At 44.2% G+C, this 288,358-nt stretch overlaps 9 protein-coding genes and 5 pseudogenes across 14 annotated transcripts; 4 read left to right on the top strand and 10 right to left on the bottom strand.

Moving 5' to 3' along the window:
- Positions 1-20,335: 20,335 nt before the first annotated feature.
- Positions 20,336-37,005, bottom strand: LOC123786906 (uncharacterized). Its single transcript, XM_045789241.2, has 4 exons — positions 36,949-37,005; positions 28,835-28,927; positions 27,182-27,308; positions 20,336-23,523 (listed from the first exon to the last, which is right to left on the bottom strand). The coding sequence occupies exons 2-4, from the start codon at positions 28,847-28,849 to the stop codon at positions 22,010-22,012; spliced, it is 1,656 nt and encodes a 551-aa protein (XP_045645197.2). The 5' UTR covers positions 28,850-28,927; positions 36,949-37,005; the 3' UTR covers positions 20,336-22,009.
- A 6,017-nt stretch (positions 37,006-43,022) lies between these two features.
- Positions 43,023-58,724, top strand: LOC123786900 (uncharacterized). The gene is made up of 4 exons (XM_045789233.2): positions 43,023-43,068; positions 47,308-47,400; positions 50,305-50,470; positions 56,237-58,724. Exons 2-4 carry the CDS (start codon positions 47,386-47,388, stop codon positions 58,300-58,302), a joined length of 2,247 nt encoding a protein of 748 aa, XP_045645189.1. The 5' UTR covers positions 43,023-43,068; positions 47,308-47,385; the 3' UTR covers positions 58,303-58,724.
- Positions 58,725-66,523: 7,799 nt separating this feature from the next.
- LOC148108320 (vomeronasal type-1 receptor 3-like) lies at positions 66,524-69,993 on the bottom strand (annotated as a pseudogene).
- A 17,762-nt stretch (positions 69,994-87,755) lies between these two features.
- On the bottom strand, positions 87,756-152,770 carry PPP2R1A (protein phosphatase 2 scaffold subunit Aalpha). 5 transcript variants are annotated; one of them, XM_087871159.1, is made up of 16 exons: positions 152,597-152,689; positions 139,019-139,109; positions 133,790-133,890; positions 129,406-129,638; positions 128,321-128,468; positions 128,044-128,199; positions 125,727-125,841; positions 125,548-125,618; positions 124,963-125,097; positions 120,019-120,192; positions 119,693-119,753; positions 118,921-119,075; positions 117,832-117,974; positions 115,067-115,158; positions 113,436-113,507; positions 87,756-87,778 (listed from the first exon to the last, which is right to left on the bottom strand). In XM_087871159.1, exons 1-16 carry the CDS (start codon positions 152,672-152,674, stop codon positions 87,771-87,773), a joined length of 1,833 nt encoding a protein of 610 aa, XP_087727285.1. In that variant the 5' UTR covers positions 152,675-152,689; the 3' UTR covers positions 87,756-87,770. The 5 variants fall into 5 exon arrangements, with proteins under 5 accessions (XP_087727285.1, XP_087727287.1, XP_087727284.1 ...); XM_087871161.1 differs by lacking the exon at positions 87,756-87,778 and adding an exon at positions 100,060-100,172 and having other exon boundaries at positions 152,597-152,770; XM_087871158.1 differs by lacking the exon at positions 87,756-87,778 and adding an exon at positions 110,046-110,554.
- On the top strand, positions 87,869-88,876 carry LOC123786911 (vomeronasal type-1 receptor 4-like). Its single transcript, XM_045789245.2, has one exon. It carries the CDS (start codon positions 87,947-87,949, stop codon positions 88,874-88,876), a length of 930 nt encoding a protein of 309 aa, XP_045645201.1. The 5' UTR covers positions 87,869-87,946.
- On the top strand, positions 103,250-104,103 carry LOC148108319 (vomeronasal type-1 receptor 4-like; annotated as a pseudogene).
- A 6,382-nt stretch (positions 152,771-159,152) lies between the features above and the next one.
- LOC123778015 (vomeronasal type-1 receptor 4-like) lies at positions 159,153-186,914 on the bottom strand. Its single transcript, XM_045775164.2, has 3 exons — positions 186,289-186,914; positions 167,132-167,513; positions 159,153-163,914 (listed from the first exon to the last, which is right to left on the bottom strand). Exon 3 carries the CDS (start codon positions 162,257-162,259, stop codon positions 161,321-161,323), a length of 939 nt encoding a protein of 312 aa, XP_045631120.1. The 5' UTR covers positions 162,260-163,914; positions 167,132-167,513; positions 186,289-186,914; the 3' UTR covers positions 159,153-161,320.
- Positions 175,080-175,538, top strand: LOC123778016 (small ribosomal subunit protein uS8 pseudogene; annotated as a pseudogene).
- Positions 186,915-190,625: 3,711 nt separating the features above from the next.
- On the bottom strand, positions 190,626-191,255 carry LOC123778047 (uncharacterized; annotated as a pseudogene).
- A 10,356-nt stretch (positions 191,256-201,611) lies between these two features.
- LOC123778013 (zinc finger protein 350-like) lies at positions 201,612-213,551 on the bottom strand. The gene is made up of 5 exons (XM_045775160.2): positions 213,436-213,551; positions 208,813-209,008; positions 208,179-208,305; positions 206,894-206,989; positions 201,612-203,241 (listed from the first exon to the last, which is right to left on the bottom strand). Exons 2-5 carry the CDS (start codon positions 208,825-208,827, stop codon positions 201,884-201,886), a joined length of 1,596 nt encoding a protein of 531 aa, XP_045631116.2. The 5' UTR covers positions 208,828-209,008; positions 213,436-213,551; the 3' UTR covers positions 201,612-201,883.
- A 5,803-nt stretch (positions 213,552-219,354) lies between these two features.
- On the bottom strand, positions 219,355-234,147 carry LOC123778033 (uncharacterized). Of its 2 annotated transcripts, XM_045775194.2 has the most exons (5): positions 233,269-233,383; positions 229,033-229,243; positions 226,781-226,907; positions 226,425-226,520; positions 219,355-223,067 (listed from the first exon to the last, which is right to left on the bottom strand). In XM_045775194.2, exons 2-5 carry the CDS (start codon positions 229,045-229,047, stop codon positions 221,107-221,109), a joined length of 2,199 nt encoding a protein of 732 aa, XP_045631150.2. In that variant the 5' UTR covers positions 229,048-229,243; positions 233,269-233,383; the 3' UTR covers positions 219,355-221,106. The 2 variants fall into 2 exon arrangements, with proteins under 2 accessions (XP_045631150.2, XP_087727281.1); XM_087871155.1 differs by lacking the exon at positions 229,033-229,243 and having other exon boundaries at positions 233,222-234,147.
- Positions 234,148-239,022: 4,875 nt separating this feature from the next.
- On the bottom strand, positions 239,023-257,355 carry ZNF614 (zinc finger protein 614). Its single transcript, XM_087871178.1, has 6 exons — positions 257,180-257,355; positions 255,408-255,585; positions 247,649-247,866; positions 241,397-241,526; positions 241,035-241,130; positions 239,023-240,696 (listed from the first exon to the last, which is right to left on the bottom strand). Exons 3-6 carry the CDS (start codon positions 247,661-247,663, stop codon positions 239,174-239,176), a joined length of 1,764 nt encoding a protein of 587 aa, XP_087727304.1. The 5' UTR covers positions 247,664-247,866; positions 255,408-255,585; positions 257,180-257,355; the 3' UTR covers positions 239,023-239,173.
- A 3,687-nt stretch (positions 257,356-261,042) lies between these two features.
- On the bottom strand, positions 261,043-276,310 carry LOC123778049 (uncharacterized). The gene is made up of 5 exons (XM_045775213.2): positions 276,243-276,310; positions 274,745-274,943; positions 270,108-270,250; positions 268,849-268,944; positions 261,043-264,713 (listed from the first exon to the last, which is right to left on the bottom strand). Exons 2-5 carry the CDS (start codon positions 274,750-274,752, stop codon positions 262,993-262,995), a joined length of 1,968 nt encoding a protein of 655 aa, XP_045631169.1. The 5' UTR covers positions 274,753-274,943; positions 276,243-276,310; the 3' UTR covers positions 261,043-262,992.
- A 3,924-nt stretch (positions 276,311-280,234) lies between these two features.
- LOC148108318 (zinc finger protein 248-like) lies at positions 280,235-281,222 on the bottom strand (annotated as a pseudogene).
- Between the last annotated feature and the right edge of the window lie 7,136 nt (positions 281,223-288,358).

Here is a 288,358-nt window from a genome sequence, read left to right as displayed (position 1 = left end):
CAGGAGGCAAACAAGGGAAAATACAGAGATACCCAAGGGCAGACCCTCATTTCCAGAGGGACATTTTCCTCACCCAGGGAGACCAGGTTCCTGCAGTTCTCCACCACCACGTCCCTGTACAAGGCCCTCTGGGCAGGGTCCAGGCACTCCCACTCCTCCTGAAAGAATTCTGTGGCCACATCCCTGAAGGTCAACCATCCCTGAAATGAGAACACGTTTCACCAAGGAGCCATGGGGAGAGTTCTTCACATAAAATGAGAAAGAGATGGGAAGGATGGATTTGGTTGAAGCAGTGTTCGTACAGGTGCACAGAAGATATTTTTGAGCAAGTCACGTGCCCCTAATTTTGGCTTATTGTACTTTTTCCAGAAGAAGTTAGGATGGTCTCTAAATTGTGGATTTCTCATTTTTGTAGATAATACAAGAAATATACACACACAAGTTCAACACAGTGTTATCCGTATAGAAATGTGAGATATTATGTTCCACACACTCAGTGATATGCAATATCCAGATGACCTACGGCACGAGTGGCATCTTCAGAGATGACAGTGACCATGGTGGCTTTGAAGAAAGGGGGAAATCTAAAACTCATGATAATGATAGGGACTGCAATGACTAACGGGTTTTTTTTTAAAGATCTTATTTTTATTTATTCGACAGAGATAGAGACAGGCAGCGAGAGAGGGAACACAAGCAGGGAGAGTGGGAGAGGGAGAAGCAGGCTCATAGCAGAGGAGCCCGATGTGGGGCTCGATCCCACAATGCCGGGATCACGCCCTGAGCCAAAGGCAGACGCTTAACCGCTGTGCCACCCAGACGCCCCATGACTAACGGTTTTTGAACACATCCCATGTACTAGGCATTATGCTAAATCCTTTAGACATGCAAGCTGATATAACAACAGAATAGCCCACTGAAGAAACATTGGTTCTCAAATTGCTGAGATTACAAATTTCACCTGTGTCACAGTTACTCTAAGAAACTTGCTTCAGGTCAAACAGCTAAGAAATGGCAGTCCAGGGGCGGCTGGGTGGCTCAGGCGTTAAGCGTCTGCCTTTGGCTCAGGTCATGATCCCAGAGTCCTGGGATCCAGCCCCTCATCAGGCTCCTTCCTCAGTGGGGAGCCTGCTTCCCCTTCTCCCACTCCCACGCCCCCTGCTTGTGTTCCCTCTCTCACTGTCTCTCTCTGTCAAATAAATAAATAAAATCTTTAAAAAAAAAAAAAAAAGAAGAAAAAAAAAGAAAGAAAGAAATTGGCAGTCAGCTTCTGATCCCAAAGGTCTGCCCTTTGGAACTGAATTTAAGAATTAAACACTTAAGGGGCACCTGGGTGGCACAGCGGTTAAAGCATCTGCCTTCGGCTCAGGGCGTGATCCCTGCGTTCCAGGATCGAGCCCCACATCAGGCTCCTCCGCTATGAGCCTGCTTCTTCCTCTCCCACTCCCCCTGCTTGTGTTCCCTCTCTCGCTGGCTGTCTCTATCTCTGTCAAATAAATAAATAAAATCTTAAAAAAAAAAAAAAGAATTGAACACTTAAGCAACAGATATGGCATCTAAAGTGCATTCATAGAGGGTTCTCAAACTCAGAAAACTTGAAACAAGTTCAAGGATAATAACAAGGAACTGCACGATAGGTCACTATACACACACACACACACACACACACACACACACATGCGTGAACATAACACGTTACTATTCTTACTACTATTTTAATCATTGACGTAATAGTGTAAAAAAAATTTAAAGCCATGGAAATTATTTCAGATATAATTTCAACTGTTAAAAAAATATAAACCTTATTCCTGAAAGGATGAGGTGTCTTTTCTAAAAACCGTGGGCCTGCACAACCATGCAGTCATGCACACACAAATCTACACACTTAACTGAAAGGGTCTCTCGGCTACGTTGTGGATGAATTTTTTCATCATTTTTGCTAATGTGTATTCAGTCTATTTGGGTCAATGAAAATATATAAATCGTACTTCATTTAGCCTGTCAACATTATTCTATGTTGGGCCTTAAAACAAGTGGTAAAACATGAAAAGATACATATAGACATTTTATTTTTTTTAAAGATTTATTTATTCATTTTAAGAGAGAACACGAACAGGGAGGAGAGGCAGAGGAAGAAGCAGACTCCCCCACTGAGCAGGGAGCCCGATGCGGGGCTCGATCCCAGGACCTGGAGATCATGACCTGAGCCGAAGGCAGATGCTTAACCATCCGAGCCACCCAGGCGCCCCACATGTAGACACTTCAACTCCAATCTCTATTACATACCTATGGTCACAAGTATAAATATAACTTTATGCTCCTAAATTTACACATTTCGGCATTAAAAAAGAACTAATTTGAGTTTATTAGTTTATTCCTAATACTCTGCAAGAATTCAAGAGTAGAAAATTTACTACTGGCGTGCATTAATTTCACAGAATAAGAAAAAAAATATGGATTGCAGCCGTAGACGCTTGAGAAATTACTAGAAGATTAACAATCGTGCAGAAAAGTTGAGGGAAAAAAAAGCCATGTTTTTAAGCAAGACTATTTCATCAAATATCACGACCAAGAGTACATTCTGGATATATTTCCTCCAAATTAAGGCAGAGCAAAGGGGCCCGCCAGGCCTCCCACAATTCACCACCGCACAGGATCCCTGAGGAGGGACCAGTACAAGACAGAAGACAGAAAGAAAAAGAGTGGGGGAGGGGAGAGAGTTGAAGACCCGGGTGTGTTAAATTCATGGATGAAATGATTGCCACTCAGCACGAGGTGGTCGCTGAAGCCTGAGAAGAACTAAAGTAATATACTCAAATTAATAGTCCTCCTTTAATGGCACAGATTTCCCCTCATCGGTCTCCTTTTCAAGAATTTACCAAGTATTCATGTCCATGAACACGTGGCTTCCATGTGTAGCTTCTTTGATCCTAGTCTACAGAGAGCTGACCGTGCATTCAGACGTGGCCCCTAACAGTCCCTGCTGCCCAACCCCACTGACACCACGGGACCCACACCCGTCTCCAATTCACACCTGGTGTGAAGCCCATCACGATGCCCCCAGGGGGCCTCCTCACGGGCTCCACACCATTGAGTCAGGAGGAGATGGAATCTAAGTGAAAGGAGAGGGACGTGGTAAGGCCTGGGGGAGTGTGGACAGACGCGGCTTGGGCAGGACACTTCAGAGTCAGAGAAGATCAGCAAGGCCACCAAGGGCACAGCAGGAATGAGACAGAAAATCAACCGAGAATATGACTGTACCTGACAAACAGCCATTCCTGACTCCTTCCTTTCCTCTTCCTCCTCTGCCAGGCTTCTCCCTCCTCAGACAAGATCGGCCTTGAGAATTCAGTCCTAAGGGTCAAGAATCTGCAGTTTAATGCTTAGAATCAGTCTACGTCCTTCCTGTACCCCAACGTCACACAGGAAGACCTCCGTGTGGAAACGACAGTCCTCTGCTGCCCACTGCCACAGGAGGGGGGCTCAGGGACACTGAACTCCTCCAGACACCACCAAGTGAGTGTTCCCACCCCTTTCTTCAGAACGGGCTCCCATCCGGGTGAAGCCCCCCCCCCAACACACACACACTGCAGCAGTGGGGACCCGGGCTGGACCCCACACTCCCCTCCAGGTCACAGACCCGCCCTGATCATACCCCACACAGAGCAGGGTGCCCTCCCCTCTCCCCGGGTCAGGGGCTGCTGTCAGCCTCAAAAACGGAGGACCCAGAGCCTTGGGGCTCAATGCTGGATACACATCAGAAGCACCTGGGTCACTTTAACTGGTACTGAGGCTGGGCCCTGTCCCCCCTTGGCCACCGGAAGGGGAATCGCTGGGAGGGGCACAGGAGCTGTATCTGCAATCCAGTGTGAGGCTGGGGGGAGCACACTCCCAGGAGGCCAGCCCAGCACACCCCGCACCTTCTGGCTCTGCTCTCTGGGGCCTTGTTGTCACCAGGACCCAGGCCCAGAGCAGGAAGGGGCAGAAGGGAACATGCAGGGCAGGCGGCAGAGATGGGGGGGGGGGAGTGGGCCAAGAGGCTCCCCTGAGAAGTGGTATCAGATCGAGGACTTGGGGGAGAGGATGTTTGCCACCTGCATCTGAGGGGCCAGACAGTTCCAGGCAGAGGGACAGGCAGGAGCCTGGGCAGGAGCAAGCCTGGGCAGGAGCAAGCCTGGGCCCAGGAAAGGGGAAGAGGCCAGCATGGCTGCCGCAGGGTGAGGAGGGCACCAGCAGGAGAGGAGGTCAGAGAGGCACCTGGGGAAGCAGATCAGGAAGGACGTGGACTTCTAACATTGGCCTCCCACATCTCTAAAGAATTTTAGAAACTGTGTATTCTTCCTGTCATTTTTTTTTTTTATTTGAGAGAGAGAGAAGAGAGAGAGCACGTGTGCCGGTGGGCTAGGGGGAGAGGGAGAGAATCTTAAGAAGACTCCCCGCTCAGGGCTCAATCTCATGACCCTGAGATCATGACCTGAACCTAAGTCGAGAGTCAAACGCTCAACCAACTGAGCCACCCAGGCACCCCTTCTTCCTGTCATTTTAAGCAAACATCAAATTTTCATCTTACACACTAAAACATTTACAAATAATATAGTATCTTAAATTGAGATCATGCCAAGATGTCCACCATACAGGCCGCTTTTAGGCAAACAGGCTTGAGCAGGGGAAAGCAGAAGAGCCCAAAGTGACCCCAACCCCCTGGCTGAATACAGACTGGGCCGATCAGTTGACCCACCTCAAAATATCCATAGGCTCCCACTAACCAATGGGCTAATTACAACTAGGCCCAGGTACCAAAAAAGGGAGAATCCCATACTTCACCATCGTCCCTTCATCTTCCCCTTTAAAAACAGCCCCGACCCACTGCCTCCCCGCAGACGGCCTCTCCTCTGCTGTCCTGCCCATCCCTCCCTTATGGGGAGTATTTGGGAAACTTCCATCTTTGTTCTGCCTCAAGTGAATTTTCACCTCCTGTGCCAGTCACTTCCACCTGATTGCCGCCCCACATTTGGGGCCCCCATCTGATCAAGAGACACCCCATTCAGACAGCACACTCTAGGCTCCAGGAAGTACAGGGTCGCCCTTAACCAAGATGGGGAGGATATAGAGGGAGGGCCACTGGGGGAGGCTGAGTCAGTTCTGCACAAATTAAGATGCCCACGCCCGGCAGAGACGTCGAGGCAGCTGGACACGGGATGGAGTTCAGGGCAGAAGTCTGGTGGACAGGGGAGTCTGGGAGACACGCAGGTGGTGTTGAGCCAGGAGATGAGGTGATGAGAAAGGGCAGGGGTGTAGACAGAGAAGAGGTACAAGTACCAAGCCGCGGGGCGCCCACACTCAGAGACCAGGCTGTTCGGCAGACACCAGCAGAAAAGCCGAGAGGTGACTAGTGATCAGGAAAACCAACAAGCAGACAGAGTAGGAACGCTTAGCAGGATGTCCTCCAACCAAGAACAAATGTGTCGAGGAAGAGGGAGCGGTCAAACAGGCCACCTGCATCTGACAGGAAAAGCAAGATGAAGGCAGGAAATTCAATCGTGGACTGAGAAATGGGGTCACTGGTGACTCTGAATCAGAAAGTCTCAGGGGCGCGGTGGCTGTTGAAGGCTTGACGGGATGGGGTTCACGGGACAGCGGGAGACAGGATCTGAAGACGGTACAAGCAAGCTTTCAGTGGCTGGTGTTCTGAAAGGGAGCACGGAAGAGCAGGGTGTACTAGAGGGGAAATTAGAAAGCCAGCAGGCCTCAGTCTGAACCAGACACAATTAACTTAAAAGGGGAAAAGTCTGAGGGGCGCCTGGGTGGCGCAGTCGTGAAGTGTCTGCCTTCGGCTCAGGGCGTGATCCCGGCGTTATGGGATCGAGCCCCACATCAGGCTCCTCCGCTAAGAGCCTGCTTCTTCCTCTCCCACTCCCCCTGCTTGTGTTCCCTCTCTCGCTGGCTGTCTCTATGTCTGTCAAATAAATAAATAAAATCTTAAAAAAAAAGGGGGGGGAGTCTGGGCATGTTCTTAAAAATCTAATGAAGTCAAAAAAATTGAGACTATTTCATACTTAAACAAAAGAATGACGAACTGACTACAGGATCTGACCAAGCTTATTTCAGATGATTATTAATAATTACTCTCAAAGTAGGGGCGCCTGGGTGGCACAGCGGTTGGGCGTCTGCCTCCGGCTCAGGGCGTGATCCCGGCGTTATGGGATCGAGCCCCACATCAGGCTCCTCTGCTATGAGCCTGCTTCTTCCTCTCCCACTCCCCCTGCTTGTGTTCCCTCTCTCGCTGGCTGTCTCTATCTCTGTCGAATAAATAAATAAAATCTTTAAAAAAAAAAATAATTACTCTCAAAGTAGAAATTGAGTAAACTTAAGATTTATCCCAGTTTCAAAAATAATGAATTAAATGTAAAGAAATGAGGAAAAAAAAAAAAGTAAATCCGTTACTAAACCAACACTTACAATGTTCCTTTAAAAAGAAACCATGTGGGGGCCTCTGGGTGGCTAAGTTGGTTAAGAGTCTGCCTTCAGCTCTGGTCATGATCCCAGGGTCCTGGGATAGAGCCCCAGGTTGGTCTCCCTGCTCAGTGGGAAGCTTGCTTCTCCCTCTCCCTCTGCCCCTCCTCCCTGCTTGTGCACTCTCACTCTGACAAATAAATTTAAAAGTCTTAAAAAAAAAAAAAAAGGAACCGTGTAGTGACAGTCAATCGTGTCTGTCCCACCTCCCCCTCCCCTCTTCCTCCCCCAGTGCAGGCAAAGGGCAAAGGGAAGGGGGTGACCCCCAGCTGACTGAATCAAATCGCTGTCCCCTGGCTGAATAGGGATTGCAAGTGGAAGGTATCTTCTGATACAAAAAATCATAAAATGCTCAAGCCTTTGAGACAGGAGTTTTATAAGCCTCATCCTTATCTGTATAATTGAAACAAACCTCAATTCCTTGGGTTATAAAGCCACAAATCAATGTCATAGTTTAATCACCCATATCCGAACAACTTACCACTCACCTGGATCCAGGTACACCCTCCTCCTTCACTAGGTGTGTTTCCCTTATTCTGCGTATCTATCTCCCGATTTCTTTCTCTTACTCTGTCTCTTGACGGTCTTTGCTTCCCCAAACTTGACCAGACCCCTGAAACTTCTCCTAGGCCCATCTGTGCACTTCCTTATAAAATCAGCTTCGGTGGGGCGCCTGGGTGGTTCAGTTGGTTAAGCAACCAACTCTTGGTTTTGGCTCAGGTCATGATCTCAGGGTCCTGAGATCAAGCCCTGCCTTGGGCTCCACATTCATCGCGATTCTGCTTCTCCCTCTCCCTCTCCTCCTCCCCCTGCGCTCACTCTCTCTCTAGAATAAATAAATACAATCTTTTCAAAAATCAGCTTTGGCAAGAATCCTGTGAAGTTAGTTTAACCAGAACCTCCTACCCTCCTTAGCTGATTAGGATTCTCATCCCCCACCATTCTGAAGGTGATGTCTGATCACCATGGCCTATCAGCAGGAATCCTGTTAGGTCTGTTTAGCCAGAACCACACTTACCCCTGATGTTTCCTCCTGGCGATTTTCCATGCACTAACCCCCTCCCTGCTCCTTGCCTCTAAATTCCCACTTGCCCAGGAAGTATTCAGAGTTGAGCCCAATCTCTCTCCCCAACTGTAAATCCTACTGTAGTGGTCCCTACACCTATGGGGGGGATGGTCCTGAATAAATCCTGCCTTACCATCTTTAACAAGCATCATTAAATTTTTTTTTCCTTTGACACTCTTTTTTTAGGGGGTATTGGGTCCTGTTTTCCCCTTGGGTTTCTGCTCACTGTTCCCCTCTCCTGTCCCGTTTCTGTCCTTCTCTGGATTCCTTCTCGTAATTACACCTGTCCCGCCCCACTCTGCAACTTGCTTCCCCTCTTGTTGCTTTCTCCCCAACCTTTCTGATCGTCCCTGATCTCCATGTATTTCTGCCCCTTTCCCCGTCTCTGCTCTCCCTATTACACTGGCGCTCCTTCTGTTACAACATTTTGACCCCACCCTCCAGCACCCCCAGCTCACTCTACTACTTCCCTGCTGTTTCTTCCTCTCCTGTCCACGTCATCCACTGCTCCCTCTTTCTGTCCCAGCACCACGTGGCAGTCGGCCGAGGCTCCAACTCTTTCACCTTCTCTCCCTACCCGTCTCAAGTGCCTCTCCCTTTGTTGCTCCAGCTCCTACTTCTCACCTCTCGCACTGTTTTTGCTCCCTTTCATCTGCCTGGAGATCCCGCTTTTCTCTAAATTACTCCATCTCCTTTTCTTCCACTGCTACTTTTTCAGGTTATTCTCTCACGCTTCGTGTGTCTTTGTCAGTCCCGCACACATCCTCCACTTTGCCAGCTGTTCGTGGCTCTCCCTCACTTTTTTCCATTTTTCTAGAATTCTCTCACTGGGTCTGTCGCTCCTTCTCCTGATTCCTCTCAACCAGGAGACGCCCGCCTCCCACAAGAGCGCACTATCCAGGCGGGAGGAACTGGGGACAGAACACCGAGTGTCACTAGGCAGGCCCAGGTCACCCACGGCACTGCGGGGTCAGGGGAAGAGGGGACTAGAAAGGGGGGCCTGTGAAGCTGCTCAGAGGGGCGCTGTTCTAGGAGCGGGATGAGCTCTCCAGAATCCCAGGACCCGGAAGACGCGCGGCCTCCCTCTCTCCTGAGAGGGCTGCAGGGGCTGCCACCCGGGCCGAGAAAGGAGGCGGTGGGGCGCCAAGGGCATAAATCCACCTCGTGGAAGGGCGCTCTACAGGGCGCGACGTCCGAAGACGCCCCCAAGCAGGACACGGACGGGAAGCCGGCGTCTGCGTGGACCCCACACGGAAGTGCCGCTGGCAGGGACCAGCCCGGCTGCGATTTTACACCGAAAGGGACACGCGCCCGCCCTCCCACCGCGACGTCTGCATTTACCTGGGGTGCAGGGGCGGGTGCGGGGATTTTAAGGCCCGTAGCGACCCCCACGCCCCGGCTACGGAGGAGAGGGGACTTCGAAGAGCAGGTTTAAACGAGAAAGACGGAAACTCACGCTCCCCTGAGGAACGTTTTCTCACTCCTGGTCTACAGGAACCTGCACGCGCGCAGCGAGCGGCGAAGTGAGCGGCGAGGGGGCGGGGCGCAGCCTACGCAGGAAGAGTAAGGGGCGGGGCTATTCCGAGGGCGGAGCCTATGGCGAGGGCGGGCTGGCCCAGGGGCGGGGCCTGGACTTCGAGTCCCGCCTCTCTGCTCGCAGGTCTGTTTTCCTGGTTTGGAACCCTGTGTCTTCTGTGGAGATGCGTTGCCTCCAGCTTATCTCAATTATGTTTCAAACAGTTTTAAGGTATGGCGGGTGCCTGGCTGGACCAGGTGATAGAGCATGCAACTCTTGGTCTCAGAGTTGTGAGTTCCAGCCCCAAGTAGGATGTAGAAATTACTTTAAAACAAAAATAAAATGCTTTCCTTTTCACAGTTGAATACGGCTCAACAATTATAAATTATAACAAGGCAATTTATAACAATTTTTTAAAAGTTACTAGGGTTTTTTTCGGTGTTTGGTTTTGTTTTTAAAGTTAGTGGTCCTTTAAAGCAGTGGTTGGTGACCCAAATTATCATATGCCTTAGCCCACCACACCTCATATCCCAGGTCTTGTCCTTGAAAGTCTTCAGAACTGAGCCCAGTGTGGAGTTTGGCCTCCTGGGTGAATGGGGAATCGAAAAAGAAATGCCATTTTGTTGGGTGTCAGTATAGCATTGCCTGTTCTCAAGTGAGAGAAAGTTTCTCCGTATCAGAGAAATAAGCTGATGAGAATAAGCTTTCCTTTATTAAAGTGAAGAAAGGCTTGTTATATCTTCTGTGACCTGGGAAGAAAAGCTGCATGTGAATTCTCATTCAGATTGGCCATGTAGAGAGTACGTATAGATGTGAATGAACTGGGTATGACCTTAAAACTCTGTGTGCGGACACCTACAGCAAGGTCTCCGTGTAATCCCACAGCGAAGGCCTAGTGAGGATGTAGTGCATCTAAACTGGTAAACACAAACCGAACTGAATTGTCCCAGACATAGTCTTTATTCCAATCAACAGCTGAGAAAATATAATTAAAAATAAAAACAAAAACAAATTTTCTCCCGACCCAGAAATCCTCTCCACAAAGGTGGTTGAGAAAAAGAAAAAAAAAATTTTATTACTGAATAAGCATTAAACCAGAATGTGATGTGTGTTAGAGGCACACAGCTAAGAGATTGCAAAGACAGAAAGAAATCTTACCCTTTCACAGAACCCATGATATACCTGTCTTCCTAATGATGCTGAGGGCAAAGCACTCACTAGCTGACATCTCGCAAACCCCGCCTCTCAGGTGGGATACGTGTGACATTCCTCAGGCACTGCTCGCTGCCCTAGAACAAAGGGAAAAACAAACAGTTAACTGATAGAGACCGCAGGCATGCCCGGACTGGAGTCTCCATCAGTTTGCAAGTGTCTTAGTGATTTACAAGAAAAGAGCAATCTTCAGAGACTTATAGACTCAATTTCCTGCAGCGCTAACATCACCCTCCCCTCCAGAGGATAGAAAATCTTACATAACCCGTCACTCCTCGCAACCCCAGTGCGGCTCTTTCTGCCCACAGGTCCTGTCCCCGTGGTTTAATTAAAACCAGCTTTTTGCACCAAAGACGTCTCAAGAATTCGTTCTTGGGTGTCGGCTCTGCACCCCACTACTTTGAACCACATCACTAATAATAATCAGTCCTCGAGATAAGAGGACTTGATAGGACCATTGATTACACACAGTTCTTCCTAATTTTACTTGGTAATCGGGGTGACCATCTCTGTTAGCTAATTAACTTTATCGGGGCGGGGGGGGGGGCTCCTATCTTTATGATAGGAGATTCACATGGTTAGGCTCCAACCCTTCAGTAGAGACATGTTCACAGTTCAGAGTTAGCTCCTTGAGAAAGAAGAAAGTGTTAGTGTCTGTTCTGAAGAAAGGATTCACAACAGCCATGTTTCAAAAATTAAAGAAAACTTTATTATTATTGTAGAAACCTAACAGAAACAGAAGAGGAAAGGAATCTACACGTAGATGAAGGGAATAGTAGGCAATGACTGAGAATAAGGGAAAGTTACATCAAATCGGTATTTACAACACCCAACCGTGTCAGCTGGGGAAGCCCCGTGGAGACAGCCAGGCTGGAGCCCTGACCGAGAGGCCTGGGCTGGGAGTCCTCCCCTCAGCTGAGACTTCCAACTGACCATCCCCCGAAGGGCAAATAACAGGGTGTAAAATTAAACATTTGTTCACCTACGTGCAGTTCGGAGGGAGCTGCGTTTCCATGGTATCATGGCTCAGTCCGTTAAGCGTCTGTTTTGGCTCAGGTCATGATCTCGGGGTCCCAGGATCAAGCCCCACATTGGGCTCCCTGCTCGGCAAGGAGTCTGCTTCTCCCTCTGCCCCTCCCCCCTCTCATGTTCTCTCTCACTCTCTCTATCAAATAAAATCTTTAAAAAATAAAAAAAAGAACCATGAACAGTATTTTCAGAATAAAATTTCTTCATATGATGATAAATATATATAACTAATTGAATAGTAATTCTGGAGAGAATCTGAGTATCTGAAAGGGAATGGCTACATTATAGATACCTTTATTTTCCTTTTAAGTGGGCATATTATGTGTTTAATGAATGCCATAATCGTATATCTCCATGAGGGGGGACTGTGGTCTACTAATTAGTGGAATTATTATCCTTCTGGAAATTAAGCAATGACTATTTGAGGGAAAGTTACCATGACTGTGGGTCTCAGACAAAAATAGTCTGGGACTTGGCACTTTGCAGGTTCAGATGTATTTTGTGATATTTCTCTGTTAAAAATAAATATTTTAAGGTCAGCCCTAAGCGCACATTGAATTTACTATTTAAACTTACTCAATGCATTTGCTTCCATGCCTGCTTGATGTCATTTGGAATATTTGTCTTGAATAGAGTCTATTTCAATAATTATTATTTCTAGTAGAATTTCACTTAGTCTTCCTTCATTATTAATCAATTATATAATATATAATCAATAATAATGTAGCCTCTATTTTATTGTGTTTTGTCTCTTACACATGTTTCAAAATCCTGACATTAGTCCACCATGTTGTGGTACAAAGATTTTGGTGGTTGTCACCATGATACACTTGTTCCAGGGATAAGGACAAATGCATATTCTGTCACCATCATAATATCAAGCCATTCTGGGCCCTATAAACCCAACCTTCGTCTTAGATAATCTTTCTGTAGGGTTTTATGGTAGTCAGGGCATTATCATCTTACTTGCATCTGTAAGTATTCATAGGTCACGCTGGCCTAGAAAATGAACATAAAATAGACATAATTATAAAATTGTCACAATCACAATGACTTGTGAAGATAAAACTACTTAAAACTGGCAAAGGACGTCAGCAAAAAGAAGGACAGATGTTGAGGTGAGGACTTGAGTAAAACTAACTACTTTTTTTCATGTAGCATAACGATTAAGAGAAAACACATGTTCAGTTTCTTTTTTTTTTTAAAGATTTTATTTATTTATTTGACAGAGATAGAGACAGCCAGCGGGAGAGGGAACACAAGCAGGGGGAGTGGGAGAGGAAGAAGCAGGCTCACAGCAGAGGAGCCTGATGTGGGGCTCGATCCTATAACGCTGGGATCACGCCCTGAGCCGAAGGCAGGCAGACGCTTAACTGCTGTGCCACCCAGGTGCCCCACATGTTCAGTTTCTGCTGCCACCTTGAGGGATGTGAGCTAGAATGGTTTTACACGCATGCCTAGGGTCCCCTCACCCGGAAAATAATAATACAACAGCACTTAGAAAGTGGAAGATTCAGTTATTACACACAAAACATTACCAAGTGACTCTACTTTAATCACTATATAAAGCATAATACGCTCCCCACAACAGCAGCTTTGGGGTCGAAACATTTCCCTGGTGACTTTGGATGCAAACTTTTCCCCTGTTCTCAGAGTAGCCAGGGGTGCGTTCTTCAGCACCGCCCGCCTCGTATTTCCCGCTGATCGCTATCAGTCCCAGAAACTCCACGTGGACCGAGCTTAAAGTTAAAGCTCCCAAGTACCCTGAAATCTCTCTGTACTTGTGTAGGATTTTGCACGTGCTTATATATAGGGTTGATTTTTTTTTCAGGCACATGTCTGGTAAATAAAGCAACACAAACATACAAAGCAAAAGGATTCGGGATACTGCTCTGGTAGCCTTCTTGACAAAATAACATCCACACTATTTGCATTTTTTAAAATGCAATTTAAAAGCCTCTCCGAGGGCTCTGCATTTTGAATTCATGAGCTTGGCCAATGGATACATGGTTTTCATACTGTATAGACACAACCAGCGAGTCCACCATATTTGTAGGACCAACCTTTCAACCAGACCCTCCCCTGAGACCAGAGCTTCCCAAAGAATCCTTGCCTTAAGGAGCACCCTTCTAACTTTCTATATCCTGTCCACCGTTTCTGCAATTTATACAGTGACTTTCAGTGATCCCAGTTGGTGGCTGATCAACGTCCCTGCACTAGTGATTTCAGATTTCTCCACCGTCAGCTCCTTTGTCCTCATGAGCCCACATACCTATGTATCCAGGCTCTGCTCTGCCTCCTGCAGAAGAAATACCGAGGTCCCTATTTTGGTCAGAAAACTCAGGTTTTGGGGCGCCTGGGTGGCTCAGTTGGTTACACGACGGCCTTCAGCTCAGGTCATGATCCTGGAGTCCCAGGATCAAGTCCCGCATTGGGCTCCCTGCTTGGCAGGGGGTCTGCTTCTGAACAATCCTCAAAGAACTGAATGTTCAGTTCTTTGAGGATTGTTCAGCCCCACAATGAGCAGTCCCGTCACAGGTTGGTGAGCGACAGAATGAGCCTCTGTCCTCCTAGAATTTAAAATACACTGAGGAAGACACTGAACCAGCTATTAAGCAAGATGCCATGTAATTTCCTTTTCACGAGCTGTTTCAATGTAGTATTTCAGAGTTGAGGAATTTGTAAAAAGTGTGGCCTGTAATTATTTGGAGATAATATGAAGTTTCTCTGGGTGTATATATTTTAATCTAATCAAAATTTCCCTAGAATTCAGGGGCAGTGAAGCATGAGAAGTTTATGGAAAGGAAGAGCCTTTGTTTTGTTGTTTTTATAAATTGAATTTTCTTTCATTTGAGAGAGAGAGAGCGCGAGTGGGGAGGGGACAGTGACAGAGGGAGAAGCAGACTCCCCACTGAGCAGGGAGCCCAATGACAATGCGGGGCTTGATCCCAGGACCCCAAGATCGTGACCTGAGCCCAAGGCAGACACTTAACTGAGCCATCCAGGCGCCCTGAACCTCTGGTTATGATTATTCACATGCCTAGGATGGATCTGGAAGAGGGATTAAGGTGTCAGACATCGCATGACACTGAAGTTCAACTATGTGTTTTTACCTCAAACCTGAGAGAAGACCTTGCCATTTCATTGTTTATAAATGGGGAGAGATTGCCATTCCCCCCCCCCCCCGCATTTTCTGGCAAGAATCAGCTGAATGATGAAGGTAAGGCAAGAAAGTAAACACAGGAGATGTGGGGGCGCATGTCAGTCAGTGGAGCGTGCAACTCTTGATCTCAAGGTGGTGAGTTCGAGCCCCACGTTGAGTGTAGAGATTACTTAAAAATAAAATCTTTTTTAAAAAGCCCCAGATGTCTTGGGATGTTTCTTCAATTATTTTTAATTGTGGTGAAAGATGCATAACATTTAATCTTTTAACTGTACAGGTCGGTGGCATTAAGCATGGGCACATCGCTGCGCACCTACCACCACCATCCACCTCCAGGACTCTTTTCATCCAGCAAACTGTAAGTATGGACACGAGAAGCAATTCCCCTCTCCCCCAGCTCCTGGCAATTACCATTCTACTTTCTGTCTCTGGGAATCTCACTGCTCCAGGTCTCTCAGATAAGTGGAATCACACAGTGTTTGTCCTTTTGTGATTGGCTTGTTTCACTGAGCAATAACCCTACCTCGAGGTTCATCCGTGTTGTAGCACACATCAGAATTTCCTTCCTTTTTAAGGCTGACTAATATTCCATTGTATACCATCTCTTCTTTATCCATTCATGTGTCCGTGGACACCTGGGTTGCACTTACCTTTTGGCTATTGTGAATAATGCTGCTCTGAATATACTTGTACAAATATCTCTTTGAATCTCTCTTTTTAGTTCTTTGGGGTTATTGGGGAGGAAGAGTTTCTTCTACCCTTCAAGGTCCTTCTAGCTGAGCTAAGAATCAAATTGATGAGACACAGATTAACAAGAAAAAATCAATTTGTTAAAAGTAAGTTCTACACCCAACATGGGCCTTGAACTCACAAGAGTCACATGCACTTCCAACTGAGCCAGGTAGGCACCCCTCTAATTTTTTTAATAGTAGCTTTCTCAGTGGGTGTGAGGTGGTATCTCATTGCAGGATATTTTTAAAGAGTTCAGGAGACAGCTGGGAAATATGACAAGATAAAATCCAACCAGGTGTCAGGATATTTAGAAGCTAGAATATTGTGTATTAAATAACTGGTGATCTTAGTTAGCTTGAGGGAATTCAGAGGAGTGAGTTTGGACTCCCATGTCCTCTACATGGCGGGATCGTCACCATTTCCACAACAGCAGAAGAGGGGGGAGAATAACCCGAGTTTTTGTTTATGTTTATGGAGCTAAACAGTAGAATCTAAAGGGGAAGAAATGGACAATCCCTCAATCACACAGAAAGATTAAAGTCTACCCCTATTTGTAATTGCTCGATTTGAGAATCCAAAAAATTTAAATGAATATCAATAAATGGACAATATATTCATTCCTGTGTCAAAAAAAGAAAAAAGTTCACACCCACTGTGGGCCTGAACTCACTACCTTGAGATCAAGAGTCCCATTTTCCACCAACTGAGCCGGCCAGGCACCCCTTAGATTTCTTCCTGTGTCGGCACCACTGCATATAAACTTTGTTTAAACCAAAAGCCTGATTTATGACCCACCAAGCCTACATTTCACATCCGCTTTACAAATCAGCAGCCTAAAGGAAAACCATCTTGTCCTTAAGATTAAGACCAACGCTCCTACTCCTTTCACTCCTTGATGCTAAAACTCGTGATTCCTACCAAAATGTTAATTTATAATCTTTTGAGCTTTTACAAAATGTACAAAAAGTATACAATCTTATAAAAACTGTTCATTCTCTAGGACACTCTCTTCCCTGGGAAGATTGTTGGTTTGGGGCAGCTGTCCTAAACTGGGCTCAAATAAAACTTTCTTTTAGAGATTCTAAAAGGTTTGTTCATTCTGCATCAACATCACAAACTTTCAAAAATTATAGGATATTTTGTAAGTAAGACAGATAATGTTTATCATCTGTCAAATAATAGTATAGGGAAAACTATACTTTCAGAAATTTTTAAATATTGAAAACCTAGTTATCAAAGTTTTTGTATAGAAAAGGTAAGAAAATGCTTGTTCAAACTTGGGTATTTATTTAGGAAAAAGTATTTAGAGGAAATAAGTTAGCCGCAAATTTACATATTAAAAGTTCACTGGACGTTTTATGTCCTACAAGTCTAACTCAAGAATTTTTAAAAAGATATAGGCAACAAAAGGCAGAGATGAGAATGAGAATTATATTGAATATAATGAAGTACAGAAATACAAACACAAAAAGACATAAAACTGATGTCTTATCAAAATTGATGTAATAGGTAGATCTTTTGAAAATACTCATTTTAAGATGCGCAGACACATGAACAATACCAATGTAGGAAATAAGATTATTAATAAGAGATTTTCAAAACCCATAGAAATTACTATAAACTTTATCTTAATTTGAAGAATAATTACCACAAATATAAATTACCAAAACGGAGTTAAAAATAATTAGAAATCAGAAAAACAAATGATTTGAAAACTTTGGAAGATTCAACAAGTCTCTGATCGCCTTACAGGAAACTCTCCCACTTTTTTGAGGTATTGGCAGTTATTTACAGACTTTTTTCAGTACGGAAGAAAAGATATGAAAGTATGTAGTATTGCTAGTATTAAGATATCAAAAAGAAAGCAGTTTGACTTCCAAAGTTTGATGCAAAATGAATCATTAAAATATACAATATAACTAAGCAGGGTTTACTCCAGTCATGCCTATATTTTAATATATTGTGGTGTTACACACCCTGCTGTGATATGATCAGAACATTTCTCCATTATGCTACCATCTTCAGGAAAGCACTTTCAACATTTCAACACTCTATTATATTTAAAATAGAAATGTATGCTCAGCACAGGGGATGAAGAGGAAAGTTAACCTGATCTACGGTTTTCATCTACAATGAATAGAGAACTTTATGTTGATGGCAAAATGTTAGAACCATTTCTGTCAAGATCAGGAATAAAGAATTGAGAACTGATCCCTGTATATCACCACTCTACCTCAAGAATAGACTGGAATTTGTAGCCATGTAGAGCCAGTCGGTCAGAAGTACAGGAGGCCCAGAACTTGGAACTGGCATCTCAAGTGGAGGCAGGGTTGTGAGACTGAGGCCTGAATCTCTGGGGCCTGTGCTAATTCCAAGAAGCTGATTTCGGAACTGAATTACAGGACAGGCAGCTGGTGGGCTAGATCCCAGGACCCTGGCAACATCATCAGAGCCAGAGGCACACATTCAACAAACGGAGCCACACAGACACCCCTAAACACAGGTTTTAACAACAAAAACTCTACAAATTCACTCACCAAATTTTGTCCTTTGTACCCCTCTATTTGCATCTGGGTGTCTGGAAATTGACAGGCAGGAACCCCCCCCTCCAACCCCATGCTCCTCTAAGCACGTCTGATAACGAACATGACGATGAGGCAAAGGGGAGGGGTGAGAGAGCCCAATTCCCTAAGAGGCTATTTTAGAGGGAAGCGGGACTGAAAATTCTCTATTAGGCCCTGCAAGACCCCAGCTAGACGGAGGAGAAATAATCCCATGTATTTACAGTCAACTGATGTGCAAAACTGGTGCCAAAAACACACACTGGGCAGAGGGCAGTCTCTTCAATAAACAGGGCTGGGGAAATCGTGTCTCCGTCCACATGCGAAAATTGAAAGTGGACCTTTATCTCACATCATACATAAAATCAACTTTAAAAATGTATCAGGGGCGCCTGGGTGGCACAGCGGTTAAGTGTCTGCCTTCAGCTCGGGGCGTGATCCCGGCGTTCTGGGATCGAGTCCCGCATCGGGCTCCTCCGTTATGAGCCTGCTTCTTCCTCTCCCACTCCCCCTGCTTGTGTTCCCTCTCTCGCTGGCTGTCTCTATCTCTGTCAAATAAATAAATAAAATCTTTTAAAAAAAAATGTATCAAAAGGACGCCTGGGGGGCTGTTGGTTAAGCATCTGCCTTTGGCCCGGGGTCCTGGGATCGAGTCCCGCATCGGGCTCCTTGCTCAGCAGGGAGTCTGCTTCTCCCCCTCCTTTGCTTGCCGCTCCCACTGCTTGTGCTCTTTCTGTGGCAAGTAAATAAATATTTTTTAAAAATGTATCAAAAACTTAAAGTCCAAGACCTCAACCTGTAAAACTCCTAGAGAAAACGGGAAAAGTTTCTTGACATTGGCCTGTGGGATGGCTTTTTAATTTGACACCAAAAGCACAGGGGGAAAACAAGCTAAAATGAACAGGTGTGGCCACATCAAACTACAAATTTTCTGCACAGGGGCGCCTGGGTGGCTCAGTTGGTTAAGCGTCTGCCTTCGGCTCAGGCAATGATCCCAGGGTCCTGGGATCGAGCCCTGTATCGAAGATCCCTGATCAGTAGGGAGTCTGCTTCTCCCTCTCCCCGCTCATGCTTTCTCTATCTCGTGTTTGCTCTCAAATAAATAAAAATTTTTAAAAATTCTTTAAAAAAAGTTTCTGCACAGCAGCAGTATCCATCAGGAGTGAAAAGGCATCTACAGAATGCGAGAAAATATTTGCGAACCATGTATCCGATAGGGTGTTATCATTCAAAATGTACAAGGAACTCAACCTATAGAGGGAAACTTCCTCAACTCAATAAAGAACAGCTACAAAACCTTACTGTACAGCGAACATCAAGCTTAACGGTGAAAGAATGACTACTTCCCCCACAGAGTTCGGGGATAAGGCAACGACGTTCTGTTACCACTGCTAGTCGACATACTATAAGCCATAGCCAATGAAATTAAGGACAGAAAAGTGACGGAGACTAGAACGGAAGGTATAATAGTGAACCCATCGACAGACAGTAGTGTAGTCGCAGTGGGCTGAATGCCTTCCCCCAAACACACAAAGGCTAGGCACAGCTCATCCCTATAACCTGCGAGGGTTATATTCTTGGTCAAAAGGGTGTTTGCAAATGTGCCCTAGTTAAGGATCTTGAGATGGGAGATGATCCTGGATTATCTGATAGACATGATACAATTAGGAGGCTGTGAGAAGAAGGGTGCCAGTGGAGTTGGAGACACAGAGAAGTTGCTGCTCGCACAGAATCAGGACGGACAGGTATCAAGATGCTAGCTTGGAGGAAGTGGGCTACGAGGCAAAGCATATAATAGTCTCCAGAACTTGGAAAGTGCGAGGAAACACATTCCTCCCCGGAATATCAAGGAGCTTAACAGTGCTGTGGATCCATTTTAGATATCTCATGTTGAGTACTGTAAGAGAATACGTTGTATTGTTTTAATCCATTTAGTTTGTGGTAATTTCTTACAGCTGCATTAGGAGACTAATGAAATAGTATACACAGAAAAGCCCAAGGAATCTACAAATCTCTAAAGTAAGTGAGATTAGTAAATTATTTTTTTTAGTAATCTCTATACCGAATACGGGGCTTGAACTCATGACCCAGAGATCAAGCATTGCATGCTCTTCCAACTGAGCCAGCCAGGTGCCCTGTTAGATGAATAAATTCTGAGGACACAAGATCAACATTATAAAAAATCTATCTTTGTGCTGGAGCCTGGGTGGCTCAGTCGGTTAAGTGTCTGACTCTTGATTTCAGCTCAGGTCACGATCTCAGGGTTGTGAGATCCAGCCCTGTGCTCAGCGCAGAGTCTGCTTGAGAATCTCTCTCTTCCCCTCTTTTTGCCCCTTCCCAAACTCATGCTCTCTCGAAATAAATAAATATTTTTTAAAAAATCCATCTTATTTCAACACAGTAGCAATTAACACATGGAAAGTGAAATCAAAAATACAGTATGTATGATTGCTCAAAAAGGAAAAAGTACAAACATATGTTAATTTAACAAAACACTGATGGGATTTTGATGCTAAAAATCTATAAAAGATCAGACAAAGAGAGACATACCACAGCCATTTATTATAAGATACAATGTAGAAATGATGTCAAATGACTGCAAACTGATACACAGGTTTAACACAATTTCTATCAAGAGATTTTGTAGATACAAATGAGATTATTCTAAAAGTTATAAGGAAAGGCAAAGGAACTAGAATAGATAAAACATCTGAAAAGGAAGAATAAAGTGGTTGGAATCACTCATTCTAGATTTCAAATACAGTGAAATGTAATCAAGACTACATCGTATTTGTGCAGTAAGAGACATACAGATCAGGGCGCCTGGGTGGCACAGCGGTTAAGTGTCTGCCTTTGGCTCAGGGCGTGATCCCGGCGGTCTGGGATCAAGCCCCACATCAGGCTCCTCCGCTATGAGCCTGCTTCTTCCTCTCCCACTCCCCCTGCTTGTGTTCCCTCTCTCGCTGGCTGTCTCTCTCTCTATCAAATAAATAAATAAAATCTTTAAAGAAAAAAAAAAGAGAGACATACAGATCAATGGAAAAGAACAGAGGACCCAGAAATGGACCCACACAAGTACTTCCAACTGAGCTTTGACAAAGGTACCAAGGAAACTGAATGAAGACAGAATTAAAAAAAAATAATAATAATGCCGGACCAGTTGATTTCCCATACCAGGAAAAAAAAAAAAAAGAATCTCGGCAAAAACTTCACACCTGTACAAATATTAGCTAAAAAATGATCATCGTCCTATGTAAAACAACACTTTAAACTAGAAAATATTTAGAAAAGGAAACCATAGAATATTATCTTCAGGATCTATATACCTTTGCTATATCTCTAGGTATCTACCTTTTTTTCCATCTAGAGTTATAATACATTTTGGCTTTAAATTATTCTGCGGTATGCTTTAAGTATTCAAAAAAAATTATTCTGCAGTATGTACTATCTCAGGCTACATTTAGAGAACTTGAGACTTATTTTATTCCTCATTAGAATTCTCTGATGTGGCTTCTGTTGTGAAAGTCATGGAAGAAATATAAAAATACTCATTACGTTTGAAAGACTTCTTCCTGTTATGAATTGTTTTCTTCTATGATGAATTGGTGAACCCCGAGGACACCGTGCTGCTTTAAAGGCCTTTAGATGTTCAGTCAATCTCTAGGTTTCTCCCTAGTTTAAATACACTCGTGACATCAAAGGCATGAATGTGTGACAGAAAGCCTTCGGATTCATTACACTCGCAAGGTTGCTCTCCAGTATGAGTCCTGTGCTGTGCTGCAGTTTTGCTCCATGGGTAAAAGCCTTAGCACAGGGGCGCCGGGGTAGCGCAGTCGTTAAAGCGTCTGCCTTCAGCTCAGGGCGTGATCCTGGCGTTCCGGGATCGAGTCCCACATCGAGTCCCACATCGGGCTCCTCCGTTGGGAGCCTGCTTCTTCCTCTCCCACTCCCCCTGCTGTGTTCCCTCTCTCGCTGGCTGTCTCTCTGTCACATAAATAAATAAAATCTTAAAAAAAAAAAAAAAAAAGCCTTAGCACGCACATTACATCAATATGGTGTCATCAAAGATGTATATCCTCATGTCCCGTGAGTTGTGAAGCCCGTGTAAGTTGCTGCCACATATGTTACGTTGATACGACTTCTCTTTAGTGTGGTCTCTCTAACGCCAATTCATGCTTGAACTTACAATAAAGGCTTGGGCACACCCACTACGTTTGTTACTCCCCAGTATGAATTCTCTGATGACTTGCAAGGCTCGAATTCTGACTGAAGACCTTCCCACATACATTACATTTATATGGTTTCTCTCCAGTATGAATCATCTGATGTCTGGTGAGGTTTGAACGCTGAATAAACGATCTGCCACACTGATTACATTTGTATGGCTTCTCTCCAGTATGAATTCTCCGATGACTAGGAAGGCTCGAACTCTGACTGAAGACCTTGCCACATTCATTACACTTGTACGGTTTCTCCCTAGTATGGATTACCTGGTGATAAGTAAGGCTTGAATACATACTAAAGGCTCTGCCACACTCATTACACTGGTAAGGCTTCTCTCCAGAATGAATCCTGCGATGACGTGCGAGGTGTGAATCGTAACTGAAGACCTTCCCACATTCGTCACACTTGTAATGTTTCTCTCCTGTGTGGATTATTTGATGTCTAGTGAGATGTGAGCTCTGATTAAAGGCTTTGCCACACTCGGTACATTTGTAAGGCTTCACACCAGTATGGATTACCTGGTGGTTAGTGAGTTGTGAGCTATACGTAAAGGCTTTGCCACACTCGGTACATTTGTAAGGTTTCTCTCCAGTGTGAATTCTTCGATGGCTTGCAAGGCCTGAACTCTGACTGAAGACCTTGCAGCATTCATGGCATTTGTAAGGTTTCTCTCCAGTATGGATCACCTGATGGTTAGTAAGACTTGAACACTCACTAAAGGCTTTGCCACACTCATTGCAGTGGTAAGGTTTCTCTCCAGTGTGAATTCTGTGATGACGTACAAGGTGTGAATTGCGACTGAAGACCTTGCCACACTCGGTGCATTTGTAAGGTTTCTCTCCAGTGTGAATTCTTCGATGGCAGGCAAGGTGTGAGTTGTGACTGAAGACCTTCCCACATACATCACATTTATATGGTTTCTCTCCTGGATGGATCATCTGATGTCTAGTGAGGTGTAAACTGCGATTAACTGCTTGGTCACATTCATCATGTTTGTAAGGTTCTTCCCTAACGTGTGCCTTCTGGTCTTGTGTGAGTAATGAAGAATGCAAGAAAGCATTCCCATGTTCATTAGAAATGTTGGCTTGGACACTAGGAAGAATTCTTGGATGTAGTGAAACTGAAGTACCATCGCTGACAGACGTCTCAACCTGGTGACATTCATAAATTTTCCCTTTGGTTTGAAGTATCTGCACTCCAGCCAGATGTGACTGAAAGCTTAGTCCAAACCTGTTTTCAATTGGCTTATTTCCTTCATCTCTTCTACCACATTGAGCTCTCCCACCAGTGAGACTTCTGTTAAGGGTCACAAGCACTCCTTTGTAATTTCTTTCGACATCTCCCCACTGATACTCAAAGTCATGGATACTTTTCTGGATTGCTCTACGGGCATAATCTTCGTTGTCACAGCTTTTATGTCTTTCCAATATAACTGTCTGCAATACTTCCCCTGTATTACTGTTCTCTTTGGGTGGTAATTCCTTGATCATACATTTGGAAGAGATGGCTACAAGATATAAAGCACCATAGGTTTCCCATTAATTAGAGAAAAATTTCATACTGAAAAACAAACTACACCAAAAGTACTATATATTTTGATCAGCTGAAATGGAAACATGGTCTTCAATTTCTAGGAATACAAAAGGAATAAGATTCTTTAAAGGGGTGATTACACGTAATTCAAATTAATTTTAGAGAAGCCTACTTTAAATAATCAATGGCAAAAAACAAAAAAACCAAAAAACCCACAGTGCACAAACTTATGCAAGCCCTGAAAGAAGGGGTATTTTTCCATCATGGCCCCATATCACACACCACTTCACAGAAAATATATGGCCGTTTCATATCAGAAGAGATAAAAATACCACACATATTTACTGCATATTTATTCTGTAATAATGCTGAAGTACAGCATGATATACTCTAATGCTAAATAATCTGAAACAAACTTATCTAATGAGTAATCTAGTAAACAGCAATTTGGAGTTCGGAAAACCATAGCAGCACTGGGAAGATGAGGAAGAATTTAATCACACAACGTTACAAAAATATTTTTCTGAATATTAGTTATAAAACTATATTCACTTGGAATGGCCATTTTACAATATTAACAAGTGGTGTAAGTCAGTTATGTTGCATTATACATTCAGAAAAACCATCATCTATAAATCGTGACAATTAATAAACGTTCTAGTAACCTATAGTGAAACCAGGATAGAAATAATAAGTAACCACAATTGCACAAAATTACAGTTTGTGGAATTCTTAACAAATCTCTCTTACGAAAAAAAGCAAGGGCTTCTATTCTGGAACCAGCACACAATATGAGAACTGGAATTTGTGTTAAGACCACTCACTTTTGGAGTATCAAGTCCAGTAAACACTTAACATTATGAAGAATAATAACTGGGGAAAGAAGTCAGAAATCAGTTATGATTTTTTTTAAAGTAATCTCTGCAACCCAGTGGGGCTCGAACTCATGACCTGGAGATCAAGAGTGACAGGCTCCACCAACTGAGCCAGCGAGGTGCCCCCTAAATCACAATTATGATTTTATGCCTGCAGTTTTCTAACAGCCAAGCAACAGACCAATTCCCTATCTACAGAGTGTTCCTTGACTTTCTAGATCATTGGCCACAAGGTATATGTAATAAAGAGCTTGTGCATGAAAACCTCATTAACTAAGGCCAGATCAGACACTGTTTGGACAAAACTGCAGAAAAAAAAACATACAAAATATAACGCGGGCTGCATGGTCTGAAAGTCTGTGTCCACCCCAATATGAAGATGCTGGCTGTGGGGCCTTTGGCAGGTACCCAGGTCATGAGGGTGGAGTACCGTGAAGGGGAGTAGAGCTGTTAGAGAAGAGACAGGAGTGCCGGCTACCTGTCACGCTTTCCGTCATGCAGAGATACAGCAAGAAGACGGAGTTCGCCACCAGAAAGAGAATGCTCATCAGGAATTGAATGAACTAGCACTAAGATTCTGGACTTGCCACCCTCCAGAACTGTGAGAAAACAATTTCTATTAGTGAAGCCGTCTGGTTTATGGCATTTTTATGGCAGCCTGAGCCAAGACACAGGCAGAAGGCCAACCGATTAAAATCACGACAGAAGGCTGCTATATCTTACGGAGCAAAGGGATTTCTGAAACTTTACTGTAAAACATGGAATATTCTAAACCTTCTAACAGCGCTAAAAGCCTTGAAGTAAGGGGCGCCTGGGTGGCTCAGTCAGTTAAGTGTCTGTCTTCGGCTCAGGTCATGATCCTGGGGTCCTAGGATCGAGCCCCACGTCTTCGTCAGGCTCCCTGCGGGGAGTCTCCTTCTCCCTCTCCCTTTGCCCCTCCCTCCACTCGTGCGCATGTACTCTCTGTCTCTAATAAATGAATTAAATCTTTAAAAAAAAAAAAAAGCCTTGAAGTAAGTTACCACTATTTTTTTTTAAAGATTTAATTTATTTATTTGACAGAGAGATAGAGACAGCCAGCGAGAGAGGGAACACAAGCAGGGGGAGTGGGAGAGGAAGAAGCAGGCTCCCGGCAGAGGAGCCTGATGTGAGGCTCAATCCCAGGACCCTGAGATCACGCCCTGAGCTGAAGGCAGACTGAGCCACCCAGGCGCCCCACTTATCACTATTTTTTTTTTAGCAGGCTCCATGCCCAGTGTGGAGCCCAATGCAGGGCTTGAACTTACGACCCTGAGATCAAGGCCTGGGCCAAAATCAACAGTGGGATGCTTAACCAACTGAGCCACCCAGGCACCCCCAAATTATCACTGTTTTTTAAATAGGGACAGTAGGCACATGAGGTTTGTGTTTCTAACCACTATGTATAGAGAAAGTAAGTTAGAGAAACCGGATTGACCTGGGCCTGCAGGTTCACACAATGTGTTCTTATGCACGACTGCCTACAAGTCACAGTCAAGATCAGGAGCTCCGAGATAAATACTTCGATGGAGACACGAGAGCTGCATTGTGTTGCTGACGGTGTTACTCAGCCATCCTGAGTACCTCGTCACCCCCTGCGCATGTGATTTCCCCAGTGTCCTGAAACAGCGATACAGTGGATAAACAGGGATCTTTCCTTACACAGGGAGAGCAGTGTGGCTGGTGAGGGGTCCTGTGGGAATGAGGGTGTTCAAGAATACAAAATTAATATGCTAGTAAGCACCGCTGTAGCTGTCCAGATCAAGGTAGCATGTAAGGAAAGGCCAGAAGGAAGGAGGTCAGGAGTGGAGGGCAGGAAGTAAAGAGCACACGGGAGAAGTGACTGAACTTGCCAATCTATGGGAAGACAGATGTACCAGGGCAGTTAGAATTCTGACCTCGGGAAAAAAGAAGGAACTGATGTGGCAAATATCATCATGCTGTCCCGTTCTTACCTGGAGGAATTAGAGTATGGATGTGGGGCAGAAACGGAAGACATTTAACAGGGAGGGACAAGGAAGAAGCCACGGTTAGAAACCAGGGAGGATGGGTGGCCGCTGAGGGCGAGGCAGAGGGGAAATAGGGAAACCCTGGTAAAGCGGGACAAAATTTGAGCTACATGGTGACTAAGGTCTGAGGAGCTAATGTACAAGATGGGGACTATAGATGATAATATTGTATGATTGAAACTTGCTCAGAGCATAGAGCTTAAGTGTTCTCACCAAAAAAAGAAAGAAAGAAAATAAGTGAGGTAATGTGTCTTAATTAACTTGATTATGGAAATCCTTTCACAATGTATGTGTATTTCAGATCTTCGTGGGGTACGCTGAAAATATACTACAATTTTCTTTGTCAGTTATACCTCAGTAAAAGCTAAAAAACAGTTTCAAAAATTCATCCACCACTGCCTCCTCTGAAGACTTAAAGAACAGTTCATATGAATATCTCACTTTCTTCTAAGAACCAGGGAATCAAGAGCACCGGGGCAGAAGAAATGGAATTGGATATTCTCTTTTTCATAAGGTTGATGCGTACTTGAGCTCCGGCACCATGCCTGACTGAGTGTGTAGATCATCGGAAGAAAGTGTAAAGGAAAAGTCCAGATCCCACATTCATCTCTGAGTCAACAAGGCTTCAATCTCGGTCAAGCAGGGCAGGGGCTCCCAGGAGGCAAACAAGGGAAAAATGCAATGAAACCCAAGGGCAGACCCCCCACTGCAGGAGGGACATTTTCCTCACCCAGGGAGACCAGGTTCCGGTAGTTCTCCACCATCACGTCCCTGTACAAGGCCCTCTGGGCAGGGTCCAGGCACTCCCACTCCTCCGGAGAGAATTCTATGGCCACATCCCTGAAGGTCAACCATCCCTGAAATGAGAACACACTTCACCAAGGAGCCATGGGGAGAGTTCTTATGTTCACATAACGAAAAGATGAGAGATGTGTAAGGATCGATTCAGATGAAGTGGGTGTTCTCACAGATCCACATAAGGTCTTTCTGAACAGGTTATGTGCCCCTCGTTTTGGCCTATTACACTTTCCCATAAGAGGTTAGGATGGCCTCTCAATCAATAAGGCTTTTCTCATTTTTGTGGACGACATAGGAAATATAAAAACAGGAAATCAGGGGCGCCTGGGTGGCACAGCGGTTAAATGTCTGCCTTCGGCTCAGGGCGTGATCCCGGCGGTCTGGGATCGATCCCCACATCAGGCTCCTCCGCTATGAGCCTGCTTCTTCCTCCCCCACTCCCCCTACTTGTGTTCCCTCTCTCGCTGGCTGTCTCTATCTCTGTCAAATAAATAAATAAAATCTTTAAAAAAAAAAAAACAACAGGAAATCAGGGGTGTCCGGCTGGCTCAGCCGCAGGAGCGTGCGGGTCTTAACCTCGGGGTTGTGAGTTTGAGCCCCACATTGAATATAGAGATTACTACGAAAAAATAAACTTAAAAAAAAAAATAGAAAATCGAGACAGGGCTACCTATAAGAATTGTTATTTATTGTGTTTTACACACTGAGGGATATTCAATATCTACACGAGCTAGAGCACGAGTGGTATCTTCACAGATGACAATGTCCACAATGACTTTGGAGAAGGGCCAGAATCTAAAAATTGGAATAATGACAGCAACAGCAATGACGAAAACCTCCTGAGTGCTTCCCATGTGCTGGGCATTACGCTGAATGCTTCGCACGCACTAAGTGTAACCACATCACTCATTCAGGACAGGTCTGTTCCCATCTTCCTGAGGTGACAGCTGTGTCACATACATTCCCCGAAACCCGCCCAAGGGCAAATGCTAAGAAACGGCAGAAGGAGCTCCCAAACCCAGATGTTTAGGTGCTGGAACTGAACCCGAACAATTAAACATACACACCAGACAGCATCGAGGGTGCACTGACAGAGGGCTCCCTGAGACAATTTGAAACAAGTCAGGCTAACAACGTAGAGATGCATAAAAGGTCATTACACGTGCACATAAGTGTCACTCTTCTTACTGTTTAACTCGTGTTACTGCAGGAAAAATGCAAAGCCATGGAAAATGCTTAAGATTTAACTTCAACAATTAATAACTTATTTATGAAGTAATGACAATGTCTTTTCAAAAACTAGGGGCTTGTGCGTCCACACGTTCATGCACACACATAGATACACACTTAAGTGCACTGAATTAAGAGTCATCTCTCCGTGACACAAAGGGGCCTCCTCATGGGCTCCATGCCACTGAGTCAGGAGGAGATGGAGTCTAAGTGGAAGGAGAGGGACATGGGAAGGCCTGGGGGAGTGTGGACAGACGTGGCTCGGGCAGGACACTTCAGAGTCAGAGAAGATCAGCGAGGCCACCAAGGGCACAGCAGGAATGAGACAGAAAATCAACCAAGAATATGACTGTACCTGACAAACAGCCATTCCTGACTCCTTCCTTTCCTCTTCCTCCTCTGCCAGGCTTCTCCCTCCTCAGACAAGATCGGCCTTGAGAATTCAGTCCTAAGGGTCAAGAATCTGCAGTTTAATGCTCAGAATCAGTCTACGCCCTTCCTGTACCCCAACGTCACACAGGAAGACCTCTCTGTGTGGAAACGACAGTCCTCTGCTGCCCACTGCCACAGGAGGGGGGCTCAGGGACACTGAACTCCTCCAGACACCACCAAGTGAGTGTTCCCACCCCTTTCTTCAGAACGGGCTCCCACCCGGGTGAAGCCCCCCCCCCAACACACACACACTGCAGCAGTGGGGACCTCGGCTGGACCCCACACTCTTCTCCAGGTTACAGACCCGCCCTGATCACACCCCACACAGAGCAGGCCCTCTCCCCTCTCCCTGGGTCAGGGGCTGCTGTCAGCCTCAGAAACGGAGGACCCAGAGCCTTGGGGCTCAATGCTGGATACACATCAGAAGCACCTGGGGCACTTTAACTGGTACTGAGGCTGGGCCCTGTCCCCCCTTGACCACCGGAAGGGGAGTCTCTGGGAGGGGCACAGGAGCTGTATCTGCAATCCAGTGTGAGGCTGGGGGGAGCACACTCCCAGGAGGCCAGCCCAGCACACCTCGCACCTTCTGGCTCTGCTCTCTCTGGGGCCTTGTTGTCACCAGGACCCAGACCCAGAACAGGAAGGGGCAGAAGGGAACATGCAGGACAGGCAGCAGAGATGGGGGGGGGGGAGATCGAGGACTTGGGGGAGACGATGTTTGCCACCTGCATCTGAGGGGCCAGACAGTTCCAGGCAGAGGGACAGGCCCTGGGAGGGCCCTGGGCAGGAGCAAGCCTGGGCCCAGGAAAGGGGAAGAGGCCAGCATGGCTGCCGCAGGGTGAGGAGGAGACCAGCTGGAGTGGAGAGCAGAGAGGCCTGGGTAGGGAGTAGGGAGGGTGAGGGGTGTGGGGAGGGTGGGGGGCGAAGCAGATCAGGAAGGGTGTAGTCTTCCAACATCTGCCTCCCACATCTTGAAAGAACTTTAGAAACCATGTATTCCTCCTCTCATTTTAAGCAAATACCAAATTTTCTTTATCTTATCCATTAAAACATTTATAAATAACGGAACATCTCATATTTAGAATCATGCCAAGATGTGCATCTGGGCCTCAGGAAGTACAGGGTCGCCCTTAACCAAAATGCGGAAGAAGCAGGGGGAGGGCCACTGGGGGAGGCTGAGTCAGTTCTGCACACATTAAGATACCCACGCCCGGCAGAGACGTCGAGGCAGCTGGACACGGGATGGAGTTCAGGGCAGAAGTCTGGTGGACAGGGGAGTCTGGGAGACACGCAGGTGGTGTTGAGCCAGGTGATGAGAAAGGGCAGGGGTGTAGACAGAGAAGAGGTACAAGCACCAAGTCGCGGGGCGCCCACACTCAGAGACCAGGCAGTTCGGCAGACACCAGCAGAAAAGCCGAGAGGTGACCAGTGATCAGGAAAACCAACAAGCAGACAGAGTAGCAACGCTTAGCAGGATGTCCTCCAACCAAGAACAAATGTGTCGAGGAAGAGGGAGCGGTCACACGGGCCACCTGCATCTGACAGGAAAAGCAAGATGAAGGCAGGAAATTCAATCCTGGACTGAGAAATGGGGTCACTGGTGACTCTGAATCAGAAAGTCTCAGGGGCGCGGTGGCTGTTGAAGGCTTGACGGGATGGGGTTCACGGGACAGCGGGAGACAGGATCGGAAGACGGTACAAGCAAGCTTTCAGTGGCTGGTGTTCTGAAAGGGAGCACGGAAGAGCAGGGCGTACTAGAGGGGAACTTAGCTCACAGAGAATGCTTTGGTTTAAAGACGCAGGATGTCAGTGAATACAAAGCTTTGGGGGGTGCGTGTGAAGGATGGGCAAAACCACCATCTGCGCACGCCGACTGAAGAAACTCCCGACGCGCACAAACTGAAGACGCAGTGGAGGAAGGATGTCATACAGTCGTGAGACGGTGAGTGGGGCTGGCGACCTGGGAACAGCGTGGGGCACACAAAGTGATACTGGTACATTCTCCGGCACGGCCTTCATTTTGGGGGACCGAAACATGCAGGGGTCTTGTCTGTCCTTGGAACAGTGTTCATCATGAGGGATGGGGGAGCTGAGCAGGAGCGGGAAGCCAAGAGTCCGGGCGCCTGGCTGGCTCGGTCAGGAGAACGTGTGACTCGATCTCAGGGTTAAGTTCGAGCCCACATTGGGCATAGAGCTCACTTAAAGGAAAAAAAAAAAAGCCAAGACTTCTTCATTCAGACCACGATCCGCCCTCTCAACAGATGACTACGATGATGCAGCTGCCCCAACGAAACCCCAACATCTTCTAAAAACACGGCAAGCTCTCATTTAGATCTTCCAAAATGCATCTGAGTCGTTCTTGACTTACAACCCAGAATAATCCAAAAGAGCAGTCATCCCTCAGAAGGTTCTCTGAGACCTTTCCTCCAAATCCTCTATATTAGACAATGAGTCTTGCGTTCCCACACAGAAGTCAATAAGTGATTCTGGCACAGACCCCACAGAGGTTACCGTGTGGGGCGGATGCCGGCGGCACCCCCCCCCCCCCCCGATCCATCCCCTCAGGCCCAAGGCACCATCCTGCCGCAGCCAGCTCTCCCTGCAGGACGCAGCTCAGGCCCCGGTTCCACCAACAGCACGGGGCACCGTGTCTCTGCCTAAGCCCAGTCCCTTCGTGCCTCCTCGGTGTCATCAGGAGTTTCCCAATTAAACCCCAGCAGGCAAATCTCAGTCTCCGCATCTGCGTCCCAGGGAACCCGAGCTATGACAGTGGCACCCCAAACAGACCCATGCAGTCCCACGACTACCCATAAACCCACTTCCAGGTGCTCCTGCCAGCACTGAGACACCCCTTTCCAACAGCTCCACACATCCCTCGGCCCCACAACCATGCTTGGGACATGTGCACACGCCGTTCACTGGGCCATCTAGACGCCCACACTTGCTTCCATGTTCCTCCTGCAGACCCCTCAAGGCTCACTTCCATTTCCCCCCCTTTTCCTACCTCTCTCGCAGGCACGCACGAGCAAACCAGGCTAAGGCACAGGGACCGCTGGGCACAGGCACCACAGCAGTGACGGACACAAGGGCCAACTGAAGGGCGCTGGGCCTTCACTATGAAGACCGAGACGTTGGCCCTGCTGGGAACACTTGTGAAATGAGGATCCTTGACCCTGAGCACATCAACTGCTGGAAGGCAAAGCCGCTGCCCGAGATGCAGCTGCTCCCTGGCGATGCGCCCAGCGCCGATGACCTGGGGGGCTGCCAGAAGGCAGTGACACCGTGGGTGACACATGTGGGGACCCAGGTCTGCAGGGCTTTCTAGGATTCAGCACATCCTTTTGCTCTTACTTTGACTAAAATAAGCAGCCACGGAAGTTTAGATCAATTAGTGTTGAAACTTCCAGAAGAAATATGGGTACCATCCTCATGACTTGCCCTAGCTCCTTGGTCTTCTGAGGACTACTCAGCAAGCATCGGAAACACAAGCCCAAAGGAAGGTGCAGCAGCCAGCCTGGGCGCCCCCCAGTAGACGGAAAACACGAAAGGCTCCAAATAGTCAATGGAGAAGAGCTTCTCTCATCTGGGTGATTGACATGGAGACAATTCAGCCCGCATGACATGGCAGACTGACTGGGGAAGGGCACTTCAGATGACGGGTGGGCAGGAGAGGCTGGAGACACATCTCTGAGCCTACACCTGAAGGAGGAGAAAGGGCCAGAGCCGAGACGATTAAGAGACAGAAGGTAAGAGTAGGGTCCAGGTCCTGTGACGGAAATGGTTGGTGTCTGGGAACAGAGACGAGGTGAACGTGACTGGGGCAGAGTGAGCGTGTGAACTGTGTAAGTTCCCAGGATGAGGCTGGAGACCCTGCCAGAGGCCCTGATGATACAGCGCGGTGTAGCCCCGGTGAGGGTCTACTGTTTGTCCTGATGACAACGGGAGGCCAGCCGAGGGTTCAATGCCAGGGAGCAGTATCATCTGCCTATGGATTGACCCCTGCTGCAGGGAAAGACATCTGCTGATGGGCTAGGACTCGGAGCCTGTGTCTCTGCCTCCATCCTAGTGTTTTTGTGCTTCAGTTTTGGAGGCCCGGGACCCATTTTTAAAAATTTTTTTAAAGGATTTATTTATTTTAGAGAGAGAAAGCAAGAGCTAGAGAGAGAGAGTGCACGCACATGGGGAAGGGAGAGAAGGAAAGAGAGCACCTCAAGCGGACTCTACACCAACCTCGGAGCCCGTTGCAGGGCTCCATCTCACGACCCTGAGTCAAAATCAAGATTCGAATGCTTAACCGACTGTGACACTCAGGCGCCGCCCCCCCATTTAAAAATCTAATGACAATTGGGAACCCCATCCAAGAATTGCCACACAAAGATAAGTATTGAATTTTGCCAATCAATTCAGGGTTCAGTGTTGCTCGAATCAGTTTCTGTCTAGTCCATCATCTCCATGTTGGGGTGGGCTCACTGAGGCCTACAAGGGAGTCATTTCACCAAGCTACCCTGAGAAGGTCCGCACTGGGTAAGCAGAACTTGGTGTAACTGAATTCTCATCTGGTAGCGTGAAGGGGCCAGTGGACAGAGTTTGCCCATTATTGCTCTTCTCGCTTAAAAATTCCAGGACCATCTTTCACATGTCTGAGCAAAGGAAACTTCTATTTCTTTTCTTTTCTTTTAAGTAACCTCTAAGCCCAACAGCGGGCTCAAACTCATGACCCTGACTGAGATCAAGAGTCACATGCTCCACTGAGCCAGCCAGGCGTCCCGAGGAAACTTTTATTTCAAGATATGATCACAATGATCTCAGGCACTAAATTCCCCTTTTCCAGCACATTGCAGTAAAAGATTTACAAAATACAGAATTCTGAACACACAAGAATTGCTGCTGTAAACACTGCAAGAGGGTCACCTATAGAAACAAGAGAGTCACACATTTCCTCATCAGGAACAGCTGGGCTCTGTTAGGTGACATCTCCAAGTAGATCAGCCCATTCTTCAACATTTGCAAGGAGTGGAAAAGAGGAACTTGAGGGGAATATCTGCTTGGTCACTTGTAGCCCACTGTCTCAATAGATCACATAAAAGATAAGGAAATTGAGTATCACAGTAACGGATTAAACCAGGTTTCAATTTAGATAAAAGATTACCGACGGGGCGCCTGGGTGGCTCAGTCGTTAAGCGTCTTCCTTCGGCTCAGGGCGTGATCCCAGCGTCCTGGGATGGAGCCACACATCAGGCTCCTCCGCTGGGAGCCTGCTTCTTCCTCTCCCACTCCCCCTGCTTGTGTTCCCTCTCTCGCTGGCTGTCTCTCTCTCTGTCGAATAAATAAATAAAATCTTTAAAAAAAAAAATTACCGACATATTTACCAAGTACACATGGAACAATCTAAAACTACCTACTAGATATCAAAGAATGTTCTCAGTATACATGACAAAGAGAAGAGAGCCTGCAGACCTCAGTCCGAACTAGACACAATTAACTTAAAAATGAAAAAGTTAAAAAAAATTTTTTTTTAATCGAATGAAGTATGAGATCAAAATTTTTTAAAGTGGCAAGGTCATATTTATTTATTTACTTGACAGAAAGAGCACACACAAGCAGAGGGAGAAGGAGCAGGAGAGGGAGAAGCAGGCTCCCCACTGATGCAGGGCTTGATCCCAGGCCTGGTATCACTACTGAGCCAAAAGCAGACTCTTAACCAACTGAGCCACCCATGGGCCCCTAAAAACGGGAAAGTCGTACTTAGAAAAGAATGCCATAAACTGTTTATAGGATAGCTCCAAAGCTTACTTCAGATGTTGATAATTATTTATAGAAAAGTATAACTTAACCAAGATTGTTTGAAGCTTCAAAAAGAAAAATGATGTAAATATAAACAAAGAAAAATAAAGTAAATCTATTACAAGGAAGAAACACTTCAATGTTCCTTAAAAAGGCACGTGTAGTGACAGTCATTTCTTGCCCCACTTTCCCCTGAGCCCAGGCAAAGGGACGATGGTGACCCAAGTCTCTGCCCTCTTGACTGAACAAGGAATACAAACAGAAGTTATCTTCCGATATAAATAATTATAAAATGCACAAGCCTTTTAGACAGGAGTTTTGCAATGCTCATCCTTCTCTGCATAATTTAATCTAATTTTAAGTGTATTATAAAGCCACGCATTAATGTTAACATACCTACTCATCCATATCCAATCAATTCACCCTCACCTGGATTCCTTTCTTCACTATTGTTTCTCCCTCTCTCCATATTCATCCCTCCCTTTTTTTCTTTCGGTTTTGTTTCCGCCTTGGGTTTCTGCTCATTCTGTTCCCCTCTCCTCTCTTGCTGTTTCTCCCCTTCTCTGGATTCCTTCTCCTGTTCTGCCCCATTCTGCAACTTGTTCCCCTTCTTATTGCTCTTTCTCCCCAAACTTTCCGATTGTCCTCCATCTCCACATATTTCTGCCTCTTTCCTCCCCCCTCTCTACTCCCCAGCTACTCTCCCAGTTAAGATTGCTCTTTCCCTGCCATTCCCCCTTCGTCCCCACTCTCTGGCACCCCCAGCTTGCTCAGCTTCCTCCCTGCTCTTTCTCCCTCCTTTCCTCCAGCACCACACTGCTGTCTGCCATGACTTCAACTTTTTTTTTTTAATTTATTTATTTATTTTAGAGAGAGAGAGAGATCGTTGGGGGGGGTGCAGAGGAAGAGGGAGAGAGAGAATCCTGAGCAGACTCACCACTGAGCCCAGAGCCTGACTGGGGCTCCATCCGGTGACCCTGAAATCATGACCTGAGATATCAAGAGAGTTTGATGCTTAACCGACTGGGTGCCCAGTCGCCCCTGCCATGACTCTAATTCTTTTAACCTCTCCCCCCACTGCCTGTGAAGTGCCTCCTCCTTTGTCACCTATGCTCCCATTTCCCATCAGGGGCTCCTCTCCCAAAAAAGGGAGGGGGAGGGGCTCCACTCCACATTTTGTTTCCCATCATCTCCCTGGAGATTTCCTTCTTACTCTAAATTTCTCAATCTTCTCTCCCATTGCTGCTACTTTGCCATATTTATGGTTATCTCCCATTCTTCTCTGTTCATTTTTCTGTAATTCTCTCAGTGGGTCTTGTGAAAATAAATAAGGAAACCTCATTTAAAACGGAGAAGGGAAACCCCGAAGTGGGAGCTCTCTGGCAAGTACCACTCCCTGCAGCCTGCTTTACCAGCAAGAAAAGGGAGGATAAGAATTATTTTTAACAAGGGAGGGAATTTTTTTACAGGAGAATTTCATCTCCTGCTTGTTAAGAAAAAAAAAAAAAAGATCCCTTCCTGCCCCAGCAACAAATGCACTAACCACCACTTGCAGCCACTGAAAAACCGCCACAACCTCCAACTCTTCTTCTTCTCCAATGAACTTTTATTTAAAGTAACCCTCCCCGATGTCCTCCTAAAAATAAAAGCCGACCTTCCTTTTCTCTCCCAACTTGCCTCTGCATGCCATGCATGTCCCAAACTGCAATTCCTCTGCTTCTTCCGGAATAAACTCATTTTGCTAGTAGAATGACTGACTTGTGTTTTAAGGTGGACAGTCCCTCTCCCCCTCCGGGTTCCTCTCACCCAGGAGAGGGATAACAGAAGATGCCCGCCTCCCACAAGAGCACATTATCCAGCTCAAGACAGGCCTTTAGTCACCTCCCCAACCCAGGGTGAGGAGACGCGGGGACGGACGGGGGGAAGGCCTGGGGAGCAGAGGAGACGGCTGAGGGGGACGCGAGATGAGGGGAAGTGCGTGCGTCTCCGGGGAGGGCTGAGCTCTCCATGATCTCCCGGCCCAGGTGAGGGCCAGCCTCTCCTGAGGGGCGGCCGGCGCTGCCCTCTAGGGGCCGAGAAGGGCGCGGACCCACCTCGCGGATTTCAAACCCAAAGGGAAGCCCCCGGCCTCCCACGGAAGCGTCTGAATTTTAGGGGTTTGGGGGGTGACGCAGGGATTTTAGCGGTCCCCAGACCCCGGGGGTAGGGGGGAGACTGCGAGGCGCAGGTTTAAACAAGAAAGACGAAACTCACACTCCACAGACTGGCCTCGGCTCCACGAAACCCGCTTCCGGGTCTGCAGACAACTGCGCCCGCGCAGAGGGAAGAGGCGGGGCCTGGGTGGGGCGCGGAGCAAAGCCGGGCCTGCGTAGGGACGGCGGACGAGGAGGCGGGGCGGTAACCATAGAGACGAGGCGTTGGTGAGGGTGAGGCAAGGCTTGGCGCGGCCGGCATGGGGGCGGGACCTGGGATTCGCTCCCGGGTTTTTAGGGTTTGGGCATGCTTGAGTTTCTTCTCCTGGGCAGTAGCACTGCTTTGTTTTCCAAGTTAATGTTTCAGTTTTAAGGTAAAAGCTGAGAGTTCTGTGGGCGCCACTTATGTTGGAGAGTAAGATGTTACCCTCTTCACAGCTGAAAACGGTCCAAGTCAAAATCCGCAAGTCCCGCCAGAGAAGCTGAAGCAACTCCGCGATCTGGGAGGGAGCTGGGACCTCGGTGCGAGGTGGATGTGGGCGGTGGCGGGATCCTGGAACACTGTTGAAACTTAATGAAACAAAAACTAGAGTATGTGTAGGCGATGCGTACTAGAATGTGAAATGCACATTCCGCCTGGGCGGAACGCGCAATCTCAGCGCCCCCAGAACATCATTTCCGTTTCTACTCTCCATTCACCTGAGTCAGAGACTCAACCCTGTGCTGTTCCAGAGACTTTCCCAGAGACGAGACCTGAGGTATGGGACTTGGAGGGCTAAGGCGTGTGATAATTTATTGCTTTTAAAAAAGCAGTAACTTTTAAAAGAGATTAAATTGCATCGCTGTTTTTATACTTATTATATTGCTCCACACACATGAATTATACTCAAATGTATTTGAGATAAACGCTTTTGGCATCACAATACGATTAAGTCGTAATTTCTAAATATAACATAATTTCAAATTCGCTTTACAATCACTCTGAAGATAATTAGAAAGCATGTTTTTTATTTAAAAATTTTACTGGGGAGCCTGGCTGGCTCAGTCGGTACAGCAATCAGCTCTTCGTTTTGCGGTCCTGAGTTGGAGCCCCGTGTTGGGTGTAGAGATTACTTTTTAATGTAGTATATTTTGTGGTTTTCTTTGTTTTCTATTTCTGAATATTCTGGCAGATGTGGATGACAAAGCCTGTAAAATATATAGTCCTTAAAGGACATTTCAATTTATTTTCACCTAAAAAATAATCTTGCAGTATATCTAGGGTATTTATTTAGGTTTTTTTTTTTTTAACAAATAAAGCTCTAGAATATCTATCTATACCTGTATCATATATATATATATACATAGAGAGAGAGAAACACACACACACACACACCCCTGGGTGACTCAGTTGGTTAAGCGTCTGCTTTCGGCTCAGGTCATGATCCTGGGGCCCTGGCATGGAGTCCTGAGTCCCTCATCAGGCTCCTTGCTCAGGGGGGAGCCTGCTTCTCCCTCTGCCTGCCATTCCCCCTGCTTGTCCTCTCTCTCTGACAAATAAATAAATCTTTTTAAAAATCATGAGATAAAGAATATATATGTAGATAAATAATAATATAGAGAGAGATATAATTATTGACTTAACTATAGAGTAGAAGTTACCCTTTTGTAAAGAGAATTGCATTTAAAGGAAATCCATTTTTTCGGGTGTCTCCCTCTCTATAGGGGAAGAGAAGGATGACTCTACACAAAAATTTTATCAAAAGCATAACAAATTTTACTCTTGTTTACACAGCTTTCTTTGGTCAAGTCTTCCTAGTTGGCCTTGCCCCATCTTTCTTTTGTCTTTACTGGAAGCTCTAAGTAGGTGGTTCAGGCCGCCTGGCGAGTTACTTAGGTTTTCTCTGGGTCTCTCCTATGTATATATATGAGGTATATGTGTTAATAAACATTTGTTTGTTTTTCTCCTGTTAATCTATCTTTTATTACAGGGTCTCAGCCAAAAACTCAGAAGAGTAGATGGAAAATTATTTTTCCTTCCCTATACCATGCGTTTTGGCAAAGAAAGAGGTTTCAGGGGCGCCTGGGTGGCACAGCGGTTAAGCATCTGCCTTCGGCTCAGGGCGTGATCCCGGCGTTGTGGGATCGAGCCCCACATCAGGCTCCTCCACTATGAGCCTGCTTCTTCCTCTCCCACTCCCCCTGCTTGTGTTCCCTCTCTCGCTGGCTGTCTCTCTCTCTGTCAAATAAATAAATAAAATCTTAAAAAAAAAAAAAAAAAAAGAGGTTTCAGCATGGACTTCCACAATCCCAAGCAAAGAGATAAGTTGATGGTAGAACTTTTCATTAAACCCAGAACAGCAGAGAAATTAATTGGAGAGTCAGGAATCTATTTCATTTATGAGTTTTGTTGCTTGTAAAACTGTCAAGAGAGCAAAATAAATATATTCATAAGATATTAAAAAAGGATATTTCCTCATTTACAGGAAGATTTTGCTATGTCTCCCTGTAATATCAGTTAAAAACAGGTGCCACTTATTAAAGATTCAAAAATATGAAAAACACCGGGGGTGCCTGGGTGGCACAGCGGTTAAGCATCTGCCTTTGGCTCAGGGCGTGATCCCGGCGTTATGGGATCGAGCCCCACATCAGGCTCCTCCGCTATGAGCCTGCTTCGTCCTCTCCCACTCCCCCTGCTTGTGTTCCCTCTCTTGCTGGCTGTCTCTATCTCTGTCAAATAAATAAATAAAATCTTTAAAAAATATATATGAAAAACACGGGAACTAGTTTGACCTTATGAATATATATTGAACCCTGTGACACAAAAATAGAGAATAAACATTTTCTAACACAGATAAATCAACTAAAATATTTATCACTGCCAAATTAAAAAAAAATTCAGGGGCACCTGGGTGGCTCAGTTGTTAAGCGTCTGCTTTTGGCTCAGGGCGTGATCCCAGCGTTCTGGGATCGAGCCCCACATTGGGCTCCTCTGCTGGGAGCCTGCTTCTTCCTCTCCCACTCCCCCTGCTTGTGTTCCTTCTCTCGCTGGCTGTCTCTCTCAAATAAATAAATAAATAAATAAAATCTTTTTTAAAAACATTCAAACTTAGGTAAGGAGAGGTTTTATTTAAGAGGATTATTATTTTACGGAGAGCGTTCCAACTGCATGATCTACAAATGTCTCCCAAGCCAGACAGAAAAGAGATTTTCTTTTGTTTCAAGGGGTTTAGTAAACAGATCTAGAAAAAAACAGGTACAGGAGAATGGATGAGCATGTGGCAAGACCTGTAACTGATCAGAGAATGTTTTACCTTTAAGTTGCCTACTCTTGGGAGGGGCTGTTATAATGGTGGGGTTGTTCTGAATTACAATGCTCAAGAGAGGTCTGAATTCTGAGCTTGGGAAGGAGAGAAGCTTAAGTAAAGTTTGGTTAAGTCATACTAACAAGCATTGTTCTGTAGGAGGGGAAAATTCTCCTCTTCCCTCTTGACTCTCTGGCTGGGCTTAAGAATTAAACTGACCTGGGGGCGCCTGGGTGGCGCAGTCGTTGAGCGTCTGCCTTCGGCTCAGGCGTAATCCTGGCGTTATGGGATCGAGCCCCACATCAGGCTTCTGCGCTGGGAGCCTGCTTCTTCCTCTCCCACTCCCCCTGCTTGTGTTCCCTCTCTCGCTGGCTGTCTCTCTCTGTCAAATAAATAAATAAAATCTTAAAAAAAAAAAAAGAATTAAACTGACCTAAGACAGATTCACAGGAGAAAAGCAGACACATTTTATTGATTTTTTACATGTATAAGGGAGCCTGCACAAGAGAATGAAGACCCAAAGAAGTAGCAGAGCCCTGCCTGGACATGAGTATGTAGCACATACCAGTCCTACCAGCAGCTGGTGCTGTCCCTGGGGGTACTCGATCTTCCCTATGCTCCCTGCCTCTTTCTTCCTGTCCAAACCCTCCAGCAGGCACACACAGGGAAGCCGGCAGCCCCTCAGGGCCTGAATGCAGCACCTCCCACAATCCATGTGTCCCTAGGGCCACACAGAGGCTGGCACTGGCTGCCCACAACTACCCCAGGCTATCTAAATGTATGAAGCCCTCCCAGGTCCTAGCTAAAGTTGCTCCTCTCAAAATTTCTTAGATTTCTATGTCACGCTTCTGGTCTTACACAAGTATGCGCACAGAGCTCAGCTGCCTCCAGAATCTGCACCCTGGAAGGCAATCTCATCCGCCTCGCTGGGATCCCCAGGGTCTAAGAGAACAGTGAGACCAGGTATTCTCGCAAATAACCTCTTAGATACAGAATTTGCCTCTTGCGTTCCTCCTGTCCACTCCCATCCTGAGGTCTTACCTCCCGAAAACTGCCTTGAGAACTTAGTTCAGGGCAGCTCCTCTGGCTGCCCATCCAGGACTGGCACTCAGATTTTCCAGACATCCAGATGCACATAAAGGGGAGTCTTAAAATTTGATAAGTGTGGGCACCTGGGTGGCTCAGTCGTTAAGTGTCTGCCTTTGGCTCAGGTCATGATCCCAGGGTCCTGGGATCAAGCCCCGAATCAGGCTCACTGCTCAGCGGGGAGCCTGCCTCTCCCTCTCCAGCCTGCTGCTCCTTCTCCAGCTCCCCCATGCTTCTGTTCCCTCTCTTGCTATCTCTCTAAAGAAAAATAAAATAAAATAAAATTTGATAGGTGAAAGTTTATTCTTTTGGTTATAACCTATGTGTAAGGAGTTCCTCCAAGCACAATGTCTCCAACTCTTGGGGGCCTGCTGGTCACTCCACATGTTAAAAACAAAATACATGAGCACAAATGAGCAAACCCTTAGAAAATCCCTCAGGACCACTAATCCCACCACTCCTTTGCTTTCTTTTCTTCGGTGTATATCGAGCTTCTGTCACATGAAGACCATTTTAGTGATCAGTTATAGGGAAACAAAAGACACAGAGAATCTCTATCCCCAGATAGGCAAAGCCCATAAATCCTCCTAAGGAAAATGGATATATAAAACCCAACTCCCACGGTATTACAAGAATTAACTCACATAATTTAAGTGAGGTTCCCAACACAGTTACTGAGATGTAGTGCACACTACCGTTCTTGTGAGCACATCACAGATGTTTACAAACAAGACTGCTTTAGTGAATGAATGCATATTGTTTCTGTAAGGAAAAATATAAACTAAAAATGAGAGAAAGAAAACAGGTCTCTCTCTTGAAAAAAAAAAAAGTGAAGAGACTTCTCTTCCTCCCTTTTCCTAGAGCACTTCCCTTAGGGAACTTTTGTCTTCCTGTTTGGAATGTATGTATGTCTTTGAAAAACTAAATAAGGCTCTTGCCAACACTGTAACTCAGGAATGTGTGCTCAAGGATCTGGGAGCCATCTCTTCGAAATGTAAACATCAAAGATGATAGTATATTTGTCTTGCAGTTGCTGTGGGAGGATAGGGGCCTAACTCAGCAGGTGTCTTGCTCCCTCCTGTCATAAGGATATGAGAAGTTTGTTTTCCCTCTGGTTAAAGCCAATTAGCTAACACAAATGGCCACCCAGATTACCTGGTGATGTTAGGATGAACTATGTGTGACAAATGGTGCTGTCATGTCTCCTTGAGGACAGTTATGATCTTGAGAACATGTATGTAATCCTTCGTATCCCCTTGTCTTCTATGACAGAGTAAAATTCCTTTTTGCAATCTCTCAAGATCGTCTGTGATGCACATCATATTCTGGTTTAATGCTTATTCACTAATGAAACTGGGTTTTTTTCTCTACTACCTTTGTGGAGAGGATTGCTGGGTTGGGAGATGATTCTTTTTAATTATACTCCCCAACACCGCCTGCTGAGCTTTTACTTAAACCGTTTTCAATTTAACAGGAAAACATCTCAGCTTCTAATATAAGCGGCTCTCACAACTCTAGTCTTTTAAGTTATTTGAAACATTAATTTAAAATAGCCAGGAGACTGTTCGGTCCGCGAGACACCAAAGAGATTCAAAGAAACTGAAAAGCGGAGAGTAAGATACTGACGGGCTGAAAGAGGGCAGGAAACGTTCGGGGACCGGACGGAGGTCCAGACCCCGCCCCTACGTCGGCCACGCCCCCTCCGTACAGTTCCCGCCAACGCCCACGGCCCCTTGCTGGACGGGTCCCGCAGCACGCCGCACATGCGCAGTGCCCTGCAGACCCGGAATCGGAGGGAAGGGCACAGTCAGGTGAGTCAGTGTCACATCTTCTGATTCAACCCTGGTCTTTGTGGGACCGTCCCCCCGCCCCAGGGCTCGGAGCCGCAACACCCGGAGTTCGGGGGTTGCCACGTAGATAAAACCCCTTCGCCCGCTTGTCCCATGCCCGATGATTCCCGGCAGCACCGTCAGACACTCCAGGCCTGGGAGCTCCACTGCGGGGCCCGGGGGTGCCCCTCTATTTCGAGTTAAAATCGCTGAGGCGGGTCCCCGGCTTCCGTCAAGGTAGAGAGCGCTTGCCGTTGTCTTCTTCCTCTGAAAACCCTTCCAGTACTCCCGCCGCGCTCCCGCCTTTTCCCCTCTCGGCCGCGCTGTGTGAAGTGTTCCCTCGCTAGCCCCCAGGGCGGAGGCGATCGTGCAGACCCGGACGCCGCATCTCCATGGTCTTGCGGTTCTGCAGGCGGCGCCCCCTCCTGCCGCCCCCTCCACCTACGCAACCTCCGGAGCCGGCCCTCCTCGCCTTAGTACTCTACTCTGTACTCACGGCTTCAGGGCTTTCTTCCGCACGAACCGCATGCCACTGGCTGTGCTTGTCATGGTGTGTTTCCATTCCTGAAGCCCCACTGGAAGCTTCCTCCCAGGCAAAGAACGTTTTTATTTCTTACCTGTGTGAGGGTGTGGGACGAAGCAGAGGCAGCCTGAGAGAACGAGAAAGACTACGGATGAGAGAAAGGAAGGAAGGGAGGGAGGAACAGGGTAGAGCGGGTGGATGTGGAGAGACAGTGAGAGTGGAGTGAACCAAAGAAAAGTAGAGGGAGAAGAAAATAGAGAAATCTAGATTAAAAGGTATCTCCAGAGAGGTGAAGGGTAGCACATTGGACGAGAGAGACCTTAACCGGTGATAGGAGAGGGGCAGCAAGGAGCAGATACATCAGACTGAGACCGCGGGGGAAGGAATAGAAGAACTGGAGCCGCGGCAGCGACAGAGGTGGTGCTGGGACAGAAAAAGGGGCGATGGGTGACAGGAGAGGGACAAACAGCAGGGAAGGAATTCCCTGGCTTTAATCCTTTCATTGGCTTCCTGTTGCCCTCAGGACAAAAATCCAGAATCCACTGGATGGCTACAGCAGGGAGCTCTGGGGGGGGGGGGGGTGACCTTCCAGAGTTGGTCCAATTTGAGGGAAGGAACAGGCTTCTCTTTCCTGCATTGACCAGACACTGGACACTGGCTGCCCAGTGATGAAGAGGCCGCTGCTCCCTGTAGCCGAGTCACTTTACAAGGAGGGGGTGAGCTGTCCAGTGATCAGCAGCCAAACTGACAGCTGGAGGGCAGTTTGTGCCTGAATCCTGAGGGGTGGATCCGAGAAGCACCATCTGGTGTTTATGTGTTGACTTCTGTGGGGTCTGACCCATAAGGGTTTGAAGGGAAACTGCCACCATTTGGCGGGTAATCTGTAGTGGTTTTGGTCAGGGATCTCACTGTTATATTACTGAAGGTATCACACATGTTTTGTGGGATACAAATGACATTTTGGGGCGTTTTATTAGAAGATACTTGAGTCTTGCTGGAGTACATAGATCCTTGCACACATTAATTCGTCTTGCATTATGACATTATGGAGGTGTCTAACTTTAGTCTCCAAGAAGAAATATATAGGATCCTGGGGTGGTGGGTGTGTTCCTGCCAAAACAAAAGATTGATGTTAGGAACACGATGGGATTCTTTGGCCAGTGCACCGGTGATTAGGAGGTTCTGTCCTGTAATAATGTGGGGTGTCCACTGGGATTGTAGAACAAACACCATGGGAACTTGCAGGAGTGTCTGAGTCAAGAAACTGGGGGACTGGGGCTCAGGTGGTACGTTTTTTCACTGGGGCAGCCTTGCTGGAGGTGGGTCTCTGGGAACAGCAGCAGAGCGGCTGCAAGGTCCTTTGGACACTGCCACTGCTCAGCAGTTCTTACCTTACCTCTAGGCAGTTACTTTGTTCACCATATATATATGGTAATGTCCCATCTTTTAAAAAAATCCACAAAAAAGAGCCTTTTACTACATTCTCCTCTCTTCAAAATAAAACATCCTCTATTAGCTACATTTCCCACTCTGGTAAGTGCTTTTTCTTACGCTCCATTTCAAAGCAGAATACACTAAACGCATGCTTATACTCTGCTTTAGATCTTGCTTCCAGTTTTTTTTTAATAATATTTATTTTGTTATGTTAGTCACCATACAGTACATCCCTGGTTTCCGATGCAAGGCTCGATGATTCATTAGTTGCGTATAACACCCAGTGCACCATGCAATACGTGCCCTCCTTACTACCCATCACCGGTCTATCCCATCCCCCCCCAAGCCCTCAGTTTGTTTCCAGTTCTTTTTTTTTTTTAAGATTTTATTTATTTATTTGAGAGAGAGAGAGAGAGAAGAGTGCATGAGCAGGGGGGGAAGTGCAGAAGGAGAGGGAGAACCAGACTTCCCATTGAGCAGGGAGCCCTACGTGGGGCTCGATCCCAGGACCCTGAGATCATGACCTGAGCCAAAGGCAGACGCTTAACTGGCTAAGCCACCCAGGCACCCCCCAGTTCTCACTTTCATATCCACCATGCCGCTGAGACTTTCCATGTCAGAGTCACTGGGGACCTCCCTACTTCTCAGTCCTGGAATTGGTTTGCTCTTATCACGCTGGTCCTAGCTACAGCACGCTGGGCTTCCTCTTCCTGAAGCACTTTCTTTTGGCCTCCACACTATTTTTTTTTTAAGTAAATCTATCTTCCAGTTACCTGTTTTAATTTTCTTCTCCATGTTCATGTGTCTGTTCCCTGTGCCTGTTTTCCCTAACTCCCTGGTCTCTGCAGAAGCACCCCTAGGCTTAATCCCTGAACCCCTTGTCTCCACCTCTTGCCTTTCCACATTGCTCCATATCATGACTTTGAACACTGATGTCTCCTTTCACTGCTCCACCCAGGCCTCCAGACCTTTCCCCTGAAACCAGGGTCCTGTATCCAGCTGTCTCTGTGACGTCTCTGCTGGGACAACAGTCTGGCGTCTTCACCTTAATATGTCCAGCAGTGACCCCCAAATTCCTCCAGAAGTGTCCCCTGCAGTCTACCTCTGTGTAATAGGGAGACCCTGTATTTCCTGCAGCCAAGGTGGGCACCTTGGCATGTTTGCAAAGTATGCAAAACACTATTTATTAGTGTTTTAACTTAGGACAAAAGAAATAAAAATTAGATGAATATGGGAAATACATGGTTTCCAAAAATCTTCTAAGGTATAGGGGAAAAGCTTGAAGAATTGTGATCTGCTTTGGAACTTTCTGATCTGCTTGTTTAGTACTCTCTGATCTTACCTCCTCGTCTCCTCCATTCACTCTGCTCCAGCCATACAGGCCTCCCTGCCCTTTCTAGAGCCCAGAATGCCACTACCCAGGGTCTTTATGTGGATGTCCTGCCTAGAAGTCTCTGGTTCCTCACATGCAGGTGGCAAAATCTCTTCCTTCCTTGGATCTTTGTTCTGATATCACCTCTCAGTGGCGCCTTCTCTGGCTTCCGTCCCCCCACCCCCACTCCCTTTAACATTCCATCTACTCCCTCACCCTCAATTCTGGTCCCTTTTGCCTGCTCTGCATATTTCTCTCTGCTCCTTCCCCTTCCACTGGCTAGATACTCATGACTGCAAGGCCCCAAGGGCGAGCAGAGCCAGAAGGTGGGAGGTGTGCTGGGCTGGCCTCCTGGGAGTGTGCTCCCCCCAGCCTCACATTGCAGATACAGCTCCTGTGCCCCTCCCAGAGACTCCCCTTCCGGTGGTCAAGGGGGGACAGGGCCCAGCCTCAGTACCAGTTAAAGTGCCCCAGGTGCTTCTGATGTGTATCCAGTATTGAGCCCCAAGGCTCTGGGTCTTCCGTATCTGAGGCTGACAGCAGCCCCTGACCCAGGGAGAGGGGAGAGGGCCCTGCTCTGTGTGGGGTGTGATCAGGGCGGGTCTGTGACCTGGAGAAGAGTGTGGGGTCCAGCCCAGGTCCCCACTGCTGCAGTGTGTGTGTGTGTTGGGGGGGGGGGCTTCACCTGGGTGGGAGCCCGTTCTGAAGAAAGGGGTGGGAACACTCACTTGGTGGTGTCTGGAGGAGTTCAGTGTCCCTGAGCCCCCCTCCTGTGGCAGTGGGCAGCAGAGGACTGTCGTTTCCACACAGAGAGGTCTTCCTGTGTGACGTTGGGGTACAGGAAGGACGTAGACTGATTCTAAGCATTAAACTGCAGATTCTTGACCCTTAGGACTGAATTCTCAAGGCCGATCTTGTCTGAGGAGGGAGAAGCCTGGCAGAGGAGGAAGAGGAAAGGAAGGAGTCAGGAATGGCCGTTTGTCAGGTACAGTCATATTCTTGGTTGATTTTCTGTCTCATTCCTGCTGTGCCCTTGGTGGCCTCGCTGATCTTCTCTGACTCTGAAGTGTCCTGCCTGAGCCGCATCTGTCCACACTCCCCCAGGCCTTCCCATGTCCCTCTCCTTCCACTTAGATTCCATCTCCTCCTGACTCAGTGGCGTGGAGCCTGTGAGGAGACCCCCTGGAGGCATCGTGATGGGCTTCACACCAGGTGTGAATTGGAGACGGGTGTGGGTCCCGTGGTGTCAGTGGGGTTGGGCAGCAGGGACTGTTAGGGGCCACGTCTGAATGCACGGTCAGCTCTCTGTAGACTAGGATCAAAGAAGCTACACGTGGACGTCATGTATTAATGTGCAGGCATAGTTGGAAAATTCTGGAAAACAAGCTCGATAAGAGGAAATCACCTCTGCCTGACTTTATAATGCACTCAGAGCTAAACAAGTGAACCATGGTGTTTCCGGTTCTAAAATACTGATTTAGAATAAAGTTCAGAAATAGTTATCAGTAGGATGTTTTACTCCATAATTGGCTTTAAACTATGGAATCAACCTAAATAGCCAAAGGTAAGAGGTTTTTAAAAATCATTCTCAGCACCTCTAACCCACAGAGACCATGGTGTTCCTGTAGCAACTCTTGTGCCCTAGATGTTTTAGGTAAGAATGGTGGTAATGGTGCGGAGCATAGAACCTTCTCTCTGCCATCAGAGATGCTGTAGCCAATTCTGGTTCCACCACTATTTTTAAGTATTATATCTTTTTCAATTTCAATATCAAATGAGTGAGTCACGTATGTATGGATGTACTGATTGACTGATTAAACTCCTAACAAGAAGCAGATTAGGCCCTGAGATGTAATAGGAAGGGGACGCCCCTCCCTGTCATGTCTTCCACCGTTCATGTCTCAGTGGGGAACCACTGTTGTCAGTTTTGTGTCAAGAGTCAGTTCAAACTTTATAAAAATGCATTTATACATTGTTATAAAATTTTAGAAAAAACTCCATAATGAAGTTTGTTGTAACATTTTATTCTGCAAATTTAAAAAACGTACACAGCACATCTAGACATTGTTTTCACGTTAATAAACACAGACACGGCTTGCTTTGATCCTCACTGGAGCATTCTCTTAATGGAGATGAGTGTCCCCCCCTTTACCATTTTTCACCGGTATAAAGAATGCCACAGTGGTTGTCTATGAGCAGACCAGCCTCTCTGCAGATGTCTGAGGATTTCTCTGGCTTGGGCCACTTGACCTGTAATTGCCGGGTCAAGGATGGTGCATTACTTGAGGACAGATGCTGTCCGATGCGTTCTCCTAAACCTGCAAAGTACCTCGTCTCGGAACAACACGTGAGATTCCCCCACCCCCACCCCCAAACAAAACTTGGTAATCTTTGTGTTTTGAAAATTGGGGGTAAAAGGACAATCCCTTGTATTTCTGTTTTCTACCTACTTGTAACTATTTTTCTGGAATAAAACATGGTTTTTCATACTTTGCTGTTTTCCTTTGATATATTTAGGAGCTATCTTATAGTTTGTAGTTTAATTCTTTACATACACGCTGTGTCTTTATTTTTATCAGTGTCTTGCAGTGAAATGTAAATCTTTCCTTCTTGCCCTCTCTGCTTTCTGATCTTGCTTTGGAAGACCTCACCTAGTTTACGTAATCTCAGAGTACTGTGTTCCATTTAGTACTCTTTTGTTTAAAATTATCTGTTTAATTTGGCTTTTTAGTGTATATCTTGCAGCTATTTATTTCATTGAAAAGTTTCATGTAACACACACATTAACAGGTTTTTTTTCATTTCAAAATTTCAACACTTTTCATTTCAAAATTATTTCTCCTCAACAGGATGGAGACTGTTTTGTTGTTTTTTAAATCCCATGTTTCTTCTGCCTCTGAATTGCTCTGAATTTCTAAGTCACTGAGGTCTTTATGTCACCACATCTTCCAGTAAGAATTAGGTTTGTCAGTCTTTGATCATGTCTTTCTTCTGTCTTTGATCATGTCTTTCTTCTGTCTTTGATCATGTCTTTCTTCTGTCTTTCAGTAGTTTTCTCTTCACATAGGTTGGTAAGTGTCTTGCAGATAGAGGTCCTGGTACGACTGCTAATGGGAATGGGCCTCAGGCCTACCATGCAGTGGTGACTGGCGGGAGCCTGGCTGGCCCACGGGCCTCAGCCTCACCCTGTAGTAGAAATGCTTCCAGTGCTTACTATGGATTGTGATGCTTGGTGGAGTGGTCTTGCTCAATAGCGTTTTAAATGTCCTGTTTGGCATGATTTTTAATCATCCAGTATTTCTTCCAAGATCTGCTGTGATCAACCTGTGTTCTACTTAATCTGTTAAATTAACGTACAACATTAGTAAAGTTCTTCCTCATGAATTTTTTTTTTTTTTTTTTTTTTTTTTTTTGGTTAGTGGAATAAGCTCCATTGGGCTAATAAACTCCGTAATGGTTAAATGTCTGACTTTAAATGCAAACATGTAATGTATATTTTTGCAGATAATTTGTCACACGTGAAGGTACCTCTTGTGCTCTAGCTCCGCTGGGTGTGTAGAACTAGCACTAGTGTGAAGAACATAGTAGGTACCATGTTCACATAAACCACTGTGTGCTGGACATTTTTTCATTCATACAGTTCTTTTATTTTCCATGAAAATGGGAAATCTACAGGGTTTTAGTGGATCTGATATCCTCTGATGGGAAAACATAATAAAACAAAATTAGGGATATCTAAATTGCTCACAGTTATCTGTTCTTGGCTCAAAATGATGTCCGAACATTCATTTCAGTTGAATTGATCCTGACATCCCTTTCCTGCTCACATTTTGTGTGAACATGAGAACTCTCCCCAAGGTTCCTTGGTGAAATGTGTTTTTCATTTCAGGGACGGTTGACATTCAGGGATGTGGCCATAGAATTCTCTGCGGAGGAGTGGGAGTGCCTGGACCCTGCCCAGAGGGCCTTGTACAGGGACGTGATGGTGGAGAACTACAGGAACCTGGTCTCCCTGGGTGAGGAAAACGTCCCTCCAGAAGTTGGGATCTGCCCCAGTGAGTCTCTTAGGAGCCCCTGCTCTGCTTGACTGAGTTTGAGGCCATGTACCTTCTGAAATGAAAAAGTTTATGAGGCAGCATGTAGACTTTCAGATGATCTCCCCACTCCACCCTAGATTAGTGGCACTTCCAGAAGCTGAGTAAGAACAAAACCTTATGGCAAACTTTAAAAAATATCTGATTCTGGATCCACTTTTATCCCTGTACTTTTGACTCAGTAGTTCTTGGAAGACAGCTGGACATCTATGCTTTAAAAAAAATCCCTTAAGCATTCAGAAGGAGAGGCTGAAAAGTTTGTGAAAAATTTTTTCTAGACACATCTGTAACATCCTCTCTCCGCAGCTGAACAAAGGGCTGGAATTGTATTCTGGAAAAGACACAGCACATCGTGTTCCTTTCTTTCTGTAAGCAGGAATCCCTCTTCCTGACCTGAATAATATCTTTATTTTGGAGCAAGGGAAAGAGCCCCAGACTGTGGAGAGCAAGGTGAAAACAGTGAAAAGGCCAAATGGGTGGGAACAACCCTTGACCTTAAGGAGCACAGGCAAGAGCTCAGAAGGGCAGAGAGGGGGCCACACCATTAATAGTGTTTGGGCAACTTTCTCCCAATGGGAGGGATTTTCCTTCTTGTGAGCTCTTAGAGGAAAGTTTACTTCCCTTCGCCTTGTCACTCCCTTCTTCAGATACGTAGAAGTGCATCCTCCCAACCTCTAGCTCATGCAAAGACCAAGGCAAAATCTTTATCATGACCTGTGGCCCTCTGTTATATGTCCCATGACCTTTTTTTTTTTTTTTTAAGATTTTATTTTTAAGTAATCTCTGCACCCAATGTGGGGCTCGAACTTACAACCCAGAGATCAGGAGTCGGCTGCTCTACGGACTGAGCCAGCCGGGAGCCCCATGCCCCTATGTCTTCTTTGGTCCCTTGACCTTAAGGAGCACTGGGAGGCTGGTAATTAAGGGGTCCTCTTTCTTTTTTGGCCTTGCCCCATTCTTGTTCCCAGTCCACACAGGTCAGAGCTGAAGACTCCCCAGTCCTGGCAGACCTTTTCCAGGATCCATCCCATTCTGTGTACTTGGGAGACCTTCTCCTGGGGTTGGAAAACATAAGCATCTGGGGCCCCAGAGCTCTCTGCCTCTTCAGGCCCCCAGCCGTTTCTTCAGTTCTGCTTTTGCTGCACATCAGAGAGTATATCTAACCGGGGAGTGGGGTGGGTCTCTCGATCCAGCAGTAAAACTGCTTTCACTCACAGCAGGAGTATAAGCACGTCCACACCGCACTATGCCCATAAGCTTTGCTATATTGTGGTTTTGTTTGTTTTCTCTCAAAGTATTTTCTAATTTCCCTTGTGATACCTTCTTTGACCCACTGCTTTTTTTAAAGAATGCTTAAAATTTTTCATGTATTTTTGAGCTTTCCAGTTTTCTTCAGTTCTTCATTTCTGGTTTCGTTCTTTTGTGGTTGGAGAAAATAATTTGTATGATTTCACTCTTTTTTCAATCTGTTGAGACTTGCTTCATGGACTGATATATTGTCTGTTCTGGAGAATGTTTCACGTGCATGTAGGGAAGAATGTATTTTGCTCTTACTGGGCGCAGGGCTCCACATGTGTCCATCAGTACTCGTTGGAGTCGGGCTAAAATCGTCTGTGTCCGTACTGAACTTCTGTCTAGCTGTACTCTCCAGTTTTTGAAAGTGAGGTCTGCAAGTCTCCAAATACTATTCTAGAACTCCTTTTATTTCTCCCTTCAATTCTATACATGTTTCATATGTTTTGGGGTTCGCTTGTGTGTATGTTTATGTTTACTGTAATTCCTTAATGAGTTATCTTTTTAAAAATACATATACTGTCCTTTTTCTCATAAAAATTTTTAAAGTATATTTTGTCTCATAATACAGCCACTGGGAAATGAAAAAATTCATTAGATTTGCTATATTGCATTGCTCCAGACCCAAACCCACAATATCTCCAAGGTATTATATGAAAACTTGGGTCCTCTATATCCTGTCCTCCTCTCCTGTTGTCATAAATTATATCTCCACATATTGTAGAGATCAATCAATGTAGATTTAAAATTAGTCTTGTTTTTTTAACCAATAGGGAAAAAGAGGAGTGACAAACCAAAAATACATTAATACTAACCTTATATACACTTATGTACTGTCTTTATTACTGTTCCTTATTTCTTGATGTGGATTCAAGTTATTGTCTCCTCCTTCATGTTAGCCTGAGGCATTCCCTTCACCATTTTTTTGTTGGACTGGTCTACTAGCAAGGGACTCTCAGTTTTTGTTTTTTCTGGCAATGTCTTAAATCACCCTCTATTTTGAAGGATAGTTTTGAAGTATGTAGAATTCCTGGTAGACTGTTATTTCCCTTTAGCACTGTGAAAATGTCATCCCCTTGCCTTCTGGTCCATATGGTTCCTGGTGTGAAATCAGTCAGTAGTTTTACTGAGGATCTCCGTCGCCAAAGGAACTGCCTATTGCTGTTCTCAGGATTCTGTCTTTGGCTCTTGACAGTTCGATTATGAAGTGTTTCACTGTGGGCATCTTCCAGTTTATCTCACTTGGGGCTTGCCAAACTCCTTGGATACGTAGATTTATGTATTTCATCAAATTTGGGAATTTTTCTGTCTTACTACTTCAGATATTTTTTCTGTCCACTTCGTTCTGTCCTTTCTGGGATTCCCATCATCTTTGTTGGTACACTTGAAGGTGTCCCACAGGTCTCTTGTTCTCCATTCATTTTTCTTCATTTTTTTTCTTTCTGCTGCTAAGATTGGATAATCTCAGTTGACTTAATCTTCAAGTTTATTAGTTCTTTCTTCTGCCTCTTCAGTTTGGTGTAAACTCCTTTAGGGCTTCTTCCATTTTAGTTTTTGTACTTTTCAGCTCCAGAATTTCTATTCTGGTTCCTTTTCATAATTTCTGTCTCTGTTGATTTTCTGTTTTGGGAAATATTGTTCTCATTGTTTCTTTGGTTCTTTGCACCTGGTTTCATTTAGTTCTTTCAGTATATTTAAAATAGTGACAAATTATTTGTCTAGCAAAGTCCAATGTCTGGGCTTCCTCAGGGCAATTTTTGTTAAATTGCTTTTTTTCCAACAACGTAATTGTTGGTTTGCATGCCGCATAATTTTTTAAGCTAAACATTTTTAATATTATGACAACTCTGGAAGTCACATTCTCCCCCAGCACATCCTCATTCCAGCATTGGATTTTGCTGCTTATTGTAGTTGTCGTTTGTTTAGTAATTTTTTTGGAGTTGATCTGTGAAGTCTGGATTCTTTGTCATGTGTGGCCACTCAAGTCTCTGGTTAGCTTCATGGTCAGGTAGTGATTCAACACAGAACTTCTCGAATACCTAGAACCAAAAAAAATCAAAAAGCAAAAGACTCCTAAGATTCTGTATGTTGCTTGGGAATACCTGAAGCTCAGCTTGGCAGTTTACAGTGGTGCCTTGGCCTTTACCACCTTGTTCTGCTGAGCCTGGAGGTTAGCAGGAGGGGAGGCATAGAGCTGCCTCGTGTGTTTTCTGAGCACTGATCCATCCCTGAGCATGTGCAGGACTTAGATTCCTAGGAACACATGGCAGCCCTTCAAAGCCTTTCATTCCCCAAAGCATTTCGCTCTCCAGCCCTTCTTCCCTGGCTTTTCAGTTTGTTTGCTCTTTGCCCAAAGTGTCATCTGGTAATACATTTGCCTTTAAATATGCTTGTCAAATACTGCTTCCTGCCCCGTAGCACCTCTTGAATTAATAAGCAAAGTAAAGGCAAAACTTTTTGAGCCAGTTTTTCAGTGAGCCACCAGGCAGGTCAAAGTAAAAACCACAGTTCTTAGATAATCAAGCCTGTTCTGCCACTCTCAGTACAAGAGACCTATACCAGGAACATGGCCTGCCTCTATGCTGGAGAGAATGGGATTGGGCCAGGGGAAGTTAAAATGTCAAAAGCTCTTCAACTGAGATCATCTACATGTTTGCTGTAAACCTTTGTTTAGTTTCCAGAATTCTGATAAAGTTGATTCTGACAGTTTTTGCCAACTTACTTGCTGTTTTATTGGAGAGATGCACCTACAATACTCAGTGATTTTCATGCTGTTACATTTACCCAGTTCTTTATAATACTATCTGAAAACTGGTATTTCAGAAGCCAGTGGACATGTGTGAAACTTAGACTGCTAGGAATATGTGGGAGCTTTTCTTAAACATATTTTCCAATTCTCATCTCGTGTGCTCTTTCTGGATTATAAGTCCTTTCTCTTGTTCGTTTTTTTTTTTTTAAGATTTTATTTATTTATTCGACAGAGATAGAGACAGCCAGTGAGAGAAGGAACACAAGCAGGGGGAGTGGGAGAGGAAGAAGCAGGCTCATAGCGGAGGAGCCTGATGTGGGGCTCGATCCCATAACACCGGGATCACGCCCTGAGCCGAAAGCAGACGCTTAACCGCTGTGCCACCCAGGCGCCCCTCTTTCTCTTGTTCTTAAGAAAGAAATCATTAGAATTCCACAGTCTATAATTTTGTGTAATTGTGGTTACTTATTATTTACCTGTTGGACTTATCTTGGTTTAATTTAAAAATTTCATTTAATAACTTGTCATTTACAGATTATGGATTTTAGCATCTAGTTTGGAATATGACTGCAATTCAGCAATTGTTAATGTTCCAAAATGCCTATTCTGCATAGAGTATAGATAGCTTTAGAGTAGATATTAAGAATATTTTGTTATTCCAATGATGTTGTATTAAATTATTCCTGATTGTCCTATTAGCCTTTTAGCTTTATAGTTTGTAATTTCCAAGTATTTATCTTATTATTTTTTTTTTAGATTTTATTTTTAAGTAATCTCTACACCCAACATGGGGCTCAAACTTACAACCCCAATATGTCACATGCTCTACTGACTAAGCCAGCCAGGTACCCCTCATTAATTTTTTAAATGGATTAGTTGTCCAAAAAAGCCCCACTATTAACTTCATATATAGCTGTGCTTCAGCATTTATTTACATATAATAATTATGCTGTAAATATGCAGTTGTATAATATATTTTTTTAAAGATTTATTTATTTTTGAGAGAGAGAAAGGGGGGTAGGGGTAGAGGGAGAGAGAAACCCAAGCAGTCTCTGTGCTGAGCCCTATGTGGGGCTCAATCTCACGACCCTGAGATCACGACCTGAGCCCAAATCAAGAGCCAGACACTTAACCGACTGTACCACCCAGGCCCCCTCCCTTTCTGTTTCTTTTCAGTATGAGACACCCATTTGTTTACTGCCAATTGGTGTGTGTTGTGGTATGGTGGTCAAAGAATACACTTTCTTTCAGAATGTATGTAAATTTACATAGCGTGAACGATTTGGTCATAGGGTGTTTGGAAACAGGTTTCCGGGGGCACCTGGGTGGCTCAGCTAAGTGTCTGACTCTTGATTTTGGCTCAGGTCGTGATCTCAGGGTTGTGAGATTGAGCCCCACATTGGGCTCCATGCTAGGTGTGGAGTCTGCTAAAGATTCTCTGTATCTCTCCCTCTCTCCCCCACCCTCTCCCTGTCTCTGAGAGAGAGAGAGAGAGAGAGAAAGTAGGGTTCCCTTAAAATAATTTAAATACATGTCATCTTTTATTAAAGGATTCTATTCATTTGCATTCTTAAACATTTGCAGACTTTGAGAAGTTTTATCTCTTCATTGTAAGTATTACTTAGTGTAATATCCATTTTGCAACTCTAGTTAATGTGAAGACTATGGTTTTTTATATCTTTCAGATAGCTCTGCTAGATTCATGATCAAGGAATTATTACCAAAGAAAGAAAGAAAGAACAGAGAATTATGCCAACCAGTGGTCTTGGGAGGACATGAAAGCCATGACCTTAAGGATTTTGACTTCAGGGAAGTTTGGGGAAATATGTATGAATTTGAGAGTAAATGTGGATATGAAGAAAGAAATTCCAAAGGAGTGCTTGTGACAGATACTGTAAATCTCACTGGTAGAAAAGATAAACAAGACAGCAAATCCTGGATTAATTTACCTTTAAAGCAGAGTGTTTCTTTAAGAAAAAGTACGTATCAATATTTTAAACAAGGGAAGTCATTAATAAAAAATTTGTTAAAAGTAAAAAATAATGTAGTCTATACAGGAAACAAGTATACAAAATGTTTTGAAAATAGAATTGGATTAAGCTTTCAGTCACATCTGGTTGAACTGCAGAGATTTCAAACTGAGGAGAAAGTTAATGAAGGTAATCAAGTTGAGAAGTCTGTCAAAACTTATTCTTCCATTTTGCCACTTCAAAGATTTCTTCCTAGTGTCAAAACCAACCTTTGTAATAAATATGGAAGGGTTTTTATGTATCCTTCATTGTTCACACAGCACCAGAAAACAAAAATTAGAGAAAAACCATACAAATGTAATGAGTGTGGAAAGACTTTTAGCCATCATTCAGTCCTTACTAGTCATCAAAGAATTCATTCTGAGCAGAGACCGTACAAATGTAATGATTGTGGTAAAGCCTTTAAGCAGTTCTCAAACCTCACAAGACATCAGAGAATCCATACGGGAGAGAAACCATATAAATGTAATATCTGTGACAAGGTCTTTAATCAAAATTCCCACCTTAGAAATCATTGGAGAATTCATACTGGAGAAAAACCACACAAATGTCATGAATGTGGTAAGGCATTTATCAAATGTTCAGACCTCTGGCGTCATGAGAGAATTCATACTGGAGAGAAACCGTACAAGTGTAATGAATGTGGTAAGGGTTTTACCAAACGTTCATATCTTTGGGATCATGAGAGAATTCATACTGGAGAGAAACCATACAAATGTATTGAATGTGGCAAGGTTTTCAGACAGTGGTCTACCCTCAGGATTCACCGAAGAATTCACACTGGTGAGAAACCCTATAAATGTAATGAGTGTGGCAAGGCTTTTAAGCAGTGCTCACACCTCACTAAGCATCAGAATGTACATCCTGGAGAGAAGCCACACAAATGTACTGTGTGCACCAAGGCTTTTATCCACATTTCAAGCCTTGTGAAACATCAGAAAATCCATTCTAGAGAAAAACCATACAAATGTAATGAATGTGGTAAGGCTTTTATCCAAAGTTCAAGTCTTGTGGGACATCAGAGAATTCATACTGGTGAGAAACCTCACAAATGTAATGAGTGTGGCAAAGCCTTTACTGTGCGTTCAAGCCTAACTAAACATGAAAAAAAACATATTGGTGAGAAACCTTACAAATGTAATGAATGTGATAAAACATATACACTACTTGTACACCTTACTAGACATCAGAAAATACATACTGAAAAGAAACATTATGAATCTAGTATACGTGACAGTGCTTTTATTCAAAGCTCAAGCTTGGGGGATCATCAGAGAATTCACGGAAGAGAGAAACCTTACAAATGTAATGAGTGTGGCAAATCCTTTAACTGGTGTTCACGCCTTACCCGACATCAGAGAATCCATACTGGAGAGAAGCCATATAAATGTAATGTGTGTGGCAAGGCCTTTAGTCAAAATTCAAACCTTACAATTCATCAGAGAATTCATACTGGAGAGAAACCTTACAAATGTAATGAATGTGACAAAGCCTTTAAGCAGTATTCAAGCCTCATAAGACATCAGAATATACATCCTGGAGAGAAACCACACAAATGTATTGTGTGTGGTAAGGCTTTTATCAAACGTTCACACCTTTGGGGTCATGAGAGAACGCATACTAGAGAGAAGCCATACAAATGTACTGAATGTGGCAAGGCCTTTAGAAAATGGTCTGACCTCAGGATTCACCAAAGAACTCATGCTGGAGAGGAACCTTAGAAGTATAATGAATGGCATAAATCATTTAACCATTTTCCACAATACACTATACATCAGAGAATTTATACTAGAGAGAACTAAGTCTCTAGTCCAAGATTAATCAACCTCGGTTGTTAAATTCTTCACAGTAAGTAAAGTCAAAATCATTTTAAGACTCATGAGGTGAGTGTCAGCGTAGCAAGAAGAGCTTTAGGAATGTAGAATTTCTTTTAAAAATACTCGGGGCACCTGGGTGGCACAGTGGTTAAGCGTCTGCCTTTGGCTCAGGGCGTGATCCCGGCGTTATGGGATCGAGCCCCACATCAGGCTCCTCCGCTATGAGCCTGCTTCTTCCTCTCCCACTCCCCCTGCTTGTGTTCCCTCTCTCGCTGGCTGTCTCTCTCTCTGTCGAATAAATAAACAAAATCTTTAAAAAAAAAAAACTTACATTACTTGAGGTTCCTTGAAAGGCCTACATCACTCACTACTGATGTCTTTTGATCTGAAATTTGGAATTTGTTGATGTTATACCTTCATTACATGTTTTTCATGTGTTACCATGACGGTCTCTGGGAGCAGAACAGTAAGATAAAAGGGCCTACTTTATTAAATGGGAATCATTCACATCCATGTATCCTGAAGGAACACTGAATTTTAACATACAGTGTTTTGTGGAATTGAATGAGTACATGAGTTGGGCAGAGAATACCTGTAAAACAATGATGTAAATAATAATATGTTCAGGACCCCTTCTAGAGATTTGTCTGTATAACAAAGGCCACAAGATGATCAGAAACCACTGCTCTGCCAGAGGAGCATGAAACAGCAGGCTCTGAGACTGCGACTGAGATTTTCATGATAGGTTAGTAGGGATTGCTCATGTGATAGAAATAATGGAGAAGTGATGGTCATCCTCTCCCTTCCATGAAAGTAGTGGCTGTATATCAAAGATGAGTGAAAAGTTAGTCTTATTTTGGGGAACTAAAGAGAGCAGTTTTCAGGAGAACTTAATCAAAACAACCGGAATACAGTGTACAGGCACAGGATTCCCGTTTAACCACTACACTGATGCTGTTTTACTCAGAATGTTTAAGTAATAAAATGTAATCATTTTTCAAACTCTAAATGAATCGTGTTTTGGTTTTTTGTTTTCCTATCAGATCAAGTCTATACTGTTTCATTATAGTGTTTCATAACGAACACAATACATCTTCAGGCAGCAAAGGCTGAGAGGCATCTGCAACAATTTTTTTCCATGATGGAATCAAACATACAATATTATAAATATATACTCATCATTTACTTGAGTTATTCTTTCTACAGTCTGCTCCTTGGATATTTATGTGGCTGTGATTAAGATACCACAGCAGTGCAACTTTAAACTCTCCCTCTAAACATCTGAAGCACAATTCTTGAATATGCCTCTGATATTTCCACATGCCCTTTTTTATGCCTACATGAGACCCATGACTTGCAGTCACCTTGATTTACATGAGGATGTGTGTGTGTGTGTGTGTGTATAATTTTTTAAAAAATATTTTATTAAGCAATGCCTACATCCAACATGGGCCTTGAACTCGGAATCCCAAGATCAAGAGTCACATGCTTTACTGACGGAGCCAGCCAGGTGCCTAGAGGCAAATATATTAAGCATAGGAAAAGTGTTAGGAAAGAAAAGAAAATTTCAGGAATAGAAATATGATATGAGCAGTCCCCATGTGGAGCTTTCATTGGAGTGATCTGGAAAGATTACTGATCAAGTCTCTCCTTAAGCATGAGCATATATGCTTGAGGATACTTTGGGCTTGTTTGTTTGTTTGTTTGTTTGTAGGCCAACTAGGAACTTCACATATTGACCCCCCCTCAGAAATAGTTATTTTAGTACTTTTAGATATCCCACAGACACAAGATGAACCCCTATCCAAAATTTAGTCTTGGATGTTAAGTCTGATAATGCTAGACACCAAGAGGGGATAAAATGTTTAATGCATAATGAGACTCTCTGGGGATAGTAGGGCAGGTTTCCAAAGTTGCCAGAAAAAAATGGCTTGAGAGAGCAAGGAAAGGGAGACTCACTTTATGAGGTGGCCTGCAAGTGGTCTGATCTTCCTGAGGGCACCAAACGAAAGAGCACCTGGGGTTCTAGGTTTGACCACCACTTGTAGAGTAGAAAGGATGAGGGAGGATGCACTGAATGTGTGGTTTGGGGTTTTGGGGTGGGTGGGTGGGTGGCGTATGTATGTATGTGTATGTATTTATTTCTTTACTTAATTAAACTTTAAACTGTACCAGAAACAGGGAAGGCAGTTGAGAAAGGGTTGAGGCTTAAAAGCTGTCCATGGTCAAATATCAAAACAAAAACCAAAACTAGAGTGGGATTCTAATACAACACAGAGTATTTACTCTCAAACCTTCTGATTGCTTGGTTAGGAAAGACCAGTTTTCTTCATGCTAATAACTTCTTGCACATCCTTTCCTGCTTAACCCAGTATAATTGTTGAAAGTGAAATACTGAAATACTGCTTAGAAAAACTGCCTAAGATGCTTTTACACTAGTTTCACAATCAAGTGGGGAAGTGTTTATCAGGCAATAAATAGGATTCAATAATCTTACTAGAAGAGTTTTTCAAAGGCTATAAAAATCTCAGTTTGTGATTATACTATTATTATACCATTACATGATTCTTTCAACTCTAGAAAATTTCCTTTTTATTTAGAAATTTTCATAACCTACTTCAGTTTACAATTTTCTCTCTGTTACTACACTGAATTTTTTTTTTAATGCACGAGTTAAAGATTCTTTTAAGAGTTGTATAACATGAAAATGAACCCTGGACAATAAGAGGTACAAAGTAAGTGTCCTATAGATGTGAAGAAGAAGAGTCCTTTTATATCTTTAGTTCAGTGAAAGAAGTACAACAGTATAAAATTGTGAACTGGAATCTAGTAAGACAGAGCCAAGAGATCTTTTGATACCCCACGAATTTAATACTGGTATTTGGGGAACACAGTGTGCTCTTTTTACCTTAAAATCACTTCCAATTATAAAAAAACAAAAATTATCTCCAATTCTTTTGTTATTATTGCCATAAGACTAATCATCTCTGTCCTATATTATTGCAATAGACACCGGACCTTATATCTCCAAGTCCTTGTAGTACAGGGTCAGGATGTCAAAATGTTTTCTGGGTTCAACGTGAAGCTATTAGATGTTTTTACTTGATTTAATAAGACCTGTCATACCATAAAATCCACTCTAAAAATGTACTACTGTTCAGTGGCAAGGATGTCCTCTCTCACCATTCTTGTTCAACATTGTACTGGAAGTCCTAGCTGATGCAGTAAGAAAAAGAAGTACACAGGACAGTCACTAGGAAGCAAGAAATAAAACTGTCTGTTCACAGATCGTATTGTCTATGTAGAAAGTCCACTGAATCAACAAAAAACTTTCAGAACTAAAAAGTGATAATTGTAAGACAGAAGGACACAAGCTTAATACAATGTGCTGTTTGTGTTACCCACCTAAATGTCATATGGTGCAATTCTAACCCACGATGTGATGGTATGTGGTAGTGGTGCCTTTGGAGGGTAATTACTGCATGAGAGTGGAACCCTTATGAATGAGATCAGTGACCTTACACAAGGGACCTCAGAGCACGTACTCTCCACCATGTGAGAATCCAACAAGATAGCGTTTTGCAGCCAAGAATAGGGCTCTCACTGATACCTAATTAGCCAGCATGTTGACGTTGGTCTTCCCAGCCTCCAGAACTGTGAAAACAGCTATTGTTTACCTAGTCTACATTCCTTTTTTATAACAGCTCAAACTGACTAAGACAGTATACAAACCAGCAACGAACAAGTGGAATTTGAAATTAATAACACGGTAACTTTCACTAGCACCAGAACAGCCCTTACACTTGGTATAAGTCTAACATAGTACGTACAGGATCTACATGAGGGAAGCTGCAGAGCTGATTAACAGAATCAAAGAACTAACTAAATGAAGAGCTTATCCACGTACATGCACAGGAAGACTCGATAGAAGGTGTCAGTTCTTCCCCAATCGACTTCCAGAGTCAACGCAATCCCAAACTAAATAGCGAGTTATTCTGTGGATATCAACAAATTGATCCTAAAGTTTATATGGATAGTCAAAAGACGCAAAGCAGCAAAAAAATATTGAAGGAAATGAACAAAGTCAGAGGACTGATATTACTTGATTTCAAGGCTTCCTATAAATATACAGTAATGAAAACAGTGTGGAACTGGCAAACAGACACATAAATTGATCAAAGGAACATAATGGAGAGCTCAGAAAAGCGCTGTGGAAGGCAATTTAACTGTTTCTCACGAAACTAAACACACTCTTACCATATAATCTAGCACTCACATCCTTGGTATTTATACAAATGAGTTGAAAACTTGTATCCATGTAAAGCCCTGCACATGAATGTTTATAGGAACTTATGCATAACCGCCAAAACTTGGAAGCAACCAGGATGTGTTTTAGTAGGTGAATGGTTAAATAAGCTGTAATACATCCAGAAAATGGAATATTATTCGTTGCTAAAAAATGAACTATCAAGCCAGGAAAAGACATGGAAGAACCTTAAAAGCACATTACTAAGTGAAAGAATCCAATCTGCAAAGACTACATATTGTATGATTCTAAGTATATGACATTCTAGAAAAGTATGGACATGTACAACGTTTGGACAGGAAAACTATGGATGGGCAAAACACTTTCCCATGTAAACCAGCTGGTCAACCACTCTGTTAATCTGACACATGAGCGAGGACCCGATTCTATCTGTGAGGAAACAAATGTGCGTTGCTCTCAGCTGCTACATTCACGGAAATCTATTACAGCAATGGTGGAAATGTAATACGCATAGAAACACGTTTAGGGAAAAATATTAAACAATGAACTACTCCACAGCTGATACCATTTTGATCTTCACATGTAACGTTTTCTTCAGTTTTAGGTTTGTCCTTCTCTAGGTGTGGTTTGTATCTGATACCTCACAAACCGTACACACACCCTGCATTAAGATTTTCTTTTTTTTTTTTTTAAGATTTTATTTATTTATTCGAAAGAGATAGAGACAGCCAGCGAGAGAGGGAACACAAGCAGGGGGAGTGGGAGAGGAAGAAGCAGGCTCCTAGCGGAGGAGCCTGATGTGGGGCTCGATCCCATAACGCCGGGATCATGCCCTGAGCCGAAGGCAGATGCTTAACCGTTGTGCCACCCAGGCACCCCTGCGTTAAGATTTTCTGCTCTAGGTTCCACAGGTTTACATATGTATGTCGGTCTGGACTTACATCCCATCCAGTCGGTTTCCTGAATCAGTCATCAATGAAGGACATACTGCCACACTAATAGAGACCATATCACAGGCATTAAAATGCCACAAATTTTCCATGGAGATGATTAACTAATCCTCTCTATTGAAACACTCCCTGTTTATACATTCGTAGAGCTGAATGCCCTGCATCACACACTGTGTGGAACGTGGGCCAGTGATCACGCTGATTTCTGCACATGTGGACTATCTTGGCAGTTCTGAGACAAGGATTGCTGTGCCACCATGGTGGCACTTCGGCTGCTGACGCCTAACTACCGCTATCAACACAACAATTGTGCTCCTCTGGATTCATAATGCAAAGACCACTCCTCACTGGGATGTCGTTCTGGGGTGGGGTCTGTGGGGGTGATTGGATTTGGACGATGTCTTGAGCATGGAGCTCTCCCATTAAGATAATGGGCCACGTTGGAAGAGACTAGAGCTCCCTCCCCCCACCACGTGAGGATACGGCATGAAGATGGCTGTCTCCAAACCAGGAAGAGGACCCTTGGAACATAGAAAATCTACTAGAAACTTGATCTTGGATCCTCTAACGTGGAGGTGGTTCTCCAAACACAATAAAACTATCACGCGTAAACTAACACTAGACCGCCAATTCAGTAGACAGTGCACACACACATTCTCCCCACTGATACAAGGAGGTCTTCTGTTTTTACAAATCTACAATCCAGTTGTGGTGCACATTGTGTTTAATTGTCTTAACTCTAGTTCTCTTACACTAGATCTGTTGCCACTCCTTTGTGCTCAGGATAATGACAGTTTTGAACCATGTGCTCATTGTCTGCAGAATGACCTTCGCTATGGACTTGCGTATCTGTCACCCTTAGACTCAGCACATTCTAGAAGAACTTCCCAACACAGATAATGGTGGCATTATCTTAATGCATCACTTCGGTGATACAACAGGAGTATTTTCTATTATTGTTGGAGGCTAAGACATGCACCAGGCCCTCCTGGCCCTGGGAGCAAGGATGGCAATTCTGACACCTGGGCACAGGCTTTCAGGACATTGCTTATCTTGTTAGTGGCTGGACCTGAGGCCCGGGGTTGCTATGTGGAAGTTGGGTCCTGAAAGCCATTTGCTTTGCTTCTGGCCACACACCAATCTCCCAGGCAGCACTCAGGCCTCCTGCAGGCACCGGCCCAGCTCTGCCGTTCATATAACCCAACTCTGCAACATACCATCCCTCCTGACAGTGCCTGTTCTAGCAGAGGTGCTTTCTGCCCAAACCAGCACCAGTCCCAGCCCAAAGTTCTGGAAAATACTGAAAAACACAGAATCTGCAGCTGTAACCTGGCCCCTCCAGCCTAGGCCTCTGAACCACCTGCCCAGATCCTTTCACTACCCAAGTCGAGATTTCAGCTCCACGTGGAACTAGAACCGGAAGCACAAACCTGTCCTGCTAACATGGGCTATGCCCTCATGGGTCCCTGATTGCCCCCAACCCCATCTTTTCCTTCCAGCAACCCCTTGGCGCATGTGCACACGTGGTGTTCAACATCCCCAGTTCCCCCCAGTGCCTGAATGCTGTGCCTCCTAAAATTTAGATGCCTTTGAGGGCAGCACCTGGGCCTGGCACTGGACTCCCAAAATAAACAAATAAGGTATCCATCAGTGCTTACTCCAAAACAGCCCTAACAGAGGACCCCAAGGCTTTGGCCCCACACATGCACCCCGACACAGAGCTATGGGCTCGGCCCTCAGCTGCACCCAGAGTCTGGCCCAGGTACATACTACTCGACCACTCTGGGGGTCTGGAAGCACTAACAAAGCACCGTCCTCTTGATTTCCTCCAAAATAACCGCCCAGGTGGAGAACATGCAGATCTAACCCAGCCTCTTCTCCAGGCGGGCTTCCTTAGACTCCTAACTTCCGCTGGGAAAGCTAGAGGTCACCACCTAACACCAAAGCCCGCGCATGCACAGGGAGGCGGCAGCCACCCCCACATGCAGGGATCACATTCTCAGGCTTGCCCCAGGCCGACTAAGGATGCCACATCCCTCCGAAAACCTGCAGCTCCCTGACTGCCAACCAGGCATCTTCTGATGGGTTCCTCAGACTTTCCCTGTAGCAGCCCCTCCCTCCACAAAGGGGTCACCTGTCCTGGTTCAGTTCCTTCCCCATCATTTGCTGAATGCAAGAAAACCACAGCATGGGTGTTGAGAAGTGATGGTAATCTGTTAAGATGATCAAGAGTGCTCTCCTCGCTTTCTCTAGCTTAGTGCTGCTAAAAGGAGATTGGGAAGGTGCTGTGGAAAGGGCTCTGCGAGAGAAGCATCAGCACCACTGAGGACTCTGTTAAAAATATAAACTCACGGGCCCACCTCAGAAGAAAGGCTGTTGGATTTCTGGGATTCTGCAGAACAGGCCACAGACGTGTGTTATCCTTCAAATAAGGGGAGGTATGATCTTGAAAGGGGTTCAGAGATCCTGAGGACTGGCATGGTAACCACGTGCCAGGTTGCCATTACCATGGGCTTTGGGGACAGGGCTGCTGCCCAGGGCATTGGGAGGAGACATGCAACCCAGGTTGTTGGGGGATCACCAATCCTCAGTAGGTCTGGGCAGACATGGCTGCCATTGCTGTGGGCCCAGAAGACAGAACATCCAGCAAGGAGGGTAACAGTTGATCCCTACAACGTAATGGAATTTGCCAGGCTTTCTAGGGCCACACAACTTGCATCTTCTTCTTAACTTCTCCTTTTGGAATGGGAATGTCTATCTATGCCTATCCTACCACGGTTTTTTGGAAGCAGAGAATTTGTCTCTTTCAAAGGATCACATATGGATGGGAATTTTGCCTCAAACTGAATCACATCTGGAGTTCTACCCACACTTGATTCAGATCAAATTTAAAGGAGATTCGGGCCTTTCACTTGAAGCTGGAAAGGGTTAAGACCTCAGGGCTGTCAGGATTGAGTAAAGGTATTGTGCAAGTGAGAACAATGTAAATTTTGGAAACCCAAAGGGCTGAGTGTTATGCGTTGAACGTTGTCCACCCACCAAATTCATATGCGGTGAAAGATTAGCCCCAAGAACTTCACCATAAGAATGTATTGGGAGATAGGACCTTTAAAGGAGTGATTAAATTTAAATTAGGCCAACTGGGTGATCCTTAAACCAATGACTGGTATCCTCATGATGAAAGAGAATTTGGACATACAGAGAAACACCCGAATCTGTGTGGAACCAGAGGAAAAACCTTGGAGGAAAAAGTGAAAAGGTGGCCACCTGCAAGCCAAAGAGGGAGACCTCAGGAGAAACCAAACCTGTCTTTACTTTGACCTCGAATTCTAGGCTGCGGCATCCCATAGAGCAACACCGGGAAAACATCACATGTTGGCCAGGAAGCAGAAGCAGGAGAGGGGAAAGCCCAGTCGGAGCCTTTATTGCAGTGTTTTGAGGAAAGACAAGGCAGGGCAGGATGAACAACCTAGAACCGGCGAGTGGGCCCTGGCTGTCCCTGATTGTCTGGTACCTGGTCCTGGGTTGATTTTGGGCAGTGGAAATATTGGCTTAGTGTGTCAGACCTTGAAAAAGAGATGTTGGGGGGTTTGGACTCTTTTCGTAAGTCTGCATAAAAAGGGGGGTGCCCTTGTAAAGCCCTCTCCTATCTGTATGAACTGGTTAGTCATGGGAGAGGCAGCCTCTCGCTCACAAGCAAGGTCACAAATGTCAGAGCACCAAGAATACAGAAAATAAAGTAAATGGAATAGGCCCTGTGATGAACAGATTCCAAATACAGGAACACAAAGTCAGATTTAAAAAAAAACCACAATTAGAACAGAGCATTTGTCAGAAAAGAAAACAGGTACTGTGGGACCTTCTTTCCTGTTCTGAACAATTTCTCCCCTCCTCTCTTTCCTGCGGCTCTATCCCCAGACTGGATGTGCGATTCTAGGTCCCCAGTGAAGCCATGGGCTGACATGAGACAGAGAGAGACAGATCCTATAGAGAGGGGAAATCTCTGGCTCTCGGAGGTGGCCTTTTGGATGCTGGAGGTAGCACTCATCACTGTCCCCGGCTCGAGGTAAGAGGGAGGCTTCTGGTCACTGATGAGTCTGTTTGTGGTCTCTCCCTTGCCCTGGAGCCCCTGCTGAGCTGTCCTCCTCCGATGTCTGCAGTTCAAGTGTGCACTTGCTTCTTCCCTAAGACTGGCCAAGGGCTGTCTGGCTCTCCTAGGTTTCACTATCCCTACTGTTCACAATGAGAGCTCTGGCTGTGAGTGGATTTGGACTTCTTCAGAGGCTGACTCTGACATGGCTTTTTGAAAAGGAATTTCCAGTCTTTGCTCTCCTGGAGTGAAGTCACTGATACATATGCCCGAGCTTGCCCTTTCCACCGCAGGAATGGATTATTTTGTGCTCAAATATTTCTGCTTTATGTTTGAAAGGATCGTGGAAACTCTTCCCTCTGGAATGGGGGATCCTAGCTCTGCATTCTGTCCTTAATATCATCCTGATTTCAATCTTGTACAATCATCTGTCCCTTCAATTGGGACTGAATTCTCATCCTGAAACTTTGGAGCCTTTGGGGTACTGGGATCCAACTACACGGGGTGTTCCCTCAGCCCTCCACAGGGCTCTAACAGCACCTGCGATGCTAGCAGGTTTCTACCCAACACGGTCTGGAGACGAGCCAGTGTGACATTAAAAGCCGAGCTGCTGAGGAGGGCACTGTAGTGGAACCACTTTCAACTGGTGCTGGGACTCTCCCTCCAGATTTAGCTTCAACTCGCCATCGAACCAGCTTGTGGGGCACCCAGGAGGCTCAGTCAGTTAAGTGTCTGCCTTCAGCTCAGGTCATGATCTCGGGATCCTGGCATCAAGTCCCACGTCCAGGTCCCTGCTCAGTGGGGAGTCTGCTTCACCGTCTCCCTCTGCCATGCCTCCCCCTCCCTGCTTGTGTTCTTTCTAATAAATAAATAAAATCTTAAAAAAAAACACAGCTTGTTAAAAATAAATTTCCTATTACACTGGCAACCAGCATTCATGGTGGAGCAGAGTATGGTGTGGTTACTGGAGCCCTTAGTGGCTCCTGATACCCATGTACCTTCTGAAGGGTTTCCACGTCTTAGGTCTTCTCTTAATGTTAGCTAAGGGTCAGGGCACCTCTCAGCCTTAACTTCTTCCCTGAACTTCTAAAATTCTTGTTGCCTTAGGTGTTGCTATTCCTTAGCTAGAGTCTGTTGTTCCCTGTACGGGAAACAAATCTGTCCTCTCCCCGAAACGCAACAGTCTCCCTACAATCTAAGGCTTTTTTTTATAGAACATTGATGAACTACAGTCCACAATAAAAGCTGCCCATGCCATTGCCCGGAAGACCTGCACATGCATAGGAATCCATGCAGAACTGCCTCCCAGCAGGCTCCAGCCCTCGCTACCTGACTGTATTCACGCTTACGGGATACGCCCACGAGTACACTGCTGGGAAACCACTCGGGTTCACCTCACTGTGGAGCCAGCATCAAATCCACTCAATTTCACTCAAAAACCATTTGATTAAACTACTGTTTTCAGGATGCTAGGCATCAGAATGAGGCCAAGCTGCTGTATTCACCTCCACTCTGCCCACGTGTCCCATGCTGACGTGGCCGACGACACACCAACATGCCTCAGTGTCCTCCTTTGAATGGCATGTGGCTCCTCCTTACACTCACGGTTGACTTTTCCAGAATGACGGATGAATTAACAACAGGATACTGTACAAAAACATACAACCTATTTTTTTCTGGTATGATTAAAGGATTTTATGTTCCTTATCCAGGAAAAGCAGAGCCTGCATATAATCAAGTCTTGCCTCATGAACAGAAAGGGGCTGACATCTGGATAACACACAGAAATCACTGCGGTGGTGTTCACCAGCCACCATCTGGGATTATAAGAGCAACACATGCATGAAAGATGGAGGAGAGGAAGTAAAAAGACACAAAGGTGGTCACCAGGCCAAGGATGCTCTGGGTGGCTCTGGACTCAGCAGAGGGTCTGGGGGAGACGTTATTAGGCCTGTGAACGTGCTGGACCCGCTGCCTATGCCTGTGCAGGATGAAAACCATGGAGCCACTGGCCCAGATCATGAGCCCAGAAAATAAAAATTCGGAGATTATCATCAACAGGGCATAGAGCGGGGCTGTGACTGTCTCATGAGCTACAGTGAAACGGTACCGTAAATCTCCTTTGTGATGTTCCTCATGCTCCATTTATCAGACACATGTAACAAATACACATGAAAAATTAAATTTACAAACATGTGCATGATCCAGCAGAGGGAGATGGAGAAGCCAACATACTCTGGGGCTTTCACTTTAAGATCCTTCCAACAGGAGTTCATGGGGCTGATCATGATGGTCTGGAACACTCTCAAGAGGCAGGTGGTGCTAATGGACACTCCCCTGCTCACCCTCCGAACATACAAAAGAAGTCTGCATCCTGTTAAGCTTTGCCTGAATCTGTTCCAACCCACAGAATCCCTTCTCCAGATGTGAACACTTACTCAGACGTCCTTCCTTACAGGCTCGGACTCTCAGGCTGCAATAGAAAATACTCACTGGACTCCTTCTGGAGGAAGGATGGGGCTCGGTGTGAAGGTCACGGCAGCCAGTACATGTAAGGGAGGGTGGCAGCCAGACCCTGAGAGAAGGCTTTCCCTCCCCTCCCCTCAGGATTGCAATTATCATTTCACATGTGGTGGCAATGACAGCGGAGGCTTCAGTAGCTGACGGTATTTCTGAAAAACTTTCTCCCACTGCTAATTACCAAAACCAATTACAAGTTTGTGAGTATCTCCAAAGAGACTGTTGTCTAGTTTAAGACAGGCTCCTACTTTTTCATGATCCCTGATGGCAGATAGGGTCTCACATGGAAGGGGCAGTAAATACTGAAGGGGCTGGCAGTGAGACGTGTGTGTCTCGCAGGTGTCCCTGATTCCCTGAGAAGTTCTTCCACTAAAAATCTAGTTCATTCTTAGTTCAGTCTGCTAAGCTGCATCGTTACTTAAGAATTTAGAAAATACGTGGAATCAGACAGGGTCCAACAAGAATTTCTAATGAGATAAAAGGGAGAACGTGCCAGTAATTTTTTTAAAGATTTAATTTAATTTATCTATTTATTTGAGACAGAGAGAGAGAAAGCAAACGGGGAAGAGCAGAAGGAAGAGAAGCAGACTATGTGCTGAGCTCGATCTTGTGACCCTGAGATCATGACCTGAGCTAAAATCAAGAGTTGGACACTTAACTGACTGAGCCAACCAGGCGCTCCAGAACATACCAACAATTTATGTTAGAAATCATGGTAGGGCGCCTGGGTGGCACAGCGGTTAAGCGTCTGCCTTCGGCTCAGGGCGTGATCCCGGTGTTATGGGATCGAGCCCCACATCAGGCTCCTCCGCTATGAGCCTGCTTCTTCCTCTCCCACTTCCCCTGCTTGTGTTCCCTCTCTCGCTGGCTGTCTCTCTCTCTGTTGAATAAATAAATAAAATCCTAAAAAAAAAAAAAAAAGAAATCATGGTAATCATTTTTCTAACTGCATGCAAATTAAACTGGAAATAACATGCAAATATCCTAGCAAGTGAGTTTACTAACGTTGACCCTAGCAATGATAGGAAGTCTAAAATAGTATCCTCATGAGAAAGAGTGATGTTCGTGTCCCTCAGAAATAAAAGTAACAGGATTCGATGATTCAACAAGCAGATTCTGCCATTCTTCTAACGATCAGAGAAGCCAATCACTCTCTCTCAAGTCAACAGCACTGAGCGGTTACCAGAGGTCCTTACACTTACCTTTGCTACTTTTCAATAGGGAGCCCTTGCTGCCCATTTAATTAATGAAGATATATAACATTTATGAGCCAAAAGTCACTGCTATGGCTTTACCAAAAGACAAATACGATCTCAACAAGGTCCACTATCCATCTCCCTGTGAGGGTTTTTCTTTTTCTTTTTTTTTTTTTAAAGATTTTATTTATTCATTTGACAGAGATACAGACAGCCAGCGAGAGAGGGAACACAAGCAGGGGGAGTGGGAGAGGAAGAAGCAGGCTCATAGCAGAGGAGCCCGATGTGGGACTCGATCCCACAACGCCGGGATCACGCCCTGAGCCAAAGGCAGACGCTTAACGACTGAGCCACCCAGGCGCCCCACCCCTGTGAGGGTTTTTCATCCATGTGAGAAGTTGGAGGAACCACAGTCCACCTAGCACCACACCTAGTTTTTTTTTTTTTTAACTTAAATTCAATTTAGTTAACAGACAGACCTCTTAAATTTTGCTAAATTTTCCCTATATCCCCCCTACTCATCAGAGATAGAACTTAGTGATTCATTAGTTGCCTATAACACCCAGTGCTCATTACATCAAGTGCCCTCCTTAATGCCCATCACCCAATTACCCCATTCCCCTACCCACCACCCCTCCAGCCACCCTCAGTTTGTTTCCTATAGATAAGAGTCTCTTAATGGCTTACCTCCCTCTCTGTTTTCATCTTATTTTCCTTCCCTTCCCCTATGTTCATCTGTTTTGTTTCTTAAAATCCACATGAGTGAAATCTTATGGTGTTTGTCTTTCTCTGACTTACTTCGCTTAGCTTAATACCCTCTAGTTCCATCCATGTTGTTGCAAATGGCAAGATTTAGGGGATTTTTGATGGCTGAGTAATATTCCATTCTGTATGTATATACCACATCATCCTTACCCATTCATCTGTCCATGGACATCTGGGCTCTTTCCATAGTTTGGCTCTTGTGGATATTACTGCTATAAACATTGGGGTGCATGTGCCCCTCTGAATCACTATATTTGTAGCCTCTGGATAAATACCCAGTAGTGCTACTGCTGGGTGATAGAGTAGTTCTCTTTTTAACTTCTTGAGGAACCTCCATACTGTCTTCCACAGTGGATGTAGCGGTTTGCATTCCCACCAACAGTATAAGAGGGTTCCCCTTTCTTCACATCTTCACCAACACCTGTTGTTTCCCGGGTTGTTAATTTTAGCCGACCGGACCACATCTTTTTTTTTTTTTTTTAATGTTCAATGGGACCACATCGACTTCTGATACCAACTCAAGTTCAGGGTTCCTAAAACCACGCACAGTTTTCAGAATTCTCCAGGACTCACAGAAGTCACTGAGAGCTGTTGTACTCACCACTATGGTTTATTAATCTGCATCTGAAAGGACAGGATACAGATTAATACCAGACAGGGAAGAAGTGTATGGGGTAGAGTCCAGGAAAAGTATGAAAGCAGAGTTCCAGTGTCCCCTCTATGAAGTGACGGATGTTTTACTCTCCAGACACCAATATTTGACAATCCTCATAGCATACTGCCACCAGGGATGTTCACCCAAACCTAGGTGCTTACGCTTTTTACTGGAGTTCAATCATGTACTGACTGGATAGCTGGTGTTTATTCTCCTGTTTTAGGGAAGTCCGGCTGTTATCTCTCGTGTTCAGCCCCTCCAGAAGCGGATCTAATGCTGCATGGCCCAAGGTCCCATCATAACTCATTACCAGACTGTCTGGTGGCCATGCCCTGAGATAAACAAAGGCAATACTATGAGCATGACAGTCCAAGGGGTGGAGATTATCTTCTAGGGTGCGATGGTAAACGACAGACCTCTGTTAAATTTTGCTAAAATTTCCCTATATCCCCCCTACTCAACCAATATCTTAGTATAGGAATAGACCCATATGGCTGTCAACTCATTCTGCAAACACAAGAACATGCATGTAAATGTTGACACACTCATGCACACGCGCACATACACACACACACAGTACACACACTCACGACTCAAACACACAGAAATACACACTCACATACAGTCCTTCCCATTCTGGCATATACAGACTCACACCCACAAAACTCATGCGCACCGACCACACACAGACTCACACTCACATTGATACACACTTGCAATGCACACCCGAACACTACTGTCCTACTTAATTTCACAAAAATCCTCATAAAGTCACCAGGTGTATGCTTCTCAGAAAAATGTCTGCATCAAGTCATTCTTTTCACGTGTCCAAGACTGTAAATGCAAGAAAGAGGAGCCATGTCTGCAACTGCACTCTTCCAACTGCACATCCCAGGAACACATTTTCAATGCGCAGCATTTCAGAACTTCTCTGAGCTCTGGCTCTGGCAATGCAGGGTGTGGTGAAAAATTTGGTGGCGAATGGCAGTTCATGAGTCGTCACACAGCAGGAGAACACAGGCAGAGGGGAAGAGTGCAAAGGATGGCATAAACCACAGAAACTTATTTCCTCAGAGTTTTTAGGTGACAAATCCAAGATCTAGGTGTCACCAGGCTGGTTTCTTCTGAGGCCTCTCTCCTTCCTTGAACATGGCCACCTTCTCCCTGTGTGTTGTTCACACGGCCTTTTTCTGGCCTTGTACATCTGCGTTGCTGCTGTTTCCTAACTTCCTCTTCTTGTAAGGACACCAGTCATACTGTATTAGGGTGCCCTGCAACGGCCTCATTTTTAACCTAATCATCTCTCTGAAGGCCTCATCTCCACACTCTGATGTTGTAGGTATTAGGGCTATGAAATATGAATTCTGGGATACACAATTCAATTCCTAACAGGAATACAGAGAGTGGGAGGTGAGAGAGTATGCAAGATAAAAAGGCACACAGGGCTTAAAGGGTGCGCTATGTTTCAAGTGCACTGCAGGGCTTAAGGACACAAGGGGACAATGTGCACGGAAGTTAAGGGTGTAACACACAGATATTAGTTTGGGGGCCTAAGGGCACGCTGGTCATAAGAACAAGGGGAAAAATGGGGAAGGCAGATCATCAGCAATAGTAAGGGGAAGGGTGGGAAAGCCCAGGACAATTCATGTCCATGTGGGCTTAGAGAACAGAAGGGAGGAAACGTACATTTTGTAGGATTTAAAGGTTAGTTGACGGTGGGACACAACACTACAACACGTGGACAGATGAAAGCAGAACTCTTTATTACTAACAGCTCCAAAGAGGAGGGGATGCCAGGCAGCGCCACACTGTGGGGAGGGGACTGTACGTGGGGACAGGGTAACAGCAAGCTAGAGCTACAGCAGCAGTTTATGTATGGACACAGAGTGAGGGGAGCTAATTCCCTAGAGTTCCCACTGAACTGGCTGGTTTGATACATTTCACAGGTTCCAGAATGTAAAGCTGTCCCTCGTTGTCTGGTACCTCACCCTGGGTGGTCACACCTGCTGCAAAGTGGCTCAGCTTGTGTGAGCCCAGTGAGGGAAATGGTTAGGGCGTGGGTTGATCAGCTGCTTAACAGGGGGAACTGACTGCTTTGTAGCTGGAACCTTGAAATAGCATCGATATGAAAGACAACAACAAATATGTGATGACACTATGTTCTTGGAGTATAGATATGGTGGACATGGTTAGTGGTCCAGGACAAAGATTGAGGGTGGAAGGGGAGCTGAAACCTCGCTGGGGGGATAATGGTGTTAGGGAAACACAATGGGTGTGGGTGATGAAGTCAGCCGGGAAGACAGTGGGAATGAAAAGACTAAGGGCAACACCTCAGAGGCAAAGGTTATAAGCATCTTCTATTATCACTGATTAAGTTTTCTCACTTGGTTATGATGCCATCTACTAGACCTGTTCGTTTTCAAGGTGCTTTTCCCCTGCTTCATTAATAAGTAATTGCTGGAGTAATACATTTTTTATTTTTTAAAAGATTTTATTTGAGAGGAAGTGAGAGCCCATGTGCAAGTAGGGAGAGGGACAGAGGAGGAGAGAGGATCCCAAAAGACTCAAAGCTGAGTGTGGACCCTGACTTGGGGCTTGATCTCATGACTCTGAGATTGTGACCTGACCTGAAACCAAGAGTTGGAGCTTAATGGACTGAGTCACCCAGGTGTCCCTGGAGTGATAATTTTGACATTGCTTGAACAACTTACCTCTCATCTAAGTATTTTAGCATCTACTGATGATTTTTATTTGAGTCAGTTATCAGATGATGGTTGCAACATTCTACTACCTTTTCTTCAAGTTTTTAATTAAATTCCAGTTAGTTAACATGCATTGCAATATTGGTTTCAGGAACAGAATTTAGTGATTCATCATGACATACAACACCAGTGCTCATCAAACCAAGTGCCCTCAGGGCACCTGGGTGGCTCAGTAGGTTAAGCATCTGCCTTTGGTTCAGGTCATGATCCCGGAGTCCTGAGATCAAGCCCCACATCCGGCTCTCTGCTCAGCAGGGAGCCTGCTTCTCCATCTCCCTCTGCCTGCCACTCTGCCTACTTGTGTACTCTATCAAATAAAAAAACAAAAACATAAAACAAAATAAAAAAACAAGTGCCCTCTTTAATACTCATCACCCATCTAGTCCATCCCCCACCCACCTCCCTCCATCAACCCTGTTTGTTCTCTATCTTTAAGAGTCTCTTGTGGCTGTTTCACGCTCTCCTTTTTTTCTTTTCCCCCTTCCTATATGTTCATCTGTTTTCTTTCTTAAATTCCACATATGAGTGAAATCAGATGGTATTTGTCTTTCTCTTTTTTCATTTAGCGTAATACACTCTAGCTCTATCCATGTCATTATAAATGGCAAGATTTCATTCTTTTTTATGGCTGAGTGATATGCCATTGTATATATTTACCACATCTTCTTTATCCATTCATCAACTGATAGACATTTGGTCCCTTTCTGTAATTTGGCTATTGTTGATAATGCTGCTATAAACGTAGGGGTGCATATATCCCTTGCAATCGCTATTTTTGTATCCTTTGGGTAAATATCTAGAAGTGCAATTGCTTGATCATAAGGTAGTTCTATTTTTAGCTTTTTGAGGAACCACCACACTGTTCTCCAGAGTGGCTGCACCAGTTTGCATTCCCAGCAGAGTAAGAGGGCTCCCCTTTCTATGCTTCCTAACCAACACTTGTTGTTTCCCGTGTTGTAAATTTTAGTCATTCCTACAGGTGTGAGGTGATAGCTCATTGTCATTTTCATTGTATTTCCCTGATGTTGAGTGATGTTGAGCATCTTTTCATGTGTCTGTTAGTCATGTGTATGTCTTCTTTGGAAAAATGTCTACCCACGTCTTCTGCCCATTTTTTAACTGGATTACTTGTGTTTTAGTTGTTGAGTTCGATAAGTTCTATACAAATTTTTTGGATACTAACCCTTACCAGACAGGTCATTTGCAAACTCTTCTCACATTCTGAAGGTTGCCTTTTAGTTTTATTGATTGGCTCCTTTGCTCTGCAGAAGCATTTTATCTTGATGAAGTTCCAGTAGTTTATTTTTGCTTTTGTTTCCCTTGCCTCTAGCAAGGTATCTAGTAAGAAGTTGCTATGGGCAAGGTCAAAGAGGTTACTGCCTGTGTGCTCCCATAGGATTTCAGTGGTTTCCTGTCTCACATTTAGGTCTTTCAACCATTTTGATTTTATTTTTGTGTATGCTGTAAGAAAGTGGTCCAGTTTCGTTCTTTGGCATGTTGCTCTCCAGTTTTCTCAACACCATTTATTGAAGAGGCTGTCTTTTTCGCATTGAATACCCTTTCTTGCTTTGGTGAAGATTAGTTGACCATGTAGTTGTGGGTTAATTTCTGGGTTGTTTTTCTGCCCCATTGATCTATGTGTGTGTGTTTGTGCCAGTACCATACAGTCTTGATCACTATAGCTTTGTAATATAACTTGAAGTTTGGAATAGTGATGCCCCCAGCTTTTGTTTGGTTTGGTTTTTCAAGATTGCTTTGGCTATTCAGGGTCTTTTGTGGATCCATACAAATTTGAGGATTGATTGTTCTAGCTCTGTGAAAAACACTGATGGTATTTTGATACGGTTTGCATTAAATGTGTAGATTGCTTTCAGTAATATAAAATTTTAACAATAATTATTCTTCCAATCCATGAACATGGAATGCTTTTCCATTTCTTTGAGTCATCTTCAACTTCTTTTATCAGTGTTTCACAGTTTTCAGAGTACAGATCTTTTACCTTTTCAGTTAGGTTTATTCCTAGGTATCTTACGGTTTTCGGTGCTATTGTAAATGGGATCAATCCCTTAATTTCTTTTCCTGGTGCTTCAATGTTGGTATAGAGAAATACAACTTCTCTATGTTGATTTTGTCTTCTGTGACTTTAGTGAATTCGTGTATTGGTTCTAGCAATTTCTTAGTGGAGTCTTTTCAGTTTTCTATAGAGTATCATGTCATCTGCCAATAGGGAAGTTTGGCTTATTCCTTGCCACTCTGGATGCCTTTTATTTCTCTTTGTTCTCTGATGCTAAGACAGGACTTCCAGTACTATGTTAAATCAGTGGTGAGAGTAGACATTCCTGTATTGCTCCTGAATGTAGAGGAAAGGCTCTCAGTTTTTGCCCATGAGGATGATATTAGCTGTGGGTTTTTCTGTATATGGCCTTTATGATATAGAGGCATGTTCCCTCTATCCCTACTTTGTTGGGGTTTTTATCAAGAATGGATATTGTAGGGGCGCCTGGGTGGCGCAGTCGTTAAGCGTCTGCCTTTGGCTCAGGGCGTGATCCCAGCATTCTGGGATCAAGCCCCACATCAGGCTCCTCTGCTGGGAGCCTGATTCTTCCTCTCCCACTCCCCCTGCTTGTGTTCTCTCTCTCGCTGGCTGTCTCCGTCAAATAAATAAATAAAATCTTAAAAAAAAAAAAAGAATGGATATTGTACTTTGTCAAATGCCTCTTCTGCATCTGTTGAGAGGATCATATGGTTCTTAATCCCTCTTTTACTAATGTGGTGTATCATGTTGACTTGTGATATTGAACCACCCTTGCAGTGACCCTCCCACTGCCTTTATATGTGTATTACTTAGCAATCCTGTGTAAAGGAGAGGTTTCCTTTTTCCCTTCCCTATGTCTATTATCACAGTAGACACAATTCAAGATTTCCTTCCTCTTTGCAGTGACATATTACTATATATATTTTTTGCTGCGCAAATTATTCCAAATTTGTCTGCTGGAGGTTCTTCACCCTGGCTACATCCCATCGAGTGTTGTTTGTTATCACAAGTTAAAATATACAGAACATAAAATGCACCACCATTTCAGAGTGTACAACACATTAGCATTTCACACATTCACAATGTTGTACAACCATCACCACTACCTACTTCATCATCCTACACAGAAAACTAGCACCATTAAGCAATACAGATGACCCCTGAACAACCCTAGTCTGAAGGACGCCAGTCCACTCACATGTGGAATTTTTAGAGATCAATACTGTAAACTATTTTCTCGTATAATTTTAACATTTTCTTTTCTCTAGCTTACTTTATCATAAGAATACACACAGACTGGGGCGCCTGGGTGGCGCAGTCGTTAAGCGTCTGCCTTCGGCTCGGGGCGTGATCCCAGCGTTCTGGGATCGAGCCCCACATCAGGCTCCTCCGCTAGGAGCCTGCTTCTTCCTCTCCCACTTCCCCTGCTTGTGTTCCCTCTCTCGCTGGCTGTCTCTCTGTGTCAAATTAATAAATAAAATCTTTAAAAAAAAAAAAAAAAAGAATACACACAGACTACAATACACTGAACATATAGTATGTGTTAACCGACTGTTATCTGTAAGGCTTCTGATCAACAGTAGGTATTAGTAGTTAAGTGTCTGGGGAGTCAAAACTTATATGCAGGTTTTGACTGAAAAAGGGATGGGCACCCCAACCCCCATTTTGTTCCAGGGGCAGCTGTAATCTCCATTTCCTCCTGCTCCCATATCCCAGCAATGACTGCCTTTCTTTATTTTCTGAATCAACACATTGAAGACTCACCTCATATTCTCCCTTCCCTAGCCTATATTAGGGACCACTTCTTCAAGGAATTGAGTGTTTTTATGTAGACTGATTTTTTTGGTTTTGTTTTTATTAAGACTTTAGTTAACATACAGAACAATATTAGTTACTGGAGGAGAATTTAGTGATTCATCATTACATATGACACCTGGTGCTGATCACAAGTGCCCTCTTTAATACCTATCACCCATCTAGCCCTTCCCCCACCCATGTCCCTTCATCCACCCTCAGTCCGTTCTCTATCATTAGAGTCTCTCGTGGCTTGTTTCTCTCTCTACTTTTCTTTTCTCCTTCCCACATGTTCATCTGTTTCCCTTCTTAGATTCCACATATGAATGAGATCATATGGTATTTGTCCTTCTCTGACTAGAGGTCTGGCATCCATGCACAGGCTGTTAGCTCGGGTCTACTCCAGCAGCGTCTGTACCTGAGCAGTGGGACTTGATACATGGAGGATGAGTGCAAAAGCAGTGTGCTTTGTGTGCAGCCAACACTTGCGCCCCAAGTGGACAGTGAGGCAGTCTGTGTGCAGCCAACACTGTGCCCTACCTGGACAGTCGGGAGACTCAGCCCCACAACCAGGCTGCAGATGGGAAGGCTTCCCAACAGTGCTGGTCCTGCTTACATGCAACCTCTCCTACCTCACAACTGCGCCCAGGTCTCCCGGCCCACCCTGCCCTTGTCAGGACCAGGATCTGTAGTTCACACCTGATCCCCCCCACATCTGGACCCCTCGACCAGACCTCTCCACCACCTGCAAGACCCAGTTCTTCCCCAAGCCCACAGATCAGGGCTTAGACTGCACTCTCCGTGCAAACACAATCTGAAGCACAAACCCTTTTTCCTCTGCCCCTTCCCCTGCCCTCTCTCTCTCTAGTAAATAAATAAAACCTAAAAATAAAGAAATAAATAAATGAAGCACAAACCCTTCTTCTCACTACCACGTGTTCTGCCCTCTCCAGGCGGGTCCCAGACTTCCCTCATTCCCACTTCCTTCCAGCCCAGGACCTTGCGCATGCGCTCCAATGGGGCACACTGTGTATGACCCCCTCGCCCCACCCCCGGGACCTGAAATCAGTGTCCCCTAAAATCTGAATGCCCTCGAGGGCGGCACCAGAGTCGTGGGACTCGTTACTGAATACACGCGGTTAAAGGCGCCACCAGACTCTAGTCCAAAACACTCCCTCTCACAGGACACTCACACCTGCCTGTCGCGTGCATGCAGGCTCCGGAGCAGCTGTGAGCTCTGAGCTGAGTTGCCCGCAGCACGCAGTCCCCCTCCTCCTTGGGCCCGGAAGCACTACCACACCAGTGTCAGCCCACATTCCCTGGCAACTAACCTTGCAGAAGGAAGATCCGCCGCTCTAAATCGGTCCTTCCGCCGGAAGAGAGAAGGGCGTGTGTGGGCGCGAAGCCACCTGGGAAAACGCGAGGGTCACCTGACCCTGGTCCCAAGTGCGCAGGCGCCGGGAGGCAGTAGCCACACCCACATGCCGAAACTCGCCCCTCCCCCCAGCTCGCGCTTGCGCAGAGGCGGCCCACGAAGGCCCGCCCCGCCCAGAACCTGGCGTCTTCAACGGCGCACCCAGCCTTGGCTGATGGGGTCCTCAGACTTTTCGTTATAGCAGTCCCTCGCTGCCCACAGGAATCACCAGTCCTGGTTCCGTTGCTTCCCCTTCATTCGCTAATTGCAAGGAACCTGCAGTATGTTGAGATGTGATTGTAGCGTGTAGAGGATCAGGTGTGCCCTGCTTTTTTCTCTAGTGCTACCGAAAGAGGGACTGGTGTTGGGCGGATGCTGTGGAAACACGGTTCTGGGGGGAGAAGCATCAGCACCCCCAGAGACTGTTGAAAAGGCTCATTCATGGGCCCCGCCGCAGCTGTATCTCAATTTCTTAGAGTGGGGTTCTCCAGTAGATTGGGTTTCAACAGGAATTCAGGAGATGCACAAACACACTATTTTGAGAGGCAATGTCTGGTCAAGTTGTCCTCGAGCCTGGATTCCCGTTAGGATCACCTGGGAGATCTTTGCAGAACGACCATCTCCTGCGCCCAGTTCCTGCTCATAGTGGCCATCTTACCCCTGTGTACTTTCATGGTGGAAGGGGCTCTCTGGGGTCATTTTTACAAGGTGAATGTTTTCATTCACAAGAGCTCATCCTTATCACTTATGCATCTCCCCAAGCTGCCTCTCCAAATGTCATCACACTGGCGGTTAGATTTCATCATGTGATTTGGGAGTGGGGAGGAATAAATATGTAGTCTCTTATATTGATATAAAACCTTAGCAGATGTTTAACAAGATACACATTTTTATTTATTTTTTTATTATGTTCAGTTAGCCAGAGTATAGTACATCATTAGTTTTTGATGTAGTGTTCAATGATTCACCCCTCCCTTCTATAAACCTCAATTTGTTTCCCGGAGTCCAGAGTCTCTCATGGTTTGTCTCCCTCTCTGATTTCTTCCCATTCAGTTTTCCCTCCCTACCCCTGTGGTCCTCCGTGCTATTCCTTATGTTCCACATATGAGTGAAACCATATGATAATTTCCTTTCTCTCCTTGACTTATTTCACTTAGCATCATCTCCTTCAGTTCCATCCATGTCGATGCAAATGGTGGGATATTACTCAGGCATCAGGAAGGATGAATACACATTTATTTTCTAAAAGTTCTTACATCAAAAACATGGGGGACCAAAAGCATGCTGGTTACTCTGTTCAGAGTGTCACCTTCTGAAATCAAGGTGTCAATCAGCCTGGGCTTCCATCGCCAGAGCCTGGGGAAGAATTCACTTCCATAATCTTTTAGGTTGTTGGCACAGTTCATTTCCTTCTTATGGTTTCCACATGCGCCTCCACCTACACTTCAGCTTCAAAGACAGGACTAGTCTGTTCAATCCCTCTTATGCTTCAAATCTCTGATTTCTTCTTCTATTGAATCTCTCTGGCTTCTCTCTTTTGAGGCCTCATAGAATTACTCTGGATCCACCACATAATCTGGGATAACATCTCTTTATAAGGTCAGCGCATTAGTAACCTTAAGCCCCCCAAATTCCTTTCACTTGGTAGCATAACTAAGCCAAGAGAGAAACCCCCAAATTGCAGATCTGGCCATTGTATTATATCAGTAGAATTTTTGCAATGAAAAAAAAATACTTTAGAAATTATTAATCTATAACTCTATTACCTCTGGTTCCCTTTTCTTATGGTTTCTTACAATGTAAAAAACACAGGAGCGATACCCTTAAATTTTTCGGGTATCCCATATTTTCTTGTTACATTAAAGTGCACAAATGAAGATTATTAAAGCTCATGTAGGCAAAATAGTGTTAGATTCTAGAAATATCACAACACATAAAAGAATCTTCATCAGATCAGTATTAGGGCATTAAATTTATTTGACCCAGAACCATTCATGAATAAATATGCAGAGTTTGGGACGGGACAGCTCTTACTAACACCTGCACTGCTGGATACCAGTAAACAGCGTCTCCAGCCTGAACCATGGAGGTCACACCCTACTTCTGATTTCCCCGAGGAATGGTGAGAATGCGGGTAAGTGTCCCTATCCAAGACTGCACCTTCCCTCCTATATTGTATGTTCTATGTCACGATGTGAAGGGTGCATTTTACAGAAGCAAGAGTTTTGCCTCCTGAGCTGAAATTAGAAACTGTCCATAATGCTTGTGATTTGAGCATAAATCAGAACTACGGAATAGAGTTCAGTGGCCTCCACTCTGCCCTGTGCCACTGCCATCCCTCCCAGCTCCCTGGCTCCTCTTCCCCACCATGTGCGCCTCCCACAGCAACATCACCCATGCCTGCACCCGAGAGCTGGGGCCACCTGCTAAACCTCCACACGCCCCTCACCTGCAGTCAACCCTGTCACCCTTCTGCACTGCACTCAAACCTCCTTCCTGTCATCTTTTTAACAGCTGTCCCTACATAAGTACTATTCCAGGGACTACAATGTGACCCTCCTCAACTTCCATCAATCTGCAAACCACAGCATCCGAGTTCTACTTTGTCTTGCAGAACATGCCAGTCCCAGTTCCAGTATCTCAGGCCATTCCCTGGATCCTCTCAGCCCCACACCTTCCAGTACCCCAGCCTGAACTCCTACACAAACCCAATCCTCACCCACAGGCATTAGCCCACCCCTATCATGCCTGACCCTTTCTCCTGGCTCCCCGGCTCCCTCACTGCCTTGTGCCTCTTTTGCCTCTCTCCTTGTGTTCATAGTCTCCTCCAGGGTCCCTCTCCTCTTCCAGCATTCTCGATCTGCTTGGACCACGCTGTTTTCCTCCAAGATCCGCCTGCCCCACAATATTCCCCTTTCTCCTCCCCAATCATGAGTTTAATCCCTCCCATGTGAATTTCACCGACCACCGACTATTACTATCTTCCCTGTGAAGAGCCCATCCCCATCATTCCCTCCATTCCCAGGAAGCCCTGCACTTCTCTTTCCAGATCCCAATAGGCCTCACTCCCTTCACTTCCCGGCACACTTGGCGTCCTTGTACCCTGAAACGTGACAATGCCTCCCTGCAACACTGAGCACACTTTTGTCTTTTATCCCTCAGCCTCCTTTCATCTCTTGCACTCTCTTCTCCCCTTACCCCAGGACCTCCGCACCTTGTCCTTAATGTTTCTTTCCCTGCACCTGCCCTCACCTGCTCTGTCACACCCGCGCTGCCAGTCCCCTACACACCACAACATGCCCACCACACGTCCTGACCTAGGTGGTAATGCTCAAAGAAATTTTGAAGAGTCTATGTTGCAAATACTCTCCTTGTGGGTAGTTGCAGGTTTGGAAGGATTACAAATGATAAAAAGGGCCGCCATTTCTGGCATCCAGACGTCTGGAGATACAACTCTTCTTCTGTATATGAACATGTCATTAAGACACACACACAGGGGTGCCTGGGTAGTGCAGTCGTTAAGCGTCTACCTTCGGCTCAGGGCGTGATCCCGGCGTTCTGGGATCGAGCCCCACATCGGGCTTCTCTGCTGGGAGCCTGCTTCTTCCTCTCCCACTCCCCCTGCTTGTGTTCCCCCTCTCACTGGCTGTCTCTATCTCTCTCAAATGAATAAATAAAATCTTTAAAAAAAAAAAAAAGACACACCCACGATGAATGTGTATGTGGAGATTACGAAAGCGAATGTGAACTGTGAGCTTGAGTGAAGGTGTGGTGACCATGAAGGTCGACAAGGGTGAGTCTGCACGTGTTCAGGATGTGCCTGAATGTCTGTCAGTTTCAACTGTAACTGTGTGAGTACGAGTGACCATGTATGTGTCTACTAGCAGGTGAGTACATGTGAGTGTGGGTGTGCATACGCACGTGTGTTTGCATCTGCATGCAAGTGTGTAAATGAGTTCATGTTTGTGTGCAGTCTGAGTTGCCCGCCATGATGGCTCTGACTTGAAAATGGCCTCCTGCTGCACAGGAAACGTGCATCACATGTGGGTTTGTTTGTAGGGAAAACCACAGGATCCGTTTCAACTCCTAGTGGGTTTTTCTTCTTACCAAAGCAGTCAGGGCCGATCACTAAAAATGCAAACACGACAACAACAAAATAGTAAAGAACTGTTCTAACCGTGTGATCCCTTAATTAAGTACCTCATCCAATATTTACAGGACTGGAAGAATCTTCTGATTGAGCCACCGGACCCTGCTGCTTCAAATCTGCAAAACACTCTTTTAGAAACCTCCTCCTTTCTTCTGTGGATATTGTTCTGTCTGTATTTCTTATGAATAGAGGTCAGTTACGGTAAAGCATATGTTCCTCAACAATTTTCCTACTGATTGGCACTGAATTATTCAAACAAGGCCAAATTCATTAACTTTGATTTGTGAAATAATTTCTACACATTTTTTACATTGTGTTTCTTCTTTTACTTGTATCTCTGAATATTCTTCCCGGGTATTTTGTCTCACTCTGTGTCTCTACTAATAAACGTAATTGACGGTTCAGTTCAGCAGTCAGAAGATCAAAGTATTAGTTTCTGGGCAGAGAAACTTCTCGGGGAAGTGCAGAATCCAGTGAGACGCACAGACTTTGCCACGAGTCCCTCACGTGTCAGAACTCAGTATTTCCTCCCGTCCTTCATAGAAGACCCTGTCTACCTACAGGGATCAAGGGGAAAAAAAAAGAGCCTCCCACATAAATACTCAAATAGTCCCCTATGGGGTTCTAACTAGGAACTCATAATTGGTTTTCGTAATTAACAACTAAGGGGAAATTTTTCAGAAACATCTTCAGCTCCCAAACCCATATTCCCAGTGCGGCTACAAATGAAATAATTGCAGTTGTGAGGGAGGGGCCCTCACAGAATCACGAGCCTATATCTCAGGGTCTGGCTGCCCCCTCCCACACACATCCTGGCTGCCGTGCCCTCCACACTGAGCCCCTCCTGGCAGCCGGAAGGAGTTGATGAGGATTTCTCCTTCAGACTGAGAGGTGGTGTCTGTTTAAGAAACCGCACATCAGGAGTCTGGGTGAGTGATCCTATCAGAAAAGGGCAATCTTCTGTGTATTACCTGATTCATTTGGAAAGCCATGCAGGAAGGTGGAATTATTTTGAGGTTTGCACTCAGCTAGTAAAGAGGGGTGGGGTCCTAGACCTTCACAATCCCGGATGGTTGCCAACGATCTCCGCTCATAGTGACTGTTGGTGTTTCGTGCAGGTGATAATACACACTGATTTTTAAGTCCTTAAGGGCTGAGTGGGAAAATCAATCTGTAGTGCAGTCCACCTCCTAGGACCTGTAGACTAAATGTTCAGGGTCGTAGAGAGTATGAAGAGTATGATGCACGTACAGGAAGCATCTGATCCCGAGTGGGAGTGTGTCATCCAGATGGTCATGACCTGAACGGAAAGGTGTCCTCCAGCTCTGGATCTACCACTAAATTCTGGGGACACAAATGGAGTCTGCACTAGAAACTTCCATAATGTGTCGATGAGAGTGAAACTTACTCATTTTGAAAGTTAGGAAATGAGCACGAAAGGCAGAGTTGAAATAATGATGATGCATTCCAGATGGCAGCAGCCAGGTGCATATCATGTTCCTTCCACCGTTTAAAAATTATTCTACTATCAGGGCTCCTGGGTGGCTCAGTCCGTTAAGCATCTGTCTTCAGCTCAGGTCATGATCCCAGGGTCCTAGGATCGAGTCCCGCATCCGGCTCCCTGCTCAGCTGGAAGCCTGCTTCTGTCTGTCACTCTGCCTGCTTTTCTCTCTCTCTGTCGTCAAACAAATAAATAAAATCTTTAAAAAAAATTATTCTACTATCAATACAAAAACCCAGTCCTTGGATTTAGAGCGTGCGTAAGAATACATGCCTTACAGATGCCAATTTTCAGTGATGTGTTTTTCGTGAGTATCATTCACAAATCTGAGTGCATTGTTAATAGTTTTACTTAACTGAGGTATTAAGTAGATATCATTTGCAATCAATACTAACTTAATTTCTGCCTTACACTATTACTATTTTACCATGTGTTAGTGTTTTACGTCCCAAAGTTTACAGAATTACATGTGATTATTCAACAAGGCCTGTGATCGCTATATTATACTCCGTTCCTGACATAGAAGCAAATGAGCCTTTTTGTTGCCATCCTAATATCAAGCCAGTCTTGCAACCACTACATACGACTTGTCAGGGGACAGGCTCCTGCAATATTCTACTGCCAACGGTGCACGTACATTTACTAAGATATTGAACACTTTACCCCTAATTGATATTGTCCTGTCCAATAAATCATCACAAGTTAATGGAAACTTATAATGAAAATTATACAACCAACCACAAGGTGGCAAATCAAAACTGATTATAGATCTGGGTTATTTGATGAACACAGCTACCTCGTTGTTTTTTTTTTCCTTAAAGATTTTATTTATTTCCTTGAGAGAGTGAACAAAAAAGAGAGAGAGAGAGAGAGAGCCCATCAGCCAGGGGAGGGGCAGAGAAGCAGACTCCCCGCCGAACAGGGAACGGGATGCGGGACTCAATCCCAGGACCCTGGGATCATGACCTGAGCCAAAGGCAGATGCTTAACCGACTGAGCCACCCAGGTGCCCCAGCTACCTAGCTTTCTAGCAGACCATGGTGGCTCAGTGCACTGTCACCGTTTCCAGCCCAACCAGTTCCCAGTTCCCACACAGCCTGAAGGAGCAGATGTGGACAAATACTTCACCTCTCTGTGTGTCTGTTCTCTTCCTCTTTTAGTTACATCAATAGTGCCGGCCTCATAGGTTTGTGAAGCATGAAGTTCTCACTAGGCCTTCACAGGAGAGATTTTTTGCATTGTAAGGGCTCTCTGAAAGTTCTACGTTCAGCCCTCAGAAAGCTGTTATGAAAAAATGAACAACATTAAGCAGGTGTTTCCAAGGGGGAATGAATGGCAAGGGGAAAATACTGGATTTCAGCGGACGTGATACATGTGGCCAATGCCTCATGTTCCGATGCAGGACATTCTAGCTCGGAAGGCAACTACCATTGACCGGGAACTGAGAAAATGGTCAACAGCGAACTGGCAGTAGGACTGATCTTCTTAACACAGACTGTGGTTGGCATCCTGGGCAATTTCTCACTTCTCTGTCATTACATCCTCCTTTCCTTCACTGACTACAGGTTGAAGTCCACAGACTTCATTCACAAGCAACTGATTGTGGCCAACTTCTTAACGCTGCTCTGTAAAGGAGTCCCCCAGACCATGGCAGCATTTGGGTGGAAACATACCCTTAGTCACCTCAGATGTAAACTTCTTTTCTTTCTTCACAGGGTGGGGAGGGGAGCGTCCATTGGTAGCATCTGCATCTTGAGTGTCTACCAGGCCATCACGATCAGCCCCAGAAACGCCTGGTGGGCAGCGCTCAAAGTAAAAGCTCCCAAGTACATCGTTCCCTCTATCTTCCTGTGTTGGATGCTGCAAATGTTGGTAAATGTTATTTTTCCTATCTATATAACTAGCTCCTCGAGTGACAAAAACATCACAAATGTAAAGGATTTTGGGTACTGTTCTTCGGTTCTTCACGACGAAACCAGAAACTCGTTGTATGCAGCGCTGTTATCATTCCCTGATGTGCTCTGCTTGGGGCTCATGCTCGGGGCCAGCGGCACCATGGTTTTCATCCTGTACAGGCACAAGCAGCGGGTCCAACATATACGAAGAACCGCCTCCTCCCCCGAGTCCAGAGCCGTGAAAACCATCCTTCTCCTGGTGAGCACCTTTGTCTATTTTTACACCCTCTCCTCTGTCTTTCAAGTTGTTTTGGCTGTTTCTGATAATCCCAACTGGATCCTTATAAACATGGCTGCAATCACGGCTGCGTGTTTCCCAGCTGTCAGCCCCTTTCTGCTCATGAGCCATGATTCCAAGATACACAGACTCTGCTTTGCCTGGACAGGGAATATAAAATCCCCTCATCTTAGGAGAAATATGTGAACTGTATGTATTTCTGCAATGTACAGTGGCCAATTCATTCATGCCCCTCAGGGTCCTAAATCAAATGAGTCCAAGAGAACAGTAAACAGGACGTGCTGAGTATCCTCTTCAAAATAAACAAGAAATCAGGACAATATTGTAACGAAAAACCATTATCTTCTAAATACTTATAGAACTGAAGTTTTCCTAATACTGCCAGTAAAGGAGTTCAGAACGATACAATAATAAACATCTGGTCTTGACACCATCTAGATATTACAGAGAAGTCTTCAAGCGTGTGGCTTTCAAACTAATAAATCTCCAAGAACTGCACTTGGCATGAAATTTCAGGGAAAGGTACATGAGCATGGGTTAGAAAATAATGTCCCCACACATAAGGAATAGCCTGGGTGGGGCTGGAGGAAACCCCCATTCTCAGGCAGTAGCGTTCCTGGGAGCCGGTTGTAAGTTTTATAGGTAAGTCACATCCTTAGAGAGGGGGCACTGATTTGCTTGAAATATGAGGTGATGAAAGGAGATGAGCATGTTGACCATTATTTTCATGTAGAAATGGCCAGATTAAAGAGGAGCCGGGCAAAGGAAAGCACAAAAATATGCTTCTGCTGGTATTTAAAGATAATCAAGTGAGTTCTGACAACGTAAACAGACATGTGTTGAGATCTGGAGAAAGCAGAGTTTTCTCTGTTAAGATGACTTGGGCATATTGGCAAGAAGGGGGTCTGGAGACCCAGACACAGGTCTCCTTCAGGGCACACATAGTCCTTTGGGTCATTTACATGGAGACTGAGCTGGGAATTCGAATCCCGAGCTCAACCTTTTCTTTCACCTTTGTTCAGCCACATTAAGAGCAACCAGCCAACGTTACCATGTTTGTTACCTAAATTGTGTGCAAGTATCAAATACATGCCCATTCAGATACTTCAGATCTTTCTTTCATTTTTTTTAAAGAGTTTATTTATTTATTTAGGAGAGAGAAGGTGCGAATGAGTGGATGGGAGGGGTGGTAAAGGAGGAGTAGAGGGGGAGGGAGAGGAAGGGGACAGAATCTGAAGCCAGCTTCGTGCAGAGCATGACCTGAGCCAAAACCAAGAGTCAGACACTCAACCGATCGAGCCACTCAGGCGCGCCTGATACTTACTTCTTTTAAATGGCTGAGAAGGAATGTCAAGGGCAGATATTCTGCGATGTGCTCTCACTGCTTTCTTTTCCAATTTTTAAAAAAGATTTCACTCATTTATTTAAGAGAGAGAGAGTGCGAGCGAGAGAGCACAAGCAGGGGCAGAGGGAGCGGGAGAAGCAGGCTCTCCACTGAGCAGAGAGCTCGACGAGCAAACGCCTAACCAACTGAGCCACCCGGGTGCCCTTCTTTTACAATTTTTAAGTTTATTTATTATTATTATTTTTTAAAGATTTTATTTATTTATTTGACAGAGATAGAGACATCCAGCGAGAGAGGGAACACAAGCAGGGGGAGTGGGAGAGGAAGAAGCAGGCTCACAGCAGAGGAGCCTGACGTGGGGCTCAATCCCACAACGCTGGGATCACGCCCTGAGCCGAAGGCAGACGCTTAACGACTGAGCCACCCAGGCGCCCCTAACTTTATTTTTTAGATTTTATTTATTTGAGAGACAGGGAGAGAGCAAGAGAGAGAGAGAGAGAGAGAGAGTGAGAGCAAGCGTGCATGGGCTGGGGGAGGGGCAGAGGGAGAAGCCGACTACTCGCTGAGCAGTCAGCTGGACGTGGGGCTCCATGCCAGGACCCTGGGATCACGACCTGGGCCAAAGGCACATGCTTCACCAACTGAGCCACCCAGGCGCCCTTCTTTTGCATGTTTAAATTGAATCAGATTAGAAAGCCACTTCTAGAAACCCAAGAACGAACTCAGAAAACTCGTCCTTAAATCTTGCTTCTCTTGTCCCACTCCCGGTCACAGTGGAATGACTGACTGACTGATATTCCTAAAACGGAATTCTACGCAGCAGTGCCGGTGGATGGGCCACAACAACATACAACCATAAATTCTCAAACAACCTAAATGGAAAAAGTCAAATACAAAAGACTTAATGCTCTACGATTCCCTTTACGTTAGATACCATTCAGACATAATACCATCTGCTGGCAGAGGTCACAGCTGTGTTTACCCTATGAGTGGTGACAGACAGGGACAGCAGCTGGGAGCTTCCAGGGGTCTGATAATATTCTGTGCATCAATGTAAGTGCTGTGGTCAGAAATGTGGTCAGTGCACACAGGTTCATTATCTGTGCACTGTATCTGTATTTTTAAATTTAAAAAATACATATCACCAATAAAAACCATGGGATATAGTGAGTGCATTTATGCATAATGTCCTTACATTGTGAAGGAGGAGTTTAAACCTATTGAAGAAAAAGACTCTGATTAGTTTTTCAAATCATGCAGAAATTTCTAGGTTGAAAACCTAGCAACTTCTAGGGGCGCCTGTGTGGCTCAGCCCGTTAAGTTTCTGCCTTTCAGTTCGGGTCCTGGGATGGAGCCCTGCATCAGGCTCTCTGCTCAGTGGGGAGGGAGCCTGCTTTTCCCTCTCCCTCTGTGGCTTCCCCTGCTTGTGCTCTCTCGCTCGCTCGCTCTCTGGCAAATAGGTAAATCTTTAGAAAGAAAGAAAGAAAGAAAGAAAGAAAGAAAGAAAGAAAGAAAGAAAGGGAAAGAAACAAAAAAGAAAAGAAAAGAAAAGAAAAGCTAACAACTTCTGAAGAAAAGAGGTCAAGTGTATACTTGTTTTTAAAAGTTTCTTCTGGACATACAGGAATTGAAGTAGAAAGTAAGAATAAAGTCAACAATAAGCACTACTAGGTATTTATCCAAAGATACAAACATAGTGATTCAAAGGCGCACCTGCACCCCAATGTTTATAGCAGCAATGTCTACAATAGCCAAACTGTGGAAAGAGCCCAGATGTCCATCGACAAATGAATGGATAGAGAAGATGTGGTATGTATGTGTGTACACACACACACACACACACACACACACACACACTGGAATATTAGTCAGCCATCAAAAAGAATGAAATCTTGGCATTTGCAGTGACCTGGTTGGAACTAGAGGGTATTATGCTAAGTGAAATAAGTCAATCAGAGAAAGACAAATATCATATGATTTCACTCATGTGGAATTTAAGAAAACAGATGAACATAGAGGAAGGGAAGGAAAATAAAGTACGATGAAAACAGAGGGGGAGGCAAACCATGAGAGACTCTTAACTAGAAAACAAACAGGGTTGCTGGAGAGGAGGCGGGTGGGGGATGGGGTAATTGGGTGAAGGGCAGTAAGGAGGACACTTGATGTAATGAGCACTGGGTGTTCTATGCAACTGAGAAATCACTGAATTCTAACCTTAACTTAATAAAAAAAATTGTTAAGAAGGCAGATGTCCTATGTTCTCACCACTGTAAAATAAAATAAAATAAAATAAAATAAAATAAAATAAAATAAAATAAAATAAAATAAAATAAAATAAAATAAAACAAAATAAAACAAAATAAAATGTGGTTCTGACACCTCTTGTCTGAAGCTCCTAGTTGTAAAGTTAGCTTTTCCTTAAAGGCTGCTTCTCTAACTCCAAGACAGAAAGTAGCCTGCCCATAATCATCAAGTCACAAATGTTTTCATTAGAGACACAATTACTGTTTTCATGAAGTGCATCGTATGCCCAGACTTAGTAGAAAAACACCTGTTGTATTCCAGAAACAACTGCAGATGGGTGGTTCCTGCACAGGATGAAATAATTCTTATAGTTTCATCATACTCTTTTTTTTTTAAGGTTTTATTTATTTATTTGACAGAGATAGAGACAGCCAGCGAGAGAGGGAACACAAGCAGGGGGAGTGGAAGAGGAAGAAGCAGGCTCCCAGTGGAGGAGCCCGATGTGGGGCTCGATCCCATAATGCTGGGATCACGCCCTGGGCTGAAGGCAGACGCCCAATGACTGCGCCACCCAGGCGCCCCACTGTGCCACCCAGGCACCCCCATCATACTCTTAATTATAAGCATGGTAGTCCTGTAAGCACACCTCTAATAACACTGAAAATTTAATCTATGATTCCCGTAAGGAAACGTGAGCAGTATATTTATTTCGTAACTACAATGTTTAAGCACCTTAAAAATCAGATTTCATTATCACTGGGATGATTTGCCAATAACTGTCTTCAGTGACAATCGCACGCAGTTACATTCGGAGCCGTCAGGGATTGGCGTAGGACTTAGGACCCTCATCCTCTTTACTAGCTCAACTCTTCACTAAGGAATCATTTCACCTCTCTGTCAGGCTTTGCCCCGTATCTATTTCTCCTCCAGACATGAACACTCACTCAGACTTCCTTCCTTGCAGATTCTGCCTCTCAGACTGAAATTAAAAATACTCACTGGAGGGGCACCTGGGTGGCTCAGTTGCTTAGGCGTCTGCCTTCAGCTCACATCATGATCCCAGGGTCCTAGGATCGAGCCCCACGTCGGGCTCTCTGCTCAGTGGAGAGCCTGATTCTCCCTCTCCCTCTGCCTGCCACTCTGCCTGCTTGTGCTCTCTCTTTCTGTCAAATAAATAAATAAAATCTTAAAAAATTCTTTTAAATAAATAAAAATAGTCACTGGAATCCTTCCCGCTGTCAGGACGACTGCTTGGTGTGAAGGTGAAGACAGCCAGTACATGCTGGGGGTAGGCAGCTAGACTCAGAGAAAGGTTTGTGAAGCTGTGATCTCACCCCCTCTCGGAACTGCAATTATCATCTCTCCTGTAGCTGTAATGACAGCACAGTCTTGGGGACCTGGAAACATTTCTGAAAAACTTTTTCCCAGTTGCTAATTACTAAAACAATTGCAAGTTTCTTCTGAGTATCTCCAAGGGACCACTGTGTTTGGGAGAGGCTCTTATTTTTTCGTGAACCCTAAGGCCAGACAGGGTCCCATACAGAAAAAGAAGGAAGGACTAAGTCCACAGGAAAAAGCATGAAGTTGCCACACTTAACCTAACACCATATACAAAAATTAACTCAAAATGGATCAAAGGCCTAAATGTAAGACCTAAAACAATAAAATTCTTAGAAAAAAGCATGGGCCAAAATCTTCATGACATTAGATTCGACAGTGATTTCTTGGGTGTGACACCAAAGGCACAGGTGACAAAAGAAAATATAGAAAAACTGGACTCCATGAAAATTTAAAACTTTTCTGCAACAAAAGTCACAACTGATGAATGAAAAGGCCCAACAAAATGGGAGACAATATTTGTATTTTATATATCCGTTAAGAGATTGTATACAGAATATATAGAGAACTCTTAAGACTCAACAGTAAAAAAGAAAAATATTCAGTAACTGGCAAAGGACTTCAACAGACATTTCTCCAAAGAAGATACACAAATAGCCAATAAGCACAGGAAACACTGCAATTCATTAGGGAAAATGCAAATCAAAACCACAATGTGATACCACCTCACATACATTAGTAATGGCTACTATAAAACAAAGAAAAAAAGAAAATAGCAAGGATAGTAAGGGTGTGGAGAAATTGGAACCCTTGTGCTGAGGCATGGGAATAAAAATCACAGCCACAAATGATGCCTGGGTGGTGTAGTCCATTAAGCATCTGACTCTTGATTTTGGTTCAGGTCAGAATCTCAGGGCCCTGAGATCAAGCCCTGAAGGGGCCTCTGCGCTCAGCAGGCAGTCTGCTTGAGATTCTCTCCCTCTCCCTCAGCCCCTCCTGCCGCTCACCCTCTTTCTCCAAAAACAATTTTAAAAAATAACAGCCACTGTAGAAAACAGTTTGGCAATTCCATAAAAAATTAAAAATAGAATTACCGCAGGGTCCTGCAATCCCACTTCCAGGTATGTACTGAAAAGGATTGGAAGCAGGGTCTTGAAGAGGTCTTTGTGCATTCACGTTCACATCAGAATTGGTCACAAAAGCTAGAACATGCAAGCCACCCAAGTGTCCAACAGATGAACGGATAAGCAAACAGTGGAGTATTGTTCAGCCTTACAAAGGAGGGACAGCCTGTCACAGGCAAAGACATGGATGAACCTGGATGACATTATGTTATGTGAAATGAGCCAGTCAAAAAAAGACAAATCCTGTATGATCCCACTTATATGACTGGCTTATAGTAGAAAATCATAGAGAAAGCAGGATGGTGGGTGCCAGGTCTTGGGGGAGGAGAGTTGGGGAGTTGGTGTTTAATGGGGATAGGGTTTCAGAAGTGCAAGATGAAAAGAGTTCTGGGGATGGACAGTGGTGATAAGGTTGCATAAAAATATGAATATATTTAACCACTGAACTGTACACTTAAAACAGTTATGATGGTAAAATTTATGTTACATTTAGATTTACTACAATTTTAAAAATTAGGAAATAAAGGGGCACCTGGGTGGCTGTCGTTAAGCGTCTGCCTTTGGCTCAGGGTGTGATCCCAGGGTCCTAGGATCGAGCCCCAAGTCGGGCTCCCTGCTCCACTGGGAAGCCTGCTTCTCCCTCTCCCACTGCCCTTGCTTGTGTTCCCTCTCTCGCTGGCTGCCTCTCTGCTAAATAAAAAAATCTTTAAAAAAAAATTAGGAAAGAAAAGTTGTATGAGCTCTGCCACATGAGATGGGGGGGGAGTGTGGGTATGACTGAGTATGGTGGTGACAGACAGGGCACAGGAACAGGGGACATAAGGGCAAGATGGCTGTGCTTCATGAGCACAGGGTTTGGGGGATACACAGTGCAGGAGAGGGTACAGAGGGTAAATGCACACAGGGGTTCAAAGGTGCTGTGTGTTTAAAGTGCACTGAGGCATCTGACGACACACAGAGGGTAAGTGTGCAAAGCAGTGAAGGGTGGAACTCAAAATGGGCCCTGTGTGATAAAGGCCACAGCAGTCATGCACACAAAGGGGATGTTTGGGAGGGGACAGCGGGCAGAAGTGAGGAAGGGAGGGCTGGGCAAAAGGCACAGGTGAGTTCATGTCCACAGGGGTAAAGAACATGGTGTGGGGGGGGGGACTCTGTTTTTTATGATTTGAAGACTCTTTTGATGGCGGGATATAACAGAATCACACACACACACACACACACACACACACACACACACACACGGAAGGCAGAACTCTGTAGTACTTACAGCTCTGCGTGAGAGAAGCACAGATAGGCTACACAGGGGACTGCTCCCCGGGAACAGGGTAACTGAGGCTGTAGGGAAAGCTTCTGCATGGCAAGTGGGATGGGGTTCGTTAGGGTTAGAGGGCACCCTTTGAATTGGCTAATTTAAATAATCTCACAGGTTCCAGAACATAAGGGTTGTCCCTACCTGTTGGTACCTGACCCTGGGCGGTCAGGGCTGCTGCAAAGTGGCCCAGTGTGTGAGAGCCCAATTAGGGCAGTGGCTGACGGGTGGATGTGGTCAGCTGCTCAAGAGGGGAGAATGACCTTCCACTAGCCAGGGCCCCCAAACTGGGTCCAGAGAACAGTTAAAACACAAAAGAAACCACAGTAGAGTGTGCTGTTAGGGTATGGATGTGGTGGTTATGGGCCAAGACAGAAATAGAGGATGGAAGGGAAGCTGGAACCTTGCGTGGGGGGAAATGGGCTCAGGCAAAATGTGCGGGTGATGATGTCAGCTGGGGAGATAGGGGGCATGAGGAAGCTAAAGGACCCAGAGGAGAAGGACAGATGTGGGGGTGTGTATGGGGTACACAGGGCGCTGATACTGCCCAGTGTTTCACAGGTGGAATTTTGAGGGATGCGCCAAAGGGGACATGGAAAACAGAGTGAAATCACTGGGATGGGGGCAAATATAGGTCAAGGGGGAAGGCAGATGGGGGGGTGATAGGAGGCAAGAAGTGTTGGGTTGAGCTCTCTGGAAGGGTTGGGGAAAAGTGGAGGAAAGGAGGGATTTCAAAGTGGGTAAGGGAGGGAAATGGGTATGGAAGTCTACAAAGGCCAGGCGGAGGTGGGATGGAGCAGGGGCAAGTCAAGAGTTTGGAGGATGAAGGAGCAGGTGGAGGTCTAGGGGATGGAGAAAGATCTGAGGAGTTGCAGGGGGCAGGTCTAGGGGGCTACAGAGGTGGGAAGAGGGGCAGCATGAAGATTGAGGGAATGGAAATACATCTGTAATGACCTTATTTCCAAATACATTCCGAGGTACTAGGGGTTGGGACTTCAATATATTAATTTGGGGAAACACAATGCAAACAGATTGCTGTGATGTGAACTGATGTTAATTCTGCATACAGGCATAGTCTCAACATGCAGCTGTGATTGTTCAAGACAATGAAAAAGAGGGCGAGAGAAGAAAAGGGAGTGTCTTTCTCGGGCAAATGCTGAGTCCCAGATGGGTGCTGTGCTCTCTCCTCCTCCTAAAATGCCATACTTTTTCATTTTTTTAGTAATCTCTACATTCAATGTGGTGCTCGAACTCATGACCCTGAGATTGAGAGTCATGTAGTCTTCCAACTGAGCCAGCCAGACGCCCCCGCCATACCTCTTTTGTTTTATTAAAATTTTATTTGTCAGAGAGAGAGAGAGAAAGAGAGAGCAAGTGCAAGCAGGGGGAGCGGCAGGCAGAGGGAGAGGGAGAAGCAGGCTCCTTACCAAGCAGGGAGCCCGATGTGGGGCTCGATCCCAGGACCCTGGGATCATGACCTGAGCCAAAGGCCAACGCTTAACGACTGGGCCACCCAGGCACCCCCCTGTAGCACGATTTTGATACAAGTTCAGATATGCTCTGAAACTGCATAAGAAGAAAGCTACACTCCAGTGATAAAAACCGTAACATCTGGAGATCATGGGTAATTCATGAATACTTTTACTCTATTACTTAAATATTTTACCATTAAAATTGTCCTCCAACCTCTTCCTATCACCTTTAATAGTTTTTTATTATGTTATATTAGTCATCATACAGTACATCCTTAGTTTTTGACGTAGTGTTCCATGATTCATTGTTTGCATATAACACCCAGTGCTCCCTGCAATATGTGCCCTCCTTAACACCCATCACCGGCCTATTCCCATCACCTCTTTGACATCTGTCCCTACATGACCATTATTCCACGGACTCCAGTGCGACCCTCCTCACCTTCCATCGCCCCCTCAAACCACACCATCTGCACCCTTCTTTGTCTCACTGAAAATCCACTCCCAGTTCCAGTACCTGCCCCGTTCACTCTATGCTCCGCACCATCCACTGCCCCAGCCTCCACTCCTGCACAAGCCCAATCCCCACCCACGTGCACTACCCTACTCCTATCACCCCTGACCCTTCCTCCTGGCTCCCTCCCCTGTGCCTCTTTTGCCTCTCTCCTCGTGCTCACAGTCTCCTCCAGGATCCCTCTCCTCTTCTGATGTCGTCTGTCTTGGACCATGGTGTCTTCCTCCAAGGTCTGCCTGCCGCACACATCTTCCCCTTCCTCCTCTCCATGATTTTAACCCCTCCAAGACCTTGTCTCCTGTGAATTTCACCAACCAAAGACCATGAGTATCTTCCCTGCGAAGTGCCCATCCCCATTGCCCCCTTCATTTCCAGGAAACTCTACCTCTCTTTCCCCAGATCCCAATATGCCTCACCCCCTTCCCTTCCCCGCACACTTTATCTCTTTGTACCCTCAAATGTGGAAATGCTCCTGGTGACATTGAGCACACTTCTTTGTCTTTTATCCCTCCGCCTTCTTTCTTCTCCTGCACTCTCTTCTCCCCTCATCCCAGGACCTGTGCACCACCATCTGTCTTGTCTCTATATCCCACCTGCTCTGCCATACGCCTTGCACTGCCACTCCCCCACGTACCGTAACATCCCCACCACACATCCCAACCTAAGGTGGTAATGCTTACAGCACTTTTTAAATGCTGCATATTATAAATACTGCCTTTGTAGGCTGTTGCAGGATTAGGATTATAAAGACAGGAAAGAGAAGGCCCCTTCCTAGGCATCCAGAAGGATGGAGACGTAACTATTCTTCTGTATAAGAACATGCTACTGAGTCACACATGCCTGGTGATTGTGTGTGGTTTTATGAAAATGAGTAACCGTGAAGTTGTGTAAATGTCATTATGTGTGTATGTGTGTGTGTGTTGTGTCCCAGAATGTCTGAGTGTGCAACTAGGATGGCGTCACATTAAGTACGCCTGTATGTATGTGAGTGCATGTGTGTATTTCACTGTGTGCATGCACTTGTGTCTTTGTGTGTGTAAATGAGTTTGTGTGTGTGAATCCTCTGGATTGCCCACCATTGTAGCTCTAAAGCCTGACTTGAACATTGGGGGTTAGTGGAGAGTGAATCTGGATCAAATTGTGGATTTGTTCGTAGAAAAAAATCAGAGAACCAACTTGAACTCTGAATTTATGTTTCTTCGTTACCGAAGCGTCAAGTACTTACGCAGTAAATTTAGCCAAAGTTAAGTGTGGAGAACCGATAGCCGTTTGCTGCTTTGGAATTAGCTGAGTAGCGCTGGCCTACCTGCTAGTTTCAGGAATGACGGACTCTCACCTGTTAAACCATGCTTTTACCTGAGAAGGGCTCATTTAGAACCTTCTTTCTTCTGTGGACATTGTTCTGTGTCTACTTCCTATCACTAGAGGAGGGAGGCAAACAACGGTAAAGTATATTTTCCTATAAAATTTCCATTAATAATTGGCATTGAATTATGCAAATGAGCCCAAAGTAGTTGACTTTGATGTGGGCAAGTGAGTTTCATGACTTCTGATTGTAAACGGTTGGCATCATGTTCTTCCAACTATTTGCGGCTCTTTGAAGACCCTTCCTAAGTATTTTAACTTATTGCACTTCTCTGCTAATAACCGAAATGATGGTTCAGCTCAGGGGAATGAAGACTGGGAAAGAACTAGACATTGGGGAAACTCCTGGGGGAAGCAAAGAGCCCGGTGAGACACACATAATCGCTGCCAGTCCGCCACACGGCAGACGTCAGCCTTTCCTGCTGTTCCCCATGTGAGACCGTTTGCCTCCAGGGATAATGGAAAAGAAAGAACCTGTCAAAATTAGTCTAATACTCTCTTAGGAGATGCTAACTAGAAACTTGCGATTGTTTTTGGTAATTAGCAACAGGAAAAAGTTTTCAGAAATATTGTCAACTCCCAAGCCCACACTCCCAGACACAGATGAAATGATTGCAGTTCTGACGGAGATGATCTCACAGAATCACAAACCTGGATGTCACGGTCTGTCTACCTATGTTCTGCCCGTAGTGACCACCGCACTGAGCCCGCTCTCCTGGCAGCAGGACAGAGTCGAGTAGGTATTTTCTATTTCAGTCTGAGAGGCATAATCTGTAACGGAAGGAGGCATATTGGGATTCTGCATAAGTGATCGCAAAAGGCATTCTCTGGTTTTGAATCTGGTCCAGCGCCAAAGCACACAGGAAGAACTACTTCCAGAGGAACAGGGTGGGCTAGTAGAGAGATGCGAGTCCTACACCCTACCTGATGGCACCGAATGCAATGTAATATAATCCTGACAATGATTTTTTTTATTATGTTCAGTGAGCCAACATAGTACGTCATTAGTTTTTGATGCAGTGTTCAACGATTCATTAGTTGCATTTCACACCAGTGCTCATCACCCACGTGCCCTCCTTAATATCCATCACCCGGTGACAGTGGTTGATGTTTAATGCAAGCAATAATAAAGCCTGATTTGTAAGGTGCTTAAGGATCTAGTGGTAGGGGCGCCTGGATAGCGCAGTCGTTAAGCGTCTGCCTTCGGCCCAGGGCGTGATCCTGGTGTTCTGGGATCGAGTCCCACATCGGGCTCCTCGGCTGGGAGCCTGCTTCTTCCTCTCCCTCTCCCCTGCTGTGTTCCCTCTCTCGCTGGCTGTCTCTCTGTCACATAAATAAATAAAATCTTTAAAAAAAAAAAAGGATCTAGTGGTAAAATCACTCTGCTGCTCAGCCTACTTGACAGGAATCAGACCAAAATTTCAGGATTACTAGAGGTACATCTGTAACACCTCCATGCTTATAATAGAGTCAAGATGAATTTATAGGAATCCCCTGATCCTGTGCAGAAAGTGTATCCAAATAGTAATGGCTTGAATGGAAAAGTTTTCTCTAACTCTGGAGACAATTAATGGAGACCAAAAGTGTCTCTTGAAAACACTGCAGTCTACTGATTATGGTAAGGCTATTTTCCCTCTTAAATTTAGGGGAGGACCATTATAGGAAGGGTTAACATAATAATTATATGTTTCACACAACAACTATCTGGCTCACATCATCTTATTTTCACCTGTTTGAAAATATTTTCGTCGATAGTAACAAAGGTACCACTCTGGTGTGGGATTTTTGACAGTCGGGAGTGTATGGAAAATCGCTGTACCTTCCAATCAATTTTGCTGGGAGCCTAAAACTGATGTAAGAAATAAAGTCTCCTATTTATATTCTCATAACAATCCAAAAATCTACTATTATCAACTTATAAAAAGCACAACATTTCATGCTTTGCACGTGCCATTTTGCATGTCATATCATTTATGAATATTGCATTGCTGCAAGTAATTTTATATAATTCAGGTTAATAGGTAAATATGTGATCTAAAATTAGTAATAATTTAGTTTCTAGCCTACAGTATTTTATCATGTATTAGTGGTTTAGGTCCCCAAACGTAAGGTATGACGTGATTATTCAACACTTCCTGTGGTAGGTACCATTATACTTGTGTTCTTGATATAAAAGCAAATGAGTCTTTTTGTCGCCATCCTGGTATCGAGCCAGTCGTACATCCATTACACACACCTTGTGATGGAGCAGGTTCCTACAGTACTCTGCCAGCAGTGCAGCTGCCTTTATTAAGATATCTAAAGCTTTATTCATAACTGATATTGGCCTATAAATCTTTACAAATACATGGAAACTTATTACAACCAACACTACAATAACAAATAACTAAAGTCAAATGACAAGGTGTAAAATCAAAACTAAATATAGATCTGGATTATTTGATGAACACAGCTAACTAGCTTTTTTTTTTTTAACACAAGGTTGGAAGACATTTTTCTTTATCATGTTCAAATAGCCAACATATAATACATCATTAGTTTTTGATGTAGCATTCAACGATTCATTAGTTGTGTATAACACCCAGTGCTCAGCACAACACGTGACTTCCTTAATACCCATCACCGTGTTACCCCGTCCCTCCACCCCCCTCCCTTCTGTAACCCTCAGTTTGTTTCCCAGAGTCCAGAGTCTCTCATGGTTTGTCTCCCTCTCTGATTTCTTCCCATTAAGCGTTCCCTCCCTTCCCCTGCGGTCCTCTGCACTATTCCTTATGTTCCACTTGAGTGAAACCATATAATTGTCTTTCTCTGCTTGACTTAGCATAATCTCCTCCAGTTCCATCCATGCCAGTGCAAACGGTGGGTATTCATCCTTTCTGATGGCTGAGTAATATCCCCCTGTATATATGAACATCTCTATCCATTCATCTGCTGAAGGACATCTCAGCTCCTTCCAGTTTCGCTACTGTGGACATTCCTGCTATGAATATTGGGGTGCATGTGCCCCTTCTTTTCACTACGTAGTGCAAACTAGCTTTTGGTAGACGATGGTAGTTTAATGCACATTCTTTGTTACCAGCTATGAAATATAATACAAAACGGACACTGGACTTAAAAACTCCCTGAGCAGACAAAACCCTTTAAGCCACGTAAGAAAAACTAAAATCTAGCTTATTTCATGAACATAATAAGCAAAATGCTTCTGATAAACATTAAAAATTTATCTCCCTAAAAAAACGGTATAAGATAATCACTTTTAACCAATCCCTTGTCATCTGGAAAGCCCCACTGTAATAACCAATCACTGTAATCACTTTATAGGCCATCCTGGAACATTATACCCCTGACCTTCACAGGTTTTAAATTTGAAAGCTCCCTGTTCATCAGTAGTTCTCATATGCACAATAAAGTCTTACTAAGTACTCTTTGTTGATTAGGGTGTTTTAATTCTGCTATTTCTGGAATTTGGACACAGCACAACCCATTTCAAGTCCCTGCTCTGCCCTAAGCAGTAGATTTTGACAAATACTTAACCTCTCTGTGTGTCTGTTCTCTTCATCTTTTAGTTATAGCCACAATGGTGCTGGCCTCATGGATTCGTGAAGCATGAAGAAGTTCTCACATGAGCGGCTTCACAGAAGTGATTTTACATTATAAGAGCTCTTTAAAAGTTACACATTCAACCTGTGGAAAACTCTTAGTAAAAGAAAAACATTAAATCCACATTTCTTAGTGCAACTAATAGTAAGTGGAGAATAAAGGATTTCAGCTGACATGATACATCTAACCTGTGGCCATTCAGGATCCTTTAGCTCAGAAGATAAACTCAGTCACTGGGAACAGACAAGATGACTGCCAGGGGTCTGGCAGTGGGGATGGTTTCATCATAGACTACGGCTGGAATCCTGGGCAATTTCTCTCCTTTACCATTGCGTCATCCTTTATTTTACTGGGTGCAGGCCAAGATCCACAGACTTGTCCTCAAGCCCCTGACCACAGCTAACTCCTTGGGCATCCTGCCTAAAGGAGTCCCCATACAACGATACCCTTTGGGATGAGACATTTCCTCAATGATTTTGGATGCAAACTTTTTTTGTATGTTCACAGAGTGGGCAGGGTTTTTTTTATGTTCACAGAGTGGGCAGGGTTGTGTCCATGGGTAGCACCTGCCTCTGGAGTGTCTTCCAGGCCATCATGGTCAGTCCCAGGAACTCCAGGTGGACAGGGCTTAAAGGGAAAGCTCCCAAGTACATAAGCACCTCCACGGCCCTGTGCTGGATCCTGCACATGCTGGTAAACACAATTTGTCTTACGTATATCACCAGTAAATGGAGCAACAGGAACACCACAAACAAATGATTCTGGACACTGAACTTCGGTTCTTCATGACAAAGCCAGAGACTCTGTATGCAGAATTGTTATCCCCTGATGTGCAATGCTTGGGGCTCATGTTCTGGGCCAGCAGCTGCATGGTCTTCATCCTGCACAGGCACGAGCAGAAGGTCCAACATATTCACAGGACCAATGTCTCCTCCACATCGTCATCTTGTCCAGAGCCACCAAAAGCATCCTTCTCCTGGTGAGCACCTTTGTCCACTTTAACATCCTCTCCTCCATCTTTCAAGTCGTTTTGTCTGTTTTTGACGATCCCAACCGGATCTTTTTAAGATTTTATTTATTTATTTGACAGAGAGAGGGACAGGCAGCGAGAGAGGGGGAACACAAGCAGGGAGAGTGGGAGAGGAAGAAGCAGGCTCCCAGTGGAGGAGCCCGATGTGGGGCTCGATCCCAGAACACCGGGATCACGCCCTGAGCCGAAGGCAGACGCTTAACGACTGAGCCACCCAGGCGCCCCCCAACTGGATCTTCTTGAGCACTTCAGTAATCACTGTTTCCCAACCATCTGCTCATGAGCCAGACCACAGTGTATCCATGCTCTGCCTTGCCTACATAATACAAAGTTCCTCGTCTAGGAGGAAAACGTACACTGAGTGTTTTCACCCAATGTTCAATCATTTATTCACTCATCCCCCTCAGAATCATATAAGACAGTGACATTACAAAAGTGGCGGTAAACACACGCACACATGTGCAGATTTGTGTATTATAAAATCTGTGCGTGTGTTTGAACATTCATGTGTGTGTTCCTATCAATCTATGATCACCCATCACGCAATAATGGAAAATTGTATATAAGAATGTAAAACTCCTAACTTAAAATACTTATCTTCATCTTGCCCTTCTAGTTACCTTAACATACATGCAACGTATTTTCCATTTACCTACTTTAGTTATGTCCTAGTTGTGTCTCTTGATAAAAATATCTAAATGAGGGGCGCCTGGGTGGCACAGCGGTTAAGCGTCTGCCTTCGGCTCAGGGCGTGATCCCGGCGTTCTGGGATCGAGCCCATCAGGCTCCTCCGCTATGAGCCTGCTTCTTCCTCTCCCACTCCCCCTGCTTGTGTTCCTTCTCTCGCTGGCTGTCTCTATCTCTGTCGAATAAATAAATAAAATCTTAAAAAAATATATCTAAATGAATGTAGTCAAATAATATTTGACTTTAACAGGATTAGTCTTTCATGTTTAAAAATGGGCAAATTTGGAAAGTATTTACCAACCTATTATGTCTGCTTCATGATACCTGTTCTATTTTATTCTATGTTGACTTCTATGTTTTTAGTAATTCTACATTTTACCTTTTTTGAGGTGCTGTAGATTTAGTATCTTAGATTTCAACCCAGAATTTGCACAATACTTGTAAAAACTAATCACAATGTAGAGTTATTTAATACAGTTAACCTCCACCTTGACAATGTAAGGTCACTGAATACTAACCTATCGACCTTCTTACAACTAATTTTTTTAGTTGCTGATATGTATTAAAAAATATTTTTATGCATAGCTCATGAGTGCACTGCTCAGATTTCACAAACTGAACACACTGGGGTGTAGATCCTAGATTAAAAAAGAAAACGCTGATAACCTTCCAGATGTTTCCTCAAGCCCTCCCAGTTACTATCCCCAAGAGCAACCACTATCGTGACATATAACTGCATACATCAATTTCACCTCTTTGTTAATTCAGATGAATGGAATCCTAGAGCAAGAACTCTTCTGTATTTGGCTTTTAAAATTCCTTATGTTTAGGGGCACCTGAGTGGCTCTGTTGGTTCTGTCCAACTCATGATTTCCGCTTAGGTCATTATCTCACGGGTTGTGGAATCCAGCCCCATGTCAGGCTCCATGCTCAGTGGGGAGTCTGCTTAGGATTCTCCCTCCCTCTCCCTCTGTCCCTCCCCTCACTCGCACGCACGCCCACTCTCTCAAATCTTTTTAAAAAATAAAATTCCATGTTTGTTAATTTATCTGTATTTTTTCATGCTGTTGGTGACAGAATTCCATTGTGTGAACATCATTTTTCTTGTTATCAATCCATCGATTTAATCATTCGTCTGTCCGTGCATGTGAGTGGGTTTCATTTGGGGGCTATCATGAATAAATAGCACCGGTATGTAAATTCTACAATGTGGTTTCGTGACACATGTATGAATTTCTGCTGGGTACATATCTGATAGAGGAATTTCTGGGCCACAGGTTTACATCCACTCAGCTTTTGGAGGTAACAGCCAGTTTTCCAAAATGTTTGTACAAATTTCACACCCCCCAACAGTGTATGACACGCCTGGTTTATAGACAACTTTATCCATGCTTAGTATTTTCTGTCATTTTCACTTTAGTCTCGTGGTTGGTGTGTGATGTTAAACCAGGCAGTGAGAGGAAGGCCTGAAACAAGCAGCTTGACTAGTTTTTTACTCTCCTTCTGGCAGGATAACTGAGGAGTTATCAAGGCCGACAGAGAACTGGGTGAATCAAAAGCATTTTACCTTCATGTCTCTTACCAGTGAACAGCCAAAGGCTGCTGGAAACAAAAAGGAAATGTGCCTGTGAGGGTGGCGTGAGCAGAATGGCAGAATGGGACGCCCAGAACCCTCCTTTCCCCAACAGACAGAGTGATTCAACGCCAATAAACAGACGCATTCTTTTTGTTTGAAACCCATAAACTAGTTGAGAGGTTCCTGCATCCTGGGTGAGCGCCAAACCCGTCACACTGAGGCTGGCAGGAAGATCTGAGACACTCTTGCCATAATCCCTACCCCTGGCACAGCTCTCAGCCTCCCTGAGGGAAGGAAGAGCTGTATCACACATCCAAAGCTCCAACTTTTCCAAGGGCTGCCCAAGGGATTGGTTTGTTTTCTGTCTCAGAGGGCTGATGGAACCTGGCATACTCTAGATTCCTAGAGGCCAAGGGAATAGAGAGAGGTTCAAACAAGCATATAGCAGGCAACGTAACTCCTCTTCCAGCTCAATGCAGTGTGACAGAAGAAAAAGTTCTGATTCCACATTCTCCCTGGGCAGAGAAGAGTTGACTGTATGCCCAAAGTCCCAACTTCTCTGGAGGAGCCTGAAAGACTGGCTGCCTCACCTGTCTCAGACTGACAGGACCCAGTGTATTTTAGATGCCTGGGGCCACTACAACAAAGATGGCAGTTTGGACTACTGTGAAGATTTTGAGAGGCACCCAAAATCTACAAGCCCAGTCCATGAGGTACAGGTGGCAGTTTTTTTCCTAATGCACAGATACCAACACAGAGTCAAGGAAAATGATGAAACACGGAAACATGTCTCAAAGGAATGAGATCAATCTCCAGAAACCAACCCTAATGAAATGTAAATATATGATTTACCTGACAAGGAATTCAAAACCACCATCATAAGGTTACTTAATGAAGTAAGGAGAACAACGCATGAACAAAGTGACAATTTCAACAGAGAGAAAATATAAGTATCAAACAGAAACCATGGAGCCGAAGAATTAAAACAAAGGAACTGAAAATTTTAATACAGGGGCTGAACAATAGTCTAGAGCAGAAGAAAGGATACACACAGGCTGAAAGTGAAGGAATGGAAAAAGATATTCCACACAAATGGAAACGAAAGAGAGCAAAAGCGGCTATACTTACATCAGATAAGACAGACTTTCAGTCAGTATCAGTCACAAGAGAAAAAACGTCAATATATAAAGGGGTCAATTCATCAAGACAATACAACAAATATACATTACCTATTACCTAGTACCAGAGTACCTCAGTATTTAAAGCAAATACTGACAGACCTGAAGGGAAAAATGGACAATAATACAATGATAGAGGGGACCTCAATACCCCATTTTCAACACTGATGCATCATCCAGACAGAAAATCAGCAAGGAAACTGCAGACCTGAAGAACACTATAGACCAAATGGACCTAATAGACATATATAGAACATTCCATCCAACAGCATTAGAATAAAATCTTTTCAAGTGTACATGGAGCATTTTATAAGGCGTATCATATGTTGGGCTATAAAGCAAGTCTTAACAAATTTAAGACGACTGAAATCATATGCATTTTTTTCTGAAACACAATGGCATGAAACTAGAAATCAGTAAAAGGAAAACTGGAAAATTCACAAAAATGTGAAAATTAACACACTCCTCAACAACCAACAAGTCCAAAAAAAAAAAAAATTAAAAGGGGAAATCAGAAATGATTTATATGTTTAATTCTACATATTTATCTATCTACACATTTATCTATGTAGAATTAAACATATAAATAAATGGACAAATGAAAATGGAAACACAAGATACCAAAAGTTATAGGATTCAGCAAAAGCAGTTCTAAGAGGAAGTTTATAGTAATAAATATCTGCATTAAGAAAAAAGATCTCATATAAGCAATGTAACATTACGCCTCAAGAAACTAAAAAAAAAGAACAAACTAAGCCTTAGCAGAAGGGAGGAAATAATAAAGATTAGAGCAGAAATAAATGTAATGGAGACAAGAAATACAACAGAAAAAAAAAAATCTGAAACTAAGGTTTTTTTTTTTTTAAAGCTAGACAAACCAAAAAAAGGGGGAAGAACTCAAAAAAATTGTAAATGAAAGAAGAAACATTACAACTGATTCCACAGAAATACAAAAGATCATAAGAATCCACTATGAAAAACAATATGTTAACAGACCAGACAATCTAAAAGAAATTTTTAGATACATAGAGCCTACCAATATTGGATAATGAAGAAACAGAAAATCTGAACAGACCAATAATGAGTAAGGAGACTGAATAAGGAATCAAAAACCTAAAAAACAAAAGCCCAGGTCCAGATTGTTTCACCTGTGAATTCTACCAAACATTTAAAGAATTAACACCAGTTATTCTACAACTCCTCCAAAAAAACTGAAGAGGAGGGAACACTCCCAAACTCATTTCACAAGGTCAACATGACCCTGATACCAAAGCCAGATAAGGCCACTATAAGGAAACAAAACTACAGGTCAAAATACCTGATGAATATTGATGCAAAAATCCTCAACAAATTATTAGCAAACCCAATTCAAAAGCACATAAGAAGTTCCATACACCACCACCAAGTAAGATTTATCACTGGGATGCAAGGATGGTTCAACATATGCAAATCAACAAATGTGACAGACCACATTAACAGAATGAAGGATAGAAATTATACGATCATCTCAGTAACTGTAGAAAGCACTTAACAAACTTCAATATCCTTTCACGATAAAAACTCTCAACAAACTGAGTATAGAAAAGGCCATATATGAAAAGCCCACAGCCAATTATCACAAACTCAAGAGTTAAAGTAAAGCTTTTCCTCTGAGATTAAGAACAATGATGCCCACTCTCACCACTTCTATTCAACACAGTACTGGAAGTCCTAAATAGAGCAAATCTGTAAGGAAAAAAGGCATCCAACTGGAAAGGAAAAAGTAAAATTATCTCTGTTTGCAGATGATAAGATCTATGTAGAAAAGCCTAAAAATTCCAGAGTAAAACTGTTAGAAGAAATGAATTCACCAAACTAGCAAAACAAAAAGTCAACAAAAAATCAGTTGCATTTTTATATGCTAGCAATGAACAATGAAAAGGAAATTATAAAAACAATTTCATTTACAGTAGCATCAAAAAGAATAAGGAATTAACCAGAGATAAATGACTTCTACAATGAAAACTACTAAACATTTCTGAAAGAATTAAACATATAAATAAATGGAAATGCAACCCATGTTCACAGAATGGAAGACTTACTATTGCTAAAATGTCACTACTACCTAAAGCAATCTACTGATTCAACGCGATCCCTCTCAAAACCCCAAAGATGTCTTTTGCAGAAATAGAAAAACCCACCCCAATCTTCATATGGAATCTTAAGGGACCCCCCAATAACCAAAACAATCTTGAAAAAGAACAAAGCTACTGTAATCAAAGTAGTGTGGTACTGGCCTTTATGGTCAAATGGTTTTTAAGTGTGAAGGGTATTCAAGAAACAGTACTAGGATAACTGAATACTCACAGGCCAAAAAAATGAAGTTGGATCCCTAACTAACACCATATACAAAAATTAACTCAAAATGAATCAAAGACCTAAAACTCTTAGAAAAACACATTGGTCAAAACCTTCATGACATTTAGATTTTGCAACGATTTCTTAGATACGACACCAAAGGTACAAGTAAAACAGAGTCCTACAATATTTGGCCTTTTGTGTCTGGCTACTTAATTCATCCATGTGGTAGCATGTATCATTACTTCATTTTTTTAAAGATTTATTTATTTTGAGAGAGCGCGCGTGAATAGGAGCAGCAGCAGAGGGAAAGAATCTCAAGCAGACTCCCTGCTGAATGGGGAACCCTACACAGGGCTCAATCTCATGACCCCAAGATCATGATCTGAGTCAAAATCAAGAGTCAGACGCTCAACCAACTGAGCCACCCAGGCGCCCCAATCCTTCATTCATTTTTATGGCTAATATCCATTATATGGATACACCACATTTCATCAGTTGATGGACATTTGGGTGGTTTCCACGTTTTGGCTATTGTGAAGAATGCTGTTACCAATATTTGTGTGTAAGTTCTTATAGGGATGTAGGTTTTCAACGCTCTTGGGTATACACCTAGGAGTACAATGGGTGGGTAAAATAGTATCCCAGTAGGACTGCCACATTGTTTTCCAAAGTGACTGCATCATTTTCCATTCGTAGTATATGAGGATTCCAGTATCTCCACATCCTTACCAACGCTTATTATCTGCCAATGTATAGACATACAAATTAGTGTATTTGTGTCCTGCAATCTTACTGAACTTATTGGATTTTTTTTTTAGTAGATTTTAGGATTTCCTCTATACATGATCACATCATCTGCAAATACAGTTCTACTTCTTCCTTTCCAATCTGCATGCTTTTCTTTTTTTATTTTTCTTGCCTAATTACCCTGAACTACTACTACGATGTTGAAAAGAAGTGGCAGGAGTGGGTATTTTTGTCTTCTATGGTAAGCACCCAATCTTTCACCATTATTATGCTATCTGTGGGTTTTTACAGACACCTTTCATCAGGTTAAGGAAATTCCTTTCTATTTCTAGTTTATTCAGTGTTTTTATGGTAAATGTGTGGATTTTGTTAAATGCTGTTTTTAGCATCAATGGAGATGATCATGTTGTCTTTTACTGATGGAGTGTATTACACTAATGCTGGCCTCAGAATGAGTTGGGAAGCGTTCTCTCCTAATTTTGGGAAGAGTTTGTGAAAAATTGGTATTAATTCTTTAAATGTTTTGGTAGAATTCACTGAAGCCATATGGGCCTGGACTTTCGTGCAGTCTTTTGATTACTAATTGAATACATTCATATATTCCTAAGACACAGATATTTCTGGCTGTGATGTGCATTCCATGCAAGAGGGATAAAAACTCTGAAGTCCAAGTTGGGTTTTGCTACTATAGTAGTTCAGGTCAGGTGAGGTTTTGCCCCCAATGACTCATTAAAAAGCCTACCATGGATTTCTACATTTTGCATCATGGTTAAGAGATTAGGACTCATATTTCCTTTAAGGCCAGTCATGCCCTGCTTCTTCTCATCTAGCTGGTAGGGCCACCTACCGTCCTTGGCTGGGCCCTAAAAGGATCTTAAGCTACCAGAGGAAATTAGGGCATCTTTTTCTTCTGGGACAGATTTGCTGTGTTCTGATCTGTTAAGTCCGTAAGCACCCACATCAGACACCCAACACACTCTGGGTCTGTGTCCTCATCTGAAAAACACAGCTGGACAGGGAAGAACTCAAGGGAGTGGCTGGAGTGTGGATTTCCTCGAGACAGGAGGGCTGATGACAAGGCATGTGTTGAAACATCACGTTTTGATTAATCTGAGGGGAGCAACAGGGCCTTCCTTCCAGCTGCTTCTTTTGTAACTTCCGTGGGTTTGAAAAGCAGAAGTGGCCTCAGGTACACCTCCTCAATCTCTCTGCCTACTCTCCTCAGCCCCAGACCCAGCGGAGGCCCTGCCCTTGCCCCCTAGGGCCATCATTCCAGCCTCCTCCCCAGCACTCTGACCTCATCGGACCCTGGAGGGATCCCCACCCCCCACTGCGAGTCTTACTCGATCTTGTCCCTTCACATTCAATCCCTTTGCAGTATTTGGAGGCTCTTCAAGATCTGGCCCCTACATACTTCTCCACGCTCACCTACACCACTCTACCTCTTTACCTACTCTCTGTACTAACTTCTGTTTCCCAAGAAGCGAGGGGGGAAAGCTTTCCAGGTAGAGGTTCATGTCACACGTGAAAGGTTGGAGGTGTTGAAGCACGTGTGGGTTAGCAGGAGCAATCCTTTCCCAGGGAGGAGCAGGTGGTGAGTCTCGAAGACTTGAATCCTGGTTGCCAAGATGACTGCATCCTTCCCTTTATTCCCCTATCCAGGTGTCACCAAGTCCCAATCTGTCTCCTTGCGAAGTTTTGCTTCCCTTTTTACCTACAACCTCCCCAACTCCATGGCACCTGCCTCCAGCTCAAAACTCCTCTCTTACTTAGACCATATCCTCCCAGGTCTCCCGGACTCAGGTGTCCCCCTTCAATTCTGATACTGTCAGTCCTTTACCAAAAACCCCTGTGGCTGCTCTGGCTTCCAGGGTAAAGTTTAAATCTTCAGCTTGCCCCAAATGCTCTATACACCCTGTGATCAGCCTCATCTCCTTCCGCTGTTGATGCCTCCACCTGTCTGTAGCGGAGCTAAGATGGAACCCAAAGTTTCTCTCTGGACCACGTGTGGCGGTCACACCGGCATCTGTGAACCACAGATGAACCACACCTCTAGGTTTTCACATCTTGCGAGGTCCCCTCCTGCACTGACTCTGGGCTTGGCCACGTGACTTGTTTCAGCTTGTAATGCAAGTTTGAAAGCACTTGTGAACTGGGACTTGTTCTCTTGGAAACTGCTTTGGAACCATAAGCCATGATATAAAGAGATCCAGCCACCCTGGAGAGGCCACAGTGAAAGATGCTGTACCAGGCCTCAGCTGGGTGGTACTCCCAGACATGGGGGTGAAGAAGTTGTCTTGAACATTCCAGCCCCAGGAGATACCATATGGAGCAGAGGATCTTCCAACTGAGCTGAGCCCAGACTGCAGCATTTTTAGGAGTGATACATTTTCATTGTTTTAAATCACTCATTTTTTGGGGTGGGTTGTTATCCAGTAAAATATAAATGAAACACGATGGAGCATTCACTTGAATGTTCTTTCAGCAATTAGTGGTAGACTGCCAACTGAACTTGAACATTCATCAAGCAGAGAGTGACCATACTGCCCCCACCTCCCAACCTCATCAATTCTTCACTCAGTGAGTCCTTCAAATATTTATATCCTAGGAAAGTATGGTACATTTGTGTTGGGTGCGGGGTGGGGGACCAACCACAGATCCTGTTCTTATGAAACTAACATAAGCCAATAATGGGAGGAACAGGATCTCCTTCACCCTCATCCCCCAGGACTCAGCTGGGCCTCACAATCAGTAGGGACTGAGGAACATGAGGCCTGAGCTGGTAAAATCACTTTGCCACCCAGTGCCAATTTCCCCTCCACCCTGCTGAGCAATATTTCACTCAGTATCACGTCCTTGTGAAACCTTACACGTACCACCATCCACTAAGTCTCCTGCTCCTCTCTCCGGGGCTCTTTGGCCCCTGCACCAGTTAGAATTCGGGTGACCTGCAAGTGATGAAACCCCAAATGAACAGTCACTCAAACAGTTTAACTCTCCCAGGTAACCAATACTGGTGTGGGTTTTCTCAGCATCAGGGACCCAGGCTCCTCTTATCTTGTTCTGCCACCTTGCTGGGCCTATGCTCCTAAGATCACTTCCTGGCCCAAGATGGCTGCTCCCACTCCAGCCACCTGGTCTACAGTCCAGAGTGCAGGAAGAAGGACAAGCAGGGGGCATATATCCTCTTCCTTAGGAACACTTCCTAGAAGCAGCACACACCTCTTCTGCTCAGATGTTATTGGCGAGAATTTAGTCACAACGCCACACCGAATGTCAAGAGACCTGGGAAAATGCCTTGAAGCCAGGCAGACATGTGCGCAGCTACAAATCACAGTGTCTCTATTAATTAGTGAAGAAATGGGAGAACAGACATTGAGGGACAATGGCTTCCATCTTGCCAGTCCCCTTCCCATTCTCTGTTATAGCCCTGATTTTCCTGGGACTTCCTCAGGGACAGGGCCTGATCCACAGGGGGGCTCTCCAGGAAGTTGTAGCTGACCCCGACTGACTGCTTCTCATGTGCCATGCAGCACAATTACCCACTTTATACGTATTAACTCATTTAGTCTTCACGCTGTGATTTAGCTTCTATCGTTATCCCCATTTTACAAAGAACAAAACTGAGTGAGAGAAACTGGGTAACCTACTCAAGGTCACACAGCCATTAACTAAAAGAACTAGGATCTGGACCCAGGCAGTCTTGCTCCAAGGCACCTGCTCTGAACCACCACATACTCGACTAATGTCTGTTAAACTAAGCTGCACCACAGGACTCTCCTGGCCAGAAACCTCACAAACCCTCTCCCCTGGAGGCCAGCTACACTCCTGCTGTGGCACCCCTCCTCCATGCTATTGACTAAAACCAGAGGACCAGCTATTTCTAGACCTTTATTTCTCTGTGAAAAGGGAAAACAGGAATAAAATAAAAACGGCACAGTTGACACAAAAAAAAACCACTGAGGGGGAGGGGGAGAGGAAGGAAGGAAGGGAGAAAGGAGGTGGAGAAGTAGATGGGGTAGGGGGTCCCCATTACAGCAGCAGGAGCCAGTGACCCGGGATGCTCACATCTCTCCCCTGCGGGCAGAAGTGGCCCCTTCCTCCCAGGGTCACTGCCCTGTCCCACCTGTGCTTCCCCAAGCCTCTTGGGAGGTGGACAGTGGGAAGTCGGATTCCCAGCTGGGGAGAGGAAGAACCGTGCTGAGGGAAAGGGCCTGGGGTCAGACCATGCACAGGGAGTGACAGCCAAAGTCCCCCCACTGTCTCCCCGAGGAAGGGACCTGGGGGGGAGGGGGGAGGGTGGACACCAGAGGCCGGCGTTGGCTCCTCTTCCAGCATCAGGCGAGAGACAGAACTGGGGGAACAGGAACAGGCGGGAGTCAGAACCACAGCTAGCCCTCTGCCCACAACTGCTCCTGCATATCCCCCTCCCAGGAGCTGCTGTTCTCAGGCCTAGGCCCATCCTTGCAGACCACCCTCCTGATGGGGTCTCCGAGTAACGCCTTACCAGTCAGAGCTTCCTGGGCAAAGTATTTGACATCCACGTCCTGGTCCTGGGTCAGCTTCTCTAGGATGGGCTTGACTTCGCTCTGCAGTGTGCTGGAAGGAGAAAGGGAATGTAAGGGAAGGGGTGAGCCAAGCTGGGAGGGGTGCGCGAGGCAGGCAGAGGGCTCCTGGGCAAGGACGGGTTCGTATATGAACCCACAACGGCACGTGAGCCCAGAGATGAAATTACTTTGCAGGCTGGAGGTCTAACAAACTAGAACAGAGGTCTCGGGGTCCAGAACAGACAAAGGGAGGTCAGACAGTCTGGGAACGTGGGATACAAAATAACAAACCCTCAAGTCTCTGAGGCTCAGCAAATGATGTCTTTATTTAACAGATTTACTGAGGCCTATTTTGCATTAAGTGTGAGTAGAGCGGTAAACCCAACACCTGACTCTTGCCCACGCAGAGCCCGGGCTAGGAGGAAGACAGACCAAACTGACCACGAGTCACAGAGAAGTGCCAAGTGCCACAGGAGAAGAACCCGGCCTGATGGGAGCCAAGGGGATTATCTGCTCTCGGATAGGAGGCCCTAGGAAATCTACGCACACCGGAAGTCAGGTGTCTGCGGGAAATGAAGGCACGTCCCCTTCCAGTTAACAAACTGTTCCTCTGCCCCATACAACTACCATTCTTACTTCTAGATCTGTTTTGCCTATTTTTGAACCTGATATACATGGAATCACAGACTATGGGTCTGGCTTCTCACTGAACGTGAGGTTGGTGAGAATCATCTGTGTTAAGCAGGGCAAGAGTCTTCATCGCTGTTCCCATTGTAGGAACAAACCACAATTTATCCGCTGTACCGTGGACAGGCACTTGGGCTGTTGCCAGGTCATCGCTAACATGAAGCAAGCCACCACAAACGTCCTTTTGCTAGAAGTAAGCACTCACTTCTCTTGGCTGTATGCCCAGGAACCGACACGCTGTGCCGGCTCACGGTGTACGTAGCCTTAGCTTCACTAGATTCTACCCGTTTTCAGAGTGACTGTACCCATTTGCCACTTACAGCCCCACCTGCTGTGTATGAGAACTCCAGCCGTTCTACCAACACCAAATGACCCTGAGTTTTTTTAAGGTCAGCCATTCTGGGGTGTCCTTTTCTTTTCTTTTTTAAAGGTTCTATTTATGTATTTGAGAGAGAGAGCGAGAGAGAGCACAAGTGGGGGGCAGGGAGAGGGAGAAGCAGGCTCTCCGCTGAGGGGCTCGAACCCAAGACCCCAGGATCATGACCTGAGCAGAAGGCAGATGCTAACCCAAGTGAGCCACCCAGGCGCCCCCTGGGGTGTCTTTTCATTTACAATTTCCCAATGGCTGATAATGCTGAGCACCCTGTCCTGTGCATATCGGCCACGAGGAGATCTTCTTTTGGAAGTTCCTGTTCAACTTGGGTTTTGCCCATCTCTTTCTTGGGCGTTTGTCTTATTGTTTAGTGGGAAAGTACCCTGGAGGAGTCAGTCCTTTGTCAAAAATATGTATTACAAATACATCCTCCCCATCAGTGGCTCCCCATTTGACTCTCATAATGTTCTCTGCCAATGAAGTTCTTTCACTCAAGGTGAACTCATTAGCCTTTTCCCGTGGGGAGCTATTTAACAAATCTGAGCAATTTAAACAAATCTTTGAGTGTCTTAAAGATGTTGTCCTGTTTTCTTCCAGAATCTTTATTTTTTTATTTTTCTGATTCTGGTCTGTTATCTCTAATTTGCTTACGCTCTGAAGTGGGAGGCCTCCCCCACTCCCCACACGCATATCCAACTGACCCAGGTGGACCCATCCATGAAAACACCTACATTTCTCTCCTGAACTGCAGTGGCACCTACTGTTACATATACACAGGTCTGTTTCTGTGCCCGATTCTGTTTAATTGGGCTACATTGTGCCAAGACCTCACTTTTTAATTACTGTGGAGTCGTAAGTCTTGGTATCTAGCAGTAGAAGTCTTCTAACTTTTTTCTTCTTTAGGACCACCTTTGCTACTCCAGATCTTTTCATTTCCATGTTAACTTCAGAACCAAGTTGTCAAATTTTCCATGAAGAATCTGCTAAGACTGGGGCGCCTGGGTGGCTCAGTCGTTAGGCATCTGCCTTCGGCTCGGGTCATGATCCTGGGGTCCTGGGATCGAGGCCCACATCGGGCTCCTTGCTGAGCAGGAAGCCTGCTTCTCCCTCTCCCACTCCCCTGCTTGTGTTCCCTCTCTCGCTGTCTCACACTCTGTCAAATAAATAAATAAAATCTTAAAAAAATAAAAAGAATCTGCTACGACTGAGATTATAATGAATCCATACATAAATTTGGGGAACCATCCCATCCATGAATATTAAATAGCTCTTTAATTTCTCAAAGCAATGTTTTATAGTTTTCACTAAAGATGTTTACATCTTTCATTAAATTTATTCCTCAGTATTTGATGATTCGGGGGCAATAACAAATTACATACACATACAAAAATAATTTATATTTGTTCGTTTCATTTTCTAACGTGTTGCTACTAGTATACAGAACTGCCACCCCACTGTCCCCTCCCACTATGAGACAGGCCATGGGAATTCTCACTCCACATTTGAGGAAACTAAGATCTTGGGAAGGTGAAGACATAGGCCAAGTTCACACAGCAAGCGAAGAGACACACTGGGTCTCAAACCCTAGGCTCCAACTTCCAAAGTCAAAGATTAGCATGCCTAGAACCAGCCCCACCAGTGTGCGAGGGAGGATCCAAGCCTCACCTGTTGTCCAGGATAGGCCCTATCTTCTGTAGGGACTTGGCCACATTGAAGCGGACATTGGCGACAGGGTCCCCAGCCATACGCAGGACTGTAGGCAGCATGTGCTTGGTGGTGATGTCCTGCCCACAGACCTCAGACAGCACCTGGGGGCGGTGGGTGAGAGAGGGGTGATTATACGAAGTTCATGGCTAACTCCCATTTCCCCCTTCCTCTGACCAGGCCACTTCACTGATCATCAGGCCTGAGGGTGACACTGAGCAATACAGGTTCACCTACCCTGGGATCAGCTGATTCGCCTGAAACTACCATCTCCACTAACGCCTTCCTAACGCCCTAATACCACTGTCTCCTTGTCCTGGAAACCCCCAGCCCAGACTGTCCTGGTCCCATTTCCCCATCCTCAAAATTCTCTGTATCTTCTGGGGTGGGCTCGATTCCTAACCCTTGGGATGCCTTCCTTAGTGCGATGGTCTCCAAAGTGAGATGTGCAAAGAAATCATCAGAACCCTCAGTTCTACTTATATGTTTTTAAATTCTATCTTTTAATTTCTAGCTAGGTGTATGGTTTATTTAAATGAACAGAAAGGGGCCCTTGCTCCATATAACATAACTGCTCTAAGCCCTTCACCTGTATGGCCAGATTAATCTTCACCACCTCGTGAGTACTTCCACTACCAGCATCCTTGCTCTACTGGTAAGAAAACTAAAGCACTGAACAGTTAGGAAATGTCCCAAGGTCCGTGACTAATATACAGCAGAGCTAGAATTAAAGAGTAGGTCTGGCTCCAGAGCCCGCACACGAAACCAACTATCATAAACAAAAATACGCATATGCTTTGTGGAGGAAAGGGATGCTCGGAAAGGCTGGCAGTCACTGTTCGGCAGGCCAAGCCTCCCCAGTCCTGGGGTTCCCACCATGCAGGTCCCCACCCCTGGCCTGTAGTTCCTCAGGGACTCATCCCTGCCGCACCCAAACCACCATGTCCCCACTCCCAAGCCAGCCATCTTCCTTAGGATTCCCGCCATCCCTCCTCTCCCAGGTACTCCCGGTCCCCGGGCACAGGCCAGTGGGCAGGTGGGGGCGCTCACATTGATGCAGAAGAGCGTAGTCATACGGTGCAGGTAGTTGGGGTCCCCAGACATGGCCAAGACCTTGGGGATGATAGTGGCATGGGCCCACTCCTTCCCAAATTTCTCCACCAGCTTCTTCAGGTTGCTGGTGGCCGCCTCGCGGATGGCATAGACTGCAAAAGGGCAGGGATTCAGGAGGTGAAGGACTGAGCAGGCAGGCAGTAGCAGTCACTCGCACACCTAGGGACGAGGCCGCAGGTGAACCAAAGGGTTCGCTATGTGCTGAAGGTAGGCTATCTTCCAATGGCTCCAAACACAGGATTCACTATTGGCCTCCTCTTACAGATGGGCAAACTGCAGCTCTAAGAAGTGATCCGCCCAAGCAAATCATTTAGTAATACTTGGGAACGGTGCTGATACAGACAAATGTTAACTTTAATTTTTACCTGTCAGTGAAAACGAGCAGTTCTCACGTTGGTCCTGAAAGACTGAGAAGCCCCGTTTCACAAAGGAGTGTGCCTGAGCTTCCACAGCCAGGGGCAGGATGCCAGGCCATCTGCCCAGCGGCCCTCACTCTCTCTCTCTCTCCACTCTACCAGGCCGCCCCTACGTGATCTGCTCTGTCTCCCTCCCATCCTGCACTTCTCCAGGATTCTAGAAAGCAAAGGAGCTGATCCACATAAGCAGCAGCTGGCCTGGACGAGTGACTCTGCACCCTCCCGGCCCCAGCCAATGCCCATGTACCCTTCCTGGAGCACCAGCACCCCCCCCCATCCCGCTGGAGACGCACCATGATCCACGAGCCAGGCCATGCACAAGGAGTTGAGCTTCTCATCAAAGAACTCCACCCCCTGCAAGAGGAAAAAGGTTAAGGAATCGAGGGAGACTAGGTAGGTTCCAGCCATACCCCAGGGAAACAGACCCACCCAAACACAGGGGATTATTTCTCAGCTTCACGTGGGGGGCGCCTCTCCCTTCTCTTTTCTAACTAAAGTCTACTCACCTTTAGAATCCCATTCCCCGTGCCCCTTCCTCCTACTCCCCAGAGAGCCCGCACAGGCCCCAGTGACACTGTCACAGCCCTGGACACACTGCCCACGAGGCCACTTCACTCACCAGCTGTCCAGCCAGCAGGGGCATGTACTCAATGATGGCCAGCCGCACTCGCCACTTGGCGTCTTCAGCCAGCTCCACAATGGCGGGCAGCAGGGACTGGGACAGCTGCCGGATGCCGATCACCTCGTTCACGCAGTCCAGGTTGGAGATGATGTTCAGCCGCACCTCCGGGCACTGAGGAGAAGACGGGGGTCTGAGGAGATGGACCTGGCCCAGAAGAGGGCTGAGAGAGTTGCGCCGCATCAAGTCCGTAGAAGCCGCTCTTCCTAAGAGCCTGTTACCGCCCTGCCCAGCTCCTCCTGAGCAAGCAACATGGGTTATTAGGGAGGCAGCTTTTCAAATCTCACCAAAGAGCACAAGACACGTCAGTCGTTTTGAAGAAACTACAGGAATCACTGCAGAAATACGGTGCTCTGGAAAAAAGCGACGGGGTCACATTCCCTCTGCTGGGAGCCAGCTGGGAGCCCGTCAGCCAGGGACAGTACCTCCTTGGCTATTGATCTGTGACAGGGAAGCACGCATCTAGCCTCGAGGGTGGGTGAGGTCATTAAAGCGCCTGTTGGTGTCTGATCCACGAGAGGCCTGAGGTGTGGGGAGCTCATTAGTATCACTTCTGTGACTTCTATTCTCCCTGCTAGTCTCTGAGCTCAGTTAAGGAGCACGTCTCATTCATCCTTGTCTCCAGCACCCAGAGCAGGTGCTAAAACAATGCACAAAGGAATAAGGAAATATTTTTGAGTTGCCTGCTGACTACCAGGCACTGATCCACTATATATGCACTGATCCACTATATATGAGCACTGATCCACTATATATGCACACACACACACGTTACTATACACGTACACAAACACACACACGTGCCCCACCTGCTTCCATAAAGCAGTGAACAACTTGTAAGGAAAGGCACATAAACACAATCAGTTCTTAGTAATTAAAACAGAAGCCCTACTAGATCCTTGTCTCAAATCACATATTCCTAGATGGCAGACATCACGAGTAGTTCCAACTTGAACCAAGTGAGAAACGGAGCAGTGAACCAAGTAAACAAGCGTGCTTTGCAATAAAGGGTTAACTCAGCAGGTCCAGGTTGCCCAAACTAGGCACATTCCAAACAAGGGTTGGGCCCCTGACCAGCTTCTGGGAGATCTCGAAGCCCCTGGAACAGCCTGTCTGGTGACAGTATCTTTGTGGTTACCTGGGAGACAAGGGCTGTGCCAGATACTATGCTAACAACGTGACTACAGCAAGGACCGAGCAACACCTTGCCCTCTCGAGGGCCTGCAGACAAACTGAGGTCAGCCAGGCAGTTTGGCTGTGCAACCAAGCCCCAGTGAAATCCCTGGAAACCAAGGCACAGTGACCTTCTGTGGCTGGCAACACACCGTGGGTGTTGTTACATGTCACCGGTGGGAGAGTGAAGCTCCGACCACAGGACTGCACGAGAGAGGACACCTGGAAGCTCACGCCGCGTCTCCCCTGTCCATCTTTTCCCTTCACTGACTTTAATCTATCTTTTCTGTGACAGATGCTTTAAATCTCACACACAGAGTGGTTTCAGATGTTTGTGAAATGCTGATTACATAAATTATGTCAACTCATGTAAATGACTGAACATTAAGCCAACTTTTCTTTCCTACTTTTTTTTTTTTTTTTAGAGACAGAGTCAGGGGAGGGGAGCAGAGGGGGAGAGAGATTTTTTTTTTTTTTTTTTTTGGGGGGGAGAGAGAATCTTAAGCAGGCTCCACACCCTGCATGGAGCCTGAGGTGGGGCTCAGGGCTCAATCTCACGACCCTGAGATCATGACCTAAGCCATAATCAAGAGTCAGATGCTTAACTGATGGAGCCATGCAAGCACCCCTCAATGTGGTTATTCTTAAAGGGACATTATACCCGATGTTTATAAAAGCCTGAACTGTCATAATGTTAAGAGACTATACCTATTCTTTCTTTCCTAAGAAAGATTTCTGGAGTGGGAACAGCCCCATCTGCCACCCTAACCCCAGTCCAGGAAAGCGAGTTAGTCTGGATGTGCGTGTGTCAGAATGTACTCCAGGGGAATGTAATGAAGACGATCCAAGTCAACTGGGCAGACCAAGATGTGGTCAGAGTCAGGGCTGGGAAGGGTGAGGAGAGAGCCTTGCATTACCCCTCACTTGATAAAAGGCATCTGCAACACCCGACATAAAGAAGGAAATTTCTTCTTCGAATAAAATGAAAATAACTGGATCGAGGTCTCATTTGGATAAAGAACATTTGAAATGCACGTAAAACCATCATGATGGCCTTTCTGTACTGTGCGGAGACCCGCATGCCCAGTCTGGCCTGTTTTCAAATACGATGAAGAACTGAGGGAGTTAGCACCTATCCAGGGCTGTGAATGGCAATGTCCTGACAGTGAATGGGCCTCTTTCCTTTCCCTGAAGGTTAGCCATACACAATTCTAAAGATGGAAAATACCGCACGTACCCAGGGGAGTCTCACCTCCGGAGACAAGGAAGAAACGAGCACCCAACAAACTACCTCCTAAATGAATACGGCCCCTGCAGCAGCGCGGGAACCAAACCAAGCCTCCTGTGTCAACAGGCTTACTTCCCCCGGTTGCCATGTCACTCCCCGCGGCAGAGCGTCAGGAAGCCCTCTCCGAAGGCCCAGAGGAGGAACTCTGGACCACAGCTGACGAGCAACCCCTGCTGAGGCATCTGAAAAGGTCACATATAATTCTGAGACTCCATGTCAGCCAGACACCAGAGACAGGAGAAGCCTTTCTCAGATGAGGGTTTTCCCACAAACCACCACTTACCCTCGGGCAGGGCAGAAAACCATTTCCTTGTTGAAACTATTCTGGTCATAAAACAAAAACAACAACAACAACAACAAACAAGGCACTGAAATGAACCAATAAACCCAGTGAGCAGATGTGTGCAGTGAAGGGTTAACTCAGCAGGCCTGGACTGTCCAGAACCTACGCTTTGCAAAGACGGGGCTGGCCCTTGCCCAGCTCCTGGGAGGTCACCTCTGAGCCCCTGATGCATAAGGCACAGTGCCCTGAACACATGAGAAGAGACGGGCAAATACAACGCCTTTCGCCACTTAACTTCAGGCATACCCAGAAAAAGGCCTTTTTATTTGGACACGTTAATAAACCTTATCATAAAGATCACAGATCTAAAAGTGAAATCTCAACTACAAGCCAGATGCCTAACTCACACCAAGAAAACCATGATGGGCTTTTCTCTTTTCTTCTTTGCGGGAGAAGCTGCACTGGGACAGACTACGGCTGCGGTATGATGGCCATGCCGCACTCGCGAACGGTGAAACCGGCACAGAATCCGGCTCTGGCACTGTTCTAGCACCGGCGGGCTCACCTTCACACTCGAGCTCAGTGTGGATCTCTCCTTGACACCAGAAAGCAAAATGCTCCCCGAGACCCTGGTGACGTGTTAAAAGGACACAAAAGCCAACTGGAGGGACTCTCACCAGCCAAGCTGTCCCCATTTAAGCATCAGAAGTGAATACAAATTATAACAAGTTAGAGCTGCAAAAAGCGTGCTTATAAAAGAAAAAAAAAAGTGCTTCACGAGTGTGAAGCACTTTACTTGGGTCATAAAATTTAAGTCATTATAAAAATTGATTATGAAACATGAGAGACTATGGACTATGTGAAACAAACTGAGGGCTTCAGAGGGGAGGGGGGTGGGGGAATGGGATAGACCGGTGATGGGTAGTAAGGAGGGCACGTATTGCAATGAATCATCAAGCTTCACATCGAAAACCGGGGATGTACTGTACGGTGACTAACACAATAAAAAAACATTTAAAAAAATTAATTATGGTTTAAACTGCAACAACTGATACAAATAAATGATCAAATGTAAGCACTGGGTGTGCTGGGGGGCGGGGGGGGGGCGGGGAGAGCAGGGAGGCAGGGAGACTGAGGCCTTTGGCAGCATGGAAGTCACACACCAGCAAACTGTCTCACCATCCGCCTGGTTGTCACCATGACAAAAACCAGGGAGCCTGCAAACCGCCCCCCGCCCCCCGCCCCCGTTCCACATGGTCCTGTCCGCATCTTTGCAGCAAGACCTTCCCTCCCACCAGTTTAGTCTCCCTGTACCTCTTCCGGCCTCCCCGCTGCGTTCTTTCTTTGACAGTAGCCTCAGGGTTCCTTTCGAACACCCAGATTTGTCCCAGTGCCTCCAGCTGCCCACAGTTCAAATCCAAACTCCTTCCTTGGCTGTGACCCCACAACCTGTCCAGCCACCACCCAGCACACGCTCCAGGCCAACTGAACAGCAAGGTGTGGTCACCCGACTGACTCTGGCTAAGGGGGTGTTTCGGGTGCAAACAGACTGATGGGTACTCTCTTTTGGGTCTTGCCCTTACGAGGACCACACTTCCTGCTGTCTAATACCTTCTGCCTCCATGCCGGCTGGGGGTGGTGAAAATCAGAGCAGCTGTCCCAGATCCGAAAGCGTGGAGGTCAGCAGGGCTAACCCCCAGTGTAGGCCTACCTAGCTCTGAACTGTTGTGAGAAAATTCTTATGTAAGCCACTGTATTCTGGGGTCTTCGTTACAGCATCTCTGCCTAAATCCTAAAAGACATGAACATATCACAGCACGTATGTGATCATGGACTCATGGTACTGCCCATCTGTGTCTCTCCACTGTCAGTCTCTGAAGGTCTCTGAGGAGTGCAACTATCTTAGGTTTTTTTGGTATCCCTGATACCCAGAAAAAGAACCAGCATAGATCAAGGACATGCAAAACAACTGCCTAATAAGGGAATCAGTGAACACACAGTCCATTGTGCCCACCAGTATTCAACTCATTCAGGACCTGGGTGTCTGTCAAGATTCTATGAGACTCCTGGCCAATCTGAGAAAGAGGCTGACCCATCACCTCTGCCAGCCCAGAGCTCAGAGTTTCCATGGCACTCTTACCTCATCCTTCAGCTGAGCCAGGAAGAGGGGCAAGAGGTGCTCAATGGTGTTGTCCTTGCCCAGGATGGGGGAGAGGCCCATGATGACTGAGGCCAGGGCCGACTTCACGTGTTGGTTGGCATCTGACACCAACTCCTGGGAGGGAGAAGGAAGGGGGAGCCACAGGGTTAGGACCACCCCTGCAGCAGCAAGTGACCAAACAGACCCCCACCTCCTACGAGGCCTGAGCCCCGGCCTGCTTCTGCCCTTCTACCTCACGGAGCAGGGACGGTTTAGGGTACAAAGGTACAAGGCAGTTTCTCCCCTGTCCCACCTGCTTAGAGCTCCATGAGTCCTGCTCCCAGAAGCCTCCCACCCTAAGGCCAAAGCTCTTGAACTTTTGAGGGGAAGCACTCCCACTCCAAGCTCAGCCCCAAACCTCATATTCTGCTGCACTGAGGGACCCCACCGGCTTCCAAACCAAGACTGCCCGGTGCTAGAAGGCTGGGGACTGTCTGCCTCCGAATGTCCATAAAGCCCAATGTCCACCCCTCCTCTACAACAGGCTAAGATCTGCCCTATTCCTCCCACCAAACTCCCTGTTACCTTGATACAGGGTAAGATCTGGGTCATGATCACATTCTCCCGACAGTCAGCTGAGAGATTTTCACAGAATTCTGCGGGAGGGGAAGGGAGGCAGAAGAAGGTGAGACCTGATGTCCTGGTTCTGCCTCGGGCCCCTCGGACGCCCTCCCACTTGCTATGTTCTGGTCGCCAGCACCAACCTTTGACCTTGTGGGAGGCTGCGGCCCTCACCTCGGCCTCACAGTCTTTCATCAGGTTCTGGAAGGCAGGCACCAGGTCTGTCTTGGTGATCTCAGGCCCCACTGCTTTCTGGAGCTGCAGACAGAAAGCAGGGAGAGTGAGAGGGCTGGGCAAGACTCTGGGTGAACGAGACCAGAATCAGAGTTAAAGGCACCAGAACAAGGGTAAGAAGAACACGGCCCTGGGAATCACTGCCGAGATCTACTCCCAGTACCATAGGGTGAGCCCGGGCAAGTCTCCAAGCCTCTCTGAGCTGGTTTCCTCAAAAGCAAAATGAGGGCCATCAGAGTACCTACCACATGGTGTTGTAGTAACAAGTCTCCTTACTGCTGAAGCTATCGGGGGTAGGGTTTTCTGTTACCTGATCCAAAAACATTCTAGTGATATGGCTCTTCCTTTTTAATTTATTAATTTTAATTAAATACTAAATATTAATTTTCACTTATACTCTTCTGTATTTTTCAAATTGGTTACCCGACCCTGTATTACTCTTGTAATGAAATTAAACGCATCAAGACTGAGGGGGAAGGCGGCATGCCAGGGAAGGCACCTGTGTGCTACTGCAGAGCCAGCTCCTGAGGACCCGGCAGGACACAGGGCAGCTCATGGTTAAGGACACAATAAACAAAACCTCTGAAGGGCCTAATGCTACCTGCGGCAAATGCTGCCCCTTAAACAACAGACACTTACTGAGTGTCTCCTGGGCACCGAGCACTGCTTGAATCTAAAATCCCTGCCTTCACTGAGCTTTTATCTAAAACCCAGCATGATCCAGTTCATGCTGTCCAGAAGCCAAGGACGGAAGAATCATCTTGAACCACGGTGCTAAGACTCCAGCACGCAGCCGCGCTGTGCTAACATTTTCACAGGAAACGGACCATCTGGGAAACGTTATCCTGAGGCTCCAAGTCCTTACAGCAAACACCACGGAAATACGCACACTCACAGGAACAGGGAACAACGGGGTGCAGCGGCACCCAAGACGAACCCTGGGCCTCTCTCCAGCTTGCTCTCACGTGGGGCCCCCAAGAGCAAGTCCTGAATGTTCTCACTCGCACTGGTTCTGGACTCCCAGGGCCCCATGTACACGTTGTCCTTTTGCTGGAACACGGTCCTATGCCAGCTCTCACCCACCCATCTTCTAGAACCAGCTGCAGCACCACCTCCTCTTCTCAATGGCCCACGCAGGTCTGCCGGCTTTGGCACCGACAGTTTCCCTCTATCTCAGCGGACCCTCCCCTTCAGGCTGCCTGTTCCTTGGAGGCTGGGAATGTGAATTCACTGGATCCCCAGCACCCACAAAAAGAGCTGGTGCTCAACAAACATGACGGTGGGATAAGCAAACCTGGGTCTCTGTGGAAAGGGCACTGTCCTAGGATCTTGTCCCTGTTCTGTCTGCCTGGTGGAGTCATTCTGACCAGTTCTGAGCTGTGCTATGGGCTGATCTACTGTACCTCCAAAATTCACGTGCTGCAGGCCTAACCCCTCAGTACCTCAGAAACTGACTGCATTTGAAGACAGGGTTTTAAAAGAGCTAATTAAGGTGGTCCTAGTCCAAAATGGCTGGAAAGCTCGTAACAGGGGGCAGGTTCAGACGCAGGCATGCACGGAGGGGAGACCATGTGAAGACAGGGGAAAAGACCATCCACAAGTCAAGGAAGAAGTCTTGGAGGGGCGCCTGGGCGGCTCAGTCAGTTAAGTGTCAGACTCCTGATTCTGACTCAGGTCATGATCTCAGGGTCCTGAGATCGAGCACCCCCCCGCCCCGTGGGCTCTGTACTCAGTGAGGAGTCTGCTTGTCCCTCTCCCTGTCTCTTGCTAAATAAATAAGTAAATAAAATCTTAAAAAAAAAAAAAAAAAAAAGAAGAGGCTTGGAATAGCCTCCAGAACAGTGCGGGAATAGAGAACCCCCAGTCTGTAGTACTTTGTCATGGCAGCCCCCAAAACTAATACAGGCTATGCCCTCCCTTTTGTAGAAGGAAGAGAGTTCCATTAGGTCAAGAGCACACATATACTACCTTCTCTGCTCTGGGGCTCTCCACAGAACCTGAACTTGGCTTCAGAACCCTTCCCAACACAGCACTTCAAGCTGCGACTATTACTCAACCAGGGCTGGCAATAAGAAGTGCGACCCAGCCAGCTGATCAGAGATCTTACTGCTCAAACACCCAATAATTTGTTGGATTTAACTAAAAACCCAGCTTCTGTGTGTGGCCCCATCCCTACCCATCTGAGGGCCCCAGCTTCCCCAGCTCTGAGTTGTCAACAGTCCCCACCTCTGTGAACTTGTCGGCCACCATGTATCGGACGCGCCAGGACTTGTCCTCAGCAGCCTGGCGCAGGGTGGGCATCACCAGGGCCTCCAGGTCCTCCTGGGGGAGTAGCTGGGCGATGTTCACACATGCCTCCACCGCCAGCAGCCGCACCGAGTCCTGGGGAGAGGATCAGAGAAGGGTGAGGGCAGCAGAGACCTGTTAGCTCTGGGATTTCCTTTTAGACGCAGAGTCTGCCAGAGGAAGGGGACACAGTAGGGGGTTGGGGAGGCGAGCCCACCTGCTCGTCAGAGGCCAGGTTGGAGAACATGGGGATGATCTCACTCTTGACATTGTCCAGCTCCAGCACCTTGGCGAACTCCCCCAGCTTGGAGGCTGCGGCCCGCCGCACCATGGGGGTGTCATCTGAGCATAAGTTGCGGAAGTACCTGGGGGTTGGAAGTGGACTCAGGAGGAGGAAGGCCTCGGATCCCACAGCAACACGCAGAGGCAGACAGGAGAAAGCACAGACTGCAGGCACACAAGTCTTGGCTTTGCCTGAGTGACCCTGGCCAAACGATGAGCCCTGAGTCTTCCCAGGCCTATAAAATGGAGCTGACGGTGAGAGTACCCACCGCACCAGGTCACGATGAGGTTTAAACCAGATAATGTGTGTGAAAGCAGAGCAGCACCTCTGCACACAGTAAGTCCTAGTGAATGGCAGGTGCTGACTGTATCGTTCTGACCATATAAAGCTGCTGAGCTAAGATGCTGGTCATGGCCCCTCAAGGGTTTTACCTTTCAGGAGCGTGGGGGAGGCACGCATGCACACAGACCTCTAAGCACACGTGGGCAGCCGTAAACCAGTATTGTCACGTGTCAGAGCTCAGGGCCAGGCTTGCTGCTCAACGGTCTGTGGAGTTGGTGAGTGAACAAAGTCCAGAGGGAGGGGAAGAAACTCATACTAACGGGAAATTTTAATCCAATTAGAAGCATTTTCATTCACTGTTCCTGGAGAGGAGTCTTACAGACAAGGAATTCTCTGGGCTATCAAGCCTAAGGGGAGGAGGGCGGAGGAGGCGGCCAAACTGAGCCAGTGTATCTGGGAGGGTTCTGGACCAGGGGTAGGCCCAAGATGGCACCCACCTCACGGGTGGAGTGCTTTTATGAGCCAGATCTGTTCTTAGCACTTTGTATGTGGTAATTCTTATAAATCCTCACGATGCCCAATGGGAGGAAGAAGCTATCATTTCTCCATTTCCTAAATGAGCAAGAGGCCGTGTCTGGACCAGGCCTGGGGACACCGCTCTCTGAGGGGCGGGGTGGGGGGGAGCGGGGGCTAAGCCTGAGAGAAGGGGTCCAAGCCGAGGGGAGGCTGGGACTCACTGTCGAAGTTCTGCCTTGACGGCGCTGGACACGCGGGGGTAGCAGACAGAGAAGAGGCCACAAGCCGAGGTGCGGGAGGTGAACCAGTCGCCGCCCGCCAACCGCTTCACCAGGGGCACGAAGTGGGCCTCGAGGTCAGAGGGTGAGTGCTCGTGCGAGATGGCCCGCAAGGACTCCACCGCCTTATCCCGCACCACCGTCTCCTCCACCGTGGCCAGCGACTCCAGGGGTGGCTGCGGCACAGAGCACAAGGTCACAGCAGGTCCCCTCCCCACCGCCCCAGCCTCAAGCCCCACCCCATGCCCCTCGCGGCTCATCTCCTCCGAGAAAACGTCCTTGACCTCTCCATCCCAGCCTTCACCCAGCAGGCCTTCCAGAAGAGCCCTAAGAACCTCTCACAGAGGCCCCTGAAGGAGCTTCACTGAGGGCCACGATCCTCACAATTCTACTCATCACGTTCTGAGCAGAGGGCCACAGCTGTCACTGGCTCCTCACAGTGCATGGATAATCGTGGCTACTGACTGGAACATCTATTTGCTGGGTGTCCTAAGCAGGGTCACTGTGTCACACAACGAGGGACTTCGCGGGGGGGGGGGGGGATTGCTGACTCTATGAAGCAGGTCCCGTGATGGTCTTCATTTTACAGAAGAGGAAACTGAGGCCAACGAGCTAAATAACTTGCCCACGCTAGTGCTGGCTACAAGACAGGATCCAAACCAGGCCACCTGGTTCCCGTGCTTGCCAACAGTTAAGAGCACGGCTGGGGTTTCTGACAGGCCACTGCCCCAGGAGCTCACATGACTGGCAAACCTGAGGCTACGGATTGTGAGGCCTGGAGGGGTCGTGCTTCTTTAGGGACATCTGACTGGCTCATCACCATGTCCCCAGAGCCCAGCAGAGCTCCTCCGACAGGGCAGGAACTCAGCAATTTCTGACTGAATAGAGGGAGGCTTAAGTGAGTCTAGTCTGTTCAAATAAAGGTGTGGAGATCTGCGGTCTGAAGTCCAGCGTGGCCTGACAGGTGTAGAAGGCAGAAGAAAGCAGACACGGAAATGCCTCCAGGGCCCAAACGGGCAAGAGAATGGAGCAAGGAGCAAAGGTGGTGGGTGGGGACAATGGAAAGAGGCAGAACCTGGGGCATGTAGCCTAGGAAGGACAGCTGCTCCCAGCTTCATCAACTGTCACCACAGGAAAACACAGCTGGTAAAAGCAATCAGTTTTCCAAAAGCAGCCCAAAGGGCCAGGTGGGTATACGTCAAAACTCCTATTTACCACACGCTACACCATGGACGAACACTGAAGACATTATGCTGAGTGAAATAAGGCAGTCAGAAAAGGCCACACGTTGTAGGATTCCTTTATATGAAGACCCTAGAGTGGCCAGATTCATAGACACAGAGAGTAGAATGGTGGGCCCCAGGGGCAGGGAAGAGGGGATATAGAGCGTTACTGGTTAATGGCGACAATTTCAGTTTGGGAAGATGACAGATGGTGGTGGTGACTGTACCACAATGTGAATATACTTAATGCCACAAAACCATACACTTAAAAATGGTTGTTTATATATTTAACCACAATAAAAATAAACAAAAAATCTCATTTACAAAAGATCAGCAATGATTCCAGAGGAAAATATGACACTATGCCAGCCTGGGGGTTGCCAGTGCATGGCCTCTGTCCTAGAGCCATCAGGGTTTCTGGTTCTGGACTGGCTCACGGGAGTGTGGCTGAAGATGGTGTCACAGGGCTACAGCAGGGACTGGGTTCCTCTTTGTTCCTGGTTTTCCTGCTTCCCACGCTGGCACATGCGAGGTGGGTACTCAATCAGGATTTGCCATTTACCCGTTCCATTCAGAGAGTAACCAGTTGTAACAAAGGCCTGGGGACCAAGGCCAAGCAGTACTTATGTCAGGCCAGGCTGCCTGCCCTAGCGGGTTGCTGCAGGCAGTTCGCACAGTGTGGTCTGCGACCACCCAGGAGGCCTATCTCAGCACAGACCAGAAGAATCAGACCCTCCGGGGTGGGGCCCAGGAAGGTGCATGTTTAGGGAACTCCTAGGGATGCTTTCCCACAATGAAAAGTTGTGCTGTGGGGCTTCTAACGAAGGAGAGGGAGGAGTTCTCGAACCCAGAGAACATGCCGGGGAGGGGAGAGGTATGAACTTCCTATAATCACTGTACTTTTAGGAGAGGCTCCACGGTTTTCATGAGATTTTCAAAGGGATCCAGGATTCCAAAAGGGTTAAGAGTTGTGGGTAGAGAATCAATTCTTGGGCTGTAGCTACATGGGTCCCTGTGAAATTAGCTCCATTTCACCTCTATAGAGAATGAGGGCTGGGACTGGCTCGGACACGCCTCTGGGTTCCCAAGGCCCATAGCTGGTACTCATGCTCGTGGAATGAACAAACTGCACAATAACCATTTTCCATTTCTGTCAAACTCCAGATCCACTGCCACTTCCCCCAGGAGGCCTTCGCTGACAGCTCCCCCTTCCCATCTGAAACAGGTTAGGTGCCTCCTTCAGGTTCTAAGGTCTCCCAGCTTCCCTCTTGTCCAGCTCTAATCAGCCTGTAAAGCAACCGAGAACCCTTGAGGTGGGGAGAGGGGGGGTAGGAGAGAGGAATGGCAGTGGTTAAGAGGCAGGGGCCTGGGTTCAAATCCTGACGGTCTCTTCCCAGCTCAGGCAATTCACCCAAACCAGACCTCGAGCCTCAGTTTCCTCATGTGTAACTGGGGCTAGCACCAGTGCGTATCTCACAGGGTTACTAGGGGACACGAAAGGTGACTGTGCAGAAGGCACCTGCAGGCGCCGAGGAGCACCAGCATTCGGACCTGACTGGCCTCCGGGTTCCTAGCACTCCCTGGCCCAGGGCCCTCAGGATGTGTCTCTGCCAGCCCATGTGACCATCATGAACATCGGTCCCAGACGACATGTCACTCTCCCCCAAAGTGAGTGTGGGGTGACCCTGACCTGGCAAGGGAAGGACTCCAGGGTTCCAGTCCTGCTCCCCAGCAAGCCTGAGTTCTACACCACCTGAGGGCCCTGGGGCCCCTTGCTGAAGCTACGGGATCCATGTTTCCTACTCCCAAGTTCTCTGAGATGCTGCTAAAAGCTACAAACTCTCTCCTCAGAAAAACTGATAAATTCCAGGGCTTGCAGAACGTTCCAGGGAGCTCAAGGGACCCCTTTTTCAGGCTGGTCCCCAGACCTCATCATGTTCCTCGTGTAGGGCAGCCCTAATCTGTGTAAAATGTAGGGAACGATCTCATTCGCATACAGCTGTCTGCATGTATACACACACAAATTATACACGTACACACATGAAAGCTGACAGACCAGAATTTAATGACAATTATCCAATTTCTTCAGAAATAACCCTGCTTAGAAGAAAAGTTACCGTATCTGTTCAAGCCCCAAATCCCAATTTTAAGAAGTGCCATTATTTCATACACCACTAAAAGGAAGAAGGCTGCTAACAAAAATTGTTAAGACATTATTAAGTGCAGATGCCAAATATAAAACTGTGTCTTTACAAAGCATGACACACAGGATTACTGGGGGCAGGGGGAGAGCAGGCAGAAGCAGGGACCCGGGGTTCTGAGGATCAATGAAAGCCAAGGGACTTGGAAACCCCCGAGGCTCCTCCTTCAGGGATGGCAGGACCGGAGTCTTTCCCTGGTGACAAGGCAGTCCTCCTTCCTCTTCTCACAAACAGCAGTTTCTGTTAGAATCTGACCCATCTGTGTCCCTAGCTGTCACCAAGCACAGGGGTGCACAGGCAGGCACCTGGAATCCCGACTCTGCTACTTACTACCCGTAAGGCCTTAGCCAAGATGCTTAACTTCTCAGTGTGCCCAGTGGCTCATCTATAAAAAGGGAAATGTCCTTACCCCAAAGGGTGGACATGACCTCATGACATATGGCATAATGACACTGCAGCTAACATCTGATAGTATTTACCATGTACCAAATACCATGCTAAGGGCTTAAACCAATCAAAAAGATATGCTTTAATGACTCCCATCTTATGGATGAGGGAAAGTGTAACACAGAGAGGTTAAGTAACTCTTACAAGTCACACAGCAAAAAAGTCATAGAACTCAGACTGCCTCCAAGCCCAAAGCCCTCTATGTACAGTGGCAGGTGGGTCTGGCACTGGTCAGGCAAGTGTCCAGCTAACAGGAAGGTAAACAAGTGCATTTTTGGTGTTGCTTTATGAAATGCCACTACTAATCTGCTGGATTAAAGGGAATGTCCAAGGCTTGCCTGTGCCTAGAATGTGACCCCCAGCCTCTCCTGCATTCTTCCCATCCTGCTTCTGGCAGGGCCGTAGGTCTGACTCCCAAGGGGCGGGCAAGGGGACCTCCCTGCCTCCCAGACTCACCAGTAGGCAGTGCACGTACTCGGGGCCTCCCACCAGCGTGGTGAAGGTTCCCAGCTGTTCCGCCAGGGCCAAGAGGACCTCATCCTCATCGTAGATGGTGTCTGTGGAACCAAGACAGACTCTGTTACAGTCCCACCCCAAGTCTGACCCCAGCCCCTGGGTGATCCAAGCTGGGAACAAGCAGGTTCCATTCTGCTTCCTCCAACTGTCAGCCCTCAGTCTCCCCAGCCTCCACCCGGCTGGTGCAGAGATCAAGGTGCAGGCCTGGGTCAGAGGACAGAGCACCAAAGCCCCTCGTCTGCCCTTTACTAGGTGCGGCACACCGGGAGGGTGAGACCAGTCTGCAAGCCCATTTCTGCGCCTGTAATGGTGCTAACGTACCTTCCGGCGGGAGTTCCAGTGAGGGGCAAACAAGAGCACGCACAGGAGCACAGAGCCTGGTAAATGGGGGCTTTCCGCTTTGGTCTAGCTTCTACCCTCAGCACTGCCTTCTCTGCAAGAGCTCATCTTTCTCTTCAGCTTGAGAGATTCTTCTCCGTCCTTCAGGAATCAGCTCAGGTTTCCTGACCAGACCAGGGCATGTCCCTTCTCTACACTCCCTTTGACTCCAAGCCACCTTTATTAGGGTCCTTATCTTAGGAGTCCAGGAGTGGCTCCTCTCTGTACCCCAGTTTCTGCCAGAGATGAGCACAGCAGGCGCTCAGTCCAGGTTTGCTGGAAGAACGGATGACTGTGTAAAGATAGAGCTGCTGTGCCCCAGCCAGACACCTCCAGGCTCCCGTGCAGCTGGAAGGCCAAGGGACCATGCTCTGGCCAAAGGGGTGTGAGAACTGGCAGGTCCGAGTTCTGGTCACTTCCTCACCACCACCGGTCTGCTCGTGGGGCTGTCCTCACCCTCCTCCTCTCGTGGTGGGTTCTCTGCTCTGCCGCTGCTCGGTGTGCGGCCGCTCACGTCACCGCTGAGCCGGTTTTCTCACCCCACACCCCAACAGAGCTGCGTGAGACCAAAGTGAAGTGATGTTTTCTGTGAGGAGCTCAGCATGGGGCCTGGCCCGAGTCAGTGCTTCAGAGAATGCAGCCCAGTGTGGCTCCGGGCCCACCGGGCCTTTGAGTCCTTCCCAGCCTCAGTTTCCCTGGCCCTCTCTGTACACAGTTAACCTCACCCTCCCATTTTCTCTGCCTCCCGGAGACCTTGTGCATATCCATGGCCTCAACTCGTATTCAACTCAGTCCTCAGTCCAGACTCCTTGGCCAAGCCACGTTCCTGAAAGCCAAATACGTGGAACCTGCCAGCACCTCCTATTTTCACGGTCCCCACCTCTACAGAATCGCCTTGCCAGCCTCCGCATCCTCCTGGCCTCAAATGCTCAGGGCCGCCACCTCCCTGCCTCTCTGACGCAGACCTGTCCCACCTTCCACCTCAGTGTCACTCTGATGGCCACCATCTCTTGCTGGGTGACTGCAACTGCTTCCTTACTGGTTTTTCTGCTTCTGCCCTGGCCCCCAACCACCCAGCCTCCTTCCAGAATCCTGAGGGATCCTTTAAATTATGACACTCCCCTACCTCAACCTTCCAATGGTTTCTAAGAAACATGAACTAAAATCTAGACTCCATACACCATGATCCCATGTGATGTGGCCACTGTACCGATCCCCAACTCACATCTTCCCTCCAACACTGTGCCCATCCCACGCGTGCCTCTTCCCGCACCTGAACATTCTTCCCTCAGAGTCCTATAGGGTAGGTGCCATTCAGGTCACACCCCCAAGAAGACCAGCCCTGACCACCACTGGAATATCCCTTACCCTTATTTCTACTTTGTCTCTCTGGCCTCATCACTACTTATTCCCGGTTGGAACAGAAGCTCCACGAAGACAAAGTTTGATTTGTTCTCCATCTCACAGCACACAGCGGTGTGCATGAGAGATTTATGAACTATGCCTACGGATGGCCTACTCCAAAGTACTTTCTAACTGTACTGTGCATTAGCTTAAACGAATCCAGATCCTTTAAGGAGAAAACACTCTTTTCTGAACTTGAAGAAATGCCATGACCATGACAAAAGGCAGGATCAAGCCACTCTCCTCGGCCCCGGAGAACCCGCGTTCGTACAGCTTCCCAACGAAACCATGCGGTGTGTTTAAGGCAAACCTGGGATTTCTGAGGATACTTTTCACTGGTGTTTGCCTGGGTACAAGTCTTTAAATGGCAGGTGACTTTTCAGCCACTGGCACGCAGGTGACTTGACTCACCTTGGAACCCACCCACATCTCACTATGGCCTAAAAATTACCAACACCTGTTTCTAACACAGTGGGGCATCATATGGTAATTTTCCCCTCACAACACTGATTGTGCGTGTCCTGCAGGTGTGAGCTCAGAGAGGGCTCTCAGCTTGTTCCGAAACAGTATCATCTTTTCTGAAAGATGCAGTCTATCTGCCATTTGCTATTTTGAACATTTTGCAATGGGTGAAGCCCAAAGGAAAGAAAATCTGCCACCACTTAACGAAAGCAACCCAAAGAAATCTGTCTTGAATGCCTGACTCCTCTTCCATCTCGTGGCTTCTGCAGTTCCTCTCACTTGCATTACTGTGATGTCACGTGTGGCTCTATGATGTAATAAAGAGGATGCGTATGTTAGATTCACTGAATCTTGCGGTGCCTGGGTGGCTCCGTCGGTAAAGCGTCTGCCTTTGGCTCAGGTCATGATCCCAAGGTCCTAGGATCGAGTCCCACATCAGGCTCCCTGCTCAATGGGGAGCCTGCCTCTCCCTTTGCCTGCCGCTCCCCCTGCTTGTGCTCGCTCTCTCGTGCACACTCTCGCTCTCTCCCCACCTCTGTCAAATAAATAAATCTTAAAAAAAAAATTCACTGAGGGGCGCCTGGGTGGCACAGCGGTTAGGCCTCTGCCTTCGGCTCAGGGCGTGATCCCGGCGTTATGGGATTGAGCCCCACATCAGGCTCCTCCGCTATGAGCCTGCTTCTTCCTCTCCCACTCCCCCTGCTTGTGTTCCCTCTCTCACTGGCTGTCTCTATCTCTGTCAAATAAATAAATAAAATCTTTAAAAAAAAAATTCACTGAATCTTAACAACAGCCCACGTATTAGATGATGATTCCCGTTTCAGAGGAAATGAAGCACGTCCTGGCTGGGACTCAGGCGGCCCAACCCCACGGTCTCTGCTCTCAGCCACCGATCCCAATTCCACTTCCTGCGCTGTTTCCTTGCCCATCCCGCCCCCTCAATACAACGCTGTGTGCACAGGAGCCTTATTTTCTACATCTCATCCGCCCACCCTCCAGCCGCTAGCTACAACGGCTCCCTGCCTTCACCTACGGGATTAATCCCAGACTGCCGCCTGGCACTCAAACTGGCAAAACCCAACCCCCTACCACCCACCTGCCCCTGAGCCTCTCCCTGCACCCCATCACCACGTTCAGTCCTGCCTCCATTTTACTGTGTACTCCTGCCAGTGCCCTCCCCAGGCTGCCTTCCCCACTACCTCACTATAGAGGGACTGGCAGCACGTACCGAGCATTTTCTACGGACTCAGCTCTGCGTGGAGCACTTAATCCTCAACAGCCCTGTGAGTTAGGTCCTCCTCTTACTGTGACAGGTAAGGGAGCTGCAGCTAGGGGAAATGGAGTGGCTTACCCAGGTCTGCCAGCAGGCTGGTGGCAGCTGGAATCAAACAGGTCCCACCAACTTCTTTACCCACTTTATTTTTTTAATCTTTTATTAATTTGAGAGAGAGCGCGAGAGCACGCATGAGCAGGGGGTGAGGGCGCAGAGGGAGAAGCAGGCTCCCCACTGAGCAGGGAGCCCGATGTGGGACTCAATCCCAGCATCCCAGGATCACGACCGGAGCCAAAGTCAGATACTTAACCGACGGAGCCACCCAGGCACCCCCTTTACCCACGTTATTACACCACCGTGCCACACATCACACTCCCTGTGTCCCAGCCGCCCCGTCTCAGCGCTTGAGAGCTTTCAAGTCTTGTGCTCAGTCCGCCAGTGGAAGCCTCAGTTCAGGTCACCTGCTCAGTGTCACATGGATACCCGCTCCTCGTGTGGCGTTCCCAGGCAGATAAACCTGTTCTCCTCAGTCATCAGCTGCTGTCACCATGGGCAATCCCTGTACCTCTGCAGGCCTTCATGTCCCCACATGTCACAAGAAGGAATCATCATCTCTGCTCCCTTTCTCCCTGGCATCACCACTAAGCCCAAATTAAAGGATCCTATAGGAGTTTCATTAGTGACTGAGCCTTCAGCTGCAGTTTCAAAAAGTATAAAGCAGGAATAAGAACAGTGGGAACAGAGGACTGACCGCTACGTGGCGGTCCGGCGTGCGTCAGACACGGTGCCGAGCGCTCTGCACGCACCTTCAGATAGAACACTTAGCAGCCGTCCCGTGTGCTGAGCACGGACTGGGTGAGCACCTCACATGGCATCTTCTTTAATCTTCACATCAGGTTATACGATTAGGCCCGTCTCACACACGAAGAATCAGAGGCAGGCAGATGTGAAATACCTTGCCCAAGGTCACGCAGCTAGAAAGTGGTGGGGCTTGGATTTGAACCCAGGCTGTCAGGACCCTGAGTCATTAACCAGTGCTGTCAAGTGCGCAGCCAGCACGACTAGATAAATAACCCCTGCCGAGTCACTCCCCAGCTGTGCTGAGTCACCTCCCAGCTGCGGGATCTCAGGCAACTGTACTCCTTCACCTCTTCATGCTCTGTGTCCTCACCTGTACAATGGGGGCAGCAGTCGGCCCCACCCTCAGGAGCCGCTGCGAGATTCACAACGGGGAGCAACACTGTGTGTACTTACGGAGCACAGGCCCCCATCCGGAGGACCGTGAACTAACCCAATCCTCACAAGAGGGCGTTTAGAGCACTGCCTGGCACGTGGCAGGCAGAGGATAAATGTCAATTATTCTTACCTAATGCTCACATCCATGCTACAGCACATGCGTGTTTATCTGCACTTCATACATAAAAACTCCAAGAACAGTTAGGTTAAGTGACTCACCTCAAGATACCAGCTTTTAACTGTTAGTGCTGTGACTCAAACCTGGTTCCATCTGCCCCCCACCCCACCGTGCCTAGCACGGGGCAGGGGCAGACACTCACCATCTGTTAAATCCCTCACAAGGCCTCTCTTACTTAACGGGAACCACCCCCCGACAGTCCCCACTCGGCCTGGGCCCCAGGAGTCCACCTCCTTACCTGTCAGGAAGGGCAGGAGCTCGCTGCGGGTCCTTTCCACCCCAAGGGCCAGGGCGATGGTGGACAGTTTCTTGATGCTGTTGAGACGAAGCTAGTGAGAGAACAAGAGCAGGGGACAATGTTAGCACGCCTAGACTTAGGGGTGTGTGACAAGCTCCAGACCCAGGCAGCCTCTGGAAGCCCGATGTGTGTAAGGATGGGGAACAGTCACTTGGCACACACCTACCAAGCGGCTGTAAATTACAATGGCAGCAGCAGACTCAGCAAAAGCACCCACCACGTCTCACTGAGCAGACACCCACCGAGTGGTGCTTTCCAAGACCCCCTCTGAAAGCACACACTGCCCCCCCCCCCCGCCTCATCCTCCTGCTCTGCTCTGGCCCCTCCTGCACGCAGCACCCCCTGGCACGCTCCAACAGGGGTGGCCACGTTCCAGCAACTTTACTCTGTGCCAGGTCCTCGGCGGGCACTCACACGCACAGGCGCTCACGACAACCCGGACGTCAGAGCTGTTATAAGCCCCACTCTACAGAGCAGCAAACAGGCTGAGGGAGCAAAAGTCCCTTCTAAGGGTCACACAGTTCGGGTGCTGTGGGGCAGGGACTGAAAACCCCGGACCACCAGCTAGCAATGATGATTAACGGAACAAAGAATATTGTAACAACTGTGTAAACAGGAGTACTGTTAGCAGTAGTAATAGCACTAGCAGAATGGGTTCAACAGTGGCCCCCAGAAGACACGCTCTAGTCCTAACCCCTAGTACTCAAGAATGTGAAAAAAGGGATTTTGCAGATACAATTAAGTCAGCATCTCAAGATGAAATTATCCCAAATTTAGGGGGGAGCCCTTGTGAAACAGTCAAACAAAGTATGTTTCCTAGTCTCTGCCCCTGGTTCCTGCACAGAGTTCCTAAAGCCCGTGGAATTTCCTGAGTGACAGCAATGCCTTTCGTTCTAATGAAGCATATCTTGGTGGGCTCCTGGATGGGGACCAGTCACCAGAAAAACCAAGCCATAGTCAGAAGCTTGGCACTTTCAGCCCCACCGCCATCACTGGGAGAGCGGCTGGAAACGGACTGCATGATGAAGCTTTCATAAACATCCTCAAAGTACAGGGTTGGGGAGTTGCCAGGCTGGTGAAGACATCCATGTACCAAGAGGGTGGCGCACCCCGACTGCCGAGGAACAGAAGCTCCTGTACGCAGCGCCCTTCCAGACCTCACCCTGTGTAGCTCTCCTGTGCGTGTTCATCCAAACCCTTTCCCTTCTCTTTTTAGATAGCAAGGTGATAAATGTTAAGTGTTTCCCTAAGTTCTGTGAGCTGTTCTGGCAAATCATCGAGTCCAAGGACAGGGTCATGGGACCTCCAATTTGTAGCCAAGTCTGACAGAAGCCGTGGATAACGTGGGGACCTATTACTTGCGACAGGCATCTGAAGCGGGGGGCGGTCTTGGGGGGAGAGCCCTTCACCTGCGGGGTCGGCGCGGGCTCTGGTTAGCGTTACAACTGAAATGAATTGTAAGACATCCCGCTGGTCCCGCAGAGACCTGCATGGCAGGGGGAGAACCGTACACGTGGTGTCAGGAGTGTGGAGTGTGGTAGTGACGTGAGAGTCAAGGAGACACACAGAAGAGTGAGTTTTCTCTACACAGCCTATGACTGTGTCCTGATGAGACAGGAAAGGAGACATGGAGACACATGGAGCGGAAGGCCACGCAAAGATGGAGGGAGAGAGATCAAGGGGGTGTATCCACATAAGCTAAGGAGCATCCAGAATTGCCAGCAGCCACCAAAAGCTAGGAGAGAGGCATGAAAGGAATCGTCTCCAGAGCCCCCAGAAGGAAGCAACACTGCTGACACCTTATTTCACGTTTCTGGCCTCCACAACTGTGAGAATAATCTTTGTTGCATTCAGCCACAATGAGCGGTGATTTGTTGTGGCACCTGGGACTCGAACACGTTTGGCTAACACAGGGCAGCTCTCCCATGGAGCACTTAGGTGTTACGACTTCTCTCGATCCTCTCACTCCTAAGGAGGTTGGCATCCAACACCCCCTTTCACGACGGCGGGGACAGGCTCAGAGAGGCAGACACATGCCGAAGTGAGCACCAAGAGAGCCAGGACTCAGCTGCTCCGATGACACAGCCCACCAGGAATGGAAACCCTTGTTTCTCCAGCTCAATAGTGCGGCCCCCCTCCCGGCTCACAGGGCTGTGGCGGAACGAAGTGAGGTCATGCGTGTGGGAGTGCCAGGAAACACCCTTCTGAGTGAGTAAGCCACTGCTGGGCACAGAGAAGGCATCCTCTTCCGGGAAGGAGAGGCAGAACGAGAAGGGATGGGGCTCCCTCAGCCAGTTCTTTTCCCAAAGAGGTCTGTGAGCGACTGGGATCCTACATCAGTTCCCTGGTCCCAGGGTTGAAAAATCTCTAAGATCACAGACAATAATGGGACCCTAAGGAAATGGCTACGGTGGCCTCTCCTTTCAGAAAAATGCATTCACATTTCTCATACAACGTCACTGGGTTTTGGGGTTTAACACTGTCCAAAGACTCACCTCTCCAGCAACAAAGAACCTCAAGATTAAATATTATGAGGCCTGTATCTTATCTAGCCAAAAAACAAAACACCTATAGAGACGGACCAATGGAAACATAACGAAATAAGGTGAACACTAAGGATGAATGAATACAGGTCGTAAGTATAAACCCTCCCCGTAAACTGCCAACAAGGACGTATTTTCGGCATCTTGGGTCACACGGTCTCTGTCCTAAGTACTCAACTGCGCACTGGCACGAAACCAGCCACAGAACCAGACAACAGGCAAACAAACGGGCAGGGCTGTGTTCCAATGAGACTGCATTTGCAAAAGCAGGCCATGGGCTCAATTCAATCCACGGGTTGTAGTTTGCTGGCCTTTGCACAAGTCTTTAAATGTTCTGTAGGTTTGAAGTTTTCCATAATAAAACATTGGGGGGGGGACTGACTTTATTGCCTGTTTCCTTCCTCTTTGTCACCTCCCAGTTAGATCTTTGGGTTCTTCTCTGAGCTGGGCTATGGGGAAATGCACACAAGAGCCAGGGACCCAACCAGTGAGCAGCAGCCCTGAGGATGAGACACTAGCAGGGAACGAGCATAAGTGTAATGCCAGCAACAATAGCTGCTAACACTGGATTGCTTGCTATGTGCTCGACGTGGAGAAATAACACATCTGATCCTTGAAGTGAGCTCTGAGGCAGGGACTGTTTTCAGGGTGAGGATGCTGATGCACAGAGAAGCTGTCATTTGCCAGAAAGCAGCAGAGCCCAGACTGAAAGCCAGGCACCAGACTCTTCATCTCAACATCTCTGTAGTTTAGGAAAGGCGCCCAAGGGGTGGGCGCCTAAGAATGAGGCCATCTCTGCCACGCTGGAGAGCCCCCTTCCCTCCTGCCATCGCTGGAGATTCTGGTTTTGCTATATTTGAGAATGTCAGCTTGCTTTGGTCAGCACTGACAGCACCAGGAACACTCCAGAAAGGCAGCACCGGGTGGCGCTCCGGAGACACACGGTCTGGGTTCAAGGCTAAGCAGCTTTACATATGAGCTGTGGGATCTCGGGCCACTCTGCACCTTTCTGGGCCTCATTTCCTCACCTGTGAAATACGGATTATAGTATCACCCATCCTCAGAAGGGTACTGTGAGTACCAAGTGACATAAACCTGGGAACACCCTCGGACTAGCAAAGACAATAATGACAGTGGTGACCTCTCCCTGTTGACAGCATCCTGATTCTGTTCAGGTATCTCAAGAAGGGCACGCGGGGCAGCAGGCTAGCTGCTCCTCCCGGGTCTCCTTTCCTTTCTCTGAGAGCGAAAGAGAAGTAACAGCAAGCACTCCCATGGTGCATACCCTGCACCCGGCACCACTCTAGCTACCTTCACGTCTCAACTCATTTGATCCTCGAGAGACGACCTCAGGAAGATTCAGGACCACCCATTATGCGGCCGAGGAAACAAAGGCACAGGGAGGTTAAGTAACCTCACATAGCTTAGAGGTGGCCGAGCCAGGATGAGAACCCCAGTCACCTGGCTCTTAACCAGTACCACCAATTTGGATTTCTGTGTTTTTAACTGGGGGGGGGGGGGGGGGGGCTTAGCAGGTCTAACAACAACCAGTTTTGAAACAGAGAACACAGACAACACTAGAAGTACCTCCAACAGCTGAAATGAGATGTGAACAGTCATGATTTCCATAGGCCTTGCTGACACTATACTTTGCTCTTGTAATACTACAATTCATATTAGGGGGAAAGTTAAACTGGAGTTATAGGTTATTGAAAATAAAGATGTTATTTTCCCCATCCGAATTCATGGACCTGTGCTGGAATTCTAGGTGGGCCCCAGGTTAAGGGCTCCTGCAATGGGTTATACCACCGCTCGTAACCCCTGGTTTTCAGCTGTGCACATGACCTCCGGGAAAAGACATTTCTGAATTGCTTTTTCATCCAACAAGACCAGGAGATTAACGTCTGGCCAGTGAAATCCCAGTGGGAATGGTGTGTGTGACTTCTAGGAAGTGTCCTTAAGGCCATCTGTGGTCATACTCTTCTTCCCTCTTTGCTGCTCGGAATGGGGCTATGATGGCTGGGCTTCAGCAGCCACCTTGGGATTGTGAGGAGATGGGGAGGGCAGGATGGAGGACATGCAAGCAGAGTATAGTGCGGAAGAGCCTAAGACCCTGACACTGATGAGTACAAGAGTGCCTCATCAGCCTGCATTGCCATCAGGCTTTTGGTCCTAAGTCAGAAATAAACTTCAAACAATTTAAGCCTCATTTCGAATTTTCCTCTTATTTATAGCCAAACTAAATTCCACTGAACTCAGCACATGACCTAGTTCTGGACAAAGAGACAAGGGCAAGTGAGCCAAGGAGCTTCAAAAAAGATTTTCCTTCTTGGGAAAAAAAGGGAGGATGACAAGGGAAAAAACCTTTCTGTCCTGGGTTGGCCCCTGCTTCCAGTGTGGTTCTGTCAGGACTTCATGACAACAGATGCTGCAGCGATCTTGTGGCCACACAAGGCAGGTCAAAGGAACGGCATACTCTGACCCAATTCTGTGATATCCTTGAGCTGCCGAACTGGTCATGTAAGGAAAAAATGAATCCTTAACCTGCTGAAACCACTGTTGGCTGGGTGCTCTGTGACATTCCTGATGGAGCAGCCATTAATAGCATCAATAAGAAATCCTTACTGTCCCTTGATCGTGGCACTGTGCTGAAGACTACCCTGTGCACGGTCCCCCAAACACCCACGACATTGCACATCCATGGTTTCACAACAACCCTGGGCTGGGGCTGCCTATATGCCCAGTACGTGGAGACATAACGCACAAAATCGCCCTTCCCACCACTACATCCACCTGCAGAAGCACTACTCACTTTTTAAGGCCCGTGTTCCCACTGCATCCACAAAGCTTCCCTGACATGGACACGTACAGTGTGGCCCCAGGGAGCTTTCCCGTCACAAACAGGTACGGTGTGAGCCACAGGCAATCCATCTTCCCTTCAGAGTAAAATCCAAAGGCCTTGCTATGGCCTATGAGCCCAACATAATCTAGCCCCCTCCCCACCCACTCTCACTGCCCGACGCCCCCTTGCCCCTGGAAATCCTGTCACAACGGCTTCCTTGACGGTAACCAACAAACCAACAACGCAACACCACTCTCACCCAGCTCTTGGCACTCGCGGATGTACTGTCTCCTCAGTCTGAAACGCTCTCCCTCCAGACACCTCGGGGCTCCCCCTACTTCACCCAGACCTCTGCTGGATCCTCACACATGACCACCCAGGGGAAACGGCATGCCCTCACTCCTCACATATATGAACTCTCACCACGTGACACAGACTTCTTCGTTCAGTTGGTCCTTCCCCACTACAACATCAGCTTCACAGGGCATGGACCCTGTCTTCTTCACCCCGTGCCCCAAGAACCTAGGGTAACACCTGGCACAGAGCTAGAGCCTAATAAATATCTGCGGGATTAATTATTATTATTATTAATTATTTTTTAAATGAAGAAGCAGAGATTAAAAAGTATCTAGAGAAATATGCTCCAAGTCGTTACTGTTTGGGACAGGTGGTGGCTGGCAATGGGGTAGTAGGGTCTGTAATATAAAGTGTGCGCTTTAACAAGGAGCCGTGGCTGGCCAGGGGACATGCTCAATGAGTGACAGGAGTCTCTCTACCTCCTATAAAGTCCTAAATCTACATATCTTTCTTCCGTATTCCACAAAGGATCATGTTTTTAAATGAACATAATGTGTGTGGGTGTGAAAAAGTAAGCACCCACCTGGTAATCACTTAGCATTGCTGAAGAGTGAAAATGGGCATCACAACCTGTATTTCCACATTATCTGAATTTTTTTTTTCTGAATTTTTTTTTTTTAAATAACAAATGAGCACGTACTCTGGCTTTACCCACTAGCTAAGGGTCCCCAGGCAAGTCTGGGCACCTTGGAGCTTTCGTTTCCTCGCTGTAAAATGGGAATTACAATAGTGCCGGAATGATCAAATAGGGAGAACCCAGAGACGGAGCCTGGCAGGCAGCAAGCACCTCAGTGTTAGCTGTTCTTTACCATTGTTTCTTCCGTATTTGACATTTCGGGGGAGGGGGATGTGAGTAGTAATCGTTCCCCCCTCAAGCCGCAGCATTGGAGTGAATGCTTCTCGAAGCACTTTCCCTGGCATAATTATTTATGGACATCTGTTTCCCTCATTTGGAAGGTGACTTGTCTCTGGGACAAGGATCAGGACTGTTATCAGCAGTGATTCCTGAACCTAGTACAGGGCTGGGCACGCTAAAAAGCATAAAAAGAAACCATTTCAGTTTTTAAAAACTCAGCTACAGTTTAGAGAACTTAATAGGTGCCTGGTCCACAGCTAGGTACTCCACACATGTTCTCTCCTGTAATTCTTATCACAACGCAAGAGGCAGACACCAGCCCCAGTCATTCCACAGCCAGGAGAGTAAATGAAGCAGAGGGAAATGCAGGCCACCCAGTGAGCTGGGGCAGAACCGCAACCTGAACCCAGTTCTGCACTGCCAGCCTACACAACGTCTCTCTTCCAGCTCTACCCTTCAGAGAGCAACCTCAGTTCTAAGTTCTGCTTCACCAGTTCCCCATGCATTCCATAAAAAGAAGTCGGAGCTCGTAACTCCACGCTCCTGAGACATGGACATGGGGCAAGCTGCTGCAAGGTCTCGGTCAGTGGCCGGTGACCGCAGGGCCTTCACACAGCCCATCTCACTAACCCACACGCCCCAGCCTGTGTCTTCCACCCTCTCTGCATTTAACAAGAAAATCAAGGCCAGAAGTGTTGAGTAACTTGGAAAGAGGCCAGACGAGGACTTGAAATTCTGGTCTGCATCTACCCACAGCACCGTCTCCCTGTGTCACTTCCAGGCCCAGACTTTGTCTGCACAGGGGGCTCAGCCTGGTGGTGAGGAATGAGTGCTGCCCTGAAACCCAGTGCCCTTGGCTAATTCCTAGTGTCATTACTTACTAGGCTGTGGGACACTGAGTATCCTTATTTATTCAATGCCAAGATTCACAGTCAAATTCACAAACTGATTTAAACAAGCCACATGTAAAGGAGACTTCTGAAGCAGTCAGGGAAATCTGATGATGAACTGAGGTTTAGAGGACCGAGGAGTCACAGTTAGAACCGCTTGCTATGACGCTGATGATGGCACCGCGGCTATAAAAACATCCAGTCTCAGACGTGCGCAACCAAGTATGTGGGAGAAAATGTCTGAAGCCTGGAAGTGACTTTCAAAATACTTCAAAGCAAATAAATCCCCCCAAAAAACCTGAGGAAGGGTGAGGACCAGGTGAAAACATGTGGCAATCAATTTCTGAAATCTGATATTTAACTACTAAAAAAAACTTTTAAAGGAAAGTAAATTAGCACCTATCTCAAATGTCTCTTGTGCGGACTTAATGAATAAAAGTACTCCTCACGCTGCTGGGCGTGTGGCAGGGTTTCTAAACCTCAGCACTATTGACATCTGGAGCTGGGCCACCTGTGTGGTGGGGGCCACCCTGTGGACTGTAAGACACCGGGCAGCATCACTGGCCTCTCCCCGCGGGATCCTAGATGCACTCCCCCCACCAAAAGTATCCTCACAACCAAAAATATCTCCAGACATTTGTCTCCTGGGGAAACGAAGTCAACCCAAGTTGAGAACCACTGCTCTAGAGGAATCAGGGAAAGAGCAGTCTTTAAAGGGGCGCCTGGGTGGCGCGGACGGTCGGCGGCCAACGACTGATTTCAGCTCAGCTCATGATCTCCAGGTCCTGGGATCAAGCCCCACATCGGACTCTGCACTCAGCAGGGAGTCTGCTTCTTCCTCTTCCAGCTCTCGCTCATGCCTGTGCACTCTCTCTCATACATACATACATACATAAATAGTCTTTAAAAACACCCAAGCAGCTCACCTCCACAAGGCCCCCATTATCTCACCAGCACCATGACTACTGCAGGCCAACACTTACTAAACACTTACAACACGTCAAGCACTTTCCATGTACCCTACTATTTAATCCTCACAACCCCCTTACAAACTCCTAAATTACAAAATCACCCCTATTTTACAGATGAGAAAACAGAGACTCTAACGCAGAAACCTAGCCTCTCAACCAGTGGACCACACTGTTTAGTCACACGAGGCCCCGAACACCCGTGGATACTGCAGTCCGGCCTCTGCCTCTGACTGCGGAGGCCTTAGGGAAGGGATGCAATCTCTTTGCACATCATGTTCCCAAATACGAAACAATAAGCTACCGCAACAACTGGACAAGATCGTCATGTACTGAACGCTTACTTCTAGGCAGCCACTTAATTTGCCAATTCACGGCATCTTCACCAATCTCCACAGCACATGCTGCTTCCTCATCATTATTCCCGCTCTACGGATGAGGAATCCCAGCCCAGTGAGGAAAAACAACTGGTGCACGGACAAGGAGGAACAAACTGGCAGAGCTGGGATTCAAAGTTCAGCCATCCTTGACTCCCCCTCTCCCCACCCAACACATTACATTCTATCCACCAGCAAACCCCAACAGCCCTCCTCTCAACATACCGAAAATCTAAGCTCTTCTCCCTACATCCATGCCAATGCCAGTCCTGGGTGCTCTGCAAGGACACCCCAACAGGTCTATCCGCTCCTGCCTGGCCCCTACTCAACAGCCAGGAGGATCCTTTATAATTAAGTCAGAACATGTCATTCCTCCACGCAAAGCCTTGCAACAGCTCCTGAAACTCACAGAAGCCCTTGCTCTGGTCCACGGGCCTTCACCTGATCTCATTCCAGACTAGTCCTCACCTCTCACCACTCTGCCATTCTTTCTCTTTAACCACGCTGGCCTGCTTGCTATTCTCTAAACACAATGAGCATGATCCCACCTCAGGGCCTTTGTACCAACTGTCTGGACTGCCCCCCCATTCTCCCTCATTTCATCCAAGTCCTTGCTCACTATCACTTCCTCACCGATCCTCACTTCCTCCACTATCACCTTCCCTCACTACCCTATCTAAAAAGCAGTCCTGAGGGGCGCCTGGGGCGCTCAGCTGGTTAAGCAGCTGACTTCCGCTCAGGTCATGATCTATGGATCCTGGGATTGAGCCCTACATCGGGCTCAGTGGGGAGTCTGCTTCTCCCTCTCCCTGAAATAAATAAAATCCTTAAAAATAAATAAATTAAATAAATAAAAAGCAGCCCTGGGCTTGCTCTAGACCCTGGTGCCTGCCTTATTTCTGTAGTAAGCAATTACTGCCACTGACATCACACTCTTGACCCACCGTCTGCCTCCTCTACTAGAACGTAAGCCCCACGAAGGCAGCAGCTTTGCTGTTCCGCTCCCTGCTGTGTTCTAGCAGTTAAGACAGTCTGGCGCGCAGGAGGTGCTGAACAAGTATTTGCCGAGCAAATCAATCAAGCCTAGAGGATTCCAAATCCCACGTTCTTTCTAGTATCCTAGACTGTCTCATTAAAGACCAATTAAAACATCTGGCATATAGATACAGTCAGCAAGTTTCTGTCCATCCCAAGGTCTAGTCTCTCCTCAGGTCTGACACTTCCTTTGGGAACTTTTCCTGGGTCCTCCACTGCTCAGCTGCATGAATTTGGCCAAGTTACATACTATGCTGTGCTTCAGTTTCCCCATGAGGAAAATGTAGGTACGCGCAGGACCTACTTCCGAGGGTGGCTATGAGAATTCAGGAAGCTCGTAAATGTAACGCCCTTTGCAGCAGTTCACTCACAGCAAGCACCCAACAGAGACCAGCTCTTATTATTATTTATTCAACCCTTTCTGAGCTCCTCTATTCTGAGGCCTGTACTGAGCCACTGAATCCTGAGAGATGAATCAGAGCCAAGCCCTGTCCTCAGAAAGCCCATACACATGGGCACGGTGCAATCTGAGATTCTGTCTCTGATTCTTGGGAAAATGTTCAAACTCCTTTTAAACACAGATCTGTAATTACCTGCATGAAAAGATACGGAAGCAAAACTAAGTGAAAAGTGCAAGTTGTAGAACAAAATATTTAGTGTTTAAAAAAATAAAACCCCACCAGCTTTCTCCTTCTATATATGAATAGAGTATGACCTAGAGTCAGCACACTCCAACAGAAATTTAATGCAGACAAAAAAGAAAGAAAAAAGAAATATAATGCAGACAATAAACGCAAGGCATACATGTAAGTTTATATTTTCTGGTAACATTAAAAAAAGTAATAAGCATACAAAATTAATCTTAATATATTTTATTCAACTCAAAATTTTTATCATTTCAACGGGTAATGAAGATGAAAAGCTTCACCGAGATGTTTAACATTCTCCATAGCACGTCTTTGAAATCTGGTATGTATTTTACTTACAAGTACTTCTCAACTCAATCTAGCCACACTTCATGTGTTCAATAGCCACAGAGTGGCTACCACGCTGAACAGCACAGGTCTACCAAGGTCGGTAAGGACCTGGTAACATGGGCTACTTTGGGGGCAGGGGGTGGGAGAAGGCTGGGGAAGAGAGGATGGGATTTAATACAGAGGTGGTTTAAGCCAAAGGCTGACATTCTCCTTACTGTAAAGAACTAGTCAGAACATATTTTAGGCTTTAAAGGGCCAAACTGTCTCTGTTGCAACTATTCAATTCTACCCTGCTGTTGTGTCATAAAAGCAGCCATGGATAATATGTAAACAAAAAGGTCTGGTGTTTACAATAATACCTTATTAAAAACAAAAAGGCAAAGGCCACCTCTGGCCATTTCCCAATTCCTGTCATGAGGGAAAGCAGCAGAAAAATATTCACCTTTAGCCCAGAAGGATGACCTGTAGCCTGCATAGTTTCCGTAAGGACCAAATACGAGGTGTTTTCTACATTCTTAAAGGGTCTCATGACTGCCCATACCTCTTACCAACAGTTAATACCAAGCTAAATGATAAGCACCAGAGAAACCTTGTGAAAGTAGTTATACAAGTAGAAATTCGAAGAAAACATTTATGATCTAATACTCCCTGCACATCCCCTGCCCCTTGAGCACTAAGCATATAACCACTGGCTTCATACAGAAGTACAGTGCCTTCGGCCCACAGGTCCCCATGCTACTTAAATAAACTTGTTAAGTTGCACATAAAACATCTCAAGAACACTTCCTTGAATCGTGCTCAATGATCTGGCAACACCTGGCTGAAGTGACTTCTCACAAGAGCCTTCTGAGTCATAGGCCCTTTCATCTTCGGCTCCCAACACCAACAGCTCATTCTCTTGGCTCCAGTCACACTGGCTTCCTGCAGTTCGCAGAACATACACTGCATATTGCTGCCTTAGGACCTTTGCACTTGCTTCCTTTACCTGGAATGCTATTCCCCAGATATCTATGAGGGCCTGCTCCTCATTTTACATCTCTGCTCAAATGTCCCCTTCTCAATAAGGCCTTCCCTAGTCATTCTGTCTAAACTTGTAACACTCTCCTCTCCTCCACATCCCTGCTTCATTTTTCTCCAAAGCACTTATTGCCATCTTACATAGTACACATTTTAACTTAATTGTCTTATCGTCTGTTTCCCCACAATGCAACATAAAGCTCTATGAGGCCACTAGTTTTTGTCTACCTTGTTCCCTGTTGTATACCTGTGCCTAAAATAATGCCCTACTCAGAGCTGAGGCCCAATAAATACTGATTCACCATCACGATGCCCTGTTGTTGCCTTCCCACATCTCACACCTGTTAATAATGTATTCAGCTGTTTCACATCTGCCTCCTGTATAACAACTGGTGTCACCATTATATCCTCAGCACCATAACTGATATGTGGCAAGTGTTTACTGAACGAATGAATTCACACAAAAGCCCTGTGAACTAGATAACTACCTCCATCTGAGAGAAGAGGAAAGCAAGGACTAAGGAGATCAACCAACTTGCTCATGTCAATTAGAAAGAAGTGGAAGAGCCAGGAGTACAACAGCAGCCCGTCTGACTCCACAACCTGTGATGCACCTCGAACTTAGGAAGCTGGGCCCAGTGCCATCCGCTCAATTTTACAAAAAGAAATATTGAGGCCCCTATAAAGGGAGAACGGGACCTCTTCAATTACTACTCCCAATAACTGCCGCTAACATTTATTGGGCCCTTATAACAACTAGGCACCGTTCTATTTTACTTGTAGTCTTAACTCACCCAGTCCATCACAACCACCCAGTGAGGCTGAACTATTATTAGCCCAGATTTCAGGGAAAACAGGCCCAGAGCGGTGAAGTAATTTGCACAAGGTCACACGGCGGGAGGGAGGTGGAGCTGGGATGGGCAAACCGTGGAGTCCTTAGTCTTCTCAACCCCTAGGCAGCGCGGCTCTGCCGGGGCCCATCCACTCACTAGTAATGTGTCAGCCTGTTTAGTAAACTGCCCACCCGCAGTTCAGCAGGATCCCAGAAGCGGGGCGAATTTCTACCTCGAAATCCCCGCTTAAATTTGGCTAGCTGTCCCCTTGGGAATGGAGTGTTTTCGCCAACCCCTCCCCTTCGGGATTCGACACCGAAACTGAAAAGGAGGGAGAGCAGGAATTGGAAAGGCAGCCGTCATCTCTCAGTCCCCATTTAGAGAGTTCACCCCGCAGTGCTGAGGCCCAGCCGGCGGAACACAGAAAGGAGAAAACCTACCAGAGCCCCGAAAAACCCGGGGCCCCTCCCCCACTTGGAGCAAGCTGCGCGCCCCCATCCCCAAGGGGCCGAGCCCTTCCCTCTGCCCCACCCAGTGGCCCGACCCACTCCCTGGTCTCGGCTTCCAGGACCGGGGCCGCCGCGCGCACTTGGCAGGCCCGGGACCCCTCCAGGGTGGCCTGCCTCCCGCCCTCCGGTGGGCTAACACCCAATCCCGGGCGCCGTCTCATCCAGTCTGGGGACCTGGAGACGTGAGAGCTGGGCGCTGATTGGCCGCCGCCCCCTTCCGCCACTCCCAGCGAACACTGAGCCTTCTCCGCGAGGGCCGTCCGTGCCCCCGTTTCCCCTTCCCGTATTCCCCAAGACCCCCAGGGCCTCCGGACCTGAACATCCTCGTTGCGAAGCTCGTCTATCAACACCGCGATGGGGTACAGCGAGTCGTCGCCATCGGCGGCCGCCATCTTGGCTCCGTCCCGCGCCTGTCAGACTGCGGCCCGCGCCGTGCTGAAACCGGGGCAGGGAGGGGTAGGGCTGAGAAGAGGACGAAAGAAGAGCGTGGGGGCACCCGAGCCACTTTACAGGGGCTGCCCCACGGTCATTGGCCGCGCTACGCCGGCCAAGCCCGCATTTCATTGGTCCGGACAAACGAAGCCCCGCCCACCTCCCATTTGCCATTGGTCGAAGGCATTGAGGTCAGGCTGCCTCAGTATAGTAGAGAGGGGAAGGAAACGGATGTACGCGGTATCTTAGCGACCAAGATTGTACCCGCCTACGTCGCCGCTAACAACGAGCGAGACGAGCAGTGGTTCCTAGCCAATAAATGGAGGAATTCAAAGGAGGCAAAACCTGCCCTCTGGCGAGTCCGGCACAAAGTTTCTGCGCATGCGTCGCTAGGATTGCATGACGTCATGTGGGGACCAGGACTGCCTGCAGGTTTTGGCTCCTGAGGCGGTCCCCCTGGTGGCTGGTGGGCCTATTATCGGCAACTTTGTGAGAGAGGAGAAGGGAGTGAGCCTTTGGTTTTTGCCTTATTATGCGGAGGCCCAAAGAACGGTGGTGACTTGCCTTACTCTCCGGATGAAACTCAAACCCCTCGGGCTCATATTCAAGGCCCTTGGGGATCTGGTTCCTAAACTGTGTTTAGGCACATCCGCTCCCCGTTCCAGCGGTCCTGGAAAACTAGCGCCCTCCCACGACATCATGCTCTTTCACGTCAAACAGCATTTATTCAAACCATCCCTTTACTTGGAGAGCAGTTCCTATTTAATGCTCAGATCTCCGCATAAATGTCTCCCCTTCACTGCTTCTCTTCAGCCTTGGTCCTGCAGCCCCCAGAACCACATACGACAACCATCACCACCACCACCAGAGCCCAACCCCGCGTGTCTGTCTGTCCTGTGTCTCAGAAAGTCCATCCCTAGGGCTGGCACTGTGACTATGCGTCGGAGTCTGTCTCCTCACACAGAGTGGGAGCAGTGTTGCCTCTGACTAATCTCCGTTCCAAGCGTCACTCATCAAAGCCCCCCACCCACTTCTGAGGACCACCTTAACAGAGGGAGTTGGGCGATGGGGATGGGAAGGCCTGGGATGCTTCTTCCCCCTTCATTGCACCTCTTGAAGGGCAAGGCTGAGCTAGGACTCCAGGACACGTTTGAACAACCCAAGCTTCTTTTCCAAACACCCCTCCCCACTCCTCTTAGGAAACTGCTCCCCATAAAAAGGGGACGGTGGTGATGGTGCATATTTCAATCCTTGACCTCCGTGTGCCCAAGATCTCCCCACCACTCTACCAGCTCACTGAGACCATGCTTCGTAGCTAAGGGTGTATTTTAAATATCATACCATTTTATTTCTCAAATATACCTCAGTAATACTGGGGGAGGGCGGGGTGTCACATTTGTGCCATGCAGAAATACCTCTGAGTCAGAAACAGGCTCAATCAGCAGCCTGATTCTGGTTAGTCTCTGAAGAACAAACCGTTACCATAGGCATCTAAATGAGGGACCCAGACAAGTATTTCAGCACTGCAATTGGTTCCCACAGTACACAGCCCAACAAGGCAGTGGATGGAGGGGTTCCTTAATCCACTAGTCCATAGTTTTCTAAATAACATACTGGACAGCTAGACCTTTGGCAGCAGCCCAGGTTTCTGAAATGTGATCAATGAAGGAAGGACCCGCCTCTGATTCAGTTCTGCAGAGCTGGCACTGAGGCTAACCAGACCCAGTGGCCCAGGGGACACCATTAGGTTCCGGCTGACCTAAACCATCAGTGACCAGGGCCATGCATTTAGGGTACTCTCAGAGGATTGAGGGTTCCTAGTGCCAGTGGCTTTGGCTACAGTGTGGAGCTTAAAATGTCCTGTAAAAGGTTAGGTACCACTTATTCCTGTCAAGCTGAGATGCTGCTGGAAAGAGTCAGCCTTCATTCTTGAATATGTACTTGCCATGGGACATGGGACTTTTGGGACCCTCCTTACCCTGTTACAATTAAGTCCATGTTGACTCATTCCAAAATTGGAATATCAGGGCAGACAGTTAATGTAGTTTTTGAATGTTGGTGAGGTCCAGAGCCGATGGCCAAGAAAGAATTCTTGAGATATCTTTGGTGCAAAAAGGTGATTTTATTAAAGGGGAGAGGACACGTGGGCAGAAAGAGCTGCTGCACCTGGATTGTGAGGGATGACTGACTATATACTTGGGAGTTGGGGGAGCTGAGGAAAAGGGAGGTTTTCAAGAGAAATTTCATATGCTGAAGAGAACCTACAAGATATTGGAGGACTTGCCATTGTCAAGTTTAGGTTGTTGTTTCCTCTAGCAAAGCATTAATATTAAGACACTTGCTTCTGGAACTTAGGTTATTGGAAAGAATGCTTCCTTCTTGTAAATCACTAAGACATTTGTAAACCGGGGGAGACTCATGTCTTGCAGGACTGTAATCTCTAGAAGTTAACCATTTGTCTTTCCTTTCCTTAGCTTTAGGACAGCCAGGATTTTCCCAGTCAGGGTGAGGTGCAGGTAGAGAAGTGTTACTGTGACACCAGTGGGGTGGGGTGAGTCTGAGATGTGAATTTGGGTATAAGCTACCCAGCCTGTGGAATTTTCTTATACCACTCCACACAGACTGAGGGAGGCCCCAAGGACCACATCAACTTAGCTTCTCTCTGCTACTATGGCAACTCCCAAAGGCCGGTGCTTGTAGGGTTCAATTTGCAGGGTGTCCGCTTGTGCTTCGTTCTCAGCTTGCCTTCTGGTCCTTCATCACAGTCACCACACATCTAAGGGTCAGTTTTGAGGAGAGCTCCTTAATAAGCTAATCGCTCTTTTTAAAAAACTTTATTTAGTTTGGTTTTTAATCACTGCTATTTTAAAAGAGCTTACCCGTTAGTTGTGTCAGGAGGCCCCAAATCCATACACCAAATGGGGCTTCCAGGTGGAGGTTTCCTCCCTTTGTCAGAGGCTCCAAAGGACAGACTTATCCCTCACAGAGAACTATGCCATCTCCCATATGCCAGAAGTCCAGCAAGGGCTGGGCCCCCTTTGACATGATGGGAAGCCAAAGAGACAAAGGTGTTCCTTCACTGTTGGAGGGATTGAGCACCGTGCACCTTCCGTAGAGTTCCAGTGAATTTTCACTGGGAAACAGGACTCTGAATTTGGTCGGGTTATATCCGCCAGCCCTACTGGCAGAGGTGATAGCACCTGAGACAGGGCAACTGGGACTGAGGCCTCCAACTCGCCAACAGACAGAATATCGCGTACATTCTGAGAACTTGGTACATCAGAGGTTGACCCAAATCCTTACCCCACCCCCACCCCACTGGTGGCAAATGAGAGGCCCTATGTCCCGATAACACTTCTCTACCTGCACCTCACCCTGACTGGGAAAATCCCCTCTGGCACTTCTGGGATGGGAAGCACAAGCCTATAGCACAACAATGTCTATGACATTCTGATGTAGAAACAATAACTGGTGTTAAACTTTTTCCAAAGGTTCCTGCTATGGTCTCTTTGTGTCCCCTCAAAGTTCATATAGTGAAACCTAACTCCCAAGGGGATGACATTTGGAGGTGGGGCCTTTGGGAAGTGACTGGGAGGCTCTGCCCTCATGAATGGGATTGGGGCCCTTTACAAAGAGGCCTGAGAGTTCCCTCGCCCCTCCCACCTTGTGAAGATACCAGAAGGCTGCAACCCACAGGAAGGTCCTCACCAACCACACTGGCACCCTAATCTCAGATGTTCATCCTCCAAAACTGTGACATATGAATTCCCATATAAGCTACCCAGCCTGTGGAATTTTCTTATACCACTCCACACAGACTGAGGGAGGCCCCAAGGACCACATCAACTTAGCTTCTCTCTGCTACTATGGCAACTCCCAAAGGCCAGTGCTTGTAGGGTTCAATCGCTATCCCATCCTCACTGCCAAGACTGTCAAGAAAGGTAAAGGGTGTAAGACGTTACCCCATTTGCAAACCAGTAAGTTGGCCTGCCATTTGCATGGATGCTGGGAGAAGACATGAGACTCCAGGGACGGAGACAAAAGGCATTGTTATTCATGCACAACAGGCAGCAAGAGCTTCTGGTTCACATCTCTTCCCTTTGCTTCCACAAGCCTCACAGGAGCCAGGCAAAGAGATCCAGGTGGCTGCTACGCATACAGTAGGTCCATGTCACAGAGGAAGAACATTAAGCTTCAGAAAAGCCAATCCTTTCAAGTGAATCATAAATGCACCTGCCCAACGTTTGCCTCCGTACATCGGTCTAGTACATGGTCGGGTCATCTCCCCTTTCCACCCAAGAAAGACAGTATTGCCATCCTCAGAGGCCGTTACACAAAAATCTTTGCAAGCTAGTCTAGAACAGAAGCTGATACAATATATGTAAAAAATTGAGAGGCTCATGGAGAATTGTTCCCCAGTAGAGTACACCTTTCTCTTAAAAATTAGGTTATGACTGATAGAGTAAAAAGATCCATTGAAGGGGGCGCCTGGGTGGCACAGCGGTTTAAGCGTCTGCCTTCGGCTCGGGGCGTGATCCCGGCGTTATGGGATCGAGCCCCACATCAGGCTCCTCCGCTGTGAGCCTGCTTCTTCCTCTCCCGCTCCCCCTGCTTGTGTTCCCTCTCTCACTGGCTGTCTCTATCTCTGTTGAATAAATAAATAAAATCTTTAAAAAAAAAAAAAAAAGATCCATTGAAGATTTTTGATACCAAGACTGCCCTTGGTCATGTGCTGATGTTGGACTGTGAAAGACTGAAGAACCGGGAAGAAACACCAATTTACCAGGAGACTTCATGGGAAAGACAGATCCAAGGGAGGGGTAAGGTAACCTGCGTGAGCAAGGAGAGGTGAGAGCAAATGAAAAGAAGGACCTATATCACATATTCTCAATGAAACTCGTTAGCTTATCTGAAGACAACAGAATTCACTATCCACACATACAACAAATCAATTCTGGATGGGTTGCTGCTCTAAATTTCAATGTGATAAAAAGTTTTTTAAAAGAGGAGAATAACTCTCTAGTCTTAGAAGCAAAAGTATTTTTTTTAAAGATTTTATTTATTTATTTGACAGAGAGAGACAGCCAGCGAGAGAGGGAACACAGGCAGGGGGAGTGGGAGAGGAAGAAGCAGGCTCATAGCGGAAGAGCCTGATGTGGGGCTCGATCCCACAAAGCCGGGATCACGCCCTGAGCTGAAGGCAGACGCCTAACCGCTGTGCCACCCAGGCGCCCCAGCAAAAGTATTTCTTCAACAGAATAGTAAACATTATCTATAAAGGAGGAAATAGCTATATTAACATTAAGACTTTCTCCTCATCAAAACGCACAGAAATGAAAGACAGAGGCACACAGAGCATGAGAGAAAGAGCCCCATAAAAGAAACAGGTCCAGCAGATATATAGAATTACTACAAATTGATAAGAAAAAAAGGCAATAGAAAAAATGGACAAAATAAACTAACACATACTTGAAAAGGGGCTGCCCAATGTCTAATAAATACGTGCAAGGATGCTCAACTTTTATAATAATCAAGGAAATGAAAATAAAATTGCTACTTGGTGCCATCACACGCCAACCAGAAGTCAAAAAGAAAAATGACAAAATATCAAAACTGTTGACAAGGATGTGCACAAACAGAAAATCTCCTACACTGCTGGTGGGTGTGAAACTACATACAAACATTTTCCAAACCCCTTAGGTACCATCTCCTTAAGCTGCAAAGATGTAAGACTCTCACCCACCAATTCCACCGTTACTTATATAAGCAACAGAAATTTGTATGTGTGCCAACAAAACATGGTCGAAATTTACATACCAGCAATAATCCTAATAGTCCCAAACTGAAAACCATCCATATGTTAGTTAACAGAATGATTAAATTAATTGTTTCCGATAGACACACAATGGAACGCTACATGGCAGTGCCAATGAATGCTCAATAACAGCATGCAGCAATAAATTCACAAACAAGAGAAGGAATGACAAAAGCCAAATACAAGAGAGTTACTGCTCTGTTACTTAAGACGCAAGGCAGGCTAAAGTGACCCATGCTGTTAGATGTCAGAGCAGTGATGACCCGGAGGTGTAGTGACTGGTAAGGAGCACAGGGGTATCTGGGGGTCTGACAATATTCCATTTATTGATCCAGGTACTGAGTACAGAAATGCGATCACTTTGTGAACTTTCGAGGAGCAATGCACTTATGACTGGAGCGTGTGTCTTTAAATTTTTCAAATCCGATCAGCACTCAAAAAGATGGGATATGGTAAATAGATGAGAGTTGTCCATATACTATAAAGGGGAGAGGGTTAATAATATTAAATAAAATGACAGTGTGATTAGCTTTCAAATGTATGCTAAAATTTCTAGGTAAAACTAAGAAATAATAAAAATAAATAAAGTATACAACATCAAAGAAAAAAGTTCAGTTATAATGTAGAATTCTAAATTAGAATTATATTTTAAACTCAGAGAAAAGAAGTTAACATACATTGAATAAGAAAATAAACTCCATTGATACTCAAATGTCTCAACTATTACTATTACTCAACTATTTTTAGGGTTTTTTTTTACCTTTACTCAACTATTACAACTATTACAACTATTAAATTTAAATAGATTAATGATGTCTTTCAAAATCAAGCATTTTTTACTATTGTTCATTGGAGGTTTCCACAAGAGATATGGCAAAGTAACAGAATTAAAGTAGAAAAATTAAAAATACATTTGATGGAATTTTAACAATCAAACAACCAGCATGGCAATATGCACATCACATAACATACATTTTGAGTTTGTCATTACTGCAATTAGTACTATTTAAAATTGTGCTTAATATACAACTTTCCAATAGATTAATGCATAGAGAACAAACATAATTAAGTCTACACTACATGTTTATATACACACAGATCAAACACAGATATAGATACAGGTATAGATCCCTACACACAACAATTGTCCGTAGGTGTATATTTATAAATTCTTCTTCGTGCTTTGTGATCTAAAATATGGTAAATATTTATGTGCCTCATGTGAGCTACAAATATGGATTCCATTTCTGGTACAAGGTTCTATATACTGTCTATCTATCTATTTATCTATCTATACGTATCCATTGGGTTAAATTACTTTTTTCAAATTATTAAATGCTCAATACTTTACCTAAACTTCTAAATGTGAATACAGAGAAAGCTATATAAAAATCGCTCCTAAAATTGAGGGAAATTGAAAACCAAGGAGCCACAAACTCCATGTGAACAGAATGGATTCAAGTCTCTTCTTTTCAAATGGCTCTCACTTCAGGGCTCCCAGTTCAGGGGAAGTCTCCATCATAAACTAATCTCATCACTTCAGAGACATGACCGGTCACCTCCAAACCTCCTTCTTGCCAACAGGTCCAAATCACCTTCACAAAGGAGAGAAAGATCTGCCTTCTACAGATGCCAGTTCCATGGAATTCATGGCTTTTAAAATTATCACAATCATCTGATGTCCTTTAAGAATCAGCTAAAATGGGGGCGCCTGGGTGGCACAGCGGTTAAGCGTCTGCCTTTGGCTCAGGGGCGTGATCCCGGCGTTCTGGGATCGAGCCCCACATCAGGCTCCTCCGCTATGAGCTGCTTCTTCCTCTCCCGCTCCCCCTGCTTGTGTTCCCTCTCTCGCTGGCTGTCTCTATCTCTTTCAAATAAATAAATAAAATCTTAAAAAAAAAAAAAGAATTAGGTAATTCAGGGGTGCCTGGGTGGCTCAGTCGTTGAGCGTCTGCTTTCGGCTCAGGGCGTGATCCCAGCATTCTGGGATCGAGCCCCACATCAGGCTCCTCCGCTATGAGCCTGCTTCTTCCTCTCCCACTCCCCCTGCTTGTGTTCCCTCTCTCGCTGGCTGTCTCTATCTCTGTCAAATAAATAAATAAAATCTTAAAAAAAAAAGAATCAGCTAAAATGTAATTCTATGCTCTCCACTATATATCTAGCCACTCCAGTCCAAACTGTCCATCTTTACCTGAAAATGTTTACACATGCTCATCTCCCAAGCTCCCATAACATCATACTTCACATGAGTGACTACAGCCTCTCTAGAATGAAATGTACAAAATTGTAACTAGCTCCCCAAAGCTTTACTCACTGACCAGATTTTCCCTCTAGCACTATTCAGTTTCACTGACGTCCTGCCACATTCTTATCCATTTTCATACTCCTTTTCCTGTAATTCTACGCCTACTTCACTTCTGGGAAATTTACTATAACAAATTTACGTGACACGCTCAAAGACTTCTCCAAATATCCAGACTGTTTCAGGACTTGGTGTTTATAATTGCATAATTCCTGCACTCCTCCACTGATCATTAGCAAAACTTCAATCACATAAGTATTTACAACTATATATAAATACAACATAAGTATTTACTACTATTTACAACTATATATAAATACAACATAAGTATTTACTACTATAATTGGTTAACTTTTTTTATTGTTAACTTTGAAGAAGATGTTCAACGTGATCTGTGAACCACTGTGGGATAAACCTCTCATAATTGTACTGGGGACGCTGAGGGAGATGCGTGAATTAGCAAATGAACATTATGAAAATACATTCAATTTACGTATTTCTCATAAGACAAGGGGATTTTATATTCTTTAACCAGAGAAAGCTCGGCAGCAATACACTGCGGTTGCGGCTCAGGAGCAGAAAGGGGCTGACAGTTGGGAAACACAGAGTGATTACTAAATTAATGCTCAAGAAGTACCAGTTGAAATTATCAAAAACAGACAAAACAATATGAAAGGTAGAGGAGAGGGTGTTAAAGTAGACAAAAGTGCTCACCAGGAGAAGGATGGTTTTGGTGGCTTTGGACTCAGGTGATGATGTGGAGATGTTGGTCCTAAGAATGTGTTGGACCCTCTGCTTGTGCCTGTACAGAACGAAAACCATGGAGCCACTGGCCCAGATCATGAGAACCAAACATAACACATCAGGGAATGTTAACAGTACTGCATACAATGAGTCTCTGGTTTTGTCATGACGAACCGCAGAACAGTATCTGAAACTTTTTCTAGTTGTCATGTTTTTGTTGTTCAAAGCGCTAGTCAGAAACAAGGGATACACGAGTTTCACCAGTATCTGCAAGACCCAGCACAGGACAACTGAAGGGACAATGCACTTGAGAGCTTTCCCTTTCAGCGCTGCCCACCTGGAGTTCCTGGGGCTGATGGTGATGGCCTGGAAGACACCCAGGAGACAGGTCGTGCCAATGGACACTCCCCTGCCCACCCCACGAACATAGGGAAAAAACTTGCATCCAAAATCATTGAAGCTGTTATACCACCCAAAAGATACCATTGTATAAGGTATTCCAAGAGAGATCAGGACCAAAATGTTGGCTACAATCAGGTTTTTGACAATCAAATCTGTGGACCTTGGCCTACATGCAGTGAAATAAAGGAAGAAATAATGGTAAAGAAGACAGAAGTTCCCCAGGATTCCAACCACAGTCTGTGTTAAGAAGATCATTCCTACTGCCAGATCCCAGGTGGCCATCCTGTCAGTTCTCACTGACTGATATTTGTCTTCTGGGCTAGAGGATCCTGCATGGGAATATCAGGTGTGGGCCACATGAATCATGCAACTGATACTCGATATTCTCCACTTAGCAACACTTCCTACTTTGAAATAATACTTAAAGCTCTTCTGTCATTTAGGGCCTTCCAAGAGTTACACACACAAGCATTACTAAATACTTGTGATGTGTGAATCACTGGTATAATGGCCCCCGTGCAGTCACTTCTTATTTCTCACAAATTCATGAGGTACAAACTAATGCATTCTTCATAAAGATGAGGACAACACAGGCAGAGAGAGGCAAAGTGCTTTGTCTGAATTCATTCGCTAATTAGGGTCAGAGTGGGGAGCGGAACCTGGCTAGGCTGATAACAAAGTTAGTGCACTGAATCCATAATATACAAAAATCCATAATATACCAAAAAAAGCACACAGTCAGCTGTTTGCTTTCAATAAACCAGATCTCAAGTTAGTTTTATGTTTGCACCTTGTCGTTTCAGGTTCGATGGGTGGCATTTTATTTTACATTTTTGCTAAGGACAAGTTTCCACTTATTTATGAAGACTGTTTCTATAGCCACATATGAACTTGAATAAAGCTTTAGAGACAGTAATGAATTGTAGGGGCACTGATCACAGTACACAAAGCTGTAGCGTGCCCCAGGACAAGCTGGATTTCATGAATGCAAGAAGGGCTCAATTTTAGGATGGCAACAGAAAGAATCATTTGCCTTCACTCCAGGAAGAAATGTACAAGACATAGGAACTCTGGACAGGAAGCAATGGTACTTGATTACATTGTGTACATCAAAAAGAAAATTACCACTATCTTTAGATCATATATATATGTATGTATGCATATATGTATATCACTAATACCTGAATTAAATAAAATCAGTAGCAGTAAAGCAAGCTTTGTGAAAGATTAAAACACAAGACATATGCAAAATGGATATTAAGGCAAAAAACCTTGTACGCTGTGTAAGTGACATAACTTTTTAGATTGGCATTATACTATTTAAAAGCAGCAGAAAAATCACAAGATACATTTGATGTTAAAAATCTCTGGATGGGGCGCCTGGGTGGCTCAGTCGTTATGCGTCTGCCTTTCTGCTCAGGTCATGATCCCAGCGTCCTGGGATCGAGGCCCGCATCGGGCTCCCTGCTCAGCAGGAAGCCTGAGTCTCCCTCTCCCACTCCCCCTGCTTGTGTTCCCTCTCTGCTCTCTCGCTGCCTCTCTCTCTGTCAAATAGATAAATAAAATCTTTTAAAAAAAATCTTCTCTGGAACTTCAGTTATATTTTTCTTAAATGCGGTTTCCCTAACTTTACTGGAAAAAGTCTCTCCGTAACTGAAGGAGAACAATTATTTAATCTACTAAGCACATCATAGATCCAGAGTTACAGAAAACATTTCTGCGATCACACACACTGTTTCTACACACAATCAGGTCATTACTATGGATTCTTCCAACTCATTATTACAAGCGTGGAGATGTTCTGAGCGCACCTTAGAACCGGACAATTTTATCTATGGCTCCTGTAACGTAGGCTGAACAGCAGACTGACTCCAGAACTGCAGTCCTTAAGCCCATTCAAAATCAGATTTCTTTGGAGAAAGTGTTGAATTGCACACCTGAAATTAGTATAACACTGTACGTTAACCGAGAATTAAAATAAACACCTGGAAAAATCAGATTTCACGACTACTCAGATGAAAACACAACAGTCACTGACGGTGAGGATTATACTATTCGCCCTAGGAGCCATCAGGGATGGGTGTTGGTCTGGGACCCACATCCCTCTTTACTGCTCAGCTCCTGCCTCGGGATGTGCTCCACCTTCATGCCTGCCCTTGACACTGGGCCCAATTCATACGCGGAAATCCCACTTTGTCCAATATGGTCACTTACCTGGACTCCTGATACAACTCCTTCCCTTACAGATTCTACCTCTCAGATATAAAGATACAGAAAACCCACCCATGGTGGGCTCAGTGACGGTCAGAGCAGGCAGTACGGGTGCTAAGAGGGGCAGCTGGGCCCTGAGATGTGTGTTTATGACTCTGTGAGCTCCCCTCCCCTCCCAACTGCAATTATCATTTCACCTGAAGCAGCAGTGGCCCTGACAGGCTTGGGAGCTGAGAATATTTTTGAAAACCTTTTTCCCAGGTGCCAACTGCCAAGAACAACTACAACTTTCTAGCTAGCACCTCTCAAGACACTATTGGCGTGTGGGAAGAGGACACAGAGCCTGGGGGAAATAGGAAGCATAGATAGGAAACACAGGCACAGGACAGAGAGTACTGGAGACGAGGGTGGGTGTCAGGGAGCCAAAGAGCCCAGGGGAAAGGGCCAGGGTGACAGGGTTGAGAGAGAGAAGTAAAGGTTTCCAACTTATAACCACATGGCCTCTCAGGAGAAAGGAGGGACACAGTGTCTCACTTGGAACACACTATTTGTCTGAGAAAGACATTTTCCCTTTGCTCTCCAATTCTCCAGGCCTCCTTCTCATTATCTGGAACAAACACATTTATAAAGATGCCCTTTTTTACGGCATCAACGTACCCCTTCTATTACGGGTTGCATTGAGTCCCATCAAAATTAATACGCTGAAGTCTTAACTCCCGGTAGCTCACAATGTGCCCTTACTTTTTTTACATTTCTTTTACTTCCAGTTAACACACAGTGTAATATTAGATTCTGCTGTATAATATAGTGATTCGACGCTTCCATACAACCGCCAGTGCTCATCACAAGAGCACAGCTTATCCTTCCTCACCTATTAAACTCATCCTCCCACCCACATACCCTCTGGTAACCATCAGCTTCTTCTCTATAGGTAAGAGCCTGAGAAAGTTAAACCTCTTCTACCCTACCCAGATAATCACCATCAAGAATTATTTTCATTCGGGGCGCCTGGGTGGCGCAGTCGCTAAGCGTCTGCCTTCGGCTCAGGGCGTGATCCTGACGTTATGGGATCGAGCCCCACATCAGGCTCCTCTGCTAGGAGCCTGCTTCTTCCTCTCCCACTCCCCCTGCTTGTGTTCCCTCTCTCGCTGGCTGTCTCTCTCTGTCAAATAAATAAAATAAAATCTTTAAAAAAAAGAATTATTTTCATTCAACTCCCTAAATGCATAAACAAGAGGTGGTTTGACAAAAATCACTCATCACTAATCGCACTGACCACACTGAAGTGTTTCAGGGAATAGAGCAGATCTATTTCCATTGCATAAAGATATCTCCTTTACAGACCACTGACTGAGGGAAGCTATTTGTTTGAAAAGTATGGCCAGTCTAACAATGTTTATGTAAACATTGAATCAAAACAGAATATGGTAAAAGGGTGTGTATTTATCTTATGCTATTTCTGATATAATATCAGGTATACTCTAATGCTACATAAAAAACAAAATAAACCTGATGAAGATTATTACATGTGGAGATGAAAACTGCATCGGTTGTGGGATATCAATATTTACTGTTATTGTTTACCATTAAGTATGTTTCTGCATTTAAAGGCACACCTTGGAGATATTCCACATTTGGTTCCAATCACATCCATAAAGCCAGTATCTCCATAAAACGCTCAAATGAATTTTTTGACTCCCCAGTGCACATACCAGTGATATTCGCCCTGTACAGTAGTCTGTGAAGTGTGCACTACCATTACGTCCCAAAAACCAATGTTCATGACAATTAAAAAGGACCTTATGGCTGAAAAGTGCCAGGCATCATCAGCCTTCGGCACGGTATAACCTTTTTGCTGCTGGAGGGTTTTGCCTCCATGCTGAAGGCTGCTGACCGGTCAGGGCGGTCATTACTGAAGGTGGAGGTAGATGTGGCAATTTCTTAAAATAAGACAATGACGTTTTCTGAATTGATTGAGACTTCCTTTCACGCACAATTTCTCTATCGCACGCGATGCTGTTTCACAGCATTTTGCCCACAGAACTGCTTTCAGAACTGGAGTTCATCCTCTCCAGCCCTGCCACTGCATTACCAACTAGGTCTACGTAATGTTCTGCGTCCTTTGTTGTCATTTCTACAGTCCTCACAGCAACCTCACCAGCAGGAGATTCCATCTCAGGAAACCACTCTCTTTGCTCCCCCAGAAGCAGCAACTCCTTATCCGTTCAAGTTTGATCATGAGAATGCAGCAATTCTGACCCATCTTTAGGCTCCACTTCCTTTTTTTTTTTTTTTAAGATTTTATTTATTTAATTGAGAGAGAGCAGGAGGGGAGGGGCAGAGGGAGAGGGAGAAGCAGGCTTTCCCCAGTGAGCGGGGAGCCCCACATGGGGCTCCATCCCAGGACCCTGGGATCATGACCTGAGCCAAAGGCAGCCGCTCAACCGACTGAGCCACCCAGGGGCCCCTTCAGGCTCCACTTCTAACTCAGGTTCTCTTGTTAGTTCAACCACATCTGCAGACATTTATTCATTATATTTACACACGGTCATGGAGCCCTCCAACAATGACAACTGTAACATCAAAAATCACTGATCACAGATCACTATAAGAAAAAAACAACAATGGAAAAAAAGTTTGAACTATTGAGAGAATTACCAACGTGTAACGCAGAGACACAAAGCGCAAATGCTGCTGGGAAACTGGCGCTGACGGACTTGCTCCAGGCAACGTTCCCACTGACCTTCGGTTTGTAAAAAACACAGTATCTGCGAAGCACCACAAAGCAAACTGCAATAAGAGGGAGTGTGGCCCTGTTTGGTTTCTATTGTTGGAACAAATTTTCATGAAACCAGCAGCTTTAGACTTCATTCATTTATTTTCTCACAGGTCAGTGGAGGTGAGAAGGCCCAAAGCGAGACGCTGGCTCTCCTGGGCTCTTACCTGGAGTCTCTGGGGGAGAATCACCTCCAGGCTGATTTCTGTTGTAGGCAGCGGTCCTTTCCACGGACAACCTCCACGAGGCTCCCTCCACCTTCACAGCCAGCTCAGCACATGGAATCCCCCTCCCGTTTCCAATCTCTTCCTCTTCCGTTGCATCTAATTGAATTCTTCTGCTTTCAGGGCCATATGATTACACTTGGTCCATTCAGACAAGCCAGGATAATCTCTCTATTTTAAAGTCAGATGATGGGGCGCCTGGGTAGCTCAGCCGTTAAGCGTCTGCCTCCGGCTCAGGGTCCTGGGATCGAGCCTTGCATCAGGCTCCCTGCTCGGCGGGAAGCCCGCGTCTCCCTCTCACACTCCCCTTGCTTGTGTTCCCTCTCTGTTAAATAAATAAAAAACAATAAAGTCAGATGACGAGTAACCTTAATGACATCTGCTAAGTCCCTTTTGCCACGTAAGATAATATCAACCAACGGATAAGACCAAGAAACTGCCACCTCGATAGGACAAAAATTAAAATATTCTCAATTATAATCATATCCACAAGCCTGTTACCAGTGTTTACCATCTGGGATGGTTTCACACAAGGAACAAATATTACCTACAATTTTTTAATTCTGTCTTATGTTTCATTCCTTATATAAAGCATTGATTACATTTCAGAATTATTCCACAAAAGAACAAAAACTTCATCACATCACTTTAGGACAATACAAGTTCTTGAAGATTGAAGTACTGGGAAGGGTCAGGCCTACCACCTGCTGCCAATACGGAGTCCCTGGTACCAGGACAGGCTCTCCTGCCAGTCCCACCCCAGGCACACCTTCCACCTGAAATTCACACAGGAAGCGGATAGGGATGAAGTGCTGATCATTCAACCTTCTACCTATGGTCCTATTGCATGTTAAAATTTTTGTAGGAGCAATTTACATGAGTAAGAGTTTTGCTTCATGGGCTCAAAGAAAAAATGATCCGTGAGTAATCTGTGGCTCCCATGTCAATGAGGGCATTGAGGAGCCGGGGAATGAAATCACCGAATCCCGTTAGGCCCCATACCGCCATCCTCTGAATCTCCATACTGGTCCCCTCTGTACCTCTATTGACCTGGAGACCTTCATCCTATGAGTCCTTAGGTCTTTTCCATCCCTAAGAGCCTTCCCCATTGCCCTTCAACTCCTTAATTTGCATATGCTCCTCCCACTTCCACCAGATCCCTTCTACTTCCACACCTCACCTCAATTCCTCATCCATTGGAATTGATTCTGTCAATTCTCTGCCACAGGCCATTACTGCAACCTCAGCCAAACGCTCATGGCTTCCCCTGCCTCTGTCTTCCATCGGACTATAGTTCTCCTAGTCCAGTGACCTCAGCCCAATTCCATACATTCCTCTCCCCTCCATCAAAATACCAGCTTTCACATATTCGTGCCATCACCTCCCTGTGTCCCCCGTTCACCTTCCCACATCTGCTGTTTTCCTCTGAGCTCCTTAGTCTACTCAAACCCACGACCCTCCCCCATTGATTTCATCACCCACAATCATCTTGTCTCCACGAGCCCATGATCCCCCTGTAAGGTTCCTACTCTCCATCCCACCTCTGGCTCTATCATAGAGATTACCTATCCCCAGGACATTCACATCCCAAAATACACTGTCATTGAGTTTTGAGTTTCCTGTTTTGTGCTGCCTTGACCCAGTTTGGAGTCCCAGGCTAGGGGACAGTAGGCTCTCCTTCTCGAGCAACTGATCAAGTCCACACACCCATCCTGCCCCTCATGGAGCTCTCCTACTTCCAGCCACCATGCACCAGCTCTAATTGTTCTGGGGCCAACTACCACTGGATGAGGAACCATCTCTATGCCCTAGAACTTAAGGAATTATTCGAACCAGCCAATGCTCAGGGAGCCTTGAAACCCAGCTAACCCCACTCTCTTTGCCATAGATAAGCTGCCCCTCCACCTCCAGGCTTCTGTTTCCCTTCTCCAGGGGGAGACCTGTGTGGCCTGCGTGTCCTTTGATATCACACTGCAAGTAATACAGTTCTGCCTTGCATGTCATTGTGTTGTATGAAACCATCAAAAGAATCTTTCAGATTGGAGAGCAATGGGACTGTGACATCTGTCACCCCACTGATGGCCAGGATTGATTCCACTGATCTGGCTGCCTACGCAGGTGTCCCCTTCCTTTCTCCTCATTGTATGTACATCCCTCCCAAAGCTGTACACGCAGCTGAAGATGACAACCTTCCCTCATAAGAGGGGACCTCTCTTTGGTCAACAGCATGCAAATAGCTGTGCTCCCCTGCTGGAACCTCAAGACAAGCTCTCAAGCTCCATTTGTAGGAAAATGTAAGGGGACGTCAAGGGTCTCAGACTCCAGAAACATCCGAGTTGCTGCATGGGCAGTCTGCCTTTCTTATGAAATGAAATGAAATATAAAATAAATTAAAATAACATAAGATAAAATCAAATCAAATCAAGAAAAGAATAAAATCAATCTTATAAAAGACCTACTCCTCGTCCCACTGTGCTCCTTAACCTGCTGTGGACATGGACTTCCCTGTGCCTCTTACACAGCCCTGCCCCTCACTCACTTGTGCGCACTCTCTCCGCTCCGATCTATTTTTTCATTTCATGACCTCAGCACCCCTTATCCCCACAGAGCCCAGTATGTGCTACACCCTCCGTTTCCTCGCATACCTTGTCCACTTGTGCATGAGGCCCCACAGTGCCATTAACCATGCCATATACTTTACCCACTGTGTAGTTTAACCTCCTGACTCTCATACCCACACCCCTGCTCTCTGCACCCCTCCTGCTATACCCCCTTTCCAGTGCTCTATTTCTCGCCCAGCTCTCAGACATACTCAAAGTTTCTCACCACACCAACCCACTTGAAGCGGCAAAGCCCCAGAGCATTATTTCAATGTTGTACACTTTAAATGTTCCATTGTGGGCTGTGATTGGTGAGAAGGAGTCTAAAGGGCAATTAGGATCCTCCTGTCTTGCCTCACAGGTTTGGAAATATTCGTGAAACTTTCACCTACAAACATGTTACCGAGATACGTATCTACCTGGTGACTGTGTGAGTGACTGTGGGAAAGAGAGTGGGACGGTATCATCCGTGTGGGTGCATGCAGCATGAGTGTGTCAGAGTGTGGACAACTGCGTGTGGTGAGTGTGCATGTGAGTGAGAGTATGAAGTGACTCAAGTACATATTTTAGCATGTTTGAGTCTCTCCATGCACATACGTGCATTTGCACATATGCCTCAGTAACCACTGTGTGTGCACTTGTGTGTGAAGAATGGGTTGTCAGCCATATGGCTTCTCTTGTGTGACGTAGCAACTAAGCAGGTAGAGAATTTGCCTCCCCCAAAGGTAGATCTGCAGATCAAGAAGGGAATTAAGTAATTCAGTTAGCACAAAATTATGAAAATGTGTGTAATGATACAGAAAATGGATGAACTGTTTCTTTATATTTTTTCAAGATTTTACTTATTTATTTGAGAGAGAGATCACAAGCAGGGGAAGAGGCAGAGAGTGAGAGGGAGAAGCAGGCAGGGAGTCCAACATGGGGCTCGATCCCAGGACCCCAGGATTATGACCTGAGCCAAAGACAGATGCTTATGGACTGAGCCACCCAGGGGTCTCGATTAGCTATTTCTCTAAATCTATCCCTACCCCATCCCGCTTCTTCCAAATGTGGGGCATATTTGCACTCATAGGTTGCCAACTGGTCCTGTAAATACTTTGCCATAGGTAGATGTCCAAACATGTTTATGTTTTGTGGTGAGAAAGTCCTGGGCAGAGTCTGGGAGGTAACCAATGTAGAGAAGAATTGGCCTCCCCCAAAGGGAAATCTGGCCTTTGCCCTCTGATACTGGGAGGAGATCTCTAGATCTTTCCTAGGCCAGGCCTGATAGGAGTGTCTTTGTTTGTTTGGAGGCTCGGTCACCAGACTGTCTAACAACATGCTTTAGGATGGGTCTTTGTGGGTTTTTGTTTTTGTTTTGTTTTAAAGATTTTATTTATTTATTTAACAGAGATAGAGACAGGCAGCGAGGGAGGGAACACAAGCAGGGGGAGTGGGAGAGGAAGAAGCAGGTTTTCAGTTTTCTGAAAATGTTGTATGAAGCATTCTCTCCACTTGCTATTACTTATCATTGCTTCTTCCAAGCGGAGGAGCCTGATGTGGGGCTCGATCCCATAACGCCGGGATCACGCCCTGAGCTAAAGGCAGACGCTTAACGACTGCGCCACCCAGGCGTCCCTGTTTTTGTTTTGTTTTTTGAGAGAGAGAAAGAGTGGGCAAGAAAGAGAGAGAAGGAGCAGGGAGAGAGACAGAGGGAGAGGGAGAACAGACTCGCTACTGGGCAGGGAGTCCGACATGGGGCTCGACCCCGGGACTCTGGGGATCATGACCTGAGTCGAAGGCAGATGCTTAACCAACTGAGCCACCCAGGCACCCCTAGGATGGGTCTTTGAGCCCAAAGTATCATAATGTCAGCTTCTGGGAGAATTGGAGACAAAAGTTATCAGCTCGCCTGGGGATAGAATGACGACTAAGGTCAGCCATCCAGAAGGTAAGTGGCAGACTTATTGTAAAAACTCTGGGCACCAAGGCTTGGGTGAGCCTCCCCCCTTGGCAACACTCCATGAGTATTATCCCATATTGACCACTGAAAGTAACACTCCATGACTCCACAGCGACAGGACAGCTAGAAGATCCACAGTGAGTACTTTTCCTGAAATTTACCCCATGAATATCATCCGTGTCTGTGGTTAATCTGTATCCTTTCCCTGTTAAAAAAAAAAAAAAAAAACCACAACATTGAGTAGAACATCTCTCAGTGAGTTCTGGGAGTACTTTTAAAGAACGATCAGAACTGAGCCAGGTTTTGGGAAACTCCCAACTTGCTGTTGGTGTCAGTAGTGAGTGTGGTCTTGTGTGCATGGTGGTCCCTCTAACATCTCAGTTGGAATAAAACTCTCACAGGTGGAATGGATGGCAGATGTAGACCAAATGGTGGATTCGTGTGTCAGAAAACCCAAAGAATCTATTCTGGCTCTTAAATTTTATACTTCTTCACTGATTACATAATCAGTGAATGCTCCTTAATGAAATTTCAGCATAAGCCCGTCTAGAGAACTCTGCTAACCATTCAGAGCAGCTGAACTAAGAAAGGAGCTTTGGCTTCTCTGATACTTCAAAGAATGATAGAATCTCTCTGATCCTGGGGCTTTTATTTATAACGGACATTTCCTCAACATCTATTTTTACAGATTTTGTTTGTTTGTTTAGACCTCCTACCACGGCTGGGATTGATATTGGTAAAGTTATTTTCCTAGAAAATTTCTATATCATTTCCAAATCAATTTGCATTTACTTCTATTAATGAGCCCAATAATTTCTAAGGTAAGTGACTGATGTCAAGTTTTTGCTTTTACTCTTATCCCATTAGAAATTTTTTCAGCTAGTTTGATATCACTTAGTCTTGAATACTTCAATAATGGTGCAGCTTAATGGTTGAAGATTAAGAGTGAATTTAATATGGGGAGCCTGGGTGGCTCAGTCGGTTAGGTGTCTGCCTCCAGCTCAGGTCATGAGGTCATGATCTCGTGGTCCTGGGATGGAGCCCTGCGTCAGGCCCCTTGCTCAGTGGGGAGACTGCTTCTCTCTCTCCATCTCCGTCTGCTGCTCCCCTTGCTTGTGCTCTCTCTCAAGTAAATAAATAAAATCTTTAAAAAAACAAATGAATTTAATGTGGCATAGCAGAACTTCTCAAGGAAGTAGGGATTCCAGGCACTTTCTCTCTTACCGTCATGTCTTCCTTTTCCACCCTCATCATAGATTCAGGTCCACAGTGCTGATTTTCAAGCACCTGTTTACACCCACTTCCTGATCATTCTCCTTAAGGGTATCCACAAGACAAAAACAGATTTTATTTGCAACCTATTTCCTCATGATTTGGAATGTAACTTTGTTTTCTATCGTCATGTGTTGGCAGGGTGTGTCCAATGGCACCACTTGCCTCTTAAGCATCTCTAGCCATTTCTCTCAGTCCCAGAAATGACAGGCTTCGTATTTTATCTGTAATGTTTAAATCAGTGACATATTCAGAATTGATTTGTCCCATGCTGTAGGTAATGATTGTGGTTGTATTTTTTTTTTTCCGTTGTGGGTAACAAATTTCAGTTTTCTGAAAATGTTGTATGAAGCATTCTCTCCACTTGCTATTACTTATCATTGCTTCTTCCAAGTGAAACCACCTCATCTTTAGCGCTGACTTTTCCATGGAAGATCCGGGTACTTCTCCCCATCTCCTCCTACCTCTCAAAGTCTTCGGCAATCCCACAGGAGCAAACCACCAAGTTACTCTTCATATCTAAATCTTCAATGAGCCTTTTTACTCACAGGAATGAGTGTTGCTACCATTTAGAGGGAAACATGCTGAATGACAGAATGGCTTCCAGGGACTTGGCAATAGCAACAATCTTCTTATCAGAGACGATAGCTGGAATCCTGGGCAATTTCTCTCTCCTTTACCACTATCTCTACCATTACCACACTGAAGACTGGTTGAGGCCCACAGATTTGCTTCTCAAGCACCTGATTATAGCCAACTCCTTGCTGATGCTATCAAAAGGAGTCCCCAGACATTGGCAGCTTTTGGGTTGAAATATTTCTTCCATGATTCAACATGCAAACTTCTTTTGTATGTTCAGAGAGTGGGCAGGCGAGTGTCCAGTGGCAATATCTAACTCTTGTGGAATCTTTCTAAGGTGAACCGATGGGTATTCAGGATTTCCTCAGATGCCCGAATGTCGGAACTACATGGGCATCGTTGAGGTGAATAAATCAGGGTAACCTCATCCAGATACATAGTATCTTATTGGTAATAGTCTTTTTTAAAAAATTATTTATTTGAATTCAATTTAGTTAAGATATAGTGTATTATTAATTTCTGGGGTAGAATTTAGTGATTCATCAGTTGCATATAATATCCTATGCTCGTTACATTAGTGCCCTCCTTAAGGCCCATCACCCAATTACCCTTTTCCCCCACCTCCTGTCCAGTCTTAATCGAATATTGTTTGAGGTAAGTTGAATGGATGTGATCCTAACCCCTTGTCAGATTAATCAGAGAATTTGAACAACTGACGTATTCATGGGAAATTGTGCAAGGAGCTAATGCACTCCATAAATCAGTGTTGGAAATTGTTGGAAGATGGTCTACTATGGGTTTTTCATGTATGTTCACGCCTTATGAAAAGAAGCATGAACAGCTTTTATTCAAGACTGTGTTTAGAAAAGAACCTTGGGGGGGGGGGCACCTGGATTGTGCAGTCAGTTAAGCATCCAACTCTTGGTTTCGACTCAGGTCCTGATTTCGGGGTCGTGAGAGCAAGCCCCATGTCAGGCTCTGTGCTCCGGGAGGAGTCTGCTTGAGATTTTCTCTCTCCCTCTCCCTGCCCACCCCCATCCTCGTGCTCTCTCGCTCTCTGTGTCTCTCTCCCAAATAAATAAATAAATAAATCTTTGAAAGAAAAGAAAAGAGCCTTAGAAGATAGGGACAGTGTCACCCTATGGAAGACTGGAACTGACTTATTTACTATACAGGGAAATAAAGATAATGTCTTCCTCAGGGGCAAAGAGTACAGCAGGTGTGCTAGCAGGCTCCTTTAAAAGATTCCATTTTCCTCGGGCTTTCTTAATGTGATGCAAACCAACTGCATGTGTAGCATTCATCTGGGCCTCCCTGCAGCACCATGCTTGGAATAAGGCTGGACAAGCAAGGAGACCAAGGGAAACTTGCAATCAGATGTTCATGCTGCCTGCCGTGCCCTCCCCCAGCTTGGTCTCTTTAAAAATAAATAAATAAATCCTTCTAAAAAATAAAAACAAAACAGCCCGTCTTCTTTCTGCCATCTTTCCATGCCGCCATAATGGTACGGATGAATGTCCTGGCAGATGCTCTCAAAGAGCATTAACAATGCTGAAAAGAGAGGCAAACGCCAGGTTCTTATTAGGCCGTGCTCCAAAGTCATCGTCCTGTTTCTCACTGTGAGGATGAAGCATGGTTACATTGGCGAATTTGAAATCATTGATGATAACAGAGCGGGGAAAATTGTTGTGAACCTCACGGGCAGGTTAAACAAGTGTGGAGTGATCAACCCCAGATTTGATGTACAACTGAAAGATCTAGAAAAATAGCAGAATAACCTGCCCCCATCCCGCCAGTTTGGTTTCATTGTACTGACAACCTCAGCTGGCATCACGGACCATGAAGAAGCAAGACGAAAACACATAGGAGGGAAAATCCTGGGATTCATTTTCTAGGGATGTAATACATACATGCAAATAAAATGCCTCAGTGGAAAAAAAACAACAGATCCAGAGATAGACACATAGATGATAGAAGATAGATGATAGATAGATAGATAGATAGATAGATAGAGCTATTTAAAAGTTGCATTATGTGATGAGCACTGGGTGTTATATGCAACTAATGAATCATTGAACCCTACATCAAAAATTAATGATGTACTATATGTTGTCTAATTGAACTTAATAAAAAAAATTAAAAAAAATAGAAGTTGGATTATACTAAAGCAAAAGCTCACCTACTCTCTAAATCAAAATCAATTTAGGTATTCAGATTAGGATGGAGACAGGAGAGGGCCAACTGATCCCTATCCAAATGGAGAACTTTAAGTTGTTTGGGCAGTCCAGCTACATGGCAGACAGGAGAACAGGAACAGCAGGTGGGGACACTGCATAGGAACAGGGTGAAGATCCAAAAAGCCTCATAGGCAGAGCAGCCTTGAGGGGCTGTGGAAGAAAAACAATTATTATAGGAGGATAACAAGTCTTCGCCCTAGAGTGCCCTGGTACCTTCTCTCTGTCATTCTTACAATGTCTTTTTAAAATCCATGTAGTTCATGGAGATTTTTATGTGTAAATGGATTCTTTTGAGAATGCACACCGGGGCCTCAATTTGATGTCTGTCCTTATACGCAGCAATGTCTAAATTTTATGGGGAAGGTTGAGGTGAGAACACAGGAGATCCTGATAGTGTAAACTCCTGGAAATAAGAACAAATTCCTGGGAAATCTTTAGCCTTTCAAGGCCGTGGAACTAGTACAGTAAAAAAGATCCCTGCTAGGATACAGCTAGACCCCGCTGATATCTGGGACATACGTACAATAGACAGAGTTACCCCAAGGATAATGTTTATATGATGAGACAAAGGAAGTGAAATAAATGGATGTCCAGAGAAGAGCAGAGAAATCAAATTGGCCCTGCAAGTTTGGAATCAGCTAGACTGAACAGTGGGGACAGTGATAAATTTTTTTCTGTGCTGTCCTGACCCAGGTTTGAGGCCGTGGTTAGAGGCCAGTCATTTTCCCCTTGCTGAGCAGCTGATTAAGTAAATATGTCAAACCACAGTGAGCCTCGTTCCATTGTAACTTGTCCCAATCCCATTCCCATCTCTTCAGCTCCACAGTAGCCCTGAAAACTGACCACCCTGCAACTACAGTAACAGTGAAAATCAGCAACCTAGCAGCCACTGGAGGAGGCAAGAATGGCTCTGGAGCTCCCCAAAAGCCCAACCCCAGAGAATTTCCCCTATTTAACCTATCTGCCAGCTTAGTGGAAATATATTCTCATGGCTTTTCTCTACTTGATCTGACTCAGCTTGATCTGTGCGAACACTCTTACATTTGGGCATTTATTAGAAACAATCAGTGGCAACTGTTTAACACTGCAGAGTCTGGAAGGTGACAGTGTGTGGGTATGTGATTCAGCAGCATAAGAAGAAGGCACACAGAAAGTGGGAGAATAGGATAAGAGGGGGTGATGGGAGGATGCAGAGGTGTGGGGTATAGAGAGTACAGGGAAAGAGATAAGGCAGGGGGATAAAAGGTAAAAGGGTGTTAAATGTTGCTTAGGAGTTAAAGTGCAAGGCCAGGCTTAGGATTACAAAGGAACAAAATGTACAGGGAAGTTAAGGGCAAGGGAGTTATTAGGATCTGGGTGGAAAGGTATACAGGGTGTAATGAGAAAAGGGGAATAATGGCAATAGAGAGGTGATGGACAAACATGATAAAATATTAAGAACTAAATCTATGAACCTTGAAAGAAAATATAAGGGTCCATCTTGATGGCCTTGGATTTGATCATGGCTCTTTAGACAACAACAAAAGCACAAGCAACAGGTGAAAAAACATATAAATTGGACTTCATCATAACATAAAACCTTTGTGCATCAAAAAACACTATCAGGAGAGTGAAAGACATCATACAGGATAGGAGAAAACAATTGCCAGTCATATATCTGATAAGAGAGTAGTGTCTAGAATATAAGAACTCTTATATCTCAACAACAAAGAAACACAATTTGAAAATGGATAAAGGATTAAATAGACATTTCTCTGAAGAAAATATACAGATGGCCAAGAAGCACATGAAAAAATGCTCAATGCCATTAGTCATCTAGAAAATGCAAATCAAAACCACAATGAGTCACACCCATTAGAATGGCTACTATGAAAACAAACAAAAAATTTTGGTGAGAATGTAGAGAAACTGGAACACTTGAGCATTTCTGGTGGAAATGTAAAATGGTGCATCTGCTATAGAAAATAGTATGGCAGGTCCTCACAAAATTAAACATAAAATTACCACATGATCCAGCAATTTCATTTCTGGGTATATGCCCAGAAGAATGGAAAGCAGGAATTTAGATTTATTTTACACCAATGCTCACAGCAGCATTATTCACAATAGCCAGAACATGGAAACAACCCAAACGACTATTGATGAAGGAACAAAATTCAGCCTTATAAAATAATGAAATTCTGATACACACTACAACCTGGATGAACCTGGAAGACATTATGCTACATCAAAAAAGTCAGACACAAAGGATAAATATTGTATGACTCTATTTAAATGAAGTACTTAGGTCAAATTCATACAGACAGAGTAAAATCATGGTGGTAAGGAACTTGAGGGGCAGAATGAGAAGTTATTGTTTGATGGGTATGGAGTTTTAGGCTGAGATGATGAAAAAGTTCTGGAAATGGATGGTGATGACAGTTGCACATTAAATAATGGAAATCCACTTAATGCCACTGAACTGTACACTTAAAAATTATTAAAAAAAAAAAAAAAGGTGGGGCGCCTAGTGGGCTCAGTCCATACAGCGTGTGACTCCTGATCTGGGGCTTGTGAGTTCAAACCACATGCTGGGCATAGAGCTTACTTAAAAAAAAAAAGGATAAAAGTGTTAAGTTTTATGTTATGTGTATTTTATTTTATGTTATGTGTATTTTACCATAATAAAAAAAAGGCACTAGCAAACCATTATGAAATACCACTTTAGACCCACTACAATGGGTATTACTAAAAAAAAGAAACCTTGAGGGGTGCCTGGATGGCTCAGAGGAGCACGTGACTCTTATCCTGGGTCGTGAATTTGAGCCCCACGTTGGATGCAGAAATTACTTATATTAAAAAAAAAACTTTAAAAAAAGAAAAAAGAAACCTTAAAAATAATACATGTTGCTGAGGATTTGAAGAAATTGGAACCCTCATACATTACTGGTGGGAATGGAAAATGGTGCGGCCACTGTGGAAAATGATTTGGAAGTTCTTCTGTAAGTTAAATATAGGCTTACCATGTGACCCAGCAATTCCACTCCTAGGTATGTACTCAAAAGAAATAAAAGGGTGAAGGAGATCGAAGATAAAAACTTCCAGGTATAAAATAAATAAGACATGGAGAAGTAATGTACAGCATGGTGACTATGGTTAATAATACCATATTGCATATTATAGGTGCCGAAGAGAATAAATCTTAGAAGTTCTCATCACACACACAAAAATTTTTAAACAATATGATGACAGATGTTAACCAGACTTACCGTGGTGACCATTTTGCAAGAGATACAAATATCAGATCATTATGTTGTTCACCTGAAACTAATATAATGGTGTATGTCAATTATACCCCAATGAAAAAAAGAACTGAAAAAGATGTTCAAACAAAAAGTATACAAGAATGTTCACAGCAGCCTTATTCATAACAGCCAAAGGGGGAAACAAAAGGTGGTGTAAACATACAATGAGAAAATTTTTTCGCCATAAAAAGGAATAAAATACTGGCACGTAGTACAATATGGATGACTCTTGAAAACACTATGCTAAGGGAAAGAAGCCAGAAACAAAAGGACACATATTATGTGACTCCATTTATAGGAAATATACAGAAGAGTCCAATTCAGAGAAAGAAAGCATATTAGCAGTTCTCGTGGTTGGGGATGGAGGGAATGGGAGTGAACTGATTAATGAGCACGCAGTGATCAAAATGTCATGGACCTAGATAATGGTGATGGCTGCACAATGTTAGGAATGAACTAAATGCCACAGCATTGTACCCTTAAAGTGGTTAAAAGGGTCAACTTTATGATGCATATATTTTACCCCTAATTTAGAAAAGATATCGACCCTTTAACTCAAGAATCCTCCTTCCTGGCTCTATTGCTTTAAATTCAAAGCACCTTTCTTCATAAGGACATATCATAAGGTTGTTTATTGTTTACAATAGTGGAAAACTGAGAACAACCTAAATGCCTACCGGAGGAGAATGGCTGACGATACGTTATGGCTACTGTGTGCCAGTTGGTATGAAAAGATCACATGATATACTCGGATATTAAATGAGCAAGTTGCAAAGTAATACATAAAGTGTTATCTCATGATTATGAAGTCAAAATAAAAATATCAACAACAACAAAAACTTTAAAGGCCCGTGGAGCACAGGGCACCATTATCATTACCTCTCATGGACTACAAGCTGGACTCAACACTCAGAAATCTACCTCCTTGGGAGCCTCACAGTATGATTACCTGGGCTACTTCATTCACCAACCAAGGTTGATTCTGGGCCCTCCCAAGATCAAATGACAGACTAGCTGGAGGAGGCACACACTACCCAAGAGATCACAGTGTGAAGTCAGAGCTGAGATACACTTTTGTCAAACACAGCTTCTCAAACTTTAATGTACATACAAATGACCTGGGTATCCTGTTGAAAGAGATTCTGGGGCCCCACGCTCAGAAATTATGATCCCGATATATTGGGGGAGGGGAACAAAGATGACGGCTAGGAAGGGGACCTCGTTTCATCTGGTCCCTCGAATTTAGCTGGATATCTATCGAACCATTCTGAACACACACAAATTCAACCTGAGATGTAAGATTTATCTGGATCTCCACAAGCATAAAAACGACTACTTTTTTTGAGGTAGGAGATCCGGAACTTTGAATCTTCGGGGGAAATGTCCAAAGATAAGCAGAGGGGGTGGGAGCTTCCATAAGCTGGCCATTGGAAAGTGATATAACACCAGAGCAAAAAAATCGACACCCTTGGAAATCTACTCTAGTGAGAGGCACCCCCTTCTGGAAAGGGCACAGGGGGCAAGTAGAGCAGAATTATAGGGGGATCACTGTGGCCTCAGGATTCCAGAAGACTCAGAAAGAATGGGGGAGCCTGAACTGGTAGAGTGCCCAAGTAGTAGAGTGGGGAGACTGGGTGTGGTCAGCGAGCCCAGAGGGAACATTCAGCTCCAGACACTGTAAACCGCTAGCTGAGCCAGTAGGGAGACCGCCCACTGCCTGACCACCCTGAAAAGGACTCGAAGCTGTGGGCTAACATCCCAAATTAAAAAATCATGAATGAAAGGGGAGAAATCACGACCAATACCAAGGAAATAGAGGCAATTATTAGAACTTATTACCAACAGCTATATGCTAACAAACAAGGCAATCTGGAGAAATGGATGCCTTCCTGGAAACTTATAAACTACCAAGACTGAAACAGGAAGAAACAAACAATTTGAACAGACCAATAGCCAGCAAGGAAATTGAAACAATAACCAAAAAGTTCCCAAAAAACAAGAGTCCAGGCCCCGATGGCTTCCCAGGGGAATTTTACCAAACATTTAAAGAATAATTCATACCTATTCTACTAAAGCTGTTCCAAAAAATAAAATAGAAGGAAAACTTCCAAACTCATTCTATGAGGCCAGCATTACCCTGATCCCAAAACCAGAAAAAGACGCCATCAAAAAGAAGAATTACAGACCAATATCCCTGATGACTATGGATGCCAAAATACTCAACAAGATCCTAGCCGCTAGGACCCAACAGTACATTAAAAGAATTATTCACCACAACCAGGTGGGATCTACTCTTGGGATGCAAGGGTGGTTCAACATTCGCAAATCAATCAACGCGATAGATCACATTAACAAAAGAAGAGACAAGAATCATATGATCCTCTCAACTGATGCAGAAAAAGCATCTGACAAAATACAGCATCTTTTCCTGATTAAAACTCTTCAAAGTACATGGATAGAGGGAACATACCTCAATATCATAAAACCCATCTATGAAAAGCCCACAGTGAATATCATTCTCAGTGGGGGAAAACAGAGCTTTTCCCCTAAGGTCAGGAACACGACAGGGATGCCCACTCTCACCACTGTTGTTCAACATAGTACAAGCCCTAGCCTCAGCAATCAGACAACAAAAAGAAATAAAAGGCATTCAAATTGGAAAAGAAGAAGTCAAACTCTCACTCTTCACGGATGACATGATACCTTATGTGGAAAACCCAAAAGACTCCACCCCAAAATTATTACAACTTATACAGCAATTCAGCAACGTGGCAGGATACAAAATCAATGCATAGAAATCAGTTGCATCTCTATACACTAACAAAGTGACTGAAGAAAGATAATTTAAGGAATTGATTCTATTTACAATAGCACCAAATACCACAAGATACCTAGGAATCAACCTAACCAAAGAGGTGAAAGATCTGTATTCTAGAAACTAGAGAACCCTTATGAAAGAAATTGAGGAAGACATAAAAAGATGGAAAAACATTCCATGCTCATGGATTGGAAGAATAAACATTGTTAAAATGTCTATGCTGCCCAGAGCAATCTACACTTTCAATGCAATCCCTATCAAAATACCACTGACATTTTTTCACAGAGCTGGAACAAACAATCCTAAAATTTGTATAGAATCAGAAAAGAGACCAGATTGTCAGGGGAATGTTGAAAAAGAAAACCAAAGCTGGGGCATGACAATGCCTGACTTCAAGCTGTATTACAAAGCTGTGATCACCAAGACAGCATGGTATTGGCATAAAAACAGACACACCAATCAACAGAACAGAACAGAGACCCCAGAAATGGACCCTCAACTCTGTGGTCAACTAATCTTCAACAAAGCAGGAAAGAACAGCCAATGGAAAAAAGACAGTCTCTTCAATAAATGGTGCTGGAAAAACTGGACAGCCACATACAGAAGAATGAAGCCGGACTATTCTCTTATGCCACACACAAAGATAAACTCAAAATGGATGAAAGACCTCAATGTGAAACAGGAATTCATCAAAATCCTAGAGGAGAACAAGGCAGCAATCTCTTCAACCTCGGCCACAGCAACTTCTTTCAAAACATGTTTCTAGGGGCACCTGGGTGGTTCAGTCGTTAAGCTGCCTTCGGCTCAGGGCGTGATCCCAGGTCCCTGGGATCGAGCCCCGCATCAGGCTCCATGCCCCGCTGGAAGTCTGCTTCTTCCTCTCCCACTCCCCCTGCTTGTGTTCCCTCCCTCACTGGCTGTCTCTCTCTCTCTGTCAAATAAATAAATAAAATCTTTAATAATAATTTAAAAAGACATGTCTCTAAAAGCAAGGAAAAGAAAAGCAAAAATGAACTTATGGTACCTCCTTAAGATAAAAAGCTTCTGCACAGCAAGGGAAACCATCAACAAAACTAAAAAGCAACCTACATAATGGGAGAAGATATTTGCAAATGATACTATAAAGGGCTGGTATCTAAGATCTATAAAGAACTTCTCAAACTCAACACCCAAAAACCAAATAATCCAGTCAAAAAATGGGCAGAAGACATGAACAGACATTTCTCCAAAGAAGACATACAAATGGCTAACAGACACATGAAAAAATGTTCAGCATCACTAGCCATCAGGGAAATTCAAATCAAAACCATGAGATACCACCTTACACCAGTTAGAATGGCAAAAATTAACAAGACAGGAAACAACAAATGTTGGCGAGGATGTGGAAAAAGGGGAACCTTCTTACACTGTTGGTGGGAATGCAAGCTGGTACAGCCACTCTGGAAATCAGTATGGTGGTTCCTCAAGACCTTAAAAATAGAGCTACCCTACGACCCAGGAATTGCCTACTAGGTATTTACTCCAAAGATACAGATGTAGTGAGAAGAAAGGGCACACGCACCCCAATGTTCATAGCAGCAATGTCCACAATAGCCAAACTATGGATGGAGCCGAGACGCCCTTCAACAGATGAATGGATAAAGAAGATGTGGTACATACATTTACAATGCAATATTACTCAGCCATCAGAAGGGATGAATACCCACCATTTGCATCGACATTAAAAGAACTGGAGGGGATTATGCTAAGTGAAATAACTCAAGCAGAGAAAGACAATTATCATACGGTTACACTCATATGTGGAATGTAAGCAATAGTGCAGAGGACCACAGGGGAAGGGAGGGAAAACTGGGAAAAAATCAGAGAGGGAGATAAACCATGAGAGAATCTGGACTCCGGGAAACAAACTGAGGGTTTCAGAAGGGAGGGGTTTGGGGCAGCTGGGTGATGGTTATTAAGGAGGGCACGTGTTGTTATGGGAACTGGCTATTATATGCAACTAATGGATGGTTGAATACAACATCAAAAACTAATGATGTATTATATACTGGCTAACTAAACATAATAAAAAAAGCAATATAAGTGAAAACTCTCACTTATTTAGTATTAAATGGCAATGAAAGCACAATATATGTAAACCTAGGAAATACTGAAGTACAAGAAAGAAATTTAACTTTTAAATATTGATTAGAAACGATATTGAAAATAATGAACCAAGCCTTCACCTTTGAGACAACTGTACTGAGATGTGCGGAAAACTCAAATGCAGAGAAGTAGCTCCTTTTTCTTGGGGCCACATTCACCAGAGAGTCCCTACTAATAACCAAAGAGTTGGTTTTAGGACTGAGCTGTGCTTATGACACCAAGACAGGGTCAGAGGAACACAGCCAACAGTCCTGGATCTATGAAGATCAAGGCCCTGGGAACACCAGCTCTTTGGCTTGAGACCCCGAAGACAGTGTCTTAAAAATAAAGGTGGACTGCAGCCCAACTTCAAATCATTGGGTGAGCCTAAAAATTCTCAATCCCATATGAACTTGGATTGCTAGGACCCAAAAACACCTGGGAGAAGCAAAAGAAAAAATTCCAATCTTTGAGGAGATAAAAACATCCTTGCCTTCTCAATATTTTTACGTCTAATACTTAAAGATACAGAAATATTGAAAGGATTGTAAAAGATACAATATGAAAACATTAACCAAAAGAAAGAGGACTTCAAGGGAAAAAATAACAGGATAGAGGAATATTTCATAATGATAAAAGGTTCTCACCATAATTATCTAACAATTAACTACATGAATTTAAAATATGTAAGGCAAAAATCAACAACTACAGGGAAAAATTGAAAATTCACATTTGTTGTAAGAAATTTTAATATATCTCGCTTACTCACTGATAGAATGAGCAAACAAAAAATTAAGAAGAATGAAGAATATGTTAATGTGAATAGTAAAAATGACTCAAGGGTCATGCTTTTCAAATACATGTGAAACTTTTACATACATTCATCATATATTTGGCTAGAAGACAAGTCTCTACTCATTTAAAAGGACTGAAATAATAGAGTGTGTTCTCTGTCATGAACTAAGTTAAAAATCAACAATAGAAAAACTGCAAAATCCTCACATATTTGATCATTATTAAATAAATTAACACGTAGGTCAAAAAAGAAAACACAATGAAAATTTGAAAATACTTTAAACTTAAAAGGGGTAGGCCCCATGATCTCTAGTTTCTGGGTGTCATGCCCTGCATAATCCTCTCCCTTTCAGCATGGGCGGGATCTGTGACTTAGTTCTAGCCAACGGAATACACGTAGGGTGATGTGATTTCACTCCCGTAATTGTTACGTAAGACTATGTCTTAGACAACTGGAGCTTGATTCTCTCTTGCTGGCCCTGCAGAAGCAAACAGCCAAGGTGTGAACTGCTTATGGAGGGTCCTCCGTAACAAGGAACCAAAGAGGGCCTGAGGTTGGCCCACCAGCTTGTAACCAGCAAAAAGGTTGGGGTCTGCAATCACACAGCAGAAACGAAATGATTTCTGCAACAATCTGAGGGAGTTTGGAAGCAAATTCTTCCCCAGTTGAGCCTCCAAATGACAGTATAGTCTGGTAACGTCATGATTATGGCCTTGCGGGGCTGAGAGCAGAGGACCCAGTAAACTGTGCCTAGATTTGTGAACTGTAGAAACTGAGACAATAAATGTGTGTTGTTTTACACCACTAAGTTTGTGGTAATTTGCTACATAGCAATAAAAAACTAATACACTTAATGACAGAAAACTTAAAGTTTTTCTCGCTTGTTCTGTCTCTCTCAAATGAATAAATAAAAACTCTTTTAAAAAAATTTAAAGAGAGCGAGCGAGCCTATGAGCAGGGGGAGGGGGAGAGGGAGCGGGAGAAGCAGACTCCCCGCTGAGCAGGGTGCCCAACGCCGCTGGTCTCATCCCCAGATCCTGGGACCACGATCTGAGCCAAGGCAGTCGCTTAACCGACTGAGCCACCCAGGCGCCCCTTAAGTCTGAAATCTTAACTAGAAACGCCCGCTCGCTAACACCCTTCACCCCAGGTTTCTCCAGGTCTGAGCCCCGCAGTGAAGTGTGAACCTGGACAAGACAGCGCGTCCACTGATACACACCTATACCATTCCAGTTCCTCGTCAGTAGGCTCCACTAGTAGAATCACTCACACCGACAACCAACGCTGACAGTCGGGCCCTCGGCCATTAATTTCTTCATACGCTTAATAACACAGACCGCGGAAGGGCCGATTCCTAAAGCCCAGACTTCCCGCGCGACCGAACCAAAACAAATGCCTAAAAAGGCAGTTTACTGGCCTCACAGGCGCCTCACTCCGGAGATACCCACCAGACGCTGAGCTTCACTAGACTCCACCGGCAGCTACCGAAGACAGAACTCATTTCCTAAACACCACAATCCCGGCGCTCCCTAGCAGTCGCTAGAGACGCTTCAGGTGTCTTGAACCTCGCAGCGTTTCATGAGGTCGAGCGCTGGACACGGTGCGGCTCTATGACGTACGTGACCACGCCCACCTCGGTGATCTGAGCCCGAGAGCCTGGAGCGGCCGCAGCGGCTGAGCGCCGAAAGAAGAGACTGACATCGATTTGGGGTATCTCCTTGCCTTTTCCGCCTTCTTGTTGGCTACAGCGCCGTAATGAAGAAGTTTTAAGAGGCGGACCCTATCCAAGGCCCGCGTGGCCATGCAGTTTTCTAGTTAGCCTTTTAGGAAGATGGCGGCGCCCATGAGTCCGTATAGAGGAACACCTTAGGGGCGGCCATCCTTGCAGGAACTGCAGTTCCGCCGGGTGGGAAAGACCCCGGGAGCTAAGGAGCCTGCGACAGCCCACGAGGTTTGTAGGAGCGAAGGCGTTAGAGGGGTGGCGGTCAGATCACGGCCGAAATAAGGGAGACTTCGAGTCCTGGTGAGATTTGAGAATGGGGCTGAGTGGAGGTGAGAACGAGTACCACAGTTCTGGATTAGTTCTGTCTAAAGGGCGGAGCGAATGGAGGGCGGGGCTGCGAAAATAAACGCCCTCCGGGATCTGGATAGCGGACTACCACTATAAGAGAAGGGAGAGGAGTGAGGCTTCAAATATACCCAAGTGTTTCCCCCAAATATTCGGGCATTTAAGAGTGATCAAATGACCATATATGCTTCTGTCTTGTTTGGCATAATTTCTAAGTAAAATAACCACCACACTGAAGAAATATTAGCCATTATTTTATGCAAGCAAAAGTGGTGGGGGTAGTGGAGGATATAATCTGTACATCTTTTTTTCAGGGTAATATAGAATTATCTATACAGTTTAAATTTTTCATTCTTGTTGACCTAGAAATTCTAAGAATCTTTGTTAAAAACTGCTTTTATGGGGTACCTGGGTGGTTCAGTCGGTTGAGCACTGACTCTTGATTTTGGCTCAGGACATGATCTCAGGATTGTGAGACTGAGCCCACTCAGGCTCCACATTCAGTGGGGAGTTGCTTGAGATTCTCTCTTCCTCACCCCACCACGTGCTCTCCCTCACTCAGCTCTCTCTCTAAAATAAATAAATCTTAAAAAAAAAAAAACTCTATATATTAACCATAGAAATTTTGGTAATGTTTTTAATTTTTTCAAGATTTATATTATTTGAGAGAGAGCCAAGGGAAGAGGAGAGGGAGAGAGACAATCCCAAGCAGACCCCCCAGAGAGTTGAGCTAGAGGCAGGGATGATCCCAGGACCCTGAGACACTGACCTGGGCAGAAATCCAGAGCCTGCCGCTTAACCAACTGAGCCATCCAGGCACTCCAAGTAATTTTTTTTAAATTAGGAATAACCTTGAATGTACATCAGCAGGCGAATAGTTTGGTAAATTAAACACATTTCTTCAACAGAACAAGCGGTCTGTGGCCATTAAAAAGCCAATTATAAAAATACCAGTATTTTTTTAAATGACTTCTTGAAAAGATGAAATATTGATCTCCACACAGTACTTATATAATCTTGTTATGGCAGAAATTCATACACATATGCATTCAAGATTTTGAATGGGTTAAAACATAATTTTAAGAATATTGGGACTTTGGGTTTAGAGATGGACATCTATCCACTATGAAAGATCTTAAACAGCATCAAATATACTGCTTCATCCACTGCCACAGCTCCTCAAACGAGGGAACTCTAAAATGCAAGTCCTTCCCTCCAGACTGACTTTCCCTTACTCTCTCTCATCCAGCATCACCATTACACAATAAATCAAAAATGGAGATGTGAGTTATCTGGACTGTAGATCACTGGAGGTTGACGTGAAAAACATCAGGGATCAACCCAAAACATAACCTATGTGTTATCTTCACATTCACCACCAGAAAATATAAAACTGCAAGTCTGTAAAGTGCTTATATGCAGAGAAACATGGTTCTGCAGAGGGCCAGAAACTGGAGAACCTGGCCTAGGGAGGGAAAGCCTCACCGAAGAGATGACAACTGAAGATGATGACGGATGGAGAGACCAGAAGAGGAGGGGATGGGGGATTCCTTATTCACAAGGACTAAGAATACTTTTATTATTACCACTTTTTCTGCTTTGTCCTTTTATAATCTGTAATTAAGTCTCTCAGATCACAATGAAAACACTTATTTCCATATTTTCCTTCAGTGACAATACAGACTTCGATTAGTCCATTAATCCATTCATTCACTTTCGAATCTATATATAATTAGGTTTTTTTCCTTTATGCTGGGAAGTATAAAATCATGAAAACCAGCACTCTCCAATATAACCTTCTGGTGTAATGGAAATGACGACAGAGATTCACTCAGTGTCTCACCTTCTTTGCTCATTGTCTCTGCTGTCCAATTCTATAGCCACTAGTCACATGTGACTATTGAGCACTTAAAATATGGTTAGTGTGGCTGAGGCAATGATTTTTCATCTTTCTGGTTCTGAATTTTTTGAACATAAAAAGTTAATTAAAAAATACATTAAAATGTAAGTAAAGCCACTAAACTTAGGGAATTTATAATCTCCTGGAGATAAGAAATTTTTAAATTTTTAAAATAACTTTGTGTTATAGTGCTCGACAAGCATGAATAAGTTTTTCCTCCATCCCCCCAAATAATAAACTCCTTCAACAATATATTGTCCGATTTCCTTGAACCAATGACTCCACGTCCATCTCACTTAATATAGATATTTACATCCTCTCACTAGAATAGCTGGTGTGTAAAGGTACCACTTAAAGATAATCCATGGGGCACCTGGCTGGCTCAGTCAGTAGAGCATGCCACTCCTGACCGCAGGTTCATGAGTTCTACCCCACGTTGAGTGGAGCCCCCACTTAAAAAGAAAATGTTAAAGATAATCCAGTTACCTCAATGCTGTGTCCAGGAGACCACGGGCTTACTCTGTTTTGGTCACCACTGTATCCTCACCTCTTCAAAAAGGACCTAGTACAAAGAAGTATTTGACAAATACTTGGTAATTGACTCAATCTAAAGCTGCAATTTCAAAAGTGCCCCTAAGAGTTTATAGCTGACATCCCAGTTTCTAATTAATCCTTCACCTTGACCTGCAGAAACTGAATTGATACACACATGCCCCATATCGCACCCACCCAATGTTAGCCCTTTCCTGATTCTTCATTCATAGCAGCATTTCAGATACAAATTTTCTTGTAGGCTTTTAATATTCACCTATTTACTTTCTCTACTTAGTTGAACTTCCTTCATTCCTTTAACAGACACAAAAGAGAAATTGATGTGTATGTATTTGGGTTAACATCAGATTATGCCTGTGTATCAATGCATATTTTTTTAAAGACTTTTATTTATTTATTCGACAGAGACAGCCAGCGAGAGAGGGAACACAAGCAGGGGGAGTGGGAGAGGAAGAAGCAGGCTCATAGCGGAGGAGCCTGATGTGGGACTCGATCCCATAACGCCGGGATCACGCCCTGAGCCGAAGGCAGATGCTTAACCGCTGTGCCACCCAGGCGCCCCTGATGCATATTTTTAATAGGATTAGAGATTCCGCTTTCCTAGCCTCGGCATTTATATAGTTCCTCTCAGTATATACTTTTCAGCCATAATATGACCTAGAAATTTTTGCTCAAACTTTCTCCACATAGAATTTTTTTTTAAGATTTTTATTTATTTGAGAGAGAACAGGAGCCAGCGGAAGGAGCAGAGGGAGAAGCAGACTCCCCACTGAGCAGGGAGCCTGGTGTGGGACTCCATCCCAGGACTCCAGGATCATGACCTGAGCTGAAGGCAAACACTTAACCGACTGAGCCACCCAGGCGCCCCACATAGAATGTTTCTGAGTTTTTTTCCTACTGGTTTTCTGTGACATAAAATAAGACATAATTGACCAGTGAAGGCATGACCACATTGACTGCATTCATAAGGTTTCTGTCCTGGGCAAATCCTCTCTGTTGTCTCCTGAGGGTACACTTCTGGCTGCAGGCTGTCCCACTATGACCACATTCCTATTTGCTAGGAGCCCAGTGATGTTTAATGATGTCTGACAAGCCACAGAAGGCCCTTGCCATAGTCATCATATTAAAAAGGTTTTTCTCTTGCAGGACAACACCAGTCTGTGATGACCTGTGACTCTGAGGGAGGATTTTCTATCTTGCCTAAATGAATTTTCTGACGTTTATTGAGGACTTCCCTCGAAAAGATTTCCCACATTCAGTGCATCTCTATGGTTTCTCTCCTGTATGAGTTCTCTGATGTACATGAGCTGTGATAAAGGATTTCCCACATTCACTACATCTAAAAGGTTTCTCTTCTGAGTTCTTTGATGTTTAATGAGACCTGACTTCTGGGAACAGGATTTTCCACATTCACTGCACACAAAGGGAGTCTTTCCTGTGAGAAATCTTTGATGTGCTATCAGGCACGTCTTCTGGATGAAGCCTTTCCCACACTCACTCTATATATAAGGTTTTTCTCCAGTGTGGATGCGCTGATGTACCATGAGATTTCCCTTCTGGATGAAGCCTTTTCCACATTCACTGCACAGAAAGGGTTTCTCTCCTGTATGTGTTTTCTGATGTACATTGAGCTGTGATTTCTTGAGGAAGGCTTTGCCACATTCAGTGCATTCATAAGGCTTTTCTCCTGTATGCATTCTCTGGTGTTCAGTGAGCATAAACTTTCTGGAGAATGCTTTCCCACACAGACTACACCTGTGGGGTTTCTCTCCTGTATGAAGATTCTGGTGATCAGGGAGCCAGGACTTCTTGATGAAGGCTTTCGCACATTCACTGCATACATGAGGTTTCTTTATTTTTTGAGTTTTCTGATACTTAATGATTTGGCACTTCATGCTGATACATTTTTGGCATTTGGGAGATTTAATTTCACTCTGAAATTGTTCATGATTAATAAGAAGAAAGGCCTTCTCACCTACAGTAAGCTCTGCAGTGGCTCTGCTCTGCTTAAGTTATATTTGGTTTCATACTTTTTCCCATGTAAGTCAAACATACCATGCTTTTGCATTGACACAAAATGAGTTTTGCTCTGAAAAACAGAATTTTCAAAAGTGTTATGTCTGTGCCATTGTTCTAGGCTATTCTCCATGATTTCATTTGGTAAATGCTCTGGAAGTTTCCAGACTCCTAGAAAAGATGATAATGAATTCTTCCATCATATTGACTAGAATAAAAGTAGTTTAAAATAGCTTCATTTGAGGGGCGCCTGGGTGGCACAGCGGTTAAGCGTCTGCCTTCGGCTCAGGGCGTGATCCTGGCGTTCTGGGATCGAGCCCCACATCAGGCTCCTCCGCTATGAGCCTGCTTCTTCCTCTCCCACTCCCCCTGCTTGTGTTCCCTCTCTCGCTGGCTGTCTCTATCTCTGTCGAATAAATAAATAAAATCTTTAAAAAAAAATAGCTTCATTTGAGGTGACTTAGTGATGACCCTATTATTTGAGTGTAAATAAAACTCCATGTTGAATGTTCCTTATATATTGGAAAAAACAGTGACAATGAATAAACACCGTTTTGGCTACTTTCCACATATTGCAGAACTTGCAGAGACTGTGAAATACACGCAATTTCCCATGAGCAGCAGACCACAGGGTGGAGGGCCACCGCATCCAAACTGGGGAGAGACAGACTCATTCACGTCACAAATCCTTACTGAGGACTCCTGTGCACAGGACATGGTGCTCATGCTGGGGACACACACAGAGCCCTCATGTTCAGGGAGCCTACACTGCACTTTGGTAAAAGGACACAAGTAAAACAGCTGCACGTCGTGAAAACTGGTGTGAAGGAGCAATGGAGATGGAGGGAGATGCAGGAAATCAGGTGACACTGTGGAGAGAAACAGGCCTCCCTGGAGGATTTACTGTCAAGGTCAGCCTTGGGGAGCATCAATATGATACAGCACAAAGCTCCAAGCACATGTGACCTGTGATCTACACCTCACAGAGCTGTTCCCTTTCCTAAAAGAGAAGTCCCAGTCCCAGCACCTGCTCTTCCATTACTACCACACTTATATTCCAAATATTTCATCACCGCACTTGTCACCCTCTAAGAGACACATAATGTATCTTCTTATTTGGTCGGTTTTCTGTTTCCTGATCTTAGAATGAAAGCTCTTGGTCTGTTTTTATGCCTTTTTCTCACTGCTGTTACACTAGGTTATCAAGAAATAAATTATTTTAAAAATGAAGCAAGTAAGCAATCACATGTCTGCAACACACTGGGGAGTTTAGGGAAGAAAATGGAAATCTCTGTGTGAGCAAGAAATACTATTATCACAAAGACACTGAGAGAAGAATTTCATGTCTGTGACAAGTAATGTGGTTAACTAGGACTTAATGTCACCAGAATACAATGGGGGAAAAAGGAAGCTTTCAGGAAGTCAATATGATGGTAACATCTACAATAAACTAGAAGGAAGGTCAGAATGAGTAAATACACAAAGGAATTAAGTCATAGTACACATGAGTGTTATAATCTTGTTTAGGCTGTAACTGGTAATGTAGGATGTTGAAGTACTTTTCTGTTTAAAATTCATCATCAACAGCAGATTCCTTTAAAGAAGAGAGCTCTACAGGTAGGGAGCATTTGAGGAAATGCCTGGATGGCCAGGATGTAAGACGCACAGGAGTATAAAGAACCAAAACTTACAGGGGTTTTCTGGGAGGGAAGATGATGCAAGTTCCTTGCACTTACTGGGAACTCAGGAGAGTTGCCATAGAATGAGTGAGTTGTACAGAACTAAAGTCTGATAGATCACCTTGGGCAGATGTCAATTTGAGGGTACCCTGCAGGGAACAGAAGCACCTTGGCTTATTAGAATAAAGAAAAGTGTGAAGGGTTAGGAGACCAGAGAAGAAAATGGAAAACAGAAACTTTGGAAACCTCAGAGTGAGGACAAGGGCCCAGTGAAGACCAGTTTACTTTGGGGGCACAGCATCCAGGATGGGGTGAGGGTTAGGAAGGAAAATCAACACCAATGGGACAGAAAGGTGCAGCAGTTAGAAGACAGTGAAGAATTGAGTTTTCTCTTTGGACAGAGGCCTTTGGACAGTAGACTTTTAAGGCAAGGAAGGAGGAAGAGTAAGAAAGGAAAGATCTGAGAATCATTAAGAAAAAGGAAACCATGCATACAAAATTCAAGATGTAAATAAAATAAACAAGGATCAAATCCTGTTTGAGACAAATGGGATATATTTTACTCTAAACTCCTACAAAGAAAAAGAGGTTGCGGATCAGGAGAGAGATGCATGGAGGCACTGCCTACCTAGCCTCCAACCCTCTCAAAGCTGTGACTCCTCTACCAACTAGAATATGATTTCCACAGCCTGGTTCCCTCCTGCTGCTCTCACTCACCTGAAAGGATTTGACAGGGGATGTCATCTTCCACTGTCCATGTTGGTTCTTCTTGATCAAATTTGGAGAGCACATCTGGTTTGCTGGTGTGAAAACCTGTTCATGGTAAATGATAGAAGACTCAGGCACAGTAATTGGGCTTGGGGTCCAAGAAGACTGCATGATGTTAGGACAAAACAATTTTCACACCTACAAAGTTAAGGTTTTCACTCAGGAGAAGGGAGAATATACCCACGTGTCTGGAGCCAAGGAGCGGGCTGAGAATCTCACTTCAGAGCAGCACAGACACTATGAGCTTTAAGAAGCTGAGAAAGGAAAGGCCACTGATGGGGACACTGACAGCAGGTTCCTATAGTTCTCCAACATCATTCCTGGTACAGGTCCTTCTGAGCAGGGGCCAGGAGCTGCCACTCTTCCCAGGTGAAGTCCACGGCCACATCATCAAATGTCAGGGATTCCTATAATAACAGTGCTCCCTAATGAAGTGATGTCCTTCTGATGATATGGAAGAAATGTTAAAAATTTCCTGCTTATTTCCATTCTATAGGCTGTATCTAGACATCTAGCGGGGTTTTTATTTTGACCCATCGTGAAAGAGCAAATGCCTAATTATTCTGTAATTGTGCACAGTCATCCAGCCATTCAACCAATGAGAAGTTTGTATAGCGTGCAGAAGTTCAGGGGTGCCTGGATGGAGCAGACCCTTGAGTGTCTGACTTCTAGTTTGGGCTGGAGTCGTGATCTCAGGGTCGTGAGACTGAGCCCCATGTCGGGCTCCACACTCAGTGCAGAGTCTGCTTGAGCTCCTTTCTCCCTCTCCCTCTCCCTCTGCCTCTCCCCACCAACTGGGGGGCATGAGCACTCTTTCTCAAATAAATAAATAAATCTTAAGAAAACATGTATAAGTTCATTCTCCTTAACCTAGAAATACCATCCATACGTACATGGCAGATAAAAGATACATGTATGTATGCTTTTCACATTAATGCAACTGATTTTTTTTAAGACTTTATTTATTTGACAGAGAAAGCACAAGCAAGGGGAGCAGCAGACAGAGGGAATGGGAGAAGCAGGCTTCCCAATGAGTAGGGAGCCTGATGTGGGGCTTGATCCCAGGACCCAGGATCATAACCTGAGCCAAAGGCAGATGCTTAACCAACTGAGCCACCCGGGCGCCCAACCCCCAATAATTTTCTTAAAGTACATAATTTGCAGTGTTATTGGAAGAGGGAAAGGTAATAAGAAACTCATCCAAAGAAGGTATGATTCTGATACCAATTCCAATGTGTGTTTTAACACATTACGATTTTACTTATTATAAGAGGATATAAACCAGGAACCGTCAGATAGAAGAATTGAGGGAAATGGGAAGGATTTTCCAGGCCCTCTCCAGTAGCTCCGCTCTCCCTGCATCTCCACGCATTCATCAATCGCAAAGATATTTCACTGTGAAGTATATGTCTAAGATATTTATTCTTCCAAAAATAAAGGTATATTTTTACCAGAAGACGTGGATAAGAATTTTAGTAACAGCATTATTCAAAATGCAAATGATGCCATTTTAATAAAAAGTAGGGAAACCTACATATATTCAAACAATGAACTGCTATGGAGAAACTACATTTTTTTGCCCAGATTGCAAACTAAGAATGCTCCTTATATTTTTAAGGATTGTAAAACAAAAACAAGCATATGTGGGACACCCATAGATTATAAATCCCAAAATAGTAATTAACTGTGTGAATATTTATATAATACATAATGTCTGACCCTCTTTACAAAGAGAAAAGAAAACCTATCTGCAAAAACATGAATGATTCTCACAAATATTGAGCAAAAGACTTGACATAAAAAGCGCATGATGTATAATTACATTCATATGCATTTATAATGATTAGGAATGGTTAATTATATTACAAAACTATAAAGAAAAGCCCGTAAGTGTGTGCTACATGGACAAGATGGTAATTACCTTTGGGTGTGAGGATGGGATATAATTGGAAAGAGGCTCACAAAAACCACTGGGGTGCTGGCAATGTTGTTTCATTACCTAGGTAATGACTGTTTATATATGTATATTTCTTTTATACGATTAACTTGTAGATTTTTTTAAGATTTAATTTTAAGTAATCTCTACCCCCAATGTGGGGCTCAAACTTACAACCTCAAGATCAAGAGTTGCATGCTCTACCGTCTGAGGCAGCCAGGCGCCCCTACTCGTAGATATTTTAAATTAACAAAGAAATCCAAGAGCTCAAATATACTAAAAGCCTGTTATTTGAAAAAGCCGATAATACGTATCTGTCTCACTACAAATACCCATAGGGTCAAAAAAGAAAATGCAAATAAAGAATATAAGGAGTTAATGAGAGAAACGACTCAAATAAATTTTTTTTTGTCTGAAAGAATACTACGAGCATCTTTATGTTGTTAAATTTAAAATCCTGGATTAATCCTCCAGAAAACATGTTAACTCCAGACCATATAGCAGGTGAATTTTAATGGTAGGCAACAAGACAAAGATGTCCATTATCATCCCACTTTTGAACTCCATATTTCAGAGTACAGCCAATGCACTGAACGAGAATAAATTATAAACATTGGAAACTGGGCTGAAAATTAAGGTTATACTCAAACAGTGTCATCATGGACATGGAAAAAGAGATTCAAAGAATTACTAATGTAAAAGAGAAAACGCTCCCCCAGAAACCACTAAGCAGATTTTCACATAGAGCTGGCTAGAACTGCACCATATGATATACTAAGCTCATTTCACAGAAATTCAATCATTAGCAATGGGAACTGGAACTACCATGATGGACTAAGACCAACCAGCGCTTACTAATAAACCGAGACGTGGGTCACCTTGCCAGAGGGAGCGGTGCTAAAAAAAAAAAAATGGAGATTCTGTTAGCAAAGAACAGCATGTAAGCAACAGGGTTCAGTGCTCCTGTCCCAAGGGCTCAATTCTTCCTTTGCCGTGGGAAAGAAGCCATAGACGTCACCTATCAGACGCGGGACGGGGGTGGCGGTTTAGTCCCTCGGTCTGCAGTTAGTCAATCCCTGGACAAAAGGCTTTAACACACACACACACACACACACACACCCCAGAGGCTTCACACACACACACACACACCCAGAGGCTTTAAACACACACACACACACACACACACACCCCAGAGGGTTTCAAACTATAAACACACGTGTACACACACATACTTCGGTCTGTTAGTCAACTCCTGGGGCAAAGGCTTTAAACACACACACACACGAGGGTTTCGAACTATAAATCCCAACTGGACCCCAACCACAGACAGATCTGCCTCGTCCGCACCCCCCCCAATACCTCGAATCAGGGTCCCACCTGCTTCTCCTTAAATACCTCCACCTCCGCGCTTCTACGCTCCCCATCCGCCCCCGACAGTGATTTCATGGATCCATACTACAGCACGTCCACATGTCACCCTGCAAGAAGCAAAACCTATACTGTGACAAAACACAAACAAAAATAAAAAAACAGAACTTCCAGGGACAAAACCACACACCGACCTGGTTTCCTCTAGGCCCAGGGGAAAAAACCTAAACGTTGATGTTCCGTGAACTCTTCAGTGTACGGTGGCCCACGATGACCCGAGGCCTTCGGAGAACCCGGAACGACGGTTTCCGGTATTTCTGAAGAAGCAGTACGGCCCGGCGCTCCTAGCGGCCGGCCGTGGGGGCGGCCATGCTGGGACATCCGACTGCGCACAGCAAAGGGGCGGGTTTGTGGCCAGAGCAGTTGAAGGCCGGGAAGGTGAGAAGCCACTGAAATTATCTCCTATCTTCAACGTCCACTTTTGCGGAGGATTGGTAAAATTTCAAAGTCTGGAGCCTGGGGAGGCACACGTGGTGCAGGCTACATTGCGTTCCCCAGGCTGGATAGGAAGCAGCATGGCCGAGAGGTGTATTATCCACTTTGTATTAAAAAAAAAAAAAAAAAAGTTTCCAGGTGTGCCTGGGTGGCTGAGTCCGGGAAGCATGCCACTCTTGATTTCTGCTCAGGTCATAATCTCAGGGTCCTGAAATCATCCCCACCCCCACCCCAGCCCACCCTCAACCCTCCCCCTTCCCTCATGGGGTCAGACCTCAATGGGGAATTCCCTTGAGAATGCCTCTCTCCCTCTGCCCCTCCCCCCCCCCGCCCAAAACACAGACTTTTTGTCTCAAATAAGTCTTTAAAAAAAAAAAAAGTTTACAAATGGAGAAGTAGGAATTCAAGTGTTGACAGCGCAGCACAAAATGAACTCCTGGTAAGAAAAATATACATCTGTGAAAGGACACCCACTGAAATGAAAAGATCGCGAAAGATTGCTTGCAAAAGCAGTTTTTTAAGAACACAAGATACCCAGAAACTGATACAGTGTGAGGGGTGGCCATTACCCACTAGAGGGAAAGAGCAGCTGAACAACCTAAACTGGGACTGGGACCTGGGGAAAAGGCCAACAAGGCCACCAAAATCAAAGTCACCAAAATCAAGGCCTGGGAAAAAGGGCCACCAAAATCAAGGCCAACAAACCTGGAGCCAATGAGAAAGGCACAACCTGAAGTCATCCCATTATACTGTGAGGGTGGTGGTGGGCAGTAATTCAGTTTTTAGGGTAAAGAGTACTAAAATTAGGTATTCGTCAGGCCGGTGTTAAAAAGCCAGGGTCCTAGACTCCAGCGCCGGAGATTCGGGTTTAGGACACATGGCATGTGACTTAGGAGTTTGCATTCTTTTGTTTCTCAGAGGATCTGAAACAAGAGACCCGTCACAATCATTACAAACAGTTGTAAAATGTTCTATGGTTACAAATATTATGATGGGTGATTCCCCTCACTACTTCTGTCTTAGCTCAAATTATATCCAGAAAAGCCCATGGAAGGGTAAGGAGGGGGGGGAAGAGCCTCCCTTATTACTACCTATACATTACTGTAAATTAGTATTACTAGGCTTTTTCTTCACAGTATTTATTGCTTCCTAAAATTCTGTAATCCACTGTCTCTCCCTCATGAGACTGTAAGGTCCATAAAGGTTGTTCTGTTGCCTGTTTTGTTCAGTAATGTATCCTGTGTGCAGAACAGTGCCTCACATAGTGTTGGTGCTTCAAAATATATCTGAAGGAATGAATACCAATAACCTGGTATTTCAGATTGAATGCTGAGACAGCCACAGGATGGGAAATTTCTTTTCCTATGAGAGAACTGTTCGCAACTTGGATAGGTGGATAACTATGTGATATTTATGAGATTAAGAGAAAGTACTCAACAGTGAGAGGCCAAGAGCCCCACTCCCAGAAGAGGGAGAAGGAATAATGAAGAGAAACCACACGTCTCAATTCAGCAGCAAACAGTGCAGCTGGAATCTGATATGGTGGCAACTCTCAAGGGTGATGGTTCTGTGGACAAAGGTTCTCCACAACATCCCTTAGGGATCTCATCTCCCATTTCTTTTTTTTAAAGATTTTATTTATTTATTTGACAGAGAGAGAGAGACAGCCAGTGAGAGAGGGAACACAAACGGAGAGTGGGAGAGGAAGAATCAGGCTCCCAGCGGAGGAGCTTGATGCAGGGCTCGATCCCAGGATTCTGGGATCACGCCCTGAGCCAAAGGCAGACGCTTAACGACTGAGCCACGTAGGCGCCCCTCATCTCCCATTCCTATATTCTCCTCCATTCTTAGAGACTAGGTCTCTTGTCCTCCTTTTTATTCTATTTATTCTAAGGATCCCTTTTTTCTGTTCTGCCCGGTTTATATTGAGTCTCTAATCACAATTTGGAAGGAGACATCTGTGTTCTTTAGAACTGCTTTCAAATGACTTATTGCTTCCTTCAGTGACAAAACATTGACTAGTCCATTGACTAATTTATTCACTTTCCAAAGCAACGTATTTGTCTTAATTTTTCTGTGCTGGGAAACATAAAATCATGCAAACCAATACCCTCCAAGATAACTTTCTGGAAATTATGGCAGATTTCTCTCAGTCTATGCTTTTTAGCCATATAGTTAGCTACAAAATTTGGCTCACTGTGCTGTCGAATGCGGTAGCCACTAGTAACGTATGGCTACTGAGCACCTGAAATTTGGTTTAGTGCAACTGAGTAACTGATTTTTTGTTTTTAAAACTAAAATTTAAATAGAAAAAAAAAAAGAGTCAAGGAATGTTTAATCTACTTGGGAAGACAAGACATGGACATTAGGGGTGCCTGGGTGGCTCAGTCGTTAAGCGTCTGCCTTCAGCTCAGGAGGGCATGATCCCAGGGTCCTAGGATTGAGCCCCGCATTGGGCTCTCTGCTCTGCTGGGAGCCTGCTTCTCCCACTCCCCCTGTTTGTGTTCCCTCTCTCACTGGCTGTCTCTGTCAAATAAATAAATAAAAATCTTAAAAAAAAAAAAAAAGACATGGACATTAAAAAAATAACTTGCTTATATCCTATGGTACTTTAAAATCCATTAAGAGTCCTTGCCCTCCACTGAAGTAAAATACCCCTTGAACAAGAAATTATCATAACACCTTGAGCCAATTACACTGGTCACCACTTATCCATGGTTTCACTTTCAGGGGTTTCAGTTACCTGAAGTCAAGGGTGGTCTGGAAGCAGACATCAACAGTAGCCTAAACCTAAGTCACAATTCCTACACGTCACTTCATATCATGTAGGCATTTTATCATCTCACATCATCACAGGAAGAAGGGTGAGTACAGGACAATAAAATGTTTTGAGAGAGAGACCACATTCACATAACTTTTATTATAGTGTATTGTTATCATTGTTCTATTTTATTATTAGTTTTGGTGTTAATTCTTACTATGCCTAATTTATAAATTAGACTTTACCATAGGTGTGTCTGTATAAGAAAAAACATACTGTATATAGGCTTCAGTACTATCCTAGCTTCAGGCATCCACTGGGGATCTCAGAACATATCCCCCACATATAAGAGGGGACTTCCGTACTCCATTATCTTCTATGGATTGTTTGTGTCCCCCCAAAATTCATATATTGAATCCTAATCCCAAATATGATGGTATTAAGAAGTGGGCCCTTGAGAGGTGATTAGGTCATGACGGTAGAACACTCGCGAATGGGATTAGAGCCCTTGTAAGGCATCCCAGAGAACGCCTCTCTCCTTCCCCTATGTGAGGACAGTGAGATGACTGCCCTCTGTGAGCTAGGAAGCAGAACTTCAACAGACACCAAATCTGCCAGCACCTCGATCTTCGACCTTGCAGCTTTCAAAACAGAAATAAATTTCTTTTTTCTTTCATTATTTATTCAAGACTTCTCATATATTATTTAGAAAGTTTTAAAACTTTCATTATATACGAGCTCTGCACTTTTTTTTAAATAAATTTCTCTTTTTATAAGCCATCCAGGCTACAGTATGCTCTTACAGCAACCAGAATGAACCAAGACAGTATCTATTTCACGTGGAATAGATATTTACATCCTCTTACTAGATTAGCTGGTGTAAATGTACCACTTAAAGATAATCCAGTTACCTCAATGCTCTCTCCAAGAGACCACGGCCTTTTTCTGTTTTGTTCACCAATGAATCCTCACTTCTTCAAACAGGTATTAACAAACAGCATTAGCAAATACTCAGTAAATGAATGAACTGATTCAATCTAAGGCTGCTGTTTCATAAGTGCCTCTGCACAAAATAAACTTCTAAGTATTAACAGCAGACATCCCAGTTTCCAATTAATCCTTCACCTTGGCCTGCAGAAACTGAATTGATACACATGTGCCCCATATCCCACCCACCTAGTGTTAGCCCTTTTCATTCATAGCAGCATTCCAGATACAAATTTTCTTGTGTTTTTAGAATTCACCTACTTGTTTCCTCCACTTATTGAACTCAGACTTCCTTCACTCCTTCAACAGACACAATACAGCAATTGAGCTGTATGTATCTGGGTTAACATCAGATTATGCCTCTGTATCAAGGCATATTTTTAATAGGATGAGATCAAGCCTCCCCAGCCTCAGGATTTATACAATTCCCCTCAGTATATACTTTTCAGCCATAATATGACCTAGGAATTTTTGCTCAACCCTTCTCCACATAGAAGGTCTCTGAGCTTTCTCCTACTGGTTTTCTGTAACATAAAATAAGACATAATTGACCACTGAAGGCACGACCACATTGACTGCATTCATAAGGTTTCTGTCCTGGGCAAATCCTCTGTTGTCTCCCGAGGGTGCACATCTGGCTGCAGGCTGTCCCACTATGACCACATTCCTATTTGCTAAGAGCCCACTGACGTTTAGTGGCGTCTGACAAGCCACAGAAGGCACCTGCAGAGTCACTGTACTGACAAGGTCTTTCTCCTGCCCAGCACCACTAGTCTGTGATAAGCTGTGATTCTCTGAGGGAGGATTTTCCACTTTGGCTGAATCTCCACATTTCTCTCTTGTGTGTATTCTCTTATGTTTAACAAGGCAAGACATGTAGGCAAAAGCTTTCCCACACTCATTGCAGATATAGGGTCTTTCGCCCGTGTGAGTTCTTTGATGGACGATAAGCTTTTGTTTTGTGGTAAAGGCTTTCCCACATTCACTGCATTCGAAGGGTTTCTCTCCCGTGTGAATTCTTTGATGTTTAATGAGACCTGACTTCTGGGAACAGGATTTTCCACATTCGCTGCACACAAAGGGAGTCTTTCCTGTGTGAAATCTTTGATGTGCTATCAGGCACGTCTTCTGGATGAAGCCTTTCCCACACTCACTGCATATATAAGGTTTCTCTCCAGTATGGATACGCTGATGTACAATGAGATTTCCCTTCTGGATGAAGCCTTTTCCACATTCACTGCATATATATGGTTTCTCTCCTGTGTGTGTTTTCTGATGTATATTGAGCCGTGATTTCTTGAGGAAGGCTTTGCCACATTCAGTGCATTCATAAGGTTTTTCTCCTGTATGTGTTCTCTGGTGTTCAGTGAGCATGAACTTTCTGGAGAATGCCTTCCCACACAGACTACACCTGTGGGGTTTCTCTCCTGTATGAATGATCTGGTGATCAGTGAGCCAGGACTTCTTGATGAAGGCTTTCCCACATTCACTGCATACATGAGGCTTGTCTATTTTTTGCGTTTTCTGATGCCTGATGAATTGGGACTTAGTACTGATGAGTTTTCTGTTTTCAGGGAATTTAATTTTAGGATGAAATTGTTCATTATTAGCATGTAGAAAGGATTTTCCATCTCCAGTAAGATCTGCAGGATTCTTTACTTCATAGCTTCTGCTCTGGTGAAGTAAAGTTAAGTTTGGTTTCATAGTTTTTCCATATAAGTCATACATATCATGACTTTGCCTTAACGTGAAAGGAGCTGTGCTCTGATGAACATTTTCAAATGTTTTATGTTTGTGCCATCGTTCTAGACTATTCTCCATGATTTCCTTTTGTAAGTGCTCTGGCAAATAGTCATCAAGTTTCCAGATTTCTAGAAAGGAAAAGAATAATGAATTTGAATATTTATCATCTTGATTTGGATGAAAGACAATTAAAAGACTCCCTTGATGTCATATGTCTATTTAGTGATGACTCTATGAAATTAGTATCAATACAACTCCATGTTTAATGTTCCTTGCACATCAGATAAAACAATAATATAAATAATCCAAAAGACAGAAGTAGTTAGCGTAAAAACAAGGTTGGCTCATTCATAATAAATAAATACAGATTTGACTGATTTCTACACAAGGCCTTGCAAAACATGCAGCGCCTGTGAAATACACGCAATTTCCCATGAGCAGCAGACCACAGGTTGGAGGGCCACCTCATCCAAACTGGGGAGAGACAGACTCATTCACGTCACAAATCCTTACTGAGGACTCCTGTGCACAGGACATGCTGCTCATGCTGGGGACACACACAGAGCCCTCATGTTCAGGGAGCCTACACTGCACTTTGGTAAAAGGACATAAGGAAGACAGCTGCACGTTGTGAAAACTGGTGTGAAGGAGCAATGGAGATGGAGAGAGATGCAGGAAATCAGGTGACACTGCAGAGGAAGACAGGCCTCATTGTCGTGGTCAGCCTTGCGGAGCAACAATAATGCTACATGCTGGGCTCCAAGCACAAGTTCCAAAAGGGAACTCCTGATTTCCCGTCCCAAGGTGCCTCCTCCCCATATCACCTCCATCACAGTGAATGACACCTCCACTTTTCCTTTTAATCAGGACAGAACTTCTCAGCACCGTCTGTCATCTGTGTCTCACTCGCACACAGTTATCTCCTTCAATGATCACTCCCGCCTGCCCTCTTCATAATCATCACCAGAACTGGACCCACAGGAATGCTTTCCACCCTCAGGGAAGCCAGTCACTTTCTCATTCTACAGCAGCAGTCTCCTACTTGGCTTTCCTGTTCCTGCCTGGCCAGCTCCCGGCTGCTTTCTGGACAACAGCCAAAGTGATCCTTCCAAACATAAATTATATCGTGTCAAGCCTCCTCTCCTCGAAACTCCCTAATGTTTTCTCATCTCATGAGGAATCAAATCAAGGTCTTGCCATGTCCTTGAAAGGCCCTTATGTGACCTGCTACCTCAAACCCCAGCCACTACCCATTGACCTTCTCCCCAGTCTCGCTCTGTCTACTCTTCCTAAATTCTTCAGACCACACTCCCGCCACAGGCCTTTGAACTTCCCAGTTTTACTCTGGAACATTCCTTACTCAGGGAGCCTACTCACATCCCTCATCTACCTGCTCAAATGTACCTTAATAAGGATTTCCTGTTCCTCAAATCACAACCAAGGCCAGCACTCACTATTCATTCATGCTGTTTTAATGTTCCTTACAGCCGTTCTCACCCGCAGAGCCTTACCTTCAACCTCCATCATTCCTTCCTCTCACCAGCCCAGGTTTACTTCAATGTCGAATCTCATCTGCTCTCTGTAATCACTACATTCAGAACATGACCAACACTTCCCTCCAGCCATACCAAAGCCAATCGATCTGTCATCTTGTTGTGCAAAGGCTCTTATATGGCACCCCTGCCCACTACTGTCTACTGTCTATACAACAACCAAAGAGATTCTTTCGTGTCATTCCAGTACTCAAGAACTATTCATGGTTTCTCATCTTGTTAGAAATAAAATCATGATTCCTTGAAATGGATTACTTGAATGATCTTACTCTCCCTTCCCCTTGCTGCTACTGCCTCTTTGGTCTTATTTGCATCACGTTCCTGACAGCACACTCCACTCTGTCCACACAGCTCCTTAATGTTTCACAAAACACATTCCTGCTTTGGGCTTTTAAACTTGCTATGCTCTCTACCTGGAACATTCCCAATCCAGCAGCCTGCTAATTTCCCTCACCTCTTGGCTCTAAGGCACCTTATCAGAGGGGTGTTCCACTCCTAAAGAGGAGACCAAGCCCCTACTGTTCTGTTATAGTAACTAAATTTTTATCACAGTACTTTTCAACCCCTGGACATATTATTTATTTGTTTATTTTGATTAATTTTTTGAAACCTCTTAGAATGAAAGTTCTTGGTCTATGAGAATGCGTTTTCTTACTGCTTCTACCCTCAAGCATACAATGCTATCAAAAAATAATTTTTAAGGGAATGAATGAAGGAAGCAATCACATGGACAGAACACAGTGTGGAAAGTGTAGGAGAGATGACAAAACTCTGTATTTGTGTGAGCAAGATAATACACTATGGAGATCACAGAAAGAATTTCATGTCATGTGACAGGTAACGTGGTTAACTGGGACTTAATGTCAGAATATGATGGAAAAAAATAGAAATTTTAGGGAAATGAACACAACAGTGTAACATCTACAATGAATGAGAAGAAAGTTCAAAATTAGTAAACACACGAAATTAAAGTAGGCGTGAGTTATGATCTGGCTTAGGTTGGAATGAAGAATGGAGGGTGCCAAAATATCTTTTTAGTTAAAATTCATGAACAAGAGACTCCTTTTAAGAAGAGAGCTCTGTATATAGGGAACATTTGAGGTAATGTCTGGATGGCAGGGATGTAAGATGCACAAAAGTATAGAGAATCTAAACTTATGGGGGTTTTCTGGGAGGGAAGATGATGAGAGTTTCTTGCATTGATTGGGAACTCGGGATGAGTGAATTATACAGAACTAAAGTCTGGTGGCTCACTTTGGGGAGATGTCAATTCTCCTGCAGGGAAGAGAAGAGGCTTAGCTTGGGGCGCCTGGGTGGCACAGCGGTTAGGCGTCTGCCTTCGGCTCAGGGCGTGATCCTGGCGTTCCGGGATCGAGCCCCACATCAGGCTCCTCTGCTATGAGCCTGCTTCTTCCTCTCCCACTCCCCCTGCTTATGTTCCCTCTCTCGCTGGCTGTCTCTCTCTCTCTGTTGAATAAATAAATAAAATCTTTAAAAAAAAAAAAAGAAGAAGAAGAGGCTTAGCTTATTAGAATAAAGAAAGTTTGAGGTACTTGGCTGGCTCAGTTACAGGAGCACGTGACTCTTGATCTCAGGTTGTGAGTGGGAGTCCCACACTGAGTGTAGAGAGGAAAGGAAGAAAGGAGGAAAGGAAAGGAGAAAGGAAAGGAAAGGAAAGGAAGAAAAAGTCTGAAGGGTTAGGAGACCAGATGAGAAAATGAAAAACAGAACCTTTGGAGAACCTCCAAGTGAGGAGAACGGCCCAGTGAAGACCAGTTTACTTTGGGGGCACAGCATCCAAGATGCGGTGAAGGTCAGGAAGGAAAATCAACATTACCAATGGGACAGAAAGGTGCAATAGTTAGAAGACAGTGAGGAATTCAAAGTTTTCTGTTTGGGGGGAGGCCTCTGGACAGTGGACTTTTATGGCAAGGAAGGCAGAAGAGTATGAAGAAGAAGGAAAAGATCTGAAAATCCTAAGAAAAAGAGAACTATGAAAATAAACAAAAAAATTAAGATGTAGATAAAATAAAAATGGAATAGATCCCAGAATGGGTAAAAGGTACATTTTTCTCTAAACTCCTACGATGAAAAAGAGGTCACACAGGAGAGAGATGCATGGAGGCATTGCCTACCTATCCTCTAATCCTCTCACAACTGAGCCTCTTACCTGACCAACCAGAATATGATTTCCTCAGCCTGGCCCCCTCCTGGTTCTCAGACTCACCTGAACAGGTTCGACAGGGGAAGTCATCTTCCACTGTCCATGTTGGTTCTCCTTGATCTAACCTGGAGAGCATATCTGGTTTGCTGGTGTGAAAACCTGTTCGTGGGAAATGACAGAAGCCAAGACTAAGCTTTAGTCTCGGGGTCTGGGAAGACCACAGAATATTATAGTTAAGGACAAAACAATTTTCACATTATAAAGGAAAAACATACCGCACTATGTGTCTCCTCTACTGTTGAAACTCTACTATCGTACTTCACTTCTGACCCCTGATACAAGGGGTTTTCACACACCAAGGAATTCTGTGACACCAAAGGACACTGGGTGTTCAACAATTTAGCTCAATTCTGACATTCTCCACCTCATGATGGCTTCAGATCCCACAGGTTAGGGTTCAATCCCACAACACTGCACACCCCCTCCACTTCTCTCAGACTTCCCCCACTGCAAGTCCAAATTGTTTCCTGGGCTTCATGGATCAGAGGTTCCCATGTGACCCCTTTTGAGATTCAATTAATTTGTTGGAGCAAGTTTCCTTTTTACATTACTGGTTTATTATAAACTCAGACACAGCCCAATGGAAGAGATACACAGTACAAGGTACGTGGGAAGGGGTGTCGAGCTTCCATGCCCACTCTGAGCACTTTCCCCACACCTCCTTTTGTTCACCAATTCAAAAGGTCTCTAAAACCGTCCTTTTGGGTTTTTATGGACACTTCATTAAGTAGGCATGATTAATTAAATCATTAGCCTTTGGTGACTGATTCAAACTCCAGCTCTTCTCTCCTCCCCAGAGGTGAGTTGGAAAGTTCCAACCCTCTAATGATGGTTGGTTCCCCCAGCAACCAGACCCCATCCTTAGGTTATACAGTGGCTTTCCAAACATCACCTCATTAACATAAACTCAAATGTGGTTGAAAGGGTCTTATTATATAAATAACAAAAGACACCCATTTTACCTTTATCCTCTTATAACTTAGGAAATCACAACTGCTACAAGAGCTCTGTGCCAAAATTCAGGGTGAAGACCAAAAATACATGTACTTCATATATATGTATGTGTGATATATATATATATACGTCATCATATGTATATATCACACATATGTACAAAGTAATGGCTTGCACTCAGGAGAAGAGAAAATATACCCATGTGTCTGCAGCCAGGGAGGGGGACTGAGAATCTCACTTCAGAGCAGCACAGACAGTACAGAGCTTTAAGAAGCTGAGAAAGGAAAGGCCACTGATGCGGACCCTCCAAGTGACACTGGGGAGTTGTCCTCACCCACTGACACCAGGTTCCTATAGTTCTCCACCATCACGTCCCGGTACAGCTCCTTCTGAGCAGGGGCCAGGAGCTGCCACTCCTCCCAGGTGAAGGCCACGGCCACGTCATCAAATGTCAGGGATTCCTGTAACAACAGTGTTCTCTAATGAAGTGATGTCCTTTTAATGATATATAAGAAATATGAAAATTTTTCTGCTTATTTCCACTCTAGAGGCTGTACCTAGATATCTAGTGGGGTTTTTATTTTGACACATTCTGGGAGAAGCAAATGCCTAATTAAATATTCTGTAATTGGGCACAGTCATCCACCCATTCATCCAATGAGAAGTTTCTATAACATGTAGAAGTTCGATCTTCTTGTTAACCTAGAAACACCATCCATATGTATATGACAGACAAAAGATATATGTATCCATGCTTTTCAGATTAATGCAACTGATTTTTTTCTTTTTCCTTTTTTTAACAATAATTTTTTTATTATATTATGTTAGTCACCACACAGTAGTACATCCTTAGCTTTTGATGTAGTGTTCCATGATTCATTATTTGCGTATCATTGCAACTAATTTTTCACAGGCCTCTACAACTCTGTTAGGGAACAAAGGAAAGAATAAAACAAACCAAAAGTCACCTGGGCCTGGATCATTTTTTCTGCTCTCTGAAAACCGCCAGCAGTGGGAAAACTCTCCTTTGTGTCTTCTGGATCTACTTTTAGTTACTCTTCAGAAACCTCAGTCTCGGTCAGGTGTGCCCCCAGAAAAACTGACACCACATCTGGTAACTTCTTCCTCCTTCACGTGATCCTCTTGTTCCTGGGGCATCAGGACCTGTGGGTTGAGGAGACAATGTAGTCTGAGTGGTGCATTTCCTCTGGGTCCAGACGCTGTCACTGCTCCCGAGCCCTCACCTTAACACATGCACACAGTACTGCTAAGTGTCCCTTTATTTGGTGCCCCAGAAGACTGATTCTTCTGACCAATAAAGCCTGGTACATGTTTACCAGAAGACGTGGATAAGAATTTTAGTAACAGCATAAAGCCTGAGCTTCTAGTAAACCAATAAAGCCTGAGGTTCTGAATGTAGTGAAGGTTTTCCTTCATTCTGTGATGTGTAAATGGAGTGAGTGTGACACGAGAAGAGGAAAATGAGATCTACCCCAGCACCATGCCTCAGGAGAAGGGGAATCTCACACAGATCACTTTTATAAAACATCCCACACAGAAGGAGAGGATTGGGGCACTGTTTTCCTTTAAGCCATGAGCACTCAGGTATCTCTTCAAAGCTTTTGTACAGTCTGTGAGTATAGGCTCTTCAGTTTGAAAACCAATGTACTGGGCAAATCAGAGGCATTGTCTTACAAGTTATGTGTTATTGTCTCATAGTATCTTAGGAAGTTTTTTTTTTTTTTTAAAGATTTATTTATTTATTTATTTATTTAACAGAGATAGAGACAGCCAGCGAGAGAGGGAACACAAGCAGGGGGAGTGGGAGAGGAAGAAGCAGGCTCATAGCAGAGGAGCCTGATGTGGGGCTCGATCCCATAACACCGGGATCACGCCCTGAGCCGAAGGCAGATGCTTAACCGCTGTGCCACCCAGGCGCCCCTCTTGGGAAGTTTTAAATAGATAAAAACATAAGTACAGAATATTGTAAATAAATTGGGAAAGTGGTAAATGAAGTTGAAGTGTTCTCAGATTCCTATATCATTGGCGAAGAGTGTAAAAGTACTAATTAATATAAGAATTTGACAAAGGAAGGTTCCATGCGGTATGTTATCTCAAGTGTTACGATGAAAACTAACAATTGTCTTAATATACATAATTTTCATGCTAACAGAAGGGGAAAATATAAGGACAAGAAATTCATCCAAATCAAGGCAAAAAAAAAAAAAAGAATAAGGAACTGAGAACAAGTGGGGTAACTACAATGCACTTACATGACTGTTTTTAAATAAAACATACTAAGAATTATATGAAGTATAAACAAAACAAGGATTTCAGTAAATTAAACACCGACCTCTCAAAACAGTCTGACTGGATTAAAATTTAAAACCTAATAACATGCTATTATAGGTTAAATGTCTGACACAATGACATGGAAAGCTCAAGAACAAAAGATTAGAAAAAGATATACCATGGAAAAAGTAACCATACATAATTTGGTGTAATTTTATTCTCAGACAAAATGGACCAGGAGGCCCAAAAATTACTACAGAGAAAGAGAAACAACACTCACTGGTTAAGAGGTTCAGGTCACCACATTATAAAAATTTGCAATTTCCATCCACTTAACAACATAGCCTTGAAATGTATACAGCAAAAATGGACCCAAAAACAAGAATAAACCAATCATGCCAATAGAAGACTTCAACACACCTCTCCCAGTAACTCACAGAACAGCCTATCAACAAACAAAATCAATGGCATTCTTTTGAAGAACATCAAAAACATCTGATAAGTAGGAAGAAATATTGAAATCTTAAGACTTAAATAAATAGTAAGATGGACTATGACAATGGCTCAGAACACCAAGCATTTTAAAGATGTCATGTCTCTGGGGCGCCTGGGTGGCTCAGTCGGTTAAGCGTCTGCCTTCAGTTCAGGTCATGATCTCGGGGTCCTGAGCCAAAGTCAGACGCTTAACTGACTCGGCCACCCAGGTGCCCCTAAGGTTTTCTTTTTGAAAAAATGATGCAGGGACAAGCAGATAGCCATGCTGGGGGTGAGGGGACAAGGAGATAGCTGAACGCCACCTCACATCATATACAAAAATCACTGTAAGGGACGACTATCAATGTTAATGAAAGATGCAAATCAATAGATCTGTAAGAATATAGGAAAATCTCTCAACGATATTAGGGTATGGAAAGATATTTAAACAGGCTACATAAACAGTACAATAAAGCAAATGATATGCTACTGGAAGAACTATAAATGGTACAACCACTCTGTAAAACATTCTGGCATCACCTATTTTGGTTGATGTTAAACACACCCTGAGACACAGCAATTTTACTCTGAGATATACATCTAAGCTATACCACCCTTCACACCAAAATAAGGGCACATGTGAACCAGAAAACAGACAAGAATTTTCACAGCAGCATTATTCCTAACAATACAAACTGCAAACAATACGTTTAATTAATAGTAGGAAAACCTGCCATATAGTCAAAACATGGAATGCTACGTAAAAACTACAACTTCTATCCAGCTTGCAAGCTAAGAATGCTTTCCATGTTTTTAAAGAATTGTACTACAAAAACAAAGAAGCATATATGAGAGACTTTCTGTGGCATGAAACTCCTAAAATATTTACTGTGTATTCACAGAATATGCCTGACTCTTGTTGCAGAGCAAAATACACCTATATGCAAAAAGTTGAATCATTCTTAAAAATATTGAGCAAAAGCAGCCTCACCTTTAAAGATGCATGAAGTATAATTACACTGACACACAGAAATAGGCACAACTAAATAAAATATGATTACGAATGATTTTTAATATGATAAAACCATAAAGAAAAGCCTTAAAGTGCTTGATATCAACAACAGGATGGTAATTACCTTTGGGTGTGAGGATGCAATATAATTGGGAAGAGGCTCACAGCACACCACTGGGTGCTGGCAGCATTCTGTTTCCTGACCTGGGCAATGATGACTTTATATAAATACACATTACTTTTATACAGATCAACTTTTAGAATTTTTAAACTAACAAATAAATAGAAGTGCTCCACAAAACCAAAAGCCTGTTCTTTAAAAATATCAATAAAACATACCCATTTGTAGTGAAAGGGATAACTCAGGTAAAATAGCCTTTCTTTTTTTTTTTTTTGTCTTGAAAAAAATACTATGAACATTTTTGGGTCACTAAGTTTGAAATCCTGAATGCATTCATAATTTTATGATCTAACCCTCCTGGAAACATGTTAACTCCAGACAATATAACAGGTGAATTTTATGGGTAAGCAACTGGACACATATGTATGTCCGCTACCACCTAACTGCTGAGTAGACCCAAAACACTGAGATAAGAATAAACTATAAACATTGGAAACTGGACTGAAAATTAAGCTTATACTCAGACAATATCATCATGGACACGGAAAAAGAGATTCAAGGAATTACTAACATAAAAGAGAAAATGCTCCTCCAGAAACCACTATGCAGATTTTGGCATACGGCTGGTTAGAACTGCACCACATAATATACTAAGCTCATTTCACAGAAATTCAGTCATTAGCAATGGGAAGTGGAACCACCATGACTAAGACCAACCAGCATTTACTAATAAACCGAGATGTGGGTCACCTTGCAAGAGGGAGCGGTGCTAAAAAAAAAATGGAGATTCTGTTAGCAAAGAATAAAGTGAGTGTATGTCAGGCAAGGAAGCAACAGTGTTCGCCGCTCCTAATGTATTAAGAGGTGAGTGCAGACGTTGACAAACATTTTCTGCAAAGGGGCAGATATTACACATTTTCAACTTTAAGATCCCTGGCACAAGGACCCAATTCTTCCTTTTCCGCGGGAAAGCAGCCATAGACGACGCCTAACAGACGGGGGGGGGGGGGGTAGCGGTTTAATCCCTCGGTCTGCAGTTAGTCAACCCCTGGACGACAGATTTGAAAAACAAACAAAAAACAGGGTTTCGAACTACTGTTCTGGGCTCTGCAGCGTTCTGTCCCAGCAGCCTGAGAAACCTCAACCCAAACTCCAGCCCCGGGTCCTTGGCGTCGAAAGCTTCAACCCTCACATGCATCTCTCCGTACCAGACACGGATTACACACGCCCTTATTAATCCGAAACCCTGGCCAGACACCCCGATGTGATGAGCATCCAGCCGCGCCCCAACATCACTGGGCCCCAAATTAAATCCCCCACTGGAACCAGATCCTGCGATCATCGAAAATAAGCCGCATCACCTGCACTACCGACAAGCGGACGTATCTGCAGAACCCCAACCTCTCGACAGCCGGGACACAGTGGCTGAGCTCTATAGACCCTTAGCAGTCTTAATGACCCCAAAGGTACCCTAACCACAGACAGGTGAGTCATAGACTCCCAGCTGGTTCCTCTCAAATACCTCCACTTTTGCGCTCGGCCCAATCGATCCCCGCCAGTAATTCCACATGCTCACCCTACTCCACTTCCACCCTGAGGACATCACGTCATCCTGTGAGAAACAAAACTCCTACGGGACAAAACAGAAAACAAAACCCAGAAAATCTTCAAGGAATGAAAGCATACACTGACCTGATTTTCTCCAGACCAAAACGAGAGTCTAAACGTAACACTTCCGCGAACTGCTTCTACTCCTGAACGTCGCCCAAACTTTTCGTCAGCTTATGGCGGCCGAGGAGGACCCGATGCCTTTGAAGAATGGCGAACAACTGTTTGCCGTTATTTCCAGAGAGGCAACATGTCCGCGCCCGCTCGTTGTGGCTGTGGGGGCGGCCATGTTGGAACACCCGACGTACGCAAGGCAAAGGGATGGGTTTGCGGCCGCAAGCCTGGGATGACCGAGATCGTGAAAAGCCACTGATGTCTCGTCCTCAGTGTTGGCTGGTGCGGAAAATGGGTAGATTTCCAGAGACTCAAGCTCTTGGAGGCAAAAATGGTGGGCTAAAACGTGTTAGCGGGCTGAACAAGAAGTAACAAGGTCAGGGTGTATGTTATCCACTCTGTATTTTAAAAAAAGGAAGTTTCAAAATAGTATAAGTTCAGGTGTGGATACTGCAGGAGAGAAGGAAGTTCTGGAGAGAAAAAGTAATACATCAGGTAAACGGACACCCACGGAAAGCTTCTGGTGAAAAATTCCTTGCAGGAAGCGGTTTTTAAGAACAGAAAGATTTTGGGCAGCTAGTACAGTGTTGTTGCGGGATTGTTGAGCACAATGGTCAAGAAAGAATTCTTGAGAGGTACTGTGGTGAAACTTAGTAATTTAATTTAAGTAGCTCAGGGACAGGACCCCTCCGCGGAAAGAGCTGCCCTTTTGCTGTATGAAACTGGTGGTTATATGCTTAGTGCTCAAGGACAAAGGGACATACCAGGGAGTATTAGATCATTAATGTTTTCTTTGAATTTCTACTCCTAAAACTACATTTGCAAGATTTCGCTGGTGCTTATCTTTCAGTTTGATATCAACAATGGGTTAGATTTACAGGCAGTCATGAGGCCCTTTAAGAATGTAGCAACCAGCACATATTTGATTCTTATTGAAACAGTGTAGGTCAGCCTTCTGGGCTAAAGGTGAATGACTTTGTGCTTCTTTCCCTTATGGGTGTGAGATTGGCTATCACCAACTGAAGGAAAAAGCAGACCAAGTACCAAGTTAATTCAATGGGATTAGTCTTTTCAACAAACAATGCTGGGATAATTGTATTTCTGTTTGCAGAAAAATAAATTAGGACCCTTAACTCTAACCATATACAAAATTAACTAAAGAGATTTCCCAGACCTAAATATAAGGGTTAACAGTATGAAATTTAGAGAGGCAAACTGGAGATAAACCAAAATAAGTTAGCCAGTGAGTTATGAGACAAAAAACAATAATGGATGAGCCACAAAAGAAAAAGTATTAAATTGGACTTAGTTAAAATTAAAAACATTTGTATTTTGGATACCTGGCTGGCTCAGTCGGTAGAGCATGTGACTCTTGATCTTGGAGTCATGAGTTCAGGCCCTACATTGGGCATGGAGCCTACTTAAAAAATAACAATAAATAAATAAAAATAAAAACATCTGTACTTTTTTTTTTCTTTTAAACATTTGTAATTTCTAAGCACAATATTTAAGAAGTGAAGAATGGAGCCAGAGATTGGAAGAAAATATCTCCACATTATACATGTGATAAAGGACTTGTATTCAGAATATGTAAAGAATTGTTGGGATGCCTGGGTGGCTCAGTAGGTTAAGTGTCTGCCTTTAGCTCAGGTCATGATCTCAGGGTCCTGGGTCTGAGTCCCGCATTGGGCTCCTTGCTCAGTGGGGAGCCTGCTTCTCCCTCTGCCTGCTGTTCCCCTTGCTTGTGCTCACTCTCTCTCTGACAAATAAATAAAATCTTTTAAAAAAAATTGTCAAAATTCAACAATAACAAAACAACCATCCAGTTACTTTTGGTGGTCATGAAAATTTCTAAAAATTGGATTGTGGTGATGGTGGCACAAGTCTATAAACTTAGTAAATGTCATTGAGCTGTACACTCACTAATGGTAAATGTTATATGTACATTTTGACCTGTTAAAATGAATTGCTGTACAAAATACTACAAAATGTATAGGGTATGATTCTTTTTTAAAGACACCAAGTATAATTGCAAAATATAAACTACCTAGGAGTAAAAGTAAATGGAGATATCTGGAACATATAAGAAAAAAGTTACAACAAATCTTGCAGTGAGAATGTAAGAATTTGGATAATGAGAGGATCAAAATAAAAACTGAACATAATTGAAGACTTTGTTCTTCAAGTATACCTTACTTTAATGCAGACATTTTATGTAACTCTAGTTACCATCCTACAAATTCACCTATATTATTACAGCCGCTTAATAATATTATATATAGATATGCATAAACATTTTATAGTATGGAAGTATGTTTACAATGAGAAACTAAGTGATAAAATTAGGTTACACCTATTTTCCCCAGTTTTCTTAAGATATAATTGACATAGGGGCGCCTGAGTGGCTCAGTCGTTAAGCTAAGCGTCTGCCTTCCGCTCAGGTCATGATCCCAGGGTCCTAGGATCAAGCCCCGCATCAGGCTTCCTGCTCAGTGGAAAGTCTGCTTCTCCCTTTCCCACTCCCCCTGCTTGTGTTCCCTCTCTTGGTGTCTCTCTCTCTGTCAAATAAATAAATAAAATCTTTTTTAAAAAAGATATAATTGACATAGGTTATATCAATTTTTAATAAACTTTTTATTTTTGGAAAATCTTAGATTTACATAAAAGTCACAAGATACTATAAGGACTTCACATATACCTTATTCAGCTTCCTCTCATGTGACCACTTTATATAATTATGGTACACTTGTCAAAGTAAGAAAACAACATTGTATAATACTCAACTATTACAGATTCTATTCATATTTCACAAGTTTTTCCACTACTATCTTTTTTCTGTCCAAGAATATAATAATGCATTTACAAATCATGTTTCCTTGATTTTCTCATGTCTTTGACCATTCCTTAGTCTTTTCTTTTTCATCTCTCAATTATTTTGAGGAGTACTGGTCAGGTACTTTGTATATCGTCCACCTTTTGGGTTGGTCTAAGTTTTCCTCATTAAACAGGGGTTATGCATTTTGGAAAGACACTCAGAACTGAAGTTCCTTTCTCATCACATCATGTGTAGGAGTACCAAATATCAAAATGACTTAATGTTGATATCCTAGTAAAAGTATGCTTGCCAGTTTTCTCCACTGAAAAATCAAAACCAATTCTGGCCAAAAAGAACCATCATACATACAGTGCTTACATCAATAGATTTCAAGACTTATAAACACATACTAGAGTCTTGGTATTGATAGCATTGTTGAAAAGATAAACATATAGATCAATGGAACAGAATAGAGATCCCTGAAAAAGACCCACACAAAGCAAACTGTTTGACAAAGGTACAAAGGCTATTCAATGGAGAAAGGACAGATTTCAACACATCATGCTAGAACACGAAGACATCCCTAGGCAAAAAAAAAAAAAAGAGAGAATCTAAACATTCATCCCACAAGTCATATATCTGATAAAGGACTGGTATCCAGAACACAGAAAGAATTCTTAAAAGTCAACAATAAGAAAACTCAGTTTTAAAAATGGGCAAAGACCATGAACAGACACTTGATCAAAGCCAAACAGATGGCAAACAAGCACATGAAAAGATGATCAACATCATTCGTTATTAGGAAATTACAAATTAAAGCTGCAGTGTGATGCAAGTACCCAGATATTGGAATTGCCAAAATCCAAAAAACTGAAAGTGTAAAATGCTGGTGATAAGGTGGAGTAACAGGAACTCTTAATATTTGCCAGCAACAAGCCATGTTAGAAAATAGGCAGAGTCTTGGGGCGCCTGGGTGGCACAGCGGTTAAGCGTCTGCCCCAGCTCTGGGCATAATCCCCGCGTTGTGGGATCGAGCCCCACATCAGGCTCCTCTGCTATGAGTCTGCTTCTTCCTCTCCCACTCCCCTGCTTGTGTTCCCTCTCTCGCTGGCTGTCTCTATCTCTGTCGAATAAATGAATGAAATCTTAAAAAAAAAAAAAAAAAGAAGATAGGCAGAGTCTTCAGTGTAGATGACCTCAATTTTTAGAAATGTGATCTAAGAAATTTCTTTTAACAAAATGGCTCTCACTGAGGAGAATTTAGGAAAATGGTTGCTTTTACTTGTGTCAAACCTGAAAGGAAATAGCCGGGTAAACTAGGCCATAAGTTAAAAATTCTCTCTTTATTCATGGACACCCCACTTGATCATGGTGAACTACTCCGATTTTGCGAGGGGCAATGAGAAGAGTGGATATAGGAGACAAATTTTTCTTCACATTTTTGTAGGAACCTGGAGAAGGAACTCGAAAAAACCGAAAGGAAATGTTTCCACCATCCGAAGGTTGAGCCTCAAAACACCCACTAGCCCGGAGCTATCGGTCTCAAAACTTCCAGACTCCTCTGCTCTCAAACACAGACAAACCCTGCACTCCCCAAACAGCACTGACCTCAAATTCGATCTCAAGTTCAGCCCCAGGAGCTCTGGTCCATGAAATTCCTGCCCCTACCACCGCAGGCTGCTCCCTGTCAGGAGCCCCAGGTGAAATCGCTAAGGCAGCCCAGGGGCAGGGATCGTGGGTCCGCACCTGCCACCTAGTTTTCAGTCACCGAGCCGGGCTGAGTTAACACACTGGCCCCAGGCCCTGACCATCCGCCCTTCATCGTCAGTCTCTGAGGACTACGCCTTAACGCACGTCTGCATTCCTCCGTGACTGACCCCAAACCCGGCAGACGTCCCCACGCGCGTTCCCACTTCACCGGCTGGGCCCCTAACTCGGGACCCACACCCAGTCAGGCGCACCAGACCCCCAGCCTCTCAGGGCTCCCCGGACCGCGTCGGGCTGCAGTGCTCTCCGCGCCCTCCCCGCCAACACTGTGGACGTCGCAGGCTGCAGGCAGCGCGTCGGGCGCGCGCCGGACCCACCGGAAGTGCGCTCTGCTAGCTCGGGGCCTGAGAGCTCCAGTCCCCCGGAAGTGCGCTCTGCTCGCTCGCTGAGAGCTCGCGGGTGTGAGGTGACCGCCGTTTCCTCCCAGAGCGTGTGTGGCGTTTCTGACTGGAGCGCCCATTGGCTGCCAGCAGTCTCCCCGGAGGGAAGAAATGGAACCGTCTTAGGGGCACCCGAAGCCTTCCTCTCAAGAGAGGGTCACAGGCGCAGAGCTAACTACCTTTCAGAGGCGGGAACTTACCTAAGCCCGCTGTGGCGTGGGGCGCGTTCTAATCATGAGTTTGGGAAAAAGAGCAAGTTGATGGTTCCCCTGAGCCGTTGGGCAGGAAGAATTTGGGTGCGGCCAGTTTGCAGTAAGTCCGGTGTCCAAATGCAGAGAAGACCCCAGAGAGCTCCTCGCTCCATCTCCGTTGCATTGTCGTCCTGTGCGTCTCCCTTCCTCACACAACTGCCACAGGACACTTCCGGTCACCAAACGTGTGTGGGGATTTCCACACACCAAGCAGTTCTCCAGGGCAGCAGCTGGCGGTCCTGCGATGTAACTCCATTCTGACACTGTCAACGTGGAGCTAGTTCAGATCCCACAGGGGAAGAGCCCAGTCCTACCAAGTGTACCCCTCTCCTCTTTTCTTTTTTTTTTTTTTTTAAAGATTTTATTTATTTATTTGACAGAGATAGAGACAGCCAGCGAGAGAGGAAACACAAGCAGGGGGAGTGGGAGAGGAAGAAGCAGGCTCACAGCAGAGGAGCCTGATGTGGGGCTTGATCCCACAACGCCGGGATCACGCCCTGAGCCGAAGGCAGACGCTTAACCGCTGTGCCACCCAGGCGCCCCCCCCTCTCCTCTTTTCATATGCGGGGGGCAAGCAGCGGGTCTGCATGCGCCCTACAATTTCTGACGTAGCTACAAGTGGGAGCCTCCCACAACCCCCTCCTCTGCTTTCATTAATTTGCTAGAGCAGCTCACAGGATTCAGAGACAACACTTACACCAGTTTATTAAAGGCTACGATAAAGAACATAGGTAACAGCCAGATGAAGACCTACATAAGGCGGTAAGGGTCCCAAGCACAGGAGCGTCTATCCCCATGGAGTTGTGGTATGTTATCCTCCCTGTACCTGGATGCGTTCACCTACCTGGAAGTTCATCTACCATTGGGGATTTTATGGAGGCTTCCTCAGGTAGAACTGATCAATTATTAACTCAATTTCCTTCCCCCCTTTCTGGTGGATTGGGGGGTGGCGGGGTAGGGGGGCATGGCTGAAAGTTCTAAGCTTCTAACCATGGCTTAGTCTCTCTGGTGACCAGTCCCCATCCAGAAGCCATACAGGAGCCCACCCAGGGTTGCCTCATTAGAATAAAAAAAATGCACCTAGTGTACTCATCACTTAGTAATTTACAAGGGTTTTAGGAGTGTGTGCCAGGAACCAGGGGCAGGGACCAACGTATATACTTTCTATTATATCACAAGGTCAAATAGCCAACTTCAAAGAGTAAGTGCTAAATGATTCTACTTTCCTCATATTCTATAAATGACAAATTGATAGAATCTCTGATGCCAGGGGTTAGGGTCACAGAAAAATGTAACCATGAAGGGGTTTGTTGACAAAACATTTTGTGGTGTTGGTTACAAAAACCTACACATGTGATAAAGTTTCTTAAAACTATATATAAAAACCAAACAAAAATTTGTACATGTTAAAACTGGTGAGATCCAAGTAAATCCTGTGGTTAAAAGCATAATAATTTCACTTTCCTCTATTTTATAATGAACTCAGGTTATGTAAAATGTTACCTTTGGAAGTAGCGGGCTGAAGGGCATTTAGGAAATCTCTGAAATATTCTAGTTTTTGTGATTCTAAACCTATTTCAAATTCAAAATTGATGGTGCTTATAACTTGGTTAAACACATCCAAATATATTGAGTTATACATATGAAATGAATATAGTATTTCATTTTGAAGTACTTCAAGTATTCTGTAATAACAATTAAACTGGAACTAAAGAAATTCAGAAGTTAATTATATAATGACACAGGCATGGAACACTCCTGCATTGTACATATTAAAATTTAATCCATGGGGAGAGTAACTGCCACTATTTAAAATTTATAAAATCAATGACAAGGCAATCAGGAATATAGCTGAAGTATCATGTTCTGAATGCTTGTGAGGCATATTATCTGTTATGTTTAGACATGACAGAATGCTCTCATTCATCATTTCCCCAAGGCTTCTTTAAGTTGTCTGATATTTTGCTGAAGTCCCCCACACTGAATGTGTTCCTAAGTTATTTCTGTACAGATTTCCGGGCAAATATATTACTTCAAGCCCTACTATATTTATTGCCATAGGAAAGTACTTGTCTAGTGTGAACTGACATCTTTTGAGGTCTTACTTCTGGGCAAAGGTTTTCCCATAGTTATATTTCTACCAATTAGAAATATTCATTATCTGTGATGATCACATGATAGGGTCTACTTTCCACTGAAGGCTTTCCTAGTCTGTCACATTCATTGAATCTATTTGTCTACACTTTTTAGATGTATAATATCCTAAAATATTTTCATCAAGGATGATTGTGAGTTGTTTTGTAAATCTTTTCATCAACATAAAATATGACACAATTGATCACTAAAGATAATATCATTCTTTGCATTATTTTCATTACATACTATTATCTTGAGGGCCTACAACTGACAACAGTTTATCCCAAAGTGACTATGTGTGAATTCTCTTATGTTTAACAAGGATTGACAAGTGGGCAAAAGTTTTCCCACAATCACTGCATCCATAGGGCCTCTCTCCTGTATGTTTTCTCTGATGAACATTGAGCCCTGACTTTGTGGTGAAAGCTTTCCCACATTCACTGCATTCATACGGTTTCTCTCCTGTGTGAATTCTCTGATGGGTAATGAGATCATTTTTACGCAAAGAAAATTTTCCACATTCAGTACATGCAAAGGAAGTTTTTCCTGTGTGAAATCTCTGATGTTGTATGAGGCAAGTCTTCTTCCTGAAGGCTTTATCACATTCATTGCATTTGTATGATTTCTCCCCAGTATGAGTTTGCTGATGTATACCTAGAGTACTCTTCATGGTGAAGCCCTTTCCACATTCATTGCATATATACGGTTTCTCCCCAGTATGAGTTCGCAAATGTGCAATAAGCATGCTTTTCCCAGTTAAGCCTTTGCCACATTCGTTACATATATAGGGTTTTTCTCCTGTATGAGTGCGCCTATGTACATTGAGATGACTCTTCTCTGTGAAGCCTTTTCCACATTCATTGCATATATAGGGCTTCTCTCCTGTATGAGTTCGTTGATGTCCAATCAGCCGTATCTTTGCTGGAAAACCTTTTCCACATTCACTGCATACATAAGGTTTCTCTCCTGTATGAGTGCGCTGATGTACAATCAGACGGCTCTTCACAGTGAAGCCTTTCCCACAATCATTGCATATATATGGCTTCTCTGCAGTATGAGTTCGCTGATGTACAATGAGATCACTCTTCATGGTAAAGCCTTTTCCACATACACTACATACATAGGGTTTCTCTCCTGTATGTGTTCGCTGATGTCTGATGAGAGGACTCTTCAAGGTGAAGCCTTTTCCACACTCATTGCATGTGTAGGGTTTCTCTCCTGTATGAGTTCGTTGATGTACGATGAGACAGTGCTTCACTGAAAAGCCTTTTCCACATTCACTGCATGTATACAATTTCTGTTCTGTATGAGTTTGCTGATGTGTGATAAGACTGTTCTTCAAGGTGAAACCTTTCCCACATTCATTGCATACAAAAGGTTTCTCACCAGTATGAGTTCGGTGATGTGCAACAAGACGCCTCTTCTCAATGAAGCCTTTTCCACATTCACTGCATATAAAGGGTTTCTCTCCTGTATGAGTTTTCTGATGTGTAGTGAGACTAAACTTTGTAGAGAAGGCTTTCTCACATAGACTGCATCCATGGGGCTTCTCTCCTGTATGAGTTCGCTGATGATAAATAAGCCGACACTTCTTGATGAATGCTTTCCCACATTCGTTACATGTATAAGACTTTTGTCCCGTATGAGTTTTCTGGTGTACACTGAACTGTGATTTCTTGAGGAACGTTTTGTCACATTCAGTACATTCATAATGTTTCAGGCCTGTATGAATTCTCTGATGTTCAGTTAGCCTGGATTTTCTAGAGAATGCCTTCCCACACAGACTGCATCCATGAGGTTTTTCTCTAGTATGAACTCTCTGATGATCAGTGAGCTGAGACACCTTGACAAAGGCTTTCCCACATTCATCACAAACGTGGGCTTTCTGCATGTTGTGAGTTCTTTGCGGTTTAATGACCTGGGAATTATTGTTGATAGGTTTTACATTTACAGGAAATTTTATTACACTATAAAATTGTTCATGGTTAGTATGAAGAAGGAATTTCCCATTTTCATTAAACTCAGTAGAGTTCGTTGCGTTACAGTTTATACTCTGGCTTTCAAAACTTATATTTGATTTTAAAGGTTTTTCACATAAGTCAAACATATCATAATTTTGTTTTAACAGGAAATGACTTTCACTCTGATTAAGAATATCCGCAAATGTATTATGTTCACAGCACTGTTCCACACTCTTCTGAATGCTTCGATTTTGCAAGTGACACTGCAGAGGATCATCAACTTTCCTGAGTTCTAGGAGAGAAAAGAACAATGAATCATTCTGTGATCTCTCATAATCTTAGATTGGAATAAAACTGTTTTAAACATGCCTTCGTGTGGGGGTGCCTGGGTGGCTCAGTAGGTTAAGTGTCTGACTTTGGCTCAGGTCATGATCTCAGGGTCCTGGGATCGAGCCTCGCGTTCGGCTCCACACTCAGCAGGGAGCCTGCTTATCCCTCTCCCTCTGCCCCTCCCTTCATTCGTGTTTGCTCTCTCTCTCTCTCAAAGAAATAAAATCATTTAAAAAAAAAGTTAAAAATAGAACTATCCTGGGGCACCTGGGTGGCTCAGTCAGTTAAGTGGCTGCTTTCAGCTCAGGTCATGATCCCAGGGTCCTGGGTTCGAGCCCTGCATCAAGCTTCCTGCTCAATGGGCAGCCTGATTCTCCCTCTCCAGCACTTGTGCTCTCTCACGTGGTCTCTCAAATAAATACATAAAATCTTAAAAAAAAAATAGAACTACCCTATGATACACCAAAGGATACAAAAATACAGATTTGAAGGGGCATATGCACCCTGACGTTTATAGCAGCATTATCAACCACAGCTAACCTATGGAAAGAGCCCAAATGTCCGTCGACTGATGAATGGATAAAGACGTGGCATATATATACAATGGAGTATTACTCAGCCATCAAAAAGAACGAAATCTTGCCTTTTGCGATGATGTGGATGGAGCTAGAGTGTATTATGCTAAGTGAAATAAGCCAGTCAGAAAAAACAAATACCACAGGATTTCAGACAGGTGGAATTTAAGAAACAAAACAAATGTACATACAGGAAGGGGGAAAAAAAAAGACAGAAGCAAACCATAAGAGACTCTTAACTATAGAGAACAAACTGAGGGTTGATGGAGGAAGGTAGGTGGGGGATGGCCTAAATGGGTGATGGGTATTAAGGAGGGTACTTGTGATGAGCACTGGGTGTTATATGTAAGTGATGAATCACTAAATTCTACTCCTGTTATATATAAGTGATGAATCACTAAATTCTACTCCTGAAACCAATATTACACTATATGTTAACTAACCAGAATTTAAATTAAAAAAAATTTTTTTTAAAGATTTTATTTATTTATTTGATAGAAAGAGAGACAGCCAGCGAGAGAGGGAACACAAGCAGGGGGAGTGGGAGAGGGAGAAGCAGGCTCCCAGCGGAAGAGCCTGATGTGGGGCTCGATCCCAGAATGCCAGGATCACGCCCTGAGCCGAAGGCAGACGCTTAACGACTGAGCCACCCAGGCGCCCCATAAATAAAAATTTGGAAAAAAAAAAAAAAAGAAGAAGTGGTATACACATCCTATGGAATATCACTCAGCCATAAAAAAGAAGGAAATCTTGCCATTTGCAACAACATGAATGGACCTACAGGGTATAATACTAAGTGAAATATGTCAACCAGAGAAAGACAAATACCTTATGATTCTACCCATCTGTGGAATTTAAGAAACAAAACAAGTGAACAAAGCAAAAAGAGACAAAAAAGCAGGCTCTTAAATACAGAGAACAAACTGGTAATTGCCAGAGGGGAGGTGAGTGGGAGGATGGCTTAAATAGATAAGGGGAGTGAAGGGCAACTTACCTTAATGAGCACAGAGAAATATATAGAATTGTTGAATCATATTGTATACTCGAAACTAACACTATATGTTAATTATACTTGAAGAGAAAAGAAAAGAATCAGACTCAAGGTCTTAAAAAATTAGTGGAAATTCCATTTTGCCATCACTTTAGAAATTGTAAAGTAATAATAAATGGGCATGACTGACTGAATTAAAAAAAAATCATGTGAAAACTTTTGTTTTAGGAAAATAAATGCAGTGATAACATCTAATCACTAAAGGAAAATCTGAATTAGCAAAACCATGAAGGAAATCATTTGAAGCAGATATAAGTTATGACCTGGTTGGGTTGGAAATCATGTAGCCATGTTAAAAAAGATATTTTCTTGTTAATCAAATGACCTTTAAGAAGAGATCTCAGGAGCACCTGGGTGGCTCAGTCAGTTAACCGTCCAACTCTTGATTTCTGCTCAGGTCATGATCTCAGCATTGTAATACTGAGCCCCGTGTAAGGCTGCGGAGCCTACTTAAAATTCTCTCCCCTCCCACGCCCCCCAAAAAGAAGAAAGCTCAACAAGTAGAGAACACTCAAGGTAATGAGGTAATGCCACGATAGGGAGAAATTTAAAATGTGTGGTTGTGTTGAGCTGAAAAAGAACCTATTTTTTTTTTAAAAAGGATGGAGAAAAGATGATTCCCGTTCTCACACACAAAATGGGAAGTCATGGGCTAGCTGCTATGAAGGAGTAAAATACATAGAAAGAAAGCATGCATTAGACAATATTAAGAGAGAAGCCAATTTGGATGTTGGAGAGAAGGAACAGAGGTTAATTCATGGGAATAGAGGAAGCTTTTCAGTTATGAGGACTGAGAAGAAAATGAAAACAGAAGTATGGAGAACCTCCAGGGTTCTGGTGGGAAAGTGGGGGAGGAGAGCCAAAGAATGACATAAATGGACAGCAAAAACCAGGTTACTGTGGAGACAAAGCATCCAAGGTAGGGTTAGATGTTATGGAAGGAAATCATTATTTCCTAGTAAGGTAGGCAAGCAAAGCAGTAAGAAAAAAGTGATGAAGTCAAAGTTGTTTTTTTTCCATAGACGCCTGGAAAGTGGAATTTCATAGCAGGAGAGGTGGTAACACAGGTAAAAACACTGTCACAGTGGAGGAAGAAGAGGAAGATTAGAAAATCCTAGGAGGGAGAGCCTGATTGGCTCAGTCACTGGAGCATGTGACTCTTGATTTCGGGGTTGTAAGTCTGAGGCCCACGTTGGGTATACAGATTACTCAAAAACAAAAATCCTTAAAAAAATTAAAAAGGAAGCACCTGGGTGGCTCAGTTGGTCAAGCATCCGACTCTGGATTTTGGCTCAGGTCATGATCTCAGGCTGTGGGACTGAGACCTGCATCAAGGCTCTCCTGCTTGAGGATTCTCTTTCTCCCTCTCCCTCAGTCCCTCCCCCTGCTCACGCAGGCTTTCTCTCTAAAAATAAATACATAAATCTTTTTAAAAATAATAAAAGAAAAAGAAAAGAAAATCCTAGGAAGAAGATGACTATGCAAACAAAAATAAGTATATAAAGTAAACAGGGATCCGATCTCAAAAGAAAAACGGGAATATTTTCCTCTAAGCTTCAACAAAGAAAGAGAGTTCTCATATGGGAAGAGAGATACAGAGAGGGGCTGTTTATGTTTCCTGTCACAGTTCTGATGCCTTCTCTGACTGACCAGAATACTACTGCAGCCATCCATCTTGCCAGTTCGCCCTCACCTGGGCAGATTCGACTGTGGATTTCATCTTCTATTGTCCAAAGTTCTTCTCCTTGTTCCAACTTGGAGAGTGCATCTGGTTTGCTGGCTTGATACCCTGTTCATGAGAAAAGATAAAAGACTCAGTGGACTGGGGTACATCAACAAGGGATAATGTTATATTTTAGGGACTAAACAGGTTTCCCATCTGTAACATTGAGGCTTTTCTCTCAAAAGATGGGACATTATACCTTCTTGTCTAAGGCAAGAGGAAGATCTGAGGATCTACCATTTCAAAGTGTTAAAGAGTTAAGTAGCTGAGAAAGAAAGAGCCACTGGAAAAGCACCCTGTGAGTGACACAGGGGAGCTGTCCTCACCCACTGACACCAGGTTCCTATAATTTTCCAACATCATGTCCCGGTACAGGTCCTTCTGAGCGGGAGCCAGGAGCTGCCACTCCTCCCAGGTGAAGTCCACGGCCACATCATCAAATGTCAGGAATTCCTGTTACAACACAGTTATGTTTAATGAAGTGATATTCTTGTGATATGGAAAAAAACAGATAAAGGAAATTATTCTGCTCATTTCGCTATATAGGAAATGGTGGGTTTTATTCTTTAATACACCGTGATAGACGAAACTTGTATAATATTATGTCATTGGGCAATCTTCTATTTACTCAACAAATTTGAAAATTTAAGAAAATTTCTGTAATATGTATCACTAAATCCTCTTGCTAGTATAAGAACATCTGTAATCTATATATTATTTGAGCATCTATTTGTCAATATGAACTATATAATACTTATAAGCAGACAAATAATACAGATTTCTAAATTCACCAAGAGCATTTGAGCCAATACCAAAACCAGTAATGAAGAGACTGCAGAAAATAGAGTCACAAGACAATACATACTAATTGCAGCGGTTAATAAAATAAACAAAATAAAAGAAACTGTATAAAACATGTATAAAGCAAAAGGATTAACATGATTAAGCAAATTTGTAAAAAAAAAAACTATAAAGAACACAATTATGGCACATATATGTACATAGACAGATATATATGTATGGGTGCATATCATTAGGCAGGGCTAATACCATAATAGATACAATGAAGAAATACATTTTTTACATTTGTAAGTAGTAAGGGTAGTTAAGGACCTCACCCACCACAATATCTCTCTGAAGAACCATCAAAGACCTATGTGAACTTCAGACCTATGAGCCATGAAACATTAACATTCCTCAAGGAACCAGTCTGTTTTCTCCTCACAGTTGATGCCTGTGATATTGTGATATAAGAAGAAGTTTGTATTTGGTATTTATCTTCGGTTCCTTTCACAAGAGCTCCTGAAGCCCTGGAATTTCCTAAGCGGTTCCGGTGGGAGGGGCATCTTGCATTATTTGTAACAAGCTCCTTTCAACCATACCTGAATTTATATAACAAGGCAACTCTCTGGTGGGCCCCTAGATACCCTAAGGATATGGCTGGTTGCTAGGGGAAACCAACCTATTGTTTACAGGGCTGGAATTTTCAGCCCCACCCCAGCTGTCCAGGAAGGGGAGAGGGACTGGAGATTGAGATAATCACTAACAGCCAGTGATTTAATCAACTGCCCCTACAAGATGAAACCTCCATAAAAAACACTACACTCCAGGGGCACTTGGGTGGCTCAGCGGGTTAAGCGTCTGACTTTGGCTCAGATCATGATCTCCGGGTCCTGGTAGAGAGCACTGTATCCGGCTCTGTGCTCAGTGGGGAGTCTGCTTGTCCCTCTTTCTCTGTCCCCCCCCCCACTTGCTCACACATGCACATATAAATACATAAAATATATTAAAAAAAAAACACAAACCACCACACTACACTACAAGGCTCAGAGAACTTCCAGGTTGGTGAGCACATCAAGGTGCTGGGAGGGTAGCTTGCTTGGAGAGGGCATGGAAGGTCTTGCCCCTTCTCCCATAGCTTGCTTTGTGCTTCTCTTCCATTTGGCTGTTCCCATCTTCTACCCTTTATAATAAACTGGTAACTGCGAAGTGTTTTCCTGAGTTATGTGAGTCAGTGAATTATCAAAACCAACGAAGGGATTGTGGGAACTGCCTATTTGTAGTCAAGTCAGAAGTATGGGTATCCTGGGCACCCGATACTTGACATCTGAAGTGAGGGCAGTCTTGCAGAGCTGAGCCCTATAAACTTGTGGAGTATGATAGTAACTCCATGTCATCAGTGTCAAGATCGAATCAAACTGTAAGCAGGTGGTATCTGGAGAGCTGGAGAACAGGTTATTGGTGTCAGAAGTGTTGGCAGTAGAAACAGATCACAGTAATGCCTACCTTGTAACTTACCAAGAATCTCTTGTGACGACTGTCAGAGGTATTTGCAGCGCACTGACAGCTAATGTGACCTAGAGGGTCTTACACAGTCACATATATTCATTCCAACATAAATCACAAAGTAGGAATCCTATGAAAAATAGGTTCCTGATACTACTTTCCCCAGATTTCTCCAGATCCTGCTATTTTCAATTAAACTTTTCTTTTTAACTGCACTGATTTTTTTTTTTTATATAGAACTCTACAAATCCATTGGAAAATAAAGGAAAGAATAAAAGAAACCAAAAGTCACCTGGGCCTGGATCATCTTCTTCTGATTTTGGGAAATGGCTGCTAACTTGGACGCTCTGTCTTTAGCTCTTCTGGATCAGCTCTAAATTTCTGTTCAAAAATCTCAGTTTCCAGTCAAGGGTTTTCCCAGAAATGATGTTACCTAAGTCTTGGAGTCTTTTCCTCCTTGTTCCCTTGATCCCTCTTATTCCTGGGGGGCCAGCACCTACAGACTGAAAAGCAAATTAATCTTAGTGGCACATTCTCTTTAGGCCCAGATGTTGTCACTGTTACTGTGCATTCACCTTATTAAACCAAGGCCCCCAAAAGATCAGTCTTTTTATTAAGTGCTCTGGGCCAAGAAAACATAATATTCAGAATGTTTGGGAAGCACACCTTTCTTCTGTAGAGTAGAAGCAGTATGACTGTTGAAGGGAATGTGGGACAGAGACCCAGAAGAGTGTGATACCCAGTGGCAGGGGACTCTTCAGGGGGATCCATTTTAGGAAAGAGGACATACAGACCGTTAAGATGCACACATTTTTATTTTTTTAAGTTTATTTATTTATTTATTTATAGAGAACAAGAGAATACCTGTGTGCAGGAGATGGGGAGAGGGAGAGAGAGAATCCCAAGCAGGATCCATGCACAGCACAGAGCCCAACATAGCGCTCAATCTCATGACCCTGAGATCAAGACCCACGCCGAAACCAAGTTGGATGCTTAACCAACTAAGCCACCCAGGTGCCCCATGTATCTTTTAAATCATGCATGTCCATCTACCTCTTCAAAAAGTCTTCTGACATCCCAGGGTGCACACACTTTGGTTTTGAGAACATGGTGCTAAGCAAACAATAAGCAGGGTCTTATTTAGTTTCTCATTACCATCCATTTCTTGATACTCTGTAGACTGTTCTAAGTACAAACCTATATAGGATAGTCGGCAAAAATATGCTTTAGAAATAGAACTGAAATAAAGACATTTTCAGGCAAAAGCAGGGAGAATTCTTCATCAGAAGGCCTGTGTTACAGCAAACATGAATGTTCTTCAAACAAAAGGAAAGGATCCTTCAACATAAGTAGAGGAGCAAGGGGTCAAGAGAAACAAAACTGCCAAGTAAGAGTTTAAGTGTAAATTAGTACGAAATGGGGATGCCTGGGTGGCTCGGTAGGTTAAGCGACTACCTTTGACTCAGGTCATAATCCCTGAGTCCTGGGAGCGAGTCCCACATTGGGCTCCTTGCTCACTGAGGAGCCTGCTTCTCCCTCTGCCTGCTGCTCCCCCTGCTTTTGCTCTCTCTATCTCTCTAACAAATAAATAAATAAAATCTTAAAAAAAAAAGAGGCAAATTATCAGTATTCACCTAATATGTCTATATACCTCTTTAGTCAGGTGGCTAGTTAACAACATTTAAATAGAGAAATTCTATACTATCTTTTTTTTTTTTTAAGATTTTTTTTATTTATTTGACAGAGAGAGAGGCAGTGAGGGAGGGAACACAAGCAGGGGGAGTGGGAGAGGGAGAAGCAGGCTTCCGCTGAGCAGGGAGCCCGATGCAGGGCTCGATCCCAGAATGCTGGGATCATGACCTGAGCCAAAGGCAGACGCTTAATGACTGAGCCACCCAGGCCAATACTATACCATCTTAAACCACACATAGGTCAAGGTCAGTGTTAAAGAACATGACGTTTCATGGGAATAATTTAACAATCAATTTAAAACAGTCAATAAAAGTATAGCTAGTAACCTAAAAGTCTACTTCTAAGAATTTCTGAAAAGGAAATACTGCCTACAGTGTAATATTTGACAGGACATTTAGTTTCTTAATTATAGTTTTCATAAGGGCACTTATGTTTTAAATCAGAAAATTATCAGCATTCTACAATTAAAATAAAATTGCTGTTGCTAGATCATTAATGTAAGTTCATAGCTTTAAAAGTTTTCATACTTAAAAAAAAGACAGAGAAACAAGGGGGAGGCAGAGAGAGCGAAAATGAGTTATAAACACAAATTTTACAAAGCACAAAACCATAAATATGGGGAAATTATCAGCCTTTTTACTCAAATATACTAGGTTCCTGCCATCACAGATCACCATTTTAGGTATTTTACTTCACTTAATCTTCAAAACAACCCCTGAGAGAGATTTTAACTTCTTTTTGCTCTCAGGGAAACAGACACACAGGTCACATCAATCACACAGTGGGATTGAAAAATCACATTCATTTCAGGGGCACCTGGGTGCCTCAGTCGGTTAAATGTATGCCTTCAGCTCAGGTCATGATCCTGGAGTCTTGGGATTGAGCCCCTTGTCAGGCTCCCCGCTCAATGGGGAGTCTGCTTCTCCCTCTCCCTTTGCCCCTCCCCCCAGCTGGTGCTATCTCTCTCTCTCTCTCACTCACCCTCTCTCTCAAATAAATAAAATCTTTAAAAAATAATAAAAATCAGATTCAATTCATTCCAAATTTCACTTTCATTCCACATCACAGCAGGCCAAGACTATTTGTAAATAAGATCTCTGTTCATTAAGTAAACAAAGGAAACAAGTAAAAAGCTATTAGAACTCTGTTAATCAGGTAATTGCAGAGGCATTTAGAGTAATGGGAGAGGACTGCAAGTGTCTTTAAAATGCACCAAAACCAACAACAGAAGACTGATTCATGATGTGTCTGGGTGTCTCAGGTGGTTAGGCTTCTGACTCTCGATTTTGGCTCAGGTCATGATCTCAGGGTTGTGAGATGGAGCCCAGTCCCATGCTCTGTGCTGGGCATGGAGCCTGCTTGGGATTCTCTCTCTCCCTCTTCCTCCACCCCTCCCCACCTCCAATAAAAAAGACTGATTTACGAACAGAGGATGGATAGAGGGTTAGATAACTGGTAGAGCTAGTCTAGTAGGACGTTAACGGTAGAATCTAGGTGGTAGGTATATGGATGGATACTTTAATATTCTTTCAGTATTTCTGTAATGCTTGAAAATTTTGCATACTAAAATGGTAGGTGGAGAGAAAGATACTGCAATAAGAATTTAGTAGGGTGGCCAAGCAGCAAGTAAATATTTACAGTTAATTGATCTTTTATATTATAGAAAATTATAAGGAAAGGGAGTCAGAAAGGAATAACAGGCTTACAACTGAGATAAAAATCAACAGTCTACATTGGAGATGAAAGGCAGGGGAACAAATCCATGAGTAAATGCATAATCATAAAATGTCCCCAAAATGATACCTAAACATTTCAAACATTTCACCTTTGTATAAATACATGCAAACACTGAATACGAATCCACTCACAATACCACAGGTTCAGCCATTAAAATAATTTGTAAATGTTTCTTACATGAAATAAGGTAAGAGAAAATCATAGTACCACTTACACAATTTATCTGAATTATCAATATTGAGCACATAAAAGTCTCAAATTGAAATGTACTAAAATTTTGACAAGGGAACGGAACCTACAGTGACAAGGGAGGTTATTTTACTTGTGTCAGACGGAGTCTGAAAAGAAATATCCAAGAGGAATGTGCAGGAATCTTGCAGGACAAAGGATAAAAGGCTGCATCTTAGATATGAAACAGCTATTAAACATGCTGGATTATTCATCTCACCAAAAACTTTGATTTCTGAAAGTTCGAGAGTAAGGGGTGATGTTGGGTGCCAAAGAGGGTTTAAAACTGGAGCTGAAGACTGGGGGCTACAAGGCGGAAGGGGGACGCAAACGCACCTCGAGTCTGTGGCAGCAGCCGACGTCTGGGCTCAGCACGCCCCTGCCAAGCCCCTGGCCTCCAGGCGCAGCCCCCACTCGCGCCAGCGCCGCGGACGCTACGGGCAGCACCCCCCTCATGAACCCCACAGACCCCTGTACATGAACCCCGAAACAACTCCTCATCTTTGAGCCCCGAACAAAATCCGCACCCCGAACAAAATGCAGCCTTCGCTGACAGTCACCACCCTCCGGCTAGCAATCTCTGAGCCCGAGAGTAAACGGCCCCCAAATGTGCCCTCGGCACCAGGGGGCTGTTCTTCAGAGATCGTTAACCACGAGCCACGAGAGCACCTCCCGACTGAGGCCAGGGGCACCACAAGCGCACACCCTAATCCCGAAGAGCACCCACCCGCGCTTTCCTCCCGCTGGAATCCCAGCCGCATCACCCAAGGCCGACGCCGACCACCCACCTCGGCCACGGTCCATGAACAGACTGAGACACTGACCCGATTTTCGCTACACACCACGGCGAACGGTCGGCGCCTGAACTTACTTCGCTGAACTTCGTCGGCGTCCCTCAGCACCGTGGGACGGTGGCCAACAAGGGTCCGAGGCATTTCTAGAGAAAAGGCAACTGGATCCCGGCTTTTCCGCTGCGGCAACATGGCCGCGCCCTGGCCGTGCCCCACGGGGGCGGCCATCTTGGATCACGGTCGTAGGGGGCGCCGAGGGGCCTCTTCGGCGCCCGCGAGGACGGGCGCTGGGAAAGTGGACCCGCGTGTCGGTGCCGGGGGTAACGCGCAAGTGTCTCCAGGCTGAAGCTTAAACAAGGCAAAAACCGCGCGGCGGAAATCCCTTTCAGCGAGCCGACTGGAAAATTAAAATTAGACGGCTCAGTTGGCACGACCCTGTTAACGGGAAGTGGAGGTATTTGTCCAGCACAGAACTCGCTTGGGAAAAGGCGAACCCGCTTACAGAAGCTTTCTCCACCGAGTGTCTAGCAAAAACGGGCGTGAAGTGACTTTTGGACAATGAATGACGTCCGCGGAAGCTCTGAGGGCACAGGGATGGTGGTCACTGACCGGGAAATAAAAGCGCTGGAACGCGTCAGTTAGGCTTCGGGACGAGTAATGGGGGAGAAGGCCACTGAAAGTCAGAAAAGGTCAGTGGCCAGGGCGAAGGGCTGAACCGAAGACGCAGGCGGAGCTTTCCCTGGGTCCGGAGAGGAAGGCAGGCTTTGAGGACCAAAGGCCAGAAATAGGGAAGAATGGAGGGAAAGGCGCATGCATGTGAAAGAAAAATTGCCAACTGTTTTCCGATCAACCCATTTCATCATCAATATATGAGATCCACTCTCCACGTCCTACTATAAAAGGAATAAGAAAAAAACCAACCTAATTTTTAAATAGCTCAATAAGCCACTTATTTTTTTAAATTGCAAATACTCGATTTTTTAAAGTGCATCTAGTACTCAAAAAAATGCAAAGTAAGCACGAACCAAAATATTTTAAGTCTTAAGATTTATAAAGATTGAACGATGAGTAACATTCAGAGTGGCGAGGTCATGGGATAAAGGCACTCGATTATGCTAAGTCTTATTTTTCTCATTTGCGTAAATGTTGTCCACCACATACGGCGCTGAGTGAACTGAGACGTTATCATCTTATCATAGTTGGAAGTTTAAAATGCACACCACATTTAATATTAAGTATTTGATGTGTTTTTAGGGAAGCAGGATTCAGACTAGAGCACATAAATCAGTAAAATGTTTTTGGAGTACAATCCTGCAATTATCCATTTAAACTTTTCATCTCTTTGAGCCAGCAATTAATTTCAAGAATTGATTCAGTAGAAATTTTACTTTTTTGAGAACACGTACAAGGATAATTATGGCATCAATTTTGACAATTTTAAGGAAATAACACTTGCATCTCTATATTCACTTTTGGATAGCATCTCTTCCTGATGACTCTGACCCATGTGTCCAATAGGACAAATAACAAACAGGGTAGAACTAGACTTGCTCAGTGAGGTATGGTCTGTCTCTTGGAACTCTTCTAATACATTAAAATAGAGCCCAGGCTAGCCTCTTGCCGCATGAGAGCCTGTGAAAGACTCCATCAATTCCAGTGGAGGCTTAGAGGTGTAAAAAAAGCCATCTAGTTCATGCAGCCTCTCTCCAAACAGCCCCACCAGACAATCCAACCCTAGACCCACACAACAGAATTAGCAAATGTTTGTCTTTAGACATTAACTTTTAGGAAAGTAATTTTGTAATGCAAAGGTAACTAATACCAATATGAATGTACATCAGTAGGTGATTTGTTAAATAAATCATAAATGAACATGCATACAGACATAAAAAGAATGAAGGACACTAAATTTGGTGCAGCCACTATGGAAAACAGTATGGAGTTTCCTCAAAAAATTAAAAATAAAACCACCATATGATCTACTAACTCTACTTGAACTTACCAAAGGAAATGAAATCACTATCTCAAATAGACAATTGTTCTCCCATGCTCATTGCAGCATTATTTACAATAGCCATGGCAATGAAACCTAAGTGTCCTATACAAATGAATGAAGAAAATGGAGTACACACAATTGAATATTATTCAGCCATAAAAAAGAAAATCCTGCCATTTATGACTCATGAATAGACCCTGAGGGTACTATTGCTAAGTTAAATAATTCAGAGAAGATAAACTGTATGATCTCACTTATATATGGAATCTAAAAGGAAAAAAACCACAAAATTCATAGATACAGAGAAAAATTGGTGGTTTCGACAGGCAGGGTTGGGGGTGGGGTGTGGGGTGTGGATGAAAGGGGCGCCTGGGTGGCTCAGTCCTTAAGCATCTGCCTTCGGTTCAGGGCGTGATCCCGGAGTTCTGGGATCGAGCCCCACATCGGGCTCCTCCGCTGGGAGCCTGCTTCTTCCTCTCCCACTCCCCCTGCCTGTGTTCCCTCTCTCGCTGTCAAATAAATAAATAAAATCTTAAAAAAAAAAAAAGATGGTAAAAATGTACAAACTTCCAGTTATAAATAAGTCTAATTGTAATAGTAATAACGATGTGTTGAATGAACATCGTTGGCCATTAGGGAAATGCAAGTTAAGCTCAAGATTGTTCACTACTATATACCTAAGAGTACAGTTAATGTAAAATATAGTGACAATACCAAGTGCTGGGGAGGATGGAGAGCAACTACATCTCTCCTATATTGCTAGTGGAATGGCTAAAAGAAATATACAGTTGAGCCTTGAGCAACATGGGTTTGAACTGCATGAGTTCACTTATATGTGAATTTTTTTTACAGTGTAGTACTGTAAATGTATTTTCTCTTCCTTATGATTTTGTTAGGCTTTATAAATTTTTAAAACTCCAGTATAATTAACATACAGTATTATATTAATTTCAGGTGTATAATACAGTGATTTAATAATTCAATAAATTACTCAGGGCTCATCACTGTAAGTGTACTTTTTTTTTTAAGATTTTATTTATTTATGTGACAGAGAGACAGCCAGCGAGAGAGGGAACACAGCAGGGGAGTGGGAGAGGAAGAAGCAGGCTCCCAGCAGAGGAGCCCAATGTGGGACTCGATCCTGGAACGCCGGAACGCCGGGATCACCCCCTGAGCCGAAGGCAGATGCTTAACGACTGCGCTACCCAGGTGCCCCTGTAAGTGTACTCTTAATCCCCTTTTTTCCACCCATTCCCCTACCCACCTCCCCTCTGGTAACCATCAGTTCATTATCTATTTAAGAGTCTGGGGTGGGTTTTTTTTTTGTCTTTTTTCTTTGTTCATGTTTCTTAAATTCCACATATGAATGAAATCATATGGTATTTGTCTGTCTTCCCAGAAGTCTGATTTTTTAAAAAAGATTTATTTACTTGAGAAGGAGCAAGAAAGCAGGGGGAGGGGCAGAGGGAGAGAATTTTTCAAGCGGACCCAGCACTGAGCTCAGATCCTGACTCGGGGCTTGATCCCACGACCCATGAGACCATAACCTGAGCTAAAACCAAGAGTCAGACGCTTAACTGACTTAGCCACCCGGGTGCCCCACAAGTCTGATTTTCTTAATAATATTTTCTTTTCCCTAGCTTACTTTAAGAATGTAGTATATAACACACATACAAAATATGTGTTAATCAACTGTTTATGTTATTGGTAAGGCTTCCGGTCAACAGCAGGCTACTAGTTAAGTTATACGTGGATTCTCAACTGCTTGGGGGTCAGTGCCCCTAACCCCCGTGTTGTTCAAGTGTCAAGTGCATTGAATACCAAGTGCTGGAGAGAATATAGAACAGTATTTCATCCACTGCTGGTGAGAATGTAAAAGAACACAGCCACATTGAAAGAGAGTAGTTTCTTGTAAGGCTAAACACAACTTACCATACATCCCAACAACCATACACCTGAATATTTATTGTAGAGAAATGAAAATTTATGTTCATACAAAACCATGTGTGCAGATTTCATAACAGCTGAAACCAGGAAACCTCTTCCAAGAATGAAGGGATAAACAAACTGGTCATCCAGTATGTATATTACTCACTAATAAAAATAAAACAACCATCCACTAACTCACATGAGTCTTCTGAGCAATTTGCCAAATGACAAAAACATGAAAAGCTGACACACTTCCTATAATAAAAAATTATAAATTTGTATATAGTCAATAATATTGTAATAACTTTTATGGAAAAAATATAAAATTACATAAATACAACATATATATAAAATACATAAAATCCAGTTGTAAAAATGATTTTTGTAACATTCATAAAATTATACAATTATACAGATGGAAAATAGGTGGTTCCAAGAGGTAGGTTTGGATAATGGGTATGAGCATAAAAAGGTATAAATGAGGGAATCTGTGTCGATCACAGTTGATCACAGTTTTACATGATGGTTGTGGTAGTGGTTACATGAATCTATATATGTAATAAAACTTCTTAGAATTACAACATAAAAAAAAAACCCATGAAAATCTAATGAAATCCAAATAAGGTTAAGGGCTTAGCTAACAGTATACTACCAATGTCACTTTCCTGGATTCAATAACAAGATGTGGCTTACATAAATGTTTTTACTGGGAGACATTAGGTAAAGGATGCTAGGGAAGTCTCTGGACTATTTTGCAATTTCTTTAAGTTAAAATGACTTCAAATTAAACATTTTATAAAAATAACTCAGAAGGTGGTTTTATAAAATATTTGGTCATATTTATAAACTTAGTTAAGGAAGTACAAATACATGTTATTTTATAAAATTAGAACACTCAGTTTCCTTTTTTTAAACTCCTTCAATGTGCTAAATGTACGATTAAGTTTAGAGCCCAAGAAAGGTAAAAACAAATCATATAATACAGGGTAGTCCAAGAATATTCCATGGAACACTCTGCATTGTATAGAATAATAAAAATCAGTGATAAGGAAAGCAGACTACTTTTTAAAACTATGGAATTACTGACAAGGCCACTAGAAAAGGGTTTCAAAGTATCATCTGAAAATGCATCAGGTGAATTATCTGATGTATAATGAGGTCAGACTTGTAACATTTAAAAGCACTCCGACATTTAGCATTTTCACAGGACTTCATTCCTTCATGAGTTCTCTGATATTTGACTGCAGGTGCTCTACATTTAGCATGTTCATGAAGTTTTAATTTCTGTATGATTTCCTGACAAAACGGGGCAGAATGTAACTGATATCCTGCCACATATATATTGTCCTCTTGAAGTTTTTCTCCAGTGTGGACTCGGACCCTCACTGAGGTCTACTTTCTGGGTAAAAAGCTTTCCCATGGTCATCATATATATTTTTAAAATCATATTTCTATAGGGGCGCCTGGGTGGCTCAGTCATTAAGCGTCTGCCTTCAGCTCAGGGCATGATCCCAGGACCCTGGGATCGAGCCCCGCAGCCTGCTTCTTCCTTTCCCACTTCCCCTGCTTGTGTTCCCTCTTTCGCTGGCTGTCTCTCTCTGTGTCAAATAAATAAATAAAATCTTTAAAATCATATTTCTATAAACAATAAGCTCACTGATGATTTATGATGATCCCTGATAATCAAGTCTACCTTCCCCCTGAAGGCCTTCCTAGTCTCCGCATTCACAGGATTTGTCTCGGTATACACTTTTCAGAATATAATGAAGCTAGAAAGTTTTGCTCAAGGCATCTCCACATTGAATGTATCGGAGTTTCCCCAACATGTTTTCAGAAAATATGAGGTAAGGATCACTGAAGGCACTACAACACATTCACTGTAGCCACCAGATTTACCTCCTGGACAAGTTCTTTAACCTCCACGGGGCACACATCTCACAACCGGCAGTACCGTGATTACATTCCACTCTGCAGGAAACACTGATGTCAGTGACGTCCTGGGTGCCACAGAAGGCATTTCCACAGTCATCACATTCATAGGGCTTCTGTTTCGCAGGAGTTCACTCATAAGTAATGAGCTGTGACTCTGTGTTAAAGGAATTTCCAACTTGACTGAATCTACCCATTTCTCTTGTGTGCATTTTCTTATGTTTAACAAGGTTTGACAAGTGGGAGAAGGCTTTCTCACAATCGCTGCATCCATATGGTCTCTCTCCTGTATGAGTTCTTTGATGGACGTTGAGTACTGACTTTGTGGTAAAGGCTTTTCCACATTCATTGCACTCATAGGGTTTCTCTCCCGTGTGAATTCTCTGATGGGTAATGAGACCATATTTGTGAGAATAGGATTTTCCACACTCAGTACACACAAAGGGAGTCTTTCCCGTATGACATCTCTCATGTTGTATGAGGCATATCTTCTGGCTGAAGGCTTTACTACACTCACTGCATTCATAGGGTTTCTCTCCTGTGTGAGTCCGCTGATGTATAACGAGGGTGCGCTTTGTGGTGAAGCCTTTTCCACATTCGTTACATAAGTAAGATTTCTCTCCTGTGTGAGTTCGCTGATGTATAATGAGGGTGCGCTTTGTGGTGAACCCTTTTCCACATTCACTACATATGTAAGATTTTTCCCCGGTATGAGATCGCTGATGTACGATGAGATTACTCTTCACCGTGAAGCCTTTTCCACATTCACTACATATATAGGGTTTCTCTCCAGTATGAGTTCGCTGATGTACAACAAGATAGCGCTTCATAGTGAAGCCTTTTCCGCATTCAGTGCATATATAGGGTTTCTCCCCTGTATGAGTTCGCTGATGCACAATGAGATTGCTCTTCACAGTGAAGCCTTTTCCACATTCACTGCACACATAAGGTTTCTCTCCGCTATGAGTTCGCTGATGGGCAATCAGATAGCGCTTCATGGTGAAGCCTTTTCCACACTCACTGCATGTGTAGGATTTCTCTGCTGTTTGGGTTTGCTGAGGCAAAGTGAGACTGCTTTTCACACTAGAGCCTTTTCTGTATTCACCGGTTATACAGACTTTGTCTTGTGTAGCAGTTTTCTGATGTTTAGCAAACGTGACATTTCTGGAGAAGGATTTCCCACATGGATCACACCCATGAGGTTTCTCTCCTCTATGACTGCTCTCATGGTAAATGAGTGGAGATTTCCTGATACAGGTTTTCTCACCTTCAGTGCATGCATGGGATTTCTCTATTTTGTGAGTCCTCTGATGCTCAAAGTCTTGGAATTTGGTGCTGATATGTTTTGCGCCTTTAGGGAATTCAATTCCAGAATACAAATGTTCATGATTACCATGTAGGAAAGATTTCTCTTCTCCATTAAACTCAACAACCTTCTTTATTTCATATCTTCTCTTCTCGTTAACTAAACTCAAACTTGATTTCAAAGCTTTTCTACAGAAGTCAAACACATGATTTTGCGTTATGGCAAAATGTATTTTGCTCAAATGAACAGTATTTCTAAATGCACTCCGTTCCCCGTATTGTTGTGTGCTCTTTAGAAATCTGTGGTTTTGAGAGGGCTCCTGCAGATGACGATCAAAGTTCCCGAATCCTAGGAAAAAAAGGGAATAAAAAATTCTCTCGCAAGGATGGTATGGAATACAAGTGTTTAAGAAATGATGTGGTGGGGGTGGCTCTTTACTGTTGACTACATACTTTAAAAAGAAAATTATAAAGATGTAAGATGAAATAAATATCAGGTCCAAGAAGAGAGAAGGGGCATATTTAGAACTAAACACCCACAAAAGAAAAGAGTTCTCATCTGGGGAAAGGAATATGTGGAGGAGCTGATTCGGTATCCTCAGACACCCTCACAGCTGTGACACCTTCTTTTAAAGACTGGAATAAAACTTCTTCAGCCACTCCCCTTGCTGGTTCTCTCTCACTCACCTGGATGGGTCCTATTCTGGATTTCATCCTCTGTTACCCATAGTTCATCTCTGTGTTCAAACTTGGACAATGCATCTGGTTTGGTAGCCTGACACCCTGTTCATGAGAAATGACAAAAGACTTAGACGCAGTGACTTGGAGTACAATAGGTTGAGATGAGAAAATTTTACATTTTAGAGACAAAACAATTTCTCACATGCAAAGTAAAAGTTCTCTCTCAGGATAGAAAAGATTATCCCCTTTGTTTAGGGCCAAGATAGGGGACTCTTCTGAAGACCACAGTGACTACAAAGCTTTCATTGAGTGACAGAGGAAAAGCCAGTGACTGAGCACCTCTAAGTGACACAGAAAGCTGTCCTCACCACCCACTGACACCAGGTTGCTATAGTTCTCCAACATCACGTCCCAGTACAGGTCCTTCTGAGCAGGGCCCAGGAGCTGCCACTCCTCCCAGGTGAAGTCCACGGCCACATCCTCCAGTGTCAGCAATTCCTGTAACAACACGGTCCTGTTTAATATGATGTGAATTACTTTTGTTAATATGGAAGAAGCATGAGGGAGGCTGTTCTAATCACCATATAGCCTCATCTATATATACTTTTTCTTTTTTTAAGATTTTATTTATTTATCTGACAGAGAGGGAGAGGGAGAGGAAGAGAGAGAGACGCAGACCTCCTGCCAAGCAGGGAGCCTGATGCGGGGCTCGATCCCAGGACCCTGGGATCATGACCCAAGCCAAAGGCAGACGCTCAACCAACTGAGCCCCCCAGGTACCCCTGTATATACTTTTCTTGTACGCATTTTAGTAGAAATGGGGCACCTGGGTGGCTCTGTCAGCTGATGGGCTGGCTTTTGATTTTGACTCAAATCATGATCTCAGGGTCCTGAGGTCAAGCCCAACATCAGGCTCCATAGTCAGCAGAGATTGTGCTTGAGGATTCTCTCTCTTCCTCTGCCCCTCTCCCCACCTCATGCACACATGCTCTCTCTCTAAAATAAATAAATCTTTAAAATACCCTGCATTTTAGTAGAAGCAAAATCCTATCTTTCTTTCTATATATTTTAGCACCATTTCCAAATACTAAAAATAGGCAAATAACATCAGGACAAATAAAATATTCCTACTTTACAACAAAACTTCATAGCCAATATGAGCATCAACCATGACCAGACTCCACACCCAGAATTTGTAAGACAGTGTTTTTAATAAATGTAAAGGAATAAGAGAAACTATACAAGGTATATCTAACACAAAAAAGACCATTAAAGTTGATTAGGAAAATTTTGGGGGAAAAAAAGAAACTTCTAATAGATAAACATATATACACATACATATATCAGTGGACAGCAAAACAGCACATCAGATACACTGTAGTGAACTGGAATATAACTGAAGAAATTATATAAAATGCAGCACAAAAAGAAAACCTAAGGAAGAGGTTAACAAACACGCAGTGTTAAAAGATCTAATATACATGGCTTATAGTTTCTCAAAAAGAAAAGAGAGTAATGGAGAAGCAGTATCCAAAAGACCTAAAAGTCGAAAAACTCACAACTAATTAAACACTCCAAACCTCAGATTCAGAACTCCCAATAAACTCCAAGCAGGAAGCCTATATCTCAACACATTAGACTAAAACTATAATACACCAAATGCAAAGAGAAACTATAAAAGCGTACGGAGACAAAAGCCAGATAAACTACAACAGAAAAAACAATTCAGGAACGAATGCAATATTATCTTCAAAGTCCTGATTTTTTGTGCCAAAATGGCCAACATGAAGGCCATTTGGTATTGAAACACATGACTCTTCTTGTACAGTGTGGACAGCATCATCTACCCCCAACCACCATGTGACAGTACTCAAGAGTACTGCCAACCAAGGAGGCTCACCTCAACCTCAGTGTCCAGAGTTTTCACTTGAGGCTTCATTATTTATGCATGATTTATTGAAACACAGATTACACTGCTGAATTCAATCTCCAGATCCTTCCCTTCCAAGGTTACCTGGCTCAAAGCCACAGTCCTCTAATCACATGGTTGGTATTTCTGGCATGGACAGTCCCATTTGAGTTATCTCATTAGCACAAATTATTTAGGGCCTACATGAGTCACCTCATTAGCATAAAGTGTGGTCCCTTTGGCCCACGATGAGTAACAAAGACACAGCTGTCACACAGGTAATTCCAAGGGTTTAGAGGTTACCTCTCAGAAATCAGAGACAAAGGTCAGTCAAATTTCTTATTACACACCATGTACTCATGTCCCTGTGTAGTGCCCTGCCCTTGAGCATGGCCTGGCCTCATGAATCGCTTCTAAAGAAAATACAGCGAAAGTGACTAGACTGCACTTTTACAATTAGACTGTATGTGACTTCCATCTTGATAACAGAATCTGTCTTTTCATGACTTTGATGAAACAACTGGCATGTAGGGAAGACCCATGTGGCAAGGAACTAAAAAGTAAGAATCTTACATGAGCAGACAGGTAGGAACTGAGGATCTCATTTGATCAGCCCTTCTAGAAATGAATTCCACTGACAACCCAGTAAGTGAGCTTAGAAATACATCCTTCCCCACCCGAGCCTCCAGATCAGATGCCACCCTGGCTTACACCTTGCTTACAGGCTCATGAGTGACTGTGAAACAAAGTACCCAGCAGCGATATGACAAAAAACACCAATATTTGGCTTTTGGGCCAGTTCCTACTACATGGATCTCCTAAAATGCTTAGGATCTCCACAGTGATGAGTGTGCTTTGTGTGCTAATGAGAGGTCTGGTAGCCCGAGGCCTCACACGGCAGGGGGTTGGGGGCTGGTCACCAGAGGAACAAACCACATGATTACAGGGTTGGAACTCAGTCCCACCTCCTGAGTTCAATCACCAATGTTCAATGATTTAATCAATCATGCCTAAGTAATGAAACCTCCATAAAGCCCCCAAAACCACAGGTCCAGCAAACATCCAAAGGCAGTGAGCACATCAAACTGCTGGAAGGGTGGCATGCCCCCCATACTCTGTCCCGAGAAAGGGACGGGAGAAACCATGATTTACAGCCCATCAGTCAGTACAGGACACCAAGACGAGATTGGCACCCCAAGTGGGGTCTTTCTTGCAGGTCTGTACCCTTAAATCTGTGTAATCTGATGTTAACTGCACGTAGTCAGGGTCAGAGAGTCTAATGTCAGTCTGGAGAAGTAGTGTTGGAAGAGATCACATGTTTGGCATCAGGAGGAAAAAACTTTGGTGTCAGAAGTACTGTGAGTAAAAACAACACAGACCAGGTAAGTCATGCTTGCTTGCCTGCCTGGAGGGGGTCTCCAGGTAATACATTGTCTGAATTGGCTACAAATCAGAGGTTCCCACAATCTTCTCCTTGGATTCAACAACCTTCTCCTTAGATTCAATCATTTGCTAGAACAGCTCACAGAACTCAGAGAAAGACTTACTTAAGTTTACTGGTTTAATACATAGTAAAGGACATTATAAAGGACAAGAATGAACAACCAGATGAAGAGGTACCTGATGCAAGGTCTGGAAGGTCCTGAACCCACAACCTTCCATCCCTGTGGAGTTGGGGTACACTACACCCTTCCAGCATGTAGATGTGTTCACCAATCCAGAAGCTCTCCGAACCCTGTACCTTTGGGATTTTTACGGGGACTTCATTGCATGGACACAATCTAATAATCAATTACTAATTCATTATCCAGTCCTTCTCCCCACTCTGGAGGATGGGAGCAGCGCTGCAAGTTCCAAGCTTCTAATCATGGCTTGATCTTTCTAGAGACCAGACCCCAAAGGAGACATCCAGGAGCCCACACCAAGAGTCACCTAATTAGAAAAAAACACGGTCCTATCACCCAGAAAATTCCAAGGGATTTAGGAGCAATGTGACAGACTCCTATCACCCAGGAAATTATAAGGGTTTTAGAAGAACTCTGTGTCAGGAACCAGGGTAAAAGACTAAATATTAGCAGGAACAAGGGGCAGATATATATGTAATTATTTCACAATACCAACAGATAATGAATATAGGACATAAACTTTCAAAGAAAGAACTTACATAAGAATAGAAGAAGAAAATATGGAATGTTTATGGCACAAGTAAAAAGCCATAAAGAAAAAGACTAACAAATTTTAATTTGAATCAAAAATAAAACTTTTGCATGGAAAAAGATATTAAGAAAAAAAGTTAAAAGACAAGTAAGATTCTAGAAAAATAACTGCAACATATAAAAGATCAATATACCACAAGATAAACAATTACAAATCAGTAAGACAAAAAATAATTTTTAAAATGGTCCAAGAATGAGGACCACATATCACAGAATAATCCAAAAAAGCAAAAAAGGACAAGAATCTGAAGCTCACAAGTCATTGAGAAATTCAAATAAAACAAGGCAAAAGAATACTGGCTCATACAGACTGTGGAAAATATGCAATTTGATAACATAGTAACAAGTGTAGGCAATCTGAGGAGCACTGGATGTTCTTAACATACCACTTTCTATCAACCAGGCACTCTTCCAGATGTTTAGTCTAGATTAATTCATTTTAGACTCTACCTTATGATATAAGTGCCACTGTCATTAACCCCATTCTACACGCGAGAAAGCTCAGGGGCGTGACGGCTAACTGAAGCGTGCAGTCACACAGCTGGCAACTGGCTGCAAAATCAACAGTTTTAAACATGATGCCACACTGACCATGAGTTAGAACATTAAAATGTGAAATGACCACACCCCATAGTTGATTTCTCTGGAGCCACACTGAACAAACACTGATAACAATTTCGCAAAAAGCCATTAACAAGGCAGTTCATTCTCATGGCATGTAATAACAAAAATATCTAAATATTCAACAATAGGTGAATTATTTAATTATTACACAACGTCTGAAGTTCATCGTGTCAGGTGAAAAAGAAGAAAGTTGGCTTGTAGGCACCAAGAGGTAAAGAATACCAACACACTTAAAAGAGTTTGGAGGACATACATGAAAATAACTGTGGCTCACTCTGGAGAGGTGATTCATACATGAGTGTAAGGGGTCAAGGAGTATTGAGCTGCTATCAATGAAGTTTGTATTATTTACACTAACTCTACTAAATTCAGAGTGAACCTCTGAACCTATGTATTACTGTGTTATTTATCATTCAAAATTCAAATATTTTGTTCCCATCAAACTCCAAAAATTTTTTGTTTTTTGAGTATGACTATGAACTCATGGACTTTTTTCTTTTCTTTTCTTTCTTCCTTTTTTTTTTTTTTTTTTAAACAGAGAGAGAGTGTGTGTGTGCTCGAGCCAAGGGCAGGGGGTATAGGCAGAAGGAGAGGACGAGAGAGAATCTTAAGCAAGCTCCACACTCAGCACAGAGCCTGACACGGGGCTTGATCTCACAATCCTGAGATCATGACCTCAGCCAAAATCAAAAAGTTGGATCCTTAATCAACTGAGCCACCCAGATGCCCCGAACTCATGGACTTTTCCATGGCTGCATAGCTACTATGCTTCAGTCTAGTGCAGTCATCTTTCTTTTAGATGCTCAACTGGTACTAGGCCTGTGGTACTTCAACTAATAGGAAGCCCCTTAGAGTTATCTGTGTTGTTTGGAGTATTGTTCCATTCATATAAAATATGATAGATATATACATTTAGGTATATAAATGCACACACAGATACATATAAGAAGTGTGCACTACCACGCATTTGTTAATGCTACACCAGGGGATTAAGAGGCACTCTCTTACCATGAGTCACCTGTGTACATGAAAGAAAAAAGGTAAAAAAAATAAAAATAAAAACACGAATAGGTAGGTAATTTAAACACAAGGAAAAATACCCCACTTTCTGAGATGGAGCGAGAGTTTAAATCAAACCCCATGGATGCCAAGAACCCAAACCCTTAACAGAGAAAAACACTTTCTCAACTACTACTACTACTACTGCCAAATCTGTACTCAAACTCCACTTCAACTACCTGTTCATGGAGGACCATTTGAAAGTCATGCAATCTTTTTATTTTCGTACGCCATTTCAATGGTTTTATTCCTGAATAAAACCAGACTGCCAAGAAGTTGGGTCCCTGGATCATCAGACTATGGTGCTCTGAAGAACTGTACCCACTGCCAGAGGAGGCCCTTGGTAAGAGACAGCTATAGGAAATCTGATTTTCCATTTACCAGAAGGATGCCTACCTCACTGATGCCCTCCAAGAAAATCCACCAAAGAAATTTCAGGAGACCTAAGTGGCGTAAACTATTGAATCCCCCAAGAAACTGGTCTGCCTTCCCCACAGAGTCAGGGCACATCACGCAGCTTTTCATGTCTCTCTGGTTATGATGCCTGTTAGAGATATCAGACTCAAAGTGACCGCTACCGTAACCCACAGGATGCACCAGTCACACACTGTGCTCCAGTATTAGTCCTCCAGGATGACCCCTATGAGTAATATATTCCTGATTTCACTTTGCGCTGCTTTTGAATGTAGAGTCTAAGTTAATTTCTCCCCAGAATCCAATTATCCCAATTTATACCAAAAGATTGAACTGATTTTTCTCAGGTCACCACAAATCTGTCAGAAAACAGGAAAAATGCAACAAACAAAAATCACCTTGGCCTTGATCATTTTCTTCTGTGCTCACAAAACAGTAACATGGATTCTGTCTTTCGTCTCTTCTGCATCTGCCACAAAGTTCTTAGAGTCAGAAAGCTTGGTGTCTGCTTGAAGTTGTCCCTAGGAGCAATTATATCCAAGTCCAAGTACCTCTTTTTTCAACCTTCATTGCTTCACTTGATTACTCTTGCTCTTGGGGACCTGGGACCTGTGGGCTGAAGAGCAAACTGACTTTGAGTGCACGTTTCCTCTGGCCTAGGTGTTATCACTGTGGCTATGCACTTACCTTAGAGGACCTCAATACTTCCACCTGTTCCTTTTTTTGGTGCCCCCGAGGCTTTCACTCTCTAGGGCAGTAAAGCAGGGTTCTAAATGAGTGAAAGGTATGCCTTTCCTCTGTGAAGTAGAAGTGGCATGGCTTTTCAAGGGGAGGTGGGAAAGCAAAAGCAGCATGCTGAGCATGATGCCTCAGAGGCAGGTGGATTATCAAGCACATCCATTTAGGACATATGGAAGGTTCCAAAGATCTGGAAATTGTGTCTTTAAAAAGCATGTGTGCTCATGCACTGCTTTGAAAGTCTTTATGCGCTCCGTGGGTACACACACTTCAGTGTGAAGACTAATGTACCAAGCAAATCAAAAGGACTGTCTTAGCCTACTTTGTGCGCTAAATAATGAACCTTGCCCAACAGAGGTTTGGCCTTTGCCCTTAGTTTAGGAGGAAACTTCTAAGTCCTTGGAATATCCTGTCTCTGCTCAGCTGGGAGGCTTGGGCCATGCAAGGCTGTCTATTCTAATAAAGTGATTTATGGTGAAGGGCCTTGGACCACGTGGTATCAGCCAGGACTCTGGAGGGGCTGGAGGAGACCAAGGTCAGCCACACAGGGAGTCAGTCATGTCTGTGTTCATTAACTCCAATAAAAACTATGGCGCCAAGGCTTATGTGAGTTTTCTCTGGCTGGCAATAATGATAGAAAAGGTATACAAATGAGGAAGCTATAAATTATAAATCTATATACACCTAATGGCAGAATCACAAAATACAAACAAAAACTGACAGAATTAAAGAGAGAAATAGAAAATTCAATAGTTGAAAGTTTCAAAATCCCACTGTCAATAATTTTCTTTAAAAACCAGAAAACCAGCAGAGATATTTAAGACTTGAACACCATAATCAACTGACAATTATTTGATGCCACACTCAACAGCAACAAAATTTACATTCTCTTCAAAGGTACATGAAACATTCTCCAGGAAAGACCATAATTTAAGATAGAAAACAAATGTCAATAGATTTAAAATATATTTTCCAACCACAACAGAATTGAATTAGATATCAGCTTCAGAATGAAATTCAGGAAATAACATAAACATTTGGAAATTAACAAGCACAATTCTGTGCAACCATGGCTTAAAAATAAATATTACTTAGCTGAAATGGACAAACGCCTGGAAAGCGACAAATAACAAAACTGACAGAAGAACAGTTGCAAAAAACCCAAATAGACATATAACAAGAAATTGAATTGGTAATTAAAAACTGTCTCATAGGGGCGCCTGGGTGGCTCAGTTGGTTAAGTGTCCTACTCTTAATCTCAGCTCAGGTCGTGATAAAAAAAAAAAAAATTGTCTCACAAAGAAAAGCTTAGGCCCAGATGTATTCCTTCATGGTGTCATTATCACCAAAATACTAAAGCCAGACAAAGGCATTACAGAAGAAGAAAATTACAGGCTAATCTCTTTCATGAATATAGGTGCAAAATCGTTACCATATTACCAAAACAATAAGTGAAATAAGTCAATCAGAGAAAGACAAATACAGTATGATTTCACTCATATGTGGAATTTAAGAAAACAAAATGGATGAACACATGAGTGGGGAAAAAAAGAGAGAGAAACAAATCATAAGAGACTCTTAACTACAGAGAACAGAGTTGATGGAGGGAGGTGGGTGGGGGATGGGATAGATGGGGGATGGGTATCAAGGAGGGCACTTGTTATGATGAGCACTGGGTGTTATATGTAAAGGATGAATCATTGAACTCTACCCCTGAAATCAATATTGAATTGTATGTCAACAAACTAGAATTTAAAGGAAAAAAACACATATTAGCAAAACAAATCTAGGATACTATAAAAAGGAATTACAGACAGTGACTAAGGGGGATTTAGCCCAGGAATGCCAGTTTGGTTGGCTGGGTGGCTCAGTCGGTTGAGCATACGGCTCTTAATTTCAGCTCAGGTCGTGATCTCAGGGTCCTGAGATCAAGTCCTGCATGGGGTTCTGGGCATGGAACCCGCTTAAGATTCTCTCTCTCCCTCTCCCTTTGCTCGTCCCCGACCCCTCGCACATGAAGGCACACTCTTTCAAAAAAAAGTTAGATAATAAATTTCAATGTAAAAGCTAGAAATATAAACTATTTCAACAGAATGAGAAGACAAGTTGCAGACTAAATATTTGTGAAAGACACATCGATGAAGGACTATTATCCAAAATACACAAAGAACTCTTAAAACTCAATGAGAAAAGACAACCCAATTTAAAAAATGGGCAAAAGCCCCAAACTGACACCTCACCAAGGAAGATACACAGATAGCAAATAAGCATATGAAAGGCTGCTCAACATCATATATAATTAGGGAATTAAAAATTAAAACAACTATGAGATTCCATTACACACCTATTCGAATAGCCAAAATTCAAAAAACTGACAACACCAAATGCAAGGATGTGGAGCAAGAGGAACTCTTATTTATTGCTGGTGGGAATGCAAAATGACAGAACCACTTTAGAAGATAGTTTGGCAGCTTCTTTTTTTTTTTCTTTTAAAGATTTTATTTATTTATTTGACAGAGATAGAGACAGCCAGCGAGAGAGGGAACACAAGCAGGGGGAGTGGGAGAGGAAGAAGCAGGCTCATAGCGGAGGAGCCTGACGTGGGGCCCGATCCCATAACGCCGGGATCACGCCCTGAGCCGAAGGCAGATGCTTAACCGCTATGCCACCCAGGCGCCCCAGTTTGGCAGCTTCTTAAAAAACTAAACATGCTCTTACCACATGCTCCAACACTTTCCTTATTTGCCAAAAGGAGCTGAAACCTGATAATGGATATTTATAGCAGCTTTATCCATCCAGAGAATGGAATATTATTCAGCACTAAAAAGAAATGAGCTATCAAGCCATGAAAAGACAAGGAGGAAACTTAAATGCATATTATTAAGTGAAAGAAGCCAATCGGAAAAGGCTACACATGGTATGATTCCAACCATATGACAGTCTGGAAAAGGCAAAACAAAGAGACAGAAAAAAGATCAGTGGTTGCTAGGAGTTGGGGGGAGAGGAAAGATGAATAGGCAGAAACCAGAGGAGTTTTAGAACAATGAAACTAACCTGTAACATCCTAAATGCAGGACACATATCATTATACATTTGTCAAAACCCAGAGAATGAACAATACCAAGAGGGAATCCTACACTCGTGTAAATTATGCACTATGGGTGATAACATGTCGATACGGTTATTGTAACAAACGCACCACTCTGGTGCAGGATGTTGACAGTGAGGAGGGTTGTATGTGGAGGGGAGCAGGGTGTACATAGGCAGCCTCTACACACTTCCCACTCAGTGTTGCTGTGAATCTGAAACTGCTCTGAAAAACAAAGTCATCATCTACATCTATATCTATACACACATAGATACACACACACTATCTTGCAGAAAACATAGGAGACACTTCTCATAACTGTGGCTTAGGCAAAGAATTCTTAGACATGTCACTAAACCAGTGAACCATAAAAGAAGAAAACTGATAATTGGACTTGTACTAAATTTTGCACATCAGAAGACTTTATAAAGCAAAAGGAAAAAGTCAGCTACACCTGGGGAGAAAATATTTGCAAATCATATATCTGATAAAGGACTACTATGTAGAATATATAAATAACTGTAAAAACTTAAGAATTTGTTAAGAAGGCAAACAACTCACTTAAAGAATGAGAAAAGACTTAAATAGACATTACACTACAGAAGACATATGAATCTCTATTATAGCACATGAAAAGATGTTCAACATTATTTGTCTTTGGGGAAATTAAGATGATGATGAAATTCTATACACCAACTAGAATGACTATAATCAAAAAGACTAATGATTCCAAATGTTGATGAGAAAGTGGGGAAACTGGAACTCTCACACAATGATGCTAGAAATGTAAACTGGTACAGGCACTTTGAAAACTTTGTAAAATGTTAAACATATGTTTGCCCTATGAGCCAAACATTCTGCTCAGGGGAACTTAGCAAAGAGAAATGAACACTTCCAGTTTGTACCTGAATGTATGTAGCAACATTTCTCATCATTGCCTCAAACTGAAAACAACTCCAGTAACTGTGACTTGATAAACAAAAGGCATAATATACATCCAACAGATCATTCAGGAATAAAGCTGGAGAGAATATTTCCAAACTCACTCTATGAGGCCATTTAGTTTTTTAAAATACAATTTACAATACCATCAAAAAATGTGAAATACTACTGGACCCCCTTCTTACACCATACACAAAAATTAATTCAAAATAGATGAAAGACCTAAATGTGAGACAAGAAACCATCAAAATCCTAGAGAAGAACACAGGCAGCAACCTCGTTGACATTGGCCACAGCAACTTCTTACTAGACATGTCTCCGGAGGCAAGGGAAACAAAAGCAAAAATGATATATTGGGACTTCATCAAGATAAAAAGCTTCTACCCAGCAAAGGGAACAATCAACAAAAACTAAAAAGCAACCTATGGAATGGGAGAAGATATTTGCAAATGACATATCTGATAAAGGGTTAGCATCCAAAATCTATAAAGAACTTACCAAACTCAACACCCCAAAAAAACAAATAATCCAGTTAAGAAATGGGCAGAAGACATGAATAGACATTTTTCCCAAGAAGACCTACAAATGACTAAGAGACACATGAGAAGATGCTCAATATCACTCATCGTGAGGGAAATACAAATCAAAACTACAATGACACATTACCTCATACCTGTCGGAATGGCTAAAATTAACAACACAGGAAACAACACATGTTGGCAAGGAGGCAGAGAAAGGGGAACTCTCTTACACTGTTGGTGGGAATGCAAATTGGTACAGCCACTCTGGAAAACAGTTTGGAGGTTCCTTAAAAAGTTAAAAATAGAACCACCCTACAACCCAGCAATTGCACTATTAGGTATTTACCCAAAGGATACACAAATACTGATTCAAAGGGACACACGCACCCCAATGTTAACAGCAATGTTATCAACAACATCCAAATTATGGAAAGAGTCCAAATGTCCAGACTGATGAATGAATAAAGATGTGGTATACATATATACAATGGAGTATTACTCAACCATCAAAAAGAATGATATCTTGCCTTTTACAATGACATGAAGGAGCTAGAGTATATTATGCTAAGTGAAACAAGTCAGAGAAAAACAAATACCATATGGTTTCATTCATGTGTAATTTAAGAAACAAAACAGATGAACATAGGGGAAGGGGGGGAAGAGAGGGAGGCAAACCATAAGAGACTCTTTAAACCACAGAGAATAAACAGGGTTGATGGAGGGGAGGGGAGTGGGGGATGGGCTCAATGAGTGAGAGGTATTAAGGAGGGCATGTGCTATGATGAGCGCTAGATATTAATATGTAAGTGATAAATCATTAAATTTTACTTCCTGAAACCAGTATTACACTATATGTTAACTAACCAGAATTTAAATAAAACTTGAAACAAAAAAATAAATAAGTAAATAAAATGATAAAAGAAAAGGTGAAAATGATTTAAAAAATGTGAAATACTTACGGAAAAAGATAACCAAAAATTTAAAACACCTTTTGAAAACTGTATCACAGAAATTTTTAAAGACTTAAATAAATGGAAAGATACACTTTGTCCATGTCAGAAAATGGACCATTTTTTTAAATGAACCAAATAGACGATTCTCCAGAATTGGTCTAGAGTCACAAATCTCAATCATAATCCCAGGAGGCTTTTCTGTATAAACTGACAACCTGATTTTTAAATTCACATAGAAATTCAAAAGGTCTAGAATAGCTAAAACAACTGTAAAAAAGAACAGGGTTGGGGGGTATGGGTGGCTCAGTTGGTTGACCATCCAACTCTTGGTTTCGGCTCAGGTTGTGAACTCTGGGTCCTGCGATCGAGCCTGGTGTAGCACTCCACACTCAGCTTCGAGTCCGCTTAAGGTACTGTCTTTCCCTTTCCCTTTGCCCCTCCCCCTGCTCTCTAAAATAAATATACAAATAAAATCTTTAAAAAAAAAAAAGGTCAATTTGCACTACCTGATTACAGGAATTTTTATCAAAACTATAGTAATCAAGACAGGGTAGTATTTGTGTCAGAACAGATAGATGAATGAACAGAATAAAGTCCAGAATAAGACCCACACATATATAGTCAACTGACACTTTACAAAGGTGCAAATGCAATACAGAGGAGAAAGGAAAACCCTTCAACAAATGTCGATGGAACAAGCAGATATGCATATACAAAAAGAAAAAAAAAAGAACTTGGATCTATACATCGTACCATGTATATTATTCAAAATAAGTGGAAAACCTAAAGAAAAAACACAAAAAACCCTAAACGTTCAAGAAGAAAAAACTGGAGAAAATCCTCTGCTCTTGTAGTAAAGCAAAGATTCCTTAGGTACAACACCAAAAGAATAATTCATTAAGAAAAGCTCACGTGCTGGACTTCATAAAAACTAAATCCTTCTGCTCTTCAAAACACAACGTTAAGAGAATGTTGAAAGGCAAGCCAAAGACTGGGAGAAAACCTTTGCAAAGCATATAACTGGTAAAGAAAAGTCTTGTATCCAGAATCTATAATGAATTCTCAAAAATTAACAAGAAAAGACAACATAAAAGTATAAAAGACTTGAACAATTAACTTCACCAATGAAAATATATGGATAGCAAATAAGCAAATGAAAAGATGTTTAACATCATTAGCCATTATTAGGTAAATACAAATTAAAACAAGGGGACTGCTCCACTCCCATTAGAATATTTAAAACAAAAAAGAAAGACAATACAAAGTATTGGCAAAAACATGGAGACAAAGAACAATTATCGGCTTCTCTTGGGAATACAAAGTGCAGCCAACTGGGGAAACAGTTTAGCAGTTTCTGAAGAAGTTAAACATACACCAACCATATGATTTAGCCATTTAACTCCTAGAGATTTATTCAAGAGAAAAAATAACATATAAACATAAATATAGACTTGAACATGAGTGTTCACAGCAGCTTTATTTGTAAGAGCTAAAAATTGGAAAAACAACTGCCCATTAACAGGTGAATTAATATACAGAATGAACTGATAAGCCTACATGGAATACAAGGCAATAAAAAAAAAGGAACTAATAATACACACAAGAATGTTATCTCGAAATACTAACGCTGAGTCAATCAAATCATGATAAAAACGAGTACATCCTGTAGGAGTCCATTTCAATACAACTTAAAAAAATACAAACTGGCCTACAGTAATGATTGAAATAGATCAACAGTTGCTTAGGGAGGGAAAGGGAAATACAAGAGGGATGGATTAAAAAGGGGCACAACGAAAATTCGGTGGTGAGGGGTATGTTCATGATTTTCATGCTGGGACACTTTCATGAGTATATATCTCAACTTTACCAATCAATATGATTTAAATATCTTTAGCTTATTGTATGTCAGTTTTACCTCAATAAATCACCTGGGAGGGACGCCTGGGTGGCACAGCGGTTAAGCGTCTATCTTCGGCTCAGGGCGTGATCCCGGCGTTATGGGACTGAGCCCCACGTCAGGCTCCTCCGCTATGAGCCTGCTTCTTCCTCTCGCATTCCCTCTGCTTATGTTCCCTCTCTCGCTGGCTGTCTCTCTGTCAAATAAATAAAAATCTTTAAAATCAATCAATCAATCAATCAATCAATCACTTGGGGAAAAAGGGGAAAACCTAGCGATAATTATAACATAGACCAAAATATAATGCTAATGAAAAAAGGCAACAAAAGACTACATATATGATTCTGTTTATCTGAAATGCCTAGAAATTACAAATTAATTGCAATTTAGAAATTGCATATTAATAGACTCTAGAAGATAATCAGTGGTGGTGTGTGGCTGGGGGTAGGAGTGGAGACTGAGTGTACAGAGGGCCAAGAAAATTTTTCCAGGTGATAGAAATGTTTTAAAATTGGATTGTCTTGAAACTGGACTGTACTCATGGTTGCACAACTCTAGAAACTCAGTTAAAATCACTGAAATGTAGGGATGCCTGGGTAGCTCAGTTGGTTAAGTGTCTGCCTTTGGCTCAGGTCCTGATCCCAGGGTCCTGGGATTGAATCTTACATCCGGCTCCCTGCTCAGTGGGGAGCCTGCTTTTCCCTCTGCCTGCAGCTCCCCCTGATTGTGCTCTCTCTCTGACAAATAAATAAATAAAATCTTAAAAAAAAAAATCACTGAAATGTAAATACTTACACCTGGTGTATTTTATGGTATGTAAATTAAACCTCAGTAAAACTACTAAAATTATAATTGAATACTTTTGAATATTTTATGTTATTACTTATATTAATGTTTGACACCATGGCACTGGCTCACCAACCTGTGTTGATACTTACTGCAATGATTAAAAATGTATAACTATCATCTCCCATGCAAATATGTTGAGGATGAGAAATTACACCACACAATTAAATTTTTCTTTATGTTTATACAGATGATCCTAAATGTGTGGGCGGAGAACGTTCTCACTATGAAACAGAATATGGAGTAAAGAAGATGCTTCTACTTAGAATGACCCTAAAAGGAAATATCCAAAAATATAGTAAACTCGAAGTCAAGAAAAACAAAAGCTACATCTTTAACAGTCAATATATCTCTAGCTCACTCCGAACACATCTAATTTTGTCGGGACAGTGAGAAGAGTGGTGACGTTGGGAGACAAACTTTTCAGGCAGGTCCGTGAGGACGGACTTGAAGGAGTGAACTGGGTTTGGATTAACTGGAGACAATGCAGCCTTCGGGTCTGCTTCCGGCATTCAAGGTTTGAGCCTGAACCTTCCGATTCTCTAGGGGCCCTGGACCTCCTCAAACACTGACAGCGCCAGTCCTATATTGAATGCCATACTAACCCACAAACATACCCAAGAAACCAACAGGGACATCTCCAACCCAGGCTTCTCTAACACGGAAGCTGGAGGAGACAGGCGTTCCCGGATATACTTTCCACCCCACTTCTCAACCACCGAGTCCCACAAACAGAGTGATCCACGTGGGCCTCAAACCCTAACACAGTCGGCCTCTCGGTCGAGATTTCTTCAGACTTTTAATCACCGACTCCCAAAGGCCCCACCACTATCCTCAGATTCCTCAGTGACTGAATCCCAATAGAATCCCAACTGCGGTGCTTCACAGTCGCTTCCGTTTCACAGACCCCACAGGCCGACAGCTAAGCCCAGAACCCGACTCACCTGAACCCGAACCTCAACAGCCGCTGCTGGCAGCGACGAAAGGCCACACACCTCCGAAGACACTTCTCTCAGCGCGCCCTTCCTTGCGGTACCTAGGTACTCGGATCCACCGGGGCCAGCGACTCCCGCGAGGACCTGGGAGCGCTACGGGATTTCGGAGCTCCGACGGCGGGCCCCTCTCTGTGACGTAACGGCCACGCCCACCCCGGCATTGATGGGAGGGGCCATAGCGGCTGTGTGGGGAGATGGAAATCATTACTGGCCACCTCAGTGTTTTTACCTTTTCGTTGCGAGGGATGATCAACAAAGCTGTGCAAACTGGGTAAGACTTCAGAGGTCGGTGTCTACCCAAGGCCACCAGGCACGTTTATCTCCCGAGGGAAGAAAGATGGCGGCGCCCTCTGTGCACTGCCGAGCGCAGACGTTAGGCTGGAGCACCGTGGGCGCGGACATCTTAGAGGAAGGCAGATGTCCGTACAGCTGTGGTGGGCTCAGGCCAAGGCCGATTTAGGGAAAGAAGTTCTAGAAGCTGAGACGTCGCTGTAGAGGCAGCGGTCACGGAGTTGACAAAAGCAGTGGTCGCTTGTCGTCTTCGGTTTAGGGAGAGGGCGGCTGTGTGAGGAGCGGGTAAGGCCCTTGTTGTTTAGAAGGAAGACCGCCATTGAAGGGGCGAAGCCAATAGGGTGGAGCTTCTTAAAGAAATGCTAATCCCCCCATGGAAGTGGATACAGAGCTACTATCTCTAGTGGGGAAGGGATGAGGTGAAGGTGCAAATGTATGTTTTCCTTCCAGAAATAAATGAAGCTGACCGTGGGGTATTGGAGAATATGAAATTACGAGATAATGTAATTATTATACTTTGAATAGTTCCCAAATTTTTAAGAGAGCGCACTTTAAAAATTTATTATTATTTAGGCGTGGGAGATTTAATCGTAGAGGATTTAAGTAGCTACTCCCTTTTTAGAAGGCAACCTGAATCAATTTAAAATTTTCATTCTCTTTGACCTAGAAATTCTAATTGCAACAGTTTACTTAGTAAAAATTTTTCTTAATATTAACCACATTGGTTTTTGCAATTAAAAAGGGAAAAAATCTAAATGTACGATGATAGACAATTACTTTGGTAAGTTATGGAACATCCATTCAACGAAACAGTACATAGCAAGTGAAAAGAATATACTACAACTGTCAGTATAAACAAGGAAAGATAACTGTATTCTCAAGAAGAAAAAAATACATCTGCAGGATAATACATTTTATGAACCCTGTTATGGGAACAAATCATAAACATTTGCCTGTTTATTTGTGATTGGTTAAGTAAACATTTAGTTTGGATTACTTCAGGGTTTGTACTTATGAGTAGTGAATGTCAGAAGTTTTCACCTTTCCAATTTTTGCAATTCTCCATTGTTTATATACTTTGTGTCATTCTGTATTACTTTCTGTACATTCTGTAATACATTCTGTATTACTCTAAAAATGTCAATTTTAGAAGTTTTAGAATATTTAATGATGTACATGTTCATAACATTGTAAATATTAAAAAACTAGCCTCATTTTTCTTTCGTGAAAGAAATATACTTACGTATGTTTGGAAATTTGGGGAGGATATATTGTTAACAATGCTAGACTCTCAGGTACAATTATGGGTGATTTAAAATTTCTTCAATGGTTTATATATGTTTTCTAATTTTTAAAAATTTCTTTAAAAGTTTAAGTAGGCTCCATGACCAACATGGGGCTTGAACTCATGATCCTGAGATCAAGAGTCGCACGCTTTACGCACGCTTTACGAACTGAGTGGGCCAGGCACCCCTATGTTTTCTAATTTCTATACATTAAGAATTTATTGTTTGCATAATTTCTTAAGAGTATTTTATTCTCTTCAGGGATTAAATGGGCAACCCCATTCACTTGGGATGTCAAGCTCTGAACAGTGAGTTTGGCATCTGGTCCACAGAACTCAGGCAAGCCTGGGCAGCCCATTCTGGGACCCTGCCTCATCAATTTCAGGAAAGAGCTGATCTGACCTTGCCATGGCAGGATGTGTAGATCCACAAAAGGCTAAGAAGTAGAGGGGATCCAAGGGCCTGATTGGTAGAACACTCACATCTGATTCTTTACTGTAGAGAGTGTCTACCCAGAATCCATCCTGTTATAGTGTGGTGGTGGTAACAGGTGCACTAATCCAGGATTTAGGACAGAGATGTTAAAATTTAAGTATAGATCACAAAGGTCGTTTTATAAATACAGGGTCTTGGGCCCAATACTAGAGGTTCTGGTTTAGGAGGTCTGGGGTTTGACTTAAGAGTTTGCATCTTGTACAAACTTCTCAGAGAATACCGAGGCAGGAAGCTCAGAGAAAACACTTAGAAAGAGATCTGGAGTGTTCTGGGCTTACAAGTATTATGCTTGCTGGTTATCCTCGGTATCCTTAGGTCTTAGTTCAAATTACATCTGCTCAGAACAGCCTTCCTTGAAAACCCATACTAAGATAGCTCCTCCAGGGGCGCCTGGGTGGCTCAGTCGGTTAAGTGTCTGCCTTTAGCTCAGGTCGTGATCCCAGGGTCCTGGGATTGAGCCCCACGTCAGGCTTCCTGCTCCGCTGGGAGCCTGCTGCTTCTTCTCCCACTCCCCCCACTTGTGTTCCCTCTCTCGCTGGCTGTCAAATAAATAAAATCTTTAAAAAAACAAAAGATTTTATTTGAGAGCACGTATGCGTGCACACAAGTGAGTGGGGGGAGGGGCAGATGGGGAAGGAAAGAATCTGGAGCAGACTCCCCACTGAGTGCAGAGCCTGATGCAGGGCTTGATCCCACAACCGTGAGATCATGACCTGAGCCAAAACCAAGAGTCGGAAGCTTAACTGACTGAGCCCCCAGGCATCCCACATATTCTTATATCAAGGGAAATAACTGGACAGAAAAGAAAGAACAAGGGGCACCTAGGTGGCTCAGTCATTAAGTGTCTGCCTTTGGGTCAGGTCATGATCGCAGGGTCCTGGGATCGAGCCCCGCACCGGGCTCACTGCTCAGCGGGAAGCCTGCTTCTCCCTCTCCCACTCCCCCTGCTTGTGTTCCCTCTCTCGCTGTGTCTCTCTTTGTCCAATAAATAAAATCTTAAAAAAAAGGGGGGGGCGCCTGGGTAGCACAGTCGTTAAAGCGTCTGCCTTCGACTCAGGGCGTGATCCCGGCGTTCCGGGATCGAGTCCCACATCAGGCTCCTCCTCTGGGAGCCTGCTTCTTCCTCTCCCACTCCCCTGCTGTGTTCCCTCTCTCGCTGGCTGTCTCTCGGTCACATAAATAAATAAAATCTTAAAAATAAATAAATAAATAAATAAGGAAAGAACAAAGCAAAAAAAAGGGAGAACACGAGGCCTTTTGCTAGGAAAATTAAGATTTTTTGCCAGCAGACCTGCTCAAAAAGAATTGATAAAGGAAGTTCTAACAAAAAGGAAATGACAGAAGGAAACATGAAACATCGGGAATGAAGAAAATAGAATGAAAAAGGTAAATATATCATCAGACGTAATAGGCTATTCCCCTTTGAGTTTTTAAAATTATGTTTGATGATTGAAAGCAAAAATGGCAACTTTACCTGATACAGTTCTCGGTGTATGTGGAGGTTTGGGAAAGATCAGTTAAGACCACCATTGCATGCTACACACACCTGATAGGAAGTGTAGGATCACATATGACCGTGCCAAGTGCTAGACAAGCTGCAGCATTGATACACTGAGGGTGGGAATGTAAATTAGTATGGCTACTATGGAAAAGTTTGGCAGTTTCTTATATAAAGTTACAAACACAAACTTCCTATGGGTATTTATCCCAGAGAAATGAAAACTTACGGTCACACAAAACTGGATTCATAGCATCTTTATTCATAACAGTGAAACACTAGACAACCCAAAGCCCACCAACATTGAACAGATAAACCATGGTACATTCATAGCAAAAGAATACTATTCAGTAACAAAAAGTAAAACTATTTATATGCCAACAAATTGGATGAACCTTAAGGGTAATCTGCTGCGTGAAATAAAGCCTATCCCAAAGGTCACGCTGTATCATTCCATTTTAACAGCATCCTTGAAATGACAAAATCAGAGTGATGGAGTACTGGTCAGTGGTTGCCATAGGTCAAGGTTGTGGGGAGAGTGTGACTATAAAGGGGCAGCACATGGATGTTTCTTTGTGTTGGCACATCAATTCTGCATCCTGATTGTGGTGGGATTTACAGGAATCTATATATGTGATAAAGTTTCTTAGAATGCTACACTAAAAAACAAAACAAAATCTCACATAAATTAATGCATGCAAACACTAGTGAAAACCAAATAAGGTCTATAGTTTACTTAACAGCATTGTACTAATGTCATTTTCTTGGTTTTGGTTATGTATTATAGTTATGTAAGATAATGTCACTGAAGAAGCTGGGTACAGTACTCAGGAACTTTGTATATGCTATAATTTTTTATGAATCTAAAATTATTTCAAAAAACTTAGAAAAAATCATATATAAGGTTATTTTTGTAAACTACTTACAAACTTGAATAAATACACCCTAATATGTTAAATTACATTTATAAATATATTCCTTTTTCTTTTGCCTGAAAGAGAGGACTTTAGAGCCTAAGAAATGCAAGAGCTAATCATATGATACAAGTGGGGCCCAGAACACCCCTGCATTGTGTCCATTAAAATGTAATCAGTGTTGAGAATAGCCTACTTTAAAATGATGGCATCACTGAGAATATCGACCAAGGTATCCTACCCCAAATGGACATCAGATGTAGACCTTTTTAGACTTGTGACGGAAAGCTCAGGTATGCATTGTTTTCATGAGGCTTCTTTCCTTCAAAATTTCTGATAATTTGCTAGTTACTCCACATTTAGTGTGTTCATGAGTTTTATGCCTGTATGAATTCATGAGAAATGATGAGGCAGAATGTATCGTTAAAATTTATATTCACTGGATTTTCCTCCAACATGAATATCACACAACTATTGAGGTTTTACTTCTAGGCAAAGGCTTTTGCACAATCATCACGTTGCTACTATGTGTAAGCTCACTGGTCTTGGCATCTATTATGATCACTGATGAGACAGAGTCTGTATTCCCATAGGAGCCTTTCCTACTCTCTCCATCCATAAGATTCATCCTAATATCTACTTTTCAGATATGTAATAACCTAGAAATGTTTCCTCAGGACTTTTATGCATTGAATGTATCAGTTTTTTTTTTCCTGTTTTGACATACAATGTGAGGTAATTGATCACTGAAGGCACTAGCACATTCTCTGCATTCATTAAACTTCACTCCTATGCAACTTCCGTATTTCCCAAGGGTGAAAACCTAGAACAGGCTAATTAACCTATACTGACTATATTCAGGTATGCTGGGAGCACACTGATGTTTAACGAGTTCACTGAACTATCACGGTTTGTCCCCAGCATGAGTTCACTTGTATGTAATGAGTTCAGATTCTCTGCAAAGGCTTATGTACCTTGACTTACACATTTCTTGTGTGTATTAACAAGGCTTGACAAATGAGAGAAAGGTGGCCCCCAGTTATTAAATCCATAGAGTTTTTTAGTCTATGAATTCTTTGATGTAGAATGGGTGCTGACTTGGTATTGAAGGCTTTCTTCCATTAACTGTATACATAGTGTCTGCTGCAAAAATTCCCTGGTGGGTAATGGGTGAGATTTTCCACAGTCAGTACAAATAAAGAAAGTCGATTCTGTGTGAAATCTCTGATGTTGCACAAGGCATATTTTCCTCCTGAGCATGTGACCATATTCATTGCATCATTGGTGTTTGTTTCCATTATGAGTCCTCTGATGTACAATAAGGTTTCTCTTTGAGGAGAAGCCTTTCCCACATTCGCTGCATATAAAAGGTTTCTCTCCTGTATGAGTTCGCTGATGAACGATTAGTCGGCTTTTCACAGTGAAGCCTTTACCACATTCATTGCATGCATAAGGTTTCTCTCCAGTATGAATTTGCTGATGTAAAATGAGCTCAGTTTCCATAGCAAAGCCTTTGCCACATTCGCTGCATATGTAGGATTTCTCTCCTGTATGGATTTGTTGATGTACAATGAGATAGCGTTTCATGGTGAAGCCTTTTCCGCATTCACTGCACGTAAAGGGTTTCTCTCCAGTATGAGTTCGCTGATGTACCACAAGATTGCTCTTAAAGGCAAAACCTTTTCCACATTTACTGCATACATAGGGTTTCTCTCCAGTGTGAGTTCGCTGATGTAACATCAGTCCACTATTCACAATGAAACCTTTCCCACATTCACTGCATCTGTAAGGTTTCTCTCCAGTATGTGTTCGCTGATGTACGACCAGCCGACTCTTCAAGGGGAAGCCTTTCCCACATTCACTGCAGATGTAGGGTTTCTCTCCCGTATGAGTTCGTTGGTGTATGACGAGCATGCTCTTCACAGTGAAACCTTTCCCACATTCACTGCACACATAGGATTTCTCTACTGTATGATTTCTCTGATGTACAATGAGATTACTCTTCCTGGGAAAGCCTTTTCCACATTCGTCGCATACATAAGGTTTCTCACCTGTGTGAGTTCGCTGATGTTCAATCAGTCGACTCTTCATCGTGAAACCTTTCCCACATTCACTGCATATATAGGGTTTCTCTCCTGTGTGATTTCGTTGATGTATGATGACATAGTGCTTCGTGGTGAAGCCTTTCCCACATTCACTGCAGATGTAGGGTTTCTCTCCTGTATGAGTTCGCTGGTGTATGACGAGCATGCTCTTCCCAGTGAAGCCTTTTCCACATTCACTGCACACATAGCATTTCTCTCCAGTATGATTTCGCTGATGTACAATGAGATTACGCTTCCCTGGGAAACCTTTTCCACATTCGCTGCATACATAAGGTTTCTCTCCAGTGTGAGTTCGCTGGTGTTCAATTAGACGGCTCTTCATGGTGAAGACTTTTCCACAATCATTGCATAGAAAGGATTTCTCTCTTTTATGAATTCTCTGATGTTCATTGAGCCTGGACTTTCTGGAGAATACTTTCGCACAAATATTGCATCCGTAAGGTTTCTCTCCTGTATGAACTCTGTTATGATCTGTGAGCTGAGACTTCTTAATGAAGGCTTTTCCACAATCACTGCATACATGGGGTTTCTCTATTTCACGAGTCCTCTGATGCTTAATGACTTTGGACTTATTGTTAATAGGTTTTGCACTTACAGGGAGTTTAACAGCAGAATGAAAATCTTCATGCTTCTCATGCAGAAATAACTTCTCATCTCCATTGAATTTAGTAGAGTTTTTAATTTCATAGCTTTTGCTCTGGTTGACTAAACTTAAATTTGATTTCAAAGTTTTTATATAGAACTCAAGCATATGATTTTGCCTGGAAGGAAAATGACTTTTGTTTTGAGGAACAATATTTCCAAATGCATTGTGTTTGTGGTTTTGTTCCATACCTTTCAGCATTCTGGGATTTTCCCAATGACCTTGCAGGTGATTATCAACTTTGCTAAGTTCTAGAAAAGAAGAGAACAATGAATCCTTTCATAATCTTGTTTTGAATAAAACTTTAAAAAATTCTTTGGTGTTTCTTAAAAAATGGCATTTTAGTGACAACCCTATGATAACAGTATAAATGAAATGCCATATATAAATGTTCCTTGTCTCCTATACATTGGTAAAAGAACACAGTAATATAAACAAAACAAAAGGAAAAAGCATAAGTATAAATAAGGTTACACAGTTGACTATGTAGATTTGCTGCCTTCTAACTAGGAACTCACAAAACATGCAGAAATAGTAAAACACAAGCAAGTCACTGTTGGCAGCAAACAACAGGGTTGGAGGAACACTATTCCACAGAACTTGGAAAGACACCAGATCGTAAAGGTAGAAGAGACTACTATCCAGAACTATGAGGGCTGCATTTGTTCACTCCAAACCGTTTATTGAATGGCTCCTGTGTACAAGGCACTATGCTGGTGTTTGGAATATATAAAATATGCCTCACTTTCACTGATCATAAATCTAGTTAGGGAAAACCAAATGATGAAAAGAAAAAAGAAAGGTTGGATATTGTGAAACGTTGATTGAAGGAGGACTGGGGACTGGAAAGTGGAGGGAATCAGGATATATCTGCATAAAGAAAAGACAGTTCAGTGATGAGTTTAATGGAGAGTGATTAATGACAGTGAGGAATCAAGGATTTCCCTGCTAATTGGGTAGGTAGAGGCATGGCAAATGGAGATGAGGAATATTACTGAAATCCAGAACGTGTAGGAAAATGTCTGTGTTGCAGCACATAAACTCTGAGAGGATTATCAGGTAACATAGTACAGATATCCAGGTCTGGTGGGAGGTACAGATGGAGATAGCAGTGTCGAAATAACATATACCTGTTATCAAGAAAAGAAGACAGGGTGAAATGCTGGGAGGACACAGAGAATGAAAGATGATGAAGGTAGAGAAGAAGGTTTTAGACATTTCAACAATTAGGCTGGGGACTCTTTAAGTTCACTTAGAGAGCCCAAAATCTGACTAGGGACATCAGGGGACTATGCAAACTGAGGTGTACAGAATAAATGCATTTGTGACCTAGCAAGTAAGAAAGTAAGGTCTTCAGAATTTAAAGCGACCTGAGACAGACTCTTGCATAGTAATCCTGTTCCTAAATTTGCCTTTCTGTGGACCACCATCAAACTAACTTCCCACAAACATCAATCAGATTTAGTGAACAACACTCCAACCTTAGTCCAGGTGTCATGGTGTCATACGTTCCATTCATACTGAATAGGCTGACCACAATTGGTAGGAAATTTTGCAGCTGGCCAGTATACCATGTAGCCATCTTCAGAAGCTAATATGCTCCCACACAGGATATAGAAACTGTCATGTTGATCACAATCTGCATTCAGTAGAGAAATCATACCCAGGCTTTTCCCGTTTCAGCATCTCTGATATGCTGTTCCCTCACCTGCCACCAGAAGCATCTACTTCAGTAGTTCTGCGTTTGTGTCTTGGTTGGCAACAGGTTGTACTAAAGGACCAACTTCCTCCTCTAAGACCAAGGTGTGTCGGCTTTACCTTCAGTTTTTCTTAGAACATCTAGCTGTTCCTTATTGTTACTTTACTACCACTGTCCAGGTGAAAGGTCATACAAGCTAGAGCTACAAAAAAATACAAAACCAAGCACAACCCTCCACCATGCTACCTCAATTACTCACATATCAAATCCAGTCATCCTGGCAATAAAAGTGCACATCATCATGAGTACTCCCATTTATCCACGTGTCCACTCTACTGCTTCTCTTGTAGACACCTGTTAATGCTGCTTTCATCCAGCCACTTTCAAGCCATTCTGAATAGTCAACACCATGCCTTGCAGTTTCCTATTTCATGCCTTCATTCCTAATTCACGGCGGCATCTTCCTAATTCAAATGTAGATGTCCTTTATATATATCATGCTGTCATTCAATTCTGATTGTACAACCATAAGCTCTATTTCCTCTTTATTTCTAAGTTAATCTCTTTATTGTTCATTTTCATAGTTACCTTCAGTTAAGATTTACCTTCACCCAAAGAGAGGTCCAGCCCTTGCCATTGGCTCCAGGTGGGTGATCTCTAGGCCCTCAGAATGTCCTATCTGACAGGAGTGCCTTTGTCTGCCTGGGGGCTTTGGCCACTGGATATTCTAACAATGTGATTTAGGAAGGAGACTCCGGGCCATGCCACATCAGTTCCAACCTCCAGACCCTCAGAGGAACTGGAGACTATAGGAATTAGTCAAATTTCTGACAGGGCTAAAAACTAAAGTTCAGCCATGTGGGCAATGTGTGATTGAGCCCTAATAAAAACACTGGACGCAAAGGCTCAAGTGAGCTCTCCTGGTTGGCAATACTCTTTGCATACTGTCTCACACCATGGCTGGGAGGAGGTAATGCTGGCCATGAGTCTGGAAGCACCATGTTTGGACTGTTCTTGGGGGTCCCATATAACCCAAGAATTCCACTCCTGGGTATATATCTAAGAAAAATGAATGTTCATGGCATAATTCATAAAAGCCAAAAAGTGGAAAAAGCCAATGTCCATCAACAGATGAATGAGTAAATAAAACGTGGTATATCCATACAGTGGGAGAATTATTTGGCAATAAAAAGGAACGAAGTACTGACGCATGTTAAAGCTTGGAAGAACTTCAGAAACTTTAGGCTAAATGCAAGAAGCAGGATACAAAAGACCAAACATTTTATGATTATATAAAATATCCAGAACAGCCAAATCTCTAGAGGTAGAAAATAGATCAGTGGCTGCCCAGAGCTGAGGGCCTGGGAAGAAACGTTTCTTTTTTTTTACTTTATTTTTTAAAAAGATTTTATTTTTAAGTAATTTCTACAATCCCCAGATCAAGAGTCACATGCTCTACTGATCGAGCTAGCCAGGTGCCCTGGAAACGTTTCTTTTAAAGTGATGAAAATCTTCCAAAATTGCTTATGGGGATAGTTACATAACCCTGTCAATGTACTACAAAGCACCGAATCGTATGTGTTAAGTTGGCAAAATGTAGGTTACGTGAATTATCAAAGCTGCTTTTAAAAAAAATGGGGAAAATAAATGATTTAGAGAAAAGAATACAATGGGAAGACCTCGGATGAACCAAAGGAAAATCAGAATTATCAACCATTCGAAGGAAGCCATCACGGCAGGCATAAGCTGATTTTGGCTAGAACTGATGTAGGATGTAAAACCATCTTTTCTAGTGAAACAGTCAACAGAAACAGCAGAGACCTTTAAGACAAGAATGCCATAGCTAACAGCAGTGTGGACGGGGTACGGTGTACAGTACCAAAGGAGAATCTAACATTCAAACTAGCTGGGAGGGGATTTTTTGTGGAGGGAAGAGGACTCCTATTCCTCATGCAGGGACTCAGAAATCTCAGGCAGGTAAAATAGCTACAGCTGCAAGCGTACGCTAGACAGTATGTAGGGAGATACCAATTTAGAGTCTCTTCCACACAACAGAAAGAGCTTAATTCATGAGCCAGAAGGAAAACCTCAAGTATTAGGAATTCAGCAGAGAAAATGGAAAAGAACTGAAGAATCTCGAGTGGAGGGAAAAGCTAGAAAGCGGACTGATGCCCCGTAAGAGACCACGCTATTGTGATGGCACAACATACAGGGTGGGGTTGGCTGTCAGGAGGGAAACTGGCATTTCCGGAGGAGCCAAGGAGCCGGGTGGGAAGGTACACTGGTCAGAAACTGTGTGAATTCACACATCTCTCTTTGGAGTAAGGCCCAGTAGGGGGGAGGGGGTGCGGATTTCATAGCCAGGGAGATAGAAGGAACAGGGACACACACTGTGATAGGGCACAAAGAAGGAATGAGTACAGAATCTGTGAAAGAAAACTAGGCAAACCAACAAAACTCAATATGTAAAATGAAAAATGCAAGGATCGGATATCAGAAGAGAAAAAAAGAGTTCAACTTCCATCTAAGGACCTAAAGGAATTTATGTGCATGTGATTTATGAAGGAGACTCTGCTATGGGAGAGAGATACACGGAGCACCGTTTCTGTCCTCAAACACCCTGCCAGCCTTCTCTCGCTGACCGAGGGCGACTTTCGCAGTTATCCGGCTGGCCAGTTCTCACTCACCTGGCCGGGTTCCACTAGGGACTTCCTCCTGTTTCGCCCACGGTTCCTCCCCTCGTTCCAGCTTGGAGAGTGCATCTGGTTTGCTGGCTTGATACCCTGCTCACGGGAAAGAAAGAACACTTAGACTCACCGAATTGAGCTGGGATCTGTCAAGATGGGAGAATGCTACATTTGAGGGACTGAGACAGCTTTCACATCTGCAAAGCAGAGGCTTCTCTCTCAGGAGAGGGCACGTGTGATACCGTGATATAATGATATGTGTTTGGTCTTTGTACCCGGTTCCTGCCACAGAGCTCCTAAGGCCCTTGTAATTTCCTAAGTGACAGCCGTGATAGGAACATCTTCTGTTAGAGTATTTGGTCTAAGTTCCGGTTCCTGACACAAGAACTTCTAACACCCCTGGACTCTCTAGAGTGATGAGTGTCTTTTTGTAAACTAATGACTGGTGGCAGGGACCCCTAGAGAGCTTTAGCATGGTTGCCAGAAAGACCCTGGCAGGATCAGAAGGTTGGAACCTTCAGCTCCAATCCCCTGCCCCTGCCACCGGAGACTGAGTTAACCATGACTTAAGCAATCATGCCTACATAATGAAACCTCCATAAAAAGTCCTAAACCACCAGGCTGGGAGAGTTTCCAGGTTGGTGAACACACCTAAGGGCTGGGAGGGTGGCATACCTAGAGGGGTCATGGAAGGTCTACACCCCTCCCCCCATACCATTCCATATACGTCTCTTCCTTGTGGCTGTTCCCGAGTTTTATCCTTTATGATAAAATGGTCATCTTAAGTAAAGTGCTTTCCGCAGCTCTGTGAGCTGTTCCTGCAAATTGCCGGACCTGAAGGGGGTTGCAGGAATGCCCAATTTATAGCTGGACTGAAGCGTGGGTACCCTGCAGAGTGGGTACCCAATACTGGCGACTGGCGTCTGAAGTGAGGGCAGTCCTGAGGAACTGAGCCCTTACGCCTGTGGAGTCTGATGCAAACTCTGGGTAGTGGCGGAACTGAAATGAACAGCAGGACACCCAGCTGGTACCTGGAGAGTTGAACTGGCTGTTGGTGTAGAAAAACCCCACATGTTTGGCACCATTTGTTTTGGTAGTAAGAACAGCTCGTAGTACATCAGACCCTTTTACCATGTGCCCAACGAGGCACCGAGAATCTGCTATACAGGGCAACACAGTGACTCCGAAGTGTAAGCAGCCGAGCAAGGAAAGGCCACTGACTGGGCACCGTCTGCGTGACACAGGGTAGCTGTCCTCACCCACTGACACCAGGTTGCTGTAGTTTTCCAACATCACGTCCCGGTACAGCTCCTTCTGGGCAGGGGCCAGGAGCTGCCACTCCTCCCAGGTGAAGTCCACGGCCACATCCTCCAGTGTCAGCGATTCCTGTAACAACACGGTCCTGTTTCATGTGAGTGTTCCTCTTTCATTGAGTCATAAGGAATATAAAGGAAGTCTCAGCACTGAGACCAATTCTGATGTATATGTGGCGGTTTGGATGTTTTTAAGCAATTCTCTGACACCAGCTGGGGGACCTACAATTCAACTCAATTCTGACACGGGCTCCCTGGAGATAGAGTCACATTTCATGGGTTAAGGGTCAGTCCCACAAGACTGCACCTGCCCCCACTTTAGACACCAATCCAAGTCCATGTTGTCACCTGTGCTTCTGACTAACTGGCTATAGATTAGAGGTTCCAATGACCCCCTCCTTGGGTTTAATTTGCTTGAGTAGCTCAGAGAATTCGGTTTACTTACTGCATACTAGTTTATTATAAGAGGATATGAAAAAGGCCAGAGATTTCATCCAGATCAAAGGGACACACAGGGCAAGGCACGAGGGGAGGGGTGTGTCACCCAGCACCCATGTCCACCAAACAGGGAGTGCTCCAAACCACGCACCTTTGGAATTTAAGGAGGCTCCATCATACAGGCATGGCTGGTCATGAACTCCATTTCCAGCCCCTCTCCCCTCTCTGGATAATGGGGGTACAGCTGAAAATCCCATACTTATGATCATGGGTTGGTCTTTCTGGTGACCACCCCCCTAGGAATCCACCCAGAGTCATGCCATTAGAACAAGAGACGCTTCTATCACCCAGGAAATTCCAAGGGATTTAGGAACTCTGTCACAGATGAGGTCAAAGACCAAATATTAGAACAAAAGAAACCTCTAGTACTCTTTTCACTTAGGGAATCACAAGGATTTTAGGAGTCTTATGTCAGAAACTAGGGGCAGAGACTAATATATGTTTCTTATTCTTTCATAAAAGGTTAACGTCATAGATACACTTAAGAGATAGTGAACTGGAATACTCATTTTAAAAAATAACCAAAAACTGAAGCAGACCACAGAGAGATAGAAAATATAAAGGAGAGTTAATAAAGAATGAGGACAGAGTGAGGTTTATACATGGTTTTTGGAAGCAATTATAGAGAATCAGAGAAGCAATGTGAAGATCTCAGGACTGAGAAGAGTTCACAACTGACGAACTGACAACCCAGACTTAGTAAGCAAGCAAAATCAAGCAGGAAATCTGTCTCTAGACTCATCAGACTGAAACTACAGAACACCAGTTGCAAAAGTCAGATTATGAAAACAACCAGAAAGAGAAGACTCATTACCATCTAAAGAAAGACAAAATTTAGTGAAATCAAAAGAACAGAAACTAGAAAAATGTAGTAATAAATATATATTTGGTCTTTCTCTGGTTCCTGGCACAGTTTCTAAAACTGTCGGAATCTCTGGAGTGATGAGTGTCTTCTGCATCCTAACATGACGACAAATGGCTGGGGGCCCCCGCATATCTTCAGGATAGGAGACCCCCGAAAGACCCCCAACAACCCGGGAGGGAAGAGGGACTGGAGGTTGAATTCAATTACCAACAGCCAGCGATTTAATCAATTGTGCCCATATAAGAAAACCATCATAAAACCCCCTAAACAGATTTGGAGAGCTTCCAGGTTGGTGAACACACTGAGTTGCTGGCAAGGTGGTTCTCTGAGAGAGGACCTCCCCCCATACCTGGCCCCATGCATCTCTGCCATTTGCCTATTCCTGAGTTGTAGCCTTTATGGTAAATCAGTAAATGTATGTAAATTGCTTTCGTGAGTTCTGTGAATTGTTCTAGCATATTATCAAATCCGAAAGGAGGGTTGTGGGAACTCTCAAATTTACAATCGGTCACCACAAATATAGGTGACAACCTGGGACTTTTGGCTGGCACCTAATGTGGGGGCAGTCTCATGGAACCAAGCCCTTGGGCCTGTGGGATCTGACGCTAATTCCAGGTAGTAAGTGTCAGAATTAAGTTGAATTGTAGGACACCAAGCTGGTGGCCAAGGAATTGTAGAATCAGTAGATGTAAGGAAAATACACACATTTGGTGTCAGAAGTTCTGTGAATAAAAACAGTTCAGGAGTGTGGAACGGCTTCAGTGTCCTGACCCCGTGGTCATATAGCTTATGCCCGAATGCCACCAGGGAATGAACTCAGGGTCCTGGGATCAAGCCCTACATTGGGCTCTCTGCTCAGCGGGGAGTCTGCTTCTCCCTCTCACTTGCCCTCTGTGCTCTCCCTCTTTCTCAAATAAATAAATAAATAAAATCTTAAAAAAAAAAAAAGAAAGAAAATTTAGCAATCTGGTAATGTCCTATTATTAGCACTGGCAAAGACTTCAGGCATGGACGATGCGCGTATCACTTGGGAGGCACTCGCTAAATGCTTTACATAGTTTAACTCACTTTGTTAAGTATGACTACAGACAAATGGAATTTTGTAGAGTTAATAGTCACCAATCAGTTGCAGTTATTATTCCTCTGGATGCTTGAATTATACCGTGTTAAGCCAACAGATTATGTCTTTTGGAGTATGATTCCATTGATACACAAAACGTCATGATAGATGTGTTTACAAACACAAATATACATAAATTCAAATACATTTGTAAACGGGCACATGTATACAGAAGCACACAAAGGTTCAGTGACCGCAAGAACACACCAAGCATCTGCTGAAGTGGTACGAGGGAAGGAGGAAAGGGGACATGAAGAGGGAATTTACTTTTTCCCCGTGTGTGTACTCCATCGTGAGGATTTTTTTCCTTTAAAAGGTACTCATGAGGGGCGCCTGGGTGGCACAGTGGTTGAGCGTCTGCCTTCGGCTCAGGGCATGATCCCGGCGTTGTGGGATCGAGCCCCACATCAGGCTCTTCCGCTATGAGCCTGCTTCTTCCTCTCCCACTCCCCCTGCTTGTGTTCCCTCTCTCGCTGGCTGTCTCTATCTCTGTCAAATAAATAAATAAAATCTTTAAAAAATAAATAAATAAAAGGTACTCATGAGAAATAAATAAATAAATAGAACGTGTTCATTGAGAGGCTCCTGGTTGGCTCAGTCACGTGGGCGTCCAACTCTTGATTTCAGGCCATGATCTCAGGGTGGTGGGATCGAATTCCAAAATGGCTCCAGTCTCGGAGGGGAGTCTGCTTGAGATTTTCCCTCTCCCTCTGCCCCCCCTCGTGTTTTTTCTCTCTCTCTAAAATAAATAATCTGGGGCGCCTGGGTGGCACAGCAGGTAAGCGTCTGCCTTCGGCTCAGGGCGTGATCCCGGCGTTATGGGATCGAGCCCCACATCAGGCTCCTCCGCTATGAGCCTGCTTCTTCCTGTCCCACTCCCCCTGCTTGTGTTCCCTCTCTCGCTGGCTGTCTCTATCTCTGTCGAATAAATAAATAAAATCTTAAAGAAAAAAAAAAAGAGTTCCATACTATTTTAAAAAATAATAAAATAAATAACCTTTTTTTAAAATAGACACTCATGAGTCATTTGTACAATTATAGGAAATAAAAGCAATAAAGGAAGAGTATGTAAAAATTAGATCTTAAGATGGAAAAGGATTCTGCATTTTCTGAGATAACATGAAGTTACACAGCAAACATTCTGGAACCTTATAACAAGTTCTTACCGAACAAAATTTCTTGCAACTATATAATGTCAAATCTGTAATTTAATGCCAGTTCAGCCCCCTGTTCATGAAGCCTTGCATTATTCCCCTGCAAAAATTGTGTTCACTGAGTTTGCTTGGTCTATTCCCACAGGAGACTCTGAGGAACTCTGTAATAAACAGCAGTAGGAAGTCCACTGCTGCCTTTATTAGAAGACTACTGCTCACAACACTGTTCACGGATCACCTCTACGAAGAATGTAACATTTTTCTCGAGTCCTCAGTGCCAGAGGAACCTTCCTGCATTCTCCTCACGGTCACTGCATATCGCATAACGTGATTCTCTTATGTTGGTTGTCACACATATTAGATGCGGCGTGACAGCTAATGTAAGCCAGAGGATCCTTCAGTTACATACGATGTTCCAACAGTAGTCATTTACTAGGAATCAATGAACACTACATTCTTTTTTTTTTTTTTTTTAGGTAGGCTCCACACATAGAGCCCAATGCAGGGCTTGAACTCATGACCCTCAGATCAAGACCTGAGCTTAGATCAAGAGCCAGACACTTAACCGAATGAGCCACCCAGGGGCCCCTGAACCCTATATTCTTTTTTTTTTTTAAGATTTTATTTATTTATTTGACAGAGAGAGAGAGAGCCAGTGAGAGAGGGAACACAAGCAGGGGGAGTGGGAGAGGAAGAAGCAGGCTCCCAGCGGAGGAGCCTGATGCGGGGCTCGATCGCAGCACACCAGGATCACGCCCTGAGCCGAAGGCAGACGCTTAACAACTGTGCCACCCAGGCGCCCCTGAACCCTATATTCTTGATTCTACTTTGTGACAAGGCTGGAGGTAGATTCAAATTTATTTCTCTCCAGATACTGAACTGATTTTTACAAGCCTTACACATCCACTGGGGAACAAAGCAAGGAATAAAACAAGACAAAAATCACCTGGGCATTGATCATTTTCTTCTGTTTTGAGAAATGGCCAGCAACTGGGATATTCTGTTTTTGTCTCTTCTGGATATGCTCTAAATTTCCAGTTAGAAATCTAGTCACCAGTCAAAAGTGGTCCAGAGATGACACTACCTAGGTCCTGGGACCGCCTTTTTCTTCATTCATTTCTTGTCTCTTGTCAGGACCTGTGGGTCTAAGAACAAAATTACTTTCAGTGTTACATTGTCTCTTGCTATGCACTCACCTTAACACATGGTCCCAGTATTTCTGTCTCTTTACTTGGTTCTTCAGAAATCATGCCTTAGGCATAAGACTCTGAATGTGTAGAAATAACGAGTAAGGGCAAAGTGGCAAAGGAGAATCAGAACAGAAATATGCCTCAGTGGCAGGTAATTTTCAGATCAATTTTAGAAATGAGGCCATATGCACAGTGAGGAACAGTGAATTTTTCCTTTAAACTATGTTGCTCTACTATCTCTTTAAAAGTCTTTACACCCCCATCTACATATACTTCAATATGAGGAACAATGAACACACCGAAAAAAGGGGAAGGAATATAAGCTATAGATACAAATTTTAAAAAACACCCCCAATTTTTTTTTCTTTAATTTAAAACACCTCAAAAATATAAATACTGGGAAAATAGAAGCCTTTACATACATATGTAACCTGAAAGGAAATATCCAAGAGAATATACAAAAACTACAGAAGGATAAACACAGAATCTTAAATAAAAGGCTAATTAATTTTAAATCTGAATCGTTCATCTCCCCCAAAAACTTTCATTTCTGCAGGTTCAAAGGGATGGGATGATGTGGGGAGCCAAAAAACATTAGAAAATTATATGGAGGAGGGATTTGGGCCTGAAGCTTTTGAGGAATGTTAACATTCAACAACTCTGTTCCAGAAGCGGGTCTGAGGCAACGCACTGGCAGCCAGTGTTCCTGAATCTCCAATCCTGTTGTCACACAACCCTGCACAAAAGACAGGCAATACTAAACCCGGACCGGCGACACACGCACACTGACTTCCCTTAATGGTTCCTCGATTGCTGAGCTCCAAATTATTCCAGAACCCCCGCCAGACGCCGCCTTCAATGACAAACACCACGCCGCCAGTTGTCAATCACCTACAAGGAGAGTGACCCTCGAAGTCTTTAAATCCAGACTTCAGGACTCTCGGTAGTTGATCTGTTCAGACCTTCAATCACTGACCACCAGAGCCCCGCCCCATGACTGACCTCAAAGACATCTCGATTACACACAGTACAGACTCCTCCATGCTCACCTCCAAAAAACACAGCCCCCCCTGCGCTACCTTCACGGACTCAAGGGAGCAACAACTTACCCAGAGGCCGTTAGGCCGCCCCTCCCCTCCCCAACCCTTCTCTACAGGCGGACCCACACCCGGACTTAAGTCTCTCCTGAGCCTGCAGCGACCTCTTCAGAGCCCAGCTTACTTCCCTAAACTTCCTTCGCTCTAGTCCCCTCACCCAGACTCTTCTCCGGGAACACCTGACGAGGGTCAGCGGCGTTTCTGGCGCGTTTCTATGGAGAACGGAATACTGGTTTCCGGCGCTTCCTTATGAGGTCATATGTCCGCGCGGCCGTCCCCTCGACGCCCTGGAGGCCGCCATTTTGCACACCTGACGTACTGAAAGCAAGGCGGCCGCATTTGCGCGGTGACAAGACGGCGAGAGTGCCACCGAGACCCTCGCGCTTCCTGGCCCCTCAGCTCTTAAGGGAAAATGGAAAAATGTTCAGAGGCTCGAGTTCACGCAAGGCAGACATGACGTGGGGGTAATCCTTGAAGGGGCAGGGCTCCTCGTTGTAGGGGACGGGGAACGGCGCTAAGTTTCAAAGGCCGGAGCCCTTCCCCACCTAAGGGGCGCGGCTCCTACAGCCGGGAAATTAAAATAACCTCCGGTCTCCGCAGTCTCGATTCTCATTAAGAAAAGGCTCAGAACCCGTGTCAAAATGTAAGCAGGTTTGACAAGAAAGCAGGCGGCGCGCTGTGGCGGGGAGGATTGCTCCCGAGCAGGTGCGCGTCGGCCTGAACGGAGTTCGGTGTCCGGGCGGCGGAACCCGAGCTACCCGGGAGCTAGGCAAGGGTGCCTCGCGACACCCCGGTTTGTAAAAGTGAGATGGTGTGCGGTGTGCTGCAGTCGCAAAGAAAGCCGAAGCCACGACCTTGAGCTTGTTGCCAGCCTCATCCCAACTACGCCCCTTACTCATCCTAGGCAGCCGCCAGTCACTAAAGATTAGTCTGCGACGTATTCATGAAATTAGTCGTGTGTGTACTCTTTTCCTGGCTTCTCTCACACAGCGTAATTGCCTTTGGGCTGTTTCCAGTGTTTTGGATCTTGCAACTGGAAATCTTATGAACATTCATGTGTAGAAAATAAAATGGCCACAAAGAACTGATTTGCCACAGTCCTGTGCGTCTGAATCTCCCAGCTGTCTCTGCCAGCCATTTGCAGGCCTACTACTCATTTCTAGCCCTGCTCCAGCTCCTCTCCCCACTCCCCAAACCCCAGTACTGAGCTTAGAAGTCTCACTCACCCCGAGGAACCAGAAGTTTCACCCATCTCGAGAACACAGGCTGCGGCACAGACGCCAGGTTAACCTGTTTGCCCCGCTATGTTCAACCCCGTAGGCCATCATCATTTTCAGCATGCACCTGATAGAGTCATGTAACCACAGGTCAAAGCACGAAGTCAGTTCTTCATCATTACTACGCTGGCCCAGCCTCCTACCTGATACTAAGTCTGTACTATCCCGTTTTCATAAGGCAGGCAAGGTGACCCCAGCAAAACACAAATCAATCATGAAAATTTCCCTGTTCTCAATTATCTAATGACTGCATTAAAGAATCAAATCTCAAGTGCTGAGATAACCAAATTTAGGTGCTTAAAAATAATATGTTGGATTGAATTTCCCCGATAATTCAGGGGTTTGTGGTAGGAAGGTAAGATAGCTACTGCATAGCAAATACCCATTTCTTCCTCTCTAACCAGGGTTCAAGGTTTTTTTTTAGCAATATACCTTTATTGGATCAAGAGAAAGACTCTGGGTAGAGGAGAGAGGACAAGAGCCCTAAGTCATAAGAGGAAGAAGGAATAGAAAAGGAAGATCACGTGCATTAAGCAGGTCATAGAGGAAATGGGGAACTCTGAAATTACGGCAAATTTCAGAGGTGATAGGGCTGTGAACAATATAAGGGCTCCTCTCCAATACACCCAAGAGGAATCTTACCTCTTTTCATTTTCCAGCTTTCTTCCATCTTAAACTGAGGTTCTCATGCCTTTTATTTTACTAATCTTGGGCATCCCATTCCTCTTCTGCTCTCCTCCTTTTGAAGGCAAACATTATTCTAATGCACATGGACACAAGATGTTTTTTGAACAATTCCATTCTTTTAGAACGCTTTACAGTTGCTCATTCTTTGCAATGATAGAACTTTTTCTCTATAGTACATTCACCTTCATCTTCCAAGTCAATATGTAATTATTTTTTTCTATATCACAAAGGATATGTGATTCTATAAAGCAGCACCGTGCAATAGACTGTTCTGCGATAAGGAAATGTTCTACATCCGTACTGTCCAACACGGTAGTCACTAGCCACAAAGAACTACTGAACTCTTGAAATGTGAACCCTTTAATGAAATACATTTTTAATTTAAATTAATTTACATTTAAATAGCCACATGTGGCTAATTGCTACTGAAATTAGTGCAAAACTATCAAGGAATGTATAATCAATGTGGGGAGATAAGACATGGGCATTTTTTTTTAAAGATTTATTTATTTATTTATTTATTTATTTATTTATTTATTTATTTAACACAGATAGAGACAGCCAGCGAGAGAGGGAACACAGCAGGGGAGTGGAAGAGGAAGAAGCAGGCTCATAGCGGAGGAGCCTGATATGGGGCTCGATCCCAGAACGCTGGGATCACGCCCTGAGCCGAAGGCAGACACTCAACTGCCGTGCCACCCAGGCGCCCCAACATGGGCGTTTTTTAAAAAGTGTTTGTATCCTGGATTACTTATACATCCTTTTTCTACCCAAGTTTTAATATAAATTCCAGTTAGTTAACATACAGTACAATATAAGTTTCAGGTGTCTCAAATTTAGTGATTCATCACTTACATACAGCACCCGGTGCTCATTGTAACACATGCATTTCTTAATAACGATCATCTATTTATAAACCCACCTAGCCCCCCCACCTCCCCTCCAGTAACCATCAGTTTGTTCTCTAGTTAAGAGTCAGTTGGTTTGCCTCTGTGCCCTCACTCCATATTCATGTTTTGTTTCCTAAATTCCACATGAGTGAAAACATATGGTAGTTGTCTCTGAGTTATTCTGCTTAGCATAATACTCTCTAGCTCCATCCACATCATTGCAAATGGCAAGATTTCATTCTTTTTTATGGCTGAGTAATATGCCATTGTGTGAGAGTGTGTGTATCACATCTTTATCCATTCATCAATTATTTATTAATAGGAATGTTTCCCTCATCTCCCATTCAAATAATACCCTCCTTGAAAGATGTTTTTAGGATCTAACTCCACATCATTCTAAATCCAAACCCCATGATCCAATTAGTCCATGTCCATTTCACCTAATGTAGAGTTTACATACCCTGAGTATGTTAGATAGAGTATGAAGATACCACTTACATATAATTCAGCTAACTTAACACTCATTCCAGGAGGGCAAAGACATTTTGTTTTGTTCACCCCTGTGTCCTTAGCTGATAGAATAATACCAGGTACAAAGGAGGTACTTAAATATTCACTGAATGAACAGAGATTCAATGGAAGGCTGATTCTCAGGTAACTTTGCATAATAAACAGTCCCGAAAATCTGTGAAAGGGTTACCACTTTTCAATTAATCCTCCACACTATTCTAGGGAAACTGAACAGATACATGTGCCCCAAACTCCTGTGCCCCAAACTCCACTAGTCAAATACTGCTTTTTCCCCAATCAACTCTATATTATAAAGATTTCCATTCCTAGTAACATCCAGATACCAATGATCTTATTTCTTTATAATCACAGTAGTGTTTTGCTTCACTTATGATCTCAGACATTCCAGATTAGTTGACAAAAGTGAGCAATCAATGTAGATGGAAGCTACGATTAATAACATCAGACTATGTCTCTGTATCAACACATAAATATACATACAGGATGAAATTTATCATGCTTTCCCAGTCTCTGCATTCGTATTTCTCTCAAAATATACTTAGCTATATAATGACCTGGAATTTTTGTTCACTGTTTTTCTACCTTGAATATATCTAAGTTTCCTTCCCATTGGTTCTTTTGAGACATAAAATGTCACCTAATTGACCAGTGAAGGCACCATCACATTCACCGCAGTTACAAGGTTTTTATTCCCCCATGCAAAGTTTCTGCTCTCTCTTGAGGGCGCACATCTAGCAAGAGTTTGTTCCAAAAGGATTATGTTCCTATTTGCTAGGAGCCCGCAGATATTTAATGATGTCTGAGGGATAAAAGAAGACATTTGCAGTGACCAAATTAACAGTGTTTCACTTATACGTAAGAAGCTGTAACTCTCTGTGGAAGGGTTTTCCACATTTATGAATCTACATATTTCTTTGTGTTTCTTATGTTTAATAAGGCATGACTTGTAGGAAAAAGCTTTCCCACACCCAGTGTAATTCATAGGATCTCTTTCCTTTATGAGTTCTTTAATGGACAATGAGCTGTTGTTTCATGATGAAGGTTTTCCCACAGTGACTTCATTTATGGGGTTTCTCTCCTGTGTGCATTTTCTGATATTTAATGAGACCTGACTTCTGAGGACAGGATTTTCAGTCACTACATAGAAAGGAAGTCTTGTTTGTATGAACTCCCTGATGTCATATGGGACTTATCTTTTGGATGAAGCCTTGTCCACATTCACTGCATATATAAGTTTTCTCACCAGTACGAGTTCACCGATGTACAATGAAACTCATCTGGGTGAAGCCCTTTCCACAATCATTACACGTATAGGGTTTCTTTCAGGTATGAGTTTTCTGATGTAAAATAAGATGTCCTCTAATGAGAAAGGCTTTGTCACATTTAGTGCATCAACGGGTGTTTTCTCCTCTTTCATTTCTCTCATGTATAATGACTGACTTCCTATAACAGGCTTTGCCACATTCACCTATATAAGGTTTCTCTCGTGTATGAATGTTCTGGTGCTCAGTGAGCCTAGACTTTGTGGTATGTGCCTTCCCATATGTACTACAGCCATGGAGTTTCTCTCCCCAGTGAATTCTCTCATCTTTAGTGAGCTGAGACTTCCTGATGAAGGATTCCCCACATTCACTGCATATGTGCATTTCTCAGTTTTGTGAGTTCTCTGATTCTTAACAAATGGAAGCCTTAGGTCTGATGGATTTTCCAATTTCAGGTATTTTAGTATGAATTTGATCCTATTTTGTAAGGAGAAAGGATTTCCCATTTCCACCATGCTCAATGGGATGCTCTATTTCACAGCTTCTGTTTTAACTGATAGAATTTAAATTTGATTTTAGTGTTTTTCCATGATTTTGCCTTAAAGGAAAATGAGGTCGGTCCAGATCAACAATATTTTCAAAGACATTATGTTCACACATTGTTCCATATTTAGTCATCTTTAGAAATCTCTGGGTATGCAAGTATCCCTGCAGATGATCATCAACTTCCTCGACTTCTAGGAAAGAAGAGAACAATGAACGCCCACGTGTGGACTGGCCAATCTTTAGGGTTGACTGCATGATCTCAGGATAAAAGACTCTTTAATGATGTTCCTTATTTCTTGAACACTGGTAAAAACACAATACACAAACATCAAGTGGCAAAAGCAATAAACATACAAATGAGCTTAATTCACAATGAATATAGAGTCGGCTGCTTTGTAAATAGTGTCTTGCGGAAACATGCAGAAAGAGTAGAAAATAAGAAAGCCACTGTTAGAAGAGAAGATAGAGGTGGAAGGAAAACGTCATCCAAAATTACAAGGGCTGCATTCAGTCATTCCCCAAATCCTGATAAAATGCCTGTTAGGGACTGGCCACGGTGCTGGCGCTGGGGACACGTGAACATATCATTCTCACTGAGCTTACATTGTAGGTAGGGAAAACACAATAAGCAAAGAAGAAAAGGAGGCAGCTGCAAATTATAAGAAGTGGTTTGAAAGAGCAAAGGAGATGAAGAGGGTGGAGGAAATGAAGATACGCTATGGGGTAAGACAAGTCTCACTGGTGAGTTCAAAATTGGGGGGGGGAGATAAAGAACATGAGGAATTAAGGTTTACTCCTAAATATTTTGCTTGAGTCAAGAGGTAAGCGGAAACTGCCTTCAAGAGGGTGAATGTTACTGAGGTTCAGAATGTGGGGGAAATAAGTGGACTTTTAGAAGCATATAAACATTTAGATTTTTATTAGACCATAACGTGCCAATACCCAGTTGGATATATAAATGTTGAGAATTGGCTTGTGTGGACATAGCAGTGTGGGAAACATCAGTATATAAATATTTAAGGATAAGAGATGAGCTGAGGTCATGTTCAGAGAATGCAAAGACTGAAAGAAAGTTGAAGCAGAGGACCAAGATGTTGGTCACTCATATATTCAGACTTCTGGTTTGGAAGCTCCCACCAAAGGAAACAAACGGATTATGCTGGTCAAGGATAGAAGCAGATGCTTGTTATGAACAAATGGCTCAGAGAGGCAATTCAGAAGGCTGGATCCCCAGTGTTTGATTTTGACATATCTATGATACTCTTAGGTGGTCGTCCTGTTTCTAAAATTTACCCTTTTCTTCATTCTGCATAGTACCATCACACTGGCCTCACGTTTAGAGAGCAACTCTTATCTCAATACTCCAACTTTTAGTCTAGCTGAGGTATGTTCCGAAGAAAGGGGCAAAGATGAGAGACAATGACCATCCAGGAATTTCCAACAGACTGGACTGACACACAGAGTTCTCCAGGGGCAGATGTGCTTCTAAAGATTTTATTTCTTTGAGAGACAGCATGAGCTAGAGAGAGCAGGAATGGTGGGGAGGGGCAGAGAGAGAGGGAGAAGCAGACTCCCCCACCCCGAGCCAGCTTGATCCCAGGACCCCAAGATCATGACCTGAGCTGAAGGCAGACACTTAACCGACAGATGTGCTTCTAAACGTGATAAGAAAAACACATCCTGCATGCTGTACCTATATAAATGTAACAACAATCATCTCCCATTTTGATATCCCTAACGCACTGATCCCTCATCTTGCAACGGACTGCATCTTCTTCCATAATCCTACATTTATGTCTCCATGCTGCTATCAGTTAAGCAGCCTAAAGGACTACTTGCCTCCTTTTGAACCAAGACTCAAGCCAGCTATACGTTCAGTTCTTCCTACAACCTCTCGCTGTTCCTTATCATTGCTATACAGTTGCTACCAGGTAGAAATTGAGACTACCCAGAGCTAGAAAAAAAAAAACAAAACAACAACAACGACAACAAAAACCCCTACCATCATGCTACCTCAAATAACTCAATTACTAATACATAAAATCTAAACAGTCAGCGTGGCAATAAAAGTTAACATTGCCTTGATTACCCCGTTTACCCATTTCCATTCCACTACTTCCCCCACAGAGACCCTGTGACACTGGCCTTCGCATGGCTGGCTTCAGACCAATCTGTGGCAGTCTTGGCCATGGCTTCGCAGATTTCCTACTGTTTATGCCTCCATTCTTTGCCTTTCATTATCTTTTTTAAAAAAGATTTTATTTATTTATTTAGAGAAAGAAAATGCGCAAACAAGGGAAGGGGCAGAGGAAGGAGAGAAAGAATCTCAAGCAGACTCTGTGCTGAGCATGAAGCCCAATACAGGGCTCGATCTCATGATCCTGAGATCACGACCTGAGCTGAAATTAAGAGTTGGATGCTTAACTGACTGAGCCACCCAGGCGCCCCATATGATCTTTACTCAAAATCTGGATAAGCTCCCACATATCGTGCCATCATTCCCCATGCTCTCTGTATAACTGTAGGTTCTATTTCCTCTAGGTTTCCACATCTTCAAGATCACATCTTCACTAATCATTTTGACATGTAATCTCAACCCTGAAATCTAGCAGCAATACCTTGTGTTCAAAACCTATCTCATACAGATTTTCATGCATCCATGTCATATATTCACCACAAAATTCTTTGCTACTAGATAGTATTTTTTGCTTCTGTTGAAATGCAGCATTTTTAGCTGTGAGTCACCAAGTCAACTGCCACAACAGCATCCTCTAGAGAACTTTAAATACTGACATCCCCAGACTTGGACCCAAAATCTACTCAACCAGACTGAGAGGGAGAGGCCCGTATACATGCCTTATGCATAAAGTCTCCAACAACAATCCTGGATTTAAGAAATGTTTGAAAAATAGATGGATACAGTGCTTTCAAGGCTGCGTTTCAATGGTCTGGACACAAAGTACAATGAGAATTCACAGAAGAAACACACAAGGGAGTGGTCAAAGACCATGTCAGGAAAAGAGAATTTAAAGTGAAAAAAGTACACATACATGCAACTGTAAGAATGGGAAGACAACATGGGGCGCCTGGGTGGCTCAGTCGTTAGGCATCTGCCTTCGGCTCGGGGCATGGGATCAAGCCCCGCATCAGGCTCCCTGCTCTGCTGGGAGCCTGCTTCTTCCTCTCCCACTCCCCCTGCTTGTGTTCCCTCTCTCGCTGGCTGTCTCTCTGTCAAATAAATAATTAAAATCTTAAAAAAAAAAAAAAAAGAATGGGAAGACAACAGTAAGATCACACTCCTGTCCCTTAGTTTATATCTGACTTGATGAATCAGCAACTCCAGATAATGTTTATGGCTCTTACTTTTTTTTTCTTTAAGATTTATTTATTTGAGAGAAAGGGGAGAGAGTGCAAGTGAGATAGAGCACAAGCAGCAGGGAGGGGCAGAGGGAGAGGGAGAAGCAGGCAGACTTCCCAAGCCTGACACAGGGCTTGATCCCAGGACCCCGGGATCATGGCCTGAGCCGAAGGCAGATGCCCAACCAAATGAGCCACCCAGATGCCCCAGCTCTTACTTTCTTGAAAGACATTTTTGTTCTGCTTCTGGAGAACCAGCCTCTCTTCGTTCTTCCAAACTCACCACCTTTTTCTTAACTTCCACTATTCTTTCTTAACTTACTCTAGTGGATACTTGTTTTTCTTTTTCTTTTCATTTTTTTTTTTAAAGATTTTATTTATTTGACAGAGAGAGAGACAGCCAGCGAGAGAGGGAACACAAGCAGAGGGAGTGGGAGAGGAAGAAGCAGGCCCATAGCAGAGGAGCCTGATGTGGAGCTCGATCCCACAACGCCGGGATCACGCCCCAAGCCAAAGGCAGACGCCCAACCGCTGTGCCACCCAGGCGCCCCAGGATTTCGACATCTTAATCTTGAGAGGACACAAACATTTAGTCTAGAACAAGCTAAGAAACCACGGAAACACAGAGATCGGATTACAGTGTGGGCACAGCATCCAAAATGAGGCTGAATGTGGGAAGGGAAATCACTAGTTTGCGATGGAATGGGAAGATGAACTAGCTGGAGAACTATGTTGAATTCAAAGGTCTATGTTTGGGGGCACCTGGGTGGCTCAGTCAGTTAAGCATCTGCCTTCGGCTCAGGTCATGATCCCAGGGTTCTGGGATTGAGCCCCACGTCAGGCTCCCAGCTTATCCGGGAGCCTGCTTCCCACTCTCCCTCTGCCTGTTGCTCTGCCTGCTTGTGCTCCCGATCTCTCTCTCTCAAATAAGTAAAATCTTAAAAAAAAAAAATGGGGCACCTGTGTGGCTCAGTTGTTAAACATCTGCCTTCAGCTCAGGGCGTGATCCCGGCGTTCTGGGATGAAGCCCCACGTCGGGCTCCTCCGCTGGGAGCCTGCTTCTTCCTCTCCCACTCCCCCTGCTAGTGTTCCCTCTCTCGCTGGCTGTCTCTGTCAAATAAATAAATAAAATCTTAAAAAAAAAGTCTATGTTTGGAGTAACACCTGGCAGGTGAGATTTCATAGCAAGGGAGGTGGGAGGTAGAAGAAGTAGTTAGAGACACTGTTACAAAGAATAAAAAAAGGAGATTTGAGTTGGGGTGCCTGCGTGGCAATAGTCAGTTAAGTGTTTGACTCTTGGTTTCAGCTCAGGTCATGATCTTGGGGTCGTGATATTGAGCCTGCACTGGGCTCCTCCCTCAGCACAGAGTCTGCTTGAGATTCTCTCTCCCTCTGCCCCTCCCCACCACTTACTAGCACTCTCTCTAAAACAAATAAATCTTAAAAAAAAAAAAAGGAGATCTGAGAAATGTAGGAAGAACCAAACAACAACAAATAATCAAGATGTACATAAAATAAACAGGGATCAGCTCTCAGAAGAATAAAATGGGCATATTTTCCTCAACTCCTACAAAGAGGCTCTCATAAGGGAAGACAGATATGAGGGGCAGCTGTTTAGACATCCTCAGACCCCGTCACAGCCCTGGAGCCTTCCCTGACTGATGAGAATGTGTCATCCACCTTGCTGTTCTCACCCACTCACCTGGATGGGTTAGAATGTGGACTTCTCCTTCTATCGCCCACAGTTCTTGCCCTCATTCCAGCCTGGAGAGCACATCTGGTCTGCTAGCTTGATATCCCGCTCATGGAAAAGCCAGAACACTTCGAAATGGGCTGGGGTCTGTCAAGATGGGAGAATGCTACATTTGAGGGACTGAGAGTTTTCCCATCTGCAACCCAGAGGCTTTTCTCTCAGGAGACAACTCATTATACACTCTTGTTTGAACCCAGAGAAGGATCTGAGAATCTACCACTTGAGAGCACTGCAGATACTCTGAAGTGTTAAGTGGCTGACAGAGGAAAGACCACTGATGGGGACCCCCTAAGTGACACAAGGGAGCTGTCCTCACCCACTGACACCAGGTTCCTATAATTCTCCAACATCATGTCCCAGTACAGGTTCTTCTGGGCGGGGGCCAGGAGCTGCCACTCCTCCCAGATGAAGTCCATGGCCACATCCTCCAGTGCCAGCAATTCCTGTAACAATAGGGTCCTCTTTCACATGACTGTTTACCCTTATTTTTTTTTAAGATTCTTTTTTAAAGTAATCTCTACATCCAATCCAGGGCTTGAACTCACAACCTTGAGATCAAGAGTCACATGCTCTGGGGCGCCTGGGTGGCACAGCGGTTAAGCATCTGCCTTCGGCTCAGGGCGTGATCCCGGTGTTATGGGATCAAGCCCCACATCAGGCTCCTCCGCTAGGAGCCTGCTTCTTCCTCTCCCACTCCCCCTGCTTGTGTTCCTTCTCTCGCTGGCTGTCTCTATCTCTGTCGAATAAATAAATAAAATCTTTAAAAAAAAAAAAAAAAGAGTCACATGCTCTACCAACTGAACCAGCCAGGCGCACCTTCCTTTTATTGATACAGAGGGTATGTAAAGGAAATTATTCTGCTTATTTTCACCATATATGCTGCATCAATACAAGCAGTTTTTTAAAAAACACTTTGTAGGGACACCTGGGTGTCTCAGTTGGCTGAATGTCTAACTCCTGACTTCACCTCAGGTCATGATCTCAGAGTCCTAGATTGGCGCCATGTTGGGCTCCATGCTGCGAGTGGAGCCTGCTTAAGATTCTCTCTCCCTCGCCCCCTGCCCCTCCCCCCACCCTACCTCTTCCTCTAAAAAAATGTTTTGTAAGGAATTAAGTATTTTAAAATGTCGAAAGAACAGGAACTATAAACAGACAAGTAGGCAGATTTGAGGAAAAGAGTATTTCTGAAAAAAGAAATACGCACATATTTTAAAAGCATATTAGAGGCATTGAAGGGATAATTAGTGCACTAGAAATTACCCAAAGTGCAGCACGGAGCTCCTGAAACTAGGAAGAATATTCTGTAAGGCCATCTTAATTTGCTAGCGGGACTGAGAACTCACTGAAAGCTGTTACACTCACAGTTACAGTTTATTATAATTGAAGGATACAGATTAACATCAGCCAAGAAAAGTGGCACAAAGGGCACGGCACAGGAAAGTTCCAAACATGGAGCTTCCAGCTGTCCTCCCACAATGGAGTCATGGGCAGTGTTACTTCCTTGGCATGAACGTGAGACAGTAGGCAGGGGGGACTGCCAACAGGGAAAGCTCACCTGAGCCTTGATGTCCACTCTCTACTGGGGCTTGGTCACATCAGCCAGGCGGGACACACACATGGCTGACATCAGTCTCCAGCTTCTCCACAGGCGCAGACACCTCTTGACACACAGCCCCCACCCCAAGTCACACTGTGGCTTTTCCTTTGCTGTTTTAATCTCTACCCTTTCTATAATAAATGTAACCTTGAGTATAACAAGTTTTCTGAGTTCTGAGTCTTCTTAGCAAATTATCAAACCTGAGGATGGTCTTGGGGATCCCCAACATAAAAGGGAACTCACTGGTTCCCATATATATAATATATGCATAAATATTAACCCTTTAAAAAATATATATTGCCTTTACTTTTTTAAAAAAAATTACCTACTTGATTCATGTATGCATTTTAAAGACAAAAGTTTCAAATGATTA

Source organism: Ursus americanus, chromosome 21 (genome assembly GCF_024610735.1).
Source record: "Ursus americanus isolate L20-20 chromosome 21, mUrsAme1.1.p, whole genome shotgun sequence".
Taxonomy (NCBI): domain Eukaryota; kingdom Metazoa; phylum Chordata; class Mammalia; order Carnivora; family Ursidae; genus Ursus; species Ursus americanus.
This window is presented reverse-complemented; position numbering and strand designations above follow the sequence as displayed.

Coding starts and splice junctions, on each gene's coding strand:
- ZNF614 (XM_087871178.1), bottom strand. Junction 241,131..241,396: donor CAACCTGGTGTCAGTGGGTG/GTGAGGACAGCT, acceptor TCTCATGAACAG/GGTGTCAGGCTACCAAACCA. Junction 240,697..241,034: donor CCAGAATAGGACCCATCCAG/GTGAGTGAGAGA, acceptor TTTTTTTCCTAG/GATTCGGGAACTTTGATCGT.
- LOC123786906 (XM_045789241.2), bottom strand. Junction 23,524..27,181: donor CCGGAACCTGGTCTCCCTGG/GTGAGGAAAATG, acceptor TATATCTTGTAG/CCATCTCTTCCAAATGTATG.
- LOC123778015 (XM_045775164.2), bottom strand. CDS start 162,259: ATGGCCACCTGGGATCTGGCAGTAGGAATGATCTTCTTAACACAGACT.
- LOC123786911 (XM_045789245.2), top strand. CDS start 87,947: ATGGTCAACAGCGAACTGGCAGTAGGACTGATCTTCTTAACACAGACT.
- LOC123778013 (XM_045775160.2), bottom strand. Junction 206,990..208,178: donor TAGGAACCTGGTGTCAGTGG/GTGAGGACAACT, acceptor TCCCACGAACAG/GTTTTCACACCAGCAAACCA. Junction 203,242..206,893: donor CCCCTGTCGAACCTGTTCAG/GTGAGTCTGAGA, acceptor TTTCCTTTCTAG/AAATCTGGAAACTTGATGAC.
- LOC123778033 (XM_087871155.1), bottom strand. CDS start 233,416: ATGGCCGCCCCCGTGGGGCACGGCCAGGGCGCGGCCATGTTGCCGCAG. Junction 226,521..226,780: donor TAGGAACCTGGTGTCAGTGG/GTGAGGACAGCT, acceptor TCTCATGAACAG/GGTATCAAGCCAGCAAACCA. Junction 223,068..226,424: donor CCACAGTCGAATCTGCCCAG/GTGAGGGCGAAC, acceptor TTTCTCTCCTAG/AACTCAGGAAAGTTGATGAT.
- LOC123778049 (XM_045775213.2), bottom strand. Junction 268,945..270,107: donor CAGCAACCTGGTGTCAGTGG/GTGAGGACAGCT, acceptor TCCCGTGAGCAG/GGTATCAAGCCAGCAAACCA. Junction 264,714..268,848: donor CCCTAGTGGAACCCGGCCAG/GTGAGTGAGAAC, acceptor CTTCTTTTCTAG/AACTTAGCAAAGTTGATAAT.
- PPP2R1A (XM_087871161.1), bottom strand. CDS start 152,674: ATGGCGGCCGCCGATGGCGACGACTCGCTGTACCCCATCGCGGTGTTG. Junction 125,098..125,547: donor AGATCTTACCCTGTATCAAG/GTAACAGGGAGT, acceptor TCTCCCTCCCAG/GAGTTGGTGTCAGATGCCAA. Junction 117,975..118,920: donor CTACGCTCTTCTGCATCAAT/GTGAGCGCCCCC, acceptor CACCGCCCCCAG/GTGCTGTCTGAGGTCTGTGG.
- LOC123786900 (XM_045789233.2), top strand. Junction 50,471..56,236: donor AGAAGTTGGGATCTGCCCCA/GTGAGTCTCTTA, acceptor TATATCTTTCAG/ATAGCTCTGCTAGATTCATG.